At 33.3% G+C, this 239,870-nt stretch overlaps 1 protein-coding gene across 1 annotated transcript; it reads left to right on the top strand.

Annotated features, from left to right (window-relative positions):
• The first annotated feature begins 28,357 nt into the window (after positions 1–28,357).
• Positions 28,358–188,560, top strand: LOC147075252 (photoreceptor-specific nuclear receptor-like). The gene is made up of 9 exons (XM_085942908.1): positions 28,358–28,430; positions 76,046–76,279; positions 78,680–78,794; positions 102,822–102,925; positions 168,528–168,642; positions 179,680–179,978; positions 183,851–184,062; positions 185,897–186,128; positions 188,289–188,560. The coding sequence occupies exons 1-9, from the start codon at positions 28,358–28,360 to the stop codon at positions 188,525–188,527; spliced, it is 1,623 nt and encodes a 540-aa protein (XP_085799034.1). The 3' UTR covers positions 188,528–188,560.
• Positions 188,561–239,870: the final 51,310 nt, after the last annotated feature.

Genomic DNA, 239,870 nt, shown 5'->3' on the forward strand with positions numbered 1-239,870 from the left:
AATTTTTTATTTAAATCATAGAATCTTGGCAACAGACATAATTGCGTACTTGAACGACATACTTGCGAATTTTTTTGATACAGGTAAGGACACTACATAACATTATATCGCACCCTCGCAACTAAACTGCCACAATCCAAAAAACGTCAAACAGAGAAAATCAGCTTTGAAGTTTTTACCTTTCGCATTTTTGTTCTGTGTTTTTGAAATATATTGAATTTGATGACTTAGAGATATGAAATTTTCGGTAAATATACTATGAACGATAGACAATGAAAACGTAGTAATTAACTCAAAACACGTAAATTTGGACTTGTGGCGGTTTAGTTGCGAGGGTGCGATATAGCCTCCACTTAGCACAAGTATTCATGAATCATGTCTTCGAAATACTCAACAGTTTCAGAGACTTTTGCAAATCTCTGCTACATGAATTCAGTTATATATCTGCACAAGAAGAAATTCAAAAATTGTAATGTCGCTTGTACAGTCAAAAGACTTGTGCGATATTATCATACACACTATGAACACTTGAGCAACAAAAAAATGCCCAAGTATACCCAAGTATGCCCAAGTATAAAGTGTGCAGTTAAGTTTGTTGCTGAACTTATATTATTTTTATATTCCTGTATGCACAAGGAAAAGGGAGATAAGTATAAATTTAATAATGAGTAGAATATACCAAATTAATCATAATGCATAATATATCACACCGTGAGTGTAAAACCAAGGCATCTGCAAATTTTTCAATTTCGAGATTAAATGCAAAACAACTGCAAAAGTCGTGAACTTGATAATGTAAAAGTGAAGTAACTGGAAGAACATGCAGTATAATGTAGATATAAAGCAAATATTATGGTTTTTTTTTAGAAACTCTATTTGTCCTAACAAAACGAAGACTTCAAACCCTAATATATCCAAAATATGTCTTTTGCAGATACCTTGGTTTTACACTCATGGTGCGATATGCTTAATGGAGAAAATGCACAAGTCGAATTAGTAAATTTCACAAAGAATCAAGAAGTAATCTCTTTTGGCTCTCATTCTCTCATGGCAGGTATTTTATACTTATCTCCCTTTTCGTTTTGTACATATTATATTTTATTGTTATTTTTGTGACGATATTTTTGCAGTCATTCATTATCTTATTTTATCCTCCCCCTAGCACTTTACAAAGATAAATGAATAATGGAAACTTTTACAAAATGATTATTTTATAAGGATTATAGTATTATTTTGAACAAGGAATAATTATTATTGATCGTTTTTGTAGTTAGGGTCAACAATGAAATTGTTTTCGCAAAATAAGAATGTGTTATCCGTAAAACTGAGTTACGCTTTATTAGGTACATAGAATATTGACTTAGAATTTAGACACTAAGGATAAAATAATACTGGATTAATTTTTTAAGTCCATAATATGTTACCGTAATGTTAAAAATATATTAACCTATCAGTGCAACTTTTTTGCAGGTATTTGATATATAAATAATAATATTTACCATAGATTATTTAGCTTACTGAAAGAGATGGTTTACTAAACAGTAATTGTCCGAAACATCTGTCACTGACACATTTAATTTATATAATGTACTCATGCATATTGAATTGTCAGTGTAGTTTTGTTGTCAAAAGGAAAAGGGGAATATGTCGTGAGATATTGAAAATTTGATTGAATATACCGAATTAACCATAATAATAAATGCGAAACATCATTGAATTTACGCTTTTGCATAATTAAATATAGCACACAAACATAGGGGGTTCAAATGTGGTCCAAAAGGCAATCTTCGCTTGGCTCCTGAAAGTTGTGATTCTGAACTTGTCTCCCTTTTCCTTTCGTATACCGAATTATAATATTTTATATCCACAGATGTGTCAATATTTTTTTCTGAATATTTAAAAATTTCTACTTGTACCTTTATTGGTTTCAATGTTTCATATTTTTTTAATGTGCTGATGGAAACAGAGCATATTTTCAGTTTTGACATATCTACACCTTAGCAATATTAAGCCGGGTACACATTAGCGAGCCGTAACTGTGACCGTTGCAGATACTGTAACCAACTCTATATGTGGATGCGACATCAATGACTTCCATGTAACCGATGGCGAGTCGCCGTATCCGCAGTGTTAGTTCTGAGCTGAATCATGTCAGAGTAATTTTTGTCTTTTGAGTCCCATAGCACTCTATTACTTTGTAAACATAAATATTTTTTTTTTTTTTGATTTTACCGAGGCTTTGACTGTGACTCTCTGTCATATCGCCTCTATTCTTCTAGAAGGGGATCCGTCGATCAGGTCCTCACTCCTATTCTGTTAAATAACTTTACAATTTTGCCTAGCTCTTCCGAAACATCAATAATTAAAAGTAGGCATTTCTCCTCATCCCAGGAGGGCGATTCACGAATGAAGCAGTATGACCGGTTGCGCAACGTAAACGCAAGCCTGCTTCAACGAAGTATATTAAAAGTCAACCGGTAGTGTCGAGTACAGTATGCAATTGAAGTATACATGCTTTGGCGGTAGAGGCGCTAGCAACTCTCCGTTTGACTTTGACATATTATTAAACGTCAGAAATTCGTGCGTAGTGAACAGGCTGTTATTCTATTTTTTTTCTATCTTTTACATAACTATTACCGCTGAAAGTATTATTTTGTGTTTAAATTCTCACTTAAATATTTATTGTGATTTTGTAAAACAGAAACACACATGTTTGTTTGCAAAATAAAACGAAAATTCCGTGTTGTAATATTGGAGATGTAACTAGCTTGTTTTAAGATTAATTGGCTACGTACTTCAACAATGAATGGTTTAATCATGCAACGTTGACGGTAAGTACTGATTAAATATGAAGTCATTACCAAAATGGATAAAAATGTTATTTAATTTCCATGAAATTCACAAGCGTTCCGTCCTGGCATGTTTACTTTCTATCTTACTCTAACGCATGGACATGCTGAATGCTTTCTCACTCGCACGTATCCATTTCGTTCGAAGCTCTATACACACAATATTTCCTGTAAAACTAAAAATTTTACGTGCTTTAGTTAAAGCGGTTCAGTGACGAGTTTTTCACTGCTTCATTCGTGAATTGCCCTCCAGTTAGCAGTTATGTTCACGTTAAAAGATGTACAACAACACTTTCGAAGTATTTTCACTGTTAGCGGCGAGCAACAGGTATCACTTTCAACGCCCACTCGCAGCAAAAACTGACAATCGATCGCTGCGAGCGCGCATCGAGCTATTCGCAAGCTAATTTGGTGTCCATACTGGTTACTGTATCTGCAACGGTCACAGTTACAGCTCGCTAATGAGTACCCCGCTTTAGCTGCAATATTGTGAATTTAATGATCTTTTTATTTTTAACTGAAAAGTGTAAACATGCCTATTGACAGTTATGTAATATTATAATTTATTAACTTACGCCAATATTAACTTATGAAGAGTTTTTAATATGTAACATCTCTTTTTCTGTAAACAACATAATTTATGATGGACATTGTATTGTAACTACAACTTATTGATTTAATAGTGTATAGGTAATCGATTAATAATTTAAACATAGACCTGTGTTTGCATATTTAATAATAATATAGTTAATTAATAATAATAATAATATGATTATATAGCTATTATACCAATTCCCGATTAGAGTTTAGTCTGCTAGGATCATACCAATTAGTGTCAACCTTTAGTCTGTAATATCAATCGAGTAAAGCAGTATTGAATGTGCTCTAATCATATAAGTGCTAATTAGAAATTAGGTGCTAGCCTCTAGCATTTACAAGAGAATCAGTCTCGCTGTTTGTTATATAGAGAGAAAGATGCATTTATATATATTTATACGCTTTGTAATGTATTAGTTTTATTAAATAATTTGTCACTAGAACCAATTTTGTTGTCGTAAATGCAGTGATAGCGTTTTTGTCATTCATCTAAACAAAAGATAATTAACTTTTAGTTTCCGCTCCATGCAAATGCGGCCTAAAAGTATTTGAATAATTTATCTCTTTTATACAAGAATGTCATATAATTTATTTAAAAAGGTAATTTACGGTGGGGTGAAAAGGGGGATAAGTCAAAATTTACTACAAGTAGGTGTTCGGTAATCCGGCACCCATATTTTTTCACCTATGCCGGATTATTGGATTTCTATAGGAAATAATAAATATTCTGTCAAGATCGGGCACCGAACTGCCGAGCGAATGGCTCTCCGCTCTGTAATCCGGCGTTTTAATGTGAAACCAGCCGGATTATAGAGCAGGAGAGCTGAGTTGCAAAATGCCGGATTATTGGACGTGCCGGATTGGTGATGCCTGATTACCAAGCGCCTACTGTACTTAGATTTTTGATGGGCCATTTGTAAGATTTGGCTTCTGATTAAATATTAATGTGTAATAACGCAAATCTCTATTTTTAAAATAATTTTTCGGTGGCGGAAAAAGGAGATAATTCAAAAATATTTATTTTGAGTTATTTTGAGTTAACCCCTTTTACCTCCACCGGAAGACAAGAAAAATTTTAATTAATCTATTATAAATGTGTGTCTGATTTCGATGGTATTGTCATTAAATAATCACTATCATAAGCCACTGAATTTCAGTGAAAGTACACTGTGTGGAACGCCACCATAAACCACTGATCTGCTATCACTGCTTTATGTATTGATTGAAATTGTTTGTACGTAATGATTTACAATAATGTTATATTATTAAGGAAGTAACGATATTAGCGTAAAAGTGCGGTTATGTTAGCTGCCATAATCACAGAATGCTTTTTCTTTCGGTGTTCACAATATATTGTAAAACACACTGCTTGATTATCTCTCTGTGTTGGTTGCCGACTTCAACTCTTTCTCGTTTGTTGTTAATAAATAAAAGTTGTCAACTTTTATGAATTTATTGATAATTGTCATATTCTATGCTGCATAGCAAAATTCTGTTAAATTTTTATTATTGTTTATTAACGTGCAGTGTAATATAGTGTTAGAGACATCTAGTAATGGAATTAAAAGACATACAATTAAATACAAATTACTAAACAGTTTGGCTTGCGGACTTATCTAATTAACGCAACAGAGGCTCTGTTGACAAATGTTATTTTTTATGTTTCATAACGCCGAAATACCTACTTAACACTTTGAATACATTGTAGCTTATTTTTATTTTTCATAATTATGTTGAAATCAGTGGTGTGCGGCACATAAATGCTGTGAACGTGGAACACATCTTAATTATGCATAAAACCAATAAATAAATTTATTGTCATACTAGTTCTCCGATACTGCTTCTTATGGGAACAAATGTGGTGTAGGACTTTGCCATTGTTCCCCATTATTTTAAAAACGTCGTCAACACTTTAATTCATTCATTTGTTTTAAAAATCTGTCTTTGAGTATTCTGTAGAAATAATGTATTTCAAAATTGAAATATTCGGCTAGTTATAAAATATTATAAGTATCTGAAAAATACCCTTATTTAATTGTTTTTAGATTTGTATTAAAAAGCTTAAACTCTAGTATGTAATTAATTGTATTTAATTACATGTCTCGTTATTGTATCATTGGGTGTCTCTAGCGAGTATAACACATCTCACCAATTTTAGTTAGCTTTTATTGCTAATGTTTCATTTCTGCCTCACTCTCTCTTCTAACGAATGAGGAGAGCAAAAGATAAACTTTTACAACAATATAAAACAAAATGAGACCTTAACCGTGAAGTACAACATTATTAATTTAACAATTGGTAAATCTTACCAATAAACGTGTTGGTAAATAAAAACCTTATCCAATAATCTCAAAAACATCCAACATAAAAGCAATACAGGAAATATAACAATTCAAAAGGTTATTACCCATTATTTAGTAGGTAATAAAAAAAATTACATTTAAAAGTCCGTTTTCTAAGTATAACTTTACTGTTAAAAAAATGTTTTTTGTTAATTTTTTTAGTCTTTATAATAAAATTTCAGGTCATCAAAATGACTATTAAATATCTATGTATAGTTAAAAAAAAACTTCTATGATTTACCGTATAGACCCAAATATAAAGATTGTACCAATTTTAAAGAAAAAACAGAAAAATATTTTAGTCTGATAGTTGTAACAATCAAAATTGAAACTATACATTTCAACAATTCAAAAATTCGTAAAATCTACATAATCTGTTTTGCTCCCCGATTTTCTCAAACAAATTCCCCCACTCCTCTGCTTTGCTCTTTCTTGCAGATAGGCACATAGTAATGCCAAGAATTCAATTTTTGTCCATTTTATTAGTCAATTTCAGCCAAGAAGTGTGTATGTATGTTTTGGATCCACCATATCATGGGTGATAAGAAATAATAATATTATGCTCCATCTGGAAGTAGAATCGTAGTTCGGTCTTGTAATAGGTACCTTATATTTGGGTCAATATGGTATAGGTAAGCATGTTGAATTTTGTCAAAGACAGATTAATGCTATTAAAAATAGCTTTTATGAAATTTCATCATTTATAAATCTTAATAAAATTGTAATTAAATTAATAATGAAAGTGTCAAATTTGCCTAAATATTACGAAATTTCTTGAAATTTATATAAATAAATGCATTCCATGTCAGCCGTCCTTCTATAAGATTTCTTAAGTTTTCTAATTATATAATACGCTGTTTTTTACAATCATACTTTCATGTGAGGGCGCCACTTTCTTTGAGGTCTATCAAAGTGTACGGCTTAAAATATCTAGTTCAGATTACGGCCACCTGTCAATCTATAATGGTAGATACCCTTTCTTTTGAATCGATGAACAACATGACGACTGAAATGGGCCTATAATAAATACATATTGTTAAAATAATCTCATTGTAATCAATAAGAATTTATTAATGAAATCTCTGTATTAAATTTTACATTGGTATTTAAAATTATTATTGGACTTTCGGAGCCTATTAAAGTATTTTGAATTTTTAAAAAATAGATGTTTATGTTGAAAACTTTTGCAGCCTGCTTCAGTATTAATTATAGTATATTTTTTTCTTTCCTTTATGTTGTTATGATCTAAACTTGTCATATGATTATTTCTTTCATTGTGTTGGTTACAAATCTGTAACTAAATTGATTTTTACATAAACTATAATATAGTAGAACCATTATATCTTGGCTACGATTTTATGATGCTCTATGAGTCTATGCAGTTGTCAAGACTTTATCGCACCTAATACACCTAAAAGTGTGGGGGAAAACGTAATTCCGCAGGTCGCCGTTAACATGTCCGCAGCCATGATATAGTGGTAAGGCTATAATAGTTAATATCATATTGTAATACAGATATTAACAGAAGAAGTCATAAATAACAAACATTAATAACCAAATTACAAATAATATAAATAACCGAATTACCAATATTAATTATTCAATATGACACAAGTATAAATATTCTTTTAATTACTAGATCAAAACATGTATAACAACTTTACTTCAGTATTAAGGGCAACCAAATATGCCTTGAAAAATACTCATAACATTGGACACAATTAATTAAACATTGAAAATGTGCAATCAATATGAATCTTACCTACTATTATAATTTTTTTATGTTTTTATTTTTGTATTATAATTTATTTAACGTTTTACTGCCGAAATTTGATTCTTCTGATTAGTGAATGATGTAAAAACAAAATAGTCATTCAATAATACCCAAATTAATATTAAAATCAACAGGAAAATACTCATTATACATACAAATTGTATGAATATTTAATGTATATTCTGATTGCCGTCTTCTCTTGAACAGTAATCTTTTGATAAAGCTCTTGGGACTATCGATTTGATCTTTCGCAGATTGGTGTATTATATTTTTGCTGCCTTGGCGGTAGACTGACCTACTTCACATTTTATTATTTATCTAAGTTTCAGTGTTGTTTTGACAGTATTTATGTATTTGAAAGGAAAAGGGATATAAGTCTTTAAATATCCAAATTAATGATAATACATAAATGATACAAAGTTTGGTCGAATCAACGCTTTTTACTCACTAAATCCACACATAGCCATAGAAGTTTTCATACAAAGTTATTCAAAACTCAACCTTCTTTTGGCTCTTCTAAAAAGTAGTGATTTTGACTTATCTCCTTTTTCATTTTGCACATTAATTTATTTGTTTTGCAGTTTTTCTGTAATAACATGTAAGTACCACTTATGAGGCATAAAATTTTAACAACAATATCTCTGCAATTTACAAATAATGTGAATAGGTCAGTCCATAACCGAGGCCACGTTTTTATGTAACATTGGCATATTCTTTTCACTGTAGATAGCCTAGTTTACAACAAATGCACTGAAGTACAATGTGTTTTCATAGCGATTTAGCAACCATAAGAACATTTTTTACACATTATTTTATGATAATAATATCTAAACAATATTAAATTCCAAAGCGTTCCGCGCTGCAGTATGCCCAATTTGCTTTAATATTTTTTTTCTGAAATATTTTTTGAAAAATTATTTTTCAAAAAAAAAAAACTTGACATATCTTGGGGTACAGGAGGTATTATAATATGTCCAATTTCAACATTTATAAAACAATACTAAAAGTATTAAAAAGTTTAGTTAATAGAATGTTGCGGTGTATTACAGACAAGTTAATAATTAATTATTGCTTTGGTTACTAATATTGCTTATTAACTGTTGATTAATTAAGATATACAAACAAACAAAAAAAATGAATGCACAAGTTGTTAAGGCAAATCTAGTCCAATTTGCCTTCACGCAAAATTTGATATAAAATAATAATGTTTCATTGTATTTTTGGTTCAATTTGATATGAAAATGTTAATGCTTTTTAAAAATAAATGTGTTTCATAAAAAATGGTATTTTATTACTTACTGTTTGAATTTCTAACTTTGCCCATTTTAATTTGACATATTATATTTATCCAAATGGCAAAAGAAAATATGTCTGATAATTCTTCTTCTTTCACCCTGTCACGCCCTAGCATTGGAGCATAGGGTAAGCACAAGTTCGCGCCACTTCCCTCGGTCCATCGCCAACTCTCGCGCCGCTCGCCATGCCAGACCTGCGGCGTGTAGATCACTTTTGAAGTACCGCTGCAGGCTAAGGCCTGTTTCAGACAGGACACCGGTGTCGCGCTCGTATATAATAAGGAGGCCTTTGTATTCGAATAAAGGGGTCTTTCTATTATGTTTATGAAGCAACGCGTGTCCGGTAAACTTTTGCGTCAGCCGCTACATTCTCAAGCCGCCGATACACTTGTTTTTATTACCGCAGCCAGTTTGATGTTCTAATTTATAACACGAAATTATGCATTGACTCATTAGCTCTGGGGCGTTCATAAACATAATACAAAGGCCCCCTATATTATATCGAGCGCGACACCGGTGACCCGTCTGAAACGGGCCTAAGGGAGGGCCGGCGACGGAACCCTTGGGCCATGCCACAAGGGTACAAAGTGTCGCACTCTCTGGCGGTATCCGGAACACATGTCACAGCCACGTAACGCGTCTCTTTGTGATTACCTCAATCACCGAGGGCTGCTGTCTCCGCTCACGTACTCGAGTGTTTGTAACGCGGTCGTACCAATGTACCCCTAAGATTCGGCGGAGTCATCGATGCTCAAAGCTCATAAGCCTGATAAATACTTGCACCAAATTAACCATAATACGTGAAAAAAGGTTTGAGTTGTATCAATTTGAATTTTATTAGTTCCTAGTGATTTTAGACTTATCTCCCTTTTCCTTTCGCACACAGATATACACTTTGTGGTCAATATTATGATATACCTACTTACAGTGTTACAGGTTTGTATAACTTTGTTGGTGTTCCTCAAAGTAAGTGTTTACAAAACTTAAAACCATTACGTATTTTTCAGATTGTGATATAGGGGGAAGAACATGGCAAACACTTTATCAAATTCAAAATTATTGAACATCGAAAATATTGGTATAACTACATATATTACCCGTATCCTAAAATAAATGCAAGATTTGAATTTGGTTGGTATACCAAATCCATAATGATTCTAAGGAGAAAGGGGACGGATCGAATTAAAACCGGTGAATTATTAATGATTTCACACAGAATTATATAAATTCATATGTATGAAATTGTCCAAAACTCGAACATCATTTAACTTGGCTTTCAAAAATGTAGTGATTTTAGACTTATCTACCATCTTCCTTCTCACACAGATATATTTTTAAATCTCTTCTTCTTGGTCGTGCACTCATGGCTGAGGATCATGACCACATTCCTTCCTTTCCATCCTTTGAGCGACCAAGACTTTCCATCCTTATCGATCTTCCGCTTCTCTCAGGGCAGAATGGATGGTGCCCCCAGTCAGCTCTTTCACTTGGTCGCTCCATCGCGCAGACGCTCTTCCTCTGCTTCGCCTTCCCTGGAGGCTACCCAAAACTACCAGTCTCTCCAGGTTGTCCGGTCCGCGCCTGACAATATGTCCAAAAAACTGCAGAATTCTTCTCAGACATATCGTCGAGAGCCGTTCCTTTATCTTCAGTCTCTGGATGATTGACTGGTTCGTCCTGTGCTCCGTCCAAGAAATGCGAAGCATTCGGCGCCAACACTACATCTCAAAGGCATCAATTGCCTTCCGTTATCTTGCCTTCAGGGTCCACGATCGACTCCGTATAGAAATATCGAGAACACTAATATCACATAATAAACCATAGAACAGATTAATAAATAGAATTTCTACAGGGTTTTGAATATTGTGTGAGTGCATACGAAAATGAACCACACATTATAGACTTGTAATAGCACCCACTAGTAAGGGACATTTTAACACTATCAACACAGCTTTGAATGATAGGAACAAGCCCCAGATTCTTCTGGATAAGAAGTCACACAGGGATATCCGGAAACGAGGAAGCTGATAAATACACTAAACAAGCAACAACAGATAAAAGACCTTCAACCTACACACACTTCCCTCTAAGTTACGCAAAACAAAAACTAAACGAAGACACAACAGAGCTACGGAACCACAGATACACAACATCCGCCACAGGATCATTAACGCAGAAATTTATTCCAAACATAAACTCTGCCACCACTCTTGCCAGGAACATAAAAATATCACACGAACTCACACAGATACTAACAGGCAGTGACGTCCCTAGGCAAAATACCGCCCCTAAGCAGCGGCAAAATGCCGCCCCATTTTTTATACAGTATTTTTTATCATTCTTCATCCTTTCATGACTGCAATATCTATTACTACATTACTAACAAAGTACGAGTATATAGGTACCACTAAATCTAATTTAAATGATATACTTCAATAGACAATATTGCGTGTCCACGGTTTTAGATACATTTAGATATACACCTGACAACTTTCAAAACTGGCGAAAATATTTGGATAAATTAATTTGGTCAGTACATGTACCTATAATTCAAATATAATTCGCAAATATGAACGTGGCATTGCTAATCATCAAAGATGTGACGTCCAATAACAACGGAAGTAAACTAGACATCGCGAATCCGACAAAAAAATTCAGATCTGTTAAACCTTTTATGTTAATCAATACATTTTCTTTCCAACCAGTGACTCGTTCTTTTAATGGAAAGATATTTCCGTTATTACTTAGTTTAGATAAGTACCTATTTTTATATACACCTAATGGTTCTCCTCGATTTGCCGCCCTTCGATTAACTGCCGCCCCCAAGCGACGGTCAATCTGCCTACCCCCACGGGACGTCACTGCTAACAGGCCACTGAGCGGTGCAAGCTTATCTAAAAAGATTTAAATTGAGGGATGATGACTGTTGTCCATGTGACGGCAACCTATACTAGAAAGGAAGCGATGGACTCTCAGGACTCGATGTAGACAGCATAATCATGAAACTGACCTCCAAAAGCCTCACGAAGTACTAAGCAATAGAACAACACAAGAACACTACACAAAAAATTTAATCCTGGCCATAAAGAAAATTAAAGATATAAATGGTGGAACCTAATTAGCCCCACATCAATGCAACTAACCCACCCAACCACATTGTACGAAAAAACAAGGGCATGATTATTAATATTTACCTTCAAATACACCAATATTGAATGAGCATCAGTGAATAAACCGAGGGCAGTTGTCAGAACGAAAGAAAAGCTTAGAATGACGTATTCTTGACACGTGTTTAAGTGTATCCCATATTCTTCCACACTCGAGATCGGTTGCCTGTTACTACACACCCGTTAGGTATTTCAGTTCCCTTTATTTCCCTGACAGACTGAACTTCCTATATACCTACCTATATATTATGTATTCATTTATTTCGGTATATGGGTACCTAACAAATTGACTCAAAATTGAAAATATGAATACCTACCTAACCGAATAATAAAATTAATATGTAAAATTAAGTTGTAACAATAAATCAATAGACACAAATAATTCAAACTGTGCCTATCTCAAAACTCTCAATAATTTTGCTCACTAGTTCCCTTCAAACAATTTCTATCACCATTGCCGAAATTATTTCATGGACATACAAGTGACGTGAATTTGTATATGTGAACAATTCAGAGCCGAATTCTTGTGGAAAATTTACAAATGTTTGGCTTGTGTACCTACCTACTATATCACATTATATTAAATTATAATACCTCAATACAAATATGTAATAAATACTATCACTTTAGCAGTCGATAGTCGCCTTGTGTATAGAATAGATCCGCAGATCTGGATGACTGAAAATTAAGACGCGGACGACTTGCCGTAGTGTTTCGAAATACAGACCGCTAAATTTAACACGACTCACTTTTGGAAATATAACAATATCATCTTCTACAATGAATACATGAAAAACTGTAACACAATAATAATATGTCAAAACATGTTCAATGTGTGCCACTGAAAAATACCTCGGGACACCGGTGCACATGACTGCATTAAATAGTGACAGCGCCTGTACATGTGCATGGATTTACTGGCAGCAATAGTGCATATTTTAAACTATCGTGACTGTTTACACGTAAAAGTGCTGACTGTCTCTCCAGTTCCATTCTTTAAGACTAAGCGAGACGCGATGTTTCATTTTATGGTACTATTTGACAGGCAGTGGAAATCGGTAAACCTGAGAATTCGTTCGTAGTTCGTTTTTTTGCCGGCAGGTTCGCCACTATCGTTCTATTGCGCAGGCGCAGATCGAAATCCTGCTACCGCATGAAAATTCAGAACCCTCCAAACATTTTTTATTCATGCATTCAATCTTGCCAACTGCAGGATAATACAATGACATGTTTACCCATACATTTTCTTACTGTCAACAGTAAATCAATGCACGTGTATACGGGATATAAAGGAAGAAGACGTAGTGTCGATCGTATGACATCACAAAAGCATATTATTAGTAATTAATTATTGTAAATTGACCACCCTGTTTCATTCATCAGATTCATCACACATAATAATATAATTAAAGGATTACACCTTTATGATTTGATACCTATAAGTAATTTGAGTGTTCATCATTATTTTCTTTTTATCTATTCTTCAATGATGCAACAACCGCAAAGTAAAAAAATATTCTCGAATCAAAATTAAGTACTGTTTAGGAATCATTTTACAACGTTTTTATTAGCTCGTATTCTTATTTGTCCGGTGGTTGTTTGTCCGGTACAAATCTTGCAATCGATTTTTAACTAAGTTCCCGACTAGCTAGACATTTGAAACTTTTAGAATATATCAGAACATGATGCCAATGCATTTTTTTAATACTTTTAGCCATCTTTAAGTAGAATTGAATTCATTTTCAGTTAATTCTGTTTTGTATGAAAAGTTATTTCGGAAGAAATCCGTAATCCAATCCACTATTATTGGTTGCTAACTTGGTCGTCCTAGCAACTATATTAATAATATATACGTGCGGTAGAAATCAAAATGACATTTCAGTATTCAGTATTTCTTTATTTGTTTGTTTGTTTTTTATTTACTTCATATCAAGTACAAGTTTGAGCATATTGAGCATATTAATTCAACAGAAAATTTAAAAACGTTGTATATAAAAAGTTATTTTTGTCTTGTAATTATTTATTTTTTTAGTTCAAACTTAATTTTTTGTTAATACTCGTAGTATTATTTTGTTTGTCGAAATCTCTCAACATTTTAAATTACTAATTCGCCTCTGACATATGTGCCCCTGCGAAATGCCCACATGTCTGTGCAAGCAAACGCATTGCTTCAATTCTAGTGTGGCCCGCATTCAGACTTATGCCAACCGTGAATTTTCCTACATCATACTCACAAAGTTCTAACTAGAACTCCGTATCACACATTTTCACCCGCCTGTTTGCAATTATAATAACTTAAACCATTAAAACATAACTTAAAATCTCTGTGCTTGTAGGTACTTGAAGAAGAAAAATATCAATGATAAGATAACCACAATTAGATACAACATAGTTAAGGCTATACTTCAGCTGGGGCACGGTCTAAAACGATCGTGACTATGCGACGCGAAGTTTGTGCAAATGAAGCGTGCAGAACAAAACATAATTTGTCATAAAAAAGTCAACATGCGTCCATTTAATGTTATGTTCTTTATTGTTCTATTACTAATAATAACATATTCATTGACATGTTTTCTTTTTCAAGTAAATGGGTAACTTTTTTAGTCATCTTTACACGATTTAAGAATTAATTCCCCCGTCGCCATCACAAAATAAATTGACGTGTTCACAGCTCTACTATCACTCTCCGATTGCCAGCCAGTCCGAAATTTCGTCGCACCTATAGTTGAAAATTATTTGCCGTTTCACTGAAGTACCGTCTTACGAAAAATCAAGATTTAAGAAATCTTATAATAGGCATCATGCGGCGGCTCTCGTGGTGCAGTGCATAAGTTGTTGGCCTTCCATCCATGAGCTCTGGGCTCGATTCCTGGCGAGGACACAATATATTTATGTGATTTTCTCAAACCCCGGATGTTTGTGATTGTTCAAAATTACACATATCTATAGGTACGTGGTGCATCTGCGATGCTCCTCAAAGGTGAGAAGGCCGTTGTTGATGACTTTCGGCTTGCCCCGCCTCCAATCCTTGATGCTGAAAAAATATCCTTGAGGAAAAAGACAATACGTCTTATGGCATACATATTGTTCTTTCCGAATACACAATGGCGATTGGAGATAACCAAATTGACTCCTGACCACTAATACCTACCAGTCAGTTTTTGCCAGGCCATGGTGGATTGCCACTGAGTCGGATGATTCCATTGAGTGGAAGGCCAATTATATTTCATTAAAAAAAATTGCAGTGCCTTATTGCGGATGTGAAGATCTCTTCACATAATTTTGTTTGTCCGTATTGTTTTAGCTTTGTTTTTTGTATCTCATATATCATTAAATTCATTTATTTCTGTTAAGTCTCAGTGCCTTTCTCTCCCATGGCACTTTTTTTATTAAATTACGTCTTAACTCAGTCAAAGCTCACGTCTTGAGAGCGTGGCGATCTCGGCCATGAGCATCTGCTACTGAGACATTCGCAGGCGTAAAAAACTGTTGATGCTTGACATCCGGACATAGGGCCTCGTGATATGCTTGATTAAGACCGAGTGTGGTGCGGGGCGAGTTGGTTTGGAGGGGTCTTTGTTTGTGTTGTTCAATATTACTAACAACCACCTTATACGAAAAAACAAGGACATGGTTATTAATAATTACAAGTAATTACAAGATAAAAAGAACTTTTTATATACAACGTTTTTAAATTTTCTGTTGAATTATTATGCTCAATATGTTCAAACTTGTACTTGATATGAAGTAAATAAAAAACAAACAAAAAAATATAGAATACTGAAATGTCATTTTGATTTCCATAGTAACGCATGTATATATTAATAATTTTGTTGCTAGGACCACCCCCTTAGCAACCAATAATAGTGGATTGGATTACGGATTTCTTCCGAAATAAGTTTTCATACAAAACAGAATTAACTGAAAATGAATTCAATTCTACTTAAAGATGGCTAAAAGTATTAAAAGAATGCATTGGCATCGTGTTCTGATATATTTTAAATGTTTCAAATGTCTATCTAGTCGGGAAGTTAGTTAAAATCGATTGCAAGATTTGTACTGGATAAACAACCACCGGACAAACAAGAATACGAGCTAATAAAAAAATAGGTAGGTACCATGCATTTTTCTTGGCGTTTGTGGGCTTACGGATCATTTCGCGACTATTATACAGCATTAACTGATTTTTAAAATAGGTGATAGATAAGTTGTGTCATTCTGTCAAACCACTGTGTCCTTGCTGTGAACCAAACACTTTGAAAAACAATAGGTAACACCGTGGGGAAAATTCATTTATTGGTAGGCATCTACATAATTAATATGGTAATATACCTATTGTGAAAAACAAGGAAATAAATATATGAATAATATATAGTATGTGGATAGAACTCTGTATATTGAAACAAGAGGGGACACAATCGCAGTGTCCCCAAAAGAAAGAGTCCCATACCAGAATCGTCACGTGGAATAGATGGAACGGACCTGCCGCACGGATTGTCAAAGTGTGTCTCGTGAACGCATGGGTGGGCGATTGCGGAGTGAGGTTGCTTTCAACCCATTGAAACCTTGTATTTATTAATAATTATTGTCATTCATTTATTGTTCAATTTGTTTTCTAATAGCGTTTATATATTTTGATAATCGAACTTTAGATGTAGATTGTTTTTGTATATTTTTTCTTGCAACCCCTTGCAGAAATTTTTGATAGTGGCGGAAGTTCATTGCATTGACCGTGCACAGTGACGTCCTTAGACAAAATGCCGCCCCTAGGCAGCGCCAAAATGCCGTCACATTTTTTTACAGAGTGTTTTTATCATCCTTTCATGACTCCAATATCTAAGAAATGTGTTGTATGGATACATTACTAACAAGATATATACCACTGAATTTAATTTAAATGCAATCTCTGCTTCAATAGACAATATTGCGATTCCACGGTTTCAGATACATTTAAAAATACACCTGACAACTTCCAAAACTCGCGAGTGACTGGCAAACAGTTTACACAAAATTAAGTAGGTATGTACTCACTTACTACTTACCTATCTACACCTAATTCAAATATAATTCTCAAGTCTGCACGTGCCATTGCTGTTCACTAATGACGTGACGTCCAAGGACAACGGAAGTAAACTAGACATCGCGAACTCTCAACAAAAATTATAGTCATATTAAAACTTTTATAGTACCTAATTGTCCAACCAGTGAGTTGAATATTTTAATAGAAATTTTCCGTTATTACTAAGCTTAGGCACAGATGTTTCTATATAACCAATGATTCTCCTCAATTTGCCGCCCTTCGTGTAACTGCCGCCCCCAAGCGACGCTCAAACTGCCTACCCCCACGGGACGTCACTGACCCTGCAGTGCGTGGGGCAGTGTTCATGGGGCCATTTTCACAAATAAAATTACTTAAATTCAAGGTCCGTTATCATAATATATAGTATTAATTAAATTTAACATTTACCTACATGATGAACTCTATTACATTTTTTTTAAACTCAAAATAATTCGAATATCATAAAATTAACAAAAACTTTACTTAAAAACCATTACATTACACGTATTACGAATATGTTACATGTACCATAATGCATCGAATAATGGATCGTGGAATTTCAAGTGCCACGAAAATGAGTGTACTCCATATATATGGAGTCATGGACCCTGGGGGCAAGGGAGCGAAAGGCAATTGACGCCTTCTAAATTGTGTATTGTTGCCAAATGATTTGTATTTCTTGGACAGAGCACAGGACAAACCAGTCAATTATACAGAGACTGAAAACAGTAACGTCCCGTGGGGGTAGGCAGATTGAGCGTCGCTTGGGGACGGCAGTTACTCAAAGAGCGGAAAATCGAGGAGAATCATTTGGAATATATAGAAATAGCTAGGTACCTAAACTTAGTAATAACGAAAATATCTTTCCATTAAAAAAATCAGCTCACTGATTTTGTCGGGTTCGCGATATCTAGTTTATTTCCGTTGCCCTTTGACGTCCTTGGCGACCAGAAATGCCACGTGCAGATTTGCAAATAATTACAATCTGATATTTTGTTAGTAATGTATCCATACGATACATTTCTTAGATATTGGACTCATGAAAGGATGATAAAAATACTCTAAAAATAATATAAAAATTGGGCGGCATTTCAGCGCTGCCTAGGGGCGGCATTTTATCTAGGGACGTCACTGACTGAATATAAATGAAAGAATATCGACGCATTCTGTAGTGTTTATTTACATATTGTTCGTAGTGGACCGGATAACCTGAATATACTGTGTAGCCTACAATTAGGGCAAATCAGGAGAAGAGCGTCGGCGCACTGGAACGACCACGTAAAGAAGCTTACTGGGGATAGCCTTCACTATGCCCTGAAAGAAGCAAAGGCTCGAGAGGGATGGAAAGTTTCAATCGCTCAGAGTTTCAAGATGATCACAATCCTCAGCCATGAGGGAATGACCAAGAAGAGAGAAAGAGATGGTTAAAATAAAGTACGTTTAATTAAAATTTGGAGAGTTCCGGGTGAGATGCCTGTAACTCAAGCATCACTTCCACCGAGCCTCGGACCGCTAACATCTCTTCTGTATCATTTACTCTCACACCAACTGTATACCGTTACACAGCAATGAACTATCGCTCCTACATACATCTGAACAGCCTCATACCTAACCCGTTTCTTTTCATCCCTACACTTGTCACCACAAAGTGGTTCTTGTCCCTTCACAACGTGACTCTGACCACTAAATATAATTCAATTTCAATTAATTTTTAAATTTTTTAACATATTGTGGACATTACAAAATATAAGTTTAAGACGTTCACAACATGGCATGAAACGTTATTATAAAGAAGAAAGAAAAAGAAAAGTAATAAAAGGGATGAAAATAAAAATATAAAAAGAGAACATAATATAAATATACTAAGCAGTGAAAATACAATTATACATCTATAGACGTTCAAAGAAATACACTGAGTTTGCTAAGGACACCCTTTTTTAAGAAATTATAAAATAGCGTCCACCTAAACTCACCTCACGCAAGTGGAATATATCAACACCCGAAGCAATTTGGTTAAACACAGTTATCGCCCTCCCAATTGACATTACCAGTGGTAGGTTGGTTCTGCACCTTGAGAGAATAAACAACTGATGCTTCCTATTTTTAAGATAGTTATCAGGGACACACAGTTTTTCTCATATATATCTCGTATAAGTCGAAAAAAAATACGTAGCTAAATAAAGATCTCTTCTAAATTGCAGACTGCAGTATGTAAGCATACCTAAGAGAAAGTCAATTGGAATGTTATATTCTCAATTCTTGTGAATTATTCGTTGAATAAAAGAAATGTTTTATTATATTCTTATATTGTTTAATTAAACTTAATTTGAAAACAGGGCCGTAATGGGTAAGTGCATCATCGCGAATATTGTTTGTGATAATTCACTGGTTTTAGATGGACTGACTGACCGTTTGTTTAATTACAGTACAGGCAGAGATACTACATTTAATAGAGAATGCTACAATATTATTTAACACCCATGTGTATGAAGCAGTCGTCTGAAATATTGGAGCGATTTAAATTAGTGCCATTGTATGCATGAGATGGCGTTATTTCTTTTTCGTAGAAAATTTAACGCAACACTCATCTACGTACCTAAAACACATCAAGATAAAGACAGTGACAAGTTTAATAATATCTACATGCAAACCAAGTGTACGTATTAGCATGACCCCCACACCCTGGAGTGGGCCCCCAAACCAGGATATTTGGCCTAGGTACCTATCGCTAAGGTTAAAGGTAGTGTGCCCCAAATGTCCTGGGCCCCATGGTTCTGCGAGGTAAAATTATTGATATTCCATGTATGTATTTTTAACGTTATTTTTATATTTTCAAATAAATCAACTTGAATTATTAAATTGTCTGCACTCGTCATCATAATATTATGAAGCACTGATCGCGACACCCTTTTGTAGTAACCAAGTAACATGCTAGACTTCGCCATATTGGGTAAATAGCCATTTCTATTAGTCAAAAAACACTCTAAAAATAATTGTAAAATAAATTACTAATAAGTAGGTACGTGTGAATTATCATCTAAATATATCAATTACATCAAATTGCATCGCACAGTTGCAAATGGATAATTTTTTAAGTTAAATAGCGCCGCAGGCGACTTTCTTACTATCAGAGAAAATTTGTGTTTATCATTAGCCACGCTGGGCCCCCGGACTAGAGCCATGTCAGCCCCCTTATTCGCGGAACTATAAACATACCACATTAGCATGAGGTTCGATAGTCTTGACAGAAAATTAGACATAATCGGTGTAGCGCAGATCGAGAGACAGCGATGAAAAATGTTGATTTAAATACAATCAATAATACTAACGGTAACCATATTCTCATTTTCCCTGCCTAATTATTCAGGGCCAACAATATATAGGCCGGAGCAATGAATTGCGAGTTAGTGACGACTCGATAACAAACGATTAGTTAACATTATTGAACCTTTTCCGTGATTTGTAAATACAGAAATAATAAAATTATCCAATTACAAGAATTGTTTATTAGCCATAAAATTTACAATAATAAAAAAACAACATATCGTCTCTGTTCTGGCAGAACACACTAACTAGAGAATACAAGTTTTGAGTAGTTTGACTTTGAAGTTGTTAAAAAGTTTGAAATAATGGTCTATCATGTGAGTTTATTAAGTAATCGTAAAAAGGATGAATTTAAAATAAAGACTGTTTATTTATTAAGAAGGTTACTAGACGGTAAAGTTTGAAATAAGGAACATTTTGGTACTAACTCAATATATTGTCATTTTTTCGAATTTGTGCCTTCTGCCAGAACAGTGACGATATACTTATGTACGTAAGGCGATGACATCTGCATAACTGCATTGACATCTCACAATAAATGATTATTATTCAAGCCTACTCGGAACCTTCAAAATCTAATTAAAAATGAAACTGTACGTTTGTGAAATGTGTGAAAACGAGTTAGACGGCGGTATTATTTTTCCGTTAGAAAAGTTTGGTTTGAGTCTAGGCTGTTCAATAAAATTATATACCTAATCACGAATAAAAATATATCTACAAACAAAAAGTCGTTCGTACCTAGTTAGTTAATTAATATGTTAATCAGTGGATTGCTGAAGATGAAATAAAATTGAACTGAATTATTCTATGAGTATGACTGTCCAAATGTACACTTTTTTATGATTACCCATCGTTTGCCTCCCTCCAACAGGCACTGCTTGCAACTGATGCAGAGTATTGCTAGTTAATCTACGGCAGCATCCCTCAATTAATATTCCATCGTCATTTTTCAATTCACAATATTATTATTGTTTATGAAATGGTAATGTAGAATATAAATAATATAAATTTCAGTTACGGGGTGTCATAACACTTTGACTGGTACTATTATAGTTGGCGAAATATACATACAATATGATTGTCTATAGGTTTTTCCAATATACGAGTATATTATATCTGTATACAATTGAGTCAGCTATACATATTATGTGGACAGAAGTTTATCAGACAACAACTGGCCACAGGTTGAAGTTAGTGCGGCTAACAGTATGTCAAAACAATGCGAGGACCTCCCGTGGCTTAACTGACAGGTCATTTCAGGGTAACACACAACTCCGACGATATTATAGTATAGAAGGCAGCCGATCATATTACGTAATCTAACAGTACCATTGTCAATTTGGTAAAATATTTAAATCTTGATTTTTACTTATTTTCCAGTTTATAAGATAATTTCGGGTCTAGGACAATTTGGCGCCTGGACAACTGGACGCCACGCAATTTGAAAATAAATAGACGTTAGGTACTTAAAGGTACTTTTAAAAAAAAAATTTAATATTATTATTTACTTACATTGAACTTATTACATTTTGATTTAATCGTAGGTGAGAATTTAAATATGCACACGTAAATAATGATTTAATTGTATTGCATATGTTTAAGTTCCAACGAAAAAATAGTTTTGTTTTTTATATAAAACCTTACATAGGCGTGGTAATTCTCAATCCGCAATAAAAAAAACATTATGTTAAGCGTAAAATGAATTAAAACTACTAAGTAGTAGATAGAAACTGGTTAAAATTCCTCGTCTACGTTCTGTATACGTATACAGAACGTAGACGTGAACGTACGACAGTGCGGCAGCCAATTGTCCTGGCGACCAGTTGTCCCATTCCCATCAGGGCTTGAAATGAACCGGAGCGCCGTTCCTGTTCGTGAAATCGGTAGAATTATCGCTCCGTCTCGTGGAAAAAATAATTTGACCGTCTGAATTAGATAGGCCATATAATAGAAAATCAAACACACTTATTTTTATGAAATACAGATAAAATTTGATAACTATGTAAATTTCTTCAGAAAACTGTCGAGCGCTCCGGTTCGTAAGCATTTCCATTTCGAGCGCTGATTCCCATAATCTCTTGGTTTCTATAAATCTCTACCACTAGATCGAAAATATATATTAGTTGAAATCGGTTATCGGAAAAATCGGAAATTCGTTATTACGAGGAAAATGGGACCGGCTGTATTAGCTCGTTATTAGCGTTACTCGTTATATTAGAGAATAGTTATTTTACAACGTTTTTCATTAGGTCGTATTCTTGTTTGTCCGGTAGTTGTTTATCCAGTAAAAATCTTGCAATCGATTTTTCACTAATTATCCGACTAGCTAGACATTTCAAACTTTTAGAATATGTCAGAACACGATGCCAATGCATTCTTTTAATACTTTTAGCCATATTTAAGTAGATATGTATTAATTTTCAGTTAATTCTGTTTTGTATGAAAAGTTATTTCGGAAGAAATCCGTTAAAAGTAAAACACTATTATTGGTTGCTAAGTGGATGGTCCTAGCAACTAAATTGTTGGTTACTTGCGTTACTATGGAACTAACGTTACTAACGTTACGTGCGTTACTGTAAGTTACGCAAGTACTAAAAAAAGTATTTATTAATACATAGAATTGTCAAGTTTATAAATGATTCAACAGAAAATTTAAAAACGTGGTATATAAAAAGTTCTTTTAATCTTGTAATTATTTAGTTACAGGATGTAGGTATTTCTAGGAAATATGTACATTGATAATTTTACTAGGTAGGTAAGTTTTTAGTTGACTTAGTTTACTTTAGTTGAAACACGCGCGTTTACATAATTTTACTCCCTATTTCAATTATAGTTTGTCAATTTATGGCTACGGCCGTATGTTGTAGCTTAACCACTGGGGAATGCCAAAAGAAATGGCGTATTTCAAAAAAACACTACCTTATTCTTACAATTAAAATTAAAATTAAAATTATACTGATGGTTTTATAAATGCTTATAAAAATTAATAAATGTAGAAAATCTTAGCACCACTGCACATTTATGTACTGAAATATGACTATATTCTAAAAGATAAGAGCGAGAGGTTTAAAAGAATACTATTTTATGTAATAAAAATACTTTATGCAGTCATAAAATGTTTAAAATAAATATAAGGCTTCAAAATTATATAAATAGATTATCTACAACGTTTAAGGTATGTCCAGGATCATGCTTTAAAAATAGAACAAAAGCTCCATGTTGACCTACGCTGAGCATGTCCCCCCTTAAACGATCAAAAAAAATTGTACTTGATAGAAATACTAAATACATATAGAATACTGAAATGTCATTTTGACATTTCATATTGATTTCCATAGTAACGCACGTATATATTAATATGTTAGTTGCTAGGACCCCAGACCCCTAGCAACCATTAATAGTGTTTTACTTTTTACGGATTTCTTCCGAAATAACTTTTCATACAAAACAGAATTAATTGAAAATGAATTCAATTCTACTTAAATATGGCTAAACGTGTTAAAAGAATGCATTGGCATCGTGTTCTGATATATTCTATAATTTTCAAATGTCTAGCTAGTTGGTAAGTTAGTTAAAAATCAATTGCAAGATTTGTACTGGATAAACAACCACCGGACAAACAAGAGTACGAGCTAAGAAAAAATGTGGTAATAAAATAATATTATTATTGAAAATGACAGAAGTGATACATAAAATTAGTGATTTTTTTAGTACGAATCTAATAATAATTAGTGGTGTTAGTTGCAGGGATTTGTAGTGCTTTGGGTAGTTTTGTATTACTTAAATTGTGAGAAATGCGCATTCATTTTTTTAAGATTTGTATTATTTAATAACTTTATGACTGGTTTGAAATGTTTCGAGGCCCCCTTTAAAATTGTATGGCAAATCGATTTCGTCATAATAATACGCGTCAAAAAAAGAGCAATTTTTAACATCAAACGATATCGCATTTTCAAAATGAACTTTTGTTTCTAACTTGGCAATTTTCTACAACTTTATAGTCAAACGTTTAATTCTTCATATTTTCAAACTATGTATATGACAAAAATCTACAAAAATCTCTACTCAGCAGTAGCATGTGATATGACATAAACCAGAGCGTTGGAGCGGAGTTCGTAGCAGGAACACGGAGCAGTGGAGCAATGGGGGTTTACCCGGAGCACCGAAAATCTGTAGTGCTCCACTGCCCCGGATGTTTTTTTTTTATTATAAATTTTTTTCTCTCTCTTTTCATGACTGAAGATCATAATCACTTTGAAATTCTGCCAAAACTTTCCACCCCTCTTGATCCTCTGCTTCTCTCAGGGCAAAGTGAAGGCTGCCCCCAGTCAGCTACGTCATTTGGTCACTCTAGCGCGCCATGTCGTGAACATTAATAATTAACATTAAAAACACAGTGAATAAGTGTTACAAATTATAAATTTAATACGTTCACAGCATGACATTAAAAAACAAGTAAGTATGTAAATAGAGTGCGAAAATTATAAGCTGAAGTGTCATGGCCGCCGTCATGGCGCTGCGATATATTATGAAAGGCTTGTCAGTATTGCAGTTCTCGAAACGGCCACGCTTCACGTTAAACTTGCTGCAGTCTAGTATTAAAATGGTGTAAATAAGAAATAAATATGATATCATCACTGTTCTGGCAGAAGACACTAATTCGAAAAAATTACATATTATTGATTTAGTTATACCAAAATGTTCCTTATTTCAAACTTTACTGTCTGGAAACCTTCTTAATAAATAAACAGTCTTAATTTTAAAGTCATTCTTTTTACGATTACTTAATAAACTCACATAATAGACCATTTAAAACGTTTTAACAACTCAAAGTCAAATTACTCAAAACTAGTATTCTCTAGTTAGTATGTTCTGCCAGAACAGAGACGATATGCAGTATCACAAAACAGTATAAAAAGTAAATACCTACCTAGGTACAAAAATTATAGAGCATGGAAGCACATCGAATGAGCTAAGTGGATCCTACTTTATTAATTTTTAAAACAACGCCCACTTATACTCATCTTACATAGGTGGAATATATCGACATCCGAAGCGATTTTTGTTGAACAGACTTCTTGCCATCCCAATTGGCATCACCAATGGCAGGTTAGTTCTGCACCTTGGAAGAGCAAATAACTGATACTTACTCCCGATTTCTAAAATAGTTATTAGGGATACATAAGTCAATACTACCAAGAATGGCAGAGTTCTCATTTATACAACGTGTAAGTCGAAAAAATACGTGGCCAAATATTGATATCTTCTAGCATTTAAGCTACAGTAATTAATAAATTGTATTTACAGACTCTTGCACTTTTCCGGGTACATATATCATACCCAGATACTTCGTACTTTGAGTATAAATAGCAATGTATACCTCCATCCCCTGCAGTTATGACTACAGGTGCTCACCTACGAGTTATTGCAACTTGTCGTCATAGTGTCCATTTATGTCGTCCGCGCTACCTTAGAACATTAAAGTAAACATTGGATGTCCTTGATTATTGCACCAATTACTAAGACGAGTGTCATTGGTCTTTCACTTACACGGGTTTTGCATGCCGTAGAATGGCGAGAAGAGTGAGGCCAAACTTTTGAAAAGGCTGTTTGACAGTCAAGTCATCCGGGTCACGATGTTTTGTCATGAGGTTCTGGCGAAGAAGAAGAAGACGTATTATTCTAATCCCCACATGGGGGGGCTGACAGCGTTTTAGCCTGGGGGGCCCGGCGTGGCGGGTCGACCTGAAAAGTGAAATAACCACATATCAAAAATTTTCCCGAATGGGGAAAAAGTCGCCCGCGGCGCTATTATATTTAACATTTTAAAATGTCTAGTTGTATGATGCAATTTTTCATTACTGTGTGTCGGCATTCGACAACTCATGTGGATTTATTCAACAATACAAAAAAATCGCTAAAAATACACCGAATGCCTACCCTTAATTTCACCTAAAACAACATTTAGAAAACGATTCTGTGAAAAGTCCCACTGCCTTTAACCCTAGAGATGGGTAGGGGGCCGCCAAAGATCCTGGCCTGATGGCCCGCTTCAAGATGTGGGAGCCATGATTCCAGTCACCTAAATTATTATTTGTATTTTTTCGCTCCTAAGGAAATCTACACCCCTCTTATGTACGCGCCTGTCTTGAATTATACACAAGTTGTTGATATATTGAACGCTGTAAGAGTTCTTTCTAGATGATTTTATGGATACCTCGCATTTACTATCGAGGTTTCTTAAGGACTTTGGCACGCAAACTACTCTACTTGATGCTAGTCAAATGAAAATTGTGCAGGCTGAGAGAATATGCCTTATTGAAAACTATTCTTCTACCCGCATCGGGTATTGCTAATTTGAATTCGGCCAGGGCCTATGAAACCGCCTTGCAAAAACCCAGGAAAATTCTTTGTAGCGCAAGGCGGTGGTGATTCTGATGAATAATTTGTCGTATTCATTGGGAACTGAGGACTGCGATTTGTAGTCGAGTTTTTTCCCGTGGTAAAAGAAATGTCGCATAGGTCTGATATTCTGAGCATATACTCATCCTATCTTATATAATTGCAGTCACTGGATCTGAAAGGCATGAATCATCATTACATGTCACCATTTATTATTTTTATACTTTTTTATTACATCAATACAGAAATTAAAAAGTGCTTTTTTTAAATAAATAAGCACTATTTGACAACCCTTTGACATATTCTTTATATAGGTACAGCCAAAAACAAAATAAAAAAGTAAACGCTGAACTAATGCGGGGTGGGGCGGGGTTTGTCATTGTTCGCGTTTGTTCGGTACGCGCCGCAGGGGGGGAAAGTTTATTTGTCATTTCATTACACGGACACAGAGGGCAGCGGTGTCTGGCCGATCAAACAGTTTACTGCAAAGCGACATGTCGTATATTGCCTGCAGATTGATAATAATAAATCCATCATCCTTTTTATGAAAGTGGCAGTCGCGCACACAGAAAAAAGTTTAAGGGGTACACTTTGAAAAAATTCGTAATATTTTTTAATTGATTTTTGAGGCAACAGGAGGGGTGGTTAAGAAAATCTTGCAGGTGCCATCGACTTCCATATTTACTCCGCTGACTACTTATGGCGTCTCGTTGCTTCTTCAAATACATTCTCTATACCCAGACACTCACTAAGGGTATAGGTAGGTACCTTTTGAAATATTGTGAGCTGTCAAAAGAGATTCAAATATTTTTTTTAACATACCTACCTATCGTTAACATAATAAATTATAAATTTAAGACGTTCACAACATGACATTGAAAAACAAAGAAACAGTGTGAAGAACAAATAAATATATGCAGTATCACAAAAACAGTATGAAAAGTTTCTTTTATTTTGTTAACTGTCAATTCATGGTGGAACTGCATTGTATTGTTGTTTTAATTTAATAAAACGCAATTTTTTTTTTTGTAGTACTTATTCCACTTTTATTCAATAAATTAGGACCGGTTTCGTCCGCCTCAGAGGGACATTTTCAACTCTTTGTTTCAACAATAGTATGAAAAGTACCTAAAGTAAAATGTACAATAATTATGAAAAAAAATATATACCTATATAAAAAAATATAAACTATAAAGCATGGAAGCACACCGAATGAGGTCAGTAGACACTATTTTAAGAATTTATAAAACAACGTCCACCTATACTTATCCCCACGTAGGTGGAATATATCAATATCCGAAACGATTTGGCTTAACAGAGTTATTGCCCTCCCAATCGGCATCACCAATGGAAGGTTAGTTCTGCTCCTCGGGAGAACAAACAATTGATGCTCCCGATTTATAAGAAAGAGTGAGATAGGGTCATAATTATTAGGATTGTTACTGTCCGCTTGTGTCATCAGCGCCGTCTTGTATTTTAGACATGCCGTGTCGGAATATTGAAGCAAACATTGGATGCCAAATATAGTAGCACCAATTTATAAGTGCCATGGATCTTCCAGTGGCCAGGTATTGGGTGTCGTGGAATGCCGAGAGGAGTGAGCCCAAGCCGTTCATATGCGGTACGACAGCTAAATCATCCCAGTCACTATCCTATAATATTCCATTTACAGTAAAAAAAAATGTATATTTTCCGTTTCCGGAGGGGTTCGGAGTCGACACAACACTCCCCTCCCTCTTGTGTGAAACTCTGGAGATGGGAATTGTTCCAAATTTAAATTAGTGTTGATGTTGGTTTTTGAGACCGTGGGGAAATCAAGTCGGAATTATCAATCCAGTCCAGAATAATATTAAACAGCTAGTTTGATAAGGAATATCGCCATCATCATAAATTTTGCTTATTTTGAGCCAACTTACGATAGAAATCAAGCCAATCTACTGTTAAAAAAATATATTTTTTGTACTATAAGATTTACAAGTTATTTTTTGATTGAGGCGATGTTCTGTGTTACTCTGAATTTCCTGAAGCCATCTAGCGACAAAATACAAAATATGCAATTGAATATATTTTGCTGATAATCTTTATTACATGTTGTCTTAAATAATTGATATATGATGATTTGAAACAAAAAAGATAGTTTCCAATGTTTTATATCTATTTTTCATATACGTAGGTATAATTTCTGAATAAAAGTAATATTACGAGTATTATAATGTAGGTACATATAAAAGAGAGATAATACATTTTTATTGACTTGTATTCAATTCACATTTAAAATTACAAGATAAAAAGAACTTTTTATATACCACGTTTTTAAATTTTCTGTTGAATCATATAAACTTGACAATTCTATGTATTAATAATTTAGGACAAATCATTTTTTTGCTATTTTGCAACAATCAAACAAAAATATAGAATAATGAAATGTCATTTTGATTTCCATAGTAACGCACGTATATATTAATAATTTAGTTGCTAGGACCACCTCCTTAGCAACCAATAATAGTGGATTGGATTACGGATTTTTTTGAAATAACTTTTCATACAAAACAGAATTAACTGAAAATGAATTCAATTCTACTTAAAGATCGCTAAAAGTATTAAAAGAATGCATTGGCATCGTGTTTTGATATATTCTAAAGTTTCAAGTGTCTAGCTAGTCGGTAAGTTAGTTAAAAATCGAATGTAAGATTTGTACTGGATAAACAACCACCGGACAAACAAGAATACGAGCTAAGAAAAACGTGGTAAAAAATGAAAACTGGTGTTTTTGTTTCTAAAGCCCCCATATCATAATATTCTACGTCCTTCTCCAGAATCTGCATTTATACACGTCTATCCAACCCCTTCCTTCCAGTTTAGGATGCTCAAGGTTTTTAATCAAACTCGACACTATCCCTCAATTTTCTACAATATCTATAAAACATTAAAAAGAAAATAAAACGGCTATACTTCAGTTGAGGCATGGTCTAAAATTATCGTGGCTAGACGATGCGCGGATTGTGCGTGCCGAACGAAATATAATTTGTCATAAAAATCCAACATGCCTCCATTTAATGTTATGTTTATTATTATATTACTAATAATAATAGTATATTCATTGACTTGTTTTCTTTTTTAAGTACATACGTAAATTTTTTTAGTCATCTTTACACGATTTAAGAATATTTTCATCCGACGCCATGACAAAACAAATCGACGTGCGGACACCTCGACTGTCTGTCTCCGATTGGCGACTAGTGAAAAATTTTGTCGCGCCTACTGTTGAAAATTATTTGCCGTTTCACTGATGTACGCTCTTAAGAAAACTGATACAAAACTTGAGTTTGTTGATCACTTTCACTTTGCTATGGCAGTTGTTTTATGGTACCTACTTGACCGTTATACATTTATCTTAGTCAACAAAACAATAATAATTATTACATTTTTCAATATTAAAATATGTGTATTAAGGCATACAATATGTCAAAATGAAAACAATTATGACAGGCATATCAAATAATGGAAAATAAAATCGAATGCAAAATATGCAAACTTTTTCTGTCATAGTACCTAATTCAAAATTCGAATTTTCAGGAAAGATAATTTGAACAAACATTTTGTAGATGTCAGTTGGGGCCAAGTAGGAAAAGGAAATCAAACAAACATATTTTATATATCATTTATATTTTATAATATTGTATAGTTAAAAATGTAGTCAATACTCTCAATTAATTTACTGAAGTTTCTTTTATAGTGTTAACTGTCAACTCATAGTGGAACTGCAATGTATTATTTGATTAATTATTTGTAATTAAATGAAACACAATTTTTTAGTACATATTCCAATTTTTAATTAAATTTTTGTACCGGTTTCGTCCTCTTCGAGGGGACATTATCAATTAAACAATAAAATTTAAACAGGCATTTATCAAACAAATCATAAAAACGATAAAATACCTATCAATGCATTGAAACGAACGTCCATAATAATCAACGGACTGAGGAGAATTAAAAATTAAATAAAAAGTGGAATAAGTACTAAAAAATTGTGTTTTATTTAATTACAAATAATTAATGAAATAATTGCTGAAGTTCGTTGATTAATACATAATTATTGTACATAATGGTTTTTAATATTTAATTAAAAACCATTACAATAATAATTACCTTGGAATCTTTTTAGGTGCAATACCCAAGATGTGCCTACACAACATGACAGTTAGATATTTATTTATAAAAGTTAATTAGAGAAATTGCGTGTGTCCCGCTCACTGAAGTCATTAAATCAAGATTTGGCATGTAATTCCCTCAATATTGCATCATGTATTATTATGATATCAGACCTCGAAATGGAAAATTTTACAAACTGGAGCGCTCGATAATTTTACGAAAATATTAAAATAATAATTTACTTTTATATCTATTTTATGAAAATAAGTGAGCTAGATCTTTTTTAAATCACCTATCTAGCTTAGACGATCATATAATTTGTTACAAGAGACGGAGCGATAGTGGGGATTTTATGAATCGGAACAGCGCTCCGGTGCGCTCCGGTTAATTTCGAGCCCTGAGTGTATATAATTTATGAGTGGACCTAATACATCGCACTCAAATGACCTGAGTTGGCCTATCTGTTTTGTGATAAAAAAAATACACGAAGCTTCAATAATTAATGGAACTAAATTAATTTAAAGATTTTTTATGGAAAAAGAATAAATTAATATTTAAAATAATTGTTAAATTAACTAGTTTCATACTTATAAAATATTAAATAACATCATTAGTAAATAAAAATATATCTAATAAAAAGAAACACCCCAACTTTTCACAAAAAATCAACCTATTTTATTGTAACTATCAAAATTGCATCCGTCCCTCTCTAGCACGAAGTTAAATTCAGTTTTTCTACTTTTTACAATTTCGTGTATCTTTCCACTCTTCAAATGAGATGTCCTGAAGAAAGTTTGGTCTCCAAGCGAAACGTTTTGAACAGAGGTGTATTAAGTATATGGGTTGCATAAAATAAATATTTTAGTAATAAAACAAAATAAATATTACTTACATAATATGAATTTACACCGAGTATTTAAATATTATTAGTATACGCTTCTCAAATCAGTCTCAACCGTAGTTTAGACCAATGGGTCATGGCGACTTGGCTTCTTAAAGGAAAAAATTTTGCCTTCAAAAAGTTTATAACATTTTACAACGAACAACAATGTGTCCTCAAATCTTGACTAAAAAAGAAAATATAGAAAAGGAATTGTAGCTCGTAGGACTTTTACAGCAAAGTGTTGAAGGACACATAACTTTGAGAATGTCACGGTATTTGTCCGTATAATGAATGTGGATGTGTGGTGACAGGTGTAGAGTTTAGACTATAGATACATCTAGACGCCACCCATTGCATTGCTAAATGAAGCTGCGTGCCATGCGTTTGGTTTGTGGGCGAGCGAACGCATTCGTATACAAATGTTTGAGACCATAGACCATTTCGCTAGTGCTCACCCAAAGTGTTAGCACTAGATGCTCAGAATTAAAATATAATTATCTATTTTTTTACGTTATATAGTATTTTTAAGCGGTCAAAATGCAGCCATTAGGTTAAGATATCCATAATTTAAGTTATTTTAAAGAAACACTAGATCAATTGATATTAAAATATATAATAATAATATACAAATAAATTATCACTAACATGTATCAACTTACCTATGAAACGTAATACCATATTCTTGCTTATCAGCTTACCATATTTTAATAAAACACACAAAACCATCTTCTCTACTTAATTAACTAAAAATATTTACCACTGACTTTATGTTTAACAAAAAAAATATCAATTTTAGCAACACGCGCTCGCAAGTTATCAACAGTTGTGCAACAAACTAAGATTTGGCGGCGACACCATAGCAAACCATCTCATACATCTGTAAACCCTTTATCTTACTCTAGCACGTGTCGCAGATATTATAAGGGTGCCGAATACTTTCTCACTCGCACTTATGCATCGTTTTTGTTCAGGCATTGGTGAAGAGAAAATCAAATATCCAGATATTCAATATACTACGTAAGTATGCTATAATATTCAAAGAAAAATTTAAGTCCATTGGATTGATGAAATCTATTCAGACTCGGGAAAAAACGATGGATTAAGACGAATATAATATTCGAAAGTAAGATTATTCAAAGAATTTTCAGTCATTCATAGAACGGCCTCTTGCGAAGCATACAATATTTTTTAGGAGTTGTCGATGTGAGGGTCGATGGTGTAGATGAACGACGATCGTGGTTATTCGTGATGATGGAGGAGTGAGAGTTTATTTATGGTTACATAAGTACAAGGGTACAATCGGTACAATAATATAAATAAACTGACAGTACCTACATAGACAGCGATAGTAACGGACCAGGTACTTAAATTCGATTGTCATCTCTGATGAATTATTATTCGCTATTTATACAATCAAAATAATATCTACCCATTATAATTTAGAAAATAACTATATTAATCGAGTCAGCTATTAATTGTCATTGGCGTTAATATTAGCTAATAGTAGCTGACTATTGTATAAAATATAGATATCGCGGAAATTGCTTATTGTGATATAATTTGACACTGCGGAAATGCATATTAAAGAATTTGTAATTGCAGTACAGTATTTAAAATCGCCGATCAATCTGCTGACACAGGTAATGAGTTGTTTATCGCCATAAATTATTTCCATTTTAAATAAAACGGGGGAGAGAGTAGAAAATTCTAGATATTAACCGGATGGCAGCCACCGTTGTCGTAACTCTGCTGACAGCAATACTTAAATAATTACAAGATAAAAAGAACTTTTCATATACTTACCACGTTTTTAAATGTTTTGTTGAATCATATAAACTTGACAATTCTGTGTATTATTAATTTAGGACAAATACGGCAATTGTCAACAAATCATTTTTTTGCTATTTTGCAACCAACGAATATAGAATACTGAAATGTCATGTTGATTTCCATAGTAACGCACGTATATATTAATAATTTAATTGATAGGACCACCCCCTTAGCAACCAATAATAGTATATTGAATTACGGATTTCTTCCTTAATAACTTTTTATACAAAACAGAATTAACTGAAAATGAATTCAATTCTACTTAAAGATGGCTAAAAGTATTAAAAGAATGCATTGGCATCGTGTTCTGATATATTCTAAAAGTTTCAAATGTTTAGCTAGTCGGGAAGTTAGTTAAAAATCGATTGCAAGATTTGTACCGGATAAACAACCACCGGACAAACAAGAATACGAGCTAAGAAAAACGTGGTAAAAAATGTATTTTAAAAGTGCATAAAATCTCTTAAAGTTTTAAAAGACAGAATTAATATACATATTATATAATAAATTTTCTAGTGCATATACACAGTATGAGAGTCTAAGTTAAGTTTGGAAAAATGTGTTGATACGGCTCTCAGCCTAACTGTCACCCCCGTCTTGAAGCAAGATGTCCTGAAAAAGCAGGAGTGCGGAGGTTCGATCGAAACTCGATTCCATTAAATTGCGTTACATCGCAGTCGCCGAGTTCCGTTTGCCCCCATTACCATCAACCAAGGCACAAAAGCTGTGCCATCTTATATCTACTACAGGACAATTACAAAGTAACAAATACCAATTCACGAACCTACATTAATTATTGTCAGCTGAATGCAGAAATATTCTCTAAAAACTCACATTTGAAATATTTTACAGCAGTGTCCTTTTAAATAGTGAACGGTCCGAGTTGAATGGTACTAGAATCGTTTACAATGTTATTAATATAAAATAATTACAAGATAAAAAACTTTTTTTATACAACGTTTTTAAATTTTCTGTTGAATTATTATGCTTAATATGCTCAAACTTGTACTTGATATGAAGAAAATAAAAAACAAACAAACAAATATAGAATACTGAAATGTCATTTTGACATTTCATTTTGATTTCCATTGTGACGCACGTATATATTAATAATTTAGTTGCTAGGAACACCCCCTTGGCGGCAACCAATAATAGTCTTTTACTTTTTACGAATTTTTCTGAAATAACTTTCCATACAAATCAGAATTATTTGAAAATGAATTCAATTCTGCTTAAAGATGGCTAAAAGTATTAAAAGATTGCACTGGCTTCGTGTTCTGATATATTCTAAAAGTTTCAAATGTCTAGCTAGTCGGGAAATTAGTTAAAAATCTTGAACAAACAAGAAAAAAATTGTACTGCACAAGAAAAAATCTGTACCGGACAAACAAGAAAAGGAGCTAATAAAAACGTGGTAAAAAATGGCATAGCATAGCTCGAAGAAGAGACAATCGTTGGACAAATCAAGTCATCCAATGGTATCCAAGAGGTACAAAACGTCCGCAAGGTACATGCCGCTAGATCGATGAAATGATAAAGTTATGCGGAAGAACGTGGCAGCGCAATGCACAGGACCGTGAGAAGTGGAAGCAGTTTGAAGAGGCCTTCATCCAGCAGTGGATAGATTTATCATGATGATGATGATTTTATAAATTAACATATTATCTCAATTTTTCTTTCGCACACAAAAATATTGGCTAAAAATCAGCAGTTTTCTTACCACCCTATGAAAGCACAGCAGTGACATTCTCGATATAAATTTTGCTAGGCATCGGAAGCTGCGAGTAACTTTATTTATTTCTTCTCCCCTTTCGAATAGAGTGCTTGCTACATTTTTAGATTTTCTTTAAATTGAAATGAAATCAAAAAGGACTATCATCAACGTAAATAACGGTCGGGTTTGATCCATTACTATATCCAAAGCCGCGCATAGCACCTTTTTTACATAACGTTGCTTACCAATTACCTTACCGTGCCTCGCTGCTTTCATAACAGGACTCCCATATTTATTCACAGCTACAAGTAATTGTTTATTTATTTAATTACGAAAACAAAACATTGAGGACATAACAAATCTAAATCCAAGACATACACGATTTATATTATAACAAATATTACCTTCACAAGAGAGAAGAAGAGAATATATAAAATAATAATAATAATAAACAAAAATAAAAGCTTACTTAGATAATTAATTATCTACAATAATTTTATACAAAAAAATTAATTCCGAATACACAATACATGGCATGTCACCGAAAATGTCTACGTCTTTGGGAAGCGCATTTACAAGTCTTGCACGCCTCGCTAATGATGCCTGATAGGCTTGACACGAGGAAACGGTTGCGATGACTGTAACCACGTAGGTAATTGACAGGCACATGTAAATTAAAATTCATTAGGACACCAGGGTTGGAAACCATCCCTCACGATAACAGGCAAAAGTGTTTCAAGAGCAGAAGAGACCTACGAGATTCGAGAGAGTAAAAAGTAGGCATGCCTTGTAGAAAGGCAGTCGAAAAATAATAATTTGACGAATTATCGAAAGGCAAATAGTTAGGTATATGTCTTAAAATAAAGATATCGAAGAAATTTCTTCTGGACGCGTTCTAAAATAAGTTTATAGGAGACCTAATAAGAAGGACACTAGATAATCGACCCATATTCAAGAATGCTACGTACTAATGAGACGTAGAGTTTACTAAGACATTTGGATTCTTGAATGGTCTGGATTGTCGCATGATGAATCCTAGAATTTTACTCGTACCTAGAGCTGTAGAAATTATATGCGAGTGAAATGATAATGAAAAATCAAAAATTATCCCAAGATCTTTTGCCTCAGATTGACGCTTTAATGTAGGTACTTTTTGACATAATTGTTATCGTGTGCCAGCAGTCTTAAGCATTTTGTTGATACCTTAACCATGTAGTTATGTATTTCTTACCATTCACCCAGCTAATCCAAATTTTGGAGGCATCAAGCACTGATTAAGACACATATTTTCTGCCGCTGCAAGTAATTAGTACCACTAGTATGGCTAAACGTCCGCAGGTACACCATCAGAGTTTTGCAAACTGAGCTTTCTCCGTAATAGTTCCTTACACTGTGATAGTTAGAATTTTTACTATAAAAGCATAACGAAGGAAGTTACAATATTTATATTTAAAGAATCCGTTACAGAAACAAATTATCTTACTATTGGTACAATAGTAAGTATGGTAAGTCTGACGTCATGCAATATTTTAACAATGCAAAAACTTGCATCAAATAGGTATTAAAATTAACCTAATAATATATTGAAACATCACTTGTTTGGTATAAGGAAGTCTCGCAGTCGATTCAAGTAAGTTCTCACCCCTGTTAACATGTCACTCTCCGCTAAGAATTAAATTGGGCTCATTTGAATCTTGTTCCTTTGTAATCCTCGTAAAATATTCCAGAGCCGTAGCTCCTGAATATACTTTGGCACGCGTTAACTGGAAACTTGCAAGTCTACATTATTCCTTTGGACAGGGATACTAAACTTAAAAACATTTAATTATATTTTATTTAAAATTGAATATATCTACACATTTGTTGTTTTCCAAGTAGCAGAGATAATGAAGATCTAAAAAATATTATCGTAAAAAAGCATTGAATAAAAAAATCCTGGCAACAAAATTATTACAGTATTAATTATTGTAACACTCGACGGTGGTTTATCGCATATATTTGCAGGGAGCCTCTAAACTTGTCCGTGCCTCGCAAGGTTGCACGCTAAACGGAGGTACGTTATAACCCAGTCGGTAGAATTTAGGTGGTTTTTCAATTTGTGTGTGAGTCAGGGTATGGACCTAATAGGTTGAGCAAGTGGCTGACATCCATTTCTCGTAAAAAACAAAAATCTGTTAATACAAACCTCTACTCTGCGGAGGCCCATATGATCCTATTAGGATCGGACATGGTCAAAAAAAAAGAATTTAGAAGGCTGCCAATTACCCGAAAAACAATATTTAAATATTATGATTAAAAGAATTGATAAATTCAATAACACAAACTGGATCTAATCATAAAATATTTTAACAATTTACGCAACAACTCCCCCCCCACACATTCCATCTACCAACGTATCTAGTAAAAATAGCAATGTATCTATTCAATATACAATTATTATTGAATAATATGATAATGGTGAATAAAATTAGTGGTATATTGTTTTGTGTACGCGTAAGTATCTGTTTGTATAGTAAAGTTATGTTAAAAGCTCATTTGCAGGCGTTTTGTTAAGCTTTAAGTAATATTAATTATACTCGACTTGTGAGAAATGCGCATATTTTAAAGATTTTGGTATGATTTATTAATAATTTAATAATAGTTTTAACTGTTTCGAGGCCCCTTTTTTAAATCTTCAGATGAACTGAACGCGTCATTCGTGTCAAAGAAAATTGCCATTGGTGTCAATTCACTAGATTTTTTTATTGATAACGGATTAAACAGACAGGCAGAATAAAAGTAACATAAAAAAACTAAATTTTGTGCATAGATCGATTTAATAAATATGCAATTGCTTTTAAATAACAGATACTCCAATTTTATTATTACACCTATTACCTACTGATATTACGCAATAAAATTGAATCAAATGGACATGATTTCTGCATTTTAAAACCCTTATTTTATATTACTTCATACTATCTTATCAATAAACTAACACATTTATACTATTAAAATTATAATTTCACAAATATTACAATCAATTTTTTTCCTTTTATATTATTAGGATAATACCTACGTATACATTTCTTAGACAGGTGTTATGCTAGTAAGTATATACTTTGAAAGCTCCTGGTCTACAATTCAGTCCGACAGTATCATACCATGTTGTTACAGCGGCCATCCCCCAGAGTCGTAGAGTGTGCCGGCAAATGCTCTACGGAGATAATCCACTTCTACGCCTCTACGGCACTACGGCGCTGTGCTACGTTAATGTTCCCGCTCGATTAATTATCAAGAGTGGCTTGAGGCCGGGGTGTTTAGTGACTAATACACTTGACGCGATGTCATAAGCTTTTAAATCGACTGACGGGCAAGTGTTTAAAATTATTCATGTAAACTTTAATACCATAGTGAACGTATGCACTGTTAGTAACAATAAGTTGATGAAGTAAATACTTAAAAAGTTTCAATGCACAATTCTTTAAGTGCTGAGTATTAACAGGGGACAAGTATTATTTAAGTAAAAAAATACTTAGGTATAGTTTTCACATCACCATAATATTATTTTGGTGTGAGACTGGATTCAATCATGTAACTGGTTTGGAAAGTTATTAGAATTTATTTTAAACAGAAGGAAATCGTCTTATTGGCTGCTAAGTGAATCATATGGGGCTCGACAGAGTTAAGAGCGGAATGCACAATCTAAGATTTCGATCCTAAGGATAAGTCGCCGAAAAGCATAACTTAAATATAGACAATCGTGAGTATAGAGTTAAGGAATCCTTAACCATAGACTACTTTTGTTATGAACACGCCCCCTTCTGTATTACCATTACCATTTACCACTGACAGATGCTGTCAAAATAAATTCGCATGTCTATAAAACAGTCCATACACTCAAATTCATTTAACAATGTATCTCAATATGGATATTGATAGTGATAATTCGTTTGGCATGTACTTGCAGAATATTATTTTACTTTTATACGCCAGCCCACGGAAATACAAAATGCCAGGTGAAGAATGACACTTGACGCTAGTGTTACCACGTATAATGACTTATAACGAAAACATAAGAGTATTATAATTAAATATTAATATGTACTTATGGTTATTGCATTTATAAACTGCAGTTGTCATATTTTTGTCATCATTTAACAATTATAAAATAATTTACCTAAACTATAGGAAAGAGAATTTTTAAATACGGTATTATTTTCAATAGAAATGATCTTAACTAAGGACAATGTTTCTGCATAGTATTTTCTGCTAAGGAAATTTTAGTTATGACAAATGTTTCTGCATTCCGCTCTAAGATTATATTATATTTTTAAGAGGAATATTTTTTACCTATTCGCTCAACCTATTGGGTCCATAGGTACATAGACCGTATCAAACACACATAAAAAAAACAAAATTACTTAATTTCTATCAAGTAAAATCGACTGTTAATAATATTATAATCGGAGAGTACCTACTCCATGCAATTATACTTATTGTACCTAATGTGTTTGGTTATTCCTTAATAGTATTCAACTAAACAAATATTTTATAACAATATAATACGTTCTTATCGGAGATACTATGGCATAGTAAAGAACAAAATCACCAGCTGCCAACGCGGTATGGAACGTAGTATGCTAAATATCAACAAAAGACAGAAAATAAGACACACAAAAATAAGAAATATTTTAAAAGCCACAGACGCTCTAATCCATGCTCAAAGACTTAAATGGAAATTGGCGGGTCATGTAGCACGACTACAAGATGAGATTACTTCATGGAACGGCCCAAAAGGGAAACGCTATAGAGGAAGACCCCATGCGAGATGGCAAGACGATATCATAAAGACAGCGGGCCCAAATTGGCTACAAATAGCCAAAAACAGTCCAGTGGGATTCTTTGGAGAAGGCTTTCACTCGAAGAGGGGTTCTTACAAACCAAACAAACTAATTACATATCACTGTTTAATTTATAAACATTATCTAATAGTATTATATAAGTACAAAATAAAAAATCTTAATATATATTATATGTATTACACAAAAATATAAAAAATTAATAATAATTAATATTATATAAACTAGAAAATAAGTAGATAATACAATCATAGATATATATACATAATAGATATATTCATAGGTTATAATATATATATTCATTACATATAGTCAATTAACTGTCATTTACTTTTGTGTGTAAGAAATAAAAAGGCTTTTTTATTTTTATTTATTTATTTTTAATACGTTCTTATGTTCACGTATGTTGTATAGAGACCTTTACATAATCTCTCCATATAATATATTGATCACTATAATATACTCAATATAATATATTAGTTTGTTTTTAACCCATCAATTAGTGTATATTCTTTGGGTACTTTTTATTTCTCGAAATCATTGTTTGAAACTATAAACATACCACGTAAGCGTGAATTTCGATAGTTTTGACAGAAAATATGACGTAGTTAGAGCAGCGCCGAGCGAAAAAGTATTCATGTAAGAGCAATTCGAAATAATAATGTTAACAATAATTAATTTCAAGGTTAAGTTGTTCTACTATAATAATCCACAATTACTTGTCGCCGAGATTAGCCCCGCGTGAATGTCAATATTTTTATTTGACGACTAAATAAAAATGATGGCAACCTTCTCCATTTGGATAGGTTGTACTTGTGTAGGTTGTATGGCGCCACGACGCCGGCTCAACCAATGCAGACGCCCTGCCCTCCTGTCGATAGTGACGTCACAGAATTTGTTTCGAAGAAAAGCTTTATAATAAATTAATAATGCATATAAGTAGACTGATTCCATATTATATGAATACAACATAATATTTAAATATAAACTCAGCCACCCAATATGTTACTGTTGTAAACAAAGGAGCAAACACTCCCAGAGTAGAATCTAGCGCCCCGTTGATATTGGTTGGACTGAAGCCTTTCAAATGAAAGTATAGTATCACATAACTATGACCAATTTTTCCCTTGTTTACAAATTCACTTAGAGCGTTCACTGTTGATGGCTGACAATTAATTACTGAACAACGTAGCGTCGTCAAACTTCAAACTTAGGTTTTATAAGGTTGGTACTTTATATTATTATCATGTTCATTATTTTTAAACAACAACTGCTATGTATACGTCAGGTCGGGTACTTCTGGGAATACCTGGTAACAGTTTCATTCAATGCTCGGCTGAACTAATTTTTGATGCTTATGCGATGCATGTAATATTATAAAAAATATTATGAATTGATCTACCAAGATTAATTATTGGTTAGGTACCCAAAGATTAACTATTCCTAGGGGTGCAGCGGGATATTATATTTATATTAATTTCATGCAATTTTGATTCAGAGATGCGGCAAGTGGAGATACCTACTAGGGACGTCAGGATTCAATAAGCTCTAAAAAAACAATTCTAATGATATCTATAAGTAATTTAAAATTAAATTATGTTATTCAATTACATAAAATGAATTTTATGATGAAAATACTTTCATGAAATATTTTCAAAAGTCTAAAGACCCCTTTCAATATTTTTTAATTAAAAAAAACCAGCTTCCCCAAATCATTTTCGATAAGGTCCGGCACTCTTACCTTTAAGCTTATATGAGACGCAAGAATTTTGTTGCGGTTTATTTTATTAAGCGTCTCAGACAGCGTTCATAAATATCTATTATGCGTCCACTAAATAATTTAATAAATAAAAAATATCGCTTCTGTTTTGTTGATTTGGGTCTGGACCATATCAATACAAATCCTCCAGCATACAATCAGAGGGTACGTGGGAGAGGGACGGCACTATCGAGTCTGCGATGCATGCAGCGAGTAAGAGCAAGACGGCATGCGACCGAACTGTAAATTAAATTTATGAACATCGAGGAGATGAATAAAGTAAAAGGTGTTTCATAAAACATTTCCCATATATTAAAAAAAATAAAACAATGATATATATATATATATATATATCACACCTTGATGTGGCTTAAAAATCCTTGAGAATACTTCAATATTCACTTAATTGTTTCACCCTTTCATACAAAGTATGCTTACATACTGCAGTCTGCACTTTAGACGAGATCTTTATTTATCCACGTATTTTTTTCGACTTAGGTATACGAGGTATAAATGAGAACACTGCCATTTTGGACAGTGATGACCTGTGTTTCCCTGATAACTATCTTAGAAATAGAGAGCATCAGTTGTTTATTCTCCTAAGGTGCAGAACCAACCTGTCACTGGTAATGCAATTGGGAGGGCGATAACTATGTTCAACCAAATTGCTTCGAGTGTGATATATTCCACTTGCATGAGGTGAGTTTAGGTGATTGTTATTTTATAAATTCTTAAAATAGGGTCTCATTAGCAAACTCGGTGTACTTCTTTGAACTTCTATAGATGTATAATTGTATTTTCACTGCTTTTGTATGTTTATATTATGTTTTATTTTTATATTTTATTTTTTATCGCTTTTATTACTTTTCCTTCTTTATAATAATCTAATTTTATATGCGTTTTGATATTATGGTCTATCTACGGTCAAATTATTTTTTTCCACAAGAAGGAGCGATAATTTTGAGGATTTTATGAACCGAAACGGCGCTCCGGTGCGCTTCGGTCCATTTCGAGCCCTGAGAGACAGTAAAAATAAACACATTTAATCTGCTAACGATACTGTCTTACTTGTAAGTAATTATGGGGATGTACCTAAGCAATATTTCGATGTTATATTAAAATAAGCTAAATCACCATGATATTAGAAAACAAGAATTATTACGCTGTGCATATAACGAAGTCCAGTGCCACTGTAGATTTTCCGGAGGCAATAGGTCGTTTCATTGATCGATATACATCTATCTTACATAACAAAACAAAACATTACTAATTACATTTTTCAATATTAAAATAATATATGTAAGTATCTAAGCATAGAGCATGTCAAAATGTAAATAATTTTGACAGCCAAGTCAAACAAATGAATTAAAATCGAATCAAAAATATTCAAATTTTATCAGTAGTTGTAAAAATTCGAAATTGGAATCGACAGGAAACATAATTTGAACAAACTTAATATTTTTTTTTATATGCATATTATGTCAGTTGAGACCAAGTAGGAAAAGGAAATCAAACAAAGATAATACTTTGACTTATTATATTATAATATCATCAGCCATGTCAGCCCCTTGGTTGGAGCATATGGACACCACGAGGCGCCTCCATGAATCCTTCTTGCAGCGTTCCAGGTGACACCATCATCCCGTAGCTCCGCCGTATACACTCTAGAAATAGTATTTAGCGGCCTTCCAGGACGTCGGAATCCGGTTGGCTTGAAGAACATGCAAACCAGGTTGAAATTCTCTTCCGGCATCCGCAGCACGTAGCCGAGCCAGGTCCAACATCGCCTCTTTACTCTCAGCGTGATGAGAGGCTGCTTGGTGCGTTCTCTTATCTCCTCGTTGCTCAACCAAGTCATACCACCTGCACACCCAGTATTCGTCGCAAACATCTGTTTTCGAAGCTTAGTATAATATAGAATATAGATAGCTCCAATATTGTTACCATAAAAATAATACGTTTATTTACTTAATATATACCTAATTAAAATAAAATATAGTTACTTGATAATAATTATAATTTTAATATTAAAGATTTTGCAATATTGGTGTGTATACTATCTACTAGTAAATTTTGTCGTAATTAGGTAGGACGCTGATGGATCAATTGGCAAAGTACATTGGCCGAAATCCAAAGGATGCAAGTTCGAGTCCTACCCGGTGTTGTGTTATTCAAAGATTTTTTCAAATAAATATGTTTCTGAGGTATTTACAAATTATGTAAGTATGCTAGATTATAATTTATTTATATTTCATGTTTATATAAAAACAAAAAGTCTTTTACGTGTTCGCCATGTGTGTAGGTACCTGTATAAAATACTGAAATTCGTTACATTGTGAAAATGTGCCTACCTATTCATCAATGGACATAGTCAAAGCACATAGTTTGTGTGCCTTTGGCGTTTTTGATAATACCTATGTAGGTATGAGAGTCGATTGGTAGATAGGTACCTACGATATTTCGACGTTCAATTATTTATTTCACGTTATACTTTATATATATATTTCCCCCATTAGTGGTGTCCTTCAAATGTTTTACACGAACTGGTTGTTAGGAGAACCAGTTAAAAGACTAAACACGTTATAAAATTGATAAAATAATAGTTTTAATTCTATCGACCGAAGGTAAGTACCTACTTGATGGAATTTGAATTTAAATTCTAATTTATTTAAGTTTTATACTGTTCCAATTGACTCGTTTTTTACGAACCGGGTTTCGCCTTTCGACATCTTCAAGCACTATATGCACTCATTAGATAACTACGTGAAATTCCCAGTATTGATGATTTTACACCCCTTGAATGTAGTATTTATTGATTATTATTTAACGATCTATTATTAGGGTCTTGACGATGTATACGCCTATTGATTGTATTATTTAGTAATGATAGGGATTTTTTACAAGTAGGTACTTCATAATTTGTTTGTTAAGTATATTTGTATTGTGATCCATGACTTAATAGGTAGGTGATAAAGTTTTTACCTGCTTTATTGTATTATTTTTTATATCTATAAGTTAATTAATTGTAATCGTTGTCAGTGTGTAATTACCTTTTTGTGAGTGAAGATGCCGAAAGGCGAAACCCGGGTCGCAAAAAACGGCTCAAATGAAGTAGTAGAAAACCGGACCTGACCCGTTTCCCTTGTATACGCGCCTGTCTCTATTAATGGTACTTATTAACATGACAAATAAAAAATCGACAATAGTTATAAAAATATTGTCACTGCTGAAAGCTCTAATTTTAGTTTGGCCCCTTTTCTATCCATTCTAATCCTATATGTGTCACTGAGTTATAAAATCCGCTATAACACTTTTTTATCATGTTGAGAAAATCAATAAATTTTTTTTGAACTACAAAGGTTTTTGAATGTTTCAGTAGTGTTATAACGGGATTTGATAGACACATTGATTTTATTTCATAAATGACAGTTAACCGAAGCGGCTTTTGAAAGAGGCGATAAAATTGTCATGTAGAGATTTTAATAACGAATCCAACGATATATATATCTTAATTATTTCAAAAAAGTGTTTTATGGGGTTTTGAAGTTTAGCGACACATAATATATTCAAATATTATCTAATCACTAATGTATCGTTTTACATAATAGTACCGGTTCTAAATATTCTGATGGCCATCACTACTTCATTCAAACCGTCAGTCATTAATTAAAATGCTAGCGGTTAAAATAGAATCAATCAATCGAAATAATTCCGGCGAGTGCATTTGATAGATGTGCATCCAAAAATACATCAAACTGAATATTATTCTGATAGCTGGGCTTTGCAAATGATTGAAATTTTAGTGATTGAAAAACATTGAATTAAATATTTATAATAAATAGTGCCTAGTACAAAATTGAAAATCGCATTGTAAATAAAATTCAATTAATATTATACAATTTTGTATACCTATATTATATCATTTAGGGTACATAGGTAATTGTATTATTTTTTTTTATTATATATTACGAAACAAACAGTTACATATTGATTACAACTTTTTAAAATATAATAATGAAAAGTTATTGCAACCAGCAAAGTTTCCATGTATACATTATAATATAGTTAAGCCTAACAAGATAGAGAGTAAGAATAGCATAAATATAAAGAAATTACATAAGAAAATTACATGAGAAAAATGAGGAATAATAATGAATAATTAAATTATATACAAAAAAGGGAACATAAAAAAAATTATTTATAAGCATATATATCTATTTATACAACATTTTGGAGATAGCGCGTTTAAATGAAATAGGTAAATTATTAAAAGGATCAACGGTGGAGAAATACATATTATAATGTAAACAAGAACGCCGAATAAAAGGGTTTTGTGCATAATTAGAATCGCTACGACTGACATGGTACAAAGTTTGGTTTCGCGTAAATCTTGATGGACAATGAAAACCCACCCTTTCGAGTAGGTTTGGCGAGTCAACAAAGCCATTGATAATTTTAAAAAGAAAATATTGATCAGATATAGAACGTCGACTTTCCAAAGATGGTACCATAAAAGTTGCAGTGGTCGAAATAGAATTAGATAAATCATAACAGTAGGTACAGTACAACAGTACTTATGGTTTGGGATTCCACTATGATGCAATGGCAACGACTCCATACTAGTTGAATATTTAAAGGCTACATTCTTAAGACAAATAATATTTAATGGCATATTGACGTATGGTATCCTTTCTTCCCACCTACTTTAAATCCCTGGTTTTTATTGCAAGACCAGACAACCAGCAGGCACGGGTCATCATTCAACCGTGAATAAAGTTACATTAAGTTAGGTACTTTAAGACAGCGGACGCGCCTAGGCTTGTTAAAGCCAAGACTCTATCGCGCCGTGACCTGATACGACCAAAGCCGCGTTAACCACAGAGTGACTCATCCAAAACGCATCTGTTCGGCTTCTGTTGCGCTAAATCGGATAGGGTTTGAGAGAACTCGCGTCTATCATCCATCCTGAACGTGTTATCATCATTTATCCCAAAACCACAGTGAAACCGTAAGAGTGACATTCCAAATCATCTGCTTACCACTTCGTGTGTGCGTGAATACCGAACCAGGTCCAGCGCGCTAGCCCTCCCAACATAAAAGGTCAATGTCTGGCATCTTATTTAAACCTACCCTCTAGATCCGTAATCCATTAGCATCTTCAAAATTACAGTCCACTGAAAAAAGCGCTACAAAAATAAAATAATTTGCTAACGAGAACTGTCGTACCTATATATAGTAGGTAATCTATTATAAATATATATACAGAAAAGTTAAAAAAAGGCAGGTTAATATCTCTATGAATAAACTACACTTAAGTTTTTATTGTATTGATCCTGATTTACAGCACATAGCAATACATTTTAGAGACGTAAGTATTGTATGTGATTTTGCAGGCAATTGAATCCTGAACCGCCGGTCTGAGAAACTGGTACCTAGTTACCTTCCGCATTGGACTACGAGGGCTGCCAATAAATATAAACCATTTTTTTCGTAGTGTAGCAATAAAAATATTACCATTTTAATTATAGGTACTTGGTTAATGTTTAAACTGAATTATTTCTAAGTGCTTCGATTTTTGAACTTTTAACGTAGCACTGCATTTCTAAGCTTAACGTAACCCTACGATCATGCGCTCTACGACTGGTCTACGCTTCCCTCTCCCGAGTCAATGCCTACGTCACAAAATCATCTACGGTGGAAATTCTGCGGGTCAATAAATTGAAGCAAATATCAGACGATATTCTTAATCGTAAGGCGTAAGTTATTCATATGACTGAGAAATTACATGCGACAAAGATGTTACTATTTGTACATAATAACCTAATGACATAATAATATGCAGTCGATATTAATGCAAGTAATCACCAATACAATCACTCTTACTTGTCACAATCCTTTATTTACGTTATGTTTTTGAGATCTTTGTTTTAAGTTTAAGTTATTTCTTAATCTTTATTTATTTTATTTCGTAATCGTATGTAACCTACCAGTTCGACATAGAAAAGTTTTCTATTCGATAAATAACATCACTGAAAATCTATAGTGGAACAATTTTTAACCTTTAAGTTGCACAGATTGCAATTTCTTCTCTTGCGCACAAATTACATAGGTCAAATTTAATTATTGTTACCTTTATTATTTACGACTGCTCTTACATGAAGCCTTTGACATCTTAGTTTTTAAAAATCAACTAAGCCCTGCCTAAACCAAACGATAATAGTTTGGGTATATTTTCGGCGATCCGACAAAATTGTGTACATTCATCCTTATTTGGTTTCATTGAATTAGAAATACATATTACCAACACATTTTGTTGATTATATTTTTAAACATCATTAAGCCCTGCCGAAACCAAACTATAATAATTATGTAGATAAAAAATATTATTCTATCTATACTTATATATACTATATTTTAGATAGTTTATAGATATTCGAGTATTTTTTGACTATTATCTATTATGATTAGGTTTGTGACTGGGGGATCTAAACAGCCTACCTCCACCCTTCGCCACTGATACTTTTTTTTATCTATTTTGGCCGAGCTTTTGGACCTTATTTGCATCTAGGCCTGTGGCGATTTTATTTGACGCAGACTCCGGTGCCATATAAAAAAATACCCTTAATTTATGATTTTCATCATATTTCATCAAATGCCCATTTTTAATGGTTAACTATTGCACAAGTGGAGGCTATGCATTTTTTCTTATGTAAGTATCTACATGACGTCTTTATCTACACTAAATTCTTATTTTTTTCACCTATTTAGAACTCTTACCCATTTAAATGCATTTAATAGTATTAAGAGGTAAGTTACTGGGTAGTGGTTCCTATGTATTTTCCTTACAGATACTCATTTAGAATATGGTTTAGGTATTTTTGTATCATGTGTTTACGTAGGCACAGGGCGTGCGCAGGTCAGAGTGGAATAATGTCGAATGATATTAGTCCGTCGAGGGGAGACTGGGAGATCAAGGGACAAAGAAATTGGAAGGAGGAGTCACGACTTTTGATTTGCAGTTTGCGCAACAAAACTCCGCCCCCGCGATATAAGATCAGAGGGGAATGTTTGAGATATAATGACTTCCTACACCAAATAAATACATATTTGTATAAAATATTAAGCATAACTGACATATTACATCAGTCTATCTTGTGAGCCTCGTAAAACCAAAGCAACATTTTTTTAAGAAGGAGTAGATAAATTCCTATAAATTACCTAGTTATTGCTTCAAATTAAATTTCGAAATTTAAAAAATGAAAAACTATGTAGGTATAGACTATAGAGACCATGGCCCCCACATCCTAAAGCAGGCCCCTAGGCTATGATGTTTGGCGGGCCCCCCTACCTATCGTTAAGGGTGTACGCGGTAAAATTAAGGTGTATTTGTAGTTTTTTTGTATTTTTAATATGTAGGTACATACAGTTGAATTACCTATGGAGTTGTCGAGTATTGGCAAAGTTAAAAATGGTATCGTGCCTAGTAGGTACTAAATATTTTTAATTATTAACATCAATGAAGTAAAATAGCACCGCAGGCGACTTTTTTTACCATTTGAGCAAATTTGTGATCTGTGTTTATCTCACTTATCTGGTCGACTCACCACGCCGGGCCCCCAGGCTGGAGGCCTGTCAGCCCCCCCTCGTGGGAGCCATGATAGAGACTCTCTATCAGTGGCGAAGGGTGGAGGTAAGCTGTTGAGATTCTACATAAATAGTAACACACCAAACTTTACCAGTTAGTAAGTAGGTACTTATTTGTTTTCATTAAACTAAGAATATAAATTGTAGATAGTGTTCGTTTTCGTTAATAACATTTTTTAAATTCGATGCAACGATGCCTAAACCAAACCATGCTAGATAGGTACAAGTACATATCTATAAAATATCTGAAATTATGTATGGTTTCATTGGCAAATGGTGACTTTTGGAAACAGGTAGGCCGTGGAGATCAGAAAAAAAAACACTTGAAAAACTAAACAATATCAAATGCGATTTGTAAATAATTAGGTAGGTGCCGACCTACTCTTAATTTAATGAAAGCAAAAAAGAAGTATGAATGACATAGTGTACTTAAAATATTTTTGTTGGATCTCCACAGCCTACTCCACTATACTGGTTCAGTTAGGCAGGATTCAATTAAAATTTAAAAACTAACTAGCACCATCTGCAATTTGTATTACTTATTTTGTTTAATGAAAACAAATATCTAAGTATGATTGACAAAGTTTAGTGTTAACTATTTATGTCGGATCTCCACAGTCCACCTCCAACCTTCGCTCTCAATTCATTATGACATGCAGGGCTCGAAATGGACCGGAACGCACCGGAGCGCCGTTCCGGTTCATAAAATCCATACAATTATCGCTCCGTCTCGTGGAAATATTAATTTGACCGTCTGAACTAGATATTTCATATAATAAAAAAAATTACACACTTATTTTTCTAAATCACATTTACAATTAATGTAGTAGATATTTTCGTAAAATTATCGAGCGCTCCGGTTCGTAAAATTTTCCATTTCGAGCGCTGATGACATGATTTGGTAGTTACGAGGTTTCTTGAAAAATGAATCTTGAAAAAATATGACGCCGGACAAGACTCGAACTTGTATCCATTGGATTTCCGTTAATAATTATTAAAAATATTCGTTATAGTTAAATAATATATTTTTTAAATTACCAATCTTTATTTTACTTTTTAATTAATAATTGAAGTACTTATCTAAAAAAAATACTTACTGTTTTGTATTTGATTATAAGTAAATAGGTACTTACTTACCCACTTATATTTGTTCACACACAGAATTGATAGGTGTCTTGGTCTGGAATAACTTTAAAAAGATCACTGTTTTCGGAAGGGCATTACAAAAAACGTCGATTGGTAATTGTGAATAGCCATTCCAAGAGATGTACCTCATAATGAGATCATAACTTCGATAAAAGATGAGCAGTATGTTAAGTTATTTGTTCTATCGCCTGAAGATCCATAGTATCATAGGAATCCATTGCTGTGGTCAAGAATCAGCACATAGAAGTAAGATTGCTAAGATTTCTTCCAACGGTAACCGGACAAAACAGAACATGACAAAACAGAACAGTGACAAAACAGAACAGCCAGGGGAAAAATGAAACATTATTTTTTGTGGAATCTATTTAGGTTAGGTTACGTTAGGCTAGGTCATTATTTCGCTGTACCTAGTCACCCAATCATTTTGAACATATTATATTGATTAAGATGAGATATCCTAAGCTTGCCAGCAAAGTCCCATTTATTTGAGGCTTTCTAGCGATTAGGAATGCAGAAATTAAATATATGATTTGATTTATTATGGCGTATTGAAAATCTGTGCTATTAAAAATCTATCAACATAATAGAGATAGAACAATTTCAATATTAAATTTATATTTTTCCTGAAAGGTCATAGTTATATTTATCGCTGTTCTGTTTTGTCACTGTTCTGTTTTGTCATTTTCTGTTTTGTCATGTTATGTTTTGTCATGTTCTGTTTTGTCACTACCACTGCCATACTCGGTAAAAACAGAACAAAATAAATAGATAGGTACCTAAGTACTTAAATTAGAAATAATACAATAATATCGTATGCAGCGACGTCCCTAGACAAAATTGCCCATCAATGCTATACAGTTATCTGTTTCCGGTACGACAGCTCAAACTGAACTATAATACGGCAAACTGCATAATATTATGTACAATTTACATGTACTTAACCGATTAGATTTCTTCACATTCAAATGAATTAGGTTAGGCTATTGTGCTTATACTGCTTATTTTATATAATGAGTGCTTAAATTGCGCCTGTTATAATATGGAGATAGTCTCGTTTACATTTTTTGTCCAAACAATGGAATCTCACCTAAAATTTGCTTCATTTAAATCACTTTATTCATTTATATGCTGTCCAGAATACTGTAATGAGAATAATGAAGAATTGACATTTTGTATACTATCTATCTACAAAAAATCAAAAAATCACTTACAAAAAACAACCCCCGTAATCTTCCCCCCTACGTCCCAAAAACCCCATTTACCCCCGTTCACCCCGCAGCTCGCAAAAAATCATTACACTCACAGGAATCCCACTTAATCCTGCAAGCGACGCGATTTTCGCTCGGGAAGCAGAAATCGCTACGAAACGCACAAGCGGTTTTCAGCCTTAAATTCCTCTGACGTAGTACACTGTAAAGGCGTGTTTGTCTTAAAAGGCGTGGTCTCAGTTCGTCTCTTTCCCGGGGGGCGTGGCTTGACTTCGTGGGGCCTTTATGGCGAAATGAATTTCAGTGTCTGATTTGGAACGGGTGCGAACGCATGTCGTCGGTGAATTAAATTTGCTAGCAATAACGTTAAATTAAACACGCGAACTTTTACGTGGGTCGATTAGGTATTATAATAAGTATATTTTTATAAATTAATTTTACTTTAGATTTGTCGAGTTGTTATTGTGTTAATTTGGTAGGTAGGTACCTAATCGATAATTAATTTATTACATAGGTAATCAATATTAGGGTTGACATATTTTTAATGATCTAATACAGATCAGCTATGAATTATAGGCAGATACATATTATATTTCGTTATATACAGTGACGTCTCATAAGGGTAGGTAGGTTACACAGCATTTCGGAGTGTTAAATTAAGAAAATTATGCGAATAAACATTTTATAAATATTATGTTTGTTGAAATAAAAATATTTTTTGCCTGCGTCGCTCATAGCTAGATAGGTATACCGATAAGTTATTAATGCTATGTACTTGTCAGAAATTAAAAATTGCCGTTATTCTGTAAAAAGAATACGTAGGTACTCAAGAACATAAAAATTGTAGAGGTTAATATTATTATCTAAACACTTTGAGAAAATTCTGCATTTATAACATTCAATACATTCGTGTATTTTGTTTTTTATTTAAAATGTAGATGTGTTTAGAAGTATTGTGTTTTCTTATTTATAAGTAATTGTATTACATATTTCACTATTATTTTATGTCATACGTCGTTATGTGCCACAAAAATTGCCTCTATGTAGATGCGGCTGCTTGCGGTCAAATGCGACTCGCTTGTGACTCGGTGCGTACACTTGACCGCAGAAAACCTCAGTTACCCTTGTTTTTGTGTATTTTTTGCGGTTCATGTGGGGTCTAAGTTATACCTATCGCCTAGTTTTATGAATAGTTCTAATGACGTACACGCATTATAATATAACGTACATATTCCTCAGCCTTTAAACGCATTTAGAACATCATGGTACCTACCTAATATATTTAAAATTTTATTAGGTTCAACCTCTGTGAAGCAGAAGTTAGCACATCGTCACTATTCTCGCAGAAGACACTAATTCTAAAAAATGATATATTGAGTTAGTTATACCAAATTGTTCCTTATTTCAAACTTTACCGTCTGGAAACCTTCTTAATAAATAAACAGTCTTTATTTTAAAGTAATCCTTTTTACGATTACTTAATAAACGCACATGATAGACCATTTCAAACATTTTAACAACTTCAAAGTCAAATTACTCAAAACTAGTATTCTCCAGTTAATGTGTTCTGCCAGAACAGAGACGACGTTCGGTTTGTCATTAGTAGTTCGTGTGTTTGAATTCCGTGACTGACTCAAATTAACATGATATTTCCTTTTCAATAAATACGTATCAACTTACCCATGTTTTAACAATAATTGCCTTAATTCAGATCATGCATCCGATAGGTTGTGAAAATAGTTAACAACTTAATAATCGTAATAAATAACCTGTAACTAGATATTTACCTACAATGATCATACATATTTGCATACTATGCTTATATATATGTAGATAGCAATGACAATAATATAATTAGCTACCTACTTTTTTAATTTTACAAATCGGTAGATACTTTTTAAACCGGTTAACACTTTTACAATACGGGCCCTGACAGACTGTCACGAGTTATATTTTTCTTGCCTATAATTTAAAATAATTCACATCATTAGGCAAATTACGCATTTCATTTGATAGATACGAGCAAGAGAAATAATAATTGAAACATATTTCTCTTAACTTCCCAGTTGACCTTTTAAATTTCTTCAGTAAAGTTTTAAAATGTAGGTGTTATTAATGCACAAAGTACCTAACTAAAACCTATGTATTTCACTGCAATGTACCTATCTTAAACCTACGTATAATGGTTACGAAAGGTTACATCATCAATATTATTAACAGGTACTTCGTGTTAATTCTGTTTGGCAAAGTTACTGAAAACTTTGGGAATTTCATAATATCTACATTCCAATATGGAACCTCTATTTCAACTTTCATCCACTGTGCATATTATTATTAGGTACATACTACAAATTAACACTTCAGCTCATGCATTGAATTCTATCATAGTTTTAGAATTATCAGGCCAGGGTTTGAAACAGAGCTATATGCCAAGGCTTCACTCTTAATATGCAGGTGTCCAAAGCCTATAAATACGCGATACCAATTCGTTACCATCGATTTTATTCACGTTTCTAATGAGAATATCATTACCATCATGTGAATTAATTAAAATCATAAGATACCTATAATTTTAGATTTAAAATCAAAGGCAAAATTTAAATTTTCCCATAAGTAGATATACCTATTAATTATAGAATATTTTAATTTTTCACTACCAAATAACAGGTCAGGCACCGACCACATTTCGTTCCATGTGAATAAATAGATACCGGTCATTCAGTATTTATAATAAAACCCTAGAAGCATACTTTTAATTTAACATTAAGTAGGTACCTACGTTTCAACACTTTTTATTGTATTAGTGCCAATGTGTATCAGATATTTTTTATATCTATCATTAATGTCTAATACTGCCCTAAAGTAAAAAGACGGTGTTTTTGTCACAGAACAGGTTAATAAATATAATTCCGATAGGTTATATTCAAAACACTACATTTTGACGCATGGTTTTGAATGTGTGAGTGCCCTATGACAATGAACCACGCAATATGGACGTGTAATACACCAATATTAAATGAGTGTTAATGTACAAACCGAGAGCAGTATTGTCAGTATTCGACGTAGACGTATTCTTGACACGTGCTTAAGTTTATCCCGCATTCTTCTGCACTCGAGATTGGTTGCTTGCTACTCATTACCCGTCAGGTATTTCGGTTCTATTATTTCTATTAGTTCCCTGGTTTTGTTTTAGTGAAGTCAGAAAACCCAAGATTTAAAATACTTCTTCTCTTAGATTAACTTTATCTCCAAACAATTCAATAATTTTACATAATATAAAAGAAAAAGTAGTTTAAAACTTAAGTTCTCTGACTTCACTAAAACCAGAACACTGTCTTTTTACTTAACAAGTCAGAATACTTCATACGTTTATTAGTTGCGCTTATTCGTGTGTAATCGGATTATTAATTATTTAAAACTGTGTTTTAGAATTGATCAAAAACTAACTTTGTTTCAAAACCGCGGAATATTAATAATGACTGCATTTATAACTATTGAACTGTCAATAACCTGTATATATAATATAATATATGTAATCTTTGTTTGCGTTAGAATCATAATCACAACATGTTTTCCTCTGTTTATTACGTGGATATTTTCAAAACAAAATCTTGTCATAATGAAATAATTATTTACATAATATTACAGTGCCAACAAAACTCATGAAATGAATATGTTTTTAGACGGCAAAAAGACAATAGACTATGTATGAATCTTCGCTGAAGTGTAAACTTAGAAGACAGTAATAAATACAAAGTGTAAACAAATCAGAATAATAATTATTGTTAGTATTGTGAACGCAAAAGAAGAATACGCGACAACGAAACTGCAATAATTGTTTGATCAAAAGTTCGATAAACTTCTCTACCGTGTACAATATATCTTTTATAGTCACCAATGAACTCATTATTACGTAAATAAATCCAACGAGAATTTTTAATAACACTTAATTGATTATTATTGACAATACAAATGCATATGTTGCGTAGTAAATTCTACAGCAGAAATCGCTTAAGTCAATAACGGATTATCGGCGAAGACAGTTGTTATATAAAAAGAAAACATGAATGCTTCGATTCGTCAATGAACTGTGGACAGAGTTGAAACAAAGTATTATAGTTCAAGTAATGTGTATGTTAAAGTGATTATCAAGAGGTTGATCAAGAATCATTGATGAAAATGGAGGTGGTTCAAGCTCCTATGCAGCTTACTCAAGATAATCAAGATCGGTGTCAAGGTAATTAAGATTTTCAATTATTTTTATTCATTTTGTTTCTTTCATAGCGTTCGTTGTCTGTCAATTTTTGGTGCAAATCGACTGTTTAATCTGCAAACCAGCTAACTTCACTTTTAACCAAAATGATCTTGGTGGAATTTCTTTATAAACTAAGAACAACTATGCTCTTTATATAAATTTCCTTTATATATAAAATAGAAGCTAAAATAGTGTATTAATTATTCATAATTCAAATTTGGAATAGTTAAATTCCGCTCGATAGTTAAATTATTAAGTTTTCTCCTTCTTGAAAAATTTGCCCAAATGGAGTTAGCCGGTTTGTAGATTAAGCAGTCGAAGTTATACTAATTAAAATATAGTACTTGTTCTACTTATTTTAATATTAGTCAGGATCGTCTTTTTAACCGGTATCAAGTCAATGAGTTAACCAGTCAACTGGTCAACTAGTTTATAGCAGTGGCGAGTGGTGGAGGTTGGCTGTTAAGATTTGACATAAATAGTGCATACTAAACTTTTCTAGTCATACGTATTTGTTTTTATGGAACAAAGAATACAATTTTCGCATGGTGCTGGTTAGTTTTTAAAATTCAATTAAACTCTGTCTAAAGCAAACAATAATAGTTTAGGTATGCTATTGGCGATCTGACAAAAATAATACATGTTATTACAGATTGTGTTAGTTAGTTTTTTTTAATCCATTAACTCATTAAGTGCCGACACTGCGACTGGCGCGTTTAGGTTACCTGGCCATTAGATATAATTAACATGATATTTAAATGTGGTAATTATAAATTAATTAATTAATTAACAGGTCAGCAGTGATTGTATTAAACCCTGCCTATACCAAAATATAATCATAGTGTAATGTTTATTTTGTCATTGCCAAGCTTGAAGCTATAAATACATAAATTCTATGTAGGTACTGAACCCAGAATTTTATTTTTACATAATTCGGTAAAGTTTTTTCCCTTCAAAGAAATCATTCCATACCTAATGGGTCAACATTCGATATATTAAATAAAATTCTTCTATCAATTAAAAATACAAAAAATGATGTATGGTTGCATGGCATAATTTTAAATATTTTATAGATAAACGAATATTTTTGACTATTAGGTTGAATTCGGACTGAATTCATGCCAATAAAGTTAACCAACTGAGCCACGTGCGTTTTATACGCTACTTAATAGTTTTTAGATCTTGGGGAGCTTCACAAATTAAGTCGACGTGTGCTCAATAAAAATATGTACATTCTCAAATCTTGTGAATTATTTGTTGAATAAAAAATATATTTATTAACATATAAGTACCAAATGAATCTTACAAGTTGCTAACTCAAGACGTTCACAGCGGGACATGAAAATCACATAGTATTAAGAAAAGAAAAACATTGCCCATATAATTAGGGATTGCAATACCAAATAAAACGTCAATACTAGTTTTTCGGTATTTCTTATTGAATACCGGTATTTTTTAAACATCGAAAAACAGAAGTAGGTGCTTATCAATAAATATGCAAAAACCTACATACCTACATTTATTATGTTGACATTAAAAAATATGTATTGATCAAAATTATTGTAGAACTAGAGATTTTTTACAAATAATTTGAAAATATTGATAATTTTAATTAAAGCCCTCAAAAGTTCATCAAGTGCAAATAAGTCCGGCTGCAGGAAAAGCTTCTTAAATTCAACACTTGTACAGTACAGTCATCAATGTAGAATAATTGAACATTTTCGTCACGGATGTTTTCTATTTAGAAAAAATATTATGATAATTCATCGTGACAATTACTTATTTTTTCACCTCTATTGGATTCACTCAATATATTTGCATTTTAGCAGCACATAACTAAAAAATCATTTTCAAAAACATGGTGTGCTTTTTAATACCGAAAATTCCGGTATTTTGTATTTTTAAAACCGGTATTTTGGTATTGATGAATACTGGAAATACCGGTATTGCAATCCCTACATATAATATATACCTAATAGTAGATGAGAGATAGGGGTTTTGTATTTGACCGACAGTCTAAGCACAACATACTGACAAATCTTTCCACCGACGCGCCCCGAATATTTAAACAGAAATTGCAGTTTATAATATTTTCGTAAGGAGAAAATATTTTTGTTTTGGGAGAGTAATGTTATTTACTGTACAGGGATATTTTGTATGCATCATGCCCACTGCATTTGATCCAATGTGAAATTGTGCGGATGCGTGTTTTTTTAACATTCTTTAGCAATATTTTTGTTTTATTGAAATGCATAATATATATTTATATCAATGGCGAAGGGTGGATGTAGGTTGTTAAGATTCACTATAAATAGTGCAAACTAAAGATTTTGCCTTTTTTAAACTACCTTCTTACTTGTTAACCAAGTAGAAAATAATTACAAGATAAAAAGAACTTTTTATATACCACGTTTTTAAATTTTCTGTTGAATCATATAAACTTGACAAATCTATGTATTAATAATTTAGAAAAAATAAGGAAATTGTCAACATTTCATTATTTTTGCTATTTTGCAACAAACAAATATAGAATACTGAAATGTCATTTTGATTTCCATAGTAACGCACGTATATGTTAATAATTTAGTTGCTAGGACCACCTCCTTAGCAACCAATAATAGTGGATTAGATTACGGATTTCTTCTGAAATATTTTTTCATACAAAACAGAATTAACATAAAATGAATTCAATTCTACTTAAAGATGGCTAAAAGTATTAAAATGATGCAATGGCATCGTGTTCTGTTATATTCTAAAAGTTTCAAATGTCTAGCTAGTCAGGAAGTTAGTTAAAAATTGATTGCAATATTTTTACTGGATAAATAACCACCGGACAAACAAGATTACGAGCTAAGAAAAACGAGGTAAAATATCATTGTACTATGTAGGATATAAGAAATATTTTTATTTTTTCTATAACTCAGTGATTGTGTACCCACCTAAGTGTATTACTTGTCAAGTAAGAAAGGTTATAGTTTCTATAAAACGTAATATAACATTATTTATGAAAATGTGTTCTATCGCAACATTGCAGCGTCGTTTGTACCGACGGCGACGGTGACAGCGACGGCGATTTTCCAACCGACGCTATACCGTTGCTTAAATATACACTTCGGTCAAAAAATATTACTTTTCATAAATGATTTTATAATAACAATACTCTATGATCTACGCAAATGCCTTATAGTAGTTTATGTATGTACAGCAGTGGCGAAGGGTGGAGGTAGGCTGTTAAGATTCGCCATAAATAGTGCACAATAAACTTTGTCAGACATACGTATTTGTTTTCATTGAAATAAGATAATCACACTGCAGCATACTCTCAGTAATTTGCCGCTCGATTATTCGACAACTACTATAATTCGCACGAGTTGAAAGCACAAAATCTCTTTCGTAAAAGGTACGTCAATCGCGAAAAAAGTAATGTACCTGGGAGAAAAATGCACTGTAATCACGCGGCTTAAGCGTTGGACTATCACGCCGTGGGTCTCAGGTTCGAATCCTGGGTCTAGCAAGTACACATATTGTTTTTCAATTTGTGTGTGTGAGTCAGGGTATGGACCTAATAGGTTGAGCAAGTGGCTGACATCCATTTCTCGTAAAAAAAACAAAAATCTGTTAATACAAACCTCTACTCTGTGAAGGCCCATATGATCCTATTAGGATCGGACATGGTCGGAATAATCCGCCGCTTTCACTTATTGGACACTTATCTGGTTTGTGGGGTGGCGGATTACTGAGAGAGTAAGTATTGTATTTCTGCTCAGTAGAAAAATTCTTATGTGCGTGTGATTTTAGGTTTTTAAAGGTTTGTGATGCTAACAGATTTGGAGGCACCTCTGTTTAAAAAAATCCTGTGCAATAAGGTGATATAACAATATGTACCTATTACAATGGGTATAACAATACAACAATAGTTATGTTTTCAAGATTTTTGATGCTTCGATTATTTTTTAAACAAAGATATCGATACTTGACCGCAACAGCTCATATCCGTTGTAATATTTGTATTCGTTCCTTCATTTTCCGTTCTTTATTGTGTGCCACCTCTATGCGAAGCATGACCTACCTACCCTCACAGGATGTCACTGTACATCAGTAGCGAAGGGTGGAGGTAGGCTGTTAAGAACCGCCATAAATAGTGCACATTAAACTTTGTTAGTCATACGTACCTATTTGTTTTTATTGAACTAAAACTACAATTTACAGATGGTACTGGATAATTTTTAAAATTCAATTAAACCCTGCAAAATAAGAATAAAGAAAGAGAAAAAAATAAGAATGAAGTGAAGTGGGATCATTCATATTGATTTTTCTCTTACCATAATAAAAAATATCAGATTGGGAACATAGAACGTTATGCACATAGGATTTTTGTCTATTGTATGTATATTTTAACTTTGATCGAAAACCATAATATCAAAAACGATTTTGTGCCTCCTGTAAAACTTGACGTGGGTTACGTCTTTTTTCCTTTCAACAGTCGATAGGTAGGTATGTTTATGAAACTGTTTCAAAATACTATTTTTTGCGTTACATTTAAAAGGACCCTCTACTTCTACTAAGTGATTATCGATTTTAAAATTTCGATAAGGGATTCACCTAGTGAAAGGATTATTTTATTAATTTCTGATTGGGTCATAATGTCCTTAACTGATTCTTCAAACAGGTATATACATCGTTTTCCACCTCTATTGGAAAGAGTGTTAATACAAACCTGTAACACGTTAGAAATTCGGTCAATTAGGATACAATATTTGTTTTTAAAATCACCGCATGTTAAAGGCTTCCCAAATTCGGTGACATTATTTTATTCGCATTGTGACAGATTTTATTTAATTCAATTTTAGACAAAGCTCCAAAGAATTGATTAAAACTCCCTTTTGCTTTCAATACAACAAAACAATGAATGAAATAATATAAAGAATTAAAAACTTCTTTCATACAATCGGAAACAATGTTTTTCTTTTCTATTTAAGTCCATTTATAGACTCTGTTTCATCTAGTGTTTCCGGGTTCAAAAACAATCTAAAAAAGGTATAGAAATAATATAATAAAGTCTATTGGATTTACAAACGCACTGTTATACCACATCTGAATTTTATTCATACTTACAAATATCACAAATAACTCGCTATTTAATAATATTAGTTATATATTATCAAATGTGAAAAACATTTTCACATTAAATAATGTCATTAACTCATAAAAGACGATAACTTAATAATTACCATGTACATGCAAAATAATTCATCATGTGTAGTGTTGATGGGCTATTATTTTTTTGAAAGAATGTGACAATAGTTTGGTAGAGCATATTCTATATACTACGCAGGACTCAAAATAGACCGGAGCGCACCGGAACGCCGTTCCAGTTTATGAAATCCCCAAAAGTATTGCTCCGTCTCGTGGGAAAAAATGTATATTTTAATATTTTCGTAAAATTATTGAGCGCTCCGGTTTGTGTAATTTTCTATTTCGAGCGCTGATACCTCCTTGAAAGGAAATCTAGAAAAAAAACACTCGATGATAACGGACCCCCTTATACCTATTCTTTAGCTTAGACAAATCAAGTTCAGAAACGGCCTACCTTAATTTTTGTAATTATAAGCAGTTTTTCTCTCATCTGTAAAATGAATTAAGTGTTTAACAGATCAAAGACAATAAAATTATCTAATCTACAAAAAACATCATTACATAATATTTTTTAAAGTTTAAAATACATAATTTTGGTTAGCTCATATTGCAATTATTAAAAACACCCAAATTTTGAAAAAAAAAACATAAATATATTAACCTCACCGGATCGAACACGGAGCGCCCGAATGATAGGACATCGTCTTCGCAATGGACTGCGAGGGCGGCTATGTGATCTAAAACTGAAAACTCACAAAACGCCCGAGAAGGCATGGAAAATAAGTTTGGAGTTGTAAATTGGACCGTATTTGCAGTTATATAATGAAGAAAACCCACGGAAAAAATAGGCTATAGGGAGAATGTTTTTAGCTGTTCACAAATGGATGTGAATGTTCTAGTGTCCGGAATCATTACAATAGACGGTCTATATTTCGCAGAAAAATAATGTCCCGGTCTAAATGCCAGGAAGGATTTTTATTTTTCTTATTTATATTCCCCAGTGGCCCTGCGCACCGTTCGGGGACAGGAAATTAATCAGGCCCGGATTAAGGGATCTCACGGCGGAGAGTCAAAAGAAAAAGTATTAGAGATCCGTAATGCTACGAGGGGTCAATTTTTTTTACTTTCATAATATTTTTTGAATACGTACAGACTGGCTGGAATATTATTTTCTACATTATTTTTTCATTAAAGCACTTTGACCAATACGCCATATAATTTTATTGTAATATAATATTGATTTTTGAAATACAGAAAAGATAATATTGGGTCGATTTATCATCAATAAGGCATTTGTATACTAGATACATATTTTTTATTTGTTGTATATATCGCACCCTCGCAACTGAACCGCCACAAGTCCAAATTTACGTGTTTTGAGTTAATTACTACGTTTAATTGTCTATCGTTCATAGTATATGTACTGAAAATTTCATATCTCTAAGTCATCAAATTCAAGTCAAAACTTCATTCAATATCTAAACATATTTCAAAAACACATTACAAAAATGCGAAAAGTAAAAACTTCAAAGCTGATTTTCTCTGTTTGACGTTTTTTGGATTGTGGCAGTTTAGTTGCGATGGTGCGAATTAATATGTATAATAATCGGAAATCAATTCGATCCTGCTTTTTGTATGGTGCCATCTTCTATCAAAGGTAGGCAAGCGATTTTCAGTACATCTCCTTATCCTTAGTCAGTCATATCAGAGCATTAATTAGTAACTTACAGAAGTTGCATAAACAAAAGAATCTTTTTTTGCTGCGCCTCGGCTGCCCTTTACCTTTCTCTGCGTTACGATAAATATAACTATGACCTTTCAGGAAAAATATAAATTTAATATTAAAATTGTCCTATCTCTATTATGTTGATAGATTTTTGATAGCACAGATTTTCAATACACCATACAAATCAAATGTTTGCATTCCCATCGCTAGAAAGCCTCAAATAAACGGGACTTTGCCGGCAAGCTTAGGATATCTCATCTTAATCAATATAATATGTTTAAAATGATTGGGTGACTAGGTACAACAAAATAATGACCTAACCTAACCTAACCTAAATAAATTCCACAAAAATTTATGTATCATTTTTCTTCTGGCTGTTCTGTTTTGTCCGGTTACCCACTAAATACATTAGTGGTATTGAAAATGTGCATCGCAGTCATACAGTTTGCTCAAAAAATGCAATACTAATTTAATCCGTTAATGCATAACCAGAATGATAACTTTGTGTGGTTCGGTGTTTTGTTTTATCATTAAATTAATAATTTAATATATATTTTTAATTCGCTTCAAAATACAGCCTTTTCTTTTCGCGTTGATCCTTTCACAATATTATTCTTTCGATCATTTATATTTCTACTTTATTTTGAAATTTGTATATAGGTACCATATTTTGTTGGAACTGTTGATAAGTGGAAAAATAGTACTAGTTCTGCACATTGACGGGTAGAAAAAAGTTTGCATGTCTGACTATGATAGAAAGATAAAATAAAAAGATTCGATTAACAGATCGGAAAAGCTAAAAAAAATTCAAAACTCTTACAAATTAATACATTTTTAATTAGGGCGACGTGAATGAATATTTACAAGCATCCCATCTCAGTTTTGATATCCGATCAATTTTATTAAAAAAGTAATTGGTTACATGTAAATTGTATGTAAAACATTTCACCGTGGCACAGTTCGCCGTGAGCTTTCTATCGGAAAGAGATGACCGTGTACTATACGGTATCCAATTTTATTAGATTCAAAATGAACATTAATTCAATTTTCATAACTGATTATGGCAAAATTTATGAATTCAAGAATGAAAACTTAACCTAACCTAACCTTTGTTTGCTGGTGGCTTTCTGTTAAGTGGAAACAAACAAAAACCGTGTTTTATTTAACCATTAATTTTATGTCAGTAAGTGCTATACGACCCAAAGAGGTTGGACAGTTTTTAATATACCTACGTGCAAGATTAGTGAATGCGCTCTCTAAAGACATGGACATTTTCAATGATGTAGGTACTTTGCATTTTTTTGTAAAACTTTATTTTTTACAACGTTTCTCTTAGGTCGTAATCTTATTTGTCCGGTACAAATCTTGCAATCGATTTTTAACTAACTTCCCGAGTAGATAAACATTTGAAACTTTTAGAATATATCAGAACACGACGCCAATGCATTTTTTAATACTTTTAGCCATCTTTAAGTATAATTGAATTCATTTTTAGTTAATTCTGTTTTGTATGAAAAGTTATTTCGATACCATTATTGGTTGCTAGAGGGTCCTAGCAACTAAATTATTAATAATATATACGTGCGTTACTATGGAAATCAATATGAAATGACATTTCATTATTCAGTATTTCTATCAAGTACAAATTTTTTTGATCGTTTAAGCTAGTCAAGTCAAGTTTATATGATTCAACAGAAAATTTAAAAACGTTGTAAGTATATAAAAAGTTCTTTCTATCTTGTAAATATTTCTGTATAAAATTGTATGATTTTTGTTTTCAAAATTTCCTTTTTCTGTATTAAATTGTACTGTATGTTGTTTTTGTTATTATTATTATTATTTTCTATATTCTCGTCTCTCTTGTGAGGTTAATATTTGTTATAAAGTAAATCTCATGTTGTGTACGTATTGAATTGTTATGTCCACAATATTTTGTTTTCTTAAATAAATAAATAAATATTTCCGATACAACATTTTACAGTAAAGTATAATACGGCGAACTGCATACGTACAAGTTTCCGGACACGACATTAATAATAATTATTAAACATGTATTATTTTATCTCGCTTGTAACCCTGTAATGAGTGACAAGAAAACATGTTTTTCTATCGTTTTGTATGCATTGCATTGACATATAAAACGTAGGTGTTGGTTGATGATGCCTGTTTGACTTGGAGTGAATCTGAGGACCTTTATCTGTTATCCTTAGATTAGTATTCAGAGCGAGTCGGGCACCTCAGCATAGGAATTTCGGCAGTTGGTCGATGGAGGGCGCTTCGATTGGAACGTGGCCATTCAATTATTATTATTTGATTGCGAGGATGGATTCGCAGAAAAATAAATTGTTTGCGCGCTTTGTGAATTATAAAAAAAATAATATTATAAAGTAAATTCTGCCAGATTATTTTTATTGAAGTATACAGGGGTGTATAATTTTGAAAAAATGTATTAAGACTTAAATTAAACAGGGGCCTAATTATTCTTACAAAGCACCTACCTAAATAATTTTATACAAGAAGTTACCTATCTTTCATCAGAAACTAACTTATAAACCGACTTTCGTTTTATGTTAGTGCCGAATCATATTATGAGTCGCCTAGTATCATAACTCACATTTTGCAATTTTATAATTTTTTAGTTTAGTAGGTAAATGATTCTAAAGGCATTATCCTATACCTATAAAGAAAAATAATTGGCTATCAAAAGTCACTTTAAACCTAAGCCATGTGAAATTGCTTGACAAAGTTGATTGTTGGTGTAACTCACATTTTTCAATGAATAATAACGTGAGTTCTGTCATCAAGGCCTTTCTAACCAACCAGAGAGCTTCTATTTCTCATAGTGTGATGTGTATCTGCAGCCTTTGGAGTATTATAGATATTAAAAATAATGTAAATCGACTGACTCACTTATTAATATTCAAGGAAGTTGAAGACTTTTCTTCTAATTACAAAAAACAGTGCTCTGGTAGTTTTTTGCGATTATCTCAAAACTTGATTTTTTGAATATGTTAGTTATGACTCTATGCAACTTTTATATTGCATATTATATTACACCTATGGTGGTCAAGTTACAGATAAGTCGTTTATGAAGCAGTGGGTTGCGGGTTTCATTCCGCACTTAGAAAAAAATGCACGGTGTATTGTTCAACGCAAATATACCATGTATTGGGCGAATGATTACTCATATAAGAAGTCTGTAATATAACCTCCACTTTGTGTTGGATTAACATGCTCTGGTTAAAAATGAGTAGTGTAATTTACTGTGCAAACTTCATTTACTTACTGCTACAACCCATGGGGGTCTGGCTAGACTCGATAATTCTCGAAATCACCTCTAATCTTCGCTTCATACTGAATGTCGATTTCTTTGTCATGCGTGACTCGTCCATCCTGTGTACATTGCCCAATCATCTCATTCATCTTATTAAGGGGATCGTAGTGTTACTAGCGGTATGTATCAGTAGAATACGGAGTATGTGATGTAGTATTTTTTTGATAATATTTACTTTTTATTGACTTTAATAAACATCGATTATTCTATAAAACAAAAACGTAGATAACTTGATTTTATTTTATTTATATCGAATCGAGCTTCAGTATGATCGCATTACTGCTCAAGTTAATAATAAATTTATCAATCCTCAGCATGGCCCCCACATCCTGAAGCGGGACCCAAGGCTAAGATCTTTGTCGGGCTCCCTACCTATCGCCAAGGTTAAAGGCAGTGTGATGCTTTACATTAGCGTTTTCCAAATGGTGTTCATGGTAAAATTAAGGGTCTTTTTAATACTTAAATCCACTTGAATAATGGAGTTATCACGTAATGACACAATTAAAAATTACATTGCACAACCACATATTTTAAAATATAAACAATAATAAAGGAAAATAGCGCCGCAGGCGACTTTTTTTTAATATTAGAGAAAATTTGTCATTTGTGTTTATCTCACTTATTTGACTAATTCGCCACGCCAGGCCCTCCATGAGCCCGGGCCCCCAGGCTAGAGCCCTGTCAGCCCCCCCCCTTGTGGGTGCCATGACACTCAGTACAATATTCAAAAAGATAGTAATTTGCGTTTCTCTCAACCACCGAATCAAACTCACGACCTACGGCTTCAGAGGTAGGCACTCTACAATGTTTGTAGCCATCGTGAGTATGTATGGATATCCTCAATAATTATACGATAAAAAATTTGTGATTGATTAAATATCTTTTGAATACACCCCTGAGTATCCATTATATCGTAAAGGCGTCATTCGCTCGTCAGTCACGTCTACGTCAAGCGGGTCTACGCCAACCGTAGAGGGTAGCTCGTAGCACCGAAGAGCCGTAGCGGGGTGCACGCAATCACATCACAGAATTAGGACGCACAGTGTCGAATGCGTGAAAGAGAGAACATGATTCTATTTCAGTAGCGTTCAAAAAAATATTTATAACAAAAGTAGTTAAATATAATTTATTATTATTTATCATTTATTTTTTATCAGGATTTTGATGTCAAATTATGTTTTGTTTGACATTTTCAAAAACTTTGGAATATTCGATAACTAAACAATATTTATCTTCTATTCATAGAAATTTTGTAATATATTAAAATATTCAAATTTTCTTTTATTCTTTCGACATGACTACGCGCTTATAAAATAAATTACTGATGCCATTATTAATTTAAATATGTCCGCTATAATTACCTCTGTAAAATGGACTAATTATGCAGTCGAAGCAAGTCTGCCACCAAATGACAAAAGGTATTTCCATGCCATTTTTTTTGTTTGTTTGTTCAAAAACTCTATGGTAAATTTCTAAGCCAATACATTAAAAAATCGGTGTGTGTACTTATGTACACGCGTTAGAAGTTATACTTCTTTCTCTTATTATGTTTAAATAAAACATCACCATCATATTGTATTTCTAACACCGAACCCGTCTATTGGTGTGGCCACACCATATCACACTGGCCGGCAGAAAAGAAAGAAGAGGGCGGGCCCAAAAATGTCAAAACAGAAAGAGATGTCGCTGACAAGTTCCGTTGATGAAATATATAAAAAGAATAGCCGGCAGGATTATGATCCTATTTACGTACCCTTAATACATATCACTCTTATAAAACAAAAAATAAAAAACCAAAATATTATTGCTGAATGTACCTACTTTGGAAAAAAAAATCTCAAAACCTGTGTTTGAAAAATTTAGCAAACCGCTATTTCGACCATTTTTGCTTAAACAGATGACTGTACAACTATTTTCATTAACAATAATAATTCATTACAAATCAAAAATAAAATGTAGCCAATTTAATGGTTTAACTGAAACGTGATATTGGCTTTTGTGATGAAACATAATAATTATAATTGTTTTCAATTATTATAAACCGCTAATAAATAAATTGACATGGGATATACGACAAATAGTGTCCTAAACTGTAAAAATATGTATTTTTATGTATGAAGTGTCTAAATATTGTAAATTTACAACATACCAGTGTTTGAATTATTTACCAACTCAATATTCACAAAATTTATTTATTTATTGATATATAATTTTACTCATAAATAGTACTACATAAATATAGCCTCAAATCTTAATGAATAATCATAATAATAAATTGTGTTGCATCAGCGCGCGCAACTTCCGTCACACGCCAAAAATACACTCTGATCTGTTTTCCCAAACGCTCCAAAAGAAGTATAACCTCAAAAATATATACTTGCACTTGAGAAAGAAATCGTTATAATTAATTGTTGTCACATCACGAAAGCAATGATAAGAAGATGTTTACGAACGAAAGAAGAATGGTTATTTGAAACATAATATTTATCAACCTCCTACATTTTTATTCTCGTAAATTTGTGTTGGTTGTATAATGGGACACTCATGTCCTGACAAACGTATAAGTTACTACTCGTCCATTGCGGAACGCTAGTTACCTACATGTACCTCACCGTGAAATGTTGTATCGGAAATATTATCATCATCATCATCATCATCAGCCTGAATCTATCCACTGCTGGATGAAGGCCTCTTCAAGTTGCTTCCACTTCTCTCGGTCCTGTGCATTGCGTTGCCACGTACTTCCGCAGAACTTTATCATTTCATCGATCCAGCGGCCTCTAGGTCTACCTTGTGGACGTTTTGTACTTCTTGGATACCACTGGATGACTAGATTTGTCCAACGATTGTCTCTTCTTCGAGCTATGTGTCCAGCCCATCTCCATTTAAGGCTTTTAATAAACTCTATTACATCGCAAACCCTTGTCTGCTTCCTTATCCACTCATTCCTCTTTTTGTCCTTTCGCGTTATGCCCAGCATGCACCTCTCCATACCACGTTGTGCTACTCTAAGTTTCTGGATCTCTCTTTTACTTAGGGTCCATGTTTCACACGCATATGTCATCACGGGAAGCACACACTGGTTGAACACTTTGCGCTTTAGGCACAGTGGAAGGTCACTTTTGAAGACATTATTCAGGCGGCCAAAAGCACTCCAGCCTAGCTTTACTCTGCGAACAATTTCATCAAATATACATCCATCTATAGATACTTGTTGTCCCAGATAGATGTAGCTTTTCACCTGTTCGAGCTGAGTGCCATTGATGAGGATCTCTTTTTGGCCTGCAAAGCAGTTGAACATGACTTTCGTCTTTGTTACATTTATTTTCAAACCTACTTTGTTGCTTACTTCAGCGAGTTCCTGCATTCTGCTTTGGAGGTCTTCTGAGTCTTGCGAGAAAATTACTATGTCATCGGCAAAGCGCAGATGACTCAGGTATTCTCCATTTATGGGGATCCCTTTGTCATTCCAGTCAAGTTGCCTGAATAAGTCTTCAAGGGTAGCTGTAAATAGTTTAGGTGAGATTGTATCACCTTGTCGGACTCCTTTGCTGATAGGAAATCTGCGCGATGGTTTATGGAGATTTACAGATGCTGTTGCGCTACTGTATATATTATTGAAAATATTTATATAGCGTCCAGGGATTCCTTGTTTTCTGAGTGCGTCGAGTATTGAACATTTCTTTATCGAATCAAACGCCTTCTCATAGTCTATAAAACCCATGCATAGTGGCAGTTTGTATTCCTGGTACCGCTCTATGATTTCTCTGACGACTTGGATATGGTCCATAGTGCTGTATCCTCCTCTAAATCCGGCTTGTTCTCTCGGTTGGTTCTCGTCTAGTACATTTTGCAGACGGTTTGAGAGAATTTTTGTGAACGTCTTGTAGAGAATAGGGAGTAGACTTATTGGACGATAATTTGCTAGGTCTTCTCTGTCACCTTTTTTGTGAAGAATGACAATGCTGGCATTTTTCCATACCTCTGGGACATCCTCTTTGCATATGCAGGCTGTGAACAATTGTGCAAGTACTTCATTTGCATCCTTTCCTGCTTTTTTGAGGATATCTATCGTTAAACCGTCTTCCCCGGGGGCTTTCCCACTTTTCATGTAATTTAAAGCATGGGTTACTTCCCAGGATGTAATTTCGGGAGTATGGTCTTCCGAATTTCCATTTCTCTGAAGATCTAAGTCTATAGTCGTATTGTCAGTGTCATCACTGTAGAGATCGCTGTAGAACTCTTCAACTCGGCTTAACAAGTGTTCCCAATTTCTGACGATAGAACCATCTTTTGCTTTTAGTGCTGTGATTTGACGTTTTCCTATCGACAAGCATTGCTTGTTTTTGTTTAAACTTCTGCCTGCTTTCACAATTGCTTGTATGAGGTTTACATTGAATTTACGAAGGTCTTCTCTAATCTTCCTTCGGAGGGTTTTGCAAAGTGATGAAAACTCCATATCGTTTTGCGCCTGTCTATCGCTCTTGGTTTTCCTTCTCTGCTCCATAAGATTCAATGTTGCCTTCGAAAGCTTGGTGGAAGGTGTAACTTCTGAGCTTTTTACGCCTGTTTTTTCTGCACATTGTAGAATAATATTCGTTATATCCTCCGCGTTGGATAGGGAAACGGTTTCGTTCTCATCTAAGAAAGCCGATAGTGCATTTTTGAGTTCATTTTGGAATTCAGTATTGTTCTGCAGGTATACGCGAGCATTTGACTTCTTCTGCAGTTTGGATCTTTCTGATTTGACGTTCAATCTTATCTTACATCTCACCATCCGGTGATCACTGCCGGTGTTAAACTGATTGATCACCTTACAGTTTAAAAATGTATATTTTCTGTCAGTGAGGATGTAATCGATTTCGCTGGTCCTTCCTGTCGGGCTTCTCCACGTCCATTTACGTGTAGGTTTATGTTGAAAAAAGGAATTCATGATGTGAAGATTGTTGGTTTCAGCAAACTCCACAAGCATGTCCCCTCTACCATCCCTTGAGCCATGTCCGAAATGTCCGACCGCTACGTCATCTCTTTGGTATGATCCAATACGTGCATTGAAATCTCCCATTATGATGTTGAAGTGGCATTTACTTTTATTTTTCAAGGATGTTATTTCCTCGTAAAACTCTTCCACTTTTTCATCAGGATAGCTCTGTGTCGGAGCATATACTTGCAAAATCTGAATGCGGTACCTAGCATTGATTTTAAGTATCACGCTTGCGACCCTGTCAGAAATGCAGTTGAACTCGACTATGCGGTCCCTCCAGGCTTTGTTGACAACAAATCCAACACCGCTCGTGCGTCCTTCATCGGTTCCTTTGGAGTACAGCACATGTCCGCTTTGTAAAGTAATAATACTCTCACCTTTACGCCTTACTTCGCTGAGTCCGACAACATCCCAGTGGATATTCCGGAGCTCTTCTTGAAACTCTACAAGTTTGGCATCGCTGGACAATGTTCTTGCGTTATATGTAGCAATGGTCATCTGTTGGCAGCCTTTTCCGGGTCTCCGGGGATTTTTAGCACCCTCTGCCTTCCTTCGCTGATCGCTGCCGTGATCAGTATCAGGTTGGCCTCCGGAGAATGAGGGCCGGGTTCTAGAAGTTTTTGTTTTCATATGAAGGTTTTGGACATAACACACCACGCTGTCCAGACGGGTTGGTGTGTGGGAAATATTATATGGCCGTATATTAAAGATCGTTCAACATCTTTGGGTCGTACAATAGTCATCATCATCATCAGCTGGGGACAATCCACTACTGGATGAAGGCCTTCCCAAGCTTCTTCCAACTATCTTGGTCCTGTGTCGTTCGCTGCCACCTATTTCCGCCGAACTTTACCAGTTCGTCAATCCAGCGGATTTTAGGGCGACTCTGTGAGCGTTTCGTGCCCCTTGGCTACCACTGGATGTCCGCATTTGTCCAGCGGCCGTCCTTTCGGCGAGCAATGTGCCTAGCCCATCTCCATTTCAGCTATTTGGCAACGTTTATTACATCGCGTACTCCTGTCTGCTTCCTAATCCATTCGTTTCTTTTACGGTCCTTTCGCGTGATGCCCAACATACACCTCTCCATGCCTCGCTGTGCGTCTCTTAGCCTTTGGACATCTCTCGTGTTTATGGTCCACGTCTCGCAGCCATACGTGAGCATGGGTAGCACATATTGGTTGAACACCGTACGCTTAATATATACTAGTAGTACATAATAGTACTGACATAAAAATCGTATCTAAATAAAACACGGTTCTTGCCAGTTTACACTTTACAAGATAACAGGACGAAACCGGTCCTAATTTATTGATTAAAAGTGGAATAAGTACTACAAAAAAAACTTGCGTTTTATTAAATTTAACAACAACTTTACAAGATTTACTGGATTATTTTTTAGGTTAGGATAGGTTTGCATTTATGAATTCATGAATTTTGCCAAAATCAGCTATGAAAACTGAATTATGTTCATATTGAATCTATCTCGGTGCTATAGAGATGACCGTATAGTATATGGTCATCTCTTTTCGATAAAAAATCTCATGGCGAACTGTGCCACGGTGAAATGTTTTACGTACAATTTACATGTAACCGTTTATATTATTATGTATTTGTATTAATAATAGTAATGGCTAGTCAATAGATTAAAAATTTACCCTCGCGTTGAATATTTCAAAACTCCTCTGCCTATTTGGATCCCACTCAGAAAGAGCGAGACGGCAATACTGGCAAAGTGAATCGGCGCAATCCGATGATTCGATTTATCTAATTGGCGCCGCGGCGACAATTTTGCGCGGGAAAAGCGTCGCTCTTCAAAATTTGTAAAGTGTTCTTTTTATTTATATTTTTACGTGCCTCTCTCTAACTCTGATTTTCACTTCGATTGTCGCAATTTTGGCTTTATTGTATTAGCGCTGTCGTATTGAATTAGTGTACTATACGCATTACCTGCCCAGTAACGAAGCGAATTTTTTTTTATCATACTGTAGATTTAGTATTTTTTTTTTACTAATATTAAAAATAAATATATCTACATTTTATGAATTCATATATACTTACTTAAGAGCAGTAGCGAAGGGTGGAGGTGGGCTGTTAAGATCCACCATATATAAATAGTGCACATTTAACTTTGTAAGTCATACGTATTTGTTTTTATTGAACTAAGATTACAATTTACAGACGGCGTTGGTTAAATTTATAACATAAATTAACCCCTGCCTAAGCTAAACCATAATAGTTTTGGTATACTTTGGGTGAAACGACAAAATTGTGCACACTTTTTCATTCATACTTAAGACTTTGTTATTAAGAATACGTATTACACATTATTGTTGGTTCATATTTTTTACAAACCTCTACTCTGTGGAGGCCCCTATGATCCTATTAGAATCGGTCATGATCGGGGGGATTTTTTAATTCCTTAAGCCTTGCCTTAGCCAAACTATAATAGATACAAATATATTAGTTTATCTATAAATACCCAAAGTTATGTGTGATTTAATTGCAAAATCTTAGATATTTTATAGATAGACGAGTATTTTTGACTATTAATTGTCTATTATGGCTTAGTTTGGTTCAATTAAATTTTAAAAACTAACCAACTCCAACTGTAAATAATTGTTATCTTATTTTAATGAAAACAAATTCAAATGGCTGTAAAAGCTTAGGGTATAAGGTGGATCTTAACAGCCTACATCAACCCTTCGCCACTGCTTAATAGTAAGTTTATCTTATGTCCAAACAGAATACTTTCATTAACTATTTTTTTATTCAACGAATAATTCACAAGATATAAGAATACATTCCAATAATTATTGAAGATACATAATTTTGAAAACACTTCTAAGAAAATATATTAAAACCAATAGAAAAATTGTGAATTATTCGTTGAATAAAAGAAAATGTTAATTAAAAATTATTAGCAAGATCAAAGTAGGTTACAACAAAAAAAATCTTGTAGTGATCTGTGACGTCGGTTAGTAATTAAAGTAACACCCACTTTAATTTAAAATACAAAAGCCGATCGCCAATATTAACTCAATTTGGATGACGCCTATAGCATAGTGGTGCATGGGTGCAAAACCCGAGAGATTCAGGTTCGATTCCTGCTGGGTGTCTTACTTTCTTCAAAAACATTTTTCCTATCGGTTATAATAATTCAAAATTATGTATGTAGAATACTTTCAGACACACGCAATTTGAAATTTTTCAATCGCTTGATACTTATTGACTTCTGCGTTTTTTGTTACTTATAAAAGTTTCAGGATTCTATATGAAGTATAATATATAAATTGAATAAATGACACGCTAATTTGGAGGCAATATACTGCAATATTATCCCAAACAAATGATAATTCTACAGTATTTGACAACGTTTATGTACAGAACATAGTAAACTTAGATTTTTTCAGAACGGCATCTAGACATCATTGGCCGCAAACAATCGATCTATGCGACACGTACGCGACCCTCTAATCTCACGAGAAGGGGCGCAAGTGTTCTTTGAAAGAGGACGAATTAATTTTCAATTTGGATCAAGTGGGAACCCCTGTCACCCCTGTTAAGTATCAATATACCTAATGCGTAAATATCAACCAGTAACCATTGAGAATATTATTATATTATTAGAATGTAATCATAATAATATGATCAAAATGGTATTGTCTTCATCATCAGCGTTAGATAAATAAAAATAATAGGTAGGTACGTTATAATATTAATACTATCGACATTTGAGTCGTTTCCATAGATATATCTCATTAGTTAACTCTATTAATTCCCAATTCCCAGAATAGACGATTTTACACCTCTTGAGTTTAGTATTATCAATTATTAGGTTTTGACGATTTATATATGCTTATTGAGTGTATTAATTTAGGCAGAAGTATGTAATTAGTTTGTTTGGTTTGTAAGAACCCCTCCTCGGGTGAAGGCCTCCTCCAAAGAGTCCCACTGGACTCTGTTTTTGGCTATTTGTAGCCAATTTGGGCTCGCTGTTTTTATGATGTCGTCTTGGCTAATTTATAAACATTATCTAATAGTATTATATACAAAATAAAAAATCTTACTATAGGTATATATGTATTATACAAAAATAATAATAATTAATTTTATATAAACTAGAAAATAAGTAGATAATACAATCATAGATAGATATATTTACATAATATATATATTCATAGGTTATATATTCATTAGATATAGTTAATTAACTGTCACTTACTTTTGTTTGTAAGAAATAAAAAGGCTTTTTTATTTTATTTATTTATATTGAGTGTATTATTATTGATAAGGAAAGGGGTTTTTTAAAAACACTACAACAATTCATAATTTGTTTGTTATCCGTATTTTATTAATTTAATAGGTAGGTGAATAAGTTTTTACCTACTTTATTGTATTGATTTGTTTCATAAGTTAGAGTTAATTGTATTCGTTGCCAGTGTAAATGTGCCTTTTGGTGAGTGTAAGTGCCTGAAGATGCCGAAAGGCGAAACCCGAATATCACTTAATTATTTTTATCACAAAATAAATTTTCCAGAAAATTCCTGGGATTATTCTCAATCATCTCAATCATGGTCATATTATGATACTACATCATATATGAAAATTATCTCTTCTTTTTCAGACGGTCACAGTTCCCCAAGAGATGACTGTTATTCAGCTGGTGGCTCTCCGCCATCGCTAGGCCTATGCGGAATGGGTTCATTGGGGTCCATGGGCAATGTTGGCAGCCTGGGAAACATGGGAAATGTTGGCGGACTTGGCGGGATTGGCGGGCAGCTGGTGAGAGCAGTCAGGTCACCACCAGCCCACTGGAGAGTGCATCATGACTCAGCCAGCAAGAAGAACAGCGCTCTCGGTTTGTTTCACTGTAATTTTGATGATTCTTTTTTTTTTGATTTACGGCAGCCATTTTTTTAATATTGAAATAAAATATATTATTTATCTATTCACTGATTTTGTTGTTAATTACGTCAAGTAGAACTTCATTATTAATCAGTATTTATTTAACTCTTGTTAAGTATCCTAGCATACCACTGATGTGAATATAATATTTCTCGATAGGCTTTTTCTTAATGGAAAGTTAAATCTGAACCGATCATAATATATGAATGTTGTGACATACGTGAGTTGAATAATATTTTTCTTTTATATTTAATTTAATATAAACAGTTATTATTTGTCTTTACACCAAGAATTATCAACTAAAAATGTTTGATAAAACGTCATTAAAATAGCTGATAATTGAGTTGTTGAGGATCAAACGAATGCCATAGTTGACCAAGTTGGCATAATGACTTAAAAGTTGAAGATACGATCATAAATTCTATATTATGTAGTAGCAATTTTCTATTCTGTAAGTGAGCTGATATTTTAAAATAATTCATTATCACAGTTTTAATAGAAACATAACTTTTATTTGGTACTTATATAAAATACACCACTTTAAAGAATATAACGAATCAATCTGTAATTATTGTATATTTATATGTTTCTGAATATTTTACAATTTTAATTTGTGATCCGGGTTTCGCCTTTCGGCATGTTCAGTCACCATGCACAATCACCAATGGTAAATGCACACTGACATTGGTGAGTGTGTAATAGTGGCTTAAGATTCCGAAACTCAAAACGCAAAAATGAGTCAAATGGAATAGTCCAAATTTTAATTGAAATAGAATTTAATTTCAAAATCCATTAATTATCTTCAGCCAGTGGTATTAAATAATTGTTTTCAGTGTTTTAAAAACGACAAATCATAACAAAATATTAAAATTAGAAACATATTATATAATATGGTTGTTATAAAATAATAAAAAAAAACATATTTTGAACCATGTGCAGATAATATACTTGGTACAATATTAGTAAGTAAAATGCGTATTATAAATTGGTTATAAATATAATCAGCTACATGTTTTTTTTTTTTAATACAATATGGTGATCTTAAATCATTTTTTAAATATATGTCACATATACCAGTTTAATCTTCAGCACCACTGTACTTATTGGATAAAGATATTAATTTTCTCAGTTGGATTCATAATTTACATGTTGTTGATAATAAATTATAACAAACATAGTAAGATGAACAATTATCTGTTTAGTCTTTTAATATAACTTTACACGGAAGATATTTACTTGATATTTTCCTAAGCTCTGTTTGGAGAAAATATGTTGAAATAAATGTAGCATTTGTAGGCCATGAGATAATTTGCAATTCACAAATTATGATATTCTTGATTTAATTTACACCTGTTTCAACAATATTTGAAATATTGATTTTTTTCAAAACAAAATATTGTTTATTTTAGTTCAACTTATACCTAACGTGTGATTTTGTCATGTGTATATTTATATAGGTACTATGAAGTTACGTAATTTAAAAACACCTCAGATAAATATATAACAACTCGCGTCAATGTGCCCTACCAACTTAGCTATAGGTACCCTATCTCATTGCAACGAAATTAACTAGTGTTTTTACAATACAAATACTCTCTGAAACGCTTTCTAAAGTATTGCATTTAATTTTGACAGTCGGTTTTTGTATTTTAAGCCAAAGTATTAATATTATTTTAATTACTAACCGATTTCAGGATCTTTCCAATTTTTAAATGTAACATACTTACACTTGCTAATATTTTAATAAATTATTTTCATATAATTCTCAATATTGAAGGAATGTAACATTGTTTTATTAACTAACATAATATTATAAAAACACGTCAGAGAGATAATATATAACCACTAGAAAACTTATTTATAAACATAATTGATGGAGCACATGGGCGCGGTTTCGAGTCCCGCTGGGCATCGTATTTTTTTTTAAATATCTTTTTTAGTTTATATATTTCTATGAGATGTTTTCAAATTATATATCGTCGCTATAGGATTGGTTTGTCGAATATCCATTTTTGTCGAAATCGATCTTTCAATGCAAAATGATTTTTTGTAGCTAAATGGACCAGAACATCATTTTCTTTAAATTGCTTTGTAATGAAAACAGCATTCATATGCTGTAAAAACAACAATTTAAATACCTCCATATATTTAAATATAGGATAATGAAATTTGTTTTTCGTCTCCTGAACATTTGACATTTGATCTATTCGACAAACCAATCCTACAGCGACGATATGCTCGATAAAAGAATGTTACATTCTTAAATTTTGTCTATTATGAAGTTCATTAAAAATAACTTTTTTTTTCAAAATTCTGACAATATGACCGAATATCATATACTCCTGTATTCTAGGGTTGGTGTGCGTTGTATGCGGCGACACGAGTTCAGGAAAGCACTATGGAATCCTCGCCTGCAATGGATGTAGCGGCTTCTTCAAGAGATCAGTCCGTAGAAAGCTTATATACAGGTAAGAAATTATCATTATATTTCATTTCGATTTTGACGACAAAGCATTACGTTACGGCCTGCCGCAAGAGTGAGGATAAGCGAAAATATGAATCCCCATGCGCAATTACAATTTTTTTTATTACATAAATAGTGAACATAACAAATTATTAAGTCAAGACGTTCACAACATGATATTTAGAAACAAAGAAATATTATTAAACAGTATTATATAAAAATTAAAAAACTATTTATAACAAAAAAAACCTTTCTACATCGACTTTATCAACTCAAAACCATGAAATTTTGAGTTGTTTCCCTATATAACTAGAGTATCGAAATAATTTATATATTTTTTAACCATTTTCGATCCTAAGAACATCATATGAGTCACTACAGAGTGGAGGTTTGTATTAACAGATTTTCGTTTTTACGAGAAATAGATGTTGGTTACTTGCTAAACCTATTAGATCCATACTCTGACAAAACACACATCGAAAAACAATATATTATGTATTTTAGAAACCCAGAATTCAAACCTGGCACCTATATTCACCTGGGTATATATTTGGTATAAAATTTAAAATATATCATTATCTTAGTTTTACTTATTTTATCAATTGTCATCATATTCGTACCCTAAAGAATAAAATAAAATTTACTTATTGAAGTAATACTTCTTTTGGCGTGTTTGGAAATCAGATCAGTGTGTATTTTTGTCGTGTGACATGTAACACATAATTTATATTTTCACACGAAAAAAAATGCACTCGATTGGATTCGAACCACCGATTATTTGGTTATCAGCCGAGCGCACCACCTTACGCATCGTGACGATTATACAGTATAGTATTATAGCTTAGAGTTGTTCCGTTGCCTAGGCAGCGAATTTATTATTGTCGGCCATTTGCAATTCCTTACGTAAACAAACGATTAAACGTTAGACAGACAGTTGGTACTTTAAAAATAAAAACAACGAGAAACCATTATATAATTTAGTAAATTTAAAGTGTATAGAAATAAACTAACGGCGCTCCAATAAGCGGTACTTTTTTTTGAGTGTGTAATTTAACAAGATAATTAAGAGCTAGTCAAAGCATCTAGTTTATCACAAGTTTTGTTTTTGTTTTGTTACGCCAAAGAAGTATAACTTCTAACGCGCGTACAAAAGTACACACAACGATTTTTTTTTAAATACAGTTTTAGGTACATACTGTTGTTATTGGTGGCATCAGATTGATTTAAAACAAACATGAAAGTGATAATGAATTCAATAATAAATACTTTTACTAAGTACCGAATCTTTGGACTCCCGCTAATAATCCTCTCTTTGTGGAACTAATCCTATTACGGACGGGTCAAGCGTCTATTCCAGTACTGACTTACATACTCCATACACACAGTATTATGCTTCCACAAAATCAATCAGTGGAAATCGCAAAGTAAGAGATTGTGGAAATAAGCGCGATACGTAGGAATGGGGAAAGGTTTTCCAATTAATTTCTGGATTTTTGTTCGGTTATGTTTTGGTCAATTTATCCATGTTATAACAACCGATTCCAGACTGTCGTTATTCATAGGAAAAGAAATAATATAATAAATTAAATAATGTATGTTTTGAAATCGTTGTTACGCAGTGACGTCCCGTGGGGGTAGGCAGATTGAGCGTCGCTTGGGGGCGGCAGTTACTCAAATGGCGGAAAATTGAGGAAAATCATTTGGAATATATAGAAATAGCTACCTAAACTTAGTAATAACGAAAATATCTTTCCATTAAAAAAATCAGCTCACTGGTTTTGTCGGGTTTTGCGATATCTAGTTTACTTCCGTTACCATTCGACGTCCTTGGTGACCAGAAACGACACGTGCAGATTTGCGAATAATTAGTCTGATATTTTGTTAGTATTGTTTCCATAAAATACATTTCTTTGATATTGAACTCATGAAAGGATGATAAAAAAAACTGTATATAAAAATGAGGCGGCATTTTGGCGCTGCCTAGGGGCGGCATTTTATCTAGGGACATCACTGTTGTTACGACACTGTGATAACTGAGAATGTGAAGATAATAATATACGCTTATATAGCCAGTGGTTACGAGTTTAAGTCTTGCAACTGAAATAATATGTGCATCACAGAACAGTTTAATAAATAGAATTTCGACAGGCTATACCCCAATACACTACATTATGACGCAGATATTTGAATGTGTGAGTGTCGTACAAAAGTAAACCACACATTATAGACGTGTAATAGTATGTGTTGAAACTTTTAAATACATCAATATTGAATGAGCATCAGTACATAAACCGAGAGCAGTTGTCAGAACTAAGGACGAGCGTATTCTTCCACACTCGAGATTGGTTGCCTGTTACTCCGCACGCGTTACGTATTTCAGCTCCCATTATTTCTGAGTTCCCTGATGTGCATGAATGTAGATAATATTCGGAGAAAAAGGCTAACAATCACGGGCGGCTCTACCTTAAGGGTTCATAGGGACCATCCCCACATCGTTATCATGTGGAGAATGCGTAAAAAACGTCTGATATTTTTATCATTGTCATAAAATACCTACCTAATTAAATGATTAAATAAATTATTTAATTAGTCTATCGGTCTTAATTTTAGAGAAATATTTATTATTATTAAACAAATAAATAAAGCAATAATTGTAAATTATGTAATAACATAATAATGATTACGCGGTATTAAAATAACTTATTAAACGCCCTATTGCACGTTGACACCTACGTACAAATTAAGATAGCTATGTCGTCTATTTTTCGCTGATCGAGGTCTCTCAGTTCCATCCCGTTGCTATGGTACAAAGTATCTTTCAATAATGGTATCTTTCTACAAAGTATGTGAATGCATCAGCGTTATTATACGCATACTAGGGACCGAACCGAATAGAATGACCCCATAGGTGATTAAAAACGCTCGTTGTATGTTGTTGTTCAAAACTCAATAAATCTATAATAATTTTATTCTATAATATTATTTTTTCTGAAAAATTACACATTTCCTCATTAATAAAATCATATTATTATAAGTAGCTTCGTACATAATGTATCTATAATAATATGAGAATGTAGGTAAGTACATACTTGTACATATATTTGATAATTATTGACTAAACCCCACCACCTAGAAAGTCGTCGAGCTGCCACTGCTAACGATCGTCTTTTTTTACATCATAATCATCATTTTCATAAATTATAATAAAGTCAATTTGATCTAAGCTAAAAATCTGCAACGTTTTTTTGTCCGTCCTAAAAAGGCTTTTCACTGAGGACAAAAATAACCGTATGTGCGAGTAAGAAAAGCACGCGTATAGTCTTCGCAATACTTGTAAGAGTAAGATAGAAGACATTTGAATGGACTTGGTTAACCTAGAAGTGAAGCCGGTAAATATTGGCTTAACTTATGTGCTTTGGGCAAAAACGGTAGTAGGCACGTATTATCTTCATGCGAAATATAAAGTTACTGGTCAATATGCTTAGTTAATTTAGTAGAAAACATGGTTAACTGTGATGTGTTTAAATTTGGTAGTCGTACTGAGAAGGAACCTATTGGTATAACGTTTCACAGATAAGTTAATAATAAATAAATTACAAGATAAAAAGAACTTTTTATATACCACGTTTTTGTTTTGAATCATATAAACTTGACAATTCAATGTACTTGATAGAAATACTGAATAAATATTATAGAATACAGAAATGTCATTTTGACATTTCATATTGATTTCCATAGTAACGCACGTATATATTAATAATTTAGTTGCTAGGACCCACTTAGCAACCAATAATAGTGAGTAGTAAATATTACTTTTAACAAAATGTTTTCCGAAACATACAAAACAGAATTAACTGAAAATGAATTCAATTCTGCTTAAAGATGGCCAAAAGTATTAAAAGAATGCATTGCCATCGTGTTCTGATATATTCTAAAAGTTTCAAATGTCTAGCTAGTCGGGAAGTTAGTTAAAAATCTTGGACAAACAAGAAAAATTTTGTACTACCAAGACAAACAAGAGTACGGGCTAATAAAAACGTGGTAAAATTAGAAAACGGCTTCATATAGCCGGATAATACACTCTTTATTTTGTATTATTGCTCTGAGATCCTTGAGCTATTTCATGTACATATCTAAACCCTAACCCCTGCTTCCGTCATTTACACTAAGTATATTTATAACACTATAAAATTACACGTATGGCAATGTATCGGTTGTCAGATAAACAGTCACGTGACCTATTCGCACGCTTATTCTTACCATGTAATATAAATAACATAGAAGCGCACTACCACGAAGCTACGATGCCATTTACACATCTTATCAGGGAAATACCCCCTTTGTGTCAGGTTCGCAACAATCATTTAATTTGTTGCTAATGTCATAACTCAATTTAGCAAACCCTCTTCACCGTTCGGGTCGCTTTTGATGGGGTCGATGCGAACAGTTTCGACAAATTGATTTAGTTCAGATGCCTACAGTATCTACGAGTACGTTGGACTTAGTTCCAGGGATAAAGTATCTGAGAGAAAACTTATATTATTTTTATTATATAATACCTATAATAATGTAAATTAAATTATGTACGTGCGTTAGAAGTTATAGTTATTTGGTGTAACAAAATAAATAAGTAGAAAATACGATAAAATAATAAAAGAAAGATATTTATTGCAATGAATAAAGTTTCGATTAAAAAGCATAATCAAATTAAAATGATATTTATTATATTATTTTTACACAATTAAACAAAATAAAATATACTGAGTATCTTGAGTTTGTATACAGTTGACTGATTCGCACATGCGCGTTGGGTATATCCAACTAAGGCTAACTTCATCATGTCGCACTTTTGTAACGGTGTGCGCGCGCAGCTCTGAATTTTACCCTCTACTAAACGCGCCAAAAGAAATATAACTTTAAAAAAAATATACCATTCCAACACGATTGTATGTGTGAACCACAGAACAGATAATAAATAGAATACCGATAGGCCATATTCAATACGCCGCGTAGTGAAGCAGGATTTTGATTGTGTTAGTGTCCTAAGAAAATGAAGCACGCATTATGCACGTGCAATGGTGTGTGTAATACACCAACATTAAATGAGCGTAAATGCATAAACCGAGAGCAGTTTTCAGTATTCGACCTAAAACGTATTATTGACACGTGTGTAAGTTTAACCCGGATTCTTCCTTACTCGAGTCGGTTACCTGCCTTGTATTGATGTATTTCAGTTCCCATTATTTTTGAGTTCCCTGGTGTGAACTCATTCAATCAAATAATATCAACCGCAAAAATATATACATAATGCCAGGGACGCGCAAATAAAAAAATCCAAGTAGTAACTTTGAAACAATAATTATTTTATTGCCATAAAACAAAAAAATATGACATATTTTAACATTCGGAGTTATAATATTATAAATCGTTTTAAATCTATATTCGCTACATATCTTAAATTCTAGTTTCAAGATAATTGAACTTTAATGTTTGTTTCATACAAATAAAATCGTTAACTATATATTACATTTCTGTATAACTGTAATTTGCTTGTGGTTTGCGGATATTAATGGTAAGATTTTATGTCAATTATCAACAGTGGATATTTTCAGTTATTCCATTGTTGCTTTGAAGTTACAGGACATTTTTTCATAAATGAAATATCAATATTTTTCTTTTAAATGCATTACGTTTTTTTTTTTTAAATCTCAGTTCAAGTTATTTCACCTTAAAGTTCATTTTATATAAATGAATTACCTTTTTTTTGATTATTATCATTAAAATATTTTTTCGGACCTTGGCCGCCCGCTGAATCTTGCCACCCGGGTGATTCGCACCCTTAACACCCTCGCTGCTTGGCGCGCCCTGGCCTATTGCAATGTTTCCGTAATTATCTGCAATAAAAATATTAACAAAGTTATCCGATTAGAAGAACATTGTCAATTTCAATCAGTTTTATATTCCTTTTTTTAATAAGAAATACTGTTTAATAACGACCTATCTTATTATGTTTCAAATATGTACAAAAATAATAATATATATTATGCAGTTAAATATAATAGTTCGTGGCATTTTGAATTAAGAAATAAAATTAAATGGTTACCTGAAATGCATTCCGCATGTACTCTACAATCATGACTTACCGGGTGTTTTATTTAAGATAGAGTTATGAATTGTTTTTTTTAATCGAGTTACATTGGAAATAATGAACAAATTGACATACTATATTGTGACCGTACCAACAATAATTGAAACATTTGGAATATTCCCCTTGTGCTTTTTTCCGCATGAATTTATTTTAAAATTCGCGACCCCATCATCCGGCGTTGTGCACTCCTGTCAAAATTCCATCCCTTGCCTGTCCAGATCACCCCCTCCTTAACCCTTAAACCGAAACGCTATGCATGATGTTCTCTTTGATAGAATGGGAATTGATTTCATTGGATTATATTATTATAGGACACGTATGGTAGAGTTCTAATACGCCTTCTGTTTGGTCGTTACATTATTGCAACATCTAAAGAAATTGTTTTTTCCTTCTTGTACAAAAAGTAAAAGCATAAGTACTTGCTAGGAATTGCAATACTGAATGAAAATACTATTGACATTTTTAAAATATATGGGGGAAAATACAGAACTATTTATGCATATGTATATATTATATAAAGGTTTTTAAAATATTAATATTTTAAAGCACCTACCATTGCTGATTTCCAAAGGCATCGAAGGGCAACGGAAGTAAACTAGACATCGCGTAACCAGACAAAATAGTCATATTAAACCTTTTATGTTAATTAATACATTTTGTTTCAACCTTGAATACCGAATATATCAGTATTGTCCGATTTTTAAAACCGGTATTACGGTATCGAAAAATACTGGGATACCGGCTTTGAAGTATGTACCGGTATTGCAATCCATAGTACCTGCGTAAATTAAATTTTTCGACAATGTTTTTTCTACGCTGTTTTTGGCAAACATACTTTTACTGCATTTATATATTTTTAAATGATAGAAATCATATCATTTTATTAGTTTATTGAATTATATTGATATGTAGGTATGTTGCAAAAGTATCATTTAATATTTTATCCATTACTTAAAAAGGAATTGCATCACTATATTTTTAATCCATATAGTTTTATTTAAAACAATTTGTCAATATACCATATACAAATAAATAATAAAATTTATTATAGCTCAGATTATCACAGCTTATAATATAATACATTATCACCTAGTAACTTTTTAGAAGACTTTTATAATATCGATTCTTCGTATATCAAAAAAATAATAACGAAAATAATGCACTTAGAACAAAATGGAATAAGGCAATGTTAAAGAAACTGTGGCGATTTCTATTTCATAATAAATTACCACAGCCATGTCAAAAAATGTTTGTACTATTTAGCCAACAACAATATAATACACAAAGCAATATAGGGTTATAATATTAATAGCTAAAGGACGCATCGATCTGAATACCAAAATAGATTGGTAAGTATCTATTTCGATAAAGCCGGTATATTCTACGTGAATTTAATCAAGAGTGACAGTCGCATGAGAGAGCTACCACGTGGGTCAGATCACACTATCATTATTACTATGCAGTGCAGTGGGACTGCTTTTGTGCAGAAAGAGATAGTATGTGTGCGCTACGCTGCGTTACAGATAGATAAATCAATACAAATATTATATAATGTAATTATAAGATGCTCCATATCATCATTATCAAACTGGATGAATCTACTACTGCTGGATGAAGGCCTCATCAAGCTAATTCCAATCGTCTCGGTTCTGAGCAATGTATTAGGTACCACGTAGGTATTTCAACAGAACTTGTCAATCCAGCTTAAAAAGTCATGTTATATGAAATTTTTCTTATACCTAAATACATCTATACAGGCTAACAGCCAGTCCTAGTATACAAAAAGACTTTAATGTCACGTCTCAGGTATTGTGACGAATATAGTATGCTTGTTATGTATACTAGGACACTCCCTCACACTCGTAATTATATAAAACCTTAATAATAAAGAATACACGTTAGCATAATTGGTCAAAGACATTAACGCGGAATTACACTAATTACCCTGATTGTAATGCATGTAGAGTTCATTTCACAACTATGTATAATACACATTATATAATATTTCAATATACAGATAATAATATGTTGATAGGTCATGACAACAAAGCTGTAAAGCCATCAATATCATATTAAAAAATCACCCTTATTGCAATATGTGTTCGTTTTCAATCGATATTGATATATGTTGAAAGAATAAAATGTGTGCGATCAGAACCAGATATTTGTGAGCAGGGTTATTTATGAGGACCATTTTATTATTCTGACATCCATATCCATTAGTAAGTCAAAGTAAGCGATAGTGATATTAGGTAGGTATATAAATATTGAATATATTGACATTTTTTTTATTTTTACTTCTCATTAAGTAAATTTAAAATGAGGTCACAACATTATAATGTTGTATGCGTATAATCTCGGTGGCCGCGCGACATATGTGTTGATATTTTGACAGTTGGTCACACTGAGATTTCGTCGATTGCTTTTCATTGTGGATGGCCAACACGCCGTGGAAAATCCCGCGCGAAATCCCATCATGCAGTACTGCCACCACAAAAATGATACAAGGCTTATTCACCGTGATAATGAGTGACCTTAATAGGAATTGTAGTAGGTAATGTTATCAACTCAAGAGTGCAGATAATCTCAATATAAAATTCCCCTTTTAATTTATGAATTAAATGCCTTATTACACATATATAATGCATCAATTTTTATGTTGCAACTGGTCTAAGGTCTATTAGTCATCTATTTTTTACAACGTTTTTCTTATGTCGTATTATTATTTGTCCGGTGGTTGTTTGTCCGACACAAATCTTGCAATCGATTTTTAACTAAATCCCCGACTAGCTAGACATTTGAAACTTAAACGAGCTAGCTTAAACGATCAAAAAAATTGTACTTGATAGAAATACTGAATAATGAAATATCGTTCCATATTGATTTCCATAGTAACGCACGTATATATTATTAATAATTTAGTTGCTAGGACCCCCTAACAAAACAATAATGGTATCGAAATAACTTTTCATACAAAACAGAATTAACTAAAAATGAATTCAATTCTACTTCAAGTTGGCTAAAAGTATTAAAAAATGCATTGCCATCGTGTTCTGATATATTCTAAAAGTTTCAAATATCTAGCTAGTCGGGAAGCTAGTTAAAAATCGATTGCAAGATTTGTACCGGACAAAGAATCACCAAACTCAAATTTCAATAAAGTTTTTCCTTTCTAACCGTTATTAAATTATATTATACCTATGTAATTTTGTATTTTATCGTTGTTTCATTTTAACTAAATTTAAATTTTAAGTTATTAATAAAACAATTTTTAATTCGTTCATTATGTCTTGATATTTGAAATAAATTGAATTGTAAATCAATAGTATAATACTATATTGTTCAACATAATAGATACATAGGTTGTTACATACTAGTAAAATAAAACGAAAGCTTTACTTAGGTAATTATGTAAAGCTTTTAATTACCTTTACATCCATTATTTATTATTACCGGTTACATTTGATTACAATATATATGTATTTTATTACTATTAAAACTATAATCATAGATTTTTGTAAATAAGTGTAGGAATGGATATTATTTATAATGCAAACATAAAAAAAATGTCTCAGGAACAACGACCAACCTCGGCATTTATGTTTGTTCAGGTGTTTTAATACAAAATGGAGTTAAAAGGAAAGAATGAGTAATAGAAAATGTTACAGAATAAAAAGCAAATGCCTTCTTTGTATAACACATAATGTGCTTTGTCGAATCATTTTTTTTAAGTATTGTATTTTTACCTACATCAGGGACTCCATTTATAATAATATTTTTTTCTGACCATGTCCGATCCTAATAAGATCATAATATGGGCCTCCAAAGAGTGGAGCTTTGTATTAACAGATTTTATTTTTACGAGAAATCGATGTCAGCCACTTGCTCAACCTATTAGGTCAATACTTTGACTCATACACAAATTGAAAAACAATATGTGTACATGCCAGACGCAGGATTTGAACCTGGGACCCACGACGCTATAGACCGACGCTTAAGCCGCGCGGCCATCGTGGGCATGTATTTATTACATATAGTAAACTTTACAAATTAAAAATTCAAGACTTTTATAACATGATATGAAAAAACTAATAAATGGTATTAAAAACAGAGCAAAATTTAAGCAAGTATTAAAATTTGTTTCCTACGAAAGGAGAAAGGGATGTTAGCCACTTGCTCAACCTATTAGGTCCATGCTGCGCGGCCACCGTGGGACTGTTATACACATATTATAAAAGTAGATTAATACCATAAAGTCATAATTTGGTGTATGAATAATTAATGTCCACGATCGTTATTTCACTTTATAATATTTTTTATCTAGTTACATGTTTATTATAATATATAAATGTCATTTAATGTTTTCTTTATATTATGCAGTAAAATACATTCTTTATAAGTATTGAACTTTTTAATTGATGACCGAGAGGCTGACGCGTTGGTTTATAATGTCGTGGGTCGCAGGCTCATATCCTGGATCGGGCAAACACACATATTGTCTTTATATTTGTGTTTGAAGTCAGAGTATGGACCTAATATGTTGAGCAAGTGACTGACATCCTTTTCTCGCGAAAACAAAAATATGTTAACTCAACCTTCCATTCTGTAGGTAGAGGTCCGTAATATCATGATCTTATTAGAATTGGACATAGTCTATAGAAGAGAATCAATATGTAATTTTTAAAAATTGCAACATTTTTCAATATATTCAAATTCTATGATTTTACAACGTTTTTATTACCTTGTATTCTTGTTTGTCCAGTACAAATCTTGCAATCAATTTTTTCTAACTTCCCGACTAGCTAGACATTTGAAACTTTTTGAATATATCAGAACACAATGCCAATGCATTCTATTAATACTTTTAGCCATTTTTAAGTAGAATTGAATTCATTTTCAGTTAATTCTGTTTTGTATGAAAAGTTATTTCGGAAGAAATCCGTAATCCAATTTACTATTATTGGTTGCTAAGGGGGTTGTCCTAGCTACTAAATTATTAATATATACGTGAGTTACTATGGAAATTAAAATGACATTTCAGTATTCTAAATTTGTTTGTTTGTTGCAAAATAGCAGAAAAATGATTTGTTGACAATTTCCTTAGTTGTCCTTAATTATTAATACATGAAATTGTGAAGTTTATACGATTCAACAGGAAATTTAAAAAAGTGGTATATAAAAAGTTCTTTTTATCTTGTAATTATTTCTATTTATTTTATCAAGCCCATTTTAAAGTAATTATTTTTCTATTTAAAACTTTGGTACGTACCTATCTAATTTACTTAGTAAACAATTAAAAATATTTCTGGAAAAGCTTTTCTGATTGGAATGGTGTCATATAAAAAAATAATTTACATGTGCTCTTAAGAGCATACATAAGTGAAACGGCAAATAATTTTCAACAATAGGTAGAACGAAATTTTGAAGTCATCGCCAATCGGAGACCGACAGTCGAGGTGTGAGCACGTCAATTTGTTTTGTAATGGCGTCGGAGGAATATATTCTTAAATCGTGTAAAGATGACTAAAAAACGTTCCGCATGTACTTGAAAAAGAAAAACATGTCAATGATTATACTTTTATTGTTACGAATATAACAATAAAGATAACATTAAATAGACGCATGCTGAATTTTTATGACAAATTATATTTCGTTCGGCTCGTGTCATTTGTATAATACGCGCATCGCCTAGTCACAATCTTTTCAGACCATGCCTCAGCTGAAGTATAGCCTTAAATCATTAATAATTGTATAACTCTGATATATTATTGTTTATTAACAACTGGTTAGTGTCAACCCTGATAAAATGTAAATTTGACGAGTTTTGCTGTATGCCTTAATATATAATACTTCATACATCAAATAATGAAACAAATAAATGAAAAAAAACCTAAAGCTGTACTGCAAACTTGATCCAAGTGTGATCAAAACAAAAAAAACAATTGTACAAACAGTTATCTACATCAGCGACATTTTTAATTCTTACAATCAAAAAATAGTTTCATTTGAAAATGTATCAAAGTAAAAAAGACCTTGAAATGTGTAAATAATATTGAAACTGCGTAAATATTACAGATACTGGAATTTAAATCTTTTACTTACATATTATTCAATGCATGAATTGGAACGATCATTTATAATATATTTAAAATAAAAACTAAAAATTCAAAAAAATAATATCGACCAATTTTGTTTTAAGGTATACCTACGGAGCATAATATTGTAGCATTTGATTTAGTGTAAAAGTAGAATTCCAATAAATCAATTCAAACATTTGGACACATTCATCCAGACTACGGATTCCAATCCCGGGATCCCGAGCTATTTTCAATACATATGAATCCCGGGATTGATAAACATAATCCTGAAACTTTCGGGATTGATTTTTTTATCAATTTTTATGGAAAATAAAATAAAAACGAAAATATAACAGAAAAAATACTTTTGATAACAAATAACTAGGTACATTAGAAATAAATTGAGTTTGAATGAAGTTTGATTTATTCCCATGTGTAAGTTGCCGATTTATTTTATTTTTTTACATAAATTAATAAAAATGAGAAAGATTGGAAAAAAACAATGCTTCGTACTATTAACAAAGTAATTTCACCATGATCTCATACGTTTTAGGGCAGTTTCATATTTGGCTGACTAATTAGATTTATGAAGCTGAAAGGCCATAAGTACACCATGATTTGCTTTACTATTTTAAATCTTGCTAACCCATTCATTAAGTCTTTACTATCAGAAACAGCAATTTCATGTTAAATTTACATTATTATTTATATTACAATATTATTTACTCCATTAAACTTATGTATTTCCAAGATTGAACGTATACAATATTAACAATAAATGTCTTAAATAGTATAAATTATACTAGATTTATTTATGACCGATTTTATCAATGTTATTTGTAAATATAAAAATTTTATATTAACAATGGAAAAAATGCCAATCCTGGGATTGATAAATTGTAATCCCGGGATTAGAATTTTGGCTCGAGATTGGATTCCCTAATCCAGACTATTGGAGTGTTTAAATATACTACATGCAGTCAATGAGTGGCAAAATATTATCGACTTAAAAGTACAAGAGTCATGTCTGATAAATGTTGTTTACTTTAATCTCTACTCTATTGAGGCCCATGTGCTCAGGCTACGGAACGAAAATGGTCATTTATAATTTCTAACAAAAATGTTACCCAACATGAAGCAAAGATTAGAAGGATTATATTAAGATTCTGATCGGTGGGTCACAGAATCGGATTCCTTAAAATTCATTTTATTTTAATAAATTCTCATGTTTATTGTAGGCATTACAAATGAATATTTTTGTATAGTATGTTTACAACATCATGCTGTTAACCAGTGACGAATAGTAAAGGTAGGATATTTAGATCCGACATAAATAGTGCACACCTAACTTAGTCAGTCAAACGATTTTTTGTCATTGGAGAAAGACTACAAATTTCAGATAGCTTCGATTAGTTTTTAAATTCAATTAAACCATGTCATAATTAATGATAATTCAAAAATATTAGTATATCTATAAAATATCTAAAATTATGCCATTAAATCACACACAATTTAAGATAATTTATGGATGGATGAATATTTTATCAAGTATGCTTTGGTTAGGCTGGGCTTAATGAATTTTAAAATATTAACTAACACCATCTGTAATATTTTATGTATTCTTAATTCAACGAAAACAAATAGGTATTATCAAAAAAGTGTGCACTATTTTTGTCGGATCGCCCATAGCGTATCTAAACTACTATGTCTTGGTTTAGGTAGGGTTTAATTTTTTTTAAACTAACCAGCACCATCTCCAATTAATTGTAGTATTAGTTCATATTATTACATCAACGAAAACAAATACGTTTGACTGACAAAGTTTAGTGTGCACTATTTATCTCGGATCTTAACAGTCTACCTCTACCTCTTGCCACTGCTGTGAAAATTATATTTAGATGTTTTTTTATACGACAAAAATTATAAAGTTATCAATATTACGGTAAAAAACCACATTTGTTTTCGTCATTTTGTTGATGTAAATAAGTGACAGGAACTTGTCTGCAATAGTTGTACTGGTAAAAACATGATATGTATCTAATAATATATATTAAATCTGAAGGATAAAAATTAATTGTTGAAGTGAGCTTTCAATTTCACACTGGGGGATTTATTAAACGCACCCCACAAGGGATCAATTCCCATTTGGACACTTCTGGTCCTTGCCCGCCGAGCATAATATGAACTTAAACGAAAAATGAATTGAATTATAATAAATATGGCTATAGGATATTCTATTTTGGATGAGTACCTCAGCTGTGCATTAGATTATAACTAAATATTTAAATTATATATAATACTTACGGTAAAAAATCCTGACTCAGATAAAATATAGATCCATTCTTGAGATGGTATTAACTTTCACTGTACAGCTATTAGTAGCTAAGATGAATGCATAAAAATCAATCTTTTATAATTAAAAATACATAAACAAATGATTAAATAAACCACATTCTACTTCTTTTTGGCATTCTCCATTAATCTCCTACACCGACTCCTGTTCTTATTTTTCTCCAATATTAAGGCTTTCTATTCTGGTCCAGTCCTCCTTTACACAGTCAATCTATCTATTTTGCAGTCTGAATATATGTCGTTTCTACTTGGGTTTTCATAGATTTCATCTATAAAGATGTGGCTATTACTTGAAATATTTATTTCATAACTTGGAAAAATCTGTTTGAAAAAAACGACGCGCAGCGGGATTCGAACCCGCGCCCATAGAATTTAGGCTCATATACTCTACCAACTAAGTTGTATGTGTTTTATCTAATTGGGACGAAATTAACTAGTAGTTTTAACAATACCCTCTTAATTTCTTAATTGCGTTAATTTTTTTCGTTAAATAAGAATAGTTTATGTATAAGTGTTTAAGTACCTATATAATATAGATTTATAGCCGCTATATTATTATATGTGTCAACGTACAGAATATTAATTGTTCTACGGTTACTAATTTAACTACACTAAAAACGTTAAAGACTCATTATTATGTGTTTTTTTTCACCATGTCCGATTCAAATAAGATTATATGAGTCACCACAGAGTGGAGGTTTGTATTAACAAATTTTTGTTTTTACGAGAAATGGGCGTTAGCCACTTACTCAACCTATTAAGTCTATAATCTGACTCCAATAGGCAAACACAAATTAAAAAATACTCGTAATATGTGTATTTGCTAGACCCAGGATTCGAACGTGAGACTCACGATATTATAAGCCGACGCGTAAACCGCACGGCCACCGTGGGCATTATAGCGGCTATGTTTACATATTGTGTTAACGTACAGAATATTAATTTTTCTATGACCATTAATTCAATCATACTAAAAACGTATCCGGAAATTTGTACGTAAATAGTTCACCGCAGGACACTTATTCGTGCGCCGAAGTACGTGAAACATGAGTTCGTCTAACATTATTAATAAAATGACGAGTTTTTCGTTGAACATTTCACCGTGGAGTATATTTGTACGTATGTTACAACATGTGGCGCTAGTTTGCCAATTTTATGAGATGTCTTTACTAGGTTAGGTTAGGTTAGGTTCGGTTAGATTAGTTTTGTAAGATACGTACAAATGTATTCCACGCTGAAATGTTCAACGAAGAACTCGTCATTTGATAAAATGTTAGACGAGCTCATGTTTCACGTACTGCGGCGCACGAATAAGTGTTCAACGATGAACTGCATACGTGCAACTTACATGTAACCTACTAAAAACGTTAAAGAACCATTATTAATTTTGTGTAATACAGAAAATTAATTAAATTAAATGAAAAAAGACTCCCCCAAGCTATTGTTTGCAAAAGTTTTTGAGTTTTTACATATAATGGTTTTGAAACAAAGTTATGCCATTATAATGGAGTTCTACCACGCAAAACCTAGTTAAATTAATTGTTATATTATGTATGCTGGCAAAAAATGCCCAAGTAACATTATTTGGTAAAAGTTTATTATCTTTGCAAACGGTAGACAAAATATTGTTTTTTGCTTGTATCATATTTTACCAATGGGCCAGTGGTTGAAGGGAAGAATACTCAAACGTTTAGGGTCACCCTTAAAATCCCAGTGGAGTCGACATAAGCCGTCAGTATGGCAAAACATGGGGCAGCGATTTATTTATCAATATCTAAACATCATATTAAAAATATACACTTTCAAGTGTTGCCAGAACGTGACCCAGCAATATAGGGCATTTTTGTTCTGAATATACAAGGGCACTTGATGTAATGCTATCAATTTTTGTTATGTGCTCAAAATATTCACAATGTTGGTTTTATTATATTGCACATTAAAATTATTACGATGATACGATTTTTTCTCGAATTCCATTGTATGCATTATCTTATAGTCAATTTAAATGATGTAATGAACCATCTGACGATCTTATAAAAAGGAGTTGGAAGCAACACAGACAATTATAATTATTATTTATTATTTTTATGAACGAACAGTATAAAATGAATGAAGCAGGACAATTGAGTAGGTGAGATGAAACAGGGTTTCTTTCCAATTTTACAACGTTTTTATTAGGTCGTATTCTTGTTTGTCCGGTGGTTGTTTATCCAGTACAAATCTTGCAATCGATGTTTAACTAACTTTCCGACTATCTAGACATTTGAAACTTTTAGAATATATCAGAACACGATGCAAATGCATTTTTTAATACTTTTAGCCATCTTTAAGTAGAATTGAATTCATTTTTATTTAATTCTGTTTTGTATGAAAAGTTATTTCGATACCATTATTGTTTGCTAGGGGGTCCCAGCAACTAAATTATTAATAATATATACGTGCGTTACTATGGAAATCAATATGGAATGACATTTCATTATTCAATATTTCTATCAAGTACAATTTTTTTGATCGTTTAAGCTAGTGAAGTCAAGTTTATATGATTCAACAGAAAATTTAAAAACGTTGTATATAAAAAGTTCTTTTTATCTTGTAATTATTACGATTATTTTTAAGTTTAACAATAATTGTTCAAGTAGTTCAGTTAACTATATTAATATAATAAAAAATAATTATAATATATCTAAAACTTCCCCAAAACTGTGTCATTACTTTTATCTCCATAATATATCAATGTGTAAGTGACGGAGAGAAGCCCCTTTGCTTTCGATCTACTCAAATGTGAAAGGAGTTAGGATTGCTTTTTCTTATGATATAAATGTTGAAAGCAACCGCTATCTCGTATTTAAGGCATCACACAAATGCCATTTGCCACAACTTGAAACAAAACACCTCGTAAGACATGATTGTTACGTATATAATGAATGTAGTTATTCCAAGTAAACATTATTTTTTTCATTCAAAATTCTACAGACTATCAATTAATTATTACATAATATATCCAATCTTGTCAGTTGATAGTTTATATCGTGTACACTCAATGTATCATTATGATTATCATCAGCTATGGTTGATCCACTACATGATCAAGGCTTACACTAGCTCCTTTCGTTCTTTTCGGTCCCTAATTCTTCGCTGCCACGTACATCCATCAAACTTTATGATTTCGTCTATCCAGCGTATTTTAGGGAGACCATGTAAGCGTTTAGTACCCCTTGAGTAACACTATATTACGGTATTTGTCCTACGATTGTCCACTTGCCGAGCGACAAGTACCTACAATCAATTATAATTTGGAAACTATCGACTTTTAAAGTATACCAATTTTTATTTATGACCTTAGACCTCTCGCCTACACGACTGGCGGATTACCATACTCACCACATGTTTTCGACGCATAATGATCACCACATATCCCCGTGTACGTCTCACGTGCATAATTTTTCTAGATTCCACTTGCCGGACTGAACTACTTTATCCCCTGTTAAAACCTTACATCACCTTATTACTTCCTCAGCGGTACCATTGCTTTAACCCGCTTACTCACTTTCCAGCCTTTGCGATGTATATAATTGTACTGAGTAACTACTAACTGTCGTATTTAGCAGGTAGCCTTAGGCCACTTGCTAATGGAGAAACTAAAATCCAACGAACTGGTTGAAACTCATAAACTGGCCAATGACTGACACTTCGCACACGGCGCTACTGAAACCCACTTGAAATAATATAAGTACATATATAAAATATTATAATATATACAAAATATAAACAGGAATATTCTATCGTAGTATATTCTTGGGTTTTCACCGTGTCTCCTTCTTCCTTCTTTACTCGAGGAATATTCTGGCAGCTTGTAATACAGTCAATGGTATTTCTCAACTTCTGCCAAAAATTTTAAATTAAAAATCGTTTCGCTCATTTTTAACTTTTGACGTCTTGACTTGTTATAGCTTGTTCAGTTTAGTGCTACCAATTTTGGTAAAAATCTACTTATATTGGCACCACTGTTTTATGAGGGACTGGATACTGAGAGACTGGGAGACTAGTAAGTCGCGTCTCTTCAGTTTAGTTGCGAAGTTTTGAAACTGAGAGATTCCAGTCTTGCCGCGAGTGAGCCACCATTGAAATACATTAGCTAGATACTGGCTGGAATTTTAATTTCAGTCTCGTCTTTTTTTAGTATTCTCGTAGGCGGAAGGCCTTTGTTTCTGGTAGTAGGTTTGATTGAATTATAAAAATAAATCATATTATCATATTTAAATGTTATATGTTGTAATTAATAATATAATATGTACTGATATTATAAATATTATGTATGCGAATATATTTTTTACCGTTTAATATTATTATTATACGTATGTCGTACACAGTCAGATAGCACTTTAAAGTAAATCTTTTGGCTGAATCCTTTCCTAAAGTGACCCAAAGTTTAGAGATTTGCGAACAAAATCTTCTTGATATAGAATGAATCCTTTAAGATAAAGGATACCTACGTCAAAAAAGCCTGTAGAAATATATTGTAAATATATTACAAATATATTTTTTTTCCATAGAAACATATTTTTATTCTTTGTACATATACATAATATTAATATGCGAATCCAGAATACCTACAATAATATTAAAAAAACTTATTTAATGCAATATATTAATATCAGAATGAATATAAATTCATGGTATCTATAGATATTTTTATGTGTTAGTTAATTTTCAATTGGTAGATAAAATAATTATTGATGTATAATGTCCATAATAAAAAAATACCTATTTATTTCTCTACCATCTAAATTTATCAGGGAAAACCGTACATGATATTCGATATAAATTTCATATGAATTCAGTAAGTATGTATATTTTCTTCTATAATATTTTAGTTCAGGGCTAACTTACATAAAAAATCTTTTCATATTTGACTCCTAACCCTGCATCAATCAAATCTGCATGAATTTATTCGAAATAATTATAAAAAAATGTTTCAATTAATTCGACTGAATGCTTAGTGCAATACCCAAAGGGAAAGATTTTCAAGCAAGGGAGGCATGGATTATCGCTAAGTACTATAAAATAGAAGTCACACATGTCATACTTTCGTAATGTAAGATTTTTATATGGCGACACGGCATTTGTTATTGATCCTATCCATTCCATCCTATCTAACTAGGTTATTACTTGATGATTTTAATAAATTTGTAATATTATGGAAATTTTACCGGAAATACTTAGTTTTTGGTTTTATAATTTTAATATTATGTATTTCATAATATCAATCCTCGTTGTTGAGGAATTCGATTCCAAATTATCTTTTGGTTACATCACTAATACGATCTTTGTAATTCAAAACCCGATTCAGAAGATGACCAAGGAGGCGACCATATATTATTACAGGTACATAATATACTTATACAATTAATAACAGTAGGTAAAATTTATAGCAATGATATCTGACAATGTTAGAAATAATAGGTACTTTGATCATCTAAAGCCCAGATACCCCTTCATTACAAGTCGCTCATCCCCAAGTATAATAATTATTGTCTGTTTTTATGTTAAATTACAATCTAAAAAATTGCGCCGCAGGTGAAATTTTTATTTATATCCATAAAAAATAAACAAAAATTTGACTTAATATAATATAAATCTAAATTGATAGTAGGCTTATGTAACAGATGATTCAAATTATTTCGATGAATACAAGTAATGTTTGCACTAGTTAAAAGTAAAAAATAGTTTATTCTCGCTAGGTATATATCGTCTCTGTTCTGGCAGAACACACTAACTGGAGAATACTAGTTTTGAGTAATTTGACTTTGAAGTTGTTAAAATGTTTGAAATGGTCTATCATGTGAGTTTATTAAGTAATCGTAAAAAGGATGACTTTAAAATAAAGACTGTTTATTTTTTCCAGACGGTAAAGTTTGAAATAAGGAACATTTTGGTATAACTAACTCAATGTGTCATTTTTTCGAATTAGTGTTTTCTGCCAGAACAGTGACGATATAATAATTTGTAAAATTAAGATTTATTGCAATAATAACGTATACAGTCACTTTGGTATTGTAATATTTTTAGTCCTGGAAGTAACAGTATTGTCAATTAATATATAATAATTACAAGATAAAAAGAACTTTTTATATACCACATTTTTAAGTGTTCTGTTGAATCATATAAACTTGACAATTCTATGTATTAATAATTTAGGACAAATAAGGCAATTGTCAACAAATCACTTTTTTTGCTATTTTGCAACAAACAAACAAATAATATAGAATACTGAAATGTCATTTTGATTTCCATAGTAACGCACGTATATATTAATAATTTAGTTGCTAGGACCCCAGACCCCTTGTAATCAATAATAGTGGATTATATTACGGATTTCTTCCGAAATAACTTTTCATACAAAAAAGAATTAACTGAAAATTAATTCAATTCTACTTAAAGATGGCTAAAAGTATTAAAAGAATGCATCGGCATCGTGTTTTTATTTATTCTAAAAGTTTCAAATGTCTAGCTAGTCGGAAAGTTAGTTACAAATCTATTGGAAGATTTGTACTGGATAAACAACCACCGGACAAACAAGAATACGAGCTAAGAAAAACGTGGTAAAATACTTAGGTACCATAAATCAGCGCTCGAAATGGAAAATTTGACGAAACTGAGCGCTCGTTAATTTTCTGAAAATATTAAAAAAGTTATCTAATTTTATGTGCGTTTTATAAGTGTGCTAGATTTTTTTATATGGCCTATCTATCTCAAACGGTAAAGTTATTTCTTCCACGAGACGGAGCGATAATTTTGCCAATTTTACGAACAGGAACGGCGCTCCGGTACGCTCCGGTCCATTTCAAGCCCTGCCATAAATAGGATGTATTATATTTCCAACGTTAACCTATTTTACTTGGTAGCTTATTTTGCGATACAGGCAGATCGATGTGCGATTTTATGGTGCTTTCGTTTTCCATAGTCAAAAATGGAATATATAAAATTTTGTTTAAAAAAACATATTATTTATTAATTATGACCCAACTGAGAGTTGAGCATGAGTCCTTTTAAACGCTAATTGGATGCTTTACCGATCGAGTGATATCTACTGGCAGTATTGTTAAATAACTAATATCAAGTGTTAAAATTAATGTAATGCGTTTTTGGTTCCATGTATTAGGCGCACATAAATTTGGCTATAATAGACGGGTATCTGATCCCTCTCTCAATATCACTAAATCCCGTTTTAGCATAACAATACAAGTGCACGGCGTCCCAACAATAACTTTTCGTTTTGAATAGGGAACTTAAAGCTTTTCGCTAAGAAATATTACAATGTCGCACATCTGTGAGCTTGATACATCAGCGAATTAAAACATTGAAAAAATATTTATAAAAAAAATAGTTTTATAATTTAATTTATTAGTAAATATTTAACATATTAATTTCATAATTTAACTTATCTACTTATGACTAGCATTCATATTTTCATTCTCTTTTGATTTCTTTCTTAGCGGATGTACATCCCTTATCCTGAACTTATCTTTCAATTATTAAACAGTTTTCTTTGAATATCAAGTCAAAAGATTTTTCATCTACTGTCTGACAAGAAGATCTAGACAATAACCGAAAGTCGCTGGAGTCGAAGTTCGGTTAAAAACAGGAGGGGCTTATTGGTTCACGTTGACAAGAAGATCTTGTTCGACAGTAGCAGCCAGCACTCAGACGTGCTTATAATATGTTGTACCCTAATTCAGTGGCTTTCAAACTTTCTCCAGTTAATGGGATAAATGAGCATATCTTAGCCTAAAGGAAGAACCGAAGTAAAATTGAACTTATTTTAACTACACATGTGATGTCTATGATATGGAAAAAGCAGTATGCTGCATTGAAATGCTGTTATGGTGTACCAACCGTGCTTTAGCATATTAAATTAAGTTAAATTAAAAATATAAATTAAATTAATGAACTCACGAATCTAAATACACGTAGTTATTAATTAAAACAAAACAAGGAATGGAGGTGATTTTAAATCCATTATTTGAAGATTGAAGTGAAATACACAGGCTTAAGAAATTGCAGTGTATTGTTACCTCACCGAGATCGAAACCGGAACCTCTTCTATGAGAACCCAGTACCTTGTGCATTGGACTACGAGTATCACACTATTACCCGTTATTTTTTACCCACAAATCCTTTTTTGATTGAAGATTTTTTAATCCCAGCAACCTGTTGCAAAAAATACAGAATCAATTAATATTCATACCATTTTTGCAATCTTTATACGACGCTAATACATATATAGCAGATTTTGATTCTAAGTAATTTTAAATCAAATAAAGAACAACGCTTCTGTTTTTTGATTCCTGTGTTATGATAAAAACGTATTATACTAATTTTGTAGTAACAAACACTGCAAAGCTTCTATCCATTTAGTACCAACTTTGAAACCATAATATTTATATGTATTTAAGTGGTTTCTTGTTTATTCAGAGGGTAGATATTAGAAAACAAGGGAGCATAAAATTATTCTAATAAATTTGTTTGGTTTTATCAAAATATTATTATTTGTATCGCTTATATTAGCAAATAATAGTATGAGGTATGTAACGTCCAACTGGGGATTCGAACTCAAGCTAGAAAATTGTACTGTCTCGATAGTTCAGCGCTTTGTCGTATCGCATTCACCGCAAAAAAAATGAATAAGTATATATTGTTAGTATGTCTGTACTAGCTATATCAGGGTTTGACATTGTGTGTGTTTTTTTTACAATACGTGTTTAATCGTTTGTATGTGTTGTATGCGTGAAATATACCAAATTAGTTTAATCCTTTATTAAATTATGTTATGTATTAGTGAAATTTCTACGTGCCGTCTGGTTGACCAAGTTTACAATCAATATTTATAACATATATTTTTAGATTATAAAATAATTAAGTTAATATTTCGCACCCGGGGAATAATAATGACACAACTCGGAAAACTTGTTTTTGCAGGAGAGCAGTTTAAATATTTTATTTTGGTGTGTTAAATCAGTTTTTTTTAATTTACTTTATAATAGCATGAAGTTGGCACACTTGAGTCATCTCATTTTGAATGTTATCCACAATGGCACAATGATCATTGTGCAACTATTTCTGCTTGAATTCAAGTAGAATGTTATAATATGATAATGATAAAAATGCTTTTAAGGCCACCATTATATTTTTAAGAATTATGCCGTTATTTGTGCGGATAGAAATGATATATTGGAACATTTCTGCATACTTAACTCAAAAATAACAAATTTGGACTTGTGCCACTATTATTCCCCGGGTGCGATTTATATAGTTATTAAGGCAATTAAAAAATATTTTTATTAAGAAGGTATGCTTTAAATAATTGCCTAATATGGAGTCTTCACTTTGATCAGTGCATATATATTAGCCCAATGTATTATTTAATGCTACTTTCTTTTTGACTTTGTTATAGATGTCAAGCAGGAACAGGAAGGTGCGTTGTGGACAAAGCTCATAGAAACCAGTGCCAAGCTTGCCGACTCAAAAAATGCCTTTCCATGGGAATGAACAAAGATGGTGAGTGGTTTTTAATGGTTAAATATTTTTTATTAGCTTTATACCAAAAATAATTATATTATAAAAGACTTTTATGAATAAAAGTTAAATAGTCTAACGGATTTTTAAATTTATATACTTACAACAGAATAAAACATAATGCAAGTAGATATTGTGCTGAACAATTAATAACTGATTATAATATATATATATATGTTATATATTATATTTAAATAATAGAACATATTTTATTCAGAAAACTTAGGTACATTTTCAACGTATGCTATCTTTTTAGCTTTAAATGAGTTCTTTTATGTTTTAATATACACTTAATTACTTTTTAAATTACAATAATGAATCTTTACAAGATTAATATGTTACCAGGGTCATACTATTGTTTTCTACTAACAATAAAAATTACCAAAATTATGTCCTTAATAAATAAAACCATAGAATATTAATTGGCAAGAGAGAAAAAGAGAATATATTATAAAATAATAATATTAAAAAATAAAAATAAAAACATACTTACGTACAATTTTATACAGAAATATAAAATTTCGAATACAAAATAAGTACATAGTAAGTCACCGAAAAAGTATTTGGCGAGCGCATTGAGTAGTTTTGCACCCATCGCTAATGGTGCCTGATAGGCTTGACACGTGTAAATGTTTCCGATCCAGAATAAATCATGGCTGCGGCCACGTAGATAATTGACAGGCGCATGTAAATTCAATTTCATTAGGACAACAGTGGGTCTATTCTATACTTATCGACCGCTAAAGTTATAAATACGACGGCCAACTAGGGTAGATTTGTATCAAAGTATTAGCACTTATTATAACAATTACAATAAGTTGTTTGTAATTGTTGCAATAAGTGCTATATTTTAACAGCACCTCTCTGTGCTGTGATAAAATTTAGAGCGAGATAGACAGTTTTGACTGTTTAGATGGCTAACTTATTGTAACAATTATAATAACTCAATACATATATGTAATAAATACTATCACTTTATCACTTTAGTGGTCGATAGTCGCCTTATGTATAGAATAGACTCACAGGATTGGAAACCATCCCTCGCGATAACAGGCAAAAGTGTTTTAAGAGCAGAAGAGACCTACGAGATCCAAGAGAGTGAAAAGTAAGCCTGTCTTTTAGAAAGGCAATCGGAATATAATCATTTGACGTTACTTCAAACTTATATTTCTAAAAATTAAACAAAATATTATATAAAAGCTTATTATAACTGTATTGTTTTAATTTGCTACGGTTTTATCTGATACAAGTTTAAAAATAACAAATCTCACCTGACTTAAGACATAGACGCTTTGAAGTCTTACAAGAGGCGTCTACTTACAGATTTGAAACGGTTTAATTCAGAGGTTCAAATCGCTTTCCAAGCAGTAAGCCTGGAGGCTACGTCTTCCAATTAGCGCCGCGAAAGAGCTACGATTTTACTACGGCGACTTGCTACAGCGTAGATGCAGATACACAGAAATATTAAATGTACTTAGTTACTTTCAATCGTCGTTAAGCAAACGGGCTCAACGTCACGTGCCAAAATGGATTTTGTAACCTGCTGGTTACATAGCCTTAGGCGTACTGTACTGATGGGGTTTGGCTTGACGAATACTTTGTAGCTGATTTTAGGGGTTTATGCTAAATTATTAGTACAATAGAAAACGATTAATGAACGAATTTATTTTACAATAAAACCATTCTAATTTTTTGTAAGTTCTATAAAGTGTTGTAGGTATGTTATTACTACATAGATATTGTATTCCAATTTTGAACGAATTTGAAACATTCGTATCGATTTAAGGGGGGACATGCTCGTCATAGGTCAAAATTGAGTTTTTATTGTATTTTCAAACCATGATCCTGGACACTCCTTAAACGTTGTAGATAATCTATTTATATAATTTTGAAGCCTCATTATCCTTTATAGTTATTTTAAACATTTGATGACTGCATAAAGTATTTTTGTTACATAAAATAGTATTCTTTTAAACCTCTCGCGCTAATGTTTTAGAACATAGTCATATTTCGGTACATAACTGTGTAGTGGTGTTAAGATTTTTTACATTTATTAATTTTTAAACGCATTTATAAAACCATTAGTATAATTTATAACGAGATAATTTTTGTAAAATATTCACGATAAAAAATTATATTGATAATCTCTGTGATCCCAAATTTGACAAGAATTAGGCATTTTATTATTCAAAAAATCGGCAAGATTAACACATTTGAAGATGATTCTAAGGATACTTATTATAAGCTATGTCTTTGACCATTCAAGTGTGATAAACATCTTATGAATAATGATTGCTTTATAATAATTATTGACCTAAGAATAAGGTAGTGTTTTTTTGAAATACGCCATTTCTTTTGTCATTCCCTAGTGGATAAGCTACAACATACGGCCGTAGCCATAAATTGACAGATTATCAATATAATTTTTTATCGTGAATATTTTTCAAAAATTATCTCGTAATGAATTATACTAATGGTTTTATAAATGCGTTTAAAAATTAATAAATCTAAAAAATCTTAACACCACTGCACAGTTATGTACCAAAATATGACTATATTCTAAAACATTAGAGCGAGAGGTTTAAAAGAATACTATTTTATGTAACAAAAATACTTTATACAGTCATCAAATGTTTAAAATAACTATAAACGATAATAAGGCTTCAAAATTATATAAATAGATTATCTACAACGTTTAAGGAGTGTCCAGGATCATGGTTTGAAAATACAATAAAAACTCAATTTTGACCTACGACGAGCACGTGGGCCGTTAAGACAGGTACCTTAGCGCTGAAAGTGCAGAAGTCGCATTTTTATCATTTTTAGCTAAGTATGCAGATTCACATATTGTGTATTCACATTATCTTAATGTTGAAAATTTGGGAGTCCAATGTCACATGGTTTTCAAAATACTTACTTCTAAAACGACGGTAGTCCAATTATTATACGTTAGAACTGAAAGAGTGGATGTCCAATTTAATTTTTTTCTTTAAGCTATAGCAAAAAGATTTTTTGCAAAAGTGCGGAAGTCCAAAATACGGAGTTTTAGTCCGAACGTCAGTGAGTATTTTAACTAGATTAGATTAACTATGTTATAACTGCTCTCCTGCAAAATATTGAATATGTGACTTCCAGACATTCAAATCTAAGGTTCAACTGTAAGAGGTTGTACCTACATATATTTTAATGAGACGATTTTTTTTTAATTACCTACATATTTGGACTTACAATAACTGTGCATATAACATAACATTATGTCGAAAACTTCTTAACTGTTGGATAATACTGTTATATATATATAATATGTAATAAGTTTTTCCTAACATTACATACCAACAGTAAAGAATATCCGTTAGAAGTAGGTAAATAATAGGTATACGAAATAATAGTACATACTTGGACAGTCATACAATATGTGAAATATATGTATATATTATAATAATATGATATTGATGAATAGGTAAAAATAATGATAACGACATTAGAAACGAAATATAAAATTAAGTAGGAAATAAGTTAAAATTATGTATTTCTTAAAAAAAAAATGTAATATATAGGTGCTTTTAATTACTTAAGGCTATTATACTTCAGCTGGGGTGGGGCATGGTCTAAAACGATCGTGACTACGCGACGCGAAGATTGTGCAAATGACGCATGCAGAACAAAACATAATTTGTCATAAAAAATCAACATGCGTTCATTTAATGTTATGTTTATTGTTCTATTACTAATAATAATAATATTTTCATTGACATGTTTTCTTTTTCAAGTAAATGGGTAACGTTTTTTATTCATCTTTACACGATTTAAGAATTAATTCCCCCGTCGCCATCACAAAATAAATTGACGTGTTCACAGCCCGACTTTCGCTCTTCAATTGTCAGCGAGTCAGAAATTTCGTCGCGCCTATAGTTGAAAATTATTTGCCATTTCACTGAAGTACCGTCTTAAAATATTTATCGAATACGAGAATATGTTTTCTATAAATAGGATAATTATTCTGAATTATTCGAATTTCTATACATAGATGGCGAATGATCGTTTGTCTATATACAAGAGTGAATATCTTTTATAATTTTCCGTTAGATGGTATTGTTAATTGCCGTACAACATCATTCTTGATAGCCTTTAAATACTTATTTATATACGAGCGAAGCAACTATAATAAAACTAGTGTCGTTTTCAATACTACAACTAGATAACTTTGATTTTCACTGTTTTTGAAATAGCAATTGAATATGATTCTACATTTCATTCTCTACAAAATTATAAAACCATGTAAGTCAGAAGTTAATGGGAACTGTATTAATTTTGTGTTAGAAAATATTAGATAACTTTAAAACCAAAAATGCATTAAATAATATATTTACAACATTATTTAATTGTTCCCAATTAGACAAGCACAATTTACCATTATTATTTTAATTAATAATTATAGCCTAGATTTATGTTAATAAAGTAAAGTTTAAATTTTATTTTCCCAACCATGACCAAATCAGAGTTATCTAGTTGTAGTTTTAAGGTGACGATATATTTTATACAAATTCTAAATTTTGCCCATAAAATATATTGAGATAGGACAATTAAAACAATTTAGAGCATTGGCTTATAATTTTTCAAGCGTTACAATATGTAGGTTTTAAACGTTATTAAGGGGTAAACTTTTAGCTATGACCACCTTTGCATAAAGCACGTCACTTAACGCAAGATTACCCTTTCTGACCGTTCATGTGATTTGCGTAGATTAAAGCAAATGACAAAAAAAGAATTTAAAAATTCTGCTCACTTAGCATGCAGTGTGTTTTCGGCGTTAGTTCCCGGCGGGACGCGAACGACGCTCGGAGGAAAGACGCGCGTGTACCGACGCCCAATTACACCGACGCTCGCGCTACGGGACGCCATAATAACACTTTGCTAGGAATATTAAACTGTAATGCATTGCAAATGATACACTTTATTTTTTATGAAAAATCAATAAAAGAAATTAGAAATTTAAGAATTTATATGCTCGTGATAATAGGTATGTTTCCACGCTGCATTAATTGACACAATTACAACAAGATTAAAATATTTTTTTAATCTATAACAATATAAACATATCGTCAAAGATATTTTTATTATTAATTTTATTTGCTCACTGTACGAATGTCGACTAAAAATGGATACAAAATAATTGTGACATAAGGCATAATATGAATAATTATGATATATGCGTAACTATTAGAAATAACATATTTTGAATAGGTCTATAAGTATACACCCACAATGGCCGCCCGGCTTAAGCGTCAGCCTATAGCGTCGTGGGTCCCAGATTCGAATCCTGGGTCTGGCAAGTATACATATTCTTTTTCGATTTGTGTATGAGTCGGAGTACGGACCTAATAGGTTGAGTAAGTGGCTGATATCCATTTCTCGTAAAAACAAAATCTATTAATTAATACAAACTTCCACTTTGAGGCCCATATGATCTTATTAGGATCAAAAATACTCGGAAAATAATATCAGTGATAATAAATCCATTGGTAAATATTTCAAATATAAAAAAAATCGGTGTGTGTACTTATGTACGCCCGTTAAAATAAATATTCTTTGGCGTAACAAAACTTGTGATTACCTAGATTCTTTGACTAGCTCTTAACTGTCTTGTTAAATTACACACTCAAGAAAAAGGTCCGCTTATTGGAGCGTCGTTGGTTTATTTCTATATACCTTAACTTATATTACTAAATTATATAATTATTTCTCGTTGTTTTTATTTTTAGAGTAACAATTGTCACTATGACGTTTAATCGTTTGTTTACGTACGGAATTGAAAATGGCCGACAATAATAAAATTGTTGCATAGGCAACGGAACAATTCTACTATCAAACTTGCGGTTGTATACAGCTGACTGATTCGCAGCTAACTTCATACAGTTGCGCACTTTCGTAACGGTGTCCGCGAGCAGCTCTAAATTTCACTCTCTACCAAACGCCCCAAAAAACTATAACTTCAAAAAGTGATCCTTTTGTAGAAACCCAATGATTAGAGCTTGACTGGCCTTAAATTAAACTACAATATATTGTTACTATAATATTATTACGAAAGTTATCAAACAAATGCGTTTTATTCATAATATTTTCATTAATAAAAAAACCAAACTGCTGTTTAAAAAACAATTTAATTTTAAAATGTTAACAATAATAACACGTATGTAACCTAGTAGATAGCGAATATTAAATCTCATCCTAGTATCTATATATTATTATATGATAATTAAAATCAAGAGGAATATCGACATTCCATTAATATCTTATTGTAAGGGAAAATATTTCATTTTTACATTTATATCAGTTATCGCAATTATTGTGTCCTATATCATGTTAAATAGGATTATTTATATATTATATAATAAAAAACATAGTACGCAGTCTTTGTTATCTGGAATACATGCAATTATATTACATAATATATTATTTTGATGTAAATCTGCAGTTTTATTTTAACAATTTTAATATTGAAATTAATTGAAAGTTTGAGAATGTCATGAATTTGTTTGCAAAACGTGTCGCCTGTTTTAACGCAAGTTTTACCACACTCCTAACAACTCTTTACTTTGCAGATTTTTTGCATATGCTCCATAGGTACCTACTTATTTAAATATTTTAATTCTCTTTTACGATTAGTTTAGAAAAATATTTCGTAAGTACATTTATTTTATTTGAATAGACTTGCGTGTACATTTTAGTATGTATGGCAAGTCAAGTAAAATTTTAAATATTAATAAAATCGACCGAAGATACTTGATGGAATTTGAATTTAAACTGATCAAAATGCCGAAAGGCGAAACCCGGGTCGCAAAAAACGACTGGAATAGTACAAAACTTAAATCCATTAGAATTATAACTTTTAAATATCTTTACTTCTTCTTTCACCCTGTCACGACCCAGCATTGGGGCATATGGCAAGCACAAGTTTGTGACCCTTCCCTCGGTCCATCGCCAACTCTTGCGCCTTCTTCCATGCCAAACCTGCAACGCATTGATCGCTTTTGTAGCACCGCTGCAGGGTGCTGGAGGTCCAGCCACGGCGACGGAACGCTTGAGACTGTGCCACAAGGGTATGAAGTGCCGCACTTTTTGGCGGCATCCGGAACATATGTCACAGCGTAAAGCGTAAAAAATATGAATAAATGTAATTAATCTGTTTGTGTTAAAAATGAAGCAATAATAAATGAATATACATAATTCGGAATATTCATATTACATGAAAAAAAAAAACATTCTAAAAATATATTGATGACATTCCGTACTCGATCCAGTATCCAAATTACTTAATAGTAGGTATCTAATATTATATAATAATCTGATTTAAAGTAATATTATTTCAACAACAATCTATATCATAAATTTATCATCCCCTAAATATAATGAAAGGCCTCCATTACGCAAATTTTACTATTAAATAATAAAAGTGTATGCGTATTAAATTCATCGTGGTTTTATTCAGGAGGAAGGAAAGCTTTAAGCTCTGTTACCCTTATATTTATTTATACACTATTGGAATTTCTATTGCACTATCCTAAGAAATTGATTAAATTTTATTTAAAAATTAAACCATTCAAATTTATACACATATTATTTAGATTAAAATAATATATAAGATATTAAAATATTTAGATAAAATTAAAAATAATATTTTTTCCATTTGTATGCTGTAGGATTTTGTATCTTTTTAGATATCAAATAAATGTGCGATCGTCGTCTAACCTAACATATGGTTTACAAAACTCTACAAGAGAAGAACTTACGATACTTATGAGTAATGTAGTTTAATGTACGAAATTTCCAAGATTTTTTTCAATGCCTTGGTATTTTTTTTAGTAATATCCATTCGCAATATTTTTAGTATATTGATTAAGTATATAATATAAACCGTAAGTTATAATACGAGTATATTGTGTCACTTGCTTGTTTAAACGAGAAGTAATAAAAAAGGCTAAATAAAATAGCACTTATATGTAAAAAGGATAATTATCATAATATAATACCTACATATTATATTTCAATGTAAAACCCTTATTCTAATATCGTTTTAGCTGTTTCGTAAAGAGGGTTAAACAATATTATAGAGAAATAAAATCAGTTACTAGTGTTGCTGCAGGGTTAAATCAGTGCAAACTGTGGCTTTGCAATTCCCATTATTTAATGCATTCATAGTAGGGTTGGGGTTGCTGGCTGCAGGTTGGGTCATGCATTCTCGTTCTGAATTACGTTTATGTAATTTGCTAATGGCAAATTTATATGACTGGAATTATTGATGTTAGTTTCATTTATAGTCCGTTCATAGTATGTTCGTACAATCACATTAAATTATTTAATATTCTATTTTATTTTATTTTATTTTTAATAATACTTTTTTTATTCTATCGAGAAGCAATTCATTAAATAGTACTAGTTAAAATTAAAGGTACACTTTGGTTATTTTTTAATGTATACTATTGATTTTCAACGTGGGTTCCATAAGGTAACTTCAAAGGGTAGCGCGGTTTGTACCTACGAACAATTTGACTCGTTGCATACAATCTTTATTCAATGCGCAGGTGCACAATGATAGAACCCATTTTGTGACCTATAAATTGTTTTCTTTGATGACATGTATTTTTTAAAGCAACCAATAAAGCAAAAAATATTCTCCGAAATGTAATATGGAGAGATATTTCGTGTCCGTAAACTTATACGTATGCAAGTCGCCGTATCACATCACCGAGAAATGTTTTATCGGAAATATATGGCCGTATTTTAAAACCGTCTAACCTCTGGGTCGTATAGTACCGACATATAATTCATGTCTAAATAAAACACGGTTCTTGTTTATCTACACTATACAGGAAGCCAGCTGCAAACAAATTTTGAAAATAGCCGATATATTGGATTATTTGTTAGGTTAGGTTAGGTTTTCATTCTTGAATTCATGAATTTTGCCAAAATCAGCTAAGTAAATTGAATTAATGTTCATATTGAATCTAATAAAATTGGAGACCATATAGTATGCAGTCATTTCTTTCCGATAAGAAAGCTCACGGCGAACTGTGCCACAGTGAAAATATGTTTTACGTACAATTTACATGTAACCGAGATATTTAGCTGTTTTAAAATATTTCCATTCGAAGATTTGTATTACTGTTTGGCAAATAATTAACTCATCCCGATAACCGGAATTTTTATGACAAAGTTTTGAAATTACTACTTTGACCAATAATTAAAACAGTTAAACAACAATATAAAGATTTTCTCAAAATATACTCAAATAAATTACAGTACTTCTTTAGGTAAGTACATAATAATTAATTTTAAATGTTACTTCATAGCTAGGTACATACTAACGTCTACACTCTATACAAAGATCACATAAAATTTCGTGTGGTACAGGGCGTTCCCGAATAACGTGATTAACCCCTTCGGCGACGTTGGTCCGCACGCGATACCTCGCGCTTCGCACCAGCGACAAGATAATGAGCCCAATTTGCGGCGACATTTTGCGTACAAACCTTTTATCTTATTATTTTTTATTCGCTCTGCCCTCTGTGGGATGAACGGGTGAATGAATTCATATTTTACACATTGTCATCCGGACGTTTGATGTAGGTTTAATTAAAAATAATACGCTTTGAAATTTTTACTTTTTATATTACCCATTTAATTTTTCTTCTATCCCTGCGTATTACACGCAATATGCATCTCTACTAGGCATTCCAATCCCGGGATTCCGAGCTATTTTCGATACCTATGAATCCCGGGATTGATAAACATAATCCCGAAACTTTCGGGATTGATTTTTTTATCAATTTTTATGGAAAATAAAAAAAAAACTTAAATATAACAGAAAAATACTTTTAATTACAAATAAATATATTAGAAATAAACTGAGTTTGAATAAAGTTTGATTTATACCCATATGTAAGTTGCCGGTTCATTTTATTTTTTCACATAAATTAATAAAAATGAGAAAGATTGGAAAAAACAATGCTTCGCACTTTTAACAAAGTAATTCCACCATGATCTCATACGTTATACGGCAGTTTCATATTTGGCTGACTAATTAGATTTATGAAGCGGAAAGGCTATAAGTACACCATGATTATTTGCTTTACTATTTTAAATCTCGCTAACCCATTCATTAAGTCTTTACTATCATAAACAGCAATCTCATATTAAATTCACATTATTATTTATATTGCAATATTATTTACTCTATTAAAATTATGTATTTCCAAGATTGAACGTAGATATACAATATTAAAAATAAATGTCTTATAAATAGTATAAATTATACTAAATTTATTTTTGACCGATTTTATCAATGTTGTTTGTAAAAATATTAAATTTTTAAATTAACAATGGAAAAAAATGCCAATCCCGGGACCATTCCCGGGATCCCGAGATTGTCAAATTGTAATCCCGAAATTCCGGGATCAGAATTTTGGCTCGAGATTGGATTCCATAATATCTACATACCGCGTTATGTTACTCTTAGTTTTTGAACTATTTTTAATTCGAGGTTTTGTTCAGGCAGTACACACTTGCTTCAGGAATAATGAGTAAAATTACGTAAAAGATACAAAGTATCCTGCAAATGATTGTTGGAGTATAATAATTGTATAGTATTAATCATAATTAAGATGTTCTATGCACATATCTGTTTAAAATATCAACAAAGAAATTGCAGTAAGTAATGCATTCAGATAACATTTGAGACAAAAATTAGTAATAATCGGTATTCTGAGTCTACTTGTGGTCAACTCTCTGCTTAGAGAATATTATTGACCATTATTATGTTACTTACTATCTACGCTTAGCACGGCCATTTTGCGATATACCACCCTGGACTTAAGTAGGGGTTCCGCGATATTTAAAAAGATGTTTCAAGGGTTCCCCCAAACTTTAAATTTACTTCGTGTCAATGACAATATAAATTTAATTACCCAAATCACTATAAATCAATATATGCTGCGAATTTTCTGGCGAAGAATTATGGCGAAAGGAATATTATTTAAAAATGTGTCGAAAATCGAAATAACCACCATTTTCATTAATGGCACGTTAACTATGAGCCAGATATTGGTGTTATATGTGGAGGGTAGAGGAAGACTGTTAAGGTCCGACGTAAATAGTGCACACTAAACTTTGTCAGTCAAACATATTTTTTTCCATTGAACTAAGACTACAAAAAATAATTGCAAATATCAGGTATTGGTTAGTTTTTAAAACTCAATTAAACCCTGAGTAAACCAAGCCATAATAGATAATATTTAAAAAATGTTCGCTCTATCTATAAAATATCAAAAATTATTCCATCAAATCATACATCATTTTAAATATTTTATAGATGGAAGAATATATTTATCAATTATTAAAGTTTGGTTTCGGCAGGGCTTAATGAATTTTAAAAAACTAACCAACACCATCTGTAATACGTATTCTTAATTCTACGAAAATAAATAATTATGACTGAAAAAGTGTTCACTATTTTTTTCAGACCACCCTTAGCATACCTAAACTATTATGGTCTGGTTTAAGCAGAGTTTAATTCAATTTAAAAAAAACTAACCAGCATATTCTGCAATTTATGTTATTAGTTGAATGAAAGCAAAAAATAAGTATGACTGATAAATTTTAGTGTGTACTATTTATATCTGATCTTAACAGCCTACCTCCACCCTTCGCTACTACTGCATTATAGATTTATGTTGAATATGGCCCGTTTCAGACGGGACACCGGTGTCGCGCTCGATATAATATAGAAGGCTTTTGTATTCGAATAAAGGGGCCGTTGTATTATGTTTATGAACGCCCCAGAGCTAATGAGTCAACGCATAATTGGAAATTAGAAAAAAAAATTAGAACATAAAACTGGCTGCGGTAATAAAAACAAGTATATCGGCGGCTTGAGAATGTTGCGGCCGACGGAAAAGTGTACCGGACACGCGTTAACTCATTGGCTCTGGGGCGTTCATAAACATAATATAAAGGCCTCCTATATTATATCGAGCGCGACACCGGTGTCCCGTCTGAAATGGGCCTAAGTAGTAGACAGTGTAGGCACTGATCGTTCTTGATTTATGCTAGATTAAAATTTTGATAAATAAATATATTCTTGCAAATTGTGCCGATAGATATTGTGTTAACCTGCCCGAGGCAACGGTGTCACATCGTTAGTTAAAAAATTGTTCGTAATTGGTTAATTATGCAAAAAATGCTGTCGCGCTACTTGTATTGGTGTAACAATGTATGTATATACCATACAACTAAACGGGTGTACCTTCAAACACAATAGGGATTATTCTTTTTTTCTTTTGAATACACTAAACTTATTGTATTCACAAGTTTTATACTACAGGCGAGTTGAAAGTGTTAAAATCAACTCAAATATTTAAATTGTTTCTTTTATGAGTTTAAAAGTTTAAATACAACTGAGTTTTGGAACGTTGTGAATCTATCAGTGTACGTACCAACTGATTTGTTTTAGTTTCTTTATCAAACTTTCATAAGCTCTACGCAGGGAACACAGCAATATTATAAAGTGGGTTGTCTTCTGGGTGAGACTGTAAACATGGTTTAAATCTCGAATATGGACCACCGCATATCTTTAGATTAATAAAGCCAGAGCACAACTTTTTGCACAAGCAACGAGTCGTCCAGTTTTCAGCTGTCAAATTCATATCCCAGATTGCTTGATATATTGATTCGCCCTTTTCGTTTCAAAATGAATTATAAAAAAAAATCAAATCAAATATATTAACTATCAGTGTTATTTATAAATAATATACATTCCTGTTATTCATCAGCTGTCAAAGTCAGAGTACTCCTTCACACGAAAACCGGCGGTAAAATCGATTTCCAAAAAATATGTAGCATTGATCTATGCATTACATTTGTAGAAGGTGTGTTAATGCTAGTGTATTATTTATGATGTAACTCATCTATCCAAATCAAATCATTGCCTGTGTGAACACGATAGACGCGTCAGTATGAGCACTCTATAGAACACTGACAGGTCATCCATAGACAACAACGGGAGGGGCGAAAAAAGTAGGACCAATCGTTGTGAATGTATCGGCTTTCCACTTGAGTCGGCAATGATATGGACACATGGACACATATGAGATAATCTTATTTCCGACCATGTCCGATTCTAATAGGATCATATATGGGCCTCCAAAAATTGATGGTTTATATTGACAGATTTTGTTTTTACGAGAAATGGATGTCAGCCACTTGCTCAGCCTATTAGGCCCATACTCAGACTCATACACAAATTGAAACACAATATGTGTACTTGCCAGACCCAGAGACCCCAGGATTCAAACCTGGGATCCACGATGCTATCAGCCGACGCTTAAGCCGCGCGGCCATCGTGGGACTGAATACTAATTATAGACCTATTCAAAATATGTTATTTCTAATAGTTACGCATATATTAATTTATAATAAGTATGCCTCAAAGTTTGTCATGTAAACGAAACGACTATTTAATATTGGTAATATTTGAGGACATTTGACGCACTTTATAGTTATTTTGTTTTATGGTCTGACCATTATAAAGTAATAAACCGAACCCGGCTTTGAAACCTTACTCCATGGCGACTGGCTTTCACATTTCTCTCTTATTAACCTGACGCCAAGCTGCTTACATTTTTGTCTGCCAAAGTAGTCTCGTATAAATTCTATGTTCATAATAAAAAGATTAAAACAGATGTCAGTGACGGAAGTGACGGAAAAATGAATTCTACTTGCATTGTAATAAGGGTCAATTCCCAAACTGCGATGATGTTTGCAGATACGTCATTATGTTTTTTTTTCTTCTCAGCGTTTTTGTATTTCAATGCCAGATTGTTTTTTATTTTTATTTGTTTATTATACATAACACCTAACCCAACCCAATTCTTGACTCTTGGTGATTATTAGATTTTATCATATTATATAAGAAATAATATACTGTAGCCCAGGGCTCGGAATGGACCGGAGCGCCGTTCCGGTTCATAACAACCCCAAACAATTCGCTCCGTCTCGTGAAAAAAAAAATTGACCGTCTGAGCTAGATAGGCCATATAACAAAAACAAATATAACACACTATACATATAAAATTAGATAGCTATGTTGATAGTACTTTCGTAGAATGTTCCATTACGAACGCTGCTGTAGCCACATTTTTATTAATGGCATCAAACACTGTACATAATATGTAAAAAAACGGCGTGTTGCTGTTGAGACGAGCTAGTGTGTGCGACGAAACTTATATTCTTTAAAATAGTGTTAATAATAAACGCTTGTCGATACTTTGTAGTACTTTATTTCAGTAAACAGGTACATCATAAGTATGTATTTTTTAAAAATACGACAGTCTTGCACCCCTCATATGATAGGTAGGTACCTACATAAGTACCTTATAATATTAGCTTGTCAAAAGTGGTTAAGTCGATAATTTAGATATTTAGAGTTAACAACGGATTACTACATATAAATATGTACCTATGTTAGAGAAAATCGAGGTCATCCGATATAATTATGTAACATTCACATAAAGCACAAAGAAAGGGTCTAGGACAATTTGGCGCCGGGACAACTGGACGCCACGCAATTCGAAATTAAATAGACGTTAGGTACTTATAGGTACTTAAAAAAATATATAATATTATTATTTATGTTTAAATAATTATATTATGATTTAATAGTTGGTGAGAATTTAAATATGCACACGTAAATAATGAATCAATCGTGCATATGTTTAACTTCCAACAAAAAAAGAGTTTTCATTTTATATAAAAGCCTTAAGCATGGTAATTCTCAATCCGCAATAAAAAAAACAGTAAAATGAATTAAAACTATTAAGTAGTAGATAGAAACTGATTAAAATTCCTCGTCTATGTTCTGTATACGTGTCTACGACAGTGCGGCGTCAAATTGTGCTGGCGTCCAGTTGTCCCATTCCCGGGTCCCCAAAGAAATTAACATTGTTCGTGATTTTAGAGGGCAAGTCAAACTTCAAATTGACACTTACTAACTTTTGGCAGTAACTCCACAATGATAGTGAAAGCTTCTTTTCAAATGTTATCCGACCAGTTAAGTAAGTCTATAGCTCAGTCATTGTTTAACTATGTACTCTATCAATTTTAACTAATACTTGTAAAAAATAATATGTTTACATTAATCCATACGTTTTAATCTCATTTCTTACGTGCCCTTAGATAGAGTCGTGTTTTTCTTTTTGACAAAAGCATTGAGCTCATTTCGCATTCAACTGGCATCGCAATTTCTCGACAGTTAATCCAATTTACTGTCACGCGCCAGTGAACTCGCGCGAGTAGCTTGTACAAGTGGGATGGGGGAGGGCGGGGTTGGCGTGACAGTAACCCCGCTTAATGTAATTTTTTATTGTTTCCACTTTGTCGCGTTGTTTTATCTCCGTATTCTTCGCGGAGGTTTTGTAGGAAAATATTTATTTCGAAGGTGTGCTGTAAACGTGGTTACTTACATAGGTATTATAATTTAATCTGTATGCGTACTTTTATATAATATTGACATTATTAAGTAGATAGTATTCTGCAATATATATGTGTATTAATTATTTGTTAAGGGCCCACATTCTCAGCGTAGGTCAAAATGGAGCTTTTACGGTATTTTCAGAGCATAGCCCCGAACATTCCTTCAACGTTGTAGATAATCTATTTATATAATTTTAAATTATCCTATATTATTATTATCATTATTATTATTATTAATTATCCTTATTATCCTATATATTTATTTAAAAAATTTGATGACTGCATAAAGTATTTTTATTGCATAAAATAGTATTCTTTTAAACCTCTTGCTCTAATGTTTTAGAATATAGTCTTATTTCAGTGCATCCATGTGCAGTAGTGTTAAGATTTTTTAGATTCATTAATTTTTAAACGCATTAACAAAACCATTAGTAAAGTTAATGTTAAGATTATATAGTGACATATTTACGATAGAAAATTATATTTTATAATCTTTGTGATCCCAAATTTGTCAAGAAATAGGCATTTTATTATTCGAAAAATGGGCACGATCAATACATTTGAAGATAATTCTAAAGATACAGATTATAAGCTATGTCTTTGACCATTCAAATGTGATAAATATCCTACGAATAATGATTGCTTTATAATAATTATTGACCTAAGAATAAGGTAGTATTTTTTTGAAATAAGCCATTTCTATCGGCATTTCCCAGTGGTTAAGCTACAACATACTGCCGTAGCCATAAATTGACAACGATAAATGAAGTAGAGAGTAAGATCATGGTAACGCGCGTATTTGAACATGTACCATTTTAAAAAAATATATATTTTTCGGTTAGGTTAGGTTAGGTTAGGTTAGGTTCAAAATCGACAAAAATAATGTCTTTACTAACTTTTAGAGCAATATTTGGTAGCCATTGAATATCAAATGAATAATAGAAATAAGATAATTTGTTATTATACAGTCCTGCGCATCTATTATATACACATGGCTGCTATCGATGGCTGTCAAGAGTAGTTTATCATATTTATGTATTGAGGTGGTAATTGTTACAATAAGTTAACCATCTGAACTGTCATAAAGTGCTCTGTTTTAATAGCATCTCTCTTAGCTGTGTTAACTTTTAGAGCGAGATAGACAGATTTGAAAGATTAAACGGCTAATTTATTGTAACAATTATAATACTTCAATACATAAATATGATAAACTACCCTTGAAAGCCACCGATAGCAGCTTTGTCTATGAATAGATGCGCTGAGCGTAGATTGATAAAAAACGTTGGTAAATTTTAACGGTAACCGGACACAACAGAACATGACAAAACAGAAAATGACAAAACAGAACAGTCAGAGGAAAAATGAAACATTAATTTTTGTGGAATCTATTTAGGTTAGTTTAGGTTAGGTTAGGTTATTATTTCGTTGTACCTAGTCACCCAATCATTTTGAACATATTATATTGATTAAGATGAGATATCCTAAGCTTGCCGGCAAAGTCCCGTTGATTTGAGGCTTCCTAGTGATTAGGAATGCAGAAATTAGGTATATAATTTGATTTATTGTATTGAAAATCTGTGCTATTAAAAATCTATCAACATACTAGAGATAGGACAATTTCAATCTTAAATTTATATTTTTCCTGAAAGGTCATAGTTATATTTATCGTTGTTTTGTTTTGTTACTGTTCTGTTTTGTCATGCCATTTTAACATGCCATCGGCACGGTTGTAAAACGTTTCGTGTCTTTATAAAAAAATGAAAATCGTAGGTAGTTTAATGGGTTCAGTATTATTGATTCTTGGAAACTATTTAGTAGTATTTCTGTATGGAAACACTTAATTTGTTTATTTACTATACATGTATTACATTTCTACTGAAGTAGTCACCGTAATAATAACAATGTGGTGTGCAAAAGTATATTATCTCAAATACACGACGCAACCGCATTGCCCGTTGTACACGTCTACCCCCACTGCCCCTGCCAGCGGGTTACCCTCTCCATTCGGTGAAGGCAGACGCGAGACGTCGAGTACAAAGGGCGAAAGACGCGGCGATAAATTTCCCGGGTATTCCCCCCCTCCACCATGGAAAAACTTTTCACTTTAGGTAGCGGCGAGTAAGTCGGTACGCGGACGTATATATTAATATTTTTAATGCTTTAATAAAAATAATCAATTAATTAAAATGGCATGTTCTTACTTATAGTCTATCTCATGGCCCCCACATCCTGAAGCGGGCCCCAAGGCTAGGATCTTTGTCAGCCCCCCTACCTATCGCAAATGTTAAAGGCAATGTGACGCTCTATAGTAGCGGTTTCCAAATGTCGTTCACGGTAAAATTAAGGGTGTTTAGTGTATTTTTAATACAATTTTGACACAATTAAAAATTACATCACACAATCACATCATCTAAAATATAACCATTATGAAAGGAAAATAGCGCGGCAGGCGACTTTATTTACTATTAGAGCAAGTTTGTCGTGTGTGTGTTTATCTTACTTATTTGGTCGACTCGCCATGCCGGGCCCCCAGGCTAGAGCCCTGTCAGCCCCCCCTTGTGGGGCCATGGTCTATCTCTACGAAGTAGTAAAAAGTCAGATAGCTAAATCGGATATGTCCCTGTTTTTTAGCATAATTTTATAACATTGTATTTGCGTATTTTTGAAGTACCGTTAAAAAAAGTCACTAACTCTTGTGAAATTTTACATCGTATTGACAAATATGTTGATATTAGATTCCACGCGATACTTTGCTCCGAATTAAGTATTCGATTTCACAGAATAAACCATCTAGTGATCGTTTATATAATAATAGATACGCAATAGAAAACTACTTTAATAATTGTCCGCTAGATGGTATTTTCGATGTTTATAAAAAATACATTCTTGATTACCTTTAGATAAATATTCGACATAAATGTTAAATCACAACGTTGTACCTATACCGTGTAAACATCGTTGATCACAATATCGTCGCCTGATAACTGTAGTGGGAAGTCTATAAAACATAGTATTGAGATATTGAGGTTTAAAGAAATTCATTATTTTATATTCCTATTAAAATTAAAACTTGTTAATCATCTCATATATTTATAAATGAAATATTTAAAGAAAATCCAAAGGCATACGACAACATATTTCGTCAGTAACATATTTTTATTAAATTGTTTGAGTGCTATAGTAAGACATGTATGTTATCCCAGTTTAACATTTAACATAGTGGGATTTTTTATTCAATGTTATAGTGGTATATTTCTCATACAAAGAAATTTTACTAGTAAGACTAAATATCTCAGTACAGCACTTAACACTATGAAAAATAATGAATTTTATAAGCAGATAAGAAAAAACGTTTTTTTAGATATCCCACTCCAGTTCTCAGGTGACGACAGATTTGATATCGCGGCTGAAAAAATGCTATTGTTTTTTAATTTGTGTTTGTTTTCCTCAGACAAATAATCCTATGGATTCGTAAATTATTGGCAAAGAACGAATTTCTTGTTAAAAAAACCCACAAAAAATTGGAGCGTCTCTGTATCTGTCCGTTTGTTTGGTTATAACTAAAAAAACACTAGACCAATATTGATTAAACTTTCGCAGCTTATTATACTACCTTTATTGTTGGAATTTTTTTTGTAATTTGTCATCTAGATTCTTGATGTATCAAAATATACTCGTCAACGATATCGATACAACGAGGTCGGCCACCATCAAGGCGATCTTATCGTTGTCGTCTGCTACCCGAAACAGTTCAGTGGAGCTGCACTCGTACCAATCACGGAGGTTCTTAAGCCACAAAATGCGGCCTCTGCTACGCTTCCCATTGATCTTTCCTTGAATGACAAGTTGGGGAATGCTGTACTTCTGTCCTCTCATAAGGTGGCCGAGGTATTGTAGTTTCCTGGCTTTGATACTACGTAGAACTTCTCGGTCCTTCTCCATTCGATTGAGAACTTCAACATTTTTTGTCACCCAGTCAGTCTAAGGAATTTTGAGGATGCGTCTATACAACCACATCTCGAAAGCTTCAAGTCTCCATGACATCTTTTGGTTTAGCGTCCATACTTCCATACCATAAGAATTGAGAGAACATAACAACGTACCATACGCAGTCTCAGACCTAGGTTAAGATCTCGATTGCTATATTAGAATAATATTAGAATATATTATAATGTAGTGCAAATTACAATGCGCGTATCTAGAAATCGAACAATTTATATATTGTGATTTCTGCAACGCTATCCGATGAGAAACCAGTGGAAAATTTCACAAAGAAGTTGAATAAATAATTATACGATTCGGTAGGGAATAATATTGTATATGTATACACATTTTCTTTTCGTATACCATGAAGACGTAGGTAGTAGTGAACGATGTTAGTAGGTACTTGATATTTTATTACGGTTGACATACATTTTTAAATCTTTCCCGTAGCCCGGAGTGTTAAAAGCGAAAAACATGGCTGCCGCGATTTCCGGCGCGCACAGAGTTTGCGCGGGAAAATCACCCCCCCTCCCCGTTGAAACCACCGCTTCCCACACCCCTCCCGCTAAACGGGAATTAAACGACCAAAGTGAATCTGCGCGTTTATATAGACTATAAAGGTTTTTGAGGGGATTGGGGGGATTGGGGGAGGGTGTGCTAGAGGGAGAGGGAGACTGAGGATTTTGCGGATCAATCTGCCACACCTGCTATCTGGGAGAGTGAACCACAGCGTGTTTGTAAAAATAAAAATTCAAGATTAGGCGAAATATTTTTGGTAGAAGCCAGGCGGGAACCACGCCAATTTTCATATGCTCAAATTACATTGGCAGATTGCGTCTGGCCCTATCGCCTACCACGATTGCCAAAATCTATAATCTATGATTTTCCGAGATCGTGAGCAAATTGGAACAAATTCTATTTCCGTTTGTCACGATCCATTCATTAGCAAGCGAAGATTGCCGAGAACGTACGAAAATATCCAAACACGCGCCTTCTAGGTTTGACAACTGAGTTTTGACGTAAAATTGCGCGGGAAAACTGTTCAGTGTAGCCACCAATCTAACGAAGAAATAGTTTTCGATCAACCTATATTTTTTTTTTAATAATATTAACAATGTTTATTTTAAACCAACCGATAGCAAGGACCAACGCGATCGAATCGTTGCGTGTAATTGCAAATAGTGTAAAGACTTTGGTCACGACGGTCGGCGTGGATCGTTGGATCTGGTTGGATCTGCGTGTCTGCCAATGTAATTAAGCCTATTAGCCGATTTCGGCAAAGTCATGAATTCAAGAATAAAAACCTAACCTAACCTAACCTAACCCAACTTAACCTAACCTAACAAATAATCCAGTATTTATCGTCTATTTTCAAAATTTGTTTGCCGCTGGCTTCCTGTAAACCGACAAGAACCATATTTTTTTATAAATGCACCAAAGGATTACGATATTATAAATACTGATACTACTATAAGATTAGACCGGAACCGACTTCGGGTAATCTAATAACTGGAAGTTAGCTAAACATTATCTAAGATTAATGTTCAATAATTGTATTTCATTAATTATTATGCGTCTACACCACCACCCGTCATATATGCACAGCCGTGGATATGCACAGCCGCTTTCCATGACGCTTTAAACGTGTCTGAAAGAAGTGATTTTAAGTGCTCATTCCGTCCCGAGACGGAGCCGCACGGGATTGATGCTGCAACCATGCACCGTAGTGCTTAAGGAAGAAAGTTAAGGCAGATTTTTTTTTGTTTTTTGGACTGGCTCTGCTGTCCGCTGACGTTAAGCGCCCTGTGTACACGCATACTGAGTGCCACCAATTGAAATGGATGAGTCTACAGAGGAGTCGGGACTATCCCGCTCCCCATAAGATACTGCAAATTTCTCGAATGCCGCAAAGTTGGCCTCGGTTGCTATCAGATCTCCATGATCAATTGGGCCAGTGTGAGGACGGACCCTGGCAAACAGCTCCGCTCGTTCGAGTTCCATAAGCGGGCAATCCCAGAGGATGTGTTCAATAATTGTATATTTTAAGCAAATGACTACCCAATCGAAAGTTACCATATCTAAAATTCTAAAAAGCACGCTGGTCGCCACCGCAACAAAATGACAACATTCAGGTGAAGAGAAAAAAAAAGTGTGAGAGGGGGGTGATGATTACATTATTGTCACTTGATGCTTACCTGGTCACTCGACTTTGTCCTAGTATAAGCACTCTTAACTTAAATTCAGTTGAAGCACACTTGAGAAATTACTAGACTCAGTGACGTCCCGTGGAGGTAGGCAGATTGAGCGTCACTTAGGGACGGCAAATCGAGAAGAATCATTAGGTATATAAATAAATAGGTACCTAAACTTAGTAATCACAAAAATATCTCTTCATTAATCATGGCACCTTACGAAGGCTCAGAGCAACCGTATACTGAGCTTCGAAAACAGATGTTTGCGACGAATACTGGGTGTGCGGTGGGGTATGACTTTAGGAGCAACGAGGAGATAAGAGAACGCACCAAGCAGCCTCTCATCACGCTGAAAGTGAAGAGGCGACGTTGGACCTGGCTCGGCCACGTGCTGCGGATGCCAGAAGAGAACTTTAACCTGGCTTGCCTGTTCTTCAAGCCGACCGGATTCCGGCAACCTAGAAGGCCGCTAAATACAATCTACAGAGTGTATACGGCGGAGCTACGGGATGCTGGTTTGACCTGGAACGAAGCAAGAAGACTGGCGAGCGACAGGGATTCTTGGAGGCGCCAAGTGGTGTCCATATGCTCGAGTTAAGGGGTGGATATGGCCAAAGAAGAAAGAAGAAGAAGAAGAAGAAGAAGAAAAAAATCTGCTCACTGGTTGGAAACAAAATGTATATATTAATTAACATAGAATGTTTAACAGGATTGTATTTTTTTGTCGGGTTTGCGATGTCTAGTTTATCTCCGTCCTTGGACGTCACATCCTTGACGTGCAGATTTGAGAATTATATTTGAATTATATATGTAGGTACATAGTTAGATAATTAATTTATCCAAATATTTTTGTCAGGTGTATATTTAAATGTATCTGAAAACCGTGGACCCGCAATATTGTTTATTGAAGTAGAGATGGTATTTAAATTAGGTTTAGTGGTATATATGTCATGGAAAGATGATAAAAAAAACTGTATAAAAATTGAATGGCATTTTGGCGCTGCCAAGGGGCGGCATTTTGTCTAGGGACGTCACTGACTAGGATACCATATTTCAATAGGGAAACAACTCAAAAAAGCCTTGTTCCAAGGTAATAGCGTTTGAAATCTTTTCATAAAATCTCATTTTAATTTTTAATTTTAAAGCCTTGATTTTGAAGAAAATTAATGTTTTTTTTTTTAATTTAGTTTAGATAGGTAGTTCAGATATTTCAGTTTATAATTGGATTAATGATTAATCTCAGAAAGGGATTGGATTTTATGACATATTGAAGAAATTTTTGACTCTTTTTTTTTTTGCTGAATTATAAAGAGAAGGCTTTGCTAAATCTAATGGCATTATTAAATGAAAGCCCTGAAATTTTCAATTGTTTCCTTATTAAAATGAGGTATCGACTTGATTAAGACCGATGTCTTCAATGTCATTATATCACGCCGGCAGGGTTTGAAATCCACGAGTAAATTTATTTTATACTTATATAGAGTTATAGTAGTTATCAATGATTAGATTCGTTCACCTAGTCAGTGACGTCCCGTGGGGGTAGGCAGACTGAGCGTCGCTTGGGGGCGGCAGATACCCAAAGGGTCGCAAATCGAGGAGAATCGTTAAGCATATATTTTAGAAATTGGTACACGGTTGGAACAAAATTTATTAATTAACATAGAAGGTTTATCATGGCTGTTCGCGATGTCTAGCTTACTTTCATTGTCCTTGGATGCCACGTTCTTGATGACAAACAATGACACGTGCAGATTTGCAAATTATAGATAGGTACATAATTACCTGAAACCGTGGAAACTCTCAATATTGTCTATTTAAGTAGCGATGGCATTTCAATTAGATGTAGTGGTATATATTTAGTTAGTAATGTATCCATACAACATACAACACATTTCTTAGTTATTGGAGTCATGAAAGGATGATAAAATATAATGTATAAAAAATGGGGGGGGGGCATTTTGTCTAGGGACGTCACTGCCCCCAGTTGTAATGATACTAAACTTACTACAGTCACCTGCATTTTACAAAATACATTGCTGCCCTTGGAAATTATTCGAAAGACTTCCTGAATATAATGCAGGAGCCATGAAGTGGTGTAGTGGAACTGGAGAGCGCCAAGAACTTGTTTACCAGAGCGCGATCCAACACCTTTTTAAACAGATCTCATAAATATACTAGATATTATTAGAATTATTATTTAATTACAATAAATTTAAATCATGTGAATGAAGAAAAAGAAGAAAAAAAAAAAAGAAGTTGAATAAATAATTATACGATTCGGTAGGGAATAATATTGTATATGTATACACATTTTCTTTTCGTATACCATGAAGACGTAGGTAGTAGTGAACGATGTTAGTAGGTACTTGATATTTTATTACGGTTGACATACATTTTTAAATCTTTCCCGTAGCCCGGAGTGTTAAAAGCGAAAAACATGGCTGCCGCGATTTCCGGCGCGCACAGAGTTTGCGCGGGAAAATCACCCCCCCTCCCCGTTGAAACCACCGCTTCCCACACCCCTCCCGCTAAACGGGAATTAAACGACCAAAGTGAATCTGCGCGTTTATATAGACTATAAAGGTTTTTGAGGGGATTGGGGGGATTGGGGGAGGGTGTGCTAGAGGGAGAGGGAGACTGAGGATTTTGCGGATCAATCTGCCACACCTGCTATCTGGGAGAGTGAACCACAGCGTGTTTGTAAAAATAAAAATTCAAGATTAGGCGAAATATTTTTGGTAGAAGCCAGGCGGGAACCACGCCAATTTTCATATGCTCAAATTACATTGGCAGATTGCGTCTGGCCCTATCGCCTACCACGATTGCCAAAATCTATAATCTATGATTTTCCGAGATCGTGAGCAAATTGGAACAAATTCTATTTCCGTTTGTCACGATCCATTCATTAGCAAGCGAAGATTGCCGAGAACGTACGAAAATATCCAAACACGCGCCTTCTAGGTTTGACAACTGAGTTTTGACGTAAAATTGCGCGGGAAAACTGTTCAGTGTAGCCACCAATCTAACGAAGAAATAGTTTTCGATCAACCTATATTTTTTTTTTAATAATATTAACAATGTTTATTTTAAACCAACCGATAGCAAGGACCAACGCGATCGAATCGTTGCGTGTAATTGCAAATAGTGTAAAGACTTTGGTCACGACGGTCGGCGTGGATCGTTGGATCTGGTTGGATCTGCGTGTCTGCCAATGTAATTAAGCCTATTAGCCGATTTCGGCAAAGTCATGAATTCAAGAATAAAAACCTAACCTAACCTAACCTAACCCAACTTAACCTAACCTAACAAATAATCCAGTATTTATCGTCTATTTTCAAAATTTGTTTGCCGCTGGCTTCCTGTAAACCGACAAGAACCATATTTTTTTATAAATGCACCAAAGGATTACGATATTATAAATACTGATACTACTATAAGATTAGACCGGAACCGACTTCGGGTAATCTAATAACTGGAAGTTAGCTAAACATTATCTAAGATTAATGTTCAATAATTGTATTTCATTAATTATTATGCGTCTACACCACCACCCGTCATATATGCACAGCCGTGGATATGCACAGCCGCTTTCCATGACGCTTTAAACGTGTCTGAAAGAAGTGATTTTAAGTGCTCATTCCGTCCCGAGACGGAGCCGCACGGGATTGATGCTGCAACCATGCACCGTAGTGCTTAAGGAAGAAAGTTAAGGCAGATTTTTTTTTGTTTTTTGGACTGGCTCTGCTGTCCGCTGACGTTAAGCGCCCTGTGTACACGCATACTGAGTGCCACCAATTGAAATGGATGAGTCTACAGAGGAGTCGGGACTATCCCGCTCCCCATAAGATACTGCAAATTTCTCGAATGCCGCAAAGTTGGCCTCGGTTGCTATCAGATCTCCATGATCAATTGGGCCAGTGTGAGGACGGACCCTGGCAAACAGCTCCGCTCGTTCGAGTTCCATAAGCGGGCAATCCCAGAGGATGTGTTCAATAATTGTATATTTTAAGCAAATGACTACCCAATCGAAAGTTACCATATCTAAAATTCTAAAAAGCACGCTGGTCGCCACCGCAACAAAATGACAACATTCAGGTGAAGAGAAAAAAAAAGTGTGAGAGGGGGGTGATGATTACATTATTGTCACTTGATGCTTACCTGGTCACTCGACTTTGTCCTAGTATAAGCACTCTTAACTTAAATTCAGTTGAAGCACACTTGAGAAATTACTAGACTCAGTGACGTCCCGTGGAGGTAGGCAGATTGAGCGTCACTTAGGGACGGCAAATCGAGAAGAATCATTAGGTATATAAATAAATAGGTACCTAAACTTAGTAATCACAAAAATATCTCTTCATTAATCATGGCACCTTACGAAGGCTCAGAGCAACCGTATACTGAGCTTCGAAAACAGATGTTTGCGACGAATACTGGGTGTGCGGTGGGGTATGACTTTAGGAGCAACGAGGAGATAAGAGAACGCACCAAGCAGCCTCTCATCACGCTGAAAGTGAAGAGGCGACGTTGGACCTGGCTCGGCCACGTGCTGCGGATGCCAGAAGAGAACTTTAACCTGGCTTGCCTGTTCTTCAAGCCGACCGGATTCCGGCAACCTAGAAGGCCGCTAAATACAATCTACAGAGTGTATACGGCGGAGCTACGGGATGCTGGTTTGACCTGGAACGAAGCAAGAAGACTGGCGAGCGACAGGGATTCTTGGAGGCGCCAAGTGGTGTCCATATGCTCGAGTTAAGGGGTGGATATGGCCAAAGAAGAAAGAAGAAGAAGAAGAAGAAGAAGAAAAAAATCTGCTCACTGGTTGGAAACAAAATGTATATATTAATTAACATAGAATGTTTAACAGGATTGTATTTTTTTGTCGGGTTTGCGATGTCTAGTTTATCTCCGTCCTTGGACGTCACATCCTTGACGTGCAGATTTGAGAATTATATTTGAATTATATATGTAGGTACATAGTTAGATAATTAATTTATCCAAATATTTTTGTCAGGTGTATATTTAAATGTATCTGAAAACCGTGGACCCGCAATATTGTTTATTGAAGTAGAGATGGTATTTAAATTAGGTTTAGTGGTATATATGTCATGGAAAGATGATAAAAAAAACTGTATAAAAATTGAATGGCATTTTGGCGCTGCCAAGGGGCGGCATTTTGTCTAGGGACGTCACTGACTAGGATACCATATTTCAATAGGGAAACAACTCAAAAAAGCCTTGTTCCAAGGTAATAGCGTTTGAAATCTTTTCATAAAATCTCATTTTAATTTTTAATTTTAAAGCCTTGATTTTGAAGAAAATTAATGTTTTTTTTTTTAATTTAGTTTAGATAGGTAGTTCAGATATTTCAGTTTATAATTGGATTAATGATTAATCTCAGAAAGGGATTGGATTTTATGACATATTGAAGAAATTTTTGACTCTTTTTTTTTTTGCTGAATTATAAAGAGAAGGCTTTGCTAAATCTAATGGCATTATTAAATGAAAGCCCTGAAATTTTCAATTGTTTCCTTATTAAAATGAGGTATCGACTTGATTAAGACCGATGTCTTCAATGTCATTATATCACGCCGGCAGGGTTTGAAATCCACGAGTAAATTTATTTTATACTTATATAGAGTTATAGTAGTTATCAATGATTAGATTCGTTCACCTAGTCAGTGACGTCCCGTGGGGGTAGGCAGACTGAGCGTCGCTTGGGGGCGGCAGATACCCAAAGGGTCGCAAATCGAGGAGAATCGTTAAGCATATATTTTAGAAATTGGTACACGGTTGGAACAAAATTTATTAATTAACATAGAAGGTTTATCATGGCTGTTCGCGATGTCTAGCTTACTTTCATTGTCCTTGGATGCCACGTTCTTGATGACAAACAATGACACGTGCAGATTTGCAAATTATAGATAGGTACATAATTACCTGAAACCGTGGAAACTCTCAATATTGTCTATTTAAGTAGCGATGGCATTTCAATTAGATGTAGTGGTATATATTTAGTTAGTAATGTATCCATACAACATACAACACATTTCTTAGTTATTGGAGTCATGAAAGGATGATAAAATATAATGTATAAAAAATGGGGGGGGGGCATTTTGTCTAGGGACGTCACTGCCCCCAGTTGTAATGATACTAAACTTACTACAGTCACCTGCATTTTACAAAATACATTGCTGCCCTTGGAAATTATTCGAAAGACTTCCTGAATATAATGCAGGAGCCATGAAGTGGTGTAGTGGAACTGGAGAGCGCCAAGAACTTGTTTACCAGAGCGCGATCCAACACCTTTTTAAACAGATCTCATAAATATACTAGATATTATTAGAATTATTATTTAATTACAATAAATTTAAATCATGTGAATGAAGAAAATTTTGTGGTTATCACTTTTATATATTTTTTTAGAGAATTATAAAATTCATACTCGATGTAAAGTGTAGCTTGTTATAATAGCCGTATCTTTATCAAAAAAAATATTATATATTATGCACAATTTTTAGCCATACAGTAGCAATCGCAACACAGCATGGCACAAAAGTAAAGCATCCAAAGCAGTCGGGTTAAAGCTGAAACTACAAGCCAAACCTACCCGCACCCCGGTCTGCCCCGCTCTTCTCCATCCCTTGCCAACCGACAATGATTAATGTCTTCTAAATCCGGACTTAATCCCTGTGGCTCTAAGCGAACACTTCACGGACTTATGCCAGAATTTGCACAACATGCGAGGATGTAATGGAAATTTAGGAAATTTTACCGACTCCGTGATGGATTTGTGATTATTTTCTAGATCGACCATTTTGCGAAATTACTCACTTCTTCTTCAACAGTCTTACGTTTACTTCTGGATATAGGCCTCTCCGATGTAACTCCATTCTTTTCTTCGATCGCGTCAGGTGTGCACACGGAAAATTTTTCAATTTCAATTTATTTTTTTAACATATTGTGGACATTATAAATCATAAGTTTAAGTTGTTTCACAACATGACTTGAAACATTAATATATTAAGTGGAATATATTAACACACGAAGCAATTTGGTTGAACATAGTTATCGCCCTCCCAATTGGTATTACCAGTGGCAGGTTGGTTCTGCACCTTGGGAGAATAAACAACATGGTTTGGGGGGGGGGGGTCCATTTCGAATATCCATAATAATTTATTATTTAGACGGCAAGAGGAGGTGCAGTTAACAAAATCTAGCAGGTGCCACCGACTTAGTTTGGAAATTGACCTTTATTCCAATGCAGGTTGGGTTAATTTTTCTAAAAAATACACCTGTATTTTACCACGTTTTTCTTAGCTCGTATTCTTGTTTGTCTGGTGGTTGTTTATCCAGTACAAATTTTGCAATCGATTTTTAACTAACTTCCCGACTAGCTAGACATTTGAAACTTTTATAATATATCAGAACACATTCGTTTAATACTTTTAGCCATCTTTAATTAGAATTGAATTCATTTTCAGTTAATTCTGTTTTTTATGAAAAGTTATTTCGGAAGAAATCCGTAATCCAATTCACTATTATTGGTTGGTATTGGGTGGTCCTAGCAACTAAATTATTAATATATACGTGCGTTGCTATGAAAATCAAAATGACATTTCAGTATTCTATATTTTGTTTGTTTGTTGCAAAATAGCAAAAAAATCATTTGTTGACAATTGCCTTATTTGTCCTAAATTATTAATACATAGAATTGTCAAGTTTATATGATTCAACTGAAAATTGAAAACGTGGTACATGAAAAGTTCTTTTTATCTTGTCATTATATCTGTTTATTAACTGGAATGATTTTGGCAGGCTAAAATTTTGTAGTCATTTTATTTTTCACATATTTCATTTTTAATAACTTCTACCATCTGGTCGCCCCACGAAGAGGTTTCGTAAAAGATTTTGTTTTTGCGAGAAATTGATGTTAGCCACTTGCACGACCTATTGGGTCCATACTCCGACTCCAAACACAAATTGAAAAACAATACATGTATTTGCCTGACCCAGGATTTGAAACCTGGGACTCACGACATTACAAGTCGACGCATATGCCGCTCGGCCATCGGGGGTGGTATTAGTGACAATTACAAACAGAATAATGTTATGTATCGCTCGTTACAGCGGTGATAATATAAAATATTAGTACATAATTATAATACAAAAACTCTCTATATACCTAACCATCATCAATTCCCACTAGAACTAAATTATTGTTTATTAAGAGATTTTCGCTAGGGGTTGCAATACCGGTATTTCACAACCGGTATGCAATTATTTATCGATACCGAAATACCGATTTCAAAAATCCAAAATACCGGTTTTTTCGGTATTAAAAAACCATATACGTTTATGTTTTTTGAAAATTAATTTAATGTTATTTTTCGTTACTTCCTGCTATGTTGTATATTAAATTTAGTGTATAATTTTTATGCTACCGAAACGCAAATATATTGACTTAAAACAACGAAAGTTAAATAAAATTAAAACAAAATCCCTCAAATATACTTATGGAATTGTCGCGATATTCCAGACAAACATTTCCAATTAATCTATAACTTGCTATTGATCCAACGTTGGTAATACATCCAACAAACGTTGAATTTGAGAGATTTTTGTGTACCAGGACAATTATCATAATTAATCTAAAAATGATCAGTTCGAAAATATTATGATCAATACATATTTATAAAGGTTAACATAATAAATGTAGGTAAGTACCTACTCTAGGTTGTCATGAAATATTGTTTCAAATAGATTTTAATAGTTATATTTATTGATAGGTACTTCTATTTTCTATATGTTTTGATGAATACCGGTATTGATACCGGTATTCAATAAGAAATACCGAAAAACCGGTATTGATATATATATTCATTCGGTATTGCAATCCCTAGTCTTCTCCATTGACAGGCATTTTTTTAATTGATGTAATTTATTTCCGCCAAAAATTATTAATAGTTGTCACAATTAGGTATTATAGTATTTTTACTATTTTCGTTAATTGTATTAGGTTCCATTCTGGACGAATACTAAATATGTATAACAAATCGAATTATGTATTCATTATTAAAATGATTCTTTTATAATTAAATTTAAGATTTTTATAAATTCAAAATAAAATAAATAAAACAAAATTCTCCCCTTAAAAATTCACCTGATCCTTATAAAACAAGAGCGAAGAAGCATCAGCCCGCGCTTAGACCGCACCCCGCCATCCCCAAATTTGAATACATTTACATACGGCAAATCCCCGAAGAGGCTCACGGTCTAAGCCCCAAAGGAAAAGACACGGGGATCACACATAGTTTATTTACAAATTCTAGCCGAAACAAGGAGGTGGAGGTTTTGGAGATGAATGCATATTCATATCGCATGTGATCCTTAAATTTGTACGCTGAGCGCGTTTTGAATGGGGGAATATAATATCTAGTAATAATAATCTTGGTAAATTTTCACTTACACATAATAGTATTTTATTTACTTATTCACGATTTTTTTCTAAGAATAAATACATTAAAATCAATTCGCTTCAAATACACTTTTACTGTATGTGGTATCAGGTAAGTAATAATTACAAGATAAAAAGAACTTTTTATATACAACGTTTTTAAATTTTCTGTTGAATCATATAAACTTGATTTGACTAGCTTAAACGACCAAAAAATTTTGTACATGATAGAAATAATACTGAAATGTCATTTTGACATTCATATTAATTTCCATAGTAACGCATTTATATATTAATAATTTAGTTGCTAGGACCACCAAGCAACCTAGGCAACCAATAATAGTGAATTGGATTACGGACTTCTTCCGAAATAACTTTTCATACAAAACAGAATTAACTGAAAAAGTAAATGAATTCAATTCGACTTAAAGATGGCTAAAAGTATTAAAAAATACATTGGCATCGTGTTCTAATATATTCTATAAGTTTCAAATGTCTAGCTAGTCATGAAGTTAGTTAAAAATCGATTGCAAGATTTGTACCGGATAAACAACCGCCGGAAAAATAAGAATACGACATATTAATAACGTTGTAATACTCTAGTCTAGAACATAGTTCCTTAACCGGTCATCCGCGAAAATTTTTGGGTGGGCCGCAAAAATTTTCTGCAGTTCAGAAATAGTTACTTAGGATTTTTTTGTGGTCCGCGGATGTAAAAAGGTTAAGAAACACATTTAGGTTCATGAAAAACAAAAAATCTTATACACTTATAAATATTATAATAAAATTACGTAAATGTGTTAATATTTTCTAAGAATTATCGGGCGCTCCGATTCCTGAAATTTTCCATTTCGAGTGCTGATTAAATGTATGTATAATATGCGTCCATACTCTGGTCTAAAGATTGAAAAATATTGTATTTATTTAAACTTTTTAAATTTATATTTACACAATTAGTAGTTAGCGGTGACGATGAAACCCTGATATTTATGTCAAGTTGTCGGTTTTTTAGAATGAGTCATTCCAAATTGTTATTTATATTTGCATATAGGTGCATTGGGTTTATGGTTCTGAAAGATATAACATATTTAGTCTTTAAAGAGTTTTATTCATCTATGTGTACATATAATGCAATTAAAAAGTCGGTATGTGATATTGAAGTATTTACCTTTCAATCAGCGTTTATAACTATTTGCACGATACCTAAATACAAAATACAGTTTTTGAAAAATATTGTCCATATGTTTCATTGGTACCTATAACTTAAAAACATTATTTAAGTTATATATTATATTTGGGATTAAAAATAGTTTAACAAATTTATATAAACAACTTCATATTATAATAGCACAAATTCTACTGGATTCTTTTACACATTGGAATCCAGGAAAATGAGGAAACAGAAAGCGTAGAGAAAACAGCAACTTACTGTTAAGAGGAACATAGATAAATTCCCCATACCTTACACCTACAGACTTTTTGAATTACTTAAGGAAACAGCCTAAACTAAAACAGAAAATACATTAAAAGAACAGGATATAACAAAAAGCAAAAAGTATTTTCAATCACATTACAGTATTCTACTATATATATAGTATATAGGGGGTAGCAACGTAGCCTTATTATATGTTTATCCTGTGTATGTAGGTATCTACCAAAGATTATGACGTGTACTGTCGCATTACTGTGGCGACTATGAACACTGATTTCGAATGTCAGTAATTTAATTTTAATTCATATTTTTAGCGTCAAAAATATTGTTTTGCACAAAATTTTAAATAAAAAAAAGTGAGGATTGTAGTGGTACGCTAACAAAATGCTTGCGTTTCATGTTTCATGAGTGTTGATCACTATAATCTTTCCGCATCCCTAGCTCACTTAGGTATAACAAATAATCCTAAATGTCAATACGGAGGCGACAATTAAGATATAAATAAATCACATAAAAATAAAATAAGTCAAAATTATCGATTTATAGGAAGTTAATCTTGAAATGTTTATAGCTCAGCCTAACATCAAAGCGTTTTTGTGTATCAAAATATTTCTGTGAGAATGTAAACTGCAAGTATAAATTATAATACTACATGGCTGAAGCTAACTTGTAATATTATGTACCTACCCATTATGAATAATATTTTTGTTTAATTTAATAAGTAATTAATCTACTTGATATAAATGCAAAGTAACAACAGTGTATAATATGCGGCTCTCGTGGTGCAGTGGGTAAGGCACTGGCCTTCCACCTGCGAGTTCTGGGTTCGATTCCCAGTCATGACAAAAACACTTATGTGTTTTTCTCAAAGCCTGGGTGTTTGTGATTGTTCAAAATTACTTACAACCACCTTGTACGAAAAAGCAAGAACATGCTTATTAATAATTCTAAAAAAAAACAGTGTATAATATAATATATTGTACAACTTAAGTGAGACTGTATCAGGATCTCTCCAAATATTAATTATATTGTACTTGCACTTGCTAATAATGTAATAAACCATTTTTTATTAGACGATTGATTCACAAGATTTATGATTGTAACATTATTTTATTGGCCATACATTCTGGCTATTATATACTTCTCAAAAGTGTTTTCAAATTATGTATGTTTAATAAAAGAATGCTACATTTTTAAATTCTGTGATTTATTCGTTGAATAAAAAAATGTTCATAGTTTAATAATAAAAAAAGAAATAACTCAAAAACGAGTGGATCCTTCAAAATTCATGAATTCTTTCGCAACTTATACAGTAGGTACCAATTTAGTACACCGAGTTCTATATTGGTTCCTCAAAAGGCTTTAAAGATAAAATAGCACTGCAATAATTCATCACGAGTGTTTGGGTAAAATAATCAGATAGTAGTGGCGGAGTGGTGAAGTGATAAGCTGGTAGAAGAGTGGGTGCCTATCAGTGGCATGGGGTGGAGGTAGGCTGTTAAGATCCGAAATAAATAGTAAATGCTAAACTTTGTTAGTCAAACTTATTTGTTTTCATTGAACTAAGACTACAATATGTAGATAGTGTTTTTTAGTTTTCAAAATTTGATTAAATCCTGCCTTATTCCAGCCATAATAGATAATAGTCAAAAAATATTCGTTTATTTATTAAATATTTAAAATTATGCCATTAACCATACATAATTTTAGATATTTTATAGATAGAAGAATTTTTTAATCAATTTTGGGTTGGTTTAGGCAGGGATTAATGAACAAAAAAAATCTAACCAATACCATCTTTAATAAAATGTATTCATATTTCAACGAAAACATAAGTATGACTGAAAAAATGTAAGATCACCCATCGCATAGCTAAACTATTATGGTTTGGTCTAGGCAGGGTTTAATTGAATTTTAAAAATTAACTAGCACTATCTGCAAATCGTATTACTAGTTCATTGAAAACAAATAAGTATTACTGACAAAGTTTAGTGTGCACTATTTATGTGGAATCTTAACAGCCTACCTCTACCCCTTGCCACTGGTGCCTATATCAAAACGTTATTCATCTCAATGTTTTGAAAATTACATTCAAATCGTATCAATATAATATTTCTGCTTGTGTGTAACTATTTACTATTTATTTCCGTATTTCACGTGAACGAAGTACAACTAGTTCATCATCATCATCATCAGGGGCGCGACAACCCGGTGTGGGTCTTGGCCTCCTCCAACAGCTCCCTCCACCTGTCCCTATCCAGTGTGGCCGCTTTCCAATTCGGTACCCCCAGAATACGGCAGTCACTGGCTCCATCCAACCAGCGAATCTTTGGCCTGCCTCTTCTTCTACGCCCTATTGAATTGCTGGACATCACCCTCTTTGCCGGTTTATTGCCATTCATACGGTGCACATGACCTAGCCATCGCAGTGTCCCAATCTTAATTGATTGAACTGCGCTGCAATCTTTGTACAGCCCGTAGAGCTCAGCATTATATCTTCTCCTCCAATTGGTGCCGTCCCTGATCGGTCCTTGTATACAGCGGAGAATTTTTCTTTCAAAAATGTTCAGGGCTCGTTCATTTCGCAGAGTTAATGTCCAGGTTTCCGATATGTAGGTGAGCACTGGCTTTACAAGTGTCTTGTAAAGAGTGCTTTTATTTCGGTGAGATAGTATACGGGAGTACTGGGATACTGCGGGGTACAACTTACTAGTTAAATGTATATATATCGTAGGTGAGTTTGGGTAGTGTTTAAAGGAGTCGAAATGGAATAGTACAAAAATAGATAAATGCGAATTTAAATTCAAATTCCATCAACTACTTATCAGTTGATACAATTAATTTTCTTATTATTATATAACTATATAAATAACTAGCTACTATAGTACATACCCGAATAAAATCGTACAAATTTAGGCATTCTTTATCCATGACAATGTTGAAAATCGTATTGAAATTTAACATAATATTTTAAAACCTTTGAACAAAAGTGATAAAAAATATCTTACAGCCTTTTAAATGATAAACTCATAATATTATATGAAAAGAGGGGGAAGTAGGTTCGGAGCGGACATCTTTTTATTTTCTTGTCCCATAATCTTCTCGTTCTCTCCACCCTCCCCTAAAGTTGCCCTTCTATCTCTGAGTTTGAGTTTTTCCCATTATTTTATTCGCTTTTATGAGTTACATTCAATGGGGTTTTTCTTACCGTCTCTCCATTCTCCAACAATCCAATTTGAATCAAAATGTGTATTTTTACAGCTGATATTTTTTGGTTGGTGATTGTTTTGTGCACAGTTCCGGACTAGTCAACATATTCATAATAACTTTAAAATAGGTAGCTTTGATTTGTATATTTATTTTTTTTCAAGATATGCTGATTTTATTATTGCTAACAAATTTACATATTTTATCACATTGATAATAAAATTATATAGAAAAACAACAATAATATTAAAAGAGTTAACAAAATGAGTGACAAAATGTGTAAAAAGTACATATATCATTATATAAACCAATTAAATAATAGTTATAAAACCATTGATATATTCTTCTTCTTCTTCGATGGCGCTACAGCTCAAGTCGAGCCCTGGCCTCCTCCACCGCCGTCCTCCAGCCGGAACGGTCCTCCGCACGTCTTTTCCAGTTCATGATTTTTAGCAGCTGGTTAGCATCTTTTGTAATGTTGTCACCCCATTGTGTGCGTGGCTTTCCCACTGGCCTTTTTCCCCCTGGGTTTCCTTCGAGGATCTTCTTCGGTATCCGGGACTCAGGCATGCGCTGGACATGGCCTGCCCAGTTTAGCCTGTGGAGTTTTATGTTGATTTGACCAATGATATATTAGACTTCCCTAAGTATATAAAATAGCTTTTTGGATTTATATGCTTATTCGCTGTCTCGGTTACACAATTATTGAACGGCACTCACATGTTTTATCAGTCAAGCGATGACCAATCTCAGCCACCTTTTTCAAATCAGATGGTCCCCAGGGTCCGAATGTCTCAAAATCCGGGAAAACAGACAATATAATAAATATAAAATCAGATGGTATTCACGACATAGAAAAAATATAATTTTGGAAAAACCTCAGAAACATACATACATATTAGAAAAAAAATTAAAAAGGACCGAGTTGGATTCGGAATCAAGTCTTTCACTTTCCTGGTGAGTGTATACAAGTTCATCAATAATACAAATAATGTGTAGGTTAAAAGCAAAGGGGCTTCTCTCTAATTTTGAAATGCACAACAGTCACTCTTTTAAAGGTTCAAATTAGACCAAATCACTTAATTATTATTAATTTAAACAACGGCCAAAGTAGCTCAGTACACTCTTTTAAGACAACATAATAAAACTTATAATTTACCTAAAACCCCCTCAAAATTGTGTCATAATACTCTTATTCCCTTATGCTTTTAACAAACTTTGTCTTTTTTCACAAATTTAATAAAGATCGAGGCCGATTTTGTCTGCTTAGATTAAGAATTATTTATTATATATTTTATTCTAATTATGTTAAATAATAATTCTTTCGGCAGTGAAAAATTTCAAATTATATGCCATTGCGCAAATTGTATACTTGGGTTGAGTTGAGTTTATTTTTTTATCTGAAAAAACTTTTGATTTACTTAATATTTCTTTTACGGTGTTAACTGTCAATTATTCATCGTGAAAACTTGTTAATAAATAACTTATAGAAGTAGAATTATTAGTACTATTAAAATTACGTTTTATTTAAATTAATAAATCTAATATTATTATCTCATTTTTTTACAAAAATCTCGACTGAGCTACAAATTAAATGCATAATTAATATTTAACATATTTATTAAGACTTATCTAACATTTACTATAATTTGAATTTTATTAACTTACATACTTTAAAAAAGTATTTTTATAAATGAACTAACATTTACATGGTAGAACTCCAGTATAATGGTTTTTAAATAAAAATAAATTTGTTTCATTACCATTACAAGCGATTTTTTACTGACATACACGATCTTAAATTGAACGTAGTTATGCAGAATGTAGCCAGTCCACAATAATGTCGAGCTGAGATAATGGCACTTTAGCAACAACATGATATTAAATATGTATGTAAAATGGAAAATGTAAAATTATAAATAGTATTTTATTTCAACAATAATTTGTTTGCGGCTTGGGTATTTCAGCAGAAGGTAGAGAAAACCTTCTCGCATTTGATCTATATCATATATCATTTTTTTTATTTTTTGTGGACTGGCTACTTTCTGCATAACTATGTCCAATTTCAATTTATTGATATTTCCGATGAAATAATTTCACCATAAAAAATAATTTTATTTATGTCTTTCTTGCCTAATCCGACCCTAGCTAAAATTAATATTTTTTATACAGAATCGTTTTAGTGTGGGTAATCGAGGCTAGTTCATGCTACGGGAGTTATGATTTTAAAACTGAATACCAGAAATGTAATTCTGAATACTTTTTTTATGCTCAAAGGAATAAAACAGAAACGTAAAACGAAATTATTATGACTCCCCTCTTAAATTGGATTACATTACTTCAAGCATTTTTAAGACACTAGAGTCAGTATTTTTAACTACATGTTGTAAAGATGTTCCGTCTTACTTATATAGTTAATTAAGATATTCATAATAAGTGCACTGTTGAATTAAGGTATTCCTTAATTCTGTGGTTTCATGGTAAAAGTGCTTAAGTCAGTTTGATTGCAGCTGAAATAATTAGTTTTGAAATAAATCACAGTTTTCCAAATACTATTTATGTATAATTAAGTTTTTAATATTGTGTTATAGCATTGCCGACTTAAGTAGAAAGCCGATACATTCACAACGACTGGTCCTACTTTTTCCGCCCCTCCGTTGTTGTCTATGTATGAACGGTCATTGCCTGTCATTGTTCTATAGAGTGCTCATACTGACGTGTCTGTCATGTTTACACAGGGAATAGTTTGATTTGAATAGATAAGTTACATGATAAATAATACACTAGCATTAACACACCTTCTACAAATGTAATGCATAGATAAATGTTACATATTTTTTGGAAATCGATATTATGTCGATTAGGACTAGTCTGATTTTGACAGCTGATGAATAACAGGAATAGATATATATTATTCATAATTTATTAATATTTTTGATTTGAGAAATTTTTATAATTCAATTTGAAATGAGAAAGCGCGAATCAATATGTCAAGCAATCAGGAATCTGATTTTGACAGCTGAAAAGTGGACCACTCATTGCGTGTGTAAAAAGTTATGCCCAGGCTTTATTAATCTAAAGATGGAGGTGGTTATATTCAATGTTTTGAATAAAAAAATTTACTTGATTTTCTCTATTTAATCTATTTCTACAAATTAAAATATCTATTTATTTTTCTTACATGTGACAAAATCTATGATACACAAAAAGAACACGAATCTTTACACACATTATCATTAAAATCTTAATTTCATAAAAACTTCATAAGTTTTACCTGCAACGATAGAATTCATTCTTAATAGTACTTAATATATTTTTCTGAATACATTGCATTATGTAAAAGCACTAACAAATTTTATTCAAAAAAATGTTAAAGTGATCAAAATGGTAAATTTGAAAACATAATTCACTTAAAGTATATATAATACTTAAGTTGGTACATAGAAAATAGATGATAGTAAAATCAAAAAAAAATATCACACGATTACCTATGTATACCTCCTATTTTGCTGTTGCTATGCTAAACAAAACCTAACAAAATTACAACAGAGCACTATTGGACAAAATATACATTTTCGTTTGAAAGATTGTGAAAATGCGATTACATATAGTAAAAATATAAATGGATTAATAGACAATTTGCTGAAGTTTTATATGTAACAAATATTCGTTATTATTATAGTTTATAATATGATATAATATCAAAAAAGTGCAAAGAATACTTGAGAAAGAGAATTATATTAAGTGTATCTTTATAACTATGAATGGAACAACAATGGTGCATATTATGTATATACTTAATTAATTTGAAAAAATATTTAAAAATTATAGTTTTTTTTTTTTATCTTTGAATAATATGTACCTATATTATAATTCTTCTTGGTCGTTCCCCATGGCTGAGGTTCGTAACCATCGTGAAATTCTGTCATCTTTTGAGCGACCTGTCTAATACTACATTACTATTTTCACGGTTACGTTATGTAAATTGTATGTAGGTATTACATTTTACCGTAGCACAGTTAGCCATAGGTACTATACGATCATCTCTATAGCCCAGAGATTGTTGCATATTATCGTGGAGCATTGCAGACAATAATGTTCCAATTTTATTAGATTCATTATGAGCATTAATAATATGATATTGATTGGTTTTAAATATCTAATAATAACACTATCGTTAAAGTATTGTTATCAGATGTTAAATCTGATATGTTTGATTTGATATTTTACCCAACCTAACCTAACAAATAATCCACTATAATACTGGCTATTTTCAAAACCGTGTTTAATTTAGGCATGAATTTTATCCCTGTGCTATACAACCCAAAGAGGTTGGACGGAATTTAATATACGACCATATTATAGTTAGATACGGCGAACTGTGTACATACAAATTTCCGGACACGTATTTTCACAACTAATACACTGGACTCCCGTAGTGCTAGAAAGAAAATAAAATATTTTTTTAAAGACATTTTTTATATTGATTTCCAATATGTCATTGTAATCAAATATCTAAGTCGCTTAACTAATTAAATCCTTCTTCCTATATAGGCATAATGACGTATAATACACGATTATGTATTTTTCTGCCATTTTGTTTATTGAAGCAAATAAATACGACACAACCGCGCTGATATTTTTGTCTATGACAATAATAATAACATCACATAAACAAGGAGGAAGAGAAAAATAATACGGGATGGATATAAAATAATAAAATCGTAGATAAAAACATAGATGGCGCGCCGGATGAACCAATATTTTACGGCGGGGCAATAGATGGCGGGCGAATGGTTGGAAATAAATTGGGAACAAAAGAAAATGGCTTCGGCGGGCAACATTACGATGTTCAACGTCTCTTCTGTATCCGCCTTTTGTTTTTCCGCCCGATCGTAAAGCACAGGAGCGTCACATAAAAGTACAGGTTTAATAATTAATTATTTACTTATTTAAGAATAAAAAAGCAATAAGGAAGCTTAAGAGCATACATAAGTGAAACGGAAAATAATTTTCAACAGTAGGTGGAACGAAATTTCGCAGTCAGTTTGTTTTGTGATGGCGTCGGAGGAATTTATTCTTAAATCGTGTAAAGATGACTAAAAAACGTTCCGCATGTACTTGAAAAAGAAAACATGTCAATGAATATACTATTGTTATTACGAATATACTAATAAACATAACATTATAACGACGCATGTTGAATTTTTATGACAAATTATATTTCGTTCGGCTCGCGTCATTTGCACAATCCGCGCATCGCCTAGTCACGATCTTTTTAGACCACGCCTCAGCTGAAGTATAGCCTTAACAATATTAGAACAAAACAACCTTACAATGGATATTTAAAAAATAATGTAATTAAATTACTAACAAATATGGATACATGGGGACTATTCTATACACAAGGCAGTTATCAACGGCTATCGGCGGTAGTTCAGGACTTTAAATGGACCGGAGCACCGTTCCGGGTCATGAAATCGGCAAAATTATTGATCTGTCTCGTAGAAAATTTAATTTGACGTCTGAGCTAGATATTTCATATAACAAAAGATCTAATACTCTTATTTTTATAAAATTTACATGAAATTAGATAACTATGTTCAGATTTTCGAAAAATTATTGAGCGCTGCGGTAGTTTACCATATTTATGTATTTAGGCGGTTAATTGTTACAATAAGTTAACCAACCGTCTAAACTGTCAAAAATTGCTATGTTTTAACTGCCCTTCCCTCGGCTGAGTTAACTTTTAGAGTGAGATAGACAGTTTTGACAGCTTAGAAGGCTAACGTATTGTAACAATTATAATACCTCAATACATAAATATGATAAACTACTGTCGATAGCCACCGATAGGCGCATTGCGTATAGAATAGACCCACTGATATGGACAAACAGAAGAAAAATAGTTAGTATTACAATAATATACGTGACTAATATCATAACTTTTGTTAAACATTGAATATAATGGCTCTACCAAACCACACCCGTTCTTAATCAAGCGTATCACGGGAATATACGTTTGGTTGTAAAGTATCAGCAATTTTGTATGACTGGAAATGTTTCAGAAGCAGTTACCCAAGACTAAAGTCGCCACATACCAGTGACAAAGGGGGGCGGTAAGCTGTGGGATCCGACATAATATTAAATAGTGCATAATAAACATTCTCAGTCAAACTTATTTGTTTTCATTTAACTAAGCAGAGAGTGATAGTTTGCTGTTTGCTGATAGTGACAGTACAAATTGCAGATGGTTAATTTTTTTAAATTCATGTTACACCTGCCTAACCAAAATATAATAGATGCAAATATTCTTCTATCTATAAAATATCTAACAATATGTATGATTTAATGGCATAGTTTGAGATATCTTATAGATAGACGAATATGTTTTTCTATAATCTATTATTTTGGTAACGCAAGGTTTAATTGATTTTTAAAAAAAACTTCACTAGTTTGAGTACCTAGGCAACTAAGTATAATAGCTAGGCATATTACCTAGGCATGTAAGATTAGCTTAAGACAGAAGACACCTTCTTCTTCAACATATGCTCGAGGCTTAAATAACATTTTATGGCATTGTAGAGAAAAAAAATGCTGATCGCTTTTGAAATGTGCTCAATCTTTCAGTATCCAGACTACCTACCTCGTTTATTTTAGAATCACTCTAGAGGGTTATTCAACTGAAAGTGGTTTGTCTACTAGAGTTGTTATTTTTATAAACCATTGTTCTATTGTAAAATACTGAACTGTAGAAAAATTAAAGCACTACTAAATTATCAGTTATAAAATCAAAGTACTACTAAATAATAAAAAAAAACCTATTTTCCAGCACGCCACTGACATCTGAGAGTTTCCATCTATGGCTATAATACCTATACACATTTGCTGCGAGTGCTGTTTTATCTTCCGCCGTTTATGTGACATTTTTCCAAAGTCTAATACGTGAAAAATAATAACTTAGGGGAGAAAATATATTACGACCCCAAACCCCCTCACCCTCTCCCACTTTCACCCGCACTGCCAATTCGGATTGATATCTCTGACGTCATAATTATTTTATTTTTCTTTTACGTTAAGAAGAAAGCCCTGTTTTACGAGAGATATATATTACTTACCATACAAGATACTTATATCATTATGATATTCAACGTACTTCTGTATGTATAAAAGTGTTTCTTATTGTCCTGAGATAGGTAGTATATTTCTTATTATAATTTAGTGACATATAGTATGTACATAATATACTTTAGACTGATTGTTATTAAAACGGACAAATATGTAAAATTACCTTCACTTTTCACTATATTATGCAGCGCTCGAAATAGAAAAAAATATGAACAGGAGCGCTCGATAATTTTATATTCGCATTCATATTTGCATTAAACAAACAAATGAAATGACAGTATTTAAACATTTGACATGCACTACTACTAAATATTTGATCAGGAAACGTTTTTAGCGCTGCAGGCGAAATGAAATAGTTTTTCGAATTATGTTGGCAAAAATAGTATTATCATATTTACTCCCTTTATCTGCTGCATATAAACAGTGCATGGTTTGCCTGCCCCCGCGAGATGTCATTGCTATCTACTTATAAATAAATTATTATTTACGATCATTCAATAGGTAATATCCCACAATATCCACAGACATTGAAGATGTAGTATGGCGAATACTGGAACACTAAATCTAAATCCTATGGAATGGTACAAAATTCTCATTAATCAGAATGTATGTTATATTAAAATCGCCTAAAAACTTTGTAACAAAACAACACGAAATCATATTATTGTTTATAGAAATAAAATTTCATATACTTATGTGTATATGACATGTCAAGTTTTGGTGTCATATTAAAATTTATTTTAAAATATAAATTAATCCAAGTAATGATTTTTATATTTTTACCCAAACAATAGCGCTATTTTTAACTATTCCACGAGACGGAGCGGAAGTCTCGAGGATTTTACGAACCGGAGCTGCACTCCGGTGCATTCCGATACATTTCGAGCGCTGATAATATGGAAGAATCTAGGAATCTCAAATGACACGAAAATTATACTTTCGTACTGTACTACAAACATTAGTGTTTTGAAGTATTTGTAAAATGTTAAGTTATAGATTCTAAGAACAAAAGAGCGGAAAGCAATTAATTGATACCTTCAAAATGTGTTGGTGGCAACGGATATGATGAACCAGTCAATTATTCAAAGACTAAAGATAAAGTAACGGCTGGCGATAATGTGTCTGGGATGTATTATGCTGTTTTTTCGAAAAAATTATTTTGCATTTTCAAAAGTGCATTGAAAATACTCGCCAATGCACTGAATAAAACTAACATTTTTTAAATTTAGAATTTGACAATAATTACAGAAAACGGAAATCGCTATCACGTTTTGTATTAAGAACAATAAATTCATAGTTTCTTTCTATAAAAAGTACTTTAATCTTGTTAAATAATTTATACTACGATATAATATATTATATACATAGATTACAGCGCTCAAAATGGAACGGAACACACCGGAGCGCAGCGCTTCATAAAATACCCGAGGTTATCGTTCCGTCTCATAGAAACAATAATTTGACTGACTGAGCTATGTAGGCTATCGTATCCGAAAATTTTTATATAAGCAGTTCACTGCAGGACACTTATCCGTGCGCCGCAGTACGTGAAACATGAGTTTGTGTAACATTTAATCAAATGACGAGTTCTTCGTTGAACATTTCACGTGGAGTATATTTGTACGTATGCTACAACATGTGGCAAATTTTATGAGATGTCTTTACTAGGTTACGGTACGGACGTCTGTAATGTTGTTTATAAATGTATGTATGGAGCCAGAGGATGGATCTAATAGGATGAATAAATGGATAGCATCCATTTCTCCTAAAACAAAAACTGTTAACACGATCAGAATTCAACATGATGATTAAATTTATTATTTTTATTCTCAAATTTGTCTCATTTACAAAAAATAAGACCATCTTCCTTTTCTTGTTAGATACATATTATATTTCATCATCATCATCAGCCTGAATCTCTCCACTGCTGGATGAAGGCCTCTTCAAGCTGCTTCCTCTTCTCTCGGTCCTGTGCATTGCGTTGCCACGTACTTCCGCAGAACTTTATCATTTCATCGATCCAGCGGCCTCTAGGTCTACCTTGCGGACGTTTTGTACTTCTTGGATACCACTGGATGACTAGATTTGTCCAACGATTATCTCTTTTTCGAGCTATGTGTCCAGCCCATCTCCATTTAAGGCTTTTAATAAACTCTATTACATCGCAAACCCTTGTCTGCTTCCTTATCCACTCATTCCTCTTTTTGTCCTTACGCGTTATGCCCAGCATGCACCTCTCCATACCACATTGTGCTACTCTAAGTTTCTGGATCTCTCTTTTACTTTGGGTCCATGTTTCACACGCATATGTGATCACGGGAAGCACACACTGGTTGAATACTTCGCGCTTTATGCACAGTGGAAGGTCACTTTTGAAGACATTATTCAGGCGGCCAAAAGCACTCCAGCCTAGCTTTACTCTGCGAACAATTTCATCGAATATACATTAATCTATAAACACTAAACTTGTCGTCCCAGACAGATGTAGCTTTTCACCTGTTCGAGCTGAGTGCCATTGATGAGGATCTCTTTTTGGCATATAAGTAGAGAAAAGTATTATTGAATTACATACTCGTAATTAAAGTAAAATAATAAAAACAATCATAAATTAACATATTTAAGACGTTCAAAAACATTATATAGATTGAAAAAAATCAATCGTTATTTGTTGTCATCAAATAGGTTAATTGCTCGATACACAGCATCATACAATATCACCGCAAAGTTACGAGTGAATTAGCGGGAACATTACAATTAATACTTGCCAGTATATACGGATTGTAAATGAACAAATTAGTGAAAAAGACTGTCCTCTGCCTTAAAATAGCAATCACACTTTGGGTGGACAGGGATTGCATTGATAACATACCCAGAAGAAAACTAGTCTTTGACTGTCGATATAATCTATACTTATAATATAACTACTTAATAACAATTTGAGAGTGACTTTAATTCTTTCAGTTCCTTGGTTGACAACCTCTTGAGAATCGTATTTTCGTCCAATCGCTGTAAGAAGTTTCCCCTACCGTTTCGTTTGATTTTATTGCTACCCCTCCACTTTTCTTTGTCAACCTCCCCCCATCCCCTTATCACATAAAACGAATGAGGAGGGGGCTGGGGGGTTAAGAAGGGGCTTATTGCTACAATCGTGATGTATCGCTTACCAAAGACATTCTCTCAGAAAGTTCAGTAATGGCGCTCTAGAAAGGTATCAAAAACACACATTCATAAGTTTCATAAGTAGGTATATAAATAATATTATATTTTATAAAATATACAATTAAATATGTGTGCATCATATTGCAGTCAATTTGATATATTAAACGGTTACACCTAATCAAACACCGCAAGATTTTAAGAAAATTTGCAAATATCCTCTTCCTGGCGCTACAACCTCGTGTGGAACTTGGCCTCCTCCAGCATCCGATTCCCTGAATATTATACGAGGTCGACCAGATTTCATTAACCTTCCGATTTTCTTAATGTTAGTGTCTTTGTCATGGATGACTCGTCCATCATCTGTACATGGCCCAGCTATTTAAAGCGACTGAATTTGATGGACTACAATGTAAAAAAATCTAAAACGCCCTGCAGCAGTGAGTGGCACCATTATAATTTACTCTTTTCTATAGAATACATTTTTTTTAAATTCTAACTATATTTACATCCCAAATAGTCTACTGACATTATTATAAAATATTATAGATTTTTTAATAAGAGATCAATTACTACCTCTTGATGTTGTGTTTGTGTGTTTATAACATAGTAGGTCATTTACAACATTTGTTCCTGATTGGAACAATATGTTGGCCTCTATAAAATTAAGGTTATTTTAACAGTTTTTTTATGAGAAATTTGTGATAGCTATCCACTTAAACCCATTGAACGTTTGTTCAGGATGAAATACACGTTGAAGAAACAACTTGTAATTTTAATACTATCGACTAAAGGTATTTGATTCCCAGTTCGTTGACATTATTTCCCAGTATTGACGATTTTACACCTCTTGAATGTAGTATTTATTGATTATTATTTAATGTACTATTATTAGGGATTGGCAATGTATACGCCTATTGATTGTGTTATTAGTGATGGGGTTTTTTACAAACACTATTTTTATAATTTGTTTGTTATATGTATTTTTGTTTTGATTCTTGACGTAATAGGTAGATGATAAAGTTTTTACCTAACTTATTACTGTAGTACTTTATTATATAAGTGTGAATTAATTATATTCTTTGTCATTGTGTATTTGCCTGTTGGTGAGTGCTAAAAGTGCCTGAAGATGCCGAAAGGCGAAACCCGAGTCGCAAAAAACGATTCGATCGATTAGAATTTAACTTGAAATTTAATGTCAATAGCGGGATCAAACCCGCATCCACGATTTCAGAGATAGGTGCTATACTTACTACAGCCATGCCTCCCACAAGGGGGAGGGCTGACAGGGCTCTAGTCTGGAGGTCCGGGCTAAAAAGGGACCCGGCCTGGCAATAATTATTATAAAGCAAACATTATACGTAGAATGTTTATCACATTTTAATGGTCAAAGACATAGCTTATAATCAGTATCTTTAAAATTATCTTTAAATGTGTAAATCTTGCCCATTTTTTGAATAATAAAATGCCTAATTCTTGTCAAATTTGGGATCACAGAGATTATCAATATAACTTTTTATTGTAAATATTTCACTAAGTATAATAATGTCGATATAAATTTTACTTATGGTTTTATAAATGCTTTTAAAAATTAATAAATATAAAAAATCTTAACACCGCTACACATGGACATACTGAAATATGACTATATTCTAAAACAATAGAGCGAGAGGTTTAAAAGAATACTATTTTATGTAATAAAAATACTTTTTGCAGTCAAAAAATGTTTAAAATAAAAATAAAGGATAATAAGGCTTCAAAATTATATAAATAGATTATCTACAACGTTTAAGGAATGTCCACGATCATGCTGTGAAAATAGCATAAAAGCTCCATTTTTACATACGCTGGGCATGTGGGCCGTTAAGCAATGCGATTTTTTATTAGATATTAGTATTCGACTCGACAGCTTACTCTACAATTCAAATATATTTATTAAAACAATACAGAAAATCGCTAAAAATACATTGAATACCCTTAATTTTACCTGGAACATCATTTGTAAAATGCTACTGCATACCGTCACACTACCTTCCTAGCAATAGATAAGGGAAGCCATGCTTACAGCCCTATAGTTTGATCAGATGATGTAGATGGGTACCTAAATAATAAAAAACGTAATTTTATCTACATATTTACAAAAGTTGTAAAATAATACGCTATGCCAGTTTTATAATCAGGTTCCTACTCATGATTCTGCTTAATATTGATAATGAATAATTGTATTACGGAAATTCGTGTAAATATTTGATATAATCCGTGATTTTTCTTTCCTTATGTCTGGCATTAGCGATCATCCGTAATTCAGGTAAATATTTTTTTAAATAAAAGTTTTTACCTTTGCGTTTTTACTGAACTTACATAAAATAACCAACGTTTTTATTAGCTCGTATTCTTATTTGTCCGGTGGTTGTTTATCCAGCACAAATCTTTCAATCGATTTTTAGCTAACTTCCCGATTAGCTAGACATTTTAAACTTTTAGAATATATCAGAACACGATGCCAATGCATTCTTTTAATACTTTTAGCCATCTTTAAGTAGAATTGAATTTATTTTCAGTTAATTCTGTTTTGTATGAAAAGTTATTTCGGAAGAAATCCGTAATCCAATCCACTATTATTGGTTGCTAAGGGGTGGTTCTAGCAACTAAATTATTAGTATATACGTGCGTTACTATGGAAATCAAAATGACATTTCAGTATTCTATATTAAATTTGTTTGTTTGTTGCAAAATAGCAAAATAATGATTTTTTGACAATTTCAAAAAAAGTTGCCTTATTTGTCCTAAATTATTAATTCAAAGTATTGTCAAGTTTATATGATTCAACAGAAAATTTAAAAACGTGGTATGTAAAAAGTTCTTTGTATCTTGTAATTATTTATGTAATATAACGTGTAGGTACATATGTACAAAAATCATGAAAGGTATATACAATAAAAATAGCTTAAATTTGGTAGATAGGGACGCGATGTAAGTTGTTAATTACATTGTATTACAATTTGATGGCGGTTCTATCCTCCAAGCTCACACGTAGCGTTCTCAAAATATAAACTATCTTTTATTAATTGTTGCTATGGAACTTTGAAATTGAGATTATGGCGTAAAACCCACTTAACGCAGCAAGTGGGGCTCTCGCGCAAAATTTCACAAGTGGCGCGTAAATCATCGAAAATACAACGTAATCAAATACGCCAGCGCACACTGGATTTGACGACGCATTATGCGCGCCCGCCCTATGAGTCATCGTTTTTTGGCTTCTCGGCGATACGAATGAACGAAAATACAAAGGAGTCCATTCATTGAACGCGGCGAGCAAAGTCACGCTCTGGAAGCGTCGTCGATCGACGGGCGAGAAGCCATTATTTAATAACAGAGAACTCATTGTTTAATTTTATTGCGTGTTCGATATTTCGCTGGTAGAATAATGTCATCGTGAATATTAATTACAAGCCCCGAAATAATATAATATTTTTATTGCTTTGTTATGAGACGCTGATAATAATAAATATTTTGTGCTTCTTGGGCCCCTTATTACATAGGTGAAGGGTAATGCGCGGGTGGGAGGGGGCCTACTCAGTAGTGAGCGCATCGAGCGCTTTTTTGGTGGGCTTTATGCCTATAATTTATAACATAATATAAAACAAATCGTAGGTGCCGGAATTCGTGTCCGGAAACTTGTACGTTGGCATTTTGTCGTATCAAACTGCACCATGAAATGTTGTATCGGAAATATATGGCCGTATATTAAGGCTATATCTCAGTTGAGGCATGGTCTAAAAAGATCGTGGCTAGGTGATGCGCGGATTGCGGGTCGCGGGTGCAAATGACGCATGCCGAACGAAATATAATTTGTCATATAAATCCAACATGCGTTCATTTGATGTTCTGTTTATTATTCTATTAGTAGGACTGGCTTTGCCACAAACTCTCGAGTAAGACGTACATCGTGTAGCTCCCGGGTCTTTTGTGCTTTAAAAATCGAAAAGTCATCCGATTTTGAAAAAAAAAAGGTTTCTCTGTTTAGGCTCATGAATGTCAACCTGGTGATACAAAACTTTTCCGAGAGATTCCTCCGGAAAGCCGTAAAGCCGGAAAATCTTTTTGAATGTTAGTTTTTTGATAAAGTGTCGCGAGAAAGTGTTTCAGAAAAGTCGGTTTTTGCTCCCAGGCGTCGACGGGAGCCCCCTTGCATTCGAAGTCGTCGGAAAGTTTTGGGAAAATCTCAAGGTTCTTCGTGAATCGAGTGAAAAACCATTTTTTTTTGTCTTTTTTGTGCTATTTGTGACATTGTGAAGGCCCCCTTTGGGCTATAGTGATAAATTGTTTGTGGAATACAGGCGTATGTGCCCTCAACGTTTTGGTGTTTGTCCGAAGAAATTCGGTTCAGACCAACCGATTCTAGCTCCAAAAAACCATAATTTGTATTGTACCATTCCCCGAACACGTGCAAATTATTCATGTTTTGATTTGAACGATTTCCAGAACTTTCTCGAATGATCTGGAAGAATCGAATTTCGAAATCCGCATAGCAATTACACTTAACTGCAAATCCTTCTAGAAGTTTCTCGAAACTACTGGAGCAAATCGAAAACTTCGAGGGACTTTTTTTATTAATAATATTACTTGCATATATATTTTAAGTTTTAAGTTTAAATTTAATTTAGATTATTTTATTGAATTGAATATTATCATTTACCTAGTTTCTTTAATAAAGAATATATATTTTATATATATTTTTTAGAAATATTTTTTAATTTTTTTTTATAATTCTAAAAAAGGATTTTTTAAATGGTTTTTTAATATTTTTTTTAAATAACATTTTTTTTTTTCTTTAAATATTTTTTTCAATAATTTGAAAAAATATATAATTTTTTTTTTAATTTTAAAATTTTTTTTTTTTTTTTTACTTTTTCTTTTACTTTAGTCATTTACTTATGCCACTAATCTTATATATATATATTATATAATAAGCTTCTCCACAGCAACTCCACAAGAAAAGCAACGGCATGGGAAAACCTGCAGTCGATCCGCCCCCGGGAGGGGATAAGCCAATAGTTCCCGAGGACTGGTACAATACGCAATCCGACCCCTCCTCCGAGGACTCTGACACAGATGCAGTGCTTGACACCACCAAATCCGAAAAGGAAACGGTGAGAACTAGGGCGGAGGCTGCCACAAAGGCGAAAATCCTTGCTCGAAAGGCTGCGGATCTGAAAGCGGAAAAAATCCTAGCGGAAGCTGCCGTGAAAGCCAAAGCATCCGAACGCCAAGCGGCCACAGAAAGAAAAGAGAAGGAAGAGGCGGCAGCCACCAAGGCTAACAAGAAGGTCAAAAAGGTCAGGAAGGAAAGACGTTCCCTGGCTGAGGAAATACCACAGGACTCCGAGGAAACCCCGAGGCCAAACGCCAAGAATCCAAAGAGCGTTGCCCCTCCCGGGGATAGGATAGCCGACTCGGATGTTACGGACTCACAAAACGGGGCTACTAAGGTTGCTCAAGCAATCCAAAGAGTGAAAGAATTACTCACCGGCGACGGAAATATCCCCGCATCGACAATTAAGGCGATAACAATGGAACTGGAAGCAGTCGTCGCGGAGACTTGGTCTCTCGCAATCAAGCTTGAATCCAGCAAAGCCATTCTGGAAGATCGTGCCTCCTACATAAACGCGGTTGCCGCTGCCACTGGTGACGCAGTCAGTGAAGGAACCAAGTATTCTTGGAGCGACGTCACTCGAAAAGGCGCCAAGCCGGTCAGACAGACTTCTCCGGAATGGCCAATTGTGCCACCAACAACCGCCGCAAGGCCCGGCGTGTTCTTTTTTCCTACACAAGAAGGAATGGAGTCTCCGGCCACTAAAGAAGTCGTCAAGAAAGCCATCGTGCCCGCGGAACTAAAAGTCCAAATAACGGGCTTGAGAATGGTACGTGGAGGTGGAGTAATCATTCACCCCAGAACCGAGGAAGAGGCCAAACGACTGGCCGCCGCTCCTGGTCTAAAGGAGGCCGGTCTCCGGGCTGAAATCGCAGGAAAAAGGCTCCCGCGGATAATTGTATTCAACGTGCCGGTCAAGACGACGGAGGACGACCTTAAGGAAGCCATTAAGGCCAACACTCAAGAGGTCACAGGTCTCCCCTCGGAGGCATACCGCCATGTTAAACTGAGCCACAGGGCAGGCCCCAGAATCGGAAAATGTCACATGGTGATATCGGTCCCGGCAAAGGTGAGGGAAGCGCTCATCAATGACGGGCGCATATATATGGGATGGGAATCCTTCCCAACCAAAGACTTTTGTGGCGTCGTCAAGTGCACAAGGTGTCACTTATACGGCCACATGGCAAAGAATTGTTCGGCGAGAAGCGCCACATGCGGCCATTGCACCGAGGAAGGACACGATAGGGCTGAATGCCCTAATATTAAGGCCCCCGGAAAGTGCCCGGCCTGCGCCAGGCACAAGAAGCCGCATCAACATGCAGCGATTGACCCTGATTGCCCAGCGCGCAAGTACGCAATGGCACAGGAGCGGAACCGAACGGATTATTCGATTCAATGATTCGGTTCGGTCAGTTAAATGCGGGCAAAGGGAAGGCTATAACGGCGGAGCTGATCAAGACGGTTCGGGAAATGGACATCGATTTGGTCCTGGTGCAGGAACCTTACTCCTACGGCCCCAACCTGGGTTTCAGTGGGGGTCGGGTAATGCACCACGGCCTGGGGTCCATGGCCTGCATCTTCGTTGCGAATCCTACCCTAGTGGTGCTACACCTTGCCCACTTGTCGAGCGAACTCTTTGCCGTAGCGGAGGTCTCCGACCGATCGGGGAACTCCATTGTGGTGGTCTCTTCTTACTTTAAATTCAGCGTAAACATCCTGAAATGCGTCGAGCAGCTCGATAAAATTCTGGTTGCATGCCGCGGCAAACAGATTATAGTGGGAGCGGACGTCAACGTTCAATCATGGCTGTGGGCCCCCCGGGGGCCGCGGTCTGGCCGGGACAATCCGGCGCCCCTCGAGGAACTCGTGGCAACTCACGACCTGACGGTGCTGAATAACTCTAATGGTCCAGCCACATTCTCTACCAACAATGGGGAATCTCACATTGATGTCACTTTGATATCCAATGGTTCTGCCGGACGCGTCGTGAACTGGACTGTCCATTTGGAAGCGTCAGCAAGCGACCACCGTCTGATCACGTTCGCCTACAGGACCGAGAGGGGCCACGCGTCTCTCGCTCCACTTGTGAGCGAGTCACTGCCGAGGCGTTTCAGGACCAAGGGAACCGACTGGGTACGTTTTGACCGCGAGTTTGCTGAGGGTCTGGACAGGATGGCCTCGCGCCCTCCGCCAAAGGACATGCACGCTGCGGCTGAGGACCTCACGAATCTCATTATTGAAAAAGCGGAGGGCACTATCGGAAGGACGACCCCGAGACCGCCGAACCTCGCACCCTGGTGGAAGCCGAGACTGACAAGACTGAGAGACACGATGAGGAGGGCCAGAAGGGCCTTACAAGCAGCGCGAAGATCGCTGGAGGGGCCGCTGCACGCGGACCATCCGCTTGCGGTCACCTACAGGACCACTAGACTCAAGTTCAAAAAGGCAATCAGTAAGGCTAAGAAGGTGCACTGGAGAGAGTTCGTCACTGAAATGGGTGGCAATGATCCGTGGGGCCCCCCCTTCCGCGTGATGAAGCTTGGCCTACGGCCCGGAAAAGTCATGTCGGCGGTACGGCGCCCCGACGGATCGTTCACCAATAGCTCTGAAGAGTCCGCCACAGTCCTGTTGGATGCTCTTATCCCGCAGGACAACGAGTCGCTCGACATTGACAACGACCGATTTCAGCAGCTTCGCGTCTATGCGCTGCTCCCCTTAAACACTCCGCGATCCGCAGCCACTACCATGTCCGAGCTAGGGATCCTGTTTGCCAGCCTCCCGATTGGCAAAGCCCCGGGGCTTGACTGCATAGATAACGCGCTAGCGAGAAGGGCGTGGTCTCTTGCCTCACACGAGATCACGCAACTCTACAAAGAATGCATGAGTAGTGGCATATTCCCCGACTGCTGGAAAAAGGGTCATCTCACGGTGATCCCCAAAGCCGGCAGTCGCCCTCCTTGTGACCCGAAAGCGTATAGACCGATTACGCTCCTTCCCGTCTTCGGGAAGATATTGGAAAGATTGATAAACAGCAGGATTGAGTCCCACCTGTCGGAAAACTGTCCAATCTCGCAAAGACAATTTGGGTTTAGACCCGGAAAGTCCACCGAGGATGCGATTCGCTTTGTGATCGATTCTGTGGAGAGCTCTGGCAAGGACCTCGTTGCCGGGATTTTTCTCGACATAGCGGGCGCGTTTGATACTGCGTGGTGGCCCTTGGTTCTGGCAAAGCTTAGGCTGAAACAGATCCCCGGGGACCTCTTTGCCTTAGTTCAAAGCTACTTCAGCAATAGGGAGATAACCTACGACTCCGGCCCCAGCCTGATTCACAGGAGGACCACCATGGGGTGTCCTCAGGGCTCCGTCCTGGGACCCCTTCTGTGGAACATTCTGTTTGACGACGTTCTGTCCCTGCCACTGCCTCCGGGCTGCACGCTCGTTGCGTACGCCGACGACTTGCTCCTGCTTGTTGGGGCGACCAGCCGACCGGCACTTGAGCGTGCAGCCACGGACGCCTTGGGCAGAATCCTTAATTGGGGGTTGCTGAACAAGCTGACCTTTGCCCCGAGCAAAACGGAAGCTGTCCTCCTCAGGGGTAGTTCTCGGGTCAACATAACTCGACGGCCGCCCACGGTTCGTTTTGGCCAGACCTCAGTGCGTTTCTCCGAAAGGGTTACGTATCTGGGAGTAATTCTTGATGACAAGCTGTCTTTCGTTCACCACGCCAAGACGGCCGTCTCTAAGGCCAATTCGGCCTATCAGAGAATGGCCCGAATGGCGGGCAGCAATTGGGGACTTAAGCCTAGAGCCCTTAAGGTTGCATACGGCGCAATTTTCATGGGAATTGCCGGTTACGCCTCCAGCATTTGGCATTCTCGAGTAAACTCCTTAACTCTCGTGAGACGCGCACTATTAAGCGGGCAGCGACTTGCGCTGATCTCGCTTACCAAAGCCTACCGCACAACTTCTACTGACGCGCTTGCCGTACTCGCGGGGGTGCTACCCCTCGATCTGCACGTCCAAGTCAGAGGATCGATCACCCTCCTCTTGAGGGGGATCAGCACAATACTCGCCGGTGTCCATCTGACACCACCGCAAAGATCCGAGGACGTTCCTTACAGGAAGACTGTAAGTGACATTGTGTACAAGACCGCATTTGCGTCATGGCAGGCGAGGTGGACCGCCTCCCCCAAGGGGCGGCACACTTACCGTTTTTTTCCAGACGTATTCTGCAGGCACCAAACTAGAAGACTCCAACCTTCGCACTGGATTAGCCAGTTCCTCACCGGCCATGGCAACTTCGCCGCCAGACTCCACGAGTTTGGCTTGATAGTAGATGGGCCGGGTTGTACCTGCGGGCATGACCACCAAGATGTTGAACACATCCTCTGGGATTGCCCGCTTATGGAATTCGAACGAGCGGAGCTGTTTGCCAGGGTCCGTCCTCACACGGGCCCAATTGGTCATGGAGATCTGGTAGCAACCGAGGCCAACTTTGCGGCATTTGAGAAATTTGCAGCGTCGTATGGGGAGCGGGATAGTCCCGACTCTTCTGTAGACTCATCCATTTCAATTCGTGACACTCAGTATGCGGGTACACAAAGCGCTTAACGTCAGCGGACAGCAGAGCCAGTCCAAAAACAAACATTTTCTTTCTTAACTTTCTTCTTTCAGCACTACGGTGCATGGTTGCAGCATCAGTCCCGTGCGGCTCCGTCTCGGGACGGAATGAGCACTTAAAATCACTTCTTTCAGACACGTTTAAAGCGTCATAGAAAGCGGCCGTGCATATCCACGGTTGTGCATATATGACGGGTGGTGGTGGGCACTTTAACGTATATTCTATTAGTAAATCGTACTGTGGCGTAATGGTAGTGCGTTCGGCTGATAACTGTTTTATTAGTAACAATAATAATATATTCATTGACATGTTTTCTTTTTAAAGTAAATGGGTAACGTTTTTAGTCATCTTTACACGATTTAAGAATTAATACCCCCGTCGCCATCACGAAACAAATTGATGTATTCACACCTCGACGTTCGGTCTCCGAGTGCCAGCGGGTCCAAAATTTCGTCGCGCCTATAGTTGAAAAGTTTCACTGAAGTATAGCCTTAAACACCGTCCAACCTCTTTGGTACTGACATAAAATTCATGTCTAAATAAAACACGGTTCTGGTCGGCTTACTCTTTACAGGAAGTCAGCAGCAAACGAATTTTGAAAATAACCGACATACTGGATTATTTGTAAAGTTGGGTTAGGTTTGAATTCATGAATTTGGCATTTTCTTGAATTCATGAATTTTGCGAAAATCAGCTATGAAAATAATTGAATTAATGTTCCTATTGAATTTAATAAAATTGGAGACCGTATATTATACGGTCATCTCTATCCGATAAGTAAAGCTCACGGCGAACTATGTCACGGTGAAATGTTTGACGTACAATTTACATGTAACCACCGGAATTATGTTAGTTTAATATATATTATATATATGTAAGTTTCAACCAGTAAAATATTAAAATAGACATGTAGGCATTCAACTGTTTTTTTATTATTATACCTTTACAACTACTTATTAATATAACGTTGACATTTTATGCATTTCGGACTTTCAATTATCTTCTTTTCTTTTTTTCTTTCGACCATGTCCGATCCTAATAGGATCATAATATGGGCCTCCACAGAGTGGAGGTTGGTATTAACAAATTTTGTTTTTACGAGAAATGAATGTCAGCCACTTGCTAAATCTATTAGATCCATACTCTGACTCACACACAAATTGAAAAACTATATGTGTACTTGCAGACCCAGGATTCAAACCTGGGACCCACGACGCTATAGTCCGACGCTTAAGCGGCCATCGTGGGAGTAAAACAAACGCCAATAGAAGTATAATTTCAAAAACGATTTAATCATTAATATAACGTTGACATTTTATGCATTTCGGGCTTTCAATTATCTAATTAAAGAATAAAACAATTATTACACCCAAATACAAATCATTTAGCAAGACCATCCCACCTACGGGATGGAACAGACAGAGTGCGTGTCTTCAATTTGCGAAAAGGTAAACGGTACATCCCCGCGCGATAATAAAGGGGGTTCTGCCCGCTGTCAAACGCACTTCTTTTTGATTCAGACGAGGGTGGCTCGGAAAGTTGCGCAATGTAAATTAATCTAACGCGCCGGAATCAAATTTACATCACCCGCAGCAACCATTGTTTGAGATGTATTGAGATTAGTTGTTTTTATCGACGGTTATTTCATGTGGAAAATAACATTAATATATTGGGTTTCACAGTTGTAGCGTTGACTTAGTAACGCATGCAGTGTTTTAAAATAAAAAGGGCCTGTTCTTAGACACCTGGATCTTTTAATAACAGAAAAATATTGATGAATGTAATAAACTATTTTTTAATTCAATGACTAAGACACAAGATTTGATAATATCACATTCTATAATATATTGAACATACATATTATAACACACAGGTTCAAGTCCCGTCGGGTGTCGTATTTTTTTCTACAAAATGGTTTTTTTCTAGTGTGTAGGTATAGAGGTTGGAAAACTGGTCGATTTTGAAGACTAAGTATACTTAGTGCCAGTATAAAAAAATACTTAGTATCAAAACTTGTTCCAAAATACTTACTAGTATTTGGAATACTATATAAAGCGTTTGGCGTACGTATGCGACATAACTCACATACTCAACTGGAACTAAAACTTAACTGCATATTAGTATTTGAAATATTGGCTTCAATAGAATCTCTAAAAATAGATTGAGCAGGGTTTTTCGAAATGTGCTATTTATTATAAAATTTAAACATAGGTATTTTAAATTTATGAGTTGTTTTTATGTTATGTTATAATATTCTTGTTAACATAAAATGAATAACAATATTTTTTTTATTTTAAACTGTCGTCACCTCACAATGTATGACCTATTGTTCATACATAAAATGATGTCATTCGTATTCATAGACTAATAAATTAAAATATAATTGTATTCAAGTGCTATCTCGCTCACACGCATTTATTGTAATGGTATTGAAAGTCTACCATCTAGCAAGCGACTCGCAATGATATCATCACAAGTTTTTGGAACAAGTTTATTGGGCCACACGTATCTACTGAGTATGGGTAGTTTCATCCAATACTCAAGTACACAAACTGGTGACAGTATTTCCAACTCACCTCTAGTGTGTATAATGCATGAGATGTTTTCAAATTATGTAAGTACTTACATAGATAGATGAATGTGTTTAAAAATAGAGGGAACATTTTGTTGTACCTAAATTATATAAACTACAGGCAATTAGGTACTTACATTGTAGAACCAGAGCATAAATAATGCGCAAAGTGCTAAAGCTCTTGTAGCACCGCTACTGAGTAGCCATGAGTCAGCACAATTATTAACGTAGCATGTAGACATCTACATATGAGGGGTATAGAAGCAAATGCGGCTTTCTACCAAAACAGTGTTTTGGAGAAAAAGCTAAAAAACTTATTTAAGGCAGATTAGCTTAATGCAGAATTTTTCGTTTTTTTTTTCAATGTAGAAATAAAGTTAAAAAGATAATCTGCATATTAAAAATCAGTAATTTTGCTACACTTATTAAGATATTTTAATTATAGTTTTAATTATATAGTCAATATTGCTACATTTGCTTCCACATAAATAAGATTGCTGTGTTTGCTCCCAAATTGTACCGAGCGGCCATTTTATAACGTGACTTTTTTGTATGGGAATAATATTGAATATAGGAAAATGCAGCCTTTGCTTCTAATGTGAATTTTTACAGTGATTTTTGTATGAAAGAATGCAAGGTTTGCGCCTCTAATATTGTTTTACCATGTGCATAATGAACATCTCTATATGTCTGCATTCATTCAGTTGAAGGTAAATGCTTAAAATTTTTGCTTCATTTTTTTTACCTCGTTTCATCATAAGTTGATTATAATAGGGGAAAGAGAGCGGAGGCTGTATTAACATTTTCACTAGAAATAGATGTTAACCACTCAACCTATTAATTTCATACTCTGGATATGAACACACATTAAAAAAACAACATGTGTATTTACCTTACCTAGGATTCGAACCCGATATCCACGACATTATAAGTCGACACGTAACCGCTTTCCCATCACCGCATACCTATACACATATTTAAATATCATTTGACTTTAGTTGAAAATTTTAATTTACCTCTATTACAATAATGTTGATTATTACACAATAATTATGTTAATGTCTTTAACTTATTCTGCCAACGTCTCTACTTAAATATTATTAATGTATATTGGATCCTGTTTTCTTCTACAGGTACCACCCCATAATAGCCTCACAATTTCTTGGCGAGGTCAATTATTTAAGGTTACGATTCATAGTTGAAAAAGTATTCACCACGTCATTTCGTTTCAAATGGCACCATATAATATCCTTTCCAGGATCTTAAGCTCAAATACAAGCAAGGCATTATCTGTACGTTTGCAGTGTTACCCATAGGGAACATGGATGGGAATTGGCTTACCCTATGTGGTGTAGTTTAACGTGGTATGGATCTCGAGTGTTAAAAAATATATTTAAATAATAAACTTAAACATGTGTGTATATGAATATATTATTTTCAATAGTTGTGTCTGTCACATAATAGGGTAAGGGGATGTATTATCGTGATAGATTTTACAGAGTACTATATATAACTGTAAACTTGCATAATATTAAAAATGTGAAATATGTAATGTAAATGGCCATGCTTCACCTTAATGATGAACATTAAATGGACTTTATAAACATAATAACTATTCTTTTTTTTTACAATTTTATTTGAAACGAAAAAGTTTGGTAATATCGTGACAAGTACAGTTAATACCGTGATACTGGTAAGGTAATATCGTGACAACTAGAATAAAAAGGAAATCAGCGAAAATATTTATTTATAGATGAAAAAGATACTGACATTGGTATTTTTATCTACAGATTGATTAATTAATTGAATGGTTAAATTAATAAATTATATTTGAACACTCGTCACACAAGATGTAAAGTTCATCATCGTCTGGTGCAATGTTCAAGCAATCGTTATGATATGGACGAATGCAATAAGAACACTGTACCAATTTTTTCCCATTCTTTTTTTTTGCATCATGAGAATATGTTAATCCACATGCACCATAGATCCAATCTTCATCGGTATTTTTTAGTTTTCTGGCGTTTCTGTTTGATTTTTCTTTGTTTTGGCTGTTCTTTTCTTTTTTAATAGCCTCTGTTGAAGTAGATGCATGACTGATGATCACTATATCATTCAAACATTTTGCTGACGAGTCGGACTTTCTTTTTGTTGTGGTTTTCGTTTTTTCAATAGGCTTCGGAATAGGCAACACATCTTGAATGTTTTGATCAGTCATTACATTTTCATCAGCACTTGTAATTTTGTTTCTGTTAAACGAGAAGGTGCCATAGCGTCTGGGCTTACAGCATCCTTACAAAAAGGGAAAATCCCACATTTTTTGAAAGAATTTTGTATATTACTGGATATGAATGATTTGAAATAAGCCGGATTTAACATGGAGTGAAAATTGGTTCTGTCTGGTTTTTCTATCGGATGATTTTTCATATGATCCTTCACGCTATCATTGCAATGGTGCTTAAGGGACTTATAGACACCAACGTCCAATGGCTGTAGGATGTGAGTGTTGTGTGCCGGAAAAGTGAACAAATAAACTGAATTATCCTTCGCCAGATTAATCACGTCTGGACTCTGGAGTTATGTGAGATAAGTGGGAATCAAGAAGCAGAACTACAAGACGGTCCCCTGGGATAGCGTGAATGATGATTTTGAAGCTGCATAAATTGTCATTCCACCTTCTTGCACTAATCGTAAGCACAATCTATATCTGAAGCTGCGTATTATCTCCTTTTTTGGATTCTTTCGCTGTTGCAGCCATATCTGAATCAAAGAAATTATACTAATATAGGCAATATCGTGATAAAAAAAATTAACGAAAACCGGATAAATAAATATCAAGTAATAATGCCGACCGTATAAGCTGTACGTACATATATTAATATAGCAGTAAAAATGTGTTAAAACATTAAAACAGTTCATTCAAAAATAGGTCGTCAAAATAACATGTAATTTTTTGAAAACAACCTAACAAATTCATCGGCTAACTTAAGGAATTTTGTTCAATATTTTATTAAATTTTGAACAAATACCAACAAATATAGTAAGGTTGATCTATTAACTATCGATGTAGTGTAGAAAAAAAATAACTTACCGGTTTCCAGTTCGATAATTTTACGAAAAACTGAGCGTATATGTTGCAAAAATCAGTTGAACACGTCTGAACAGGTTCGCGAATTAAAAGTTTTTGTACTCGCTCGACATCGTCTTAGCGATCAATGTGAAAATACCATTGTCCTTTTCACTCCTTTGACTCATCGTATGCGTTGTTTCATATTCGTCACCAGGCTAGGTCATATCGTAATATCGAATTGAAAATGTATCACGATATTACCTATATCACGATAATACATCCCCTTACCCTATGCATTAAATTTTGTCACGTAAACATAACGCGAATTCGATATTTGAGGAGAATCGGCAAGCTTGTGTCTCTTGGTTTTTTTAGTAATAAGGATAAGCCTGATTCAAAACGTGTGTTCAATGGTTAGCCAGTTATATTTAAACCTCACACATAATCGTTTTGTTATCACTAAGTAGTAATTGCATCAAAATTTTTTTTGTTGACATTTTAGCCATAATATAAACATTCTATTGTCCAAGAATATTTTATCAATAAATAATAAAATTATTAGATATAAATTTTAATAATCTATCATGTCACTATCAGGGAACTCCCCACAGTTGTGGACCGACGCAGAATTATTATTGTTTACCCGCGAGAATGGAGTCATACTGCGTGAAGTATACTGCATACTGCGTTGCCGCTTGCATGAACACCGGGCTTAATATGACGCGTGACGTGTGTCTCTCCTGCCCGAAAGTCAGTGAAGTACCCACGACACTATAAATAGCGGGGTAAAACATAAAATAATATTATGATTTATACTGCTGTAGTTCGTTTATCAACCGAATACGTCAATTAATTTTTAATCAAAACTCACAATAGGTATACAATACTTATAGTACTTACTCATTTTTACGTATCTACAATTTCATGATTGTTTTTTTAATTAATTAATAAATTAAGATAAAAACAAGTTTTTGAAGCCCTGGAAAATTAAATTCAGATTAAAATTTTATGTGTTTCACATTTAATGTGTTTAAAAAGTGATCAGCCAGGAGGCACGCAGGACTTCGCAGTTTTATAGAAGATGAATCGGATACGAATTGGAGTAACTAGAAACAAAAACAATATGATGGGATGCTCAGATGATCGTTCAAACTGCGAATGTGGCGACGAGGAACCAGCTACACCATCAATGAAACGTTTGAAGCCAATGACACAGCCATAATATGCGTCTATAAATGATTGAAATTTTTATAGACGCATTTCTCGCAAGGACTCAGTCGAAGAAGAAAAATCTAATTTAATTATTAGCCACCGATGTCTTTTTAGTTTTGCTCTCATATAAAAGATATTTTTCTGGCTAGAAGAAAATTTTACTTCTTGCAATCAAATAACGGGGTTATCTATGATGTCTCTGAACACATATGAGTGTATATAAGTAACACAGAAATGTGTTACCTTCTCGGGGTAGCAACAATTTTTAATTATCGAGTGTTATGTACACGTGCTAAAGAATATTTTATTTTCAGTATTATATACGTCGGTATGCATTAAAGTTTGTCACGAAACCGAAAAGCATATTCAACATCGGACATATTTAAGGACATTCAAGAGGCTTTATATTTCAAGCATTTTATGAGGTGACCGATAAAAATCGGGTTCAAAATCTTGGTCTCTATGTCCTATGACGACTAGTTTCCCATTTCTATTTAATAATTTGTTCTGTGATTCTAATAGTAATTAATAATCATATTCATAACATAATATCATATACTTACTACACTTTTTGGAAATCGTACCTACACAGTATTAATATAACAAGTTTTACAGCATATCAGGAATCGGAATATCGGAATATCGGAAATAGTATCTACCTTTTTATTGAACACCTACGCCCCCTTTATAGAGAAATCTCACCGTACGCCACAGGGTTCGGCGTATGTCAAAACGATCATATTTTGGAGCGAAAATATTACGTAATATTATGACAGGAAACGTCAAAAACATACAAAGTCTGAGATTACTATATCGCAGCTCTCGTAATCATATTGACCCATCGCAACACATTAATATCTATTATCAAGCAGCCACACAGATGGCGGTTGGGGGCCCGGACCGCCCCTAAGTATTATTAATATAAATATTAATTTAGAAATCCCTACCACCATAATGATATACGACTGCTACAACTCGTTATCACGCTGCTGTGGCTTCAGGTTCGGGGCACAAGGCAAACACGAAGTCGCCGTGTCCGGAGATTTTACCGTATCACAGTTTTTTATGATTTTACTGAGGCTTTGACTGCGACTCGCTATCATATCACCTCTTCTCTTCCAGAAGGGGATCTGCCGATCAGATCAGCCAAGCTCTTTCGTCTTACCCACCTCCAGGGCACCTTTCAATTCATTCGTCGATATTCTCAAAGATATCCGCAATTCGCAGCTGTACTCTGTGTCGTTCATATTTACAGCTGTAATATGTACTCCAAAACATCACATTCATCGAGCCGCAAATCGTTTCTTCCCATGAGGACATAAAATCTTTTATCCATTGTGTGACCTGTTCTTAGCCTCAGTATGAGCTGTTTGCAGCAAGACAGCTAACGGTAAACTGTGCTACAGTAAAATGTAATACGTATAATTTGCATCCAACTAGAGTGGGCAACCTGTATATTTCCCGGGATTTTAGCCATACACTAAATTCGGAGACTGTTGGGTAAATTGATGTTTTACCGGATACTTGTTATGTGACTGGTTTTGTGATTTTATTTTCTGATATATTTTTAAAACTCTTTTTTAAGAATCACCGTTCTTTTGTAACTATCACCGTTGATTATATATTATATACATCACTATAAACAGATAGATATATCGGGGGATGGATGACGAAGTAATCTTATCGCCGTTACCCACAATTGCGTATTACATGGTATGATAAAAAAATGACAGTATATTACACTATGTTTTACGTATAAAGGTTTATAATAATACTTTTGAATTTAGATAATTTAATGGAACGGACGAGCTGCTCGGAACGTCCACATTTTGGAAACTCTAAGGACATCCGCTCACACAGAAACTAAAATCTGACGAACTGATTGGTGATGGAACTCGTAAACTGGCCAGTGACTGATGCTTCGCACACGGCTCTACTGAAACCTAATAATCTCATAACCTCAAACTGTCAAACCCATTGTCTTTCTTACTGCATTCTAAGTTTTTTCAGTTATATCTTTACGGGAATATTCTGGCAGCCTGTAATTATACAGGCATGAGTATTTCTCAACACCTGCCACATATTTTAAATTAAAAATCGTTCGCCCATCTTTATTTTTTGACATTTTGGCTTGTTATTTCTTCTTCAGTTCAGTTCAGTGATACCAATTTTGGTAAGAAATATGATTTTTTCATCGGATCTACTGATATTAGTATCACTGTTTTATGGGTGACTGGGAGACTAGCATATCGCGCAGCGCTCGAAATAGAAAAGTTTAAGAACAGGAGCGCTCGAAAATTTTCTGAGAATATTAACACGGTTATCAAATTTTATGGGTATTTTAGTAACATAAATGTGCTAGATTTTTTGTTATATGGCATATCTAGCTCAGACGGTCAAAATATTTTAACCACGAGACGGAGCGATAACTTTATAGATTCCACGAACTGGAATGGCGCTCCAGTGCGCTCCGGTCTATTTCGAGCCCTGATATCGCGTCTCTACGGTTTCGGTCGCGAACGTTTTGAAACTGAGAGATTCTAGTCTTGCCGTCAGCGAGCCGTCATTGAAATACATTAGCTAGATACTGGAGTTTCAATCTCGTCTTTTTTGAGTATTCACGTGAGCGGATGGCCTAATTGACAACTGTGTCGTTTTGTTACGTTATTGTATATCCTCTATAAATGAGCATAGACAATAACAATATGTGAGTTGTAGAGTTGTATAAAACCCCTACAAATACCATGCGGCAAGTCCTATGAGGTGAGATTCATTGTACATCAGAATTCTTCTTTATAGTAATAGTATCTAATTTCCATATATTTATATGCATATGTAATTTCAAGAATTAAGATGTTTCTCTCCTGTTGTTTCAGCTGTCCAAAATGAAAGGCAGCCGAGAAACACGGCTACAATCCGACCGGAAGCTCTCAGAGATATGGGGCAAGAACGAGCCTTGAGGGAGGCGGCCGTTGCTGTTGGAGTATTCGGGTAAGTGCTGCTGGTATGATATTATTACCACGAATGACAATGAGAAAAATATTATTATTGTTTCGTAATAAGAGATATAATATTCCGAAAGCACCGTGTTCATGAAATAATTGTTTATAAACTATATTAAATTCAAATTAATTTATTTGACTACGAGAGACGAATATGATAAATAATCATTTTAAACGTTCACAACATGAGATGAAACATATTTACTTCCTACTTTAACGGTCCACATGCTCAGCGTAGGTCAAAATGGAGCTTTTATGGTATTTTCAGAGCATAACCCTGGACATTCCTTAAACGTTGTGGATAATCTATTTATATAATTTTGATGCTTTATTATCCTTTATATTTATTTTTGATGACTGCATAAAGTATTCTTATTACATAAAATAGTATTATTTTAAACCTCTCGCTCTAATGTTTTAGAATATAGTCATATTTCAGTACATCCATGTGAAGTGGTGTTAAGGTTTTTTAGATTTATTAATTTTTAAACGTATTTACGAAACCATTAGTAAAATTAATGTTAACATTATTTTACGATAAAAAAATATATTTTATAATCTTTTTGATCCCAAATTTGACAAAAATTAGGCATTTTATTATTCAAAAATGGGCACGATTAACACATTTGAAGATAATTCTTAAGATACTGAACATAAGCTATGTTTTTGACCATTCAAATGTGATAAACATTCAACGAATAATGATTGCTTTATAATAATTATTGACCTAAGAATAAAGCAGTATTTTTTTGAAATACGCCATTTCTATTGGCATTTTCCAGTGGCTAAGCTACAACATACGGCCGTAGCCTTAAATTAACAAACGATAAATGAAGTAAGGAGAAAGATCATGGCAACACGCGTGTTTGAACATGTACCGCTTTAAAAAAAAAGAATGTTACAATCATTATTCGTAGGATGATGGATCACATTTGAATTGTCAAATACATAGCTTATAATCTGTATCTTTAGAATTATCTTCAAATGTGTTAATCGTGCCCATTTTTGGAACAATAAAATGCCTAATTCTTGTCTAATTTGGGATCACAATGATTATAAAATATCACTTTTTATCGTAAATATGTCACAATATAATGTTATCATTAATTTTATTAATGGTTTTGTTAATGCGTTTAAAAATTAATAAATGTAAAAAACCTTAACACCACTTCACATGGACGTACTTAAATATGACTTATTCTAAATCATTAGAGCGAGAGGTTTAAAAGAATACTATTTTATGTAATTAAAATACTTTATGCAGTAATCAAATGTTTAAAATAAATATAAATGATAATAAGGCTTCACAATTATATAAATAGATTATCTACAACGTTTAAGGAATGTCCAGGGTTATTCTCTGAAAATACCATAAAAGCTCGATTTTGACCTACGCTAAGCATGAGTGAGCCCTTAATATAGGCAACATAAAAATATGTCTTTAACAAACAATAATAGGTATGAGGATATAAATTTCAAAGTCGGTAACGTCCGTTTCTACTTTTTATATATCTATAAGTTATATTCTATAAGTTACCTTTCCATAATAGATATATAATTTATTCATAAAATATAAAATTCAGTTCCGTTTGTTAGTTAAATACAATTGACGCGAAATATAATCAGCCGCCATTTCTTATTTTTAATTTGATTTTTTATTCATTTTAATGACGCTAAGGACATAATCTATTTGCAGTCGTACATAATATGCTTGACGGTTTTTTTGCGATAATCTCAAAATGACGTGACTATGGAGGCTAATAGTGGTAATATTACAATAAAATTGCATTTTATTAAAATTAATAATGATATATAATAATATATATAAGGAAGTACCTATACCAACCGTGCTAGATATAGATTAACTTTATTTTATAGAAGTATTTATTTATAAAACAAGGTTCTCCTAAACTTACTTTCACGCAAAATACCAAACAGCTTAATTATAATGATTCTACGCAATCTGATTTTCATTTATTAATCTTTTAATGGTACTCGTACTACGCATTCCCATCAATAATTCTGATAATTAATAATATAATAAAGTGTCAATCAAGTGCTTTAATTCGGTGGCGAAGGGTGGAAGGTAGCCTGTTAATATCAGCCATAAATAGTGCACAACAAACTTTGTCAGTAATACATATTTATTTTCATTGAAATGAGACTACAATTATTTACAGATGGTGTTGGATACTTCTTAAAATAAAATTAAACCCTGTGAAAACCAAGCCATAATAGATAATAGACAAAAATACTCGTCTATCTATAAAATATTTAAAATTAATCAATTAAATCCTACATAACTTTGAATATTTTATAGATATAATAATATTTTGTATCTATTATAGTTTGGTTTAGGTAGGGCTTAATGAATTATTAAAAATTAACTAACAATATGTGTAATATGTATTCTAAATCCAACGAAAGTAAATAAGTATGAATGAAAAAGTGTGTAAAATTTTATCGCCCAAAATATACCAAAACTATTATGGTTTGGTTTAGGCAGAGTTTAATTGATTTTTAAAAACTAACCAATACCACCTATAAATTGTAGTCTTAGTTCAATAAAAAAAAAATGTGACTGACAAAGTTTAATGTGCACTATTTATGGCCGATCTTAACAGCCTACCTCCACCCTTCGCCACTGAGTTTTATAACCTTAGTCTTACCTCAGAGATTTTTAATTACTTAAGTCATGTGTTTATTTATTTTATTCAATTAGGTGCTTATTTTAAATAATCTTCTCACGGTTAGCTTTGTTAATGTGATAGTAGTTCCCAATAAGCAATGAAGCATGTTCACGATAACAAAAAATCATTCGGTGGTTGTGTGTGTTTCACGTGAACTGGTGTGTTTGTGTGTTCTATGTGAACTTCTCTTGGTGCTGATTGTCAATGATGCTGTGCAGACGATGCATGACTGACACCAACATTCCCGCTTACCTCATCTCCACCACAGACTCTCCCTTCACTGCGAGTTTGACGTATGTGGACATTATTTATCTCATCAATAATATTATAATTACCAATGTTGTGTATCACTGTACTTATCACGTTTTTTAGTGGCTGGATCTTAGTATGCTAACAGGTCATCCAGTTATCGGTATTTTTACCCCAATCGTCCTCTCTCCAACATCTTTACCCCTGTCTAAATGAATTCTGTTTTTATTAATTTAAAGAATCCGTTCACACTCCAGGTCAGCAGCTACATCCTAGAATAATTCCGTAAAACTTCTAAAATTCTGAGACATTGTACGTCCCGGTTGATGTTTACCAGCGTTGCCAATTTAGAGTTTTTCTTGCCATGTCTAGCATTTTTTGATAGTCATCTCGCTTTCAAAACATGTATCTGGCTTGTGGCGTTTTTACTACCGTTTTTTGATGCCTTCAATAGCTTTAAATGTACTGAAAATGCGCTAGATATTTAATTTATTTATTTTCATGCGCATCAAACTTCTGACTATCAGACACCTAGGTAGGTCGGTAACTATTTTAGTATCATCATAAATAAAACAACATATTTTAAACACTTGAAACAATAAGAGCATTCATGGCCTTATAGTGAAATGGTATCATATTATAATTTAATTAGTGTCTATTTTTGTGACATCTGTTTGACGATTATCGGCATGACATGAAACGAAGCTTTAAGGCCGGTTTCAGACGGGACACCAGTGTCGCGCTCGTATATAATAAGGAGGCTTTTGTATTCGAATAAATAATGGGCCATTGTATTATGTTTATGAACGCCCCGAGCTAACGAGTCAAAGCGTGTCTAGTACACTTTTCCATCGGCCGCTACATTCTCAAGCCGCCGATACACATGTTTTATGACCGGAGCCAGTTTTATGTTCTAATTTATATCGCGAAATTATGGGTTGACTCATTAGCTCTGGGCGTTCATTAACATAATACAAAGGCCCCTTTATTCGAATACAAAGGCTTCCTTATTATAATACGAGCGCGAGACCGGTGTCCCGTCTGCAACGGGGATAACGCTGGTGACACACTATAGGCATTTGTTGTCAATTTTGAAATATTATATTTCTGTTAAAATGTGTGTTTTTTACATGTGCCTACCTGCCTATAGACATTATTTCAATTTTTGCACTTTTGTTCGATATGCGATTTATGCGAATATATACTTCGTATTGACTTCGTTCTTGGTAGAATAAATTAGTAAATTTACCTTAAATTTTATTTTCACAAAATCTAGCGTTTTTCCTGCCAAATAGCTTGTTTTCGTACCCCGTCTGGTATATTTTTGTCCGGGGTAGAGTTTTCTTTTCTGGGACAATTTCGGTCAAACTGCGATGATTGCAAATCTTATCTGGAGTAGGTACAGGTAGCATTCACACGTTAAACTATTCACAATTGGACCTTAGACAATACAGTATTAACTTTAATACAACTCTGAGTTGGTCTAATTCAGACTCGTCATGACTATGCCTATGCGAATAGCAAGTTCACTAGAAAGTCTATCATTTTTGGTCACTAGTTCGATGTTAATGTTATGATCTTCGTCGCATTCTGATGATGACTCCCACGGTTTGAGTTATTAGTAAATTTATTACAGTGACCTCCGATTTTTACAACGTTTTTATTAGCTCGTATTCTTGTTTGGTCAGTACAAATCTTGCAATCGATTTTTAACTAACTTTCCGACTAGCTAGACCTTTGAAACTTTTAGAATATATCAGAACACTATGCCAATGTGTTCTTTTCATACTTTTACCCATCTTCAAGCAGAATTGAATTTATTTTCAGTTAATTCTGTTTTGTATGGAGAGTTATTTCAGAAAAATCCGTAAAAAGTAAAAGACTATTATTGGTTGCTAAGGGGGTGGTCTTAGCAACTAAATTATTAATATATACGTGCGTTACTATGGAAATCAAAATGAAATATCAAAATGACATTTTATTATTCTATATTTTTGTTTGTTTTTTATTTACTTCATATCAAGAGTTTGAGCATATTGAGCATAATAATTCAACAGATAATTTTACATCCTTATCATCTGCTTACACCTCCCAGACCAGATACATAAAATCATCGAAAATCAAACTTTTCTAACAACGGTAACTTAAAATTTCCTGAAAGAAATAAATTCTAAAACGAAAGCTCATCACAAAATGTCTTAAAGTATTGCGGCAGATTTTCGAGAACAGCCACGATACAATATTCATATTATTTACTAAGTAAACTAAACATCTTTGAGATGTGGCGATGACGACAATTTTATTTTTACTGAGAGTGTCCAGGATGGAAGACGGAACCAATTATTCATTGATAATGCAAAGCTTTATATATGCATGTGTCACGATTCTTTCGACATACTCTTTGCTGTGAAGAGCTGTGCCCAGAATAAAGCCTAATTATTTTGAGTAATGTACTTGGTAATAGAAACAAAGAGCAATTAATACTGTTGAGGCAAAGTAAAGAAATTCACTGTAAAGGAAAAGGTGAATAAGAGTAATTTCCTAGTCGTGAAAAATACACAAAATATCGTTTTTTTAAACTATTGAGTTTTTTTGGTACCTATCTAAAGATTAAAACTAAGTTTTAAATCTGTTTATTTTTATTTTAACACGATTCAAATGATCAATTTTCATGTTATTATTCATCACACTGTTCATTTTTTTAACAAAATTCGGTTAGTAATTAAAGTCATAAAAGTTTTGTTGAGCTCTTCAGTGTATACATACAACTAGCTAATTTTATCGCAATTAAATAGGACACACGTAGCAACAATTATTGATAAAGCACATAAGCGCGAAACATAATAATAATATGATAAAAAATTGTAATATAATAAACTATTTTTTTATTCAATTAAAAATTATCGGAATTTGTTGATTGCTTTAAGGTATAAGTAGACTACTAGTTAATTTTATCGTTCAAGATAAAACGTACATGGCTAAATTGGTAAAGCATATTAGCATGAATTCAGTGGATGCGGGTTTGAAACCCACTGCGCGAGTTATGTTTTTGTACGTGTTTTCAAATTATCTATATTGAATGTCCGTTATTATTAAAATTTACATAAACCGCTCGCCGTGGCAACACTTTTTTTAAATGTTGCTTTCATTTATGGAATATTATATATGCACGCATATATATGTAATTTATTATACACTTCATTACCACATCACAAGTAAAATAATACCTTTTGATACAACACTAATGCCTAACGATGCGGGGCGCAAAGTGGTTAACCGGTTAACCACGTTTGATCATCCAACCTTTAGCGGATTGACAATGTGCCATACCATGTGGATAGAAAACAGGATTCAAGGTTCTGCCGGTGGAAATCGGGGAGGCTTCGATGGTTTGTTTGATGTTTCAACTGAGTGATCAAAGGTGGTAACAGTCTCTAACACTTTGCCGGATCTGCATAATGCGGCGGTGGATAATGAGGACGCGATGTGAAAGGGTTATGCTTAAAATCGTCAGTCGAGATTAACAGGTTGCTTAAAAAGTGATTAATAAATTACTTTTTTATTCAATGAATAATTTACAAGATTTAAAAATGCAACATTATAATATATTGAATAGGTATACATAAATTGGAAAACCTCAAAATAAATATATTGCCTGGTTTTTTATTTTAAAAAGCAGGGACCCCCTTTCTTAAAATGAGACGCCTGCTTAGCAATCGAGATTTTAACCTACAGCTGAGACTATAATATTATGGTTTGTTGTTAAGTCCCCCAATTATTTTATATGCCATAGAGGTATGGATGTTTAACCAGGGGAGTTCAGGCTTGCAAGATATAGTTGTATATAGATACTAATCCTCAAAAGTATTTGGACTGACAGGATAACATATTATATTCTCAAATGCATGGAAATGTGCAAGAAGTTATGTGTAGAAGGTACTAAAACTAGAAAATTACATAACTTTGTCCACAAGTCTAAAGAAAAGATAAATAACATCCGATAAGAGATAGAAACAGAAGAAGAAGAAATCAATTTAAATCAACCAATAAAGATGCCACATTCAAACCATCATCATCAATCAACCTGCTTAATATGTGTAATGTATTGCAAATTATAATGCACTTTAAATAGTATTTTACTCTTTGTGATAATATGGCTCTATGGCTTTTATAGATAAATATGATCATAAAGATAGAGATTTATTATCTTGAGAAATAATGAGAAAAGATGATTGTCGAATCTCGAGCAATAAATCTTCAGAAATTTTGAGATTTTCACCAATGAAACTCTCTAAAAAATTTTTAAAAATTGTGTTGGAACGAAAAATTGAAGCAGACGGAATATCTTAAAGTTGTTGGTTAAACATTTTAGGGCATGTAAAGCTTTAAAAATATCGAGAATTCTCGAAATCTATCATTTAGAATTCAGAGAGAAAACGTATTCTTGAATTCGAAAAAAGACATTACAGGGTAAACTCGAAGCATGGGTTACGTACCCACTGACTTGTTTATAAAATCAAATTTTCTTTGATGTATTGTAAAGCATACTTTCTTAAATGAAAACTCCTTTTTAAACATCCTATGGAATATACTTGATATAATATGTAATGTTTTTCCTTTATATTCGTTTATGACCTTTTGTTTCATCGCCGCATTTTCCAGTTGAATAATTTTACGATTTTAGAATTAATCTTTAAATAAAGCGTCAAAAGACTCATAGGGCAGGATTATATTCGAAGTTATCGGTTAGCCAGAGCTGAATTAAGATTTTATAGGGCCTTGGTCTACAGATAGGTAGGTATTGAGCTGACTTTAGTAATATTTTCAAATAGTAATACAAAAATCAGTAGGTAAACAAATTGTCTTATGACTACATAAAACTTTAAATATTGTCATTTTTAATAACATTTGGCATTTTATATAGGTATATTATTATTAATTCTAATCAACAAACATTATACTTGTGATAGTTTGGCTATTATAAACTATAGGTACATCGATAAAATGATGAATGATATGAGAATTTATGGAATACTTATAGTATTATTCTCCGTTTTTCTCCAATGTCGGAAGAGTATAGAATACAATGCGCACAGAAAAAAACTATACATGCTCAAAGTATTTTTAACGGTTGTTATTAAATTATTAGCATTGTAAATTTCGTTTCTATGGTAACGAAATATTGCTTGAAATAATCCTGCCGAAACCTAAAGATTTGGATGGTTACATCTAAATTATACGTATGCAGTTCACCGTGAGATGGCCGTATAACATTCAATTACGCGTTATTCATGGAGTATTTTACCATGAAGTAAGTTGTCCGTATGTTACAAAATCATGTAAGTAGATGCGACTGTCGCATACCCGAAGCACCTAGCGGAAAAATACAAAACTTACAATTTGAAACATTTTTTGAACGTTTATATTTTGAAGTGTTTTAATTAATGAATAGGTAGGAACGTATACCTATATCTAAATTATTAAAGAGAGAGGTATATTTTATTTAAAGTCAAAGAACTTATAAACTTAAACGTTAGGTATGAAATGTGATTTTTTTATTATTACATATTATTTTTATGATAATATTTTTTATTCCAAATTGTGTATGTTCAATAAATAAAACCTTCGTTTAATTTAAGCTTACGACATTCATACAAAGCGAACAATTTCAGTGCGGATAATGATAGGGAAGGTTATATGTACTAGTTTGATAAGTCATATGGAAGATAAAGCACCTTTGCTATTGTATAATAAGGTAGTCATGCGGAAGTTTAGAATTGTCAAAGGAAGCTTTATAGATCAATACATGCAACACCTATTCGAAGTAGGTAATTATTATTCCGTTGAGAGCTTTTCCGAAAATGTTTCTGGTAACTAGGTAAATATTCGTATTTGGAAAAAGCTCAAGTTCCTACATGGAGTTTTGTGTTTTGTTTAGTCCAGATAATTTTCCTGTGAATAATATTTAATAAAACTTTTACAATTCTACAACGAGTACGAAAAGTCAATGAAAGACACGCAATGACAACGCAGATAATATAGATTATGACAACAAACAGCAGTAAAAGCACAGAACAGAATATATACATAGAATTCCGATAAGCTATATTCAATAGGTACGCTACATTTTGATGCAGGGTTTTGAATGACGTATGAGTGTCCTACGAAAACGAAACACGCTATATGGGCGTGCAATAATGTATGTAATACACCAATATTAAATGAGCGTCATTGCAGAAACCGAGAGTAGTTGCCAGTATTCGACGTATTACGTATTCTTCCTTACTCGAGATCGGTTACCTGCTACTCCTTACCCGTTAGGTATTTCAGTTCCCATTATTTCTGAGTTTCCTGAATGAAAGTCTCAAATACTTTGAATATTAATTTCTTAACGAGTTAGTATAATATCGTCGCCCCAAAAGCAAAAGGGCACATGTGCAATTTTGACGGTTTTGAGTTATGAATGCAGTTTTCTTCGTATTTTTTTTCTCTACATTATGGGCAAAACGGCATTTGTGAAGCGAAATCCATGAATTCACAATTGAGCAAAGAAAATAAAGGTTATTTGTGTATTTGTAAACCGATCTTCATTTAATGTACATGAAAAAGGTAACATGTACACGATTTTAGGAACTATGTGCAATGTTTACAAAAATAATATAGGAAAAAGGTAACAAGTGTAATTATTTAAAAGTGAGTAATGGCCTTTGAACAAAAAAAAAGAATTCGTTGCAGAAAAAGGGCACTTGTGAAATTTGTGAAAAATTTAATAACATGTTGGCAGCGGATAAAGAGGCCCAAATAAATATTTTGGAAGATCACAATAAGCGTAAAGTGGACGCTCGCAAATGAAAAGATGAAGACAAAGCTATTCATAAATGCATATAGAAAAAAATTTGCTTGTGAATTAAAACCTCTTAAAAATCAAAAATTGACAAATTATAAAAAAAAATTGCATTTCAATTTTGAGTAATTAGGTCACATGTTTTCCAAATTTCATTTCAAAATATTAAGTAATAACCTCTCCACGATTTTTTTTCACTCCAAAAACACATAAAATGCGTTTTTCTCAAAACTCAATTTATGCACAAGTGCCCCTTTGTTTTTGGGGCGACGATATACAAGAACGTTATATTAAATTTAAAGTGATTCTGACGATAACCACGAATCAATTTAATAATAGGTAAGTAGTATTTATAGAAGGTGATTGTCGTTATTTGACACTATTTTAAAACACTATAAGATAATATGTAATTTAGTTGTAAAGCAATATCTGCATGATTAATACCTACTTGGGGGTCGGTAGCTACGCCGATATTTTTTCTAGGGTTTTTCTAATATGTATGTTTCTGAGGCTTTGCCAAGATAATTTGTGTTTTTAACTCACCTACCTTATAGCACACGTCCAGATTATTTCACCCAGCCGAGAGATTCAAATCCATAGTAAGGACAGGTGAACTCTCCAGGCTTTTAATCCTTACGTGGCATTTCAAGTCCCCCTAACGTTGTGGCGATTATTATGGCAAAGACCTTGTCCAGATAGCGCGATTTGACTCGCGAACATTATGTGACCTCATTGAACCGTCCTCGTGCACTCGCGACGTATCGCGGCGAGACACACGTCATCAGGACAAGTTCAAATACGTCTCTGTCCCGCGCAATTTGGAACAGTTCCTCCACCTTCCTAATTCCAATATATTTCAAGCCCACACGATAACTACTTGTGAGTGTAACATGTCGCAGCTACACGTATACTAGCAATGGTTATGACTGAGAGCCAGGTGTTCAAAGTGCGAAGGTCTACAGTGGAAGTGACTATACATGACAGGTAGTAGATGGGTGAATATCGATGTCCAGTCATACATGCTGTCTGTGGAAATATGAGCGCTTACGTCACACGCTTCACAGCTTGTTCCATATTTGTAAGGTGCATGACGTTGTAGCCAAAAGTGGCTGATATTACTGGTTATTTCTGCAAAAGTTCAACATATTATTGACACGGTAATTTCTTGGAAAGTATTAATCGAAACGATTTCTCGTTACCTTATAGAATGGTGCCTAATTGCTGTATTTTTATTTGTATACAGTCCTCCAGTATCCTTGGCCCTTCTGTCGCCGGAGCGTTACGCCCCACTCCTCAACTCGGCTGCGTCAGACCTGTCTCACTCGCACGTTCACCAGCACCAGCACAGCCGTTCGGCCCAGCCGCAAGCACCGGTGGCAGGATCACCCTCTCTACTCACACCCGGTCAACAGTTGCACAATCATCACCACCCGCAGCAGATTGGCGGATTACATCAGCAAGTCGCTGACTCTGCCAGTCCGCTGTCCAGCAGAAGGAGCAGTCGGAGTAGATCGCCGAGTAAGGCGGACACCGGTGATGATGGTAAGCATTCAATAATTAGAATGTTACATTCTTAAATCTTGTAAATTATTCGTTCAATAAAAAAATTCTTCGACCATATCCGATCCTAATAGGATCATATGGGCCTCCACAGAGTAGAGGTTTGTATTAACAGATTTTGTTTTTACGAGAAATGGATGTCAGCCACTTGCTCAACCTATTAGGTCCATACCCTGACCCACACACATATTGAAAAACAATATGTGTACTTGCCAGACCCAGGATTCAAGTAAGTTACAAAAAAAAATCTTGGAGTGATCCATGACGTCGGTTAGTAATTAAAGTAATACCTTCTTTGATTTAAAATAATCACCATTAGTAGCTCAAAAGGGCCCACATGCCCCACGTATGTCAAAATGGAGATTGTATGGTATTTTCAGAGCATAAGCCTGGGCATTCCCTAAACATTGTAGATAATCTATTCATATAATTTTCAAGCCTTATTATCCTTTATATTTATTTTAAACATTTGATGACTACATAGAGTATTTTTATTACATAAAATAGTATTCTTTTAAACCTCTCGATCTAATGTTTTAGTATATAGTCATATTTCAGTACATCCATGTGCGGTGGTGTTAGGATTTTTTATATTTATTAATTTTTAAACGCATTTATAAAACCATTATTAATTGACATTATTATAGTGAAATATTTACGATAAAAAAATATATTTATAATCTTTGTGATTCCAAATTTGACAAGAATTAGGTATTTTATTATTCAAAAAATGGGCACGATTTACACATTTGAAGATAATTCTAAAGATACTGATTATAAGCTATGTCTTTGACCATTAAAATGTGATAAAACATTCTACGAATAATGATTTTTTTATAATAATTATTAACCTGAGAATAAGGTAGTATTTTTTTGAAATACGCCATTTCTATTAGCATTTCCCAGTGGTTAAATTACAACATACGGCCATAGCCATACATTTATAAACGATAAATGTAGTAGGGAATAAGATACTAATAAGACACAACGTCTTGGATATAAATATTATATGTACATATTATATAGGGGAAAAAATAGAAAATTAGTGAGCAAAAAAACTATGAAGCTAACACTTTTTAAAGTAGGTTGTTTTTAAATAATTTTTCTATACCGAATGAAATTACAACAACCTGTTTAAAATAACCCCAAGCGCTTGTTAATTCTCCATCCTGGTACTATAAGAGAGATCCAAAACCGAGCTCCGCAAGCGACGGGTTAATCCCAGGGCACCTGAGTCCCGGGATTAGATACCGGGATTCGAAAGGGCCCTAATTACTCCCTCGGGAGACCGCGCAAATACCGAAATATCACAGGGATTACCATAATGTTTGCCACTGTGGTCGGTATTATATCGCGATTTTAGCATGAGTAATTTGAGATTTTGCTACCATATTGTATTTTGTATCAACGATATAATATGGTATTATCACTGGTTCAAATAAAAAGTGTAAGTTTTAGTTATATTGCGTAAATAGCTTTGTGACAGTGGCGTGCGGTGACTTTTGATTGTAGGGAGTCTGTATGTAGGTTACTGTAATATTGTCACCTTAGGTTACCAACTCCATTACACTGCATACATTTCAGTTAATATGCACTTCGTCATCTTATTAATCATCAATATTATATCTACACCATTTTATTTCATTGTACTAAGACTAAAATGTGTAAATAGTGTTTTGTCGCACACTGAATTTTCTGCCCCTGTGGGGGGCGCTCTCATAAGGAGTAGTGCCTCCCAGCCGCTCGGTCTGACCCTGGTAGTCAATGTGCCACCGGTGGAATAATCACGACCCTCGACAAAGCTGAACAAAAAATAACATATGTAGAAGTCCCACGGTTTGCCTTGTCGAGTGTTAGCACTCCGCAAGGTGAACTGTGGAGGAGATAAGTCGGTCGCAGACCATGTACATATAGGTAATAAGGTAATAGGGTTAAAATTTTGATCAAATATAATATGCTTAGGTAAAGGGTAATTAAATTAAATTAGATATAAAATATGATTTGGATGTAAGATAATATGTAATGTAAATTGTAATATAATAGGTAAATTTAATGTAATATGCAATGGGTTAGAGAAATAATAAAGTAGGACGTATGGACTGGCGTTAGTAATATATAGTAGTTAAAATAATTAAGATAATTAAGGAATTAATGTAATTAAAGTAATATTAATATTAATCATATTATGTACATCGATATCGCTATATGTTTGGTTGATAGTCTGACATCCGTCAACCTTATATAAATGTGTAGCATATGGCGGTATCGGTGATCGGTGTGAATTTGTAAGAAATAACCCCTAACGGATAAAAAGGCAAGATTATTAAATCCAAAAGCAGTCTGTTTTGTCACTTGTGGGTTCCGGGAGTCGCTTCTGCGACGGCTTGTATCCCCGGGACCCTCACGATCTCGTCTGCATAACTAATTAGAAATAATTAAGTTAACGTTAAATAATTAGTTAATAATAATCAAGTTAATTTAAAAAATAATTAAATAATAATATTCGAATTAATTTTTAATTAATCACTAATAAATGCGGTTATTTTTGTGACTTCGGATATTAGTTGACTCTTGTTTATTGAGACTTCGAACTGTGAACTTCGAATATTAATTGATTTGACTTTTCTTGTTTCTTACTAATTGTGGTGTATGGATAATAACAATAAATCGAGTTTCTTTTAATTATTATAAACTTTGGGACTTTCGATACCAATGTGAATGATACTTTTGGACTATAATCCTTGATGAAGGAATGCCATAAGGCCCAAACATATTCTAATAACAATAAAATACGAGTTCTGAAGATTTCATCTGGTGTTTAATTGACTTTGTGCCCCGTGACTTCTTGGTTACTCCACGTCCATGAGGTTCCTGCCTGTTCCTCCACATTAATGAACCTCCACTTCCAAGTGCCTGAGCTAGTCAGGAAGTCGGAGGCCTTCAGTTTGTTAGTTTTTAAAATTCAATTAAACCCTGCCTAATCGAAGCTATAGTAGATAACAGTAAAAAAATATTCATTTTATCTATAAAATATATAGAGTTATGCAATTAAACCATACATAATTTTAGATATTTTATAGATAGAAGGATATTTTTTATCTATTAGTTATTTTACATATAATGAACATAACGAATTATAAATTTGAACCGTTCACAACATGACATATAAATACAGAGCATTGTGAGTTAATAATACAATAAGTAATAAAATAAGATAAATAAAAGTAGATGGAAGCACACAGAGTGAACTATTGATAGACCCTATCTCAAAAATTTATAAAACAACGCTCACCTAAATTCACCCTCACGTAAGTGGAATATATCAATTTCCGAAGCGATTTCATTAAACATGGTTATTTCCCTCCCAATTGACATCGCTAATGGCAGGTTAGTTCTGCAGCTTGGGAGAACAAACCACAGATGCCCTCGATTCCTAAGATAAATATCAGAGACACACAAGCTAATACCACCAAGAATGGCCGAGTTTCTATTCCAGTTTAAGCAGGGCTTAATTCATTCTTAGTTCAATGAATACAAATAAGTATAACTGAAAAAATGTGCGGTATTTTTGTCGGATCGCCCATAACATATCTAAACTATTATGGTTTGGTTAAGCAGGCTTTAATTGAATTTTAAAAACTAGGCGGCACCTTATTAAAATTGTATTCTTATTTCAATGATAACAAATAAAAGTATGACTGACAAAGGTTAGTGTGCATTATTTATGTCGAATCTTAACAGCCTACCTCAACCCCTCGCTACTGACTAGAACTGATAAGAAGTAGGTGACAATATAATTAACAAAAAACATTGCCAAGTTTATTAATGCATTTCATTATAATATTCTAATTCAGATGACAGTATCGACGTAGACGTGACAAATAATGAAGACGGTGGCGGTGGAGGCAGCTGGCGAGAGACTGCTCCTGGGGGCCTGGCTTCCGCTCACGCCCTTGCACCAGCCACACATGAGGCGGCTCACGAAACTTCGGCCAGACTTCTTTTCATGGCTGTTAAATGGGCGAAGAATTTACCGTCTTTTGCGAGTTTGGCTTTCAGAGATCAGGTCAGAATATAAAATTTACAATGTGGCTTATTGTCACTGTTTATTATTTACACCAGTGTTTCCCAACCGCTGGTCCGCAAATAATATTTATTTATTTAGAAAAGAGTATTACGGCATTACAGCAATTGGCCAATGCGCCATAATACATAAATAATACAAAATTATAAAAAATGACTTAATTACAAAATAACAACCAGTATAACAAGAAAGTAGAAAAGACAGTATATGCTTAATATGTAGATATTAGAGTAAAATGATAAATACAATTATAAATTTAACCTATTTAACACGTCCACAAACATGACATAATTAATAAAAAAAAAACAAATCAACTTTAATGGTGCCATCAAATAAGTTAATCGCATAATACACAACATCACATCTGTTCTGCGACGAGGTATCATGAAGACCTTAGTGTTACGAGTGATATTGGTGGGAACATAAAAAATAATATTTGCCAGTATATATGAATAATTCGAAGAAGTAAAAAGAAATGCTTTAAAAGAGCAAAAAAGCTTCGTGTGGACAGTGATTGCATTGATAGCATACCCACAAGAAAACGAGTCGGAAAATTTATTTTATTATCTCTGTCATAAGGAAAAAAATCCGTATGTCTTTAAGTAAGGAAATCTAAGAAATCTATTGTGGACTCGATCCGACTTCATTGTGTGGACGGACCTGTTAGGACTCAATATAATATAACTTAATATTTATTTCTTAAATTTCAGAAGTTCTATTGTTAACAATTTATTTACTGTTTATGATTATGCCAATTAATAATAGAATTTCCATGTTATATCATATCTGTTATAGCTAGAGATTGCAAAACCAGTATTTCAAAACCGGTATCCGAGTATTTTTCGATACCGAAATACCAGTTTTAAAAATCAGATAATAATGACGTATTCGGTATAAAGAGTGGAAACAAAATGTATTAATTGTCATAATAGGTTTAACATCACTGTATTTTTGTCGAGTTACGCGATGTCTGGTTTACTTCCGTTGTCTTCCAACGGCCTTGGAGACCAGCAATGGCACGTGCTTTAAAATATTAATATTTTTAACAGACTTTTATTATAATACCTATATACTTTTTGGTAGATATTTCTGTTTTTTCGGCATTAGTATTTTTATTTGCTATTGCATTTCCTAGTTATAGCTATCTGTTACATATATTATAAGATTTTTTAATAAGTAATAAACAAAATACTTTTTGTAAAAAGGTTGGGAACCACGTTACGTAACCGTTACACTACCAAAGTCAGAGGACTTATTAATATTCGTTCCCATTATTTAATTGTATTTATTATAAGTATACTGAATGCTCATTTTTTTTTTTTTTGTGATTTACCGAGGCTTTGACTGCGACTCGCTGTCATATCACCTCTTCTCTTCTAGAAGGGGATCCGTCGATCAGGTCCTCACTCCTATCCTGTTAAATAACTTTACAATGTTGGTAGTTACTGTTGAACGTATCCGGAAATTTGTACGTAAACAGTTCACCGCAGGACACTTATTCGTGCGCCGCAGTACGTGAAACATGAGTTCGTGTAACATTTAATCAAATGACGAGTTCTTTGTTGAACATTTCACCGTGGAGTATCACGGATAAGTGTCCCACGATGAACTGCATACGTACAACTTACATGTAACCACTGTTGAAACTGAAGCTAAACCACTGGATTTGGAACAGTAATCTTCCATAGATAATATCTATTACAAACCATACTGTGATATATGGTCTTGTTAAGTAATAACTGATTATATATGGTCTTGTTAAGTAATAACTGATTATATTATAATATACTGATGGACTTTCTTTATACTTACTCAGGTTATATTACTCGAAGAAGCATGGGCCGAGCTGTTCCTGCTAAACGCCATCCAATGGTGCATGCCACTGGAAGCCGGTGGAGCGCCACTCTTCAGCTGCCAGGAAGGCGCCGCAGGAGGTCCTGGTGCGAGAGACTTGAGACTTCTTCAAGACACTCTTGCGAGGTACAAAGCGGTGCTGGTGGACCCTGCAGAGTTTGCCTGCATGAAGGCGATTGTGTTGTTTAGATCTGGTAAGATATTTTCTTTAACATTTTTAGTCGTTCCAATCAGCTGTTGGGCTCGTCGGACCGTCTGACCACAAATGCCAAGTTTGTGGCGTCTTATTACGAACATGAAGTTTTAGCTTTGTTTTTTGTATTGTACATACTATATATTTATTAATTATTAGAATAATTTATTTTTGTTAGCTTAGCGTGCTTCTCTCTTCCATCAGCACTTTTTGTCAGAAAGTCTCTGTAAACTCAGTCAAAGCACACTTAAGTGCGTGGCAATCTCAGTCTTAAGTATCTGCTCCTGAGACATTCCTAGGCATAAAAAACTGCTGATGCTTCACATCGAAATGTAGGGCCTCATGATATGCTCGATTAAGATAATAAGATAAGGGGTCTATGTTGGGTCTAGGACGATTTGGCACCGGACAACTGGACGCCATGGAATTCGAAAACAAAATAGTCGTTAAGTAGTCGTAAAATATATAATATTATTATTTATATTTAAATGATTTATGATTTAATAGTTGGTGAGAATGTAAATATGCAGACGTAAATAATGATTTAATCGTGCATATGTTTAAGTTCCAACGAAAAAAGAGTGTTTTATTTTATATAAAACCTTAGGCATGGTAATTCTCAATCCGCAATAAAGAATACATTATGTTAAGAGTAAAATGAATTAAAACTACTAAGTAGTAGATAGAAACTGATTAAAATACCTCTTCTACGTTCTGTATACGTGTCTGCGACAGTGCGGCGTCCAATTGTCCGGAGTCCAGTCGTCCCATTCCCGTCTATGTTTGTGTTGAACATTTTTTCTTGTCACCAAATAACTTTCCGTAGGTAATTCTCCGGAACCTAATAAAATGATACCCAGATTTTTTAGATTCAAATGATGTTACAGGGTATACATAATTACTAGTACTACAATAAAATTGAATATTGTTATGTAAGTAATTAATAATAAAATGTATAACAGAAAAAGAAACAATATAATGAAACCCATTTATTCGTTCACTATAAAATGTACAAAATTTATATAAAATCTTTGTAGAATAAAATTATAACAAGGTATTATTTTTTTTACGGTGGCTTTATTTTGCATTTCGCAACGAAGTTTTACAACCGTAATGTCGTTACAGGCCCGGTACAGCCAGGCCGTAACGCGAAATTGTAAATTTCGATCTGCATAATAGGTACTAATCATGGCCCCCACAAAGGGAGGGCTGACAGGGCTCTAGCCTGGGGGCCCGGGCTCAGGAAGGACCCGGTGTGGTAAATCGACCAGATAGGTAAGTGATTTAAACACAAATCACAAATTCTCTCTAATAGTAAAAAAAAGTCTTCTGCTGCGCTATTTATCTTCAATATTAGTGTTTTTTAAAATTATGTGGTTGTACGATACAATTTTTAAATGTGTATCGATTCTCGACAACTCCATAATTCAAATATATAAAAAACGCTAAATATAGGTACACATTAATTTTACCGCGTACACCATTTAGAAAACGCTACTGTAGAGCGTCACACTGCCTTTATCTTTAACGATAGGTAGAGGGCGCGTCAAATATCCTAACCTGGGAGCCCGCTTCAGAATGTGGGGGCCATGGTACTAATTATCGCTCATGCTTCGCGTGCAAAATGGTAAATGATGACCGATTCATATTGAAATATTTTTTTATTATTGATTTTAACGACATATACAATCAAAAATCCTCACGTACTGCGGAAAGGTTACCGTTTTGCATTCGAAAATAATCAATTCAATAACTAGCACTATCATCGTAACTCGCAATTCAGTACCCCGGCCTATCTATATTCAGCTTTCTTACACTCCATGTCAATAGTTGATACTTGTCCAATTAATTGCCATGCATCATAATAATATGCCTATCGCCTATATTTTTTGCCCAACTATTGTCCTCTCAGAGAACCGACAGCAGGTAGGTATATGATATAGGCTAACTTAAAAAAATATAATTTTTTATTCAATAATTGTATACTTATGTATTTTTAAATCTTGTATATTGAATAAAACATAATAATGCAATACTTACTGTTCATAATTAGTATAAATACGTCATTAATAAATTTACCATCATCGTGTATAATAAATTGTATAACGATTTGTATACAAATATAAAAACATTCATAAATATAAAATTAATTGATTTACAGAAACGCGAGGGTTAAAAGAACCACTCCAGATAGAGCATCTGCAGGACCAGGCTCAAGTAATGTTACTCCAGCACGCGCGCGCCTTGGCACCAGCTCGTCCAGCGAGATTTGGAAGGCTACTTCTCTTACTTCCACTCCTAAGGGCTGTTCCCCCTCAACGTCTCGAAAGACTGTTCTTTGCCAGGACAATTGGAGCCACTCCCATGGAGAAAGTTTTGTGTGATATGTATAAAAATTAAAACTATTTAAAAGCAGACAACTATAAATATTATAATAAGGTAAATTGTGAAAAAACTATGAAAGAATGAACACTCAGAATATATATATATATATATATTCAATAAATTGGTGTGATATTATATAATAAATGTGTAAACTACATTACGAACTAAAAGACAAGTTGTTTAGAAATGCGACTGTTATTAATTCTTACTTACCTACTAAATAATTACTTCCTAATTATTGTGGTTTAATATTACATTTTATAGGCATACATGCGTACCTATTCTATACACAAGGCTGCTATCGACGGCTATCAATGATAATTTATCATATTTATGTATTGAGGCGGTTAATTGTTACAATAAGTTAACCGTCTGATCTGTCAAAAAGTGCTGTCTTAACAACACCTCTCTTGGTTGTGTTAACTTTTAGAACGAAATAGACAGTTTTGACATTAAAGTTAATCCCTCCAAACCAAAACCCGCCACGCACCACACTCGGTCTTAATCGAGCGTATCACGTGGCCCTGCGTTGGCGATGTGAAGCATCTAGTTCAGTTTTAGGCCGGGAATGCCCTAGGAGAAGATACCCAGGACAGTTTAGACGTCTAACTTATTGTAGCAATTATTATACTTCAATACATACATAATATGATACATAATTACCATCGATAGCCGCCGCAAGCCGCCGATAACAGCATTGTGTATAGAATAAATGTGATGGTATGGACCTAGAAACACATTCCGGCGAACAAACTATAATAATTATTATTGTTTGTAAAATTTTGCGAATACACAAAATGTACATGCATAAACGTTTATTCGAAATTTGTGTCAATGCTCGTAAACACTACAATCAAATTAAATGTAGTTTGGACAGTCTGCTTGAATTAAATATAACATTCCGCGATACCACGCAATGAGTTCCAGTGATACACCCCATATTTGCATGTCTGTTACTGCACATTTTTAGATCGGCGATGAAATACAATAACATCATGGGCATTGTATAAAAAACAAGAATTAATGGTTTTATCCAAATATTTGTAAATATATTGTATATAATAATATGTTGGTCTATACTGGACTTACTAATATATTGATGACAATTAGTCATCAGCAACCAGGCCTGTAAATAGAGCTTAATTATTTGTAATAAAAAAAAACCATCTAATATATGATGATTTTTTCTAATGGCTAAAAACTATGCGTCGCAACGTCTGTGGTTAATTTACCGACCGGCCGTTTATGGCTTATTGCGTCGCATCCTGCGGCCAGCCGTCGCCATGGGCGGTGGCCCTAAGCACGGAAATATTAGATAGTACACGTACTAATTAAAGGTTCATATTTTCCAGTTTTCACACACCGCGGATTATGAACGGCCGTCTTCCATGGCGCTATAGAAGCTGTACGTACAAATTGTACGTTCGAAAAGATTCACAATAGTATCGAAATCAATATTTATTAGGTACATACTACTCACTGTGATGTTGAAGACAATTTATTAATAATCACTATTTTATCATTTTTCTTAAATAACTTCAATTTTGTAACGGGAATATTATACAGTTTGAATTTACAGCCAATTAAATGAATTCAGTTTAACTATTCTTGAATCAACCATAATTATAATAACCAAGTTTTTTTTTTTAATTGGAATTATAATATGATTGCTTTTCGTCTACGGTCAATAATTATTGTTCGAATATAATATGATATAAGATAAATTTGAAACTGACAGATGAGATAATATCTACTACCTACGTCGTATTGTGATTATTATATTTTACCGCTTTCTGAAATTTTCTCAAAAATTCTCAAAATTCAACAATAATATCGAGTTACCCCATCTCCTTCTTCTTTTTCTTTGGCCATATCCGCCCCTTAATTGGAGCATATGGACACCACGCGGCGCCTCCACCCCATCTCCACCCGTCGTGTATATTCAGACGTGATTAGTGTACGGACTCTTTCCATGACGTTATAAACGTGTACGTAACGGGACTGCTGTAGCATCCATGCACCAGAAATAGTTTAGAAAATAAAAAATAATCTTGACTCGCTTTGCTCTCATTTATCTTTAGTAATATTTAACATTTTTAGTACTTACTTTCCGAAACAAAGAAGCCAGGATTTGACAGGGATGAATCTAAGGAGGGATTGGAATTATTCCGAAATCCATATGACACAGTTAACTTTTCATATACCACAAAGTTTTATGTCAATACTACGTTTAGGTATATTTAATTATCTATGGGCCCACTAACTAGAAAAATCCCCGGACCAGTCTCATGTTACTAATCCGCCTCTGTCTATAGACAAAGTGTGACTAAATCAATAGTCTGAATATTGTATTTTCATAGCTACCATTTGCATCTGATTGAGAAATGTTTGGAATATTTTTCAATTCTACACGTTCAATCCAAAGTACTTTCAAATGTAATTTGATTGAAAGTGTCTGCGAGTTGGGTGAATAAATTTTTGTGAACCATAAAAATAATAATTTATTATTCATAGGGTAGGTACGTAGGTAACTGTAAAGTATTCAATTTGTCAAAGTGTTTTTATTTGTACATTATTGTGTAATAAATAGGTACCTACTACCTACCTACTCACAAATAAATTTACAAGGTTTCAAATAGACAAATTATCAGATTCATACATACTATGCATTCTTAAAATAAATAGCCTCAAATTCAAAATATATTAAGTTGATGCAGACATATTAGCCGGCTCTCACATATAAGCTCTCCCGTCTACAACGTGAAGAATACGTCGATGTGACGTCACCGTTATTCACAAAACACACGTTGCCAAATGGAGCTCCGCAAATTGGTCGAATGCGATAATGAAACATAAATAAATACTATCGACGAAACCAATAAAATTACTAAGAATTTCATTTCGATTTCTTATAAAAGTTTTTATCGTATAAATATTTTGTCTCTTATGTTTAACAATCTCGATATTATTATGAAACAATGTTTTGACACTTATATGGACCTAACTGAATGAAATCACAATCATCGATTAAAAAAATGTTCATAAAAATAAATCCTAATTATTTGGCCTATTTACACTAATGCTTTCCTTTATTTTTACATCTAATGAATTAAAAAGTATTTTAAATTTTATACAATCACTTTCATTTCAAAATATAATAAATGTAAAAATGTACTATAATAAATTAATAAACAAGTCGTGTTGTAATTGTAAATTAATAATAATATTATTAAATTAATAAAGATAATAATATAGTCATCTGTCGCCAAATATTAAAAGCTTTGTAAATTTTGTGCTTCTGTATAGCACGCAGAGATGTCAAAAATGTTTTATTTTTATTTTATCGGTGATTAATTTTAATAATTTTATATAAATACTTATTAATAAATAATATATAATATATTTAAAAATATATATATTTAACTTCAGTGTACCAAATATTATCAACCATTTTTTCATCGTGATGGGATAGAAAAAAATATCTATCAAACACTCTTTTTTTGTAGTCGACCGATATGAATAATGACTGGTTTTTCATAATTATAATACCTTTTGTACAAAATATATAATATTATTATTGTAATGAAGGTTTCTGTCTTCAATATAAAAAATATGTAGGTACCTACATAAGCGAAAATACTTAAGAGAATTATTTTCATCATCTTTTTTTCAACATTGAGGATCGATTCAATACACAAGGCTGTTATCGGCGGCTATCAATTGCATCGAGGGTAGTTTATCATATTTATGTTTTTAGGCCGCAACCTTGTGTATAGAATAGATGCGCTGGAAATAATCATTGAATAACAAAATGGTAGAATGGCAATATTTTTTGGTGTGGTTTATTATGGTATTTTTCAGTACTCGGTGAGGTACTTTCGAGTATGTTCAAGTTAATCGACTTTTGTTGAAGTCAAATATGTACCTAATTATATAAGTATGCAATTTTGGTATAAAAAATGCAGAGTGGAATTCTGGGTAAAAGAGACTTAATCAAGATTGATAAAATATGGCAACACCCACTGAATATAGTCATAAACTACACACAGTAATGATAACTGATGACATTTTAATAATCATTTTAACCATACAGTAAATATAAACGACATGACGACATACATACATAATATTATATTGTATTTCCATCAAACATCTATCATACAACCTGAAAACTTTTGTCATGATAGGCATACGAATATGTGTACAATATCGTAGCCGGAAACATGTACGTATGCAGTTCGCCGTATCACACTTCACCGTGAAATAATGTTGTATCGGAAATATATTATGGCCGTATATTAAAGACCGTCCAACCTCTTTGGGTCGTATAGTACTGACATACAATTCATGTCTAAATAAAACACGGTTCTTATCGGTTTACAATTTACAGGAAGCCAGCAGCAAAGAAATTTTGAAAATAGCCGATATACTTTAGGTTAGGTTACGTTTTCATTCTTGAATTCATGAATTTTGAATATTTAATCTAATAAAATTGTAAAATCTAAAAAAAGCTCACGGCGAACTGTGCCACGGTGAAATGTTTTACGTACAATTTACATGTAACCTTACAATACCACTGCTGCAGATCTCCTAGCATTGTTACTACCTAGCTGGTTTTAGAAGTCAAATGAAATACACATACAACTATTCTACATTTTTTTATTATTCTTTAGTTGTGTAGCATAGTATTTCATTGTGTATTTTTACTATTCTAACTATTTTATAAATTCGATGAAAATAATTAAATTTCATGTCACTTTTCTAAATAAAAATATTAAGCCGTTTGTATATAAAAAATAAACTTAAATTATAATGAATATTATTGTAAATAGTTTATAGTTAATATTAAAACATGTCAATATGTACCATGGTTACTTTAATTTATTTATATTGTCGTATGTTACTATTAATTATTAGGCATATAATAATTAAATTAATGATTTAGAATATTAATATAATATATTATTATTGTCTGCATATATAATAATATATATTATATGTAAGTATTTTAGGTGAATTTATTGGAAGTATAATTAGATCATACTTATTCGTTTTGTGAAACCAAAAGATGTAATTTATTATGTGATATTAATGTTTAAAATATTATTCTTATCGTATGAACTTACATGTAAACTTTGAGAGAATTTCAATACCAATTATCTACATATTATATTATTATAAAGTAAACATTTATCTCTATTAGTTGTTTTATACAATAATTTACCATATTATTATATTGTAATTATTTTGCTTGTAAATAAAATCGTACTAAATGTCTTAGATAATGGTTTCTCTTATCTCCTTTTTTACTTTATTTGGATTAAATAACATGTACTTTTATCCTGTCAATTGCGGCCCAGATACTGTAGTTTTAGGCCAGTTTCAGACGGGACACCGGTGTCGCGCTCGATATAATATAAGAGGCCTTTGTATTCGAATAAAGGTGCCTTTGTTTTATGTTTATGAACGCCCCAGAGCTAATGAGTCAATGCATAATTTTGCGTTATAAATTAGAACATAAAACTGGCTGCGGTAATAAAAACAAGTGTATCGGCGGCTTGAGAATGTAGTGGCCGATGGAAAAATGTACCGGGCACGCGTTGACTCATTAGCTCTGGGGCGATCATAAACAATACAAAGGCCCCTTTATTCGAATATATACGATTATATACGAGCGCGACACCGGTGTCCCGTCTGAAACGGGCCTTATGGTTTTAACTTACTTCTCAGACCTTTCTCATTTTTTGTTTGAGGATGTCAAAATTTATCAGTCTGTCAATCCAGTGGCGAAGGGTGGAGGTAGGCTGCTTAGAAACTTTGTCAGTAAAACGTAGGTATTTGTTTTCATTGAACGAAGACTACAATGTGTAATGTGTAGATAGTGTTTGTTAGTGTTTTTTTTAAATCCAATTACACCCTGCCTACTCCAAGCCATAGTAGATATCGTCAAAAAATATTTGTTTGTCTATAAAATATCTAAAATGATGCCATTAAACCATACATAGTTTTAGATATTTTATAAATAAAACCATATTTTTATCGATTAAAGTTTGGCTTAGGCAGAGCTTAATGAATTGAAACAGTTACAATCTGTGATATATATTCTTAATTCAACGAAAACAAATAAGTATGACTGAAAAAATGTGCACTATTTTGTCAGATCGCCCAAACATACTTAAACTATTATGGTTTGGTTTAGGCAGGGTTTAATTGAATTTAAAAACTAACCAGCACCATCTGTAAATTGTAGTCTCAATTCAATGAAAACAAATACCTATGACTGACAAAGTTTAATTTGTACCTACTGTAAATGGTGGATCTTAACAGCCTACCTCCAACCTTCGCCACTGCTATACACATCCATAGGTTCATGCCCAGAATGCGACTATGCAAGTATATAAAATATCGTCACTGTTCTGGCAGAAGACACTAATTCGAAAAAATGACATATTGAGTTATTTATACCAAAATGTTCCTTATTTCAAACTTTATTGTCTGGAAACCTTCTTAATAAATAAACTCTTTATTTTAAAGTCATCCTTTTTACGATTACTTAATAAACTCACATGATAGACCATTTCAAACACTTTAACAACTTCAAAGTTAAATTACTCAAAACTAGTATTCTCCAGTTAGTGTGTTCTGCCAGAACAGAGACGATATATTCTTATACATAACACTAAATATAATAATACATTAAATTCAATGTTAGTTGTAAATACTCCAGCAAGCTATTACTCATCGATAAAAAATTATCATGTTATTATGACATACCTGCTAATAAAAAAAATATTAAAACTGTACTCCTACTTACCAAGAAAGGTTCGTATGAGTTCATCAATCGTCATAATGAAAATACTATTATTCAGTGACGGTCAACAACTAAACACATCCATGACGTTTCATAGCATATTACCAATTTTCCCCTTTTTTAGTCTGTATACCTACGTTCACTGCTAAACATACTCTTTTCATATAAATATTTCCTTCTAGTGTGTAAGTATGGCAGCAGTGGTGAAGGGTGGAGGTAGGCTGTTAAGGGGGGACATGCTCAGCGTAGGTAAAAATGGAGCTTTTGTTCTATTTTCAGAGCATGATCCTGGACATACCTTAAATGTTGTAGATAATCTATTTATATAATTTTGAAGCCTTATTATTCTTTATATTTGTTTTAAACATTTGATGACTGCATAAAGTATTTTTATTACATACAATAGTATTCTTTTAAACCTCTCTTATACCTAACCGATTTTTTTTAAACGGTACATGTTCCAACACGCGCGTTAACATCATTTTACTCCCTACTTCATTGATAGTTTGTCAATTTATGGCTACGGCCGTATGTTGTAGCTTTACCACTGGGGAATGCCAAAAGAAATAGCGTATTTCAAAAAAACACTACCTTATTATTAGGTCAATAATTATTATAAATCAATCATTATTCGTAGGATGTTTATCACACTTCAATGGTCAAAGACATAGCTTATAAAGAGTATCTTTAGAATTATCTTCAAATGTGTTAATCTTGCCCATTTTTTGAATAATAAAATGCCTACTTTTTGTCTAATTTGGGATCACAGAGATTATCAATATAATTTTTTATTCTAAATATTTCACTATAATAATGTCAATACAAATTATACTGATGGTTTTATAAATGCGTTTAAAAATTAATAAATGTAAAAAATCTTAGCACCACTGCACAGTTATGTACTAAAATATGACTATATTCGAAAACATTAGAGCGAGAGGTTTAAAAGAATACTAGTTTATGTAATAAAAATACTTTATGCAGTCATCAAATGTTTAAAATAGATATAAAGGATAATAAGGCTTCAACATTATATAAATAGATTATCTACAGCGTTTAAGGTATGTTCAGATCATGCTTTGAAAATAGAAAAAAAGCTCCATTTTGACCCACGCTGAGCACGTCCGCCCTTAAGAACCGCCATAAATAGTGCACACTAAACTTTGTCAGTCATAGATATGTATTTGCTTTCACTGAAATAAGACTACAATTTACAGACGGTGTTGGTTAGTTTTTAAAATTCAATTAAACCCTGCGAAAACTAAGCCATAATAGATAATTGGCAAAAAATACTCATCTATCTATAAAATATCTACAATTATGCAATTAAATCATACAAAACTTTGGATTTTGTGGATAGAATAATATTTTTATTCATTATAGTTTGGCTTAGGCAGGGCTTAATGAATTTAAAAAATTGAACTAACAATATGTGGAATATGTATTCATAATCAAACTAAAAAAATAAGTATGAATGAAAAAGTGTGCACAATTTTGTCATATCGCCCAAAATATGCCAAAACTATTATGGTTTGGGCAGGGTTTACTTGATTTTTAAAAAATAACCAATACCATCTGTAAATTGTCTTAGTTTAATAAAAACAAATACGTATGATTAACACAGTTTAATGTGCACTATTTATGACGGGTCCAGCATGCCTTCACCCGTCGCTACTGGTATTTAACTCAACCTAGCGGCTCTTTTGAAACTGCTGAGAAAAGACACAGGTTTGTCGAAAAATATTAATGGTTTTCAATGGTTTTGGCTAACTCTTTCAATATTTATCATTCTAAAAATATCAGCTTAGCTCTATTCTATCCATCGAGTCACTCAGTGCCATATAGAGCATGTTTTCTTTTTTCTGACAGACTATATTGTGTATCTGCCGGCATAATTTGGAATTTAAATCACCATTGATTAAATATTATTATCTAAGAAATTGCCAAATGCATGCATTGATTGTTCTGTTGATATTAAGTTGCTCTAAATGCTGAATAATTTAAATTTAAATTTCGCAAAAATATTTATTTTGGTGAAAACTTGCGAAGGCTTCGTGTAAATATACTAGACCCTGGAAACTACCAACATCAATTATTGTTAGAGGGTTTTAGCCAAGGGAGGTAGCTCCTGGCACGCTTTTAAGGTCGCCTAACGTTTGTTGCTTCACGGTATACGCTCACCTAACGTGCAAATCCCACAAGAGGCAGCGAGGCACTGACTCAACCCAAATACAACATAATCAAATACCGCAGAGTTCACTAAGTGTATTTACACCGTTGCGTGCCTAAGCGGCGATGGCCTATGCACCGCAAACCAACATTTTTTTTTAATTTTGTCTAAATTTGACGTCTATAGATTTTTAGATATACCTAAGTAATGTAAAAAAATATTCCATCGATCTACTTTCTGAGATAATAAAAGGCAAACATTTTGCTATATCGCTACTCCATGTGCAATGTGGAAAGCAATGGCCGCACCCTGTGGCTTTCTCAGACAAGAACCATAAAATAACGTTGATACCAACCAGAAAAATACAACTGTATCTTTGTAAAAAAAAAATGATTGTACAAAAATAATAGTCTAACGATAACAGTTATATTTTTTTAAGTATCTCGTGTCAACTCGTTGTATCCTGTGTGGGTATTTGGAGGGTGCTAAAGAGAAAAAAAATTATAGTATGAAAGTAATTAATTTAAATATTTTTTGGTCTGACACTACGATGGTCCGCGTGTTAATGGTGTGGCATTGCTGTCGTCGGATAGCAATCCACGTGAGTGGGTTGGAATTCGTGTCCCAGTTTGGACCAGATCGGAATGCCAGCGAGAGCTCCAGCTCGATTCTTCACTGATCACTGCCACTCGCCTCACATTCGGATAGTACAGTCGCCAAGAAGTTACCTGTATGTAGGTATATAAGACAAATACCTGCTTCAATCCACGAAATTTGAGTTATTCCTTGTCGATGGATAAATTGTTCAACGACTCAATGGTGTATTTAGATAAAATGTCACATTTTCAACAATCACAGGGAAACAAACACATCATTTATTATCTAACCTATGAGTGGAGAATCTAAAGTCTTTTGAATGAATCCAATTTTCGCAGAAATTAACTTCAATTATTATGATTTTGTTTGTATTGTATTATGAAATTATTCAAATTGTTTCCTACAAAAGGCTTTCATTTTCCGTTATATATTTTTCTTGTATCAAACCATGAAATTAAATTGTCATTATATAAGTAATAGCAGGGCTCTAAATGAAACACCGAAGCGCCGTTCCGGTTCATGAAATTCCCAAAATTATCGCTCCGTCTCGTGGAAAAAATAAGTTGACCTTCTGAGCTAATAACAAAAAAAATCAACACTTATTTTTGACATAATAAATACATAAAATTGATAACTATGTTAATATTTCGTAAAAAATATTGTGCGCTCCGGTTGATAACATTTTCCATTTCGAGCGCTGATTAATAGGTCATGTACTTGGAATGTGTCTTAAAAGTTCTAATTTTTCCGAAAAATAGGCTTTTAAAAACTTGTTGTATTTTTAAAATACTTTGAAATTTGTGACATCTATCTGTTTTCTATCACGATATAAAAATTGTTTTTTTTTTGAATTAGCGAACTGAGTTCAAACCCAGTTTAGCTAGCAACTGGTTTTAAATAAAAATAAATGTCAAATCGTATATTAGCAGTCTTATTAATTCATATTGGTGTCATCAAAAAAATATATCGACATTAGAGAGAGAATATAGTAGATTTTGTTATTTCCATTATGGATGTAACTCACTCTGGATTATCGTAGCTATAAAATTATTATTATTATGTGGTACCGTGAATTGTGATAAACAAGGTCGAATTGCGTCAGGAAATCGGCGGTCTTCGATGGTTCCCGACGCCACCATACCATTCATGTACACCGCGTCCTAGACGTTGCATCCTTTCTTATATGACACCAGATAATATCGTGGGGTTGCTACCAAAAGTTGATAAGTCGATAATTGAGTCGTCTAGACTCTAGAGTCATAACTCACAATTTGAAACTTTGTCATTTTTGAGTTAAATATACCAAGTGATTCTAAAGGCATTAATCTATATCAGTCTTTCTCAAAGTGCGCGATAACGCCCCCTTGTGGGCGCTGGAGGCTTTCAGTGGGGCAGTAGAAGGCTCAAAAAAATAGGGGACGTTAAGGAAATCTAGAGGGGCGACGGCAGACAAAGTCTATGTATAAAAATCCGACGGAATCTAGACACGACACCACTTAAGATGCGATTTACTACTCGAATGCTTGGAGTCCCATATAGACGGTTAAATTAGTCGCTTATGTATGTAATAATAATTTGTATGCAGCTTTATATTTCCATTATTAATCCATGGTTTTTCATACAAAAATTTTCGGTCGATCACGGTGATCTCATCCCTATCCGAAGATTCATCCTTCACATTAGATATGTTTTAATAATTCAAAGCCTTCTTTTAATGTTAATAGAAATACTTCTAAATAATATGATTAACTTTTCAGTTTTATTTCCTCTCATTTAAACATTCTTTGATATCAGAAATAGGATATGGGTCACATCCTATCTAACCTATCCATATAATAATGCATATTTAAAAATTATATTTGCAATAACAGTTTTTTAAGATACACAACAGATGGTATTGTAAAAAGGTAAGTTAAAAGGTATGGGGGGGCACTAGATTTTTTTTAAATCTCAAAGTGGGCGGTGGTCGTAATAAGTTTGAGAACCTGTGATCTATATAAAGAAAAATAGTTGGATATCAAAAGTCACTTTTAACCATGTGAAAATCGTTGACAAAGTTGACTGTTGGTGTCATAACACATTTTTCAATGAATAATCCGAGTTCTGTCACCAAGGCCTTCTTTCTAACCAATCAGGGAGCTCTATTTCTCATACTCCCATGCAATGTGTCTGCAGCCTTATGAGTATTATATATTATATTTAATAAAATATATATATATATAAAACGTCTCACTCACTCATTAATATTCAAGGGATTTCAATACTTTTCTTGTAATTACAAAAAAACAGTGCGCTGGTGGTTTTTTGCGATTATCCGAAAACAAAATTTTTGGAATATGTGAGTTATGACTCTAGGTAACTCATAAAGTATTTTGAGTTAACAACAGATTATGTGTAAAATAAAGATCATCCCACTTAATTATAGAACATACACATGGAGTACAAAAAATAGCTTTATGCCTGATTTTAGAGGGCTTGTCAAATTTCAATTTGCAATTACAGTCAGGACTTTTACGTGTGAACAATTATTGTCACAATAGTTTAAAACACACACTATTGCAGCCATTAAATCCATGCACGTGTACAGGCGTTATTGGTATCCAATAGTCCAGGATGATTTATCTGCCCTATGAGAATGACAAAATCATAGGAAAATAACTATATGTGATGATAATATTTAGTACCTACCTACGTACCGTTCGGAAATGTAAAATGTTTTCCAAGATATTTGCATAGGTGTAGTAGTTTACGGTCACCGTGTACATACGCCGCTCAGCAGAGAGCACGCGCCATAGTGTAACGTAACTGTTTCATTGACCGAGATATTCAAACTATACCAATTCCTTCCTACAAAGATTGCCTGCCTACACAAATTGAAATTATTATACTACAGAAGAAGTATTTCATACGAATTTATTATTTTCTTCAAATGACTAAGATTCAGTGGCGGTTTTATATAAATACGTGGAGGTCAGAGGCGCTGACAGGTTTGGAGGCCCCCTCGCGAAAATGTTTCATTTGCGACAGCACTCAAAATGGAAAATTTTACAAACCGGTGAGGTCGTTAATTTTATGAAAATATTAACATAGTTAAATATCTGATTGTATGTGTTTTATAAAAATAAATGTGTTTGATCTGTTGTATGGCCATTCTAGCTCAAACAGTAAAATTATTTTTTCCACGAGACAGAACTACAATGCTGCCGATTTCATGACCCAGAATGGCGCTTCGGTCCATTTCGAACCCTGCTGTGCGATAAAACACCATTGAGTATAGCAATAGATTTTGACATTTTCTGACAAAGTAACCGCCACAAACCGCCACTGCTGAAAATATAATACATATATCTACCTAATTACTTTCATATCCTTCGGATATTTTTTTAAAGATTAGGTGCATACATATAATATGTACATCGATGGCGAGGGTGGAGGTAGGCTGTTAAGATACGACATAAATAGTGCTCACTAAACTTTATCAGTCATACTTATTTGTTATCATGAGAATATTGCAAGTGCAGTTTTAAAATTTCAATTATATCCTGCCTAAACCATACCATAAGAGTTTAGGTATTCTATGGGCGATCTTGCAAAATAGTGCACACTGCACACCTTTTCAGTCATACTTATTTGTTTTCGTTCAATTACGAATACATAATATTATTACAGAATATGGTGCTGGTTAGATTTTTAAAATTCCAAAAGTCCAGCCGAACCATACCATAACCGACAAAAAATATTCTTCTATCTATATAGTATCTAAAATTATTTATGACTTAATAGCATAATTTTAGATAGTTTATGGATAGACGAATATTTTTTTGACTATTATCTATTACGGCTTGGTTTACGCATGGTTTAGTTGAATTTTAAAAACTATTCAATACCATCTGCAATTAATTGTAGTCTTAGTCAAGAAAACGTATGATTGACAAAGTTTAGTGCTCTATTTATATTCTACCGTTCGACATTGATGTGCATATAGATAGCAGTTTCATCAAAAATAATTCCTACGCATTCATAGAAATATAAATAATATTGAGTGAGAACATCGTTTTGCAAGAATGAAAACTGTCAAAGGGCATCCTGGATAGTAGGAGATGGTCACAGATCACATTGCAGGTCCAAACTTCAAAGCTGGACCAGAATAGTCAAATATACATGAAGTTATACTAGAACCTGCCATCCTGGCGTGTTAAGCCACCGATATTTATACTATTTATGTATAATATACAGACCTACAAAATAAATGCTACTAAATATTTTTTTCATAAAGATATAGAATCACTGATAGTACAATAATATATAACTAAGGTCAAGGAAAAATTACGTATTAAAAAGAAGCTGGCCTCTATGTAATAAGTAACTGTACAAGTTTGGATGTTAACCGCCATTTATTATTGTGAATTATACCTCCTATTCTAATCAAGTTGTTTATTAATTCGTTTACGATGTTGCTCGAATTTCTTTGGTACTTAGCAATTAATATATTTAAAGCATGCCTAAATTTTAAAATAATATTTATTTTTTAAATACAACTACATAACTATGTACTTATATACTTTCTAATAACATAATAACAGACAATTAAAAAATGTTATTTTCTTACAACTTTATTAGGTAAATGTCTACAATAAAAATAAAACAATAATTATTACCAAATGTAAGGAGGGAATGGGAAAACTGGACGCCAGGACAATTGGGCGCCGCACTGTTGAATGGAATAAATAGACGTTCGTTACGATTTTATACAGAAAGTAGACGAGGGATTTTATTCGATTTCTGTCTACTACTAAGTAGTTTTAATTAAGTTTGCTCTTAACATAATGTTTTTTTTATTGCGGATTGAGAATTATCATATTTGACGCTTTATATAAAAATAAAAGAACTCTATTCTCGTTGGAACTTAAACATAGGCACAATAAAATAATTATTTACTAGTTATATTAAAAATTTTCAGTATTAAGTAATAATATAATAATTTAAATATATATTTTAAAAGTACTTTTAATTCATGAACGTCTATTTATTTTCGAATTTCATTCGATTGCGTGGCGCCCGGTTGTCCCGGCGCCGAATCGTCCTAGACCCTATAAGGGCGTCATGGTAAAGCTGTCCTCCGATACAAACCACGCACAGGGAATGTATGAGTCAACCGGTTGGGTAAGCCTGCGCACCCTATGTATTTATAGGTATTTTGTCGCTTTTTATGAGTTTTAAATTTTATTATTAAGTTGATACATAATGTCCCCTTGAAGAGTACAGAATTTAATTAAAAAGTGAAATAAGTATGATAAAAATCGTGTTTCATTTAATTACAAATAATTAATTAAATATAATACAATGCAATTCCATCATGAATAGACAGTTAGTAGTTAACACTATGACAGAATTTTAATATGCATGATCGGAATTGACATTTGTAACAACAGTAACAGAAAGAAAAACGTTTGTTATAATTTTCTAACATATTTCAGATAATCGAACAGATATCAAATTGGCAATTACCACCCCAATTTTATTATTAAGTATTATAAATTCAATATAAAAATTACAGCAAGAAACACCTATAGATTTACTATGGAATGATATTAAATAAAACTTAATAATATTATTTAAATAAATGAAAATACAATAATCCAAAAAATAGGGTCAAACGGTGTTTATGTCAACTGATATAACATACGGCGACGCGGGAAAAATAACTTGAATTTTATTATTATCCTTATGTGACCTACAAAAATTTCAAAAGCTAACTGTAAAGTTGGCCGGAAACAAGGTTAGTGCTCATTTTAATGATTGAACAATGCAGCCAAAAGCCCACAGAAAATTCGCGGTATACAAAATGAATTTGTAATATTCTAGCAATTTTTTTAAGTGTTTGGTGACATCGCCGTTCAAAAATTAAGACGTATTGCTTATTTTGTTAAGTTTTGGAATAGTATTTAGTAAATTAACCTAGATACTTACTCATATTTATGCCAGTGGGTATAGCTATTGGAATGTTCCACCGTCGATTCGTCGATCCCAAATTCCTGGGATTGAAAATTCTAGAATTCAGAGATATGGAAATGATAAAATACTCCCGGGTGACTATGACCCACCAATCTTTTGTAAATACTGCCACCATGGAAGCAAGAGTATCAGTTTTAGGACAAAATTCAAATTCAAATTCAACATATATTTATTTTTACATATAGTGAACATTATTTTTTTCTACAAAAACGATTTTTATTGTGTGTATATGCATGAGATGTTTTCAATGTATGTATATACAAATTATTAATTGAAGACGTTCACAACGTGACATTTATAACAAATAAATATTATTTTATCACTACTTACTTAGGATATAAGCGTATTCATGAGGGATGCCAGGACGGTTTTTAGCGTCTACTCCCGCAATATCTAGTGCCTATCTGTGTGGGCGCTTGATTGTTGTTAGTTGAGAGGACCCGGCCTCGGTGGCTTCGCGACCGAGCGAGGCCGGGTTGGAGATCTCGTGAGATGATCTGGATGATGATTAAAAAGTAAACCAAACTTCACGCAGGCGTCCGTCGAATTCTTCGCACACCTCTTGGTGCTTTAGCTCGTTTTCTTCATTTCCGGTCGTTGCCATAGCCTGGAAGAGCTCCGAGTATCGCCGCTCGGAGCTCTGCTTCTTGGCGGTTGGTAGGGTTGGGCTGGGTCCTGATTCTTGCGTGTGGTCTGGAGGCTTACTTCTTTTTCAAGAAGTAGGCGCGTTGGTTGGTCTCGCTGCAGTAGACTTTATCAGTTTTGGGCGTATTTGTCTTCTTATTTTTCCTCTTTTTCTTCGGTTTTTGGTCGGTTATTGGTGATGCAGGGTCTGGAAGGTTGTTGGTTGCATCGTGTTGCGGTGTGGCGCTTTTTAACGAGAGGGCAGTGTGTTCTGCTACGTCGAGCTTATACACTATCTCGTTATAGTCCGTCGGCTGGTATTCATTTTCGGAGTCTTGGTCGGGAATTGGTGACGCAGGGTTGTTGGTCTCCTGTGGTTCGTCAGGTTTTGGAGTTATATTTGAGGTCTTGTTTGAATCATTTAAGTGGCATTTAAGTGCCTCTGAGTATACGTCCAAAAAGAAGTATATTCTCGGATCATTCTTGCAGTCCTGGTGTTTTTTGAGTCCTTCAGTTTCTCTGAGGTCGGTTCTTTTGAGGTTTTCAGGGAATTCGGTGCGATTTAGGAGGTCTCTGACTCCTTCGTGAAGCAGGCGTTTCTGTTCGGAATCGAGATTTGTGCTTGGAAGACTGTTGAGCAGCCTGTTCCTTTCATCATAATAAATCATCCGGGAAGCGCGGGACATGGGTCGTGTTGCTTCCGGGGACTTCCGGCTGTTGGTCTGCTGAGGTTCATCAGGCAAGTCATCTTGTGAGTGGTCGTTGTCACTCTGATCGGACAGTTGGTCGTTTTCGTTTTCTGATACGGAGTCGGTTTCGGGGTCGTCCGATGTCTTTTCTACGAGCTCATCGGGAGTCGGGGTCTCGGGACTTTCTGCTTCCGGGGACTCTGTCGTCTCTGTATATGAGTTGTTGGCAGAGTCGGGCAGAATCTTAGGTGTTGTGGTTGCGGCCGGTTGTGTATCCGGGGATCCGGGTTCGGCCTCAGCGAAGGAGACATCCACTTCCGTCGAGGTCTCCTTGTGAAGTCGAACGTCTGGGATTAATGCTTGTGTCTGGGTAGACGTCGTTGCAATGCCTTGGTTTGTGTTGCGGTGAGGTATGGCGTTGGTGGTGATCTTCCTCGGTGTTTCGATTTTGAGGCTTCGGTGAAGTGCGTGTTTCAGTGTGTGAATTTGCCTCCCTCTGTCATTGTCCAGGAGTGTGACCAGGACAAGGGGCATTGGATGCCGGGTCCTGCCCCGCGTCATTCTCCGGACGCTGATGATCGGGAGGCCTCTCCGAAGAAGATCGTTAGTGATGTCCTCCGTGTGCGTGCCGATGCGGAAGCCCCTGATAACGACCGATAGATGGTCGGTATCGTGTTCTGGATGAGTGGCTGGGTGTGCCTCCTTGATCGGCGCGCTGTTGAGATGTGATGATGTGTGATGGTGTAGAGTGGTCTTTGTCCAAGTATGCGGTGATGGTCGTCTTGGCGGGTTGATGCTTTTCCTCCAGGTAGGAGTTTGGCGGGTAGGTGGGACTGCGGGTGACGCCGACTCGGCCTGCTCCTGATATGCCGTCAAGAGCAGGAAGTGCAGCGTCATGAGATCCCTCAGTTTGGTCGGCCGGAATGCGGCGAGTCTGGATATTTCGATTTGGATATGCTCCATCTTGTCGTAGGCGGATGATCGGAATCACTTGCGGTGGTAAGCAAAAATGGGTAGTTTGCTCGGTCGGCAGGTAGCGGCAGAAAAGTAGGTAATACTTTGCTGGTCGGCAGGCGGCGGCAAAAAGTAAGTAATTCTTTGCGGGTCGGCAGGTAGCGGCAAAAAGTAGGTAACTTTGTTGCTGTTTGGCAGGATGTAGCAAAGTAGGTATTTGCTATGTTGGCTGGTTCTGCAGGTAGATTGAAGGTCTTGATTCGGTTGAATATCTCAGCGGGAGTCGGAGCGCACGGAAAGGCGACTGCTCGCGACGTAATATATAAAAGTTATTAAACAGTAGAAAAGTGTAAATACCTACAAAATAAAATATAAATTAGATACAAGGAAATACACCGAATGAGCTAAGCAGACCTTATTATAGAGAGAATTTATAAAACAATGTCCACATATTATACTCTTCCTCACGCAGGTGGAATATATAAATATCCGAAGTGATTTGGTTGAACAGAGTTATTATTGCCCTCCGAATTGGCATTACCAATGGCAGGTTAGTTCTGCACCTTGTGAGAATAAACAACTGATGCCACCGATTTCTAAGACAGTAAAGTTATCAGGCGGACACAAGTCAATACTACCAAAAATGACAATTACACACAACTACTTTATAAGTTGGATTTCTTTGATTTATTGCCTTATTTGGCCGGCCAACCACGCAAAACTCATTTTGATATAATTATTGTCATATTATTGCATATTTTAACAGTTCGGCGACGATGTATTGATTAAAAATAACAACACTAAGATTTTACCCAGCCAACCGGATTCAAATACGGACCCACCGATCACTAACTGAGACGAAGACTAATAGACACTGTCTTCCAGTTATGAAATCAAATAATATGTAATATAAAAATAACAGGTTAGTTGTCTTACTTATATAAAATATTCATTTCATCACTTGATTTGAGTCAAGTGTAGAACAGTAAGTAATTATGTTATGTAGATAACCACAAGAAATCAAAATTATTCATATATTGTAATATAGATACAGAGTGTATCAAAATATTTTTTTCTATATTTATTTACTTATATCACGATCAATGTATAGTATTTAGCATTATTTATTTGTTTAGAAATAAAAGTGGTACAAATTGGTTTACCGAAGTCAGGCTCCAACCGCGCCAATTTTCATGGCCGATTTTGGCAATATTCGTGAATTCAAGAATGAAAACTTAACCTTACCTAACTTGACTTAACCTAGCGTAACCTAACACATAATCCAGTATATCGGCTATTCTCGAATTTGTTTGCCGCTGGATTCCTACAAAGTGTAAACCAACAAGAACCATAAAAATATTATGAGGCACAAAAAAATACACATTCCTGTGTTCCTTTTATGTAATCGACATTGAATTTATTAAGGCTATACCTCAGCTGAGGCATGGTCTAAAAAGATCATGACTAGGCGATGCGCGGATTGTACAAATGACGCGAGCCGAACGAAATATAATTTGTCATAAAAATCCAACATACGTCCATTTAATGTTATGCTTATTGTTATATTACTAATAATAATAGTGTATTCATTGACATGTATTCTTTTTCAAGTACATGCGGAACGTTTTTTAGTCATTTTTACACGATTTAAGAATATATTCCTCCGACGCCAACAAAAAACAAATTGACGTGCTCACAAGTTGACTGTTGCTCTCCGAATGGCAACGCGGCCTAAATTACGTCCCACGTAGTGTTGAAAATTATTTGCCGTTTCACTATGTACGCTCTTAAATACAACATGGGTTATTTTGTTATTTGTTATTGTTGAACTGACTCGCTTTTCACGTAAGTATGTTTACATTATCTGACTATTGTTCATTAATTTATGTGTACAAAAGAAAACGTCGCGAATATAATGAAATTCCCAGATTTTTCCGAAGAGTTTACTTATGTAAAGTTAGATTTGGGGCATTCCCTACCATATAAAATAAATTAAGATAATATAACTGTAATTATGTAGGTATGCTAATATTTGTTACGAATTTTGTTAATTTTTTTACGCAATGCAATGCATTGGAAAGAAGAATACATAAACATGAAACAATAGTAGAGTAATACAATAAAATACCGTTTAAAAAAAATCGGTCAGGTAGATGTTCAAACACGCGCGTTAACATCATTTTACTCCCTACTTCAATTGTAGTTTGTCAATTTATGGCGATGGCCGTATGTTGTAGCTTAACCACTGGGGAATGCCAAAAGAAATGGCGTATTTCAAAAAAATACTACCTTATTCTTAGGTCAATAATTATTATGAAGCAATCATTATTCGTAGGATGTTGATCACACTTGAATGGTCAAAAACATAGCTTATAATTAGTATCTTTAGATCTATCTTCAAATGTGTTAATCTTGCCCATTTTTTGAATAATAAAATGCCTAATTCTGTCTTGTCAAATTTGGGATCACAGAGATATTATAAATATAATTTTTTATTGTAAATATTTCACTATAATAATATCGACATAAATTTTACTAATGGTTTTATACCTAAATGCTTTTAAAAATTATTAAATATAAAAAATCTTAACACCACTTCACATGGACGTACTGAAATATGACTATATTCTAAAACATTAGAGCGAGAGGTTTAAAAGAATACTATTTTATGTAATACAAATATTTTATGCAGTCATCAAATGTTTAAAATAAATATATAGGATAATAAGACTTCAAAATTATATAAATAGATTATCTACGACGTTTAATGAATGTCCAGGATCATGCTTTGAAAATAGCATAGAAGCTCCATTTTGACGTACGCTGAGCATGCCCCCCCTTGTAACTGGACAATTTAATAAGATACCTATATAATTTATTGATAATGTGGCAGCCATTAGGGGAAGGGAGGGAGACTTGATCCCCGTTTTATATTTGTTGTTATAACTTTTCTCCTACTGTGATTGTAGTAATTCTTTATAACCAATTAGTTGCAAAATTTATCTAGGTATTCGTTGATAATTCACAAAATGTGGATAACTGATTCAAAAAACATATATTTAACAAATTTTCAAGTAAGGTAAAAGTGATCAAGTCTCCCCCAATGAGGGTGACTTGATCACTACATATGGGAGACTTGATTAGGGGGGATCCCACATATGTATGATAGTCATTATCATAAATAATACCTCTAGTTATTAAAAGAAAATATTTTATTGACCTTAAACCCTACATAATAATTTTTGCTTTTAATAATTAAATCAAGGCACATCATTCAACACTAAAATTGTGAAGAGACTTGCGGAAAAATGAATTCGCTTGCTCATGACTTAAAAATTGGTTTAAGTAGATTCTTTGCAATCTGATATCTTGCTACATCACATATTTCTTCGACTACAGGCCATTTAAATATCTTGTGGTCACGTTTCCTGGCAAATTTCACTTTAAATCTGTTTGCTGTTTATTGCTGAATCTGCCCAACGTAACGATGTAGCTTCTTTTTGTGTGAAATAAAGTTGACAATTATTTATCCTATCATCTCCCGTAAGCTCAAAGTCATCATCGCCGTCTGATTTGCACTCTGTTAAAAAATCAGCTTCGAGGACTCGTCACTTAGGTTGTAAAGAGAATCAGGCGATGGAGAAACGGGAACATCATCTTCCGATGAACTCGAAGAATTTTGAATTTTTTTCAAATTTTTCTTAGTTTTTAAACTTATTTTTGCTTTTCTGATTTCCATTCTATTTTCTTTGTCCCCTTTATGTTCCCTGGCCATATATTCTGCCTCACTAGCCTATAGAAACGAACTATGGGAGATGTGATCCCTAGGGATCTAGTGTCCCATAGTAAACGTGATCAAGTGTCCCCAATACTAGTAAAATCAAAATTATTTATTTAAAACGGTAACTACAAACAAAATTAAAACAACTACTAACAGCAAATAAATCTTGAATATATATATATATATATATATATATAGACTGAATAAATACAGCAATCACTCACCATTATGTAAAAAGCAGATATTGAAGTCTAAAGATTTAGAAAAAAACTTGTCTAAATTGTCAAAAAGAGTTCGGTCAGACGCGTTCTTTACTCCATTGATTTAGACAGCTCTGAATATACTCTGACGTCTATGGTATATGGCGGGCAGCCAGTGTTACCGATATTGAAAGATTTTTTTTACACATTAACGAGTTCTTGGTGGGTGAACAAGTCTCCCAGGGGATCATGTCTCCCTCCCTTCCCCTACAATTGAGTAGTAGGAGTGGAAAATTTCAATGATAAAGTTGTAAGGTATGGGAAACGATAGGTAATTAAGGTCTCAAATCTTGTCAATAATTAATGTGTCACTATGGTTAATACTTTTATCTATTTGTAGGAATTTTAAGCGAATTTTAAAATTATTATATTTTCGATACTATAGTTTCGGCAAATTTTCCTTTGCTCTTTTGCACACATATTTACCGAAGACTTTTGACGTAGCTGTATTTATAAAATATGGCAGGTATGTCCAACTTTAGGTACGCTGTGATCTACTATCCCGTATAAAAAATGGAGGTGATCCATTATACTCCTCAATTCGAACAAACGTATTCTATTTGACTGAGGACAAATAAAGAACAACATTTTTCTTTCAAAATTACAAATAATAATTACAAGATAAAAAGAACCTTTTATACACAACGTTTCTAAATTTTCTGTTGAATCATATAAACTTGACTTGACTAGCTTAAACGATCAAAAAAAATTGTACTTGATAGAAATACTGAATAATGAAATGTTATTTCCTATTGATTTCCATAGTAACGCACGTATATATTATTTAATAATTTAGTTGCTAGGACTTAGCAACCAATAATGGTATCGAAATAACTTTTCATACAAAACAGAATTAACTAAAAATGAATTAAAATTAAAAATGTATTAAAAGAATGCATTGGCATCGTGTTATGATATATTCTAAAAGTTTCAAATGTCTATCTAGTCGGGAAGTTAGTTAAAAATCGATTGCAAGATTTGTACTGGACAAACAACCACCGGACAAACAAGAATACGAGCTAAGAAAAACGTGGTAAAAGAGTCAGACGCCAGTGTGCTACTGAAATTTTTATAATACTACTAGGTTTAAATTATTATAAAAATCTTCAGAAAGTCTTATAAAATCTTATAAATCTTATAAAGTCTTATAAAATATAAATAAATCACTATATTCTGAATTCAGTCTGACTTTTGTAATGTGAAATAAAATATGTACAATATAATGTTATTCATGTTCACATAAAAATGGAATATATTTTAAATTCTATGAAAGTGTGAGTTACTTTGACATCTTTGTTCGGGATTTATGACAAGACACGGCGTAATAAGTTAAAACAACTCTCATTTTCGTATTCCCATATCAGTCAATTGGTCATGGTAAATATTTTGAATAATACTATTTGATGATCGGTAGGTACTATTGGACAGCGCTCGAGATTTTACGAACCGGAACGAAAATATTAATATATAAGTGTGTTAGATTTTCTGTTGCATGTCCTATCTAGCTCAGAAGGTCAAATTAATTTTTCCACGAGTAGGAGCGATGTTTTTGAAGATTTTACGAACCGGAACGACGCTCCGGTGCGCTACGGCCCATTTCGAGCCCTGCTATTGCATTAGTATATTGGACCATAAAATCATATAAACTTGTCTTGACTAGCTTAAACGATCAAAATAAATTGTACTTGATAGAAATACTGAATAATGAAATGTCATTTCATATTGATTTCCATAGTAACGCACGTATATATTATTTAATAATTTAGTTGCTAGGACCCCCTAGCAACCAATAATGGTATCGAAATAACTTTTCATATAAAACAGAATTAACTAAGAATGAATTCAATTCTACTTAAAGATGGCTAAAAGTATTAAAAAAATGCATTGACATTGCGTTCTGATATATTCTAACAGTTTCAAATGTCTAGCTAGTCGGGAAGTTAGTTAAAATCGATTGCAAGATTTATACCGGACAAATAAGAATACAACCTAAGAAAAACGTTGTAAAATATCCAATTTCCTGTTATATATATCTCGGATTTTAAATACGATGATTCGCAGATTCGCCTAGCTCTTGTCATCAATGTCGAAATCAAACCCATTTTTTGAGCAGGGTGATGGTGAGAAGACCCACGAACAACGAGCCCGAAACGACGAGTAAAGAAGGAAGGAGGGCACACGGTGGAAACCCAAAAATCTACTACTATTCAGTCATGTTGCCAGGCATCCTCCTGGTCGCTCTCAGTCTGAAGCAGCCGCTCCTACACTCCAGAAATGATTCCTCGTGCGAATCTCAATGAAATCATATTATATCACAACTGAACTTACCCGCTTTTCGACGCATTGGATATGCCTGTAATATAGAATGAGTACCTCTATGGTGAATATTGAGTACCTACCTATGTATGTAGATGTTGTGGACGTATACAATTATAACGGGTATTGCTCTGAGATATTTTCGCTAAGTGAATGCCAATTACCGTAATATTACATCTCGCTTGCGACGCACAACATTTCACTCTACTCCAAACCAAATAACTACGTCTTACCTTGTAATTTACGAGTTGATTTCGTATATTTTTGTATTTACTTATACATAAACTCACGTACAATCGTTGTGTTTATCCAAACTCATTCTCTAGTTGACAAGTGGTGTATAGGTACTCTTTGCTTACGTGTTAAGGGCCCAGATGATGTGTGAAGATAAATAAATAATTTAGGGTATTTTGCGAGCATAACCTAAATAATCTGTAGATTTTAAAGGAAATGCGAACTTCATTATAATACCTTGCCTTTTCTCATCTTAGAATTTATTATTTCATAACCATAATGCTTGTAGTTCCTTATAAACATTGTCGTGTTAAAATTGATGATAAATCAATATTTATTTTGATACATCAGAATACTGATGTTACAGCACTTTTTCAAAGTATTATTTTGTCTTCAATTGTTATCTAGTTTAACATTACATAGTTAAATATATTCGGTAATTTTTAACGGAGTTTGTAATTGACTCGTAATTTTGGAGAAATCGCAATATTTTGTGTAGCGTAGTTGCCATGATATTGATATATATTTTATAATGTTTTTTGACAGTTTAATATATTGTTTAAAATATACACATATAGAATCTTATTAACACTACAACAGGCCATGAGGCCAAATGACAGTACTATAGTGAAACAGTAGTATATTTAGTAATAGGAGTGAAACACTCACAAACACCCAGACTTTGAGAAAATCAAACAAATATATATTATTGTGATCTCACCGGGCATGACATCCGGAGCACCCTATCTTTGACTTAAAATAAAAAATATTTTTCTTTTTAATCTTTTCAGATACATATTTATTAATTATGACATTGAAGTTAATGGCCCCACCAAACAACACCTGACCGCACCACACCCGGTCTTAACCCATTGCAGACAGATTAAATTTTTCAGGATCATTTAAAAAGGCACACTGTTTACTAAAATTGATATAACTCATGTATTATTCATTCAATTCAAATAAATCTTTTAAATATTTTTAGGTTTTGAATTTTTTTATTAAGTATTTACATTTTAAGTAAACTTTGTGTATAAGTGGAATGAAAAAAACATGTCAAATATAGTTTTTTGGTTTTTTTTAGCCTTTTTTTATACAAAATGACAGAGATAAAAAGTCTATGATAGAAGTAAATAATAAAAGGAAGATATACTAAAACTGGAGCTAAATATAATACTCTTCAAGATATTTAGAAGATGGAGGGCCATTTTATGTTTATTACTGTCTCTAACACCTCATACCTAGCGAACTGATCATTATTTTGACAAATTTAAATAAAAATAGATTTTATAAATCAAATATTTCTTAAAAAATATATTGGACCGTATATAACTAACATCATAAAATGATAGCTACATATATTATTAAGTAATTTCAACTTTTAAAAAAATCAAAATATGATTAAAAAAAATTATTTTCATCATGTCCTGCACCCTGTAACACCGGCGCCAAATTGGCGCCGATAGGGCGCGATGGGTTAATCGGGCATATCACGGAATCCTACATTTAGATGTATGACTGGGAATGTCTCAGGAGCAGTTACCCAAGACTAAGGTCGCCATGCACTCAAATGTGCATTGACTGAATTTACATGACTTATATACTATGCACCTCTATACCTATGATGTAGAGGCAATATTAAAAAAATGTGGTAAGTAACAAATTAAAGCAAATACAAAACTGCCGAATATTCTAAGTGAAGAGATCTTCACGTTGACAGTATGATGCCACAAATTTTCTAAATGCAATAAAATTGGCCTTTGTGGCGACCAGGTCGGATGGTCCGATGGGCCCAACAGATGGTTAAACCGACATGTGCAGCTCTTCCCTTTCCGTACATATTTTAGGATATTCCCAGAGAATGTGGTTTGCATCCTGTATTTCTCCGCCACATGGACATGTTGACGGGTAACATGACCAAGCTCAAAGAGCCTGCTAGCGAAGCCACCATGTCCAGTCAAGAATTGACTGACGTAATAATCTGGAGTCAAATCGGTTATCTGCATTCGCCATTTGATATTTAGAAAAAAACATATGTGTGCTTGCCTTTGGTGGAGGCATCCCATCTTTTCTGCCAGGTTTTTAATGCCGCATTTAACTGCCATCGTCATTAGATGGATAGTTCGGTTCCTCATGTTAAAATTGTAAATTATCAAAAAAAAATCTCAAATTGCAAGATTTGTATTTTTCCGCTAGGTGCCTCTGGTAGGTAAAGACATCGCCTTAAAACTGTGTGTGGTTCAGGGCAAGTTTAGTTAATGAACACATTAGGTACCTAATCAGTAATGAAAGTAACACAAAAATTTCAAGTCATAAAACATTGGGCACGGAAGAAAATCGCTGTATGAGATGATTGAAAATTTTCTAATTCATGTAAATAATGACTGAACATTAATCAACAGTAATTCTCATCAAATAGAGTTACGTTTTGCTAAACAAACGTTACCTTTCAATTAAGATCAGTAGGATAGTGTGTGCAAGCAAAAAACACGCCTACTTTACAAATAAATATATCTACACATACCTCTAATAGTCAGTCATCAAAACAATTTCTTCAAATCTACCACGTTGATAGTAGGCTCGTGTAGAGTTTGCCGGTTTTGATGTTATTGAAGAAAATTTCTAGATTGACAAATGAGTATTACGCCTGTGTGGAGTTTGCAGGTTTTGATGTTATACAATAAAATTTCACTATCGTAGACAAGCCCATATTCTTTATTTAGTTGAGCGGAACTTGGTTTTGTAAAGCTTGCGACCTCCTATCCCTATTTTCTTCAATTGACATTGTATAAGACTTAGTGTGGCATGGTTCTAAATTTTATATATTTACAAACATAATTTTGAAAACACTTCTAAGAAAATACAGTCGAACTTGGTTATTACGATCACGGAAATAGCGTGTATAATGGATATAATCTCATATATGCGGAAACATTCGTTTACATTTTAGTTTATGATTTTCTCCATACATTTATTCACTTTTATAACAAGCTGCTTCTCGGGTATACCGAGCAAAACTGTTAATGTGTCGATCGTTTAAAAACAACATTTTCCAGCCTAAACAATACAATCCGACCGGGCAGTTAACTAGACCAATGTGGCCGGGATCGGATTACGTTTATGACAATAGTTAAGTTTCTAAGTACCTAATTGGTGTTTTCGCCGACAACATTGAAAAAGTATCTACGCAAATGATTAAAATTGCATGTAAAAAATCCGAGATTTGTGAAGTCAGTAGGTACCTACCTGCGACGGCGGCTCAGCACTTCATTACAATAAACAACTTCGTTTGTAGTTTATGAATGCCATACTTGTTTTGACGATTTTTAAGATGGTTTTCGGATGTTTTATGTGCTATGCTTAAATATAACGTGGCGCGAAAAATGTTATATAACGATATAACGAGTAATGCTTATAACTAGTAAATTCAGTCGCTCCCATCTTCCTCGTAATAACCAAGTTCGACTGTATATTATAACCAATAGAAAAAGAATCTAACCTGCATCTCTCGGGTTTTGCGCCCATGCACATATATCACTATGCTAAAGGCGCTATACTTAATTGCGACAAATTTTAACCGATGGCTCTTAATACTCACTGAAGCGCTTTCCAAATTGAGCTACTATTGGCGATCTATATTTACATATTATATTTACACTTTGATTTTTGGCAGTAGGTGAGATGGATGAGCGATTGAGGATTGAAGAACTGAAGACTAAGGATAATGTAGTTTGCGTGTTTATGCGGAAGTGCAGTGATACAGTGATACAATGGTATAATACATCACATACACACACATCATTTCTACGGCATTGCTTGCGAGCAAGCTTCTAGGATTTGTCATGAGACAAGCCAAGTCATTCAAGAATCCAACTGTTTTACGTACACTCTATGTGTCGTTAGTATGGAGTATTCTTGACTATGGCTCCATTATCTGGAGTCCTTATGAGGTTTCCTATAAGCTTGTTTTAGAGCGTGTTCAGAAAAAAGTTCTTCGTCATCTTTATTTTAAAGTTTATAATTATTTTCCTTTCGACACCTTCTCAAACAAGTATTTTCTGACTAACTTTCTTCAAAGCATGCTCGCCTTTCATTATCTTAAAGCTCGTAGGTCACTTCTGATCTTAAAGCATTTTTCCTGCTCTGACGTGGTATCGTTTTCAATCCCGATATTCTAGAAAATTTGAATTTTTAAGCACTCGTCAATTACATGACCTATTTTGGGTGAAAGCTATTTCCTCATGTCAGGCTCAATGGGCACCAATAGCGAGGGCTGTGCGGTTGGTCAATGCACTCCCTAGAGATGTAGATATTTTTGGCGATCCATTATATATTCTGTTTTTTTAATTCTATTTTATTGTTTAATTTGTATTTTTTGAATTACTGTTGTTTTTTTTCTCTACCTTGTTTTATCTCTGATTACTTGTAATTTTTATTCTAAATGTCATGTTGTAAACTTCCTGAATTAATAATTTGTTATGTACTCAACGTGTCTTTTTCAAATAAATAAATAAATAAAATAAAATAAAATAATATAAAAGAAAGGTAGGTATTATTGTTCGAGGCACTATGTTTTCTAGCAAGATACAATGTAGAATGAGTTAACGAAGTAAAAAGATCGATTGAGCTATTTGGAGTGAGACATTTGTTTGATCGTTCTAGTTTTTCTATTTAACCCAACACAAATATAGCAGTATATTAGAGTAACCTCTTTCGATCACCTATTTCCTCAATGATATAATTTGAATATACAAAGTCTCTGTAATAACATGTTTTGGATGGAGATATTCTCCCTCCAGCCCTGGATCATTGAACCAGCACCAAGTAATACTATTTACATACGCGTTGGGTAACTTTCGTGCAGCCGGATGATGGAGGTGTGACCATAGCGGGATAGTAGGTAATTATAATAAATAAAATTATTATAAACCATCGCATTTTTAATTTAAATATATATTTAATAAAATATAATCAGAAATAAAAAATATACATTAGAATAAAAACAGAAATGCAAAATGAGTCTCGTAGAGTCAGAACTCACATTTTGCAATTTTGACATTTTACCACGATTTTATTAGCTCGTATTCTTGTTTTTCCGGTACAGATATATTCTTGTGTGTACAGTACATTTTTTTTTTGTTTGTTCAAGATTTTATTGGACGGTTCAAGAGTTTTAACTAACTTCCCGACTAGCTGGACATTTTAAACTTTTACAATATATCAGAACACGACGACAATGCATTCTTTTAATATTGTTGGCCATCTTTAAGCATAATTGAATTCATTTTCAGTTAATTCTGTTTTGTATGTTTCGGAAAAAAATCGTTAAAAGTAATATTTACTACTCACTATTATTGGTTGCTAAGTGGGTCCTAGCAACTAAATTATTAATATATACCTACGTGCGTTACTATGGAAATCAATATGAAATGTCAATATGACATTTCAGTATTGTATAATATTTATTCAGTATTTCTATGAAGTACAAAAAAAATATTTATTAATACATATAATTGTCAAGTTTATATGATTCAACATAAAATTTATTCTTTCAATTTATTCAATAACTTTATTTTGCGTGTTTTATTCCCGGTAGTTAGAACGATGTCAAATCAAATATTTCTTCGCTTGGTGGCCAGCAAAAACAAATGGAGTTTTGTAGAGCATAAAATATGTTGCACGTTCAATGCCACGCTTCGATGTTTTCCTTTTTCAGTTTCAATCCTTTATGTCGAGACTTCGTTTATATAAATTGGTCTCATTATAAATAATTCAATTTAAATTATTTAGGAGAAATGAAAATAGTTTAGTAAGAATTCAATTTATAGTAAATCGATCACGACTCTGTTGTTTACCTGTTAATGCAATCAATAGAAGTGAACAAAGCCGTCGTACCAAGCATGGCAGTCTAATAATATTATTAAATAAATCAGTGGTTTTCAAAATTTTCGTTTCCCGACCATAAAAAATAACTGTTTATAAAATTATTGTATGATGGCTGTCAAAAAATAATTAAAATGCAACTGTGGCGAGGCAATAGCATTAATTACGTTGAATAAAGGAAGCACAGTATGCTGTATTAATATTTTGGGTTAAACATCTATAATTGTGCTCGTACATCAACGCATTAAGTAAATTTAGTCTGAAATTATTAGATTTCGTAAACACTTCTGCACATCTATTCACAAGGCTTCTATTGGCAGCTATCGAGGGTATTTTATCATACTTATATTGTATTCAGACGGTTAATTATTACAATAAGTTAACCGTCCGAACTGGCAAAAAGTGCTATGTTTTAACAACACCTTGGCTGTGTTAATAATTTTGAGTGAGATAGACAGTTTTGACAGTTTAGACGGCTAACTTATTGTAACAATTGTAATACCTCAATACATAAATTTGATAAACTATCCTCGATAACCGCCAATAGCAGACTTGTGTATAGAATAGATGCACTGGAGTAGCTAATCGTGTATCGATAAATAACATAATTCTATTTATTAAAGTGTAAAAAGTACCATCATTAATTAGAAAATTTAAAGCATCAATGCAGACACTTTTGGTAGATGTATATTTAATCAATTGGGATGATTTGACATTTTCATTTTTCTCCGCAGTGGAATAGTGGCAAAATGTCTTTTTCCAAAGCGATTTAAGTATAATAATTGTTACTAACGATAGCTTGCGACTTAATCCACGTGAATTATAGATAACAATATATATTATACAGAATGATCAAAAATACTGAGTCGTTTTGATTTCTTTTTAAATTACTGAGATTAATGACGACTGTTGGATCTAGCCTTACCATTCATTGGAATTGATTGTGATTGACGCACAGGACCGAGAGAAGTGGAAGCAGCTTGAAGAGGCCTTCATCCAGCAGTGGATAGATCCAGGCTGATGATGATGATGATATTTAATATATACTATAAAAAGTGCAAGTTTAAGCAATATTACTTTTTTTCATAAAGCTTTTTATTTATAACGAAACAACACATGCAGATAGACAAAAATTTAATAAGCAATATTTTATGTTTGGGTAAGTATCTTAGAAATAAACCAAAAACGAAAATTTTGAAATCACAGACACATTATTATAAAAGAATTGATATACTGAATAAGTAAAACCTATTTTTAAATTAATAATCTATCAAATAGGTATTGCAAAAGTTCTTAGACATTTGGTATTTTTGTATTTTTCACATCCGCGAGTAAAAATTATAATTAAAATCTTTACATGATCAGCCGGATATCTCATTTTTTTAATTAGAATTTTGCATTAAGCATATCCGGTTTTGATAGGAGTCCGGTTCAAAAGTTTACTTCAGTCACACATTACAATATTACAAAACTAATTACAGTAAGTATTTTTTTTTAATTAAAACAAGTTTCAAAAACACTCATAACAACGGGAATGGGTAGAAGTTTGACTGACATTAACTATTGATTGTAGAATTTGTATGAAAAATTATGTGGAATAAAGAAAGAGCACCTATTAATACAACCCTTACTCTGTGGAGGTCCATAATTATGATCTTGTTAGGATCAAACATCGTATTAAAAATAAAAATTAAGAATTAAGTTTTTCAATGTAACCCCTTAGTAAATACGTCACCGCATTGGTGAGGACTTTTCTTTGCGCGTTACACTAGTGCCGATTTAACTAAAATATTATTATGAGGTTGTGACAAAGATCTTTAAAAAAAACATTTTTATATAGAGATGTAACGTAAATGTATGAAATTTAAATTAAAAAAAGACCTCTGGTTGACTAATTAAATTTGATGCAAGTGACTTTGCTTGTTAATTTAAAGAAAAATTTATACTTTTACTATGACATTTCACTATCATATCAGATTCACCTAATTAGATAATTACATACATGATTATATGTGCAGATATTGTCAAAATAAGTCATTAATACCTAAACTCATAGAATTGGATAGTGTATTTTTGTTGAATAATGAAATTTGTCTTCAATGTAACATTATTTTAATGCATATCACATATTGCCATATCAAAGCAGATATTTCAATGTAAATTTAGTTGAAAGACCTGTAAAAAGATACTCTCTCGCCAATTATATGTATATTTTAATTAGCAAGACATTGACGTAAAACCACGTGGTTTGGCCATTTATGTTCCCATTCCACTCCTTATCTCCTCACCCACCTCCTAATCCCCAGTGTTGTTGTCACCAGACAATCAATAAGCAATTACAGGTGATGAGAGACGGTGTTACAAAGAACATACAGTTGCATCTCGATAGCGGACGCGTGCGGGCTTCTAATAGCTTTCCGTCGCTGTGATTGACTCGATAGATACAGACTCATTCAGAATCTATCATCATCATTCATACACCCTCACATATAATCTATAAAACTGTGTTACAAAGTGCGGGAGTGTACGAACCGGGTGACCCAAAACAACGATACCGCCCGAGTGCCAGTTGAAACCAGACCACGGAGCCATCAAACATCATCACAAAGGTTAGTGTCAGGCATTCTGTTCCATCGCCCCCACCTCTAGATCCGACCTCCTCATCATCCCTTAAAAAATACAGTCCACTTAAAAAAACTCAACTACCACGTAATTACGTAGAATACCGAGAAATTTGTACTTAGTTCATGTTAATAAAGTAAAAAAATTCAAACAAGAATGCAAGCCGCCATTTAGTTTTTAGAGCTGCCAATAGAAGAAAAAATAATGTATTTGCTACCAACACAACCGATTCGAAAATCGAACTGCCTTCAAAATTTCTAATATGGAACGTATATACGACTCCTTCAATATAGAATCTAAATTCTTTGAGCTAAACAAAACCTCACACTACATTGATGCAATCAATACGCAATGAAACGGATATAAGCCTAGCCGGTCACTATCGCAAGAACGAAGACGGGTAAGCGAATAGGTATCTAAATTCAATTATCTGCAACATTGTCTTTTTACGCTTACATCTGGAAACAGAGTATGAAAAATCAATTAATGAAGATTTTTGACAAATAGCATCAGCGAAAAAGTTGGTTATTTTCGTAAATATAGTATGGAAACCATCTATTATATTTGGACCACCTCCAAATTTTAATAGAATATCTGCCATGATCATGGTCATCAGGATCATGTATTCTAAACAATCATTTCCATTTAAGAATGAAATGGCTTCTTCTCATTCGGTGATACTAAGTCAGCCCTCGCTTTAAAGCAGATTTCCATCAGAGTCGAACCTAGTCGACAGGGCAAATATCAACATGCATGCATGACGTCGCCGGAGGGATTAATGAATGAATGCACATTAACCATTTATTTTATTCAAAAAATAAATTCACAAGATTCGAGAATGTAACATTCCGTATATTGAACAAACATAACTTGAAAACACCTCAGATAAATACCTACCTACCAGAAAAAAATACATTTGAAAATATACGATACCCGACGGATTTAAATCCGTATATCTCGTATATACTGGTGTTGCGCCAATATGCTTAAAACCAATTCATGTAGGACCTACTAGTAGTAATTTTCTTAATTACGTAGGAGGCCTGTAGCTAAAAGCATATTGGCGCGATACCAGTGGATATGCGGTTTAAAATCCAATCAGGCATCGTATTTTTTTCAAATATGATTTTTCTAGTGGGTATAATAATATAAATGAGGTGTTTTCAAGTTATGTACCTATTTTGAATACGCATATTATGTTTTATTCATTAAAACTATTTAAAAATATACTTTACTACTTTCAACACCAGCTCTGTATCATATTATTATATTATGCGTGTAAAATCAATTAGTTTTTTTCACCTTCTTTTCTTATTGTTCAAGTTATAATTATTATTAGACTAGGTTACCTACCTATAAAGATTTCTATGTTTCTTTCGCGTAATAAATGCTTGTCATTAGTGAAGTAATATCACTGTTTCAGTATGTAAATTAATGTCAATTTGATTGCATTCAAATCAACAAGATGGCAGTAAAATATCTAAATGTGATTCTGTCACGACCTTAACCTGTTTCAGTGTACAGTTACATAGAAAATGGAGCGGAATTTATGTGAATAAGTATTTACAATTCAGAAACATTTACGATTAAGTTGCCACTAACATGAAATGTACATTAAGGTGAACGATTGTTACAATAATTGAGCCAGTGAATTTTTAATTCAGACGTTTTCAAGATGTAATCTGTAAACTGAATTAAATAGAAAAAAAATAATAAATATATATATGTATATATATATATATATAGTAATAGATATATACCTAACTATATATAAGTTTACATAGCACAACGTGGCATGGAAAGGTGCATGTTGGGCATAACGCGTAAAGATCGCAAAATAAACCAATGGATAAGGAAGCAGATGAGAGTACGCGATGTGATAGAGTTCGCTAAGCAGATGAAAAGAAGAAAATGGTAATAAGCAAAACACATGGTAAGACATGCATAATGATTTTATTAGGAATGTGTTTCTAGTAGTCGTTTAATTGTATTATTTCTGATTGCAATTATTTAGGTAGAGTTTATTTTTCCATCATATTCAATTGTATTCATCTGTTAACAAAAGAATATATATCTATAAACCGTTCATATAAGGGCATATTTATTCTTTAGAAGCTGCCTCTATAGGTACGACAAATACATGTAATCAATGGAATGGAAGTTAATGGTCACAGTAGAATTAGTTACTTTTCAATGAAGCATAAAGCTTTTGTATTGACAGGGTCATGGCATGTAGCAAGTGGTGAATGGCAAATGCCAAGTAGCGTGGCGTGACGCGTCTCTTCTTGAGTGGAAGACGTCTGTTGTTATGGTTCTCCCGCAGCCATCCACCACCGGTTCATCTACAGTTGTAAAAAGCGGTGTACCGGCGATCGATAATGCCTTGTAACCTGCTGGCCATGCTAATAGAAACATCACATATTATCTTACTTTGTATAATATAATGGTGATACCAACTCAATTTGTGTCTGCATATTGATCAGCGATATTAAATATATTATCAGAATCACAAATTCTGTGATATGAATTTCCGCAGTATCAAATTATAGTACAATAGCAATAGTACAATTTCCGCGATATCTATATTTTATATAATAGTCAGCTACTCAGATGTCCATTGACGCAAATGACAGTAAGTAGCTGACTCGATTAATATACCTAGTTATTTCCTAAATTATAATGGGTAGATATTATTTTGATGTATAAATAGCGAATAATATCTCATTGAAAAGTTTCCGGGCTGTTAGAATCTCAATCTCCGTATAGTCCCGCACAACATCTCATTGTACCAAGATGCGGACTTCGGACCCGTATCATAAATATTGTAACATAACTACTGTAATATACTATTGTACATTGTACCGACTGTTTACGCCGCAAATAAAACTCGTTCCTGCATCCATCTTCGACTTCTTCATCATCATCCTCAACACCATGACCTACGACACGCCGACGACTCCCCCAGTGGTAACACACATCGAATCCCACAATATATATAATTTTTCATTAATGTGAAGCAATAAATCTGCACAAATCTACTTTGCATATGTTTTTATTTTTGAATACACTGTCTATGGTAAAAACTCCGAGGGAATTATACCACAAAATTCATCGGAGGGAACTAAAATACCTAACGGTTGTGGAGTAGCAGGAACCAATCTTGAGTGTGAAAGAATATTAGATAAACGTATCGAGAATACGCTTGCCCTTGGTTGTGACAACTGCTCTCGGTTTATTCACTGACGCTTATTCAATATTGGTGTATTTGAGGGTTACAACATACACTATTGCACGTCTATAATGTTTGATTCATTTTCGTTAAATTATGTTTGTCATCAACTTCAATACTTATGTCTATTAAATTAATCAATTTAATTTATTTTCTCCGCCTGTATGTTCCAGTGCGTTCTCGAAAATGCGGAACATCTTTCGTTCTCTCTCCTTTAGGAGCAGCAGTGACTAGTCAGCCAGCTCTGCCAGTTGCAACTCGGTCGAGTACTCGCCTGCAATAATCATGTAGGTACTGGAACACAGTGATTGGCAACTGTAACCTTACTATGGACTAACTGATATTTGACGCGACTATAACTTAATCTGAAGTTTGAATATCGTCCACAAACTTGCTTTCAGTATGCAAAAATGGACGCGATTTATTCAATAGAATCATAACGTTACACTCTACTTAATATCATTATCATTTAACTAAAGAAGTTGCAGTAATTTTATATGAACTTTCGTGAGGGTGAGTTTAAATGGATATAGTTTCATTATTTTATTACAAGCAGGTAAAAAAAGTAAATAACCAACTTCACACCTAAGCATATCATATGGGCCTCTACATATTGGTGGTAATACAATATTTTTAAGAGATTTTTTTTACAAAAAATAGTCAATCGCCCAACCCAATGGGGCGGGGCTTTGCACTGGATCAAGAAATCTGCATTTTTTATCAGCCGCGAACTCGAACGAAAAATGATCACTCTTGTCAACCAGGCTAGTGTTGGTATTAAAAGAGCATATTATTATTTCTATTTAATTCGCTTGATTTTTTAAAAAATAAATTTAGGTATTTTTTTCTGTTTCCATTGTATTAAGTAGGTACTTAATTTTCTTTACATTTTTCATAATAGTTTTCGAAAAGTGTTTATAATAAAATTCAATAGTGTTATTGGGTGATCTGATGAACCGACAGGTTTGAAAGACCCTTTAGAAAAATATTGTCCGTGGAACAAACTGTCGTTGGATGTCTAAATGAGTCGCCTAGAGTCATAATTTATATTTTGCAATTTTGTTATTTTTAATTTAATTATACCTAGTGATTCTATAGGCATTAATCTAAAGAAAAATAGTTGGGTATCAAACGTCACGTTAAACCTTGTAAAAATCGTTGACAAAGTTGACTGTTGGTGTCTTAACTCACATTTTTCAATGAATAATGTGACTTTTGTCACCAAGGCCTTTCTAACCAATCAGGGAGCTCTATTTTTATAGTGTACTGCAGTGGTTTCCAAACGTTATGTTAGCCCAGGCCCTCAGGCTCTTTATAAACTATGCATTTGCAAACTGCAAACCTGTGGCTACATTTCTGTTAAACTTTTCGCGCCTCCCTTTGCAACAGCCCGCGCCTCCCAGCTTGGAAATCGCTGGTGTACTGTGTGTCTGCAGATTTAGGCGTATTATATATATTTAGAAAAATAATATAAATCGATTCATTAATATTCAAGGCAGTTCAATACTTTTCTTCTAATTACAAAAAACAGTGCTCTAGTGGTTTTTTGCGATTATCTCAAAACTCAATTTTTGTTTAATACTGTAGAAGAATACTAAGTGAGATAATCAATTGTTGTTTTTATTTAATAAAACGCAATTTTTATTAATGTCCAACCTCAATAATTTTAAATAAATCTGTTATTTGGAAGGTATTATTGGACGGATAATTATTTGTGTACCTATTGTTATAATATTTCTATCGCTTTGGATTTTGTTTGATAAATATTGTTTAAAAAAAAATGTATTCAGTTGAAAATGTCCCTCTGAGGTGGACGAAACCGGTCCTAATCTATTGTATAAAAGTAGAATAAGTACCACAAAAAAAAATTGCGTTTTATTAAATAAAAACAACAATACAATGCAGTTCCACCATGAATTGACAGTTAAGAAAATAAAAGAAATTGAGATAATCAAATTAATTTATGGATGCAGGATTGATTGATTATTTCTTCACTCAGATTGTACTTTTACCAAAACAACTGTCTCACTTATTTTATATAAACAGCCACTGGAAATTTTACGAACGAAAGTCGAGATGATGTTCAGGATGGAATATTTCAAAAAATTTCTGGAAAATGAGACGTATTTAATCAAGCAATAATTTAGAGACCATTTCAAAAAATCATCTCATAACTCAGATATTGAATATATTGTAAATATTGTCATGTAAACATTTTAGTAATTTACAATCGTGTAAATAAATTAATTGAAATTGAATTTTTAATTCAAATAATCTCTTTATAGAAATTTATTTAACGAGTGTTATAATTGGTAAAAAAATCTTTGACAGAAACCGAAAGCTATGTGAACTGATAAAGCTCGATATATTCATACAGATATAGTTAAGTTTGTAAGTTCCTGTTCAAAAAACTGCTTATAATTAATTATGTGATACTTTGTTGTTGCCGATCTCTGACAACAGGTGTAATGCGCGCTTGTAAAGCAAAACACCTCGACATTGACCGCCAGTCATACACAAGACCTCTTAAAGCGCGGATCAAAACCTATTCAAACACATTTCCACATTACGATACCAGAAAATAGTTTTAAATAAAAATAACACATAAAAAAAGTTATTTATAAAAAATCAGTGGTTGAATTGGAAAAATATTTGTACTTATGTATAAAATAAATGGTGACTTTTTATTTAATTAAAAAATGAGTGAAATAAACTAAATAAAAAGTGTGATTGACTTAATATAGTTCAAATAGTGGCTGGTGTTTTTTAAAACCACATCACGATGGACGTCAAATTAATATTTGTAAGTTTTATTAAATTTGCATATTTCAATAAAATGTATTGTTAACCTACTTACCTACTACTACCACATATTTATGAATCAAAATAACGTTATAAAATACTGTTATATATTTAATCAACAGTTCTTACAATTATAATATAAACATACTTATTTGAAAAGTCCTTAAAATAGTTTTGGATCGAGTAGGATACGAACCCACGTCTATCATATCCTGGGCTATTGCTTTAATAATTAAGTTATCGAGTAGTAAGTAATAGATACATATATATATATGGATTCGATTATTTTAGTACGTATATATATATGTCTCTTGGGCTGCTCCAAATGTGTATTTAATTTTCAATGATCTTACATTCTTAAAATTGTGTGTACGCGAGAGACAATGAGAGAGGTTTGTGTCTTGTCCATGCGTTGATGTAATCGAGCTTTGAAAGTTAATTAACGAAATCTGTGTCCCGTATGGATTAATATTATTATAATTGGATAAAAGCTCATCGAATACGGCGTACCGTTCATCATTATATTATAATATCTAATAGATAAGACAAACTTAATTGTGATGAAGAATCATTCGATACGAGCTTTCTGTACCTATAGTCTTGATTATTTTTACTTTATTATGTACTTAGTATTTATAATATAAACATTTAAATAAAGCAATATGTATGAGCCATGGCCATGGTAACATGTTAGCTTGTTAATTCATGTGTCACAGGTTTGATTCCCGAGTCTGGAAAATTCACATGCTTTGTTTCAATGTGTGTTTTAGACCCAGACGTTATACTTAATATATTGAACAAGTGGATACCATCAATTTTTCGTTAAAAATCTGCTTAGAAACTTATTTTTGAGGCACCTAAGATCTACGTCAAATTATAGAGCCAATGAAAAAATATATAAACTAACACCAAAATGGCATACTTATTATAAAAAAAATTCCATTTTCAAAAATAAAATTTGAACGATTTAACGTTTAACTGTATTTATATTGTTTTCCTAAAATTATTATAAAATAACTATTTATGTCATTTAAGTTGCAAGTTGCAAACGTGAGATATTGTGTAATATTGACAAGTAGGTACATTGAACCTGTCTACATAATTACTATGACCTACCTACTTAATATATTATAAATACAGTTAGACATTATTTGTACCAATTGTCGTTAGCTTTTTCAAATTCTGTCTCAAAAGAGAAAAATATCTCATCACAGCTTAAAAGTCAATATTGTAGTGTTTCGGGTAAAATAATTTTTTTGGCACATGTCGCATAAATTTTTCACGTTCTAGACTTTCTTGCCAATATTATTTGCAAAATATTAAAGCCGCCTAGTAACGGTGACCTACTTACATAAAAAATGCATTATTTATGAATTTTGAATACTAATATTTTAATATTAATATTTTGGCACACGACTTTTTGTAGGTAAGTGGAGAATTTGATACCGAGTATCCATTATAATATAGGTAGGTATAACATAAAGTGGTTAAAATAAGATGCAGCATTAAATTTAAATTTAATTCGATGTTGTATTATAACGACTGACAAAGAAAGGATCCATATAAGGCTATACATATAAGTCTAAAACAAAGTTAAAAACAGGAGTAGCTTAATTGCAACAATATCTTTGACCTTGAATATCGCGGATTGTCTCGGGTAAGGGCAACATAGTGTCAATCTCAAATGCCAATTTAGGAAAGCTCTTAACAGACTAAGAAACATACAGTGTGTATCTGAGTCAGTATGGTGAAATGAGGTATCTCTGATGATCAAGACGTATCCAAGAGTGGTGAAGTAAAAAGTTTGGAATATCAAGCGATGCAATTGTTTGATTTAGAGTTCATAAAAATTTAAGAGAGTGTTATATCCAGGGAACAGACAAATAGGACGCATCTTATTTTTGTCGTACTTATAAACAGTGGTGAGCTTAGGAAGGTGCATATTCAACGCAACGATTGATTTTGACACGCACTTCACAATAAAAAATGAAAACCACAAATCATATCCTTTTATTAAAAATAAAAAAGTATGACTGTTAAAATATAATAATTTTCTTTATCATTGGTTTATTTTTTCTGTAAAAATACGTATTTGTTAAGTGGTTATGTTACGGGACCTTTGGTGTTATTGCAGGGATTTTGTTATAGGTACTTTGGGTAATTTAATTATTTTTCTGACGAATCGACTGTGCCTATTTAATGACACGAAGCGTCTTTGCAAAATTTAGCAAGGTATTGTTGGCCATTGTTTACCGTGTTATTTTACAAACAAAAGTGAGTAACTTATTGAAATCGTACGTTAACGGCCACTTGCTAATATGCATACAAACTCGATAATAAGTAACGGGATAGTATTCGAATGAATAAATATAATGTAGGTTGAAATACTCTGCTCAAAGAAACAGAATGTAACAAATAGATACAGTTGAAATATGTAATAGACTTAATATGTAATATAATTATATATAATATACGCCCACGGTGGCCGCGTGGCAATCCTGGGTCTGGCAAGTACACATATTGTTTTTCAATTTGTGTGTGACTCAGGGTACGGACCTTATTAGTGGACATCCATTTCTCGTAAAAAACAAAATCTGTTAATACAATCCTCTACTCTGTGGAGGCTCATATGATTCTATGAGGATCGGACATGGTAAAAAAAAAAATTTTAATATGCTGTGTTTAAAATCAAATATAGATATTAATTATTAACACTGAGAAATCTGTCTAATCGATTGGATACTTGTATTTAATTGTGAGTCTCTGATAAGTATAATAAATTTGGAAAATTGTTCGTGTGTTTATCCAAGAAGTAGAATTGTGTCGCTAGATTTCAAAATCAGCCAAGTCCATAATAGAAAAATAGGAGAAAAACAGCTTTTTGTTTTCTCAAGTACACAGTCACAAGGGTGAAAGTTCCACATTTCGATAATGAAAAAATGTTAGAAAGCAGTAGTTCTTCAGCAATTCACAAAAAAGTCAAAAATACCTAAAGGTGGACTTCGCTGATTTTGAAATTTAGCGATACAATTTGCCTTATAGTTGGTGATATCAAATGAGTGAACAATATTTAACGTAATTGCTTCAAATGTCGATTTTCACGAGAATAATAGTATAGGTGAGCGTTACACATTGACTGCTGACTAGATAATTACTTTTTAATTACCACATTTAAATAGCATGCTAATTATATCGAATGGCCACCTAATCGTTACGCGCTGGACGCGACTTTAGTTATAATTTTCGATATTATGTATATCTATTTCATTTCATTACCAACGTCTCGAATCTGTACTTTTCAACGTTTGCCAATAATAACAAATACATTTATATTTTAAACATCATGATACATATTATAATAATTACAAGATAAAAAGTACTTTTTATATACCACGTTTTTAAATTTTCTGTTGAATCATATAAACTTGACAATTCTTTTTTTGTACTTGATAGAAATACTGAATATATATTATAGAATACTGAAATGTCATTTTGACATTTCATATTGATTTCCATAGTAATGCACGTATATATTAATAATTTAGTTTCTAGGACCCCCTTAGCAACCAATAATAGTGTTTTACTTTTTACGATTTTTTTCCGAAATAACTTTCCATACAAAACAAAATTAACTGAAAATGAATTCAATGCTGCAAAAGTATTAAAAGAATGCATTGTCGTCGTGTTCTGATATATTCTAAATGTTTTAAATGTCTAGCTAGTCGGGAATTTAGTTAAAAATCTTCAATCGTCCAATACAAATCTTTGACAAACAAGAAAAAAAAATACTGGACAAACAAGAATACGAGCTAATAAAATCGTGGTAAAAATATGTGACATATAAAAGAAGAAGTATAATACAACATCTACCTATACGTGAAATATATTGTGGTATCTGAAACAATTTGGTTAAACATTTAGATTATCCTCCCAATTGATATTACTATGACAATAAGTTAGTTTTGCATATTGCGATAAGAAGTTCACAAATTTATCAAATTATTGTTAGGACCACGCAGATCTTATTTTTCAAATAATAATATCCGAAACTTCAAAAAGTTTAGAGGCTTAGGTACCTCACACACCCTTATAATATTATATACAATCATTAATTGCATCGAACACAGGTTAAATAAATAATACTGTAATATATGAATAACATCTTGATGTACTATTGTGTTTTAGAAAGAAGTTATATTTTTGCATATAGGTAAATTGATTTATTTGTTCATATTTTATATAATTTTCCTTAAGTGCAATATTGAGGAAACGTGAAAATTGAGAAGATGGATTTAAAAAAAAATCAATGTAAAAATGGTCATAATTTTTCGTCTGTCTATTGGGAACACTAAACTGGATCATAGTATATATAATATATATATATATATTTACTATGAATTATTCATTTCGAACACCGTGGATGGATTTACTAACTTGTTTTTTGAAAAGAAAAAAAAAGACTATTTTAAATATTTACCACAACAAGCCAGAAGGCTCAATGATTTATATAAGTATGTGTAATAGTTAATACAGTAGTATCATCAGTGAAATAATCACAGAAACACCCTGAATTTGAACACGTAAATGTACTGTGGCCTGACCGGTAATCAAACCTGGAGTTATTGTATAATAATTCGTTGGCCTAGAATATTAAAAAGAATAATAATGACCATAATATCACAAAGCCTTAATGGTGCTTTGACTACTAACTGTTTTGAACACAAATAATTTATATGACTTATTAGTGTAGTTCGTTTATAATAATTTTGAATACCTATAACTCCCACGATGGCCGCAAGGATTAAGCGTCGGCCTATAGCGTTGTGGGTCCCAGGTTCGAATCCTAGGTCTGGCAAGTACACATATTGTTTTTCAATTTGTGTATGAGTCAGAGTATGGACCTAATAGGTTGAGCAAGTGACTGATATCCATTTCTCGTAAAAACAAAAATCTGTTAATACAAACCTCCACCCAGTGGAGGCCCATATGATCCTATTAGGATCGGACATGGTCGAAAGAAGAAAGAAGAAAATAATTCGACTTAAATATTAAAGCAAACAATTTTTTTAGTAAATCTTGAAATAATTAAAATATATCGCGTGCCCGTTAAAATTTCTGTAAACATATTCAATCAATCCATGTTCAACAATATGCTTCTTTAAAATATAGGTACATAATTTGAAAAACATCATAAACAATCAATGCACTCTTGATCTTTTCTGAAATCTGCACTTTTGACCAAAAATAATATTTTGATGGCATTTTGTTATAAACCATGCTTTCTATGCCCCAACAAAATTTGGTTACATGTAAGTTGTACGTATGCAGTTCATCATGGGACACTTATTCGTGTGCCGCAGTACGTGAAACATTAGTTTGTATAACATTTTATCAAATGACGAGTTCTTCGTTGAACATTTCACCGTGGAATACATTTGTACGTATCTTACAAAATGCGGAGATAGTTTGCAAATAGTACTGTTCCAATTAGATTAACCCTAACCTAACATAACCTAGTAAAGACATCTCCACATGTTGTAGCATACATACAAATATACTCCACGGTGAAATGTTCAACGAAGAACTCGTCATTTGATTAAATGTTACACGAACTCATGTTTCACTTACTGCGTGCGGCACACGAATAAGTGTCCTGCGGTGAACTGTTTACTTGCAAATTTCTGGATACGATACAATTTCAAATTCCTAAACCTAAAAATAAATGTAATGCAGCTTATTTGTAAAAAAAAATCCAAGTGTATTTTTGGAATTGTTATAGTTAGTATAGATAATTAAATTATTAAGTTATTCTCCTTCCTGAACAATTTGTCCAACTGGAGTTAGCCGGTTTGCAGATTAAGCAGTCAATAATATTAGTATTATTATTTGAAAAATATAATTAATAACAGATTTAGGTTATAAAATATGTTTAAAAACTGTAATAACATAATGATTCTAGGCCAGGCTATTTAAATTTGCTTTTTCCCTTTACCTACGTATACATTTTTTTTATTTATCAAGCGTTGGTGGCCCATTGGTGAAATTGGGTGAAGGTCGGCCAGCGGGTTTTATCGCTTGTCTTCATCCGGAACATCAGGTCATCAATTTATTTCACCGTTGTGTTTTTACTCGCCATATTATTAATAAAATACAGTTTGTCCTGGGTATCAAAAGCTGTGTCACTGTAAATATTAATAAATTGATGAATATTTATGAACTGAACGATAAAATCATGAATCATGCGATTAATTCTGTATCTGAGAGCCAGTGTATCTTAAGTTAAAAAAAAAATAATAGGTAAAAAATTTCTTCTGAATGGAATTTCAGCTTTATAGTAACCACTTATGAAATAGACTCTAAATATGTTAACCTGAAAAATATGATAACCTTTAGATATCTACAAAATTTACATTTAATTCATGTTCATCAAAAAGTCTGACTAAGTTTTTTTCAATTTTCAATTTTTTTTTTAAACATATTGTGGACATTATAAATTATAAGTTTAAGACGTTCACAACATGACATTTAGAAACAAAAATATATAAATATAACAATATTACATAACAAAGAGATAGATGAGTAGATAAATTAGACAGGTACAATGAAGTAGTTAAGCAGACCCTATTTTAAGAATTTATAAAACAACGTCCACCTAAACTCACTCTCACGTAGGTGGAATATATCAACACCCGAAGCCGTTGAACATAGTTATCGCCCTCCCAATTGGCATTACCAGTGGCAGGTTGGTTCTGCACCTTGGGAGAATAAACAACTGATGGTCTCTATTTCTAAGCTAGTTATCAGGGACACACAGGTCAACACTGCCCAGAACGGCAGAGTTCTCATTTATACCTCGTATAAGTCGAAAAAAATACGTAGCTAAATAAAGATTTCTTCTAAATTGCAGACTGCAGTATGTAAGCATTCCTAAGAGAAAGTCAGTAAAGCCACGGATAGTATCCATACAACCTCAAGTAAAGGAGTCTCAAGAATTTCTTCTGCAAGCGTGCAGTGATGTTGGCTTATAAAGATGTTCTTACTATTTGCTATTTATTATCAATATAGTTTTTGCAACCACTTCAATCAGTAAATTAAATATTTAATTACATGCCTAATATCAACAATATAGAAAGTCTTTAGTAGAATTGAAGTTAAGTATAATTTACCATACAATTGTACAATAAATATAGTCACAATATTATTACATAATAATATATTATACTCAGTACATTATCGATTATTTCCGGGGGTGCTGCGCACTAACAGCATCTATTAACCGCACGCCATTGATTATGATGTAGGTACATAATATGCATATTATGGTCGACAGAATAAATATCGAATTATATAAGTATATAACTTTTGGGAAAAATCACCCAAAATAATATCGTTAATACCATTTAGGGTCGATCCACTACTACTTGAAAACCTTTCCTAGTTCCTTCCACTCTTTTCGGCTCCTAAATAATTCTTTAGAAGGATTATGGTAAATCGCATTTTTTTATATTGTCACTATTTGTTTTTGGGACAATATTTCCAATTTAGAGGTACATTCTTGGCCTTGCTCATAAGTTTAGCCATTTTTTGTAACATGTATTTTATTTTTATTTTTGCACCCTTCTTGGAGCCCGGAAATTTTATTCAACCCACATCAACATGCATACATTTCATAGCAATAAATTCAGTGAATTTTGCATAATTTAGTGTAGCATACGGAATTATTATAAATATATACTATATGGTCACTGTACAGGCCAAATTAATGGCGTAACCCTAACTTTTCACCGAAGTGACATTTTGATGACAATGAACTTATTGCATACTCTTACACGAACTGGCCAAGGTACCATTTATATATTTATAAAATAATAAATAAATATTAAATAAAATAATACATAAATCCAATACCCACAGTTTTTTTCACTTCCTGAACAATTTTATATTTGAGGGTTACGCCAATTGGTATATACAGTGACGATATTATATAATATTATTAGATAAATGAGTTTGTAATGATTTGTAACAGATTACTGCAAAACAGCTGCAAGTATGGGTTGCAAATAATGAGCGTTGTTAATCTCTGAGCTTGTTAATTTATTAATATTATATTATAATCGAAAGGCAACTTTGGCACCCTTGCGATATAATTCAAAGGTTGCACAGGTCTGGTGTATAGAGAATACGGCATATAACGTAAGTGGGCCTGTCGGTCGGTTGTTGACCCGAACTATTAAAACCTCCGACAATCCCAAACTGGAAACCATAATAATTTATTTATACACCGGTGTACGACGCGACTATGTTTAATTAAAGATATATACAGAGCCGGCTTCGCTTACAATATTTACATAACAATTTAAAGTTTTGTTAAAGTTAAAATAATGTAAAAAATAATAATTTTATGAAACGCATGCACGCACTTTTTATTTATACTCATTCCCTGATAGGCAGTGTAGGCATCTATAATATACAATTTTCAAAAAAAAAGCTATCCTTGTACCGCAAGATTGATAGTTAGTGTGATTTCAGTAGATTAAAAATATATTTACACCAAATTTAAGCCACTGAAAATTAGGTACCTAACTACAGCGCTCGAAAAATTTAGCGAACTAGAGCGTTGGTTAATTTTCTGATAGTTATCTAATTTTATGTGTGTCTAATAAAAATAAGTGTGTTAATGTGGCCTATCTAGCCCAAACGGTAAACTGTTTTTTTCCACGAGACGTTGACGAACTGGTGCGCTCTGGTCGATTTCGAGCCCTGGAAAACTATCAATTAATATTTTAAACAAGGCAGAGAGGTAAAGTGATCTTACTTTTTTTTTCATCGTATTTTTTTTGCAAATATTGTTTTTTTTTATAATAGGTGTATTAGCTACATTATATTATTATGGTTGACACAGTGTTCAGGTATTTAACAGTATATATTATTTTATCGTTTTTGTTATAAGAATGGCGATATTCGTAGAATAACAGATTGATATCAATGTACATAAAATTTTTTGACCACTCTGATCTGCCCAGATTTTTGTGGTTTTGTGGTCCAATGTACTAATGTAATCGCAGGGCTTGAAATGGACCGGAGCGCACCGGAGCGCCGTTCCGGTTCATAAAATCTTCAAAACCATCGCTCCAACTCGTGAAAAAATTAATCTGATCTTCTGAGCAGATAGACCATACAACAAAAAAATCTAACACACTTATATATTAATATTTTGGTAATATTATCAAGCGCTCCGGTACGTAAAATGTCGAGTGCTGGCCAGTAGTACCGATCATCATGTATAGTACTATTTAAAATATTTACTATGACCAATTGACTGATATGATAATATGAAAATGAGAGTTGTTGTAAATTATTACGCATTGTCTTGTCATAAATCCCGAGCAAAGATGTCAAACGAATTCACACTTTCATAGAATTTAAAATATATTGCATTATTTAAAGATAATATTATTATGATGTGAACATAAATAACGTGATGTACATATTTTATTTAGCATTACAGAAGTCAGAGTGAATTCAGGATATAGATTTATTTATATTTTATAAGATGTATTTAAACCTAGTAGTATTATGGAAATTTCATTAGCAAGCTGGCGTCTGACTATTTTACAACGTTTTTATTAGCTCGTATTCTTGTTTGTCCGGTGGTTGTTTGTCCAGTACAAATCTTGCAATTGATTTTTAACTAACTTCCCGACTAGCTAGACATTTGAAACTTTTAGAATATATCAGAACATGCTTCCAATGCATTCTTTTAATACTTTTAGCCATCTTTAAGTAGAATTGCATTCATTTTCAGTTAGTTCTGTTTTGTATGGAAAGTTATTTTAGAAAAATCCGTAAAAAGTAAAAGACTATTATTGGTTGCTATGGGGATGGTCCTAGCAACTAAATTATTAATACATACGTGCGTTACTATGGAAATCAAAATGCAATGGCAAAATGACATTTCAGTATTCTATATTTGTTTTATTGTTTGTTTTTATTTATTTCATATCAAGTATAAGTTTGAGCATATTAAGCATAATAATTCAACAGAAAATTTAAAAACGTAGTATATAAAAAGTTCTATTTATCTTGTAATTATTTAAATACTTAGTTATTAATTTTCCCACAATTAATACTTATCCAAAATTAATTGTAACATGTCTAAAATAAACATGAAGTCTCACATTTTTATTCTACCACATTCATACATACCAAATTAATCTTAGGTAGGTACTATAATAATATACTGCCCTTTTAAGGAAGTAGGCAGTAACTCATTCTCACACACTTTCGAGATAAATGACATAATGTGGTTTTTTTCCAACTTAAGTACTGTGAATTAATAAAAAACGGTGATAATTTGTATTAGTAGGATGTTAAAATACAAACAAAGTAATAATAAATAAGCAGTAACTGCAATAAATAGGTGCAATTAGTGGCTTTTAAGTGCTAAGAAATTTGTATTATTTTAGCATATTATGTCCATTTTATCACTAAGGATTTTAACGGTATTTTAGTGATAATTCTGATTTTAAAGTGAACAGAATATATAACTTTCAAAATTACTTAACGGATGGCATTCATAACGCGATTTCACAAATTTCGCGAGAGACTGCCTTCTTCCTTGGAACGACAGTATAGTCCGGTTACGCGACTCTGCATGTGACCTATTTTATTCTCTTGCGAATGCTTTATATTTATATGTAAATAGGGATTCATAATGGAGAGGAAATGTAAGGAAATGGAAATCATTATAAATATTACCCAGTATGCCAGTCGAGATTGGTCCCGTGGTTGTTGTCCCAAGTTGAGAGCCTACTAGTGGCGGGTTTAGGGATTTGAAAACCCAATGCACTGACTGATTCAGAGTGCCCTAAAAGAGTAAATCAATTCCAATTGCCAACCTACCTCATAAAAAATATCAATGTATCCCTTTCTTTAATTCATATCCTCCCACTAAAAATAATTATTATTGGCACCACTGTGTTTTAGTGTTTAATTTTTTTACAAGTATCTGGTTGATTGGTTATGTTATGACATCCATTTATGATAAATTCGTACTTTTTCAGATTACAGTAAAAATTAATAATTGTATGACTGGTTTGAACAGTTTTGAGGGCCCCTTTTAAATTTTCTAACGAATCAATTACGTCATCTGCGTCAAGGAAAACTACCGCTGGTAAATACTGTATATAATAATATATTTGAATGAATGGTAATAATAATTATATTCTTATGGTGGATTTTTAAAAGTAATAAAAAACGTACCTATTCATAATTAGGTATATTTACTAATTATTATTATTTTGCAATAAATCCGTTTTTTTTAGAAAACTTTTCATACATGAGAATAAGTTTACATTTTTTTTACAATAAAATAACTCATTTAAATCAATCATTAATTTTAAAATGTTATTTATTGCTTATGAATACGGAGCAGTAACACGAGCTAAATAAATTACTTGATTCACCTCTGTAAAGCACTTCGTGCCTCGTGATTGGTTAGGCTCTGAATAACAAGACAAAAAAACACGGAAAGCGACTTGCTTGATGACACCGATTAAAAAAGTTTTTTTTTTCATTTGAAGCACTGTGCTATATCCGACCAAAAACGCAGTTAAAAACACTAGAGGAAAAAGTTTTTAGTAAATAATATTTTCACTCACCTACAAAAAATATTTCTTAGAAAATGAAATAGATTTATATCACATTGTGAATAATAAACTGATCAAAATTGTTGGGTCACTACTGTGGTGTTCGATGTGTGGGTTGAGGATGATGATAATGAAGTCTAAGATGTAGCAGGGGTGAGTTTTATTAGCAGCGTATCGATACAATAGTATTTATATACAATGACAGTACATATAATCTACTGAGATAGATACGAGCCAGTTACTTGGATTCGAGTGACATTTAGATAAATTATTCTTCGTTATTTATACAATAAAAAGTAACACATTAACATTAAATTCTGGTACATAATCATATTGGACTAATTATAGGGTCAGCGTTTTAAATCGACTAGTTTGTGAAATATTATTTGTTATTACAGTCGTAAGAAAATATGATACTATGAAAAATGATTATTCGGCTAATACACCGTAATGGTATAATCTGCTGTGATATGATGTAATAATACACCGTATCTAATTTCGCCAGTCAACTTGCTGACCTAGCTAAGTTGTTTACTGGAAATTGATTTGCTGGGAATATAGTATTGCAGAATAATTTGATACCTTTAAACAATAGATATTTGATCGCTATTATTCTACAGCTACAAAATTAATAGTAACCGTATAATTGCATCCGCTGTTGCATTCGCAAGCTTATTCAAAAAAACTAATACAAACTCACTGCCATAGAAAAATTTCCAATTC

This window comes from Rhyacophila brunnea, unplaced genomic scaffold, assembly GCF_057557595.1.
Source record: "Rhyacophila brunnea isolate RB1 unplaced genomic scaffold, BYU_Rbru_1.0 scaffold_15, whole genome shotgun sequence".
In the NCBI taxonomy this organism is placed as follows: domain Eukaryota; kingdom Metazoa; phylum Arthropoda; class Insecta; order Trichoptera; family Rhyacophilidae; genus Rhyacophila; species Rhyacophila brunnea.

Bases quoted from the DNA above. Each gene is read 5' to 3' on its own strand.
- LOC147075252 (XM_085942908.1), top strand. From the start codon at position 28,358: ATGGATCTTCCAGTGGCCAGGTATTGGGTGTCGTGGAATGCCGAGAGG. The intron at 168,643-179,679 runs GTAAGTGCTGCT...ATTTGTATACAG, and splicing joins GTTGCTGTTGGAGTATTCGG to TCCTCCAGTATCCTTGGCCC. The intron at 184,063-185,896 runs GTCAGAATATAA...ATACTTACTCAG, and splicing joins GTTTGGCTTTCAGAGATCAG to GTTATATTACTCGAAGAAGC.